Here is a 288,358-nt window from a genome sequence, read left to right as displayed (position 1 = left end):
TGGCAACATTCAAGGTCAGGTTGGATGGAGCTTTGATCAACCTGATCTAGTTGAACCTGCTCATTGCAGGGGATTTGGACTAGATGACCTTCCAACCCAAACGATTCTCTGATTCTATATTCTCATATACAGTATGAGAATACACTGTGTGGCAGCCTGTATGCAGACTAGAAACACAACTGTTCTGTTATCACTGAGTTTTAAAATCACCCTCCCTTGGGGCACATAGGTCATTACTTTGGTTTTATTTAGTGTTTTACCACTGAAGGATGGAACAGGTGTTTGACTGCTGTTGTTTGCAATGATGATGCTGCCCCTTCTGCTTTGCAAGCAGGTAAAGGTTTATTCATTGTAGACATGTTCTAGAATATCTGGAGCATCAAATTGCATACACTTATGTGCTGTATTAACATGACCTCTTCTACCTATGTTACAGCTGTTAACATACAATGGGGTTTTTGTGTTAGATACCATGCTTAGTTTGATTTCTGAAGGCAGCATTGTGAGAAAAAGCATTCATTTCCACTGGTATGACATGTATCATTGCCTATACATCTGACTGTACGGGGTGCTGCAGTTTAAACCTTTAAAATAGTACAGAAAATTTAAAACTGATTTATTTGTATTGTCCATTTTTTTTACTTTGTATATATAATTTCTGATGAGAAGAAAGTGTTTTAAAAGTCTGATGTATAAACCCAATATATTATTTTAAATTTCTTGTGATTCACATTCAGATATCCTTAATGAACCTAAGTAACGATAGCCAACTAATCTTGGCTCGTTAATTTAAAACTTATGTTAATGGCATTATTTTTATCTATATTCCTTTAAAGTTGTTCCCTGTGCTCCTGTTAAAATTCATGATCCATAAATAGATTCCTAATTCGTGCTCTGAATCATCATATAGTTTGAAATTCTGTGCTGAAATTGTAATAAAGTGAAGATTTCTAATAAACACTGGCTTTTTAAAACATCTGTCGATTCAGTCAGTTTGCACTTGAGATTCTTGCAATAAATGTAAGTGCTAAAGACAAAATACAGAGAGTTTTAAATGTCCATTCTGGTTGCTGGGCTGGACCCTGAACAGAAAACTGCTTTCCCTGTGGTGCAAACTGGCATGATTTTCAATAAACTCACTGGGAATTGTCAGTGTCCTCTTCACAACTCTGGAAATCTCATCTTACTTCAACTTCTTTACTAAATAGTATTTGAATTAAGAAAAAAATGTCCTCAATTTATGTTTAAGGTGAAAGGTTGTAATAATACGTGATTTCTCATAAGCAAATGATAAGATTATTAGTAGGATTGTTGTTAAAGTCATACTTTTCAAAGTAAGAGGAAACCGTTTAGCACACATGGTCTCAGTTCTGAGCATTCATGTGCATTTGTTTAAAAAAAAATCTCGACTGCACTGAAGTGTTTTATACTTTAAAAAAAAAAAGGATGTTTGTGTGTGTGAATTTTGGCAGAATTTAAGTCTGTACAACTGAGGTAACAAATGTAACAGCTGTAGAAATGCCGTAATGCATTAATGTGATCCAGGAATTTATCAGAATATGGTGGAAGCCAAAGTTACTGTGATTCATTTTTGTTATGTAAACTAGCATACATACATAGATTGCAAATCAGCATGCTTCAACCCTGGCTGTTTTTGATATTTGTTGTAAACATGTAAGCAATTTTTAACTGGCACTTGTTCAAAAATGCGATAGTTACTAAGAGCTTTGTAGTTGCTTTTAGAGTAAACAACTTTCCTATCACTATTCAGCCACTGATGAAGCTGAGCCGTGTGGCTGGGCTGGGGGATGGCAGGCGTGAGCAGCCGTGGTCCTGCACTCAGTCCTGACCTGGAACAATGGCAGAACCGAGACGTGAGCAGATCCCAGTTTTGTTGAAGGGCATTGCCAGTGTGCCTGGCCTTGCGGTGGGACCTGAGGGCGCCGGGCCACACCTAGGCCTAGGTCCCACCTGGACCTGCTTCCTAGCTATGGTCTTGGCTGCCACTGGTAAAGTCAAGGAAGCTTGCAGGCACTTGTCTGAAATGGAGCGCAGTACAGAGGAGCTATGCTCATGCAGTTGTGCTGATCTCAGTGGTGGGGTGGATTAGCAGTGGCAGCGTTATGAAGAGCGCTGGAGCAGAAGGTACCAGGCTCATCTGAAAGGGATGTTTTTAACTGTTGCCTCCTAGGAAGGGAGAAAACATGGTGCTTATCTCAGCTAGGATGCAGCAATTTAATGCTCAGATCCCTCTGCTTTGACTCCATCCTGTCTACCTTACAAATCAGAGCTCCCAGAATTGTGCTGTCTTGGTTTTGGCTTAGGAATATTAAATGCCTAGTCTCTGCTCAGCCCCAGGCCAAACTGTCTTCTGGACTAGCTGCGATAAGAGCTTGGAGCTGCAAAGTTGGCCTGCTGGAGGCAGGGTAGTGGGTTGGCTGCTGTGGCTGCTGATTTCCTGAGGAAATCAATAGACAAGTGGTTTAGAGTAACTACTTAATTTATTCATATTTGAACATATCTTTTTTGTAGAAGATCATAAAATTATTTTAATCACAGGCTAAATCATGGTATTATAGAATGGTTAGGGTTGGAAGGGACGTTAAAGATCATCTAGTTCAACCCCCCTGCCTTGGGCATGGACGCTTTCCACTAGACCAGGTTGCTCAAAGCCCCATCCAGCCTGGCCTTAAACACTGCCAGGGATGGGGCATCCACAACTTCTCTGGGCAACTTGTTCCAGTGTCTCACCACCCTCACAGTAAAGAATTTCTTCCTAATATCTAATCTAAATTTACTCTCTTTCAGTTTAAAACCGTTACCCCTTGTCCTATCACTCCACTCCCTGATAAATGTTACTGTGCTTTCTGATGGTGTATTGTGGGATGCAGTATATTCAGGTTTTGGGATGCAGGTTGACTGAAACCCTTTTAAATAAAATATGGAGCTACCAAAAGGGGTTCTCCCTGAAGAAATTTATGTTTATAGCAATTCATTCTTTTGATTATTTTTCAAAAACTTACCTTCCGAGCATGCTAAGAAAGCCCCAAACTCCATCTTTTAGCCAGCTGGCAAGGAACTGTAGGACTTGTGAAAGAAGAAAGGAAGCTAATATGAATTCAAGGCAGTGAGCTCTATAGAAGGTACTGAATTGATTTTGTGTTTGCAAACTTATGTGATGTTGTATGTAATCTTTGATGATCCTTTCCAGCCCATAATAACAGCTGCTAGCTTGTTTTATTAATAGGAAGTCTTAACTGCATTAGTAACGAAAATGTGTGTGATGTAATTACATGTGTAATTTTGCACTGAGGCATGAAGAAAGGAAAATATGACATAATGCATTTACTTCTGTTTGTCTTGGTGTTTACTTAGTAATAGAAGGAAATTTTTAAAAATGAGAAAGTTTTTTAGACTATTGTTGCTCTCTAGGCCTATAGTAATTTTAACTGACTGAACTCTGCCATATACCTGTCAAAAGCCTAAGGGATTTCATGATGCCGTTCAACATATTTTTTTTCCTTTAATCAGTGCCACTGTTTTTTGAGAGATTGTGCAGGCAGTTTTCAGTGCTCAGCCTAAAAATTTAAGGAAGACTGAGATAGTCAAGGCATCAGACTCTTTACACACTATACCTTTTCCTTGCCAGACTCTGCAGAGGATGACTATGATATCAGTCCTAGCAACACAGTGAGTACATTGCAAAGGGAAAATGAAAATTAACTGATAATCTGCAGTGGGGAAAAAAATGGTCTGAAAACTATTCTTAACTGTTTTTAAAAGAAAACTTAATAGCCGTCTTAATCTAGTAATGTGCTAGTTGGTCTGTCGGTTTTTTAAAAGTACAATATGAGATTTAGATCTAGAACTGTAGAGCAAAACAGTAGCATGAATCCTAACATTAGGAAGTGACGGAAGCATTTATGGTTTGTTGTATCTCTGTCAATGACAGATTTTAATCCATATGTTTATTTTGGTTGTAATTTATATATGTGCAGCTGTGTTATTACATAATTGTAATTGTCAGATTTATGAGGAAATAATAATCTCTTTGCTCTAGAAGAGGCTGTCACATCTACAGTATAAGATATTTTTCTGAAGGCAAAGTCTTGTGTTTTCTTTCCCAATGAGTGAGAAATAAAAGAACATAAAAACACAAGGCTGTGAAGGTGCTAGATTTACACTGGGATTTTACACATTCAAAACTTGTTTTTCTTCCCAGTTGTTTGTTTCGTTTTACCAGTTTATAGAAAATGAAATGAAACAGTTTATTGTTATAAAATTGTTGTATTCCTTGTCCCTAGGACTCATCACTGCTGCTTGTATTAGGTGGAGAAAGAGGTACTACATATTTGCATGGAGCTGCTCATGGAATTGTGTCAGGGACTATATCATCAGATTCACAATATGATTTCCCTTTGCTTAGGGAAGAAAAACTGAGGCCAGTCTTTTTCCTGGTTGAGTTTACTCCCCCATCTATGCTGCTTCATGTCTGCTTCCCTGGCGTATTTGGTGGGGGAAAGAAAGCACAGCCCGGTCTCACTCTGTTGCTCACCATCTGCCCTCCACACTCGCTGCCTTCTGAGTGGAAGACAAGAGTATATCTCCCATAAGTATGGGTTATAATGCAGTTTTCACTAGTTGATGGCAAAAGTTGTTCACCCACGCTTTTTATGCCCTTCTCTAATTACTGTGGAGCTAATAATCTGCTTGCATGTTCTCATGCTTGTATCAATGGGAAAGCATCCACTGACCTGAATCAAACAAGATCGAACTCATGATAGCTGTGAGTACTATTTGAATTACTGAAACAACTTTAAGAGGTGTTTAAGGTGAAGGGGATGTTTTTACATAAACATCATGCACTTATTTAAAGATTATTTTTTTTAAATACAGATAAAGGATTCCCCTTCTAAGCTTAGCTTCAGGTTTTTGAAATATCTCAATTTATTTGGATCTTGTGATAGATACATCGAAGATCAAAATTTACTGCACTGTGCTAGAATTTAATTGATCTGTACAAATACATAAATGTATGTAACTGGGAGTATGAAGTTCTTTTTCACTAGTGCTATCTCAGAGCTTTTGTTTGAAAGGGAACTACGTAGAGTGTTGGCACATGTAAATGACCTATGCAATCTTTTATAATTCAAAGTTTGTATCAGAGAAAAGACTCTAGAGGGAGCCCATCTCACAGTTTTCTGCAGTGAGAGAAATGGCTTTAGAAAGATCATAAAACTATTTCTATTAATGAGTAATTTAAAGTGAAATTTCTTTTAGCTCTGAGATTCAAAAGAAAATACCACAGAACTGTAGGACACTTAGTTGCAAATGTCTTTAGGACTTTCGTAATTCACAAAGTCAATTCTACCTTACCGTTACCTGTATTTTTTGAATACTACCGGGGGTGTATATTAGAATAATTTTCAATCTTGTGCTTACATAATAAAAGGCAATTTATGACCTTTCTCTTTTAAAGAACTCTCAAGACCCTGTGAGTGCAGTAACACAGAGGAAAGGTTTGATTACGTGCATTTTGAGGCATTCTACTTGTGCAGGCAGTGTGGAAACATGACATTTTTGAAGAGTAGGTCAAAATACAGGATTTTACATCTGTTTGTGAAAGCCTGTATATTGCATATAACTTCCTGCCACATGTCAATGGGCACATAAAATATGGGTCATGCAGTAATAACTTTTTTAGCCATGATTTCTAATTAGCTAGCTGTGTGTCAGTTGACACTGGACAATAGACCTTGCATAATGTTACAGCAATTTATGGTTCATGGCTATAGCGATTATTTAATTTTAGTCCTTAACCTGTTGGTTGCATTTTTTCTTCACTAAATGGAGAGGCTTTATAATTTAGCAAGATTTTTGCCCAAGACAGATTGTTTAAGGCTGCACCTGCACTCCATGACATCTTTTTCATCCTGTGTGACTGGGTTTCCTGCCCATGATGCTTCCAGGTGACAGTGCCCACCCAGTCTCCTCCCATCACGTGGTCAAGATGCACACTCAAATCTGAAAGATGGGAAGCATCCCCAGTTTCTGTCTGGATGTAGCTGGACTCACCCAAAGCGAGAGTGAGAGTTTGGATCAAAGTTAAAAGCAGACTTTAGTTTCAGCTGCTCAACCTTATATTCACTGTGCTGGATACCTTCATTTCAAGGAACTGGGAGATGGAATGTTTCCAAAATTTGGATTGATAGGCAATAGTGGGGAAAAAAACCCTGTTGTTTTTATAAAATGCGGTATTTGTTAATTCTGAGTGACAGCTTTCATATTTCATGTAGCAATTCACAAGGGATTTGGTACTGAAGACATTCGATAGCATAATTGCGCTTTATGTTTAGTCTCTTGGTTTATAAATGATGGAGCTAAATCCATCAAAATCTGTTTACAAAGACAGTACTCAGTATTAACTGCTTTTTACTTGCATTCAGATAACTGTCATGCTTCTAGTTAACAGCGAGCATTTTTCTTCAACACTTCACATTAGCAGAAGATTATGTAAGTGTGTACTGCAACTTAATCACAGGGTAACTTGTATCAACGTGGTATTTACAATTCAAATAGGAACAGAGATGTATGTAATTTATCAGGACACACTCTCTCCATCCATCTGTTACACTGTGCTCTTAGAATGCTCCATAAACTTAGAATATTCAGAAAGTATTAACGCAAACATCTTTCCTCAGTGTATATACCATTTGTCATCATGAACTATACTTGTGGTTTAGTCCAGATTGTTTAGTCCAGACTATTGTGGTTTAGTCAAAGGTGCCTTCAATCACAAAGAACTTGGCTGAAGTAGTTCAAATAAGCCGGATTAGTTTAAACAGTAGGAATATAGTTTTTCTGACACAACTTTTCTTTCTTACTAAAATGGGCCAGGGTATATTATCATACAAGCAAACAGGCAACAGGTTGGGAAGGCATGGCACCCTATTTCAAGTACAACAATAAGCAGCTAGAGACAGAATGAGTTATTAAATTCTTCAGCTGACACAGTGACACCAAGAAGAGAATATAGTCCCAAGGTAGTGGGTTACTTGCAGCCTAACAAACTGTCATGTTAGGAAATCTTTTGTAACTACCTACCACTTACTAGCCTTTTCCATTTACAAAATAATGTGTTAGTTTGGTCCACAAAGGCATGTGAATCCCAGTTTGTTTTTGTCAGTCAGTTCCCTGCCCAGCCTTTTCAGTCTTTGCTTACCTGTTGTCTCATGGGATTTGGCTGTAACAGGCACCTGATAGCACTGTGGAAGTAGCTCTTTCTGTTAGATGTGGAGTAGAATGAGCTCAAATGGGAGAAAGTCTCTCTCTAAAGGACTGGCTGTGGAGGCAGGTACTTGTGTTACACGGAGGAAGAAGCTTCCTGAGTTACAGTGAAGAGGCTGTAGGCTTCTAAGTGTTCTTCAGATGACAGTTGACCTGGCTGGGATCGATGTATTAAACAGTATTCAGGTGTTGGTGGAAAGCTGTACTTGGCAGATTTCAGTGTCTGAAGTTCAGTGAGTCTGGAGAAATATGCTGACCTGTGGATCTCCAAACTTTCCTAGTAGTTGGAGATAAAGATTTCTGGACATAAGTGAGAGAAAGAACCTTTAACAGAAGTAACAACTTGTAAGTAGTGAGGAACTGACTTTAAGTAGCTATGAAAATCTTCTGAAAGCATAATTTGGAGAAAAAAAGCTATTTTCTTGTTTGGGTGATTGACAGTTCCGTCACTAGCATTTTTCACAGCCTAAAAGCTCTTTCCATTAGACAAAGCAAATATAAGTATATGCTAGTCCTGCATCATACTGATGCATTTAGAAAATAATTCTAGCTTTCTGTAATTGTTTACATGAATAACAGGCTTGAAAGAAAATTACTGAAAATTAATTGGTGAATCTGCTTCCAGTCATATATGAAATTGTTTTTTAAGATAAAAATCTTGAAGTGTCCTTCAAACAAAGTTGTCTTACATTTTTATAATAAAGGTGATTGCTAACTTGCAGAAGGAAACCATACCAGAACTTTTCCGCTTCCCACAAAGGGAGGGCGGAGGGAGAAAGTCCCAAGTACCTGCCTACTTGTTCAGTGTACTTTCCAGTGTATTCTTATGTAAAGAAGAAAAATCATAAGGTGATCTTTCTTATGTATTTACGATTACTCTGAGTAATATTTTGTTTGTGTTTCTTCTCTTTTCTGTGTGAAATATGTGAAAGAGTGGAGCTGCAGCTGCAATAAGAGATGTCTTGGTAGAACCTTGTGTTATTACAATTAGTTATCTTGATCTGAATGTGTGCAAAGAGAAATAATACACTAATAGAAATCTGTATTTAAGCATAGCTACAGAAACCTGTGTTATGGAAATAGCATGTCCTGTGCCCTGTACTGCCTCTTGTGGTAACTGGAAAGCTTATGTGGGCTTGAATTTATTTGGCTGGGCTCTGATGATGGATTTTTGTTTTTTTTTTTTTTTTTTTTTACTGCTGTGAGTAAACACCAACTTCTCAGAATGGGCTCAGTTTAAAGAAGAGCAACATGCTGGCCAGCATGCATGAAATATCGGGTAAACAGATGATGAGCTTTGCTCCGGTGCCTATCTTATTCTAGCTGATTCACAAATGATATACAAAATTTGCTGAGGATTTTGTTTAATCCAAGTGATGAGGACACATGTTTCTACAATAAAATGTCCAGGACTGCATTTCAAAGGCTGTGTGAATGACATTATTTTTGTGAGACACAATTGTTATTGTTACTGATGTCAGTATAATCATGAAGATATATGACAAAGTAAATATTATACTTGATAGGCAAAGTAAATCTAAATGAAATAGGGCTCATTTGAGGATTACTTTTTGTTTTGTGAGAAAGAAGAAAGCAAATACTTGTGATTTAGATGTGAATTACACATTTTCTCCATCCTAAGGAATTTATAAGGTAATTGTACTTTCCCTTTCTCTTGAATCCTTAACCAGATGTGGGCTTCATTATCTTTAGGCAGATGCTTTTTGTAGACTGTTCTGTTTTACTGAACAGTAATTGATTTCTTACTGTATAAAGACATAACTCTATGGACTAAGCTGAATGAAAAGGAATATCATCATCAAAACTTAAGTTACCTTAAGCTAGAGGGTGTTGAATCTGTGGAAGAGAGGTATGACAAGGGAGGGATGACCATGAAGTTAGGAACTTGCAAAAGGAAGTTTTGAAGGGTGTCCTCTGTGATACTAGCAAAGTAAGAGCACATGGGGGACTGACAAGAGTCTTTTGTTAACTACTTGGTCTTGCTGGTTTGCACTGTATTATTTGATGATCCAGAGAGTTTCCTCTCTCTTCTCCCCTTTCTCCAGCCCCAATATAAGGAATTGGCTTCTATGGTTCTCCCCTTCCTCTGGAGCAATGAAGATTGAATGTGGAAGAGGGAGATGCTTTACCAGAAAATACAAAGTTGTTGTTTCTTCTTTGATATTAAATCTCTTCAGTTTCAGGGTTGGGATGACTTGCAGTATTTTGAATCCGGACAGGAATTTCTGGTGATTGATAGAGCACATTTTGATTGCTTTTGTTTGTCTAATTCTTGTAATGTGGTATGTTACCCACTTCAAAAGTCATCTGGTAGTTTTATCTTCTGAATTCCCTGCTGTTCTACCTCATATTCAACTTAGCAGTTTCTGTGACTGTCTTGAAAATCAGACTGTTTTGGTTACTTAAAATATTTCTTTCCTATTTAAGAAATAAAGGCCTAATCCTGCTAAATGGTGAACAGCTTCCGCTGTTATAATGATTTTTCATGCCTCATGTTGTGAGAAATGCTTGAGTGAACATTTTTAAAGGTAACTTTAGCTTTCTGTAAGCATGAGGCACTGCTTACTGCATAACAGTACAGGTAAGCTTAGGTAATATTATTCGCAAATAATCTGGTTCTCTGTGAAGTTCTGTATGACTAAGGGGTTCAAAGTGATTATTGTTTTTTATTCCCTCTTGGAATCTTGATTCCACTAAAGCAAGTCTCCTATTTACAGGATTTGACCAAAAACTTTCAAAATATGCTAAATCTTAACATTCTGTAATGTGTTATATTTTATATACTTCATTTTATGTCCCCAGTACTAGTGCTGACAGATAAATTCTCCATTGTCGTTTGTAGGAAATATATTATTACTTATGCAATCAAAATATATCAGATTTTTTTCCAAATCTTTGTTTGTTTTGTGCATTTTATGTAGCCATTTATTTTCTAGCACATGGGGAGCACTGCAGAAATTCTGATTGCTTATCGTATCTTCATCTTATCATATCTATCATAGTCTTCAAAAAATACATCTCTTTGCTTGATCTGAAAATTAATTATTCACTTAAGAAAAGGTCATGTTACATGTAAGTCTGATTTTAGAATTTTTTTCAGAATCTCGCATATCCAAGGATGAGTAAGAGCTATGTCTAGCATTACTTTTGAACAGATAATGACCTAGTTTCTTCTTTATATAATTGTAATTCCATAAGCTAATTAGTTATTTTTGCAAATGGAACTGGAAAGTAGTGATAAATTATATTCCAGTGCTGATTAACAGTGTGGTCTAGGGTTACTTGATTAAATACATTATGTATTTGTTTGGAAAGGACAGATAGAATATGTCACTTGCAGCACGGGTAAATTGCTATTGAGATCATTGTTCTGTTTTTCAAAAAGCAACTATTAAAGATAAAGGCTGATCTTTCAAATAGTTTTCAAGTGAGGTTAATGCACATACAGAAATGGAGAAAGTACTTTCTTTAGAGACTACAGATTGTCTAGCAAGTATAAATGAATGTGATGTACATAAGTTCAGCCTCAAACTATGGATAACTTCTGATTTCATCTCTTTGCCTTTTTTTTTGTCATTCTAAAACTGGAATTAAAAATGCTGAATGCAAGGAATCTTTATCCTTTTATTCATCTGTGTAATATGTTAGAGCATCCCAGTTGAACTGGATGTTAAAAATTGCAATATTTAGCAATATGTACATGTACATATTTGTATATATGTACATGTGTATATATTCATTTATAAGTACATGTATGATGGACAACAGAATTTTTTGTCCCCTCTGCTATTTGTGGAATCCTTGATACATTTTTCAAAGGAGGTCCTATTTCTTAACTATAGTATCACTTGTCATATAATTTTAAACAGATATTTCTTCCTAAATATTACTTGATGATAATAGGCATTGCAACACCCTTTAAAAAACTGTGACTTTATGGTGTGCAGGTTTGCTTAGCAAGAGTAACCACAGCAATGTGAGTGCATGTCTCTGTATGTACAGAAATCACATGGAAGTTAACATTAATGGAGTGATGCAGCAGAGAACAGTAGAAGAGTGCTTAAGTTAGGAGAGAGGAGTGCTACATTAGATATTTCAGCTGACAGGAATCATATCTTGGTGTTTAATTTTCTTCTTTTAGCTGTGTGCTGCAATAATAAAGCCTGCTTTATCATTTTAGAATTTTAAAAATGTATTTTAGCTGTGAAATGTAGTGATTTTTCTGGTGTGGATTTATGGACATTAAAATCTTGCCACTTCATTCTTAACAGGATAAGATCAATCTTTTTCTGCCTCATAGAAGTTCAATTTTGTATACCATACACGCTGTCGTAACTCAGAAGACAAAAAGACAATAAGTACAACAAAAAAATTCCCGTTTTGGTTAATATATAGGTTATATATAGTTTTGCAAAGTATTTTTAGGGGCCCTTTCCCCTGAGGCCTGAGTTGCATGACTATAATGTTCTATCTCATGTGTGTTGTATAGTGAGACTTCTGGAAACTTGCGTTTATTAAAACGGAAACTTCCTGTGGTTAGAAACGCCTTTGTACTGGACTGGTCTGATTAAAGTTCTGGGAGAAACCAAGGCCACTCTTGTATTAAATCTTGAATCAGAATGAGTGGGCCAAAGATGTGGAGGAAACCTATGAGTAGACTGGTGGGAGAAAGCAGAAAACCATGCCTTTTTTGCACTAAAGAATAAAAGGCCAATAGAGTTTTATAATCTGGGAAGAATATGTAGATTGGTATCATGCCTTTAGCTGCCAATTCTTTTGGACTACTGAGTCCTGGGAGGATGATGTGATGTTGGAGATGCCACTTTCTAGAGGAGAAATTTCCAGTTGCAAGTAAATGCCATTGGCAGTTAGAGAATGGGAGGAAATAGGGATATAGCTATCCAATTGTTTCAAATGCATGCATTTCCCTGAAGATGTTACCTCTCATTATACAAGTAGTGGCATTGCAGCAGCGCTGCACAAGTGAATGTTGTAGAGCTCAATAATGTCTGTGTCTTTTGCATCCTTTTCAAAGGCAGGTTGTTATATAGCCAAACACTTAAACTAGTAATTCTTCCTATTTTCTTTCATGTCTAATACTGAATATGTAACTGAGCTTCCATTCAAGACACAGAGAGCTGAAATCTAAGAAATTCTGGGATCAAAATTCAGTGTTATGAATATCTATAATGTCAAGTATTGGAAGGATGTAATTAAATCCTTATGTACAGTTGAATACCTCCTGAATTTCATTTCAGTTGCAATCAAGCATCTACAAAGCAGTTAGTGTAATCGCAGGTTTTGTGACATTTGATAGAGGATTTTTAGTAGCAATCTAAATCAGCTATGATATTTGAGAATACTTCTTCATTGTGGCTTTTTCAAGTCCAGTAGTAAAAGATGGGGTTTATTTCATAGAAAGCTGAGTTGGTAGGGTGTTTTAAGAGAGGAAGTTGTTTAAGGAGTAAAGATCCTAAAGTTGTCATTCAGCAATAATCAAAGAAAAAGTTAATATTTAATGCTTGTGGGTTTTGTGCTTTTATGCAACTGTGAGAAATCGGACTCACATTTCCCTTTCCCTGGGGAACTGTGGGCTCCAAAGTACTCGTATCTTTTAAACAAGCCACGTGTCTCCAAAAAAGGCAAAAATGTCATAGGAGTGACATTTTAAAATAAACTGTGTTTTTCTGCATTAAAGTTTCTTGTTAAAAGGCATAAGTTCCCTCACCCCCACCCTCTTACAGTAGAAATAGACACAGTTTTGCATAACCACTTCTGCATGATAAATTATCATGTTGGTCTTGAATACACATTAAAATGTGACTACAGAAGAAATAGAACTGAAGAATTCCTTTTAGATTGTGCTTTTTGGTCAATAATGAAATTGAAAAGCTTTGGTTGCAGATATATCCTATTTATGTGAAGCTAAAGCAGTTCAGATGTGGTTAGTTTCCATGAAGAACCCTAAGCAATGGTAGTGCCTCAGAGAGATACGAAAGATTGGCTGTACAATGGAAATGTATTGACAAGACAATGAAATTAACAATTCAAACTGCAGAACCTTTAGTTTCTCTACTTTATCTACTGAGGTTTTCACACTGATTAATTCACTCCCCACCTATGATTCATTCAATAGCATACCCAGCCATTGCTTTCATGTTTTGGAGCACTGACTGCAGAGCTACTATTTTGGTCTCCAAAGTAGGCTCTCGGTTTTATGAAGTGTGCACCATTTATACCAAGTTTCACCTCTAGAATGACAACAACAGCGTCACTGTTCACTTCAGTAAACTTACGTGCTCAAAGAAGATCAAAAGTACTGCTCTATAATCAGAGATGCGTTGCTGAACCAAATATCCCTGATTTTATTTACTAAGGAAATGTTGACCTTTTTTTCAGTACATCTTAATTGAAGATAGAAGATGCACAGTCCATGGCTAGAATTTCCATCCCATTGTTTAATATATACCATGTCTCTGACATCAGTGTTTTTAAGCCAGGCTTCTGTTGGAAAGAGAGATCCTGCCGTCCCTTTCATTCTCTGCCATGCATTTTGCCCTGTCCTTTGGGCTGTTGCCAACAGAGCACACAGTATGCTGGAGCAAGGAACCATGCTGATTGAAAATGAATCAGTTTTTTATGGGTTTTTTTGCTGGCTTAGTTCCAGCCAAATCCATTTTCTGATAAGCTCACCATGTGGCCGCACAAATGCTTGCACTAATAGAAGGGAAGCAGCATTAATACACTATTTAGGGGAAGGGGAAGGAGCTTGCCCCTTTAGGTAGCAGTGAGGTATTAGATCAGATTCATGTGGTCCATTGAAGCACATTCTGTGTTGTCTGGCATTGAAAAATTAAACTCAAGTGGTTGCACTCTTGTGACTGTTATTGCTTATGTCTACAGTCCTTCAAAGAGTTGGAAGCATCTCTCACCTTTTCTAGTTTCATTGCTCCACTTTCCCCATGGGGTCCATTATAACAGGACTGTAGGGTTGATGCATTGTGAAGCAGGCCAATTCAAAGCTCCTTCTTTTCCTAAAAGTAAAGGTCAGCTGTTGTTGCTGTGCAAGGGAGAATGGTCTTGTGTGCACAAGCATTTTGCCCTATGTCTGCAGCAACAGGTAGCCACTGCTGATGGAGCTTCACATGAGAGAAGGAAAGCCAGCTGGTTTCTAGGAGAGGTAAGCACGCTATTCACAATGGTAGTGTTTGTAGTGTTGTTGTAGATACTATTTTTTTTGTTTATATCAGTAGTTAAATGATTGGTTGCTGTTACCCAGACAATTTCTTGTATTAGATGTTTTTCCTGTCTGTTTAATTCTTGCTCCTTGCCATCCTCAGTAAGCTTATCTTCTAAAAGTATCCAGCTCTTAAATGAAATCATTTAATATCTGTGTTTTAAGCATGCAAATTATCTTCCATGGTCTAGGTTGCACATTTAAGTTGGGGCTCTCAGTCCATCTGCCAGTAGAGATTCTTGCTGCTGCTGCTCCTTTGTTCAAAAGCATTTTATCCCAACTTCCTGATTTTCTTAGTGGGATTTAAATTTTATGTTAACATAGCAGTAGCCTTTAGGGGTGGCAAAGGCAGATCCAAGCGAGATCTAGAGGTGGAGCCTCCTTATTTTTAAAAACAGACTTGTTCATGAGCAAGTCCCAGCCCTCAAACTGATACCCTCCAACCTCCTGAACATCTCTATATGGAGAAGTGCCACATCTAATCTGACTAATTTGTGGCTGGATGTGTGATGGAATGGAGCAGGTCTGGGAGTGAAGAACTGCTGCCTTTTGTAGCAATGAGTTATTACCATGTTCCTGCAGGTCTGTGATAGCATCTACTTGCAGATGCTTACCTGTGGCAGTTGCAATGCCAAGCAGGGTTGCTTAGTCCTTGCTTGGGCTGCTGATTTCCTTGGAGAAGCAAAACAAGCTGAAAGGTTTGGTGTTAGTCATTAAAGTCAATGGCTGTGTCTGTTTTCAGTGTATATTCAAGTAAGAAGTTGCTGAGTTAACATTGGTTTTTTACAGCTTACTTATGGTAACTGTGGTTTGTTTGTTTTTTTGTAATGTGCACAAGTTAGAATGTTTTATGGAGGTCTTCATCCCTACCTGACTGAATGTGGGGAGAACTGAATTCCAAGTAAAGAACAGGTAGAAAAGAAGCAAATCCTACAAAAAAGGAAGTATTTAATGTCTTTGTTCTTTCAAAATATGTATGTGATACAAGTATGTGACTGACTGTTTTTAACCAGGAATTTATTGGTGTTTGTAAATCCTTTAAGACTTCCTGATTCTTTGCCAAATCTATAATTTGTTTGATTTATAAATTTATTTTTATAACATGAGCTTGCTTAGGGATATAAATCATTCCTGTTTTTGAGGGTGAGAAAGACTCATGCTTATGTTCTGGTAACCTGAATAATACGGCCTCAATTTAACCATAGGTGCAATACAAAGCAGCATTAGATGTTCTTGTTTTCAGGCAGTATTTTTAATACAGTACTCCGTGTAACTTTTGATAATTCTTTCAAGTAAGAAATCCTTAATCCCATACAAGCAAAAAATTTTTTACAAACTATATAATTTATCACCGGTCTGTGTGAAATACGTTATCCATGCATACAGCTATTGCTGGGTGATGTTTCTATTATTATTATTTTTCAAACATATGAAAGGTTAGACACAATCAAATTAAAAGATGCGTGATGAAATGCAAACATTCTGAGCTTGCTTGGCAGCAAATCTTAGATTGTTTCACATCAGGATGCTTTTATCCTGTTTTTTTCCTTTATACCCTCTTCAACCTTTAGATATTATCAGCTTTTCCAGTCTTGGGATTAATGTGAGCTTTGGATGTTTTTAAGGGGATGGTGAAGGGAGAAAGACATTTTAGAAGATTAAGTTCTGAATTTTCTCATTAGAATTGCAGAATTTCTTCAATACGAACTGCAAACAATGAAATGAGAGTATAACAAAAGAGAATGTGAGTGGGCATCCTGTTGATGATTAAATCCAGGTACTTGAGAGATAGTCACTGCCAAAACTGATACAGTTTAAAGGTCTTTTATGTCTTAACTGCTTGGAAGAAAGGAGAGGTCATTTGCATGGCACGGTCTCAGACTTTACAACCCATTCTCTGAAACATGAATTTCAAAGTGCTGCTAAAAATGTATCCTTCCTGCCTGTTCATACCTTTGAAGAGAGAAACTTATGCACACTTCCAAAGAACTATTTAGTGTGGGTTTTTTTGGTTTTTTTTTAAATTTTTTATTTTACGTTTTAGAGTGTGTGTGTGATTTTATTAAAATAATAAATACAAGGAATTTTTTGATGAATGGTATTTTGAGGTCAAATGAACTGAAATGCATTCGTAGATTATTCTCCTTTCTTTGGCCATTTGTTTGATCCTTATTTTTATAATCAGTTTAATTAAAGTAGATGAAGGAACTACTAATATAGTCACATTCTTTGAGATGGCTGAGAAATGAATTCAATAGGCAGAGGATTAAAAAACCACTTAGTATAGGACATAGAGAATTTTTCACGTTGCATGGTTTCCATTGGCTGTATGCTCCAAGGAGTCAGATTTGCATTTGCACGTTTCCTTGCGAGCACATGAGCACAGACTTCTTATTAGAAATTTTGAATCGTAATACCTAAGCTACTGATAAAGGCCTCTGTGAAGTACATGGAATGAACAAGTGAAATAAATAAATAAATAGAGTTTAATCAGATTGTCCATTGCATTAGAATTTTAAGTTCTTCAGGTAAATCTAGTTACAAGAACCAGCATCTGGAAAGATTGCAGTGACCTCTGAGTGGTGTGTGTTGTGGTTTTTTTTTTGGTTTTGGAGTTTTTTTTGCTTTGTTTTGTGAGGTTTTTTTTGTTGTTGTTGTTGAAACAGTTTTGACTTTTATTTTCCTGCCTTGCCGATTTTGCAGACATTCAGATGCTACCTGATTTTTTTCATACTGGAGCTATTATAAGCTTTGAAAGTTTCTGGAGGATTTTTACTGAGTGCTTCTTGACTAGTTAGTGTTTCTGCTCACTTGATTTTTTCCAAATGTGGAACTGTTGTGATTAGTCTTCGGTAGGATATGGTGTGTGTTAGGATTCCCAGATGTTATGCAATAATTTGGTTTTACATCTCCAGAACAGTCTGGCCAAAAGCAGAAGCACTTCTGGCCCTGGGCAGAACATTTCTGTCCCGTTCCTGCTTTTTGCGTTGTGTTCCTCTTGTGATGAATGTGGTTTGGCCAAACATGATTCAGAAAAAGTTTACTTTAGTAAAGACATTATTCTGATTAATACCGGTATGGCAAAAGAGTATCAGGTTAAGAGTCCCCATGGGTCAGACTGCACATCTGTTTGGAGCAAGAAGCCTTCAAGCCTGAGCCTTAAAATCTAAGCCATATAAATTGCTTTATTGCTGCAATAAAGTTTCTTATTATGACAGAGGATGGAGTTCTCTAAAGCACAGAACTGGTATTTCAGGTATGTCCCACAGAGTCCGGTGTTGTGCACAAATTAATTGGGATTCATTGTCTCATATTTATATGCTGTAACAACCATCCAGGAATTTTCATAGTATTTCAGAAGAGCCTTGAATCCTGAGTTATCTGTTGACCTCAGTGCTGGCAGTTTCAACATATTTTTTCCAGTTCAGCAGTAGATTGTAAATCATCTATACTTCAGCAGTTTGCCAGTTTCTCTGCTGATATACATGTCCCTCAGAGGAGTCGCTTGCAAATTTAATTTTGAAAAAATTATACTAGATAAATCCCTGAGCAATCTGACCTCATAGCTGACCCTGCTTTGAGCAGGATTTGGGACTAGAGACCTCCTGAAGCTGCTTTTGACCTGAATTATTGTGATTCTAAATGAAAAGTGTATGTATCCCAACTTTTTTATTTCCCTCCCCATTTATTGTTGATCTGTTCTTCCCCAAAATAGGACTGCAGGAATTCAGATTTAGAAAATCCTTCCATTTGCAAGAATTCCACAGTAAAGAATCTTGCAGAATACCAGAAACTGGAGTGGTTGCATAGGTGGAACTGAGAACTGATTTCTAGCCCACTTGAAAACAGAAATGTGTATTGGTTCCACTGAATAGTGCAATGACCTTTTCCTTTGGTCTTTCATTGCAGCTTTTGACGTGGATAATGTTAGTGTAGAATCATGGTCAGAAAAGTGGACCCTGTGTTACTCACTGGCATTTTCTACGTTGTCCTGTCATTTGCAGTTTGAGTCTATCTTTTTAGATAAAAGCAACACATATGTTTTATGTTCATAAAGTAACCATCCCTTGAGACCCAAAACCAGGTATTGACATCTCCTGTCCTTCTTCATCCCTTCTAGGTATAAATATTTTGGTCAGAGGTTGTACATATGGATTGCGGATGCTCTCTTTATGTCTTCAAAGACCAGCATGCCAGAACTGGCCTTGACTACTTCACAATGAAAAATCAAAATTTCCCCTTTGAAGCTACATGGGAAAAGATCTGACAGTACAGGCATATATGGTTTATCTTACTTGAAAAATACCTTTGTCCTCACTTTGGCATTACTTACATGATCATTTCTCAATAGGAATAGGCAGTTTACTAAGCACCTCTGTCATGAAAGTGGTGGTCAAACACTGGCACAGGTTGCCTAGAGAGGTTACAGAGTTGTCATCCATGCAGATATTTAAATTCTGACTGGGCATGGTCTTGGGCTGCCTGCTGCAGGTGACCCTGCTTGAGCAATGGGATGGGACCAGATGATCTCAGTGGGTCCCTTCCAACCTCAACCATTCTGTGATTCTGTGAAAGGTTCCTTGCAACAGGAGAACTGCAGTTCCTGTATTGGATTGTGTTTAAACTGTCAATAATCCTTGAACGATGTCTTGAATGATCTCAACATTTTTTCACTATATACATCATCCCTAAGGCATTTAATCACAGCATAATATCCTGGTATTGATTTTCATTCAAAATTCCTGATGATTCCAGGGGGAATGATGGCAGAATATGACTCTGGAGAGATCAATCAATATTATACTCAAGTCTCCTGACACCTAATTTCTTACATGACTGAAGCTCAGCACTTGTAAAATTTACTGCCTGGTGATATTTTTAAAGGGCCATTTTGATTTTATAAACCATCCTTCAGTAATCAGGGACTACTTTGAAATGAATTGCATTGTGCAACAGGGAACTCTTGTTGTATGTTTAGTGAAATATGAACAGTATTTAGCATCTGGATACTATGAGTCAGTCAAAAATTGTAAGTGAAAAAAACAAAGCATCTATTAAAATTTATTTCACTTGCATGGGGAAAAGTCAGAACTTCTACATAGAAATGTCTTCTAATCCTTTAATAGACTTCGGAGTCGGTTCACAACTGAAATTGGACAGCAGTAACTGTGGGTTTTATTTTAAGTTCCTATGGTGTAGTAATTCTGCATTGGTTCTCGTATAAAATATTTATAGGAAATAACCAGCAGGTAGAAACACCTGGTGAAAGAACAAGGTGTAAAAGCATGCTAGAAAATGTATAAAAATAGCCCCAAGTGGTCCGTAGGGTGAGGATGAAGAAACCATCAATGTAATATTATACTCCTTGCAAAAAGGAGGACTCTCCCCTTCCTCCTCCCTTATCAACATCACCTCATCACCATCATGCTCCTCCCAGTGAAGATTTGGGATGCTGAAGTCTCACTATAAAGTTGCTGTAGGCTGAAGTGACTGACCTTAGGACCCAAAGGGCAGCAAAAGGCTGAGCGTAACACCAGAGAAATGGGTAGAAATAGTAGAAAGCTTGCGTGTATCAGTTCTGACTCAGTAGAACTTATACCATAAATGTTAGAATCACATTTTAACTGGACAAATAATTATTTGATTAGACTGTTAAGGCTTTAATTAAACTAATGTGAATTGTAGCTTTGCATTTAACTAGTGTTCCCCCTTTTGCCTGCAAGGTGTGGAGTATAACGTGAGTCAGCAGCAGGCCCACGCACAAACTCTGCTCCTTCCCCTTCCAGTTCAACAATGGTGTAGATACGTTCACATCCTGTGTTTTGGGGCACAGTGGGGGGAAGAGTTGATAAGTCTGTGAGATACACGGCATAAAAACTGAGTGGACTGAAATAATTCGTACCATATTTTTCCACGCTCCTTTTTTTCTAGGGTGATCTGGGTATGAACAAAATCTTCAGAGACAAAAGATTCTGCTTATGACTATGCATCTGCTATCTCAAAGGGCTCAAGAGGAAACATTTGGCTCTTTTGTGATTATAGTATTTTTCTCTGATAATTTCTGTAACATGCTAGCTGGCCTCCTACATCAACTCCTGAATGGCAACTGACAGCATTTTTTCTTCATGAAAAGAAATTTTTAATGGGCTGTACCATAAATAGCTGGAACTTGCTGTCTTATGTGAAAAATACAGGATATGAGTCATTATCAACAGTAGGAGACCTTAGATCCTCTGTAGCTTTACGTATCTTCTGTGGCCATATCAAGGACTGCATTTAATCTGAGCAGCACATGTTCATTCCAGATAGCTATAGGAGGCGACTTGACTCCCACTGGCTGGTTTTGTAGTACCTGTTCTCTAGTAAAACCTACTCCAGTCTTTAAAGAAACTCCAGTTCATTTTACAGTCACTCAGTTTCTGGTACCTTAAAGTAAAAGTGAGGAAAATTCAGTAATTACTGGCTTGTCTCTGGGACAAGAGAGAGGAACAGGCTAACTCAGGAAAGCCAGATGTCAGTTCTTTCAGGAGTTTCTGATGTCCCCTGTTCTGCCAGAGGAGTTACTTTTGTCATGTAAATGATGTCTTTCAATGAGTCTTTAAAGATTTTAGCTAGGTTAACATTTTTAGCAAAGAGAAATTAATTGTTATTATGAAAGTTTCTGTAAATCTCTAATTATTTATAACATTTTAAACACACAGTTCAAAAGCAATGTCATTTATTTCTCCTTGTATTCCATTCACAAGAGTTACATATGGATTTTGAAATTCTTGAATACAGTTTTGAGTGCTTTACATTTCAGTCTTTCACACATAAAGAAGCCAAAGCACAAACATTATAACTTAGCTTAATGTAGGGCTCAGTGGGAGAGACCTTCCAGATCTTTTGTTCCCTAGGACTGTATTTAATGAAACACCATACTTCTGGATAATCTAGCAGTAGTCTGCTAAGCAAACTCAAATTCAGAAAACCTTATTCCTTGAAACCAGGGCTGGAAAACCAGCTTTAATGGTTCACATAAGGCAGGTCAATTCCCAGATCTTTTAAGGGGAATGTTTTTAAATGTTTAACACATTTAACAGTGAGACAATAGTGCTGACGTGGTGGTAATGTCTGGAAAGCCACATTTCAGGTGGTCAGCAGAAACTTCCAGTGTCCTTTGAAGGCTAAGCAAAGTTTGCCTGAAATCTCTTCCACTTCTTGATATTTCAGCAGGTTGTGTTATCTTGTGTTATTACAAAACATCAGAAGCAAGTGTTGGAACACTGGTGATAATACAGGTGTCTGTCTCCTAGGAAAATAGCCAGCTACTTGGCAATAAAGTTAGGCAGTTCTTGTGTACATCCTGTTTCTCATTCTTTTACACAAAGAAAGCAACATCTTTAAAGAAAAGTACTGAAGGCTTGCGGCCACCTGTCCCTGTTAGCCTGGTGGGTAAATAAACTTCTGACAGGTGTGACCTATGAAGATCACATTTCTATGTCCCTTTGTGGGTCCAAGGCCAGAAAGATTTGGAATGAAAGACTGAAACCAACCTAATAGCTGTAAACTGAAAAATCACCTGGAATTTTCTCATCGTGGTTGCTGTGTCTTTTATCAGCAACTGCATAAGGTATTCCTGAAAATAGCTCATGAACTTTATGATACATCAGATCATATAGGAGCACCTGTTAAGCTGATTTCTGTGGCTGTGACGAGTAATAATGTGGAGATTTTGACTGTGGAATTATGAAAATCTGTATCATGCTTAGTATGGTAACTGTACCATGACTGGAAGGACATACCCATCTGTAGAGCGACCACAGTGAACTGAGGATTAAATTCTGGTCTAGAGTGGCACCTAGCAAACCCTGGTTTCCAAATATTTTTCATTCCTATAGAAGCTACATCTTCAGCTCCCAATGCAAGTATATGTCAAGTGAATATTGTTCTGCTAAAGCTGCAGAATAATGCATCTCCAGAAAGGCTGCTGCAGTCACTTGGGTGGAAATCTCAAACGTTTGGGCCGTAAAACTAAAGCCAAAACCTTACAGCTGTGTCTGACTAAACTGCTTATGACATTAGAAACTAAATAAGTAGGACAGGGCTGATAGGCCCTTGACTAACCTTGAACTGTCAGATGTCAGGCCAGAAAAAGGTTGGGTGGCTATGTGCTTTGTATTTTTAGATGTCAGCTTGAAGCTGATTTATAGTAGCTTTCCAGTCTCAGAGCAAACTGCTTAGGGCTTCGAGGACTGGATTGGATGTTACAGACTTTCCAGCATGTACACAGGCAGCTCGGAGAGGCTTTCAGCACAGAAAATGGAAAGTGAAATTAAGGGATTGATGTAAATCCACACTCTGAAGTTAGTCTTCCTGCTTTCTGAGATTTCTGATTCTAAAAGACGAAGTGCGTAATCCTGAAATTTGGCAAGTGCCACTGAAGAAAGTAGCTGTTGCCTTCTCTCTGCCTTGATTTTCCACTTTTATTGGAACAGGTATGATGTGCAAAGTTACAGTTTTCTGGCATCGCTCACCAGCCTTAAATGAGCACTTTTGCTGTGGTAGCAAAATGCCTATGTATATTTAATGGCTAAGAAGTTACCTGCAACAGAGCAGACATGACAAAATCTTTTTCATCTCCTGAATTTTTATTGACTACCTGTTAAGAGCTGTGGAAAAGTTAAGACATGAGCCTGATTTAGATAAGGCCAGTTAGGATCTGTGCTTGCTCAGTAGCTAAACAAAGATGGAAGTCATATTCTCAACACATTTCCTTTGTGACACACTTTGACAGGGGGACTGGCCAGAAGGTGAATGTGTGTATTGCTTCTGCATCCATCACTCTGTATGCTCCCTGTTTTGTGGCAGGCAGTGAAGCTGACTCACAATTCAAGCAGTAGTGGCTCATGATGTTCACCAAGTGGCAGTCCTAAATTTCATATATGCTTTTCTCCCATCTGGTAAGTGGATGAGTCATTTATGACTCAATTTTCTCTGCTCAGCTTAAGAATAGTTCCTAGTGAGTCAGACAGAATGTTTTCAGGGACTCCTGCTGTTGGAGAGCACTTCACCTCTACTACTCTCGCCTTCTCATCTGTCCCATACTGTGGGCTGCAGTCTAACTTCCAGAGCACAGTCCTTTTACCTGAAACTCAAGATTGGTGAAATTGCTGCTTTAGTGAACCATTTCTTATTTAAGTATGACTTTTAACTTTGTCTGTAGTACTGCCACTTAGTGAGGTGGAGGTCAGCATCATGATAGTAGTGATTTAGTCAGTGTATGTAAAGCCCAGGTCCCGGACCTCCTGGAGGTGCTTGTGGCACACAAAATGCTTCCACAGGGCATGCTGACACAGGGACAGGACCTGTTCTTTCTGGTGACTGTGTCCACTGATGCCAAGAGATGATCATGCTTACAGCTGTCTAATCCAGTGCCTCAGCAGCATGGGTACAGGTGTACCTTCAGCTGGAGGACATTCAGTGGGGACAATTAGGGTCACAAGTTTGTTATTCCTTTTCACAATGAATTGAGAGAGTTGGCCTGGGATTTTGTACTAGATCTATCTTAATTCTAGGCAGATCTTTGTATGTTGGCTCTGTGTTTGGAGTGCAAATTCAATATAAGTACTTGTCATGGATGACTGTACCCTAACCCAAGAGACAGTGGGAAAAGGCAGGTGCCAGGCTGCTGGCAGGCTCCTGACAATCACTGGCAGGCTGTTGTTCGTGACAGGAAAATGGTTAGGACTGCCACATTTGTAATAACAAAAATTGGGCAAACTGATCTGCTAATATGCAGCAATGGCCTGCGTTTGTGCAGAGAGCCTCAATAATATTCTTAAAGTTGCTTGTAAAGTCTATAGATGATAAAGAGGAGGTAAAGGGATGGCAGAGAACTTTTGGAGGACTTACCTTTATGTGTATATATGTGCTTTCTTAGGTCACTGCAGCTAAAAATGTATGTAAATGAACAATTCCTGTAAAGAAAAATGCAGATAGTGTATCCATGAGATGCAAGTAGCAGCTCATGTCTCTTACTGTTTTCCCAACCATATGGCCAGTCCTATAGATGTGCCCCTTATGTAAGAGAGACCCTGTTCCACACTTTACTGCTGCCTGACAGATCACTGGAAAAGAAGTTTGAGAACCACCAATTAAAAGAAATGTCAAGTTTCTTCCGTATTTGAATCTCAAAGCTTTTTAATTTCCAAATCATTCCATTAATAATCAAAGTTTGTACACTTAAAACTGAATCTTTGGACTATATCTCCTTTTACTTATCTTTCCATTTAATTAGAACTAAATAGCTGTTTCTCCTCAGCTCATTCTTTTGCCCCTAAAGCAATTTCTTATATTATGTCCTCACTAATTAATAAAATCGCTTCTAGATAGCATATGTTCCTAATGGCTCCGTGATTGTTTAAGGGTTCACGATAAGAAATAGCACTTGCTTCACAATCTATATCTGAAATTAAATGGCTCCTATTAATGTCATTTTCTGCTTGACATTATTCTCTGTTAGCAGATATTTTCTAATTGGAGATTAAAGATAATGTGGATATTGCCTCCAAACTTAAATGAATACTTTGCTTCAGTTTTAAGTAAGGTTAATAAAATAGAATGTAGAGGCAAAAAGAGGATGATTAGTAGAAATAACTGCATGAACATGAGGATTCCTACATCTGGAAGGAAGCCCAAAACATTTTAAAAATAGAAAGGGATCAAACTATTTTCTCTCCAGATATCTGAGCGCCATGGAATGTGAAAGGTCTTTTATTTAATTTAGTTGACACCAGAAGACTGAAGAATGATGCTTAAAATAACTGGATTTGAAGAAAGAGAGTGAAACAAATAAACTGAAGACCCCTTTGTTGTCAAAATAATGATAAAAAATCCTCTTAAGCATATTTTTAAGGACAGAATAATTAAACAATCACATTTGGTGACAAGCAGTTACAGAAAAGACAGAGAAAAATGAGCCAAGGCAAAAGAAAAAACAGTTAGGGTGGAGTAAGATTACTTGGTCATACTCCCAAACATCAGCCTACAGCCTGCTCTTAGACTTTGGTCTTACTAATAGCTATACCACAAAAACTAGGAATGTACTGATTTTAGGTTATTCATGCCACAAAGGAGGTACAAAATAGCAGGGGAGATCAAAAACATCACATAAAAGCAGTTGCAGGACTTTGTGAAACAAAATAACAATAACAGGAAATTTAATGACAGCAAAGGTAACGTTATGCTTCTATGAGTTAACATTTCTATTAGAAACTGGAGGCCCATCACTGGAAGTGGTGGAGAAGATAAAGACGGTTTGTTGACTGCAAGGCACAAGAAGATGCGTAACCTTGAAAAAACCAAACGTGTTCCTAGGAGCATCTTGGCTGAGGACATTCCAGCAAAGATGATTTCAGTGCTGTTGAACAAGGGGCTGTTTAATCTTTACATGCTTCACTACACTGAAGCCTTGCTTGTCAGAGCGAAAAAAAGTATGCAAACTTTAACTTTCCAATTCCACATGCTAAGCAATGTATATGGATTACATGCTTCTGCAACCGTCAGTCAATAACGTTAGTGACTGCAGAGATGGTTTTTGCATCACTGGAGAGAATGCTACTGCTTGCAGATTTTATATCTTGAGGAAGGTTCTGTTCTCTAAAATGTAGTTTTCCAACTAAGTACTTTGATTTATCAACCACTAAACAGAACTATATTTCATTACTGACTTTAATGGAATTGGGAAGGGACCCAAGAATATCCTTACTGGTGTCTAGTGTTTTGTAGATGCCTTTGGAAAATCTGGTATGCAGAACTGACCAAGAATAGCTATCTTCTTTCATGAAGTGATCTGCAAATAGAAGCAACTGAGAAAAAGATCTCTGAACTATGTCATTGCCGTTTTATTTAAATTAGAAGAAATGGTAGGAGAAAACACTTAAGTTCATCACACACACTGCATATTATTCTTTATTCATCACTTATATTTTCAATAGCACAAGCTGCCAGGTAAAAATACATATGTAAAATAAATATTTGGAAAGTGTCCAGCAACAGGCTATGCCAATGGATCCTCCTGGATTCTTTTTGAACTCTAAACAGAATGTAATAGCTGTTTAGACTCAGCGTTGGTTTAGTTTGAAAAGATTTATTACATTAATTTCTTCCATTTGTTTTGCTGTAAGAACTGATGCAATAAAGAAATGGCACCAAAACTCTCATCATATTTCCATTTCAGCAGGTTGATAACCCAATTATTTTGTCATCAGTGAAACATGCATAGATTTACATGCCTCGCATCGTAACTAGTATCACTAATGAAGTATGAACTAAAAAGCAGTTACTGAAATATTGACATCCTGGGCACCAGGGCAACCTGACATTCCCACTGGCATTAAAACCCACCCTCTCTCTCCTTTCACTGGTTTATTGGCTGTTTTACAATTCTTATGCTGACCCCTCAGCTTCTCCAGTTTATTAAGAAACTTCCCACATGGTTCCTTATGGCTTGTTGAAGTCTTACTTTAAACTCAATTGATATTCATGGTCTGGATCATTTTCCAGCTCAAATTAATTTTCTGAGACTTTTTTAAAAGTTATTTTTCTGCTTGAAGGGAAAGGTAGCTGACGTTCTTCTCCTTCCATATGTCCCCAAGCTTGTAAGTCCATGTTTTTGCTGAACCCAGCTAGGATTCTGTGAAAGAACTAATTAAATTGTCATTACTAATGACTAGGCAGGTCAGTATTTCCTAGCAAGGAGTGGAGAGATGGATATAAACTTAAATGTCAGTAGATAATTCTCCAATGGATAGTGGATGTGAAACAAAGAGGTGAGGTGGGGCTGAGCTAGAGTTCGATGAATGCTGTCCAGGATCTATAGCCTGAAATAATTTTTATCTTAGATCATACTTATTTTTGGATTCATGATTACTTTTTCCCCTAGTATGTATCCTGCTTCTGTGTTTCAGATAGTACAACAGAAAATCTTCAATAAATCGTCACTTTCTTCACAGAAATCTGGAGGTTTATCAGGTTTATCTGGAGTTTTATACTGTTGGTAGAGAGCTCCAACTGTTCAGGCAGGGACATCTGAGCTTTGCACAGATATTTTGGGTGAAGTCACACAAGTTACCACAAGTAATGTTGGAAAAATGAGTAACTAGCAGCATTGGAGAGCTGCAGTCCTCAAGGTGCTGAGGGAATAAGGCTTCTGATATACAAAAGTTACATCTAGTCTAGGAGATAATTCTTAAAACTGTTGTAACTTATCTAATTTTTACTTTGAAGATTTGAGCAGGTGCATTTGCAGTTGTCTTCACTTGGTACTTTTGTGTTTACCTTTGCAGAAGGGTAGTGCTGCGATCCCTCAGGTTATAAACCAGTCAGTATTTTTTTAGCCAAAAGAAATCCCTCCACATTTAATTGGAAGTGTCAAAACAAGTTTCTCTGTGATTCTTTGACCAGGTGTGTCTTAAAGCATTTTAAAATTTTTGCATGTCTGGAACTGTTGATTAAAAAAAACCACAACAAAACCCCAAACTCTCTTAATTCAGTTTATTTCAGTCCTTTGCACTTGCACGTTTCAAGTTATTTTTTCCAGTCATCTTTGTGACGTTAGCTGTTCTCCATTTCCTTTAACAATTAGCAATAAACTGGATGTTGTCAGTCGGGATTTGCTTTTGCATGTAGAGGAACACTTCTCCAAGGTCTTATTGCTATCTCTGTCTTCCTTCCACGCCTATAAGCATATACTAAGCTCACTATACAGAAGAGAAATGAAACAGTAACTCATTGGATAATAATTCCTAGTTCACTGATTACTCATTGCTTTAAAAGTTGTGTTTGAATTTATTGTTTTGTTGTTCCCAAAAGAAAGGATGAAGTTTGGTTTTGGTTGTTTCCCCCCCACCCCCGGCCAAGTAGCAAGCATATGGCAGGCACCAGCAGCAGCAGCATTAACTTGTCCGTGTTGCTCTGTCAGTGTACTTTGCTTCTCTGCTGGAGCCATCCCCTGGGTGAGATAAAGTGCTTATCTCTGTAACTGTCAATTCTTAGCGTTTTACGTAGCCAAAATGAAGGGCAGCTCTACTGATGATTTGCACTCCTCAAACTACATTAAGAATTTTCTTCCTCAGGAAAGCTACTAAGATTTGTTTTATATAGACCAATGCAGGCCAATTTAAAATTCTTGCAGGGGCATGAACTGAACCAGTGTTCTAAAGTGAACATAATTTTTGAAAAAAAAAAGATTTAAAAAATTCTGCAATATGATTTTACACCTAATCATATAAATTTTATTAAGAATTACATACCTGCATTTTAGAAATCTAATAAACCCATTTTCTGTTTTATGTTTAGTTTTGCAAAAGGAAAAAAAATGAGCCACCTTTCTGTTTTGTTCTTTTTTTCACTGTATATTGTCATTCGTTATTTTTTATCACAAAGACAGCTTGTTTCCACATTGCTTTCCCAATTGAGTGCTCTTTTTTGGGTGTACTTAATTAGATGACTCCAGACAGCATGAACTGCACTCAGCTAAAGCAACATCAGCAGCTGATGGCATTGTGTTGCCTAACAACTTCAGAACGGTTTCTCCAATTGTGCTGAGTTGCCATAGTAATATCTGCCCACTGGTGGTGGACTTGCTTAAGAAATTTAAATAAAAACAACTGTCAGATTAACATCACGACAGATATGTTAGCCACAGCAACATCAAGAAACTGGAAATTATTTCTGTCACAAACATAAATGAAGCTTAATTTTGCTTAGGATCATCCCTAGTTATGTCCCTAGTCTGTTTTGGGAGCTCCAACATTCAGCTGCTTTATTTGATAAATATAACGATATGAGATTGGCATAGATGAGTTCATGGAATTACTTTTTATCCATGACACCGCTGCCGCCACTTGGTTAGTGTCAACTGGATTTACACCTTAAATTTGTGCTTTATACTGTGGAATATTACAATATTGGACACTTAGCACATTACTTGTCTCTGGTAAACACTACTCAGGGAGGATCAGTTTTAATACTGTGTTTTTGCAACACACTTCCTTTTCCCTCTTGATGTGGAACTGTGATGTATTTTATTTCCTCAATTTGCTGCAAATATTCTTGAGATAATCTCATTTTCCTTTTTAAGCAGTTCAGTTATTTGGAGAAGATAAAGGAGAGCAAGAGGATGTTTGTGGATATGATTTTAAATTATCTTTTTTTATTTTAAAATACTTCTGAGTTCTAAATACTTCTGAGTCTTCCCACTTCTTTAGAGTCTTTCAGATACTTTAACATATACTCTATAGTTGTAGGGTTGAGGTTTTTCTGCCCTGGAAAGCTAAAGGAGCAACTTTAGCCCAAAAATAATTATTAGCCATCTGTTTTGCTTCACTGTCCTATTCAGACAGAGAGAAAAACCCCAAATCACTGTCTCTGCAAAAGGCACTGGAGCCTTTACTTTGGATGTGTTTCCAGAGTTGTTCCGTTTAACACCGTAGACTGAGATAACCCTTTCCCCTCTGCTATTCAGTCTGTCTGTTTAGGCTTCCTGGATTAAAATTCAATTTAGTCAAATAGTTGGATGAAATGATGCTTTAAGTTGGTGTCCCTGACAGGGATCTTTCCTCCCCTATGCAGCAACTGATTGCTCTTCTCAGTACGCTCTGCAGCCATAGTATTATGTGATAACTGACCTAGGTTTCTGACCACTATGGTGTCAAAATCTGTTTATAAAGTATCACATTGTCCCATCCCAGTCTGCCTTAACTGTCCAAAATTAAATGTGATCAGAGTGGGACCCTGTTTAAACAGACATGGCGTGGAATATTAACTGCTTGCTGATGATGTGTTTGCTTAGCAATTTGCAGGCTATCATTCTGATTAATAAAAAAAAAATCACTGTATCTATGGAAACAAAGTGTGGAAAATTGCTTTTACATCTGAGGAATGTTCAAGGAAAATGGTTAGGTGGTCTTAAAAATCATAGCAGCTGTCTTCAGAGCAAAACTCAGGACATTGCTGCTGTAAAAAGGAATGTAGCAACATACAACACATAGAACCCTAACATTTTAACTTTATTCCAATCAAAAATTGGTTTAGAAAATTATATTTATGCAAATTGTTGCATCTTTTTTTTCCCCTGATGCTTTTGTGAATTGCCATATCCTAATTAAGGAGATGTCCCAATAGAAGATTTAAATCATATGTATTATTAATGAATTGCCTCTAGATTCATTCTAAAGGAAATTAAAATTGCTACATGAGGATAATAAACAGTATTTGCACCAAATTTGCCTCTGCTTTTGCTCTCTTGAAGAGCCTCTGTATGGAATGTGTGGAACTGTGTCTTCTGCCTGGCTTCTTGCTGTAAGGAAGCATATATGTATTCTCTCTTTCTTTCCCATTTTATTTTTCTGGCTAAAAAGCGTTGGCCAACAAACAACAGTTTCAGGAAAGCTCTTGGCTTTCAAAATTCTAGCCTTTTAAAGATGTGTTTTTCCCTCAGCTTATTGACTCCTAGAGGCTATTGTTTGATTTACTCAAAGTATCTGTTGTCATGTGCCATTGTCACAGGAAATACAGGAAACTTCTGCACTCCTTTTATGATAAATAAAAGTAAGTGACTGAGTTTACTCCCCTTCTCTGATACTGTTGATGGACATGGAGGGTCATAATCTTCCTCAGTTACCATGTTTCCATTCATATTACAAATACGTCTTGGAGGACTTGAACTCGATTCCATTTGGGTGAAGGCAAATAAGATTTGCTCCAGGAACACACATAGTGCTTTCCAGCTATGAAGGGGGGTTGATCCAAGGGCCTAGATCAGAGTTTCTCTGGAGTAAATCCCCCTGACACACACGTAGAGGAGACATCATGCCCTCGGCTCTACAGATTCTTACTCTTATTGCAATCTATTATTGAGGTAATCAACTGAGCTGAGAGTAGACTGGAGTAAAACCCCAGCTCTCCCAGGAGGATAGCTCTGAATAGGGCTTTTTTCATTGGAAAAAAGAAAGGAGCTGAGGAAGCAAGTGGATTTTATATTTCACTATCTTCACTGTTTTATTAAGCCTATTCTTTAACAAGTTATTGTGAATGAAGAAAATGTCAGAAGAGAATATTCAATTTTGTTAGTAATATATTTGTATAGTGTGTTTTATAATTCAGTTCCTTTATTGTAAGCTGTTTCTAATGTAGAGTTAGGCCAAATGTCTTGCTTCTTGATTTACTTAGAGGAAAGGCTAAAATTGGAAGAATAAACAAAAGCTCATCTTGTGTATCTTACATTGCTCAGAATTAAGCAGGACACAGATCTGAAATCCTGTGTTGATAGTAATTTCCAAAGGTTTTGGGTAAAGGCAAAAGAAGGGAGCTTTACAGCATGTACACTGCGTGGCCCAGCTGTAGCTGGGTGACATGAAATACTTAGAAAGGGAAAACTTTATTGAAGCTGTGGTGGGAGGGAGCCCAAAGCACAGTGGATAATAATACTTTGTAGCAGGAGCGGAAGGGAACAGAGTTTTTTCCAAGTTTTTTTTTTTCAGTGAAATACTGTTCCTCAGGGGCCAGTAAAGGCATTTGAGTATGATGCAAGTTGAAGTGAGGTTCAAGAGCTGTGTGGCAGCAGAGCCCCCCGTGTTCCTTGTGAAACCAGCTTTGGCTGACGGCGGAGAGTGACCGCAGGAGCTCTTCTGTGACCGTGTCCCATTTAGATTGATTGGAAAGTTTGGTTTTCATTTAAAAGTCATACTTCTTGCCTGTATTCTGTGTTCTAGGGGAAAAGAAACTTCTAGAAGTAAAATACTACTGGTGAGAGTCATACTTGGGAGGTTTTACTTACTTGTAAATCTTGTAAGCGGAATCTGAATGATTATTTAGAGGTTTGGGGTCCTTAATTTGACCTGGCCTAGACCTGCTTTTAACAGCAGTGGATCAGCTAGTGGGGAACAAAAAATAGATCAAAAGAAGGAATAAAAAGAAAATGTGATGTAACACAGAAGGCTAAAATGAATGAACACGCAGACAACAATGAATATTTAAGATGCATAATATATTTAAGATATAATGCAATATAGTTGAAACATTAATTGCCAAAATATACATGCCTGAGCCTTTGAGGATTTTAATACTTTTTAAAAGCCCATGTAAGGCATAAAACTTCAGCTGTTTTAAAACTGCTATTATTGCATTGATGGACTATGAATATTTATTTGCTTGAGAAGAAAATGAGCTCAGTGAGGAATCCAAGTATATTGCAATAGTTCTAACTGAATTTACACCTTTTGACTATGTGTCAAAAGAGTTGTTTACATGGATTAAAATATTTTAGCAGTTAAGTATTAGTCTAGAATTTATGGGCAGCTGAGTTTGGAAAACATTCATGTAGAGGCAGTACAAAGTGATATAATATCATCTGCAAAAGTGTTTGTGAAGGACTACACTGTGTTTTATCTCGCCATAAGCAGCAAAGTGCTCCGTAGTGAATGGTACAGAGGAGTTTTTCTGTGAGAAAACATTTTGGTTTTTTTTTGTTTTATTTCCCTATGCTTCCAGATATGGTAAGAGTTTACAGGAGTGCTTCCAGATTATTCTTGTGAGATATACTGTGTGTGCAGTTTGGAAAGTAAAACGTCTGCAAATGTGTCTGGGTGTTCCAGACAATGTTGAATTGGTTTTGCAGTGGGATTCTCTTGGAGGGACACAGATTGAATTCCAACAAGAGAGACAGGAACTTGGAAAAACTTGAACAATCCTAACATTGAGAGTCTTTAGATTTCTAACACTGAGAATTAAAAAAAAAGGAGCCAATACAAAACCCCCCAAAAGCAACAAAGAAACCCTACCCACCAAAAAAATCTCCAACCCCCCAAAACCAGAACAGCAGCAATAAAAAAACCCAACCCACTGTAATACGTCCTGGAGAGCTGCAAAAATGCTTTTATATGTCTTTGTTTTGACATCCTAATTTCCCTTTTTCCTCTTTAAGAACATGTCAAGGAATGGATGAAAATAATAAATATTACACCAGCAAATCTATGATGGGAGGCACATGCTTCGCTTTTGCTTATGAAAGGGGAGTCTGAGGCATGGAGAGACTAAGCAAGTTAGGCAAGGTCATACAGGCCACCTGTGACAAAAATGACCCTCCCTCTCCAGATTCTCAGGCTGGTACACTTACAGCAACACTTTTTCCCAGTGTGGCCATTATTAAACCAATGTCATTGAGAAGATGGCACCGCTGATAACATGTAAAAATTAAAATGATGAAGTATTTGAGGAGACTCTTAAAAAGGTTACTGCTAAATTAATGGTGTTTGTGTAACAAAATTTGGCCAGAGACCAGAATATTGCTTACTTAGGTTCTAGGAAAAGTTTCATCCTCATTATATAAATGGAAACAACTGCAAATGAAATAGTACTTTATTTCAAATCTAGCAGATATGACCAATTTACCACAGTATAATTTGCGTAAATTGCCCTATTCCTTTCAAAAAATGAATCAGCAATTCAAAGTTTCCAGGTCAGGTCTCTGTATTAGTGAGTATAAAGGAAGTGTTATAAAAAAAAAATCAGAACATATTTTTAGGATATCACATCTATTAAACAAGTTATTTCAAAGGCTCCTCATTGTGTGTATGTCTATATATATCTATGAATTAGAAAAGTTTATAATTGTACATTTAATGTAATTCTGGTAAAAGAAACTGAATCTTCATCTGCAAAAGCTATACTTAAGAAAGGCACACTTAAAAAAAAAAGCAGTTTACTCTTGTTAGCTCTTATTCATTGTTGCTCTAGGTGGAAAGGAAATTCCTCTTCATTTGAACCTTGAACTTTTGTATTCACATAATCCAGAATAAACTATATTCTGTGATATGTTTTATTTAAATGTCATTAATAAATCTGTTAAATTAATAAATCTGAGCTGTTATTTGGAAAGGAGAACACTGCAGTTCCTTCAAAAAGCATCTTTTTATCAATGGAAGATAGATACAGGAATACAAAAATGTAAGAATAAAGAATTGTTAAAGTTGGAATTTTATTTGAATGGTTAGTGTCTCTGGAGACACAAGCAGTGCGGTTACAAAATCACAGTTTACTTACAAAATCATTTGACTTTAACATTACAAAAAGTTATTAAAAATACAGAGGAATACTTTTTCAGAATACAGAAAATATCCCATGTATTTCTTCAAAATTTTCCTCATAGGCTGAACATCCTCACAGGTATCCTCACACCCATGTTTCTGCATACCAGAATGAATTCTTTGTGAAATATAACAGTGGCTTGAATGGGTATGTGATAGAATAAACCAACTGAAATTAATAAATATTATCATTCTATAATATTCATAACAATACAAAAATGTAGTTAAAAAGAATGGACTTAAGCAGAACACAGCTTTATGTACAATATGGCAAAAACATGAAAATGAAATTTTTGCTAATTACAAGTAGGCTTTCTTGGGATGACCTGATTGAGTGCAAGCAATTTAGAATCACAAAATCAGAGTAGTTAGAGTTGGAAAGGACCCTAAAGATCATCTAGTTCTACCCCCCCTGCCAGGGGCAGGGACACCTCCACTAGACCAGGTTGCTCAAAGCCCCATCCAGCCTGGCTTTGAATGCTTCAAGGGAAGGGGCATCCACAGCTTCCCTGAGAAACCTGTTCTAGTGTTTCACCACCCTCACAGTAAAGAATTTCTTCTGAAAATCTAATCTAAATCTACCCTTTTTCAGTTTAAAACCATTATGCCTCATTGTATCGCTACACTCCCTGATAAAGAGCCCCTCCCCATCTTCCCTGTAGGCCCCCTTTAAGTACTGGAAGGCTGCTATAAGGTCTCCCTGGAGCCTTCTCCAGGCTGAACAGCCTGTTTCATAGGAGGGGTGCTCCATCCCTCTGATCATTGTTGTCGCCTTCCTCTGGACTCTCTCCAAAAGGTCCATGTCCTTATTTTTCTGGGGGCCCCAGAGCTGAATGCAGTACTCCAGGTGGGTACTCACAAGAACAGAGTAGAGGGGCAGAGTTGTTTCGTCACTTAGTAAATGCATTGGTTTGTTCACTTTTCAATTGTCAAATGTGTATTAAATTTCTATTTTTATTAAACAAGGTATTTATGTTAACTAGTCAGAATTCCATTACAACTTTAGGGTGCTCATACAGACATGTATAAATTAAGTTGCAACTGCTGCAGGATTTTGGTCTGCACATTCATTGAACTTCTATGCTGCATTTAAAGGAAAAAGAAAGGTCTTTTAGTTTCAGCCACTGGACCTTACTTCTTTTAAAAGCTACGTGTTTTAAGGCAAAATGAACAGTGCTCCAACACGTTGATTATTAAATAGTCTGCTCTGTAAGAAAGTGTGAGCAAATGTTATCTCCATCTGTGGTCTTTACTGAAGGCTAAATAAGGGAGAGCTTACATCAAAGAACATTTTGAATATGATGCATTTGCTGTTGAAAAGGCCAAGTTTATGGAACTTTTGTATTGCAATATTAGTACTTGGAAAACATGGAGACTGTATTAATTCATGTAAATGAGAGTGCATATGAGGAAGATGGAAAGACTGACAACCCTGCAGTTAAAATAAACTTGGATATGAACATCCCATTGCTATGTTAGAATGCATTTCACGTAATATCTTTAAATCCTAAAGGTCTTCTTTAGGATTAAGGTATATGGAATATGTTCCCTGCTTTACTATAGTTTAGTTTTGGGGATTCTTCTCATGTCTATGTTCCTTCCTGTTTTAAACTCTATGTGACAACAGGATGATCTATTTTTTTTTTTTTTTATATAGAAAAGCAAAAAAGCAGAAGTATAGGGCCCAATTTTAATGGTTTTGAGAAGTATAAAGCATTTTCATTGATACCTGAATTCAGTGGGATTTAATCTGTAATTCCCACAATTAAAGGTTTAGCTAAGGACCCAGATTGCTATGGCTTGAATTAACATAAAATTTTGAAATGTTTTTTAAGAAAATAGGAATTTAAAAAAGCAGGATATAGATGCTACATATTCTGTATAAGAAAAAAATAATTTTTTTTGTTCTGTACTAACTGAAAAGACTCCTAAATCAGCTTCAGGTTCACTCCCATGTACAATGTCTGTCACAGAGACCCCAGCTTCAAATGAGTGCACTATAAAATTAGGCACCCATGCTAGTATTTCTCTGAAATCCTTGCAACTGTCCTTGAGGGCTTAATGATGGAGGAAAAAGAGGTTCATAAAGTGGCACATGAAGGGGCTGACTTGTCCCTTTGAAAATATAGCTCCTTCAGATTTAAAGGACAAATCCCAAACCAAACCAGCTAACTCTGAAGAATTTCTACTTTTTAATTTTACAACATATTAATTACATGATTACTAATAATACAAGTAGTAATGTTACAATGATATTACAATGAACAATCACTAAAATGCTACTGGGATGATTAGGTTTTTTTCTTATTTCTTTTTTTTTTATTTCTGTAGAGGCTAGCAGCTGCACCCCTGACAAGTGGCTCTGATTGCATTGTAGGTTGAGGGACAGCATGAAGATACTTCATAGCTTCAGAAAAACTAGCAGAAGGCCTGCATGCCTTCAGCACGTCATGTCAGGGTGATGCGTGCAAGCCCACTTACCTGTCACTGTGCACAGTCCATGCAGTGGTAGCCAGTGATCATTGGTAGCTGCAGCAGCCTGCTCACAGCTCACTTCGGAACTGTCCTGAAACTTCCACTGTAGGCAAAACTGCCGTGCTGGATTAGCAGGTCTGCAATTCAAACTATACGCAGACACTTGTCTGCGTAAGCATCTTCAAATAGATTATTTCACATTATGCTTTGTCTTAAATACTTTGAAGTAGGACGACATTTACAGTTTTTATTATTTGCTTTTCTAAAATTCAGTGTGTAATTTATGGAAATTTCCAAGATGTTTTGTTTATCAGTTAATTAAAAATCCAAAATATTGTTTTTCAAATTTATTCTCCTGTTTACACTTTCTGTTCCCCAAATGGGATTCTTGGCTTGGGACCAAATAAATGTGTTTTCTGTATAATTAAGTCCTAAATGTACATATATGAGAAGGACAAAAATGAAAGGAATGGGAGGAGAAAATGCAAAGATTTAATTTTTTTAAAGTGGCAGTCTTGTAAGTCCATTATTATTCTTGATGCAGTTCTTGCTCTTAAGAAAATGCCAAGTCTGATTAGAAACTCTTTATTTAGAGAGCATAGATTCTTCATTGGGGAATTCTTTTCAGACTTAAACTCCATGTTATTTCTGGGATTTTGAAGACATTTATGAAGTGCCTGACAGTGAACATATTATGGGTAAAAAATTTTCTCTGTGTTAGTGTGATCGGAGTGATGAGTGTTTTGGTTTTGTCTCCTGTTGTTTGTTTTCTTTGCCATTGTTAGTTTATTTTTCCTTTGTTTCTTTTCAATTTGAGCTTTCCAGCATGTCTGTAAATATTTTGCGGCATCCTTCGGGATACCATGGGTTTACACTGATTTTGGATTATATCTATTTTTATTTACACTGGATTTGCAGCAAGAATGTTGAACATAAACCTTACAGAGTTATTTCCCTATTGTTTTTGGTGCATTACAAAAGATCTTTCTAAGCTGCTGTCTTCATCCAAATGGCTGAAACCTTGTACACAAAAGAAAACAAAGAGCTGCTTTGGAAAATATGGAGAGATTATGAGAAACTTGAGATACTGTATATTTTTAAAATTTCTAGCAAAAATATTCTGTTTAATCCACCAGACACTTGCTATTAAAACTATGTGGAGAATAGGAAGAATCAGAAATTCTGGACTACAGTGATTCCACAGGAGAAAATATTTGTTAGTTACAAAAAGCCACATTTGTTTGAAACTTGCACCAGTGCCAAGAGTAATTTTGTCTGTGCAGCCCTTGGTGCCTTGGCCTGGTATTAGTTTACTGTATAGGGCTATAGAGTGAAAGCTGGCCATCGTTTCTTCTCTTCTGTATTTGTGCCAGGGATACAGCCCTTTTATCACATGCTATGATCTCTTTCATTTGCCTGAGCTTTATGTAAACTATGGGATACCAAGTATTTCATATTCATAAAGATTCAGATTAGAATAATAAACTTTCACCTACAAGGAGTTATATGAAAAAGTGTTAGAAAAGGGTTTAAAAGGATGTACTTAAACTAACTTTGTGTCCTGAACTGTGTCTTACAGATGCACAAACAAGCAGTAAATTACAGATGGTGTGAAGTTATTCGTAATGGCCTTAGTTAACTTCTCCATTTATGGCTTACCATTGTGTCCCCTTGGCACTGCCCCTGCCTTTCCTTATATAAGAAAACGCTGCTTGGCATGCCTCCAGCTGCCAAGAAATCTCTACTTGGCAAACTTTTAAAAGGTGGGTACTATTGTCTTTTAAAATCCTTACAACTCTAAATCTGCAACTTTGAAAGGAAATCAGTTGTTTCGTGTCTGACATGATTGGGCTTTGTTGTCTGTAAAAATAACCTGGAAGAAGACTTTGTAGGGTTTATTTGCCTTCAGCACAGACTATAACCCAATTGAAATAGTTCTGACCAAGCAGATCAGGCTTGCTTTTGAAACTCAATCTCAACTGTCATCAGGAGCTTTCTAACTTCCATGATTTCCTGAGGAAATCTAAAACCATGTATGTTTTATCTTCTTTTTTTTTCTCTTCCCGCTTCTTTAAAAAACCACACCACCCTCACTCCCCCTCCCGAAAAAAACCCACAAAAAACCAAAGAGAAAACCCCACCCATATTATCACTGCTGTTGGCAGAGGTTACAGCTGAAGAAAATCTATCCCCTTTTCTTTATTAGGAAGTGACAGATGGAGACTGAAGAAAGGTAATGGGAAGTAAAAAATTGATCAAAATAGATGCTCCAGCTTGTTTAGGAAGTGGTTGCAATGTGGCAAAAATTGTTTTTATGTGCAGTAATTATGTGGAGCAGTGTTGAGAGATGACATTTATTCTATTAAAACAAGTAAGAACTGTTCTGTACTTCTCAGTACTCATTTTAACTAAGTTCAGCTTTGTTAACACGGAAGTTTTTGGGCATATTCATAGTCCACAAAAGGAATGTATCTGTTATTGTCTCTTTCAAATTTTTTCTAAAATACCTTGTAATATATAGTTGACTGTGGTATTCTTACAAACAGAAATTTAATTTTAAGATATTTATTGATTAGGAATGTAAAGCTAAGGAAATGTACATAAGTAGATTTTTTCACTGATGAGTGCTTTTTTTTTTTTCAGTGATCAGCCCGAAGGCCATGGACATATTGAATAATCTGATGTTCTGAGTGAGTTAGCAAAGCTTATTTTCACATGTTCTCTAGCCTTCTAGTCTAAGGGGTAGGAAAGCATTTTTAAAAAGGCTCCTGGGTATTGATTTTATCTTTATCTAAGTTTTACTTTGGGGTGTACTTATTTTTTTAACACTTGCTTCTATGAGGGAAGGAGTTGAGCAAATGAGAAGGGAATGGAGAAGGATTTTTTTATTGTGTATTTGGCACCTTTATGGGTTTGTTTTTAAATGCTGTAATTTAAAAAAAAAAATAAGTAGAATAGAATATGTGTATGTTTAATTGCAACTGAAAAGTATTTGCCCTCTCAGATACTTACAAATAGAAAACCTAGGAACCGTACAGATTCACACTAATGAGGATTAATGAGCTGTTATGTACGTTCGTATTTAATTGATTTGGCTAAATAGCTGTCTGTATGAACAAATGCATTTTTTTTCATGCAAGTAATGTGTTTTGCATATGCAAATATATGTGCTTGGAGCTCTTTCAGTCCCCAGCAAATTCCGATGTGGTCTTTTGTGAGATTATAGAAGGCTCTGCCAAGTGTACTTTCAGTTAATTTTTCTGAGCAAAGTTGGAATCTAAAAATTTCCCAAGAAATCTTCAACTCGTGCAATTTACTGCCAGTTTTGCAGTCAATAACAGGGATGAGCTAAACAAACTTTGATATCTACTATAAAAAATAAAGAAAATCACATTTAATCTTCCTTTTACCATTGTCACAAATCTAAAATCTTGCTAAATGTCACGGAGGTGGGCCCATGGTAGAGGTTTTCCCCAACTTGGATTTTCCTTATCTCTATTCTTTACTTTGCTCAACATGCCATACATCTGTCTTCAGTAGTAAGTACGTTGCCACCATATCAATATGTCAAAAGTCATCAAATTGTGACACAAAGCATGTGTCTATCAAAAAAAAAAAAAAACAAACCAAAAACAGAATTCAAAAGAACTCTAAAGTATGTGCTGATACTTGGAAGGGCATAAACCATCCTAACATTAAGCAAAATCCAACAGAATGTTGTCCCAAGGCAGTTTTACATATATTTCATCTATCCTTAATTTTAAGAACTGTTTATAGAACCATATTTGGTTAAGTTACTTTTTATTGTCATCAGTAGATAATGTCAGTCAGATGGATCTGAATCTGTAGAAGGCATTACTTTTACTAAAGCTTCACTGAAATTAAATTTGGAATTTGAATGGATGCCCAGGAATGATGTCAGCTATAGCAGATTAAATTTGCTAAGGTCTCTTCATTTTAAATGTGTTTTTAAAACAAAGCAGATAATTCATCCAGACTTTGGCCTTTTAATTTTTTTAGCCTTTGTTTGGGCTAAATGAACCATTATGCTTTGGGTTATTGAATATTAAATTTTAAATCTATTTGCATACAAAACCATGGATTTAATAGACACATGTTTCAACAATAATTTATAATTACTAAAAAATTAGTTATTTAACTGTCCTTTGCACACTGTCATAATTGTTTCTTTATATTTTGGAAGAATGAGTAAAGGAAAGGCAGAGAAATAATTACTGATGAGCAATATTGTCTGTTACTTACCCTCACAAATCAAATACACAAAATAGTTCTTCAAATACTTAATAGTGAAAACAGTATATACGATGTAGGAAAACAGATAAATACTTCAGAATTCTCTCTCTGATAGTATTGCGTATTAGATATACCTGGCTACAATTTTGTATTATTGTAACAGGATAATTTTGGTTTTGTTCCATCTGGTGATATGCTTATGATCTGACTAAAGCCTGAAAATTGCTAGCCTTTTTATTTGTATCCTATGTTACATTAATAGTAGTTGTCATTATTTATACTTAATCTGCTAAAAATCTTAATAACATAATTAAATCAATTGCATCCTGCAGCAATGAATTCTACAGGTAAATTATATTGTCTATATCCTGCTACTGGAGACAACGTGAAGTGTGTAGATTTCAAGAACATCTTTAAAGGAACTTTCAAGTTATTGGAAATGAGAAGTCCCAGCTTACTGCAATGCAAAGTGCAGCTTTGCTAATACATCTTTATCCATGGTGGCAGTACTTTGCCGTATGTTAGAATCATAGAGCCCCAGTTTTAGTTGGAAGGGATCTCTGGAGGTTGTGTAGGGGACTTGTCTTGCTGAGCCCGGAATACCCCCGAGGATGGCAATTCCACAGCCCCTCTGGGCAACCTCTACCAGTGCTTTCACCATATGGTGAAAATTATTTTCAAAATATTGGAATTTCTCATGGTAATTTTCTCCCCAAATACCAGAATTTCTCATATTTCTACTTGTCTGTTGCCTCTTGTCCTATAAATATGGACCTCTGAGGGGAGTCTAGCTCCATCTCTTCTGTATCCTTTGACAAGGTAGCTGTAAAGAGTAATGAGGTCTACCCTGAGCCTTCTCTTCTCTGGTCTCCCCAATTCCTTTGATCTTTTGTAGATGATGGAGAGCAGCCTCATAAAGACCTCGTCTGGATCCTTGAGCACCTTTGGATGCCTCCTGTCTGTTTTCATGGACCAGGTGTCTAAGTGATCCCTTCCCTTTCTCCCTCTACAGTGAGAGTACTGCTTCACTCCCACAGTGTCTGTGAGGAAGCTTACATACTCGGGAAGCCTCAGGACAAGCCTTTCCAGGGAAAAATAAAATACTCTTTTCTATTCCTTTTTAATGCCTTCCAAAGAAGATACTTGGCAATCTTCTTTCCCATCCCTTCTTTTCCCCTTTTCCAGATTGTATCTTCACCTGCGTGTGCACCTCTCTTTTACCAATGCTAGTAACTATCTCAGTACCATGAGACCAATCAGAGACCAATCAGAGAAGGTGGGGGGAACAGGTTTGCCATTCCTGCAGAAAAAAAGGTTGGCTAGGTTGCACCTATGTAGCTTTAGTCTCTGTTGTGCGATGTTAAAATGTGAGGATTCGCTGATGCATAATGCTGAAATAGGGAGGTACTAAGGTAACTTTTATCTTACTGTTGCATTCTTTTTCTGGACTTTGGCTTATACAAAGGTCTTTATGTATTCTGACTATAAATTTTTTAAAAAATTTAGACATAGTGTTACTTTCTGGTGCAAAAATGTCAAGCAGTGGGTTGCTAATACTAGAAAATATTTATTAGGTTGTCTAATGTCATTAATCTCTGATCTCAGAAGCGGTACATGAATACTTTTTCATTCTCTTAGAAGACCAGAAACAATGTTGGTCTGACTTCTGAAGACTAGTGTAAGATGAAATCTTTCTATCATATTCTGTTGTTATATTTGTGCTCCTACTTTTTGTCTTGTATACTCGTCATAGCACTTGGAAAAGTTATATTTCTGCTTGTTTGTCTTGTTTTCCTTCTGTTTTCCTTATAGTTTAATATAATTTCCTACACCAGCACAAGTTATTTATGAAATTCAGAAAGCCAGGTACAAAGTTCTTTTATAACTTCTAGCTGGTTTATTTTTTTTCTTCAAAATAGCTGCTTTTTTATACAAGGTGAGAATATATCTTAAAACTGTATTAGAAATTGTGTTATACACTACCCATTAATTTCTCTAGTCTTCTTTATTAAGTCTTTCAAAAGAAAGGGGAAACTATATTTTTAAAAAATGTTCATGTGATACATAAGAACTGTGTAAACCTTAGCTAATTTTAGCAACACTCTTTAACAATCAGCCTCTCTAGCCCCAAGAGCTCTTTTCTCTTCAGAACTCATTAGTCAAATAATTCAGTCAAGTTTTAAATGATTTGCAAAGATGCCATAGCATGGTTAAGTTCACGGAGAGGAAATTTTACTCTGACCATGCTGATTGCACAGCACTTGAGCAAGACTTTCGCACTGGTTAGTTACCTAAAGTGGGAATTCTCTGCTGTTGGACATCTGACCTGACGAGATGCATCAGAGTCCTGAGGGAACTGGCTGATGTTGTTTCCAAGCCACTCTCCGTGGTATTGGAAAAGTCATGGCAGTCAGGTGAAGTCTCTGGTGACAGGAAAAAGGGAAACATTGCACCCGATTTTAAGAAGGGTAGAAAGGAAGACCCTGGGAACTACTGAGCTGTCAGCCTCACCACTGTGCCTGAGAAGATCATACAACAGATCCTCCTAGAGGCTATGCTAAGGCACATGGAGGACCGGTAGGTGATTCCAGACAGCCAGCATGGCTTTAACAAGGGCAAGTCCTGCCTGACCAACCTACTGACCTTCTATGATGGAGTGACTACATCATTGGACAAGGGAAGAACTATGGGTGTTGTCTATCTGGACTTCTGTGAGGCTGTTGACACAGTCTCCCCCAACATCCTTCTCTCTAAATTGGAGAAGTACGGATTTGGTGGGTGGACTGTTCGGTGGATGAAGAATTGGTTGGATGGTAGCATCCAGAGGGTAGTGACTTATGGCTCAATGTCCAGATGGAGATTGGTGAGAAGTGATGTCCCTCAGGGGTCCGTACCGGAACCAGTACTGTTAAATATCTTTGTCAATGACATAGTGTGATAAAGTGAACCCTCAGTGCGGATGACACCAAGCTGAGTTGTGTGGTTGGCATGCCTGAGATACAGGATGCCATCCAGAGGGACCTGGACAAGCTTGAGGAGTGGGCCCATGTGAACCTTATGAGGTTCAACAAGGCCAAATGCAGGGTCCTGCGCCTGGGTCAGGGCAATCCTTGGTATCAATACAGGCTGGGGGATGAAGGGATTGAGAGCAGCCCTGCCGAGAAGGACTTGGGGGTACTGTTGGATGAAAAGCTGGGCATGAGCTGACAGTGTGCGCTTGCAGCCCAGAAGGCCAACCGTATCCTGCTCCGCATCAAAAGAAGCATGGCCATCAGGTCAAGGGAGGTGATTCTGCCCCTCTACTCTGCTCTGGTGAGACCCCACTCAGAGTATTGCATCCAGCTCTGGAGGAAAGTCATGGACCTGTTGGAGCGGGTCCAGAAGAGGAACACCTCTTTTATGAGGAAAGGCTGAGAGAGTTGGGGTTGTTCAGCCTGGTGAAGAGAAGGCTATGGGGAGACCTTGTTGTGGCCCTTCGGTGCTTAAAGGGGACCTACAGGAATGATAGGGACAAACTTTTTAGCAGGGCCTGTAGTGATATGGCAAGCTAAAAAAGGGTAGATTTAGACTGTATAGAAGGAAGAAATATTTTATGCTGAGGGTGGTGAAACACTGGCACAGGTTGCCCAGAGAGGTGGTAGATGCGCCATCCCTGGAAACATTCAAGGTCAGGTTGGACGGAGCTCTGAGCAACCTGATCTAGTTGAAGATATCCCTGCCCATTGCAGGGAGCTTGGACTAGGTGACCTTTAAAAGTCCCTTCCAATCCAAACTACTCTATGATTCTATGGTCTGCACAGGGGATGCTTCTTTCCCTGTTTTATTTCACTCTGCTGCAGCTCAAATTTTGACCACAGGAGTGGTCTGTTTTAGCTGAGAGGAGGTGGCAGTGTACGTATACCTTCTTAACTCTAACTGTAAGCTCTTCTTCTATAATAAGTGGGAAGCAGGGGTTGTGGAGAACAGCTTTTCTTGTCTGTTGAATGGGAAAAGGAATAATACTTAACCCAGCTGGGACATGCTGGACAGTATTGCTGGTTAGGTACTGTGTCACCAAACGGAGCCACCTATCTTTTGAAACGTCATGAAGTATTGAAAGCTGCTTGCTATTGTCCCAGTGACAGTCTCACTGGTGAATTGTGTAATTTTAAAATACCAATATCATTGACAGAAAAAGAAGAGTTTGTAATTTGAGAGGTTTAGGCTTCCTCCTGTAAAAATCTCCCAAGTCATCATTTTTTCATAAAACTGCATTGTTTAGCTTCAGATATATTCACTATTACGCTTTTGTTTTCAGAGAACATAATTAAAACTTTTTTCAATATATCTAGTGTTTTTACAAAGTAAATTTATTTTTCTCTATGAAGTACAGTCTTTCATTAAAAACTTAGTTGTATAACTTTAGAAAAGCATAATTTCTAAATTCTATGAATAATGCATCAATGATTCAGAGTTTAAACTCTATAACAACTGATCATAATTCAAGAATAGAGCTAAATTCTAATACTGCAATCATAAGATGATACCAGTTTGAGATAGGTTACAGGGACTGATCAAGGTTTCCTAATTCAAGGACTAGATACCGTATGTAATTCATGTTCTATGAAGGTTTGTTGACATACAAAATGAAACAAAATCCACATGATGGAATGCTGAAAAGGGTGAATTACAAGAGCATGCTAGAAGTAATTGATAGCTAAATTTCTTGCTAAAAACGAGCAAAGAAAATAATATTTTATGATTTCTGACAAATACTAGACAATTTGAATGTTAGACAATTTGTGAATAGATGAAGAATCATTAACATAGGGAATGAAAAAACCCAATTGTGAAATTTACATACACAATATTGGCCTCTGTAATATTTTTATTACTCAAGAAAGTGATTTTGATATCATTTTCATACTTACCTCAAAATGCCAGCTCAGATCTCAGCACCTATGAAAAGACACATGAAAAGTTTGTAACTCTTAGGAGGAGAACTGAGAATAAAACATGAAATATTATGCCGATCTGTAAATCCATGTCATTTACATGTGAATATTATGAATGGTGTGGAGAATGTGAATAGGAATAATTATCTAATGTTCCTCTAATGCAAGAATTTAGGGACATCATACACAATTGGCATGTGTTACACTTAAAACAAAAATGACAATATATTTTCTGTAATGGGTTATTGAAGTGTAGAACGAATTGCTCCAGGTTGTTGTGGAGAATAATGAATAAGGGATTTCAAGAAGGCTTTAGGCAAATTCATATGGAATAAATCTAGCATGGGACATGGCATCAAATGTAATCTCTGGCTCAAAAAGTCCCCAGTTTGGGAAGATGCTGGGGAAGACTCCTTTTATTCTTACCTAATTTCATATTTGATCACTAGGTATGCGATATTGGCTGGTTTTGCAGACTGGATTTGGCGTGCAGTAATCAAATTGGAGGTCTTTATAGCCCTCATATTCCAGAAACAGGGCTGTTTTAATGAACAAAAGGAAAGATATTATTCAGGCTATATCCAGCATTTTAGTGGTCTCAGTAATATTCTGGCAGGTGCTTCAGTTTAAACTTGAGCTGTGACTGTTTAGTTTAAGTGTTTGCAAGAATTTTAGAGTTACAGCTCAAATCATGCCGATATTAAAAGTTTAAGATTAATGACTGGAGCACATTATTTCTGTTTTATCTGTCAAAATTTAATACCTTTGCTGAAAAATAGGATGACAGGAGATATTTCCTGTTGTGTAAAATTCCTGCTCCATGACACAGAGGCCAGATCCTTCATAATGCAGCAGCCCTAAAGGACGTATTACCCTAAGATCCATTTGTAAAGGACCACCCGATGCAAAGGATTGTATCATCCTGTGGCCTCTTTTGCAGTTTTTGTGTCAATTGCTTTTTGTGTCAATGCTGGCATGCCCAACAGCCTCACAAAGGAAAGTTCCCTAGGCCAGGAGACCTCAGTGAGAGCTGAATCAGGCCTTATGGAAACAGTGGAACTGTCCGTGTTATATTACCACTTTCTCAAGTAAAAGAACACCTTAGTTTACAGATACATTAAAATCGGTATGGACTCACCAATGTTTTGCTCTCTATGAAAGGTAAATGAACTGCTTTTTGCATGTATAAATGCAAGCTAATGTCATTAAGTTCACTGAAATAATTTAAATGTTATAAATTACTTAGACCACTTTTAGAAGCAATCAAAGTATATTAAATTACATTTGGGTACTTTTTGGTTTTGGGTTTTTTTTTTTGGTCAAATGGTAGCTTTCATTCAAATTTTCGAGGAAGGTGTATATAGTCATGAGAAAATCCCATTAATTCTTAAATGGGCTGCATAAACTAGCTATTATATTAGAATAGAAACACTGTGCCTCTTTTTCTATTATCTATGTTGTTAATTATGTGTTTGACTTGAAATATTCCCTGAACTTAGCATTTGGGAATTTTTAGAGGATATACTGTCATTCTTTTATCAGAGGAAAAACAAAATGTCCGTTTTGAATTCCATTTCTAGCTTCTCCTTTTCTGCAATGATAGTCAGATATCTGCCCTAATGGTCATCATTTAGGCATCAAATGCTGGCCTGAAAAGCGGTTAACAGTGTAAAGATATTTAAAATAGTTCTGAACTAATAATAAATCACTCGTCCTCTGTCCTGTTTTACTGATATTTTTCTTACACGTTCACCGAGGCCATTTTGTAGCCTAAAATAAGAAAGCGCTTATTTTCTCTCTTTTGCTCATCTTTTGTTAGAAGTCATATAAATAATCTGATTGACGAACCGATCAGTGTTGGAAGCTATCAAACATATGATACTTTTGCTAAACACTAGTTATTAAAAAAAAATAAATTGCATGATCTTAATCTTTCTGATGACAAATTAAGTTACTTCACAGAAAACAGCTGTGGCAGCACAGAAAATAGAACTGTTTGAGAGGTCAGCTGGGACGTTCAGGCTGATTTCACAGTGAAGTTATTTCAACAAACACTGGAAATTTTTTTGATCTACTAAAAGAGTAACAAATGTACAAGGTTTTTTTTGAGATTTAAGAACTCTGATTTTTTTTTTTTTTTTTTTCCCCAACAAGATTATGTGGTGATTAGAATATCATCCATAGGTATGGACAAGAGGAAGCAATGTATTGCAGAGAGGGTTTATAAGGCAAGAGATGTAAATGGAAAAAGATCCTATTATTGGAAGTTAGAGCTGAAACAGTTGGAAATGAGGGACAAGTTTATTAGTAAAAAGAATAATTAAACACTGGAACAATTTAGAAATAAGTTTGATTCTTTCTTGCTATTATCTTTTGCTCTGATCTGTAAAATAAAAAAAAAAAAAGTGTTTTGTAAAGGTACACTTCAACAATACCATTGCTTTTGAAAGTGATGTGGGATTGGTCAAACTAGCATGCTAATCTGTGTCCAGCAATGCACCTGACTGGATAAAGCAACGCACTTTTTAGATCATATAGAACATGCACATATACTCATTGCTTTCCATAGATACTTTCTGGAGAGTCAGAAATATTTTCATTGTGAGTGAAGTGCGAACCACTATTTATTGCTAAAGTGCTTCTATAATGTTGTATTGATAGCATGGATATTTTTAAGAACACTTTCTTTATAAGAAAATGACTGTACTTTATTAATGGAAATGAAAAATAGATTTTACCAACCATGAGAATTCTCCTGTGAGTAGCTGTGTTCTTGTGCTTATAATGTGCTATCCCATTGCTTCTGTGTGGGACCCTCTGCTATCTTCTTTTTCATGGGATGTATTTGAATATGTCAACCCAAGCTAATTAAAACACCTATTTGCAAAATCAAGCTTAAAAGAATGGAAATAGAAAAGATGCAGGGACTGTCTGTATTTCTGATAGATTTTTGTCTGTCCTGTTCTTAAGCTTCAGTGAAAAAGATTCCATTATCACCCTGGGTATCCAGCTCTAGTGTTTAATTATTGTGATTAGAGAATGTTTCTTAATTTCTAGCCTAAACTTTGTTACAAATGAAACTGATCAGTTCTCCAGCTACCCTAACTATATATTGACAACCACTGATTTTTTTTTTTTTGGTATTGGCATCCAATATATATATTAAAAAACCCACCATATCTAACCAAACTTTTTTATTTTATAGTCTAGTAAATACAAGTATTGTATCCTGTCTTTGCTAACTTTATTATTTATTTATATTTATCTATACTCATGATATTTTTTATTGTTATTCACCTCACTCTTGTTTGAGAGTGACTCACTCTTATTTCCCCAAGCTATTAAAGCTTGGTTCCTAAAACTGGTCAGAAGAGTTCACCTGAGATGTCCTTAAAACTTCTTGTCTTTTGTGTTTACTTATTTATATTCTGAAATTTACCTTTTGTTGCAGCATGGTTACCTTGTTGACTTAATAATGAGCAGGGAGAGCCCTGATCTGATAAGGTAGCTGTGTCAGATCAAGGAGAAATTGTTCAGCTCTTTTCACTTCTGTAAGCTGATAAATCTGTGCTTGTTTTATGCTCAGTCTGTGTTCTATTTCAAGGGAAAACACCTCACTGTTTCATTAAACATTTTTAAACACAGTAGAGTGACTTCACTCTTCCATCTCCCAGAGCTTGACATAGGTTCTGTCTGAATTAATCTCCAGATTTTTTTTGCTATTGCTAGAATGTTTACAACTATTTACACATGCTAAAAATGGTCAGAAATTACATTGATGGAGATTAATACAGGAAGGAAGCATTACAATGAGAAATAGACAAACAACCAGAAGAAAAATAAGATACCCCCAAAAAAGGATTCTGATGAGCTGTGTAGAGCTTACTCTTCCTTTACACTTCTCTTCTGTAAGTCCTTATCGCTAGTGCAGCTTCACCAGCCATATCCAAGTTTAGTCCTCAGTGTTAGAACTGTACCGAGTGAATCAGATAAGAGATGGAGTAATGGTGTTTTTCAGTTCCTGCTCTACCCAGCAGTCCTACAGTGGTCCAAGAATAATGTCAGGTGAAAAAAACCCCAAAAAACCCCAAAAAAACCAAACCAACCAACCAAAAAAAAACCCATTTTAATGAAAACGTTCTGTGACAGAGGAGTTACAGCTATTCTTGTGGTAGAAAAAGCTCTTTTGGTTGTATATCTTGACAAAAGATGTAAACTTATTACTAATGTATTCCTCCATCAGTAATGCATTTGGCATTAAGAATAGTTCAGTCCTCTGGCCTCAGGTTCCAACCTGTAAATGCAAGTAGTTTTGCTGACGTCCACTAACAATCAGTCTTTAAACCTGTGCTTAATGTTAAATTGCTCAAGAGTCAATAAATGGGATGAGGTTTAACAAGGCCGAGTGCCGGGTCCTGCATTTCGGTCACAACAGCCCCAGGCAACGCTACATGCTTGGGGAAGAGTGGCTGGAAAGCTGCCCAGCAGAAAAGGACCTGGGGGTGTTGTTGGACAGCCGGCTTAATGTGAGCCAGCAGTGTGCCCAGGTGGCCAGGAATGCCAACGGCATCCTGGCCTGTATCAGGAATAGCATGGCCAGCAGGAATAGGGAAGTGATCGTGCCTCTGTACTCGGCCCTGGTGAGGCCTCACCTTGAGTGCTGTGTTCAGTTCTGGGCCCCTCACTACAGGAAGGACATTGAAGTGCTGGAGCGTGTCCAGAGGAGAGCCACCAAGCTGGTGAGGGGTCTAGAGAACAAGTCATATGAGGAGAGGCTGAGGGAACTGGGCATGTTTAGTTTGGAGAAGAGGAGGCTGAGGGGAGTCCTCATTGCCCTCTACAACTACCTGAAAGGAGGTTGTAGAGAGGCGGGTGTTGGCCTCTTCTCCCAAGTGAATAATGACAGGACCAGAGGAAATGGTCTAAAGTTGCGGCAGGGGAGGTGTAGATTAGATATTAGGAAGAATTACTTCACTGAGAGAGTGGTCAGGCACTGGAACAGCCTGCCCAGGGAGGTGGTGGAGTCGCCATCCCTGGATGTATTTAAGAAACATGTAGACATGGCACTTCAGGCCGTGTTCTAGTGCCTGAGATTTTTGGTTTGTGTCTGTGGGTGTGTGTGGTGTGTGTGTTTTTTTGGGTTTGGTTGTTTGTTTTTTTTTTTTTTGTTGGTTGGACTCGATGATCTCAAAGGTCCCTTCCAACCATGAAGATTCTGTGTAAAGTACAAATTAAAAAGGTAGATAATTAAGTCATGCATTTAGAACCTGTCATTCTAAGCAGTCTAACATTTAAGAAAAAAACAAATGTTTTATTTGAAAACTCATCATTTTAGTTGCTTTTTGACTTGAATCACATATTTCTCTCTTCTAATTTTTGTTGGGAACATGTATGCATAGACATTAATACCAAATCATGGCTTGATATGAAAAACTTGACAGAGAGATATTTTGCCCACAGATCTTTAAAACTTACCTAAACTTTACCTTTACACTTTGGTTGAACTTACATGTTCCAGTGATATTAAACACATTTAAGTGATACTAAACATCTGACTGTCAGCAGAGTTTTGCTCTTGTCGTTAATCTTTTTGCATGCTAGACTGCTGAACAAATTTTTAAATGTGCTGCCAGATTTTACCTTCAGTTTAATACTCCACTCATCTTTTAAGATGTTTAAAAGCCAAAAGCTGGAATCCATCTTGCTGGATTTAAGGTTAAAATGCAGAATATGTTAAGAAAAGGCCCTTCTGATTTCAGCTGCACTTAGATTTCAAGTTATGTAGCAATTCCCTGAAGTGTAGAGGTTCTGAATAGACTAATTCTGAATCAGATAATATTGTGCATACTCCAACACAGTCACATCATGCACTTAATAATATTCAATACAATTCTCTTCTCTTTCATACTAACTTTTGGAGAATATTAATTTTGTACAGATTGATTTTTTTTAAATTAGAAGCTGTGAAAATTAAGCTTGCATTTGCTGATTTTTCTCTTGTTCCTTTCATGTCTTCTGTAGATTTTGTGATATATAGCAAATTATCCAGGCCAGGTTGAAGGATGCATGGAACATGTTCTTGGTTCTTTGTTAGGGAATCTATATTTACTTTTCTACCATGCATATGCAGTATCAATGACTCCATCATCTTGTTTACTTAAGCAGAAGGCATTTTGCAAAAGTTTTATGGGAGACTACTGCTTTATAAATTAAGGAGGAAGACTACTGCATCTACAGATACTTGGGGTTTTTTTTCATTTTAAAATGAATCAGAAATATTTTTCTGTGTCAAGAGAAGCACTTTTATATTGAATAAATATTTCTGTCACTTAGTATTCTGTTCCCAGTGATGGACAGGAGAAAATACTTGGGAAAGGAAAATAACAAAGGAGAGGTACATAGAGTGATCCTTCTTTAATACGCTTTTTTACCTTGTAACATCCCACAGTTTGTTCACATCCTGAGCTGGAGGTTTCACAGGAACTGTTTTGTTTAACAGCCGTCGTTGCATTGTGGTTAGTATCTTATCCAGTCCTTTTGGAAATAATTTATATTTTTGGTCTTCACCATTGCTCCATGATGTCAAGTTCCACATTTAGTAGCACAATAACTGCAGAATTACGTTCCTGGAGAACTGTAGTTCTGTTCTGTTACTCATTAACACTTATATAAATTAAAGTAGTTATCAGGGATGTTGTAGTGAAAATACAAATTTTCCTGTTAACAATTTGTTTTGTTGAGTCTTATCCTCTGCTTTCCCTGGTTTTTTGCCTGCCAGTCAACCACTACTGAATGCCTTTTTTCTCGTGTTTTCTCTAAGGATGAAAGAGATTTGTTGTGGGGTTGAAGCTTTCTCCTCTCACTGGCAGGAAAGGTCCCAAGTGAAACCTGGCAACCCAGGTCAGAATGCTTTTACTTACAGATGATTGTCTTTCTGCAGAATATGTGAAGTAGGAAAGAAGGTGGTATAGTATTCAGTATTAACTGGTTATTTTTTGAGGGGAAAGCCATTTTGTGATAACCCAAACCTCAGATCCTCTAGCTACAGTTTAGATAGTCATGGTTTAGCTTTCTGTACACACCTTCTGAAGTTTTCTGATTTTTAACTTTCGATGGGACTGATACAGGCATCCAGAGTGTGAGAAGACAGGCTTGAAAAACCCCTTATCTTTGTTTGGCGCTTTCTTCTGATTGTTGGAACATGATCTATAAATTTAAACAGCAAGACAACAGTTTTGACTGTCTCCACATTCAATAAAATATAGAGAATCGATTTCTTTTACTTTCTCCCCCTCCTTAAGTAGGAGCCAAGGTGGGTCCAGGTAATATCTGCAAGAAAGTAACTGTACATTTAGGGCATTTACAAATCAAAATAATCAGGTTATGCATTTAGTTATTTTTACTGCTTTCCTCTCTTGATCAAGTGGCTATTTCATAGCTGCAATATACTGCCACTACTAAGTAGGTTTTTCCTTCAATATTTTTATAAACTGGGTTGAGGAGGTCATGACTATCTCATTTTTCTTTACAGCAAAAGCATATATGAATGAAGTGAAGACCTTGATACTTTTGAAAGCAATGTTTGATCTGTAAATCTGTAATCTGCTTTCAAGGTATCACATGCAATACCGTATATCACCCAGAACTGCATCACACTTACAGGAGATGCCTGGGTTTATGGTGCATAAGGTCTTGTGTCTCAAAGGGAGTGCCTTTGCCCTTCTATCTTGAAAGCTTGATTTGTAGTTCAGGTTTGGAAGGGACTGCTATGTGTGGTGGAAAGAATGATTCCACCTGTTTGGGGTCAACTACTAGTAGAAAACTAGTGTACAGTAAAAACAGCTATGGTAAAGGTAGATTCCCTAATTTACGTCTTTAGTTTGAGATGAAGACACATTTTTTCTCTGCTGGCATCTGTTCTGTTACAGTCTTATAAATATCAAGAAACATTTTCTTGTTGCTATGGTCTTGGTGTAAGTAATGTATAGCAAAAGGGAATGATTTTCTTGTTTTCTTGGTTGAGTAGCTCAGAATGAATGCTTGAAATAACCTCTTTTAGACAATAATTTTCTGAAACAACTTTAGTCCATGTTACCTTTGTCTACACACATATTGCCACCATGGACTAGTTATTTTCTTTACATTTGATGTAGTTCAGTGGGATAAACTGGCAAATGCTTTGCTGAATGCAGACTTCCTGATTCCTTTTGCTTTGCATTTTGTATTCTCTCGCTCTTTCCCTGGTTATACGCTCATACTAATAACTTGGCAATTACAGTTTTTCACAGCCAGACGCAGCTTTTGTGGTTCAAATGACTTTTACCTTACTGTTAAGTTCTTCTGTGCATGATTATCAAAATTATAATGGCTTCATAAAAACTCCTAAAGAGATTGAAAACATATGAAATTTGATAAAACAGGCAGTGGCCTCTGATTAAAGGAACACAACTAACCTGGAACATTTCTATTTATTCTACAACTGTTTATTCTACACTACGGGGGCAGTCTTGCCCTTTTTGACATTGAAAGATAACAGTCTCATGTTATTATGAAGTACGCTATTATCCTTGTGATCCTCTGTGGCAACTTCAATATGTCTTATTTCAACACTGCTGCCAGTTCTAGAATGCTTTCCTCTCTTTGCAAAAATCAGCATATTAGTTTTTTAACTAAACTTCTTCTTAAGGGGGTTCCTAAAAGTTAGTTTGTTTCATTAATGTTCTTCCTCAACTTCAGCCCATGCTTTTCTTTCCTGTGTATGAAACCTTTCATCTTAAATTACCAGTGAATTTCTGCTGACCAGTTTCCACATATCTGGAGAAAGATGTAGCATGCAAACTGCCAACAGAGCATCTGTCTTACAAAGCAGGTCAAGATGATCCTGTTATCACTGAACAACTCTCCTGCTTCATTTCATTCACTGACATGCAAGACACTTTCCACTGAATATTTGATTTCTTCTTGATTGACAGCTGTCTGTCTTTGTTCTCAACACTTTTCAAACTCTGCTTCCAAGGCCTCTTCCCAAGTCCAGCTGCTCAAAAAACAGTCCTCTTTTTATCTTTTTTCTGTCTTGCTACTAATGATGCAGTAGCAAGTTTTCCTCTGCAGTTCTTTCTGTTTGGGTTATCCGTAGCACACCTCTCGTGCATTCCAGATCTCTGCAATTATTCATTTTTTGCCATCTCTCCCAGAATTTTTCAGATTGTTTGGTTCACCGAAGTAAATGAATGATTCCTTAAAGTAAATTGAGTGAATGATCATATTCAAAGTAAACTTAAAAATAGATGTGCCTACCTAAGGCACCTGGCTGTCTAAATTCCATTGACTGTAGTGAGGTCCTAGACAACATTAGTGCAGATTTAAGACATCTGCTTTAATCATCCCAACTTTACTTGGCTCTGTACTGGTCTGTGAACACTCACACACAGGCATGGACAGATTTTGGAGCTGGTGACCTCTAGTGAGGGGCAGTATTGAACAATCAGATGTGACAAGATCTTAATGTCTTAAAGTAGGCTTGCGAATACATGTCTATTTGTACCCTGAGACTTATCAGCTAATTTTTTTGCAAGCTTTTATGAGTATTTGTTTTTATTTTAATTGCCTAAAAGCTTAAATGAATCTGGCTTCACATTCATTACCAGTATGATAGACCATGCACATAGCAAACAAATAGAAGATGTTTTTTTTTCTCCCTGCTGTACTTAAAGCTTGTTTCTTGCAGGACACATGAATGAATATACATACTTTAGTGGTTATATGAAGAAGCCTCAAATACAGTAAATCAGATGCAGCAGAAAATACTATAATAAAAAACCACTATAATAAAAAAACACATTAAAGGGAAATGTTCCTTGTTGGGTCTCCATATTTAGATCATTTAATCACTGTTAATACATCAATCCTAACTATTTTACCTACTTAATTGAGTTGATGCCAATGCACTGTGTAGACCATATGTGTAAATCTTTAAAGTTGCTATTCCTCAATTATGTAACTCTGCTAATTTTATTAATATATTCTATGGAGAATCTGAAAATCCAAGATTACTGTAACATCAATATTTTGCCATTGCCAGATTGCTGGAGATGTATGTATTTAAATAAAGTCCCTGAACTTTAATAAGACCAAATATTCTCTTTTCCTCTGCTGCGCTTCTTATTGATTAATAAATCACACATTTGGGCATTGCAAGCAAGCTGGAAACTCTGCTTGTGAAGGCGGCAATTGCACATCACTTCACAAATGCGAATGTAGTGGGGAGGGCAGAAGGAGAGATGGAGAACACTGTCTAGTAAACCATTCCTTTTCTGCAAGGGCAGAATTTGAGTGATGGGATCTTTGTCCTACCTTAGGTTCTGTTCACAAAGTGCCATGTAACACTGAAGTCCAGTGGCAGGCAGTTCTTCAGTGATTTAACTCCATTATTTACAAGTGTTGAACTCTGTCTTACCCAGCAAATAAATGCAATGCTTTACCTGCTTAAAATTAAATGTCTATTAGTGCTTTTTAGATCAGGGCCAAGACAGTCAGCAAACAGATCTAATACCCGCTGTCGCTACTTACAATAAATTTATCTTATCTTTTTGAGGGTTTGTTGGTTTTGTTTTGTTTTCATATGTTTTCAAATTTCCTAATTGGTTCATGGCTCTCCTGCAGTTCCACCGCAGGGAAGTTTGTGTTGTCAGGTTTGGAGGGATGAGTATTAGTCTGACAAGTCACCCTGCAGGCCTCTTGATACTTCCTTATTCTCCATTTGTCATGAGTTAGATGTTTTGAAGATAATTTCAAACAAAGCAGCATACTTAATTTCCCTTCAGGAGCAGAGGATTTATTTAAAATAAAATTTTAAATTTTATTTCCTTTTAAATTTTTATTCTTCTCATCAAAACCTGCACAATCCCTTTCCTGTTTCTATAGTTAATCTCTAACTGGTCCAGCTGCAGGACTTCCCCAATTTTAAGGTAAGTTGTTTGCATTGTAACTCTGTGATTTTGGCATAACTGTAAAGGTCTCTCAGTACTCAATACTGAAAAGCCAGCCTGATTTCTTTACTGTTGAGTGTATTTTAAAATTATTTCTTTGCATTGATATTATTGCCGAAGTGAAGGATTTTTAGATGAAAGAAAAGGAGCTTGGGATACATTATCATTGAACGTAGCTTCTTATCAGAGGATTAAGTGGCATTGGAACAGTTTTATTTTGACATAATTAAGGCTGAAAAAGTTAATTATTCCTATTTTAATATATCTCCATATTGACTAATAGAGGCTTTCCTTTAGTGTTCCCTTTACTATGGAAATTTTATGCTAAAACTTAAAAAAAAAAAAAAAAAAAAAGCTGTGGGCAAAGGGCAAAGATTATGTTTTTGTAGGATGAAGATGCACTGTAATAACAACTTGCTGGGACTGTAGCACAAACACTGGGTTAGGTGGGGCAAGAACAGAAAACCAGAACAAGAACAGGAAGTGGAAAGATAAAAATTATTTAAGATAACACCTGAAATGATAAGTTATCTCTTCAGTTGTTTTGGCTTCCTAAAGTAGCTGGTCATTGTTTAGTTCTGGATCTTCTTTAGACCAGTTTGTACTGCAGGGGCACAGATGTGTATTTCTGAGCAAGTCAGGTTGTCCCCAATCCGACTCTTGATCCTCTCATTGTTATGTACAGGCCGTAATGTATGGTTGTCCTATATTCCACCAGCACACTCCTATCCTTTCTGTCCCATGTCACCTCTTGCAGCCGGAGGGGTGTTGGCACTGCTTTGGCTCTGTCATTCTCAGCCTCCGTGCCTGCCTTCCTCTGAGCAGGAGGAAGAGTGCAGGCTTGGCTGCTTCATTCTCTGAGAGTTATTCACAGAAGCTAAAGGGAGGAAAGGTCCTTCATTTCCCCGTGTCTCCATGAGGACTTCTTTGTTCACGTTTCCAAGATAACAGCATACCGAAAAGTTTGTTTGTTTGTTTGAAATGGTTTGTCTCTCTCTCCTTAGGGACATACAGGACCCTTGCTCTGGCTACTTCCTTGACTTTTCTAATGCCTTATCTATCTGGTTTTGTCTGTTTCCTGCTGTTTCTTTCATTTTCAGAGACACAGTTTTATCCTTCAGTATGATCTCTGGTGTTTTGCTATATTGATCCTCAGGATAAGCCTTTGGGGAGGAGGCTGCTTTGTTTGTGTTTAAGGCATGCCAGGTGTGGTGTGGTCCTGCGGGTAACAAAATTTTTACAATTTTCCTTCGTGGAGTTCTGATGAAGTTATCAGGTGTATTTCCATTTGCAGTGATATTATTCGGGCAGTTTGTTCCTTCCTCCCTTCCCGAAGGATAATACCTGCTCATAATGCTTTTCTCTAGTAAATCAAAGCAATATTTTGCAAAACTACTTATTTCCTTGTGAGGGAGAAACAAAGCTTACAAACACCACTATTTTTTCATTGTAGAAATGGACAACAAGAGCCGGGAATACTTTATGAGAAAAAATAGGCCCTTAAAATTCTCTTCTGTCCCTGGAGGTTTATGTGGTTTCTATAAATAATTTCTTCGTGTTGCTTCAGATGTCTGGCAGTTAAAAGGCAGGGGAGAACCCAGATTAGTGTGGGAGGTTCTCATTAGTTATTCCATGGAAGGATATTTATACTTTTTCTTACAAACTTTAGGTGGACTCCATGCATAACAGGAATGGAAAGTTTGGAAGTTTTTAAGTGGTTCCTTAGTGAAGTTTCAAAGACGCTACTGCTCCTTTAACCAAATAAATGCTTTGTAGTTTTTGAAAAAACATCTGTTTGTATTTCTTCACTGTTGTCTTATGAAGCTGTTTGAAAATTGTAGGAGGTGTCAGTCGTCCAGTAACTGTTTTTCAGATATTGCTACTGAATTTTATGGGACTGACTCTTACATGTCTGAGTCAGAAATAATTCTTTGAAAGTCTGTGAATTAATACCAGTTTAAAATTGTGTATGTGTTAAATCCATAGAAGTAAATGAAATGTACTATTTAATTATCCACCTGAAATCAGTGCGTAAAAGATGCATCTCAAACTGGTTTATAACTCTCACAGGGTATATTTTAAATCTATAATGTGCATAAAAAGTATCCTAGAGAAAGAAAATTGATTTGGAAATTCTGAAGTGTTAAGATTATTTCAAAGCAGTGAGCCTCTCTTTTTATTTTTTTGTAAGATCCTGAGTACTTAACGATATTATCCATTTCAGCCAATTGCATCAGATGTGAACCTCTTATCCTCTTACATCTTTGTAAAATTTAACACAGCTAAAGCTATAATGAGATATGTGTCTCCTACCCTTAGGCTACTTCTAGTCAGCATCTGAGGATGCTTGTCCTCACTGTTCCATCGTGGACCCAAAGCCCCTTTTTGCAGGTGACAGTGACACTAGTAGCTGGCAAAGTTCAGATATACTCACTCCTACTTGGCACACCCCTCTTGCATGGCTTCCTGCAATAACTCTTACTCTGATTGAAAAAAACACGATCACTGCGATGTCTGTGGTATGTTTGGTTATTTGGCTGCTGCTTCAGAAATGAAACTTGTTACTGACTTACCAAACAAGGCAGGTGCTGTTTACAGAGCTGCTCTGCAAAACCAAGTCTGTGGCTGAGCAAGCAGCAAGGAAATCCTCTCCTTTGCCCTCTCCAAACCCCATCTTTGGCTGTACATCTAGGTTCTGAGGTTTGCACTTGAAAGGCAGAGCTGGCAATCTGCTGCATGACCGGCGTACCATTTAGTCCTCAACCCTTTTGCTGTTTGCGTGCACTTAATTGTATTTTGCTGGCAGACACACACAGTTTAGCATCAAATTTTGACACATGCATGCTGTCCCAAAGGATTTGCTGAGCGGGCTGTCTTGCAGCTGCTGCATTTTCCACCAGTTAAATTGACAGTTACCTACTGTGTGGAGTTGCTAGGAGAAGGTGAATAGTCATCATTACAGCATATTCCTTCAATAACAACCTGTAGAGCTCTCCGATTTCTCTTCTGCAGGGATTTATACATGTCTTCACTACCGACTGAGCGTTCGTACAGTCATATTTTTACTGAGAGGCTGGTAGATATTTATTCATTAAGAATCAATTCAGGATCAACTAAAGAGAGGAAAGCTCTGGCATTTGAACATGCATTCTTTTTGTAGGGCGATGTGGCTGATACTGGCTTCTACCATCTGCTTTCCTATTGCAGCCTGTTTCCAACCTGCAGAGCAAAAACCAGCCCTTCTCTCCTTCTGGATTGTTAAAGCCGTTCACATTTATCCTGCATGGCAATGAACTATAGTCCATTTTAAGGAATCTTTTGTGCTTCTCTGCATATTCCTACAGCAGAAAAAGTGCATGAGAAAGGAGCTTGAGCAGTCAGTAGTGTAGTGGCTGGCTCACCCGTATGGATTAGACTCGTGAGGTCAGAGGAGCTGTGTGTACTTGCTCTGTGCTTGGGGAGGGGGGGGAAGAGTGGATTTGTCTATCAAAGTGAATAGCAATTCAGGCAGGATCGTCCCTTAGCTGTTTTAATGCTAATGTGTTTTGATATGACAGCAGCTACTGTCTAACATGCGTGGATCTTCTGACATTTGTAGCGGACTAAAGAATGCTTTTACTTGCTGGTGAGCCTGACTGTAACTGTATCACTGTAGGACAATAACGATGGGGGCTCGAGCGATGGAAACAACTCGGGAACTGGAAAGCACCTCTATGAAGTATCAAATAGGAGGACATGCAGAGAAAATGTGGCAACGGCTCAAAGGAATGTGAGTAGCTTCTCTTCTTGGCTTTTGTTCTGTTCCCTGGGAAAGATAATTTTCATCTGTTTGTTAAAATAACTAATTAGCAAAGGGGAGAGTTATCTCTAAGCTGTGAATAGTATTTGCTTTCATAGTACTGTAGATCGCTCTCATATATGATGGTACTTATATTAATGTCAGACTGTGTAAGATTCAATTGCCTAATTTAAAAGATACATAACTAGTGAGAGTTATTATGCAAATTTAAATACAGGTAAGTCCTTTCAGGTTAACACTTCCAGAGCTCTGATACGATTTTGTAAATCTTCAGAACGAGCATTGCTGAAGCTGTTTCATCATTCCTCTTGGTATATATAGGTAAGTATATGATTGCAGTTCCATGGGAGGTATTGATACTTTGCCTTTTGAGAGTGCAAGTAAAGAAGTCTACATTAAAAGATGCTTAGCTATTAGGAGGATGTTAAGTTTCTAGTTTTTTGTCAATTATTTTGGTGATCAATAATGCTAAAAACTGATTGAAGGACTATTTGAAGGGGCCACTATGCACCTGCTGTGTCTAATTCACTCCTCTCAAATAAAATTTTCAGTGTAGACTTTTGGTGCAAATGATCAGTAAATACACATCTGCAACCTGTCAGAGAGAAACTCGGTCAAACCAGTGTGTTCTAAAACCTTTACTTAAACTTCAATGCCTCCTTTTAAGTATTTGTCTGGTTTTTGCTCTGAAAGCTTATGTCGGGATGTTACAAATAAATACGTTACAATTGTTGCTTTAGAAGCAAGGAAATGGCACTATTATTTTTGCTGGGAAGATTTGAAATACTGGGTTTCTAAAGGTTTTACACAGATGCTATATAGTGCCTCAGCTGTTGAAGGAAATGGGTTACTTATAGTGGTAAGAGGATTAGATGTATTTGACTATGGCACTGCCTGTTTCCCCTATGCCTTGGGTAGAGATTCAAGCTTTAGGAGTTCCCACCATCTGCTTTATTTCAAGAGAAAGTTGGTTTGCTTCATTGGAAAGTCACTTTTCAGTTGTGGCCAGACTTGTACCAGAACTTCTCTGTGATATGCTTTTGAGTATTTGCTCCGAGTCCCGTCATCACTCTGTTTAAGATTATGCACTTTGGGAACCATTTTGCCCCTAGAAACCCCAAAGCGTATGTAGTGGAGCAAATACATTGATCATTTCCTAATGCCACACATCTTGCCTCTGAGTTTCTGCTACTAGAGTCCTCCACCAGTTTGTGCAGACTTCCATTTGTGTAGGGTCTAAGCTGCTGCTTTTTTTCATTCTGTAAGTTCTCTGTTACCGCTAGGCTCTTGGGTTGAAACATTGCCTTTCAGCTGCCTCTGGAATGGTCCCATTAAACAAACAAATGTAAATAACTAAACATTAGTGACATTCAGTACAACAGCTCCAGGAAATAAGGTTCATGCTTCTTTAGGAGTACTTAAAACAATAGTTGGAGTTTGTGATGTATCAAAACCAAATGGAGCGTGTTTGACAACTGTGCATCTTGGTTGGTGCCAACGTCATGACTGTTGTGACTGCAGGACAAAGATAGTGCTAAAATACTTGTATTTAAGAGAAACAGATTATATTATTAGATATGTGCTCAGCTGACTATTTTTCAGACTTCCCAATGATTTCATTTAATTATTCAGTAGTCGATTGGAAATCACTGACTAGTCAATATTATTAATACTTTATGGGGAAATTTCAAAGAGTTGAATTTTTCAGAGCAGATCTCTGTGCTCAGTTTGTAGTATAAGCATCAGTCATTAAGGAAAAAGATTCATATTGCTGATACAAACACACTTATACTTCAATATCTGTGTATGTGATAGGGGAGAGGGACAGATAAGTGGGACTCTCACAGATAATCCGATTTGGGAAGAATCCTTTTATAAATTGTCAGTCAGGGGAATTGTTTTGTTTTAGGGGAACTGTTAATGAAACTAGTATGTGTGAAGCAAATTACTGAGGTTTTTAAAGGAGTATACAATGGTGTATTTACACTGAAGCGAAGATGTAGTGTGATGTATGAAGCTGAGTCTATTCTTGCTGGTAAGGCCTACAGAGTTTTCACTAACATATACATGTGATTTTGCCACAGTTTTACTGTATTCTGTTAGTGAAAAGTACTGATTATCTTCTTGCAAGCAGGTCATTATTTCTGAAAGAACATTGGATTTGATTTAGGTAACTATCTGGATAGTGTTTAAAAGCTACGTAATAGGTCCTTACTTAAAATGAACTTTTCTTTTCTTTTAGTATTTCAGCTTTTCATATAATAGGCATTTAAATATGAATTTGGCTGCAGAATTCCATATACATTTAACCTCGTATGTCTTGGGGTGGTTTTGTTGTTGACTGCTGTTTTTTTATTTTTGTAAATGCAGGCTGTTCTGTAAGAGTTGCATGTGCTTAGGGATAAATTAAAATCTTTATTTGAATGCCCAATGAGAAAAGCTGGGTATTGTGGAAACTTGAATGAAATGGCGTTTCTATGGGTTTTCTACTCTATAGGCTTGTGTAGACTTTCCCATTCTCATGTTCTCCTTAAGTGCTGTGATAAAAGCTTGGATGTTTTGAATAAAATGAAAACCTCGCCTGACTTTCACCAGCTCCATGTGGCTCTACAAGCTCTGTCTTCTGCACGGCAAGTCGAAATCCAACTCTACTTTCTTTACACTGTAATCACATTAATGCTGCAAAAAAGGAGATTTTCTGGCAGAGAAGAGATTAATTTGAAATTAATAACTTCATCAGCATCAGTGCTGAGTTTATTGATGTCTGAGTATATAAAACACAAGCTCACTGAAACAGGACTTGTTTGAGAAAATGTCATGTACATTTCTGTCTTGACTTGAGCTTCTGATCTTTGAATTGAGACATTTTCAGTATGCAGACTGTGAGCTTCTAATGTTTTGTACTTCAGGGAGAAAGCAAAAACAAACAGCAAGTGACAACTAAATAACACGTATAATAGTGGGGCTTTTATAATTCTTAGTTATGCAGAAGAATAAAAGCAAAAGCCATTCAAGCCACTGCTGGAATTCCAGCTGCCTGACTGAAGGGGAGTGTTGTACACCTGCTTCAGAAGGCATTTCATCACAGCCTGGCCAAGGTGCCCCTTCTCAGACCGTTCAATGCCACTGATCACACTTTTTCTCCCTTACCCTTTCGTTCTCTATCAGATGAAAGAGTCTACTCACTTTAGACAGTAACTAATTCTCCATCTTAAATGTATTCTGGTGTCAATAGGACCAGAAGATTTGCTGCCTAGGAGAGTTTCTATTCAGGTGCTGACAGGGCATGGCAGTGAGCTCTGAAAGAGAAGCAGCTTCTTTAAAAGATTTTGATTCAGAACCCAGATAACCAGATTTAAAGCAGAGCTTTGTATGCTTGGTATTCTGTTAACTTGTGCTTGGTATTCTGCTTAATCTGCAGATAGACTTGACTTAACTCCGTATTCTTCATTATTCTGTGAAATGGTGTGCTGTGTTTTTTTGGTATACATTGGCTGTCTGCCACTTCACTCAATGTCACCCGCAGAACAGTCAGACCCCCTCCACCTTATCTTGGTTTGCAAGTAGGCATCTTCTTTGTAAGTAGCTTTTCATATCCTCACCACTGTTGAATCTAGTATTAGGAGTGAGTTCCATTTCTGAGCTTTGAAGTGAGAAAACATCTTGCTTTTCATAGATACACATATTTGTTAGAATTGTCTCTAAGAGGCCAGAAAATCTCTGAATGGAAAAAGTTAAAATCCAAGATCTCAAGAGTCTGGGGGATTAGAGATAGCATGTGGTTAGAACAGGCTACTTTACATAATTGTTACTGATTTAAAAAGAGAATACGTGTTATTGCCATCACTGTCCTAGAACTAATTTGTGCTAACTTCGATGGCTAAAGGTATTTGAGGAAAAGCATAAGCTTCTTTCCTTACCTTCTTCCCTTTCTTTTCCTCCACATCCAACCTAATAGACCCCATTTTCTGCAGCCTTTCTGCAGAGAGTCTGAACTGTTTCAGAAACTAAAAGGGACTGACCCAGTTTGTTTATCCTGCAGTGCTGCAGTGACAAATGCCTATCATTGCATGTGTACACATTTTGTAGTTGCAAAAAGTGGCCATAGCCACTGATTTGAGGAAACTTGGCTTTTTGTAAAGGAAAGTAGAGAAATGGCTTCCATACCTGCTGAATTACCAGAAGAGATAATGCTTTAAAATGCACCAAATAGAATCCAGATTAGCAACCTGTTAGGTCTAAAAGGGACCAGAACGGGTAACTTCAGTTAGGGAACCTCACCCAGTCATTCCTTCACCAGATTCATGGATACTTTGGAAGAGCTATAGAACAGTTTCCAGAACTCTATATGTCAAAGAAAGCTTTCCTTTGTTTTTCTGAGTTCCTTGCTCACTTTTTTTTTATACTGTATTTGGTGTTTGTGTTTGTGTATTGTCCTTTTTTGTATGCTCAATTTGGCTAAAGTATGAAAGTTCAGAAAAGGTTAAGTGAAGAGATTATCATTATAACAACTTAACATTTTGTGGTATAAAGGTTTATAAATTTGTGAGTACAGAACAACCAAAGAGAGGAGAAGAGCTAGAATTACAGGTGGATAACTATGATAAAAAATGGCGAGACAGAAATTGTCACTGCTAACTATATTAGTAACAAATGGATATACGGTTCAAGTGGTTTTTACTTGTAATGTTGCCTATTTTTACTTTTTCCTAACTTTTCTTTAAAGGAAAATCTTAATATCTTGAAAAAATTCAAATGACAGCTATTTCTAAAGCAAATTTAAGTAAAATTAAAGCTGTTATTTGTCAAATATGATTTCAGACATGCTCTGAACAGAAATTATGTAATGATTTATCTGTTGATTGATATGTATCCCATTAGTGCTATAATTACAGTAAGAATTGTTTCATTATAAATTGGGAACAGTGTCTTTTGATTTTGAAATGAAAGTCTGTTTCTGTGTCTGAGTACTCAAGATAAACAATTTATAATAATACATATTTTTAGGTTAAAAAGTTATCTAATTAAATTTATAATATGAAAAATGCTAGAATTTTCAATAACTATAGATATTTTAGCCATACTCAGCTACTTAGCATTAGCAAATTAGAGAACGCTTTTATCCAGTCATATTAGAATAATGATATTATTTGGCTGTTAGAAAGGTATTTCCAGTATTATCATATACAGGAGGCACAGAATTAATTTTCTGGTTCATAATAATTTTTTGCTGCAATTTCTGGCACATATCAATGCTTTTGATGGATTAGAGTAAATGCTAATCCTCCAAGTTACTGTGGGTAGGTGAATTGCTGTGCTTATAGAAAGCTCTACTAGAAATGATTGCAAATTGAAGGAGTGGTGCACAAGCCATACTTTGCCTATGATATCACTAAGAACAGCAGCAGTGTGTTGTTACAGGTCTCACAGTCCCTAAATAATATAATATCGAAATCCCCCATTTCTAGACCTTTAAATGTACATGTATATGCACTCCTCACATATGCTTCCAATTAAAATTAAGTAGTTTATCTAAGAACATTGCAAAGGCAATTAAAGATAACATTTCACGAAGCTGACAGTTAAACTGCAATTAAATGAAGTCTCAAATTTCTATATTCTGTATTTTTGTTTAGCTGAGACTTCTAACTCTTCTTATGCTACATCAAACACTTCTAAGATTTCCTAAAAGATTCTTTCTGTGGCTATTTAATTTATAAATGTTCAATTCAGGTCTTTACCTAGAAAGAAACTGTATATAATCCTCTACACAAATAATTACTTTTCTTCTATTTTGAACTCCTGCCAGCTACTTGTGCAGGGGCCCTTGTTTGCCCTGCAGACCAACCAGTCATTATAAACATTTCTTTCAAAAACCTCATTCTCCAATTTAGCTTCACATTGGAGCCTGCCACAAGATGGTTAGCAGCTTCTCAGAGCCATTGGTCAAAAACTCAGACCTCATACTGCCCTTCCACATGTAACTCCCAGTTTCTGCTCCACCTCCACAACAGACTGAACTCAAAAATCTGAATAGGCAAAAAAGCGCCTTTTGTCTTGCTAATTATATAGAGTTGGAAAAATGCAAATGCCTAAATACTGAAATTACATAGTTACCAGTGGAAGTTATAATAAAAATAGACATCGACTTCATACAGCCAAAAGAGAAACATAACCTTAGGTTTATCAAAATTGTTCCTGCAGAAGTTTTCCTGTAAGATGTCAAAATAATCATTTAGGAGTGAATTAAGCATTTAGCACTGTTCCATTTTGCTTGGATTTGCCATCTGATCTGGTTTACTCCTCATATCATCTCTGGAGGAGGGCTAGAGCAAAATAGTTTGCAATTATTGCTGCTACCATTTACTGGAGTCTTTAGAAAACTAAGACTGCAAAAAAAGGTTTAAAATCTGCTGTATGGTAGCGAGTCCTCCTGTGCTACTGTATTGCCGTATTTAACGTCTTTTTGTCAAACAAAACATCCGAAGTGCCCCAAAAGGAAGTAAAATCAATCAATGAATCAACAAAATGCACTCAGGTTGACCCACAAACTGCAGAATGATAAAGTACTTCACTTGTTTTCTGGGGACAGCAGATGTTTGGGAGATTTTCTGTTTTTCCTCTAGTGCCTTGCCATACAATTTCATAAAGTACTTGAGGTCAGTAATGCAATTTATGGAACTTATAAAATAAGGCCTCATGGAGAGGAGCTATAGCAGCAGTCAGAACTTAATGTAAAGTCAATCCTTTAATTTTACTAAGGAGATAGAGAAAACCAAGCAGTTGTGACTCAAAGAAAAAAATTCTCTCTGCTGTGGTTAAGGGAAGCTGAACAGAAATTGAGTACATCAGCTACAAAATTACAGCTGACAATGAAGTGACTCAGTTCTCACAGTCCATAAAGTTTTACAATTAGGCAGTGTTGCAGACCGAACAAGCCAGCCTTCTCCCGAACTACCTTTTCTTTTAGACAACTGCTTAGACTTACTTTAAAGAGCTACTAAAGGCATTCAATATCTGTTAAAGACTGCAGCTGGCTGCAGAGTAGCCTGTGGCTCAGACCATAGACACACACATTCTCTGAATACATATATGCAAGGTCTTAGTGGAGTATGCAACTTACTCCTGAAAGTTTCGGTGATTCTCACTGTTTGGCCAGCCTGTGCAATTTTGTAAGTGTAAGTCAAATACTGTTACCATGACTTGTTGCATTTATTCTCGTAGATTCTGCTAGGAAAGTGATTTCCAACTGGTCTTCTGTGAGCTGAGGGAGTTTGTCAGCTACATGGTTCCTAAAAGATGCCTTTTTCAGCAGCCATCATGGATTAAGTTGTCTCCCATGATTCATTCTTGTCTTCTAACTCTCATTGCTGCCTCCATGCTATCTTAGCTGCTCTAGTATGACTGGTTTTGATGACATGCAGGAAATTCTTCTGTGTTAAAAATAACCTGAAATAGCTTTTTTGTCCTGCCACCATAAATTTAAACTTGAATCAGTTCCTAGGTTGGACTTCTTCTGTGTTTTCCTACCTAGTTGCATCCTTACAATGGAGGTTGTCTGAGGATGGGAATATCTGAAGTTAAAGTGAAAGGAAATGGTCCTGCTTGAGCAGCTCTCCAACAAAACATAGTCCTAAATTGCTAATGTTTAAGTCCCTGATTCTGTGATACTGTAAATCCTACTCTTGGGTACCTGGTATTAGACCAAAATGTGAAAGAAGGTGTTGATCCAATATGAACTTATCCTGAGGATTCAATTTTGTTCCAGTATTTTTGAGAGGTTAACTTGAGCTAGAAGTTTTTATGAAGATCAAGTACTGCCCACGTCACTCCAGCTTTATGATGCATCAGATAACATCTGTGCTCCTCTAGCCAACAGAAAGCTGGCCTGCAAGAAGGCCAGTATAAACATCTGTGTTGTGTACTTTGGCTGATTCAAGACAATTGTAGTCACATAGTTGCACCTCAGATGAATCAGTTAAGTACTGCTAGGTAATCTATAACTAGCAGTTACAGAACTGTAATCTAAACCCCCCTAAACCCATTGTTTGCCTTTGCCACCACTGGCAATATTTCCGGTGTCTGCAAATCAAAAAAAGGTAAAAATTGCTATATTAAAATTTTTATTCTTCTTGACCTGAATGCCCTGAAAATGAGTACTTGTTAGTTGCCATTGTGCTGTTTATGGCCTGTACAATGAAGCTGGACAGTTACAAGGTTTACTATGGGTTCTTTAGAATGAGTAAGAGAAGTAATGCTTCTCTGAGTCAGTGGCATAAAATGGTGAAAAAATAAGGCAAATATGGCAAATAAGGCAAATCTGACTTCCAGAGAAGCCAATATACCTTGAGGTATCATCTGGAGAACAGAAAAATATGAGACCTACATTAAAGATTTACTTTTTCCAGAATGAGTAGTTCTACAAATATCCCTCCAAAGTTGTGTTTTTTTTTTTTTTTTAAAAAAAGGAATGTGCTTTTTGTGAAGTCTTCCTCACTGATCTCACGGCTGCTGCATAATGGCATAACTAAATGTTTGTAATCATAGTCATTCAGCTTTTTTGCCTGGTTTTGTTGTTGTTTATTTAATGAGTTTTTCCGCTTTAGAGACTCTTGAGTTACAGGAGTGCAACCTTCCAAACATAATGCAGATATTATTTGATGCAGTGTTATTTAACAGGGAGAGATCTAAAGGAAGAAGTTTGTCTATGCAAGTGCTTATACTCCATTATCTATTGTTTGACATTGGCTGCAGTTTGTTTGACCCAACCCTTCTCCAGACTTTTGGCGCCCCCAGGAAAACAAGTAGCCTCCATAAATATTATGCAGACATTTAATTGTTGTGAATTTCTCTGATAAACAGTGTTTGGAGGCACTTATATTTGAATGCTTCACTGTGAGTGTAATTTATGCCAGAGGACACTAAGGAACAGACTACTGGGAGTATTTACTTCTTTCTTTGTTCATCTACAACACACAACTATTTTTCTGCCTGGGAAAATTGTAATGAAATACTACTGTTGGTTTTTTTTTCTGCTGTGTTGTCTGCAGAACTTATTGAAGAATCAACATCTAACATCATACTTACCTGCAGTCATATGCTTTGTATTTTTATTTAGTGTTTGTTATTAATAGTTTCTTTCTTTTTTTTTTTCCTTGTAATACCTCTGACACCACTCAGTCATATTCAGTAGCTTTCTTTTCCTTTTTTGTTAAGGGCTTGATGAAGGTTTGAAATTTTTGCTCTAAACTGAAAATTTTTATTAATATCATTGTCTTTCCTAACCCCATACACTTTCAGTTAAGATAACTGAGACACCTGTTTGGCAGAGATGCCAAACACACCAAGCTCAGCTGGAGCTGCAAATGGTTGTCCCTTTTCACAGTCCCTTTTTGTCATCAGTGTGTTATTTTCTGATGCACAGGCAACTTCACTGCAAAAAGCATTACATCATTGGCATTGATTTCCATTAGGGTGGGCTGAAGTGCAGAATTTCTGCTCTGAAGAAAATAAAATACATAAAAAAATCTTGAGAAAGGCCACCAAAATTAAATCCTCAGAAGAATGAGTATTCTGAAATGTTTTTTAAAAAATTTGAATCAGCATCTCTTCCTGACTTTTTCTACTTCCAAGACCATAAACTGAGGTTGCAGTAAACTGGTTATTTGAAAACCAGTGGTTCTAGTCTCTGTGCTGCCAAAAATGACCTGGGAGCACAGCTCTGAGCAACCCAGTGGAACAGTTACCTATAGTCAGGAAATCTCTGAGATAGATATAATTTTATGGGCAAAGTAAGCTCTGCACAAACTGTGAAATTTTCCATCGGAGGAGAAGTTCAGTTAGAGAATTACTGACCAACTCTGATTTAATCCTTTTCAACTTAACTAAAACAACCTTGGATTTTATGTGTAATTGGAAATTAGATGTTTCCCTTTTGCAGAAAACTGCTGAAGTATCACAGAGATGATACTTTATATCTCTGATCATATATTCATCTTTCAGTAATTTGGAAGATAAGTTTCAATGGCTACTAAGACACCTTCACCAGCTTGTAAGATCAGTTAAAGTATACAAACCAAGTTTGTGGGATAATACTACAACAGTGAATGGCAGTAAGGTGGAGATACAATAGCTTTTTCCCTGCCATATGCTGCTGTGACAAGGAAACCCTATTCTAGTGTCATATCTCTGTTGAATAGACACTATTGGTCTTAATTCTAAATAATTGGAACAAAAATGAGACTTCAGATTAATTTAGCTGTGACTATTTTGCATATGTACGTACTTACAGTTCTTTAAGTGTGTTTTACAGACAGATACGTCAGGTTTTGGTTTTTTGGTGGTTTTTTTTTTTTTTTTCCCCTTCTTTTTTCTGTAAAGCTTAGCTTGGTTACAAGCCCAAGTTAATAATGAGAAGAAATTTATGTCTCAGTCTCCCCATGTAGGGCATGTATTTGATGCTTTTAACAGTGGTGTATTATTATATTGCTCTGGAAAGTGTTGAGCCCTTCCTTCCTATTCCCACTATGAAGACTCCTCAAACTATGTTAACTGTTTTGATTTATTGAGTGAAATAGTACCCTTACTCTGGAAGGAAAACTGCAATCATTAGATGATTATATGTAAAAGGAGTGAAAAAAAACTTATAGTCTTCAAAATAAGTTTATTTCTACTAGGTACTTTCTGGTTTATGTAAATTTTGTCAGAAGTATTATGTTTTTAACTTAAAACGCCATAGATAAAAACTTTGGCTTATTTGGGCCTTTTGACTTCAAAGTTCCTTTCTAAGCAGATTAAATTAATATTGCTTGTTTCTCTAGAAATACTAAAAAATATTTGTCAAAGAGATATCAAAATGAAGAATGTTAATAGCATACACATGTAAATAGTTTAGTGATAACTATGAGGAAGTTTTTCCTCCAAAAGAGAAATATTTAGTTCTATTTTCAGTTGTTCTCTTGAGTAGTTTGGTTAGCCGTTGTCTACATAGCCTTGTGTTAGCTACACGTCAAAAAGGGATTCCGTCTCCACTTGATTGCTGGAACATCCCTACTGTTCCAGAAATGTTTGAATATATAAGGTGTAGAAGTAACTATGCATGAAAGTGTTAAAACATTTTGGTTCAACACCCTTCTGAACAAAAGTAATTATTTGATTTCCTGGCTTTGCAATTTAAAAAAGTATGATGCGTGTAGTAGCTTCCTGCTATTAAGGGGGTTATGTCATGTTACATGATCTATTTGGTAAGAAATGAAAGATTGGTAATATATTTCTGTCCCATGAAACAGAAAATTGAATTTCCAAGAATACCAAACAGACAGCTCATGAATGCTTATGGCTTAGGCCTTATGATTCCTAATTCTGATTTAATATATCAAAACTTTCCTCTTTCATTCACCAGTAATGTATTGTTTTATTCTTCAGTATTCCAAGAACACAAGATATACCCCTGTCCTAGATCAAATGTGGTTCATATGCTGTGTGAAACTGAACATTAGCTAAGAGAAAAATGGTTTGCGTACATAACAGATAGGGACAAAAGGGTTGAAAAGTGAATGTACAACAGCTGCAAGTCTGTTTTAGAGCTGGATATGGGGTAAACACAGGATATGAGCATCCCAGAAGATTATAACAGTTTATAGCTCAATCCAAACTTTCTGAGTTGCTCCTATCACTGTTACAGCATAAACCAAAGTTTGTGTTCTAATGCTTAGATCCTTTTAGAAGACTAAATTGTGATAGATTTAATACAACTATGACAATGCATGTCCTGATGTTTAAAATAAACACAGTATTAAAATTCTTATAGAATATCTTAGCTTTGATTTGGTTCTCTAATTGTATTACTGCTTTCTCATTAGAATATTGCGTATCTGTTAACATCACATGCTAGCTCTGCTACAGTCTAATTAAATTCAACACTAATAAACATGCCATAATATGTTAATATTATCACTTCCTGGAAGAATCAGGTGACTGAGGTGGGCATAAGCTATGGAGTCATCTCTGTCACCTGTTTCTCCCTTGACTTACACTCAGCTTTGACCAGATTCATTCTGGATAAATGAGAGAATCAACCTTGTCTTAGCATGTGGTCCTATATATCCTTCTAGTACTGTGCTGATCTTCCTTTCTTTACGACAAAGGGCTGTATCCAGAATGTCGTAGTGTGTAGTTTGAAAATATCCATGTGTTCACATACAAGATGAAAGCAAAATGTGAAGACTGGATACTAAGTTAATGAAAGGATGTAATTTCCTGCGAGTTTTACTTAAGACTTTTTAGTTTGAAAGTTCAGAACACTTTCGTCATCAATTCAGTGCTCCAATAATCTCTTTGGTTTTGGAGAGGAGGACTCAGAAGTTGCAAAGTCCTTGAATCATATTGCTATTTAGGGAAACATGGTTATTAATAGAACTTGATTTTTAAATACTTTTCAACCTTTATATGTTAAATGTAATCTCAAATGTATGCTTATTTTGAATGAACAAGGGAATAGAATCAAACTTTATTAAGACATCAGCTTCAGTAGGGGAAGATTTCAAGGGGAAGGATCTCAAGGAAAAGGTAGAATTCATAGAATTTTTAGAGATTAACTGTATTCTTTTAATTCCCAGTAATGAAAAACAGTATTGCAGCTTTACATACGGTGACTCTGCATTGAAACAGACTCAGAAAGATACTGTGTGAAGCTCTATAACGACAATGTAAAGTGACAACAGATGTGATTTCTCACACTAAAATGCATTCTTATCATTTGACAATGATTAACATTATGATGATCCTCTTGGCATGGAACTGAAATTTTTCTACATTGTACAAGCTATATTAAATCTGTCTTTAGCTGGCACCCATGCCTTACTGAAGCTGGCAGACTACCCACATGCATGGGAGCAATTCCAGCTTTATACATGGGCATAAGTGCAAAAATCTCCATATGATGCTTCACTTCTGAAAATTAGTTGATGATTTTCACAAAAGGGCTGCTGCATAATGCAACTCTGTACCTCAGCAAAAAATACTTCATGGCTCAGCTATGGGTTCTACTTTGCTCAGTCATCTGCTTTTATCCAATCCATTAGGATCTAATAATATTTAAAGGCACTCCCGTTTCTGGCTGTACTGGGACTTCATGGTTCAATCTGAAAGTTCTGAAAATCCTGTAGCTTTGTGAGACTGGAGTTCAGAGATGTAAGAAAATGTCAAGATCCAACATTCAGTTCATTCCTTCAGGGAAAACATGATGTTGGGCTACAGATTTTTCTGAAATGGACAGTGTGAAAGATGTTTGGGGTTTTTGAATGAGGGAAGAAAAGGTATGTAATTGTTTTTGTGGCATAATTAACATAATACAGTCGATATTATGCCTGTAGAGCATAGACCATAGAACTTCAGCCTGTGATTTCTCCATCAAGTCCATAATTTAATAAAGTTAGCCTGGTTCTGGTCTCACTTACACCAGTATAATTGGAGGCTATTGAATTACAACATAATAAATGAGACCTCAAAACACATTCACTTTATTGTGACAAAAGCACACAGTATTTCATGGACACAGGGGAATTGCCTAAGGTTTATTTGTCAATCCTTTTTATGAACACTGGGCTACATCAAGTATGCTATAATTTTTCAAAGTTAGTTGTTACTGAATGTGATTCTTCTTTTCTTAATTGCTAAGTGAGCAAGTCACTTGATAGGACAAGAATGAGTCCCTGAAGCTTCTTCTTTTTTTTTTTTTTTTTTTTTTTTTAATTTCTTCCCCCCGCCCCAACTTCTCCCAAGGGAAAGAAACATGTTTATTTCCCTTTGTCTATCACTTGGCTGCAGCTACAGTAGTAACACAGAAACAGATTGCAACAAATTTGCTATTTATTGCTATGATTTTGGACTTTTGCCACTCTTGCTAATGAGATATATTTTTGCAGATAGGCAAACTAAGGATGGGCTCCTCAGCTCACATGCACTCAATTGTATCCCAGTTTGTCATTAAATTTATTTTTAACAATAAAATCAGCAGATTGTAATTTGTACTATGATTGTCACGAATAGATCTCACCATGTTAATGCAACTGTGAAGCTTTGACTATGCAGATGAAGAGAATTAGAGATTGAAAGAAAAAACAGTTGCACAGCATCATCTAAAATTTTATTTTAGTGTTTTTTCTGTAGTAATTTTGGGACTAGTAAGAAGGAGGAAGGGAGAGATAGAGTTTTATCTAATGCAACCCCCACTTAAAGCAAATAATTACATTGCATTCCTTTCTAGTGCAGCGTCCAGCTACCATCATATGCACAACATTGTATGGTATTTGGTGTAATAGTAGAAGTATATACCACATAAATTGATGAAGTCTTAAATGTTGTGCTTACATTTTTATAGGTAGCTGAAGGCTTCTCACTATACACTCAGCACTACTAAGTGTATAACAAATAAAAGTTAGAAGTTTTGGTTTTTCCCTGCTGAGTTGCTTCAGAGGAAAGTGTCAGAAGCTCAAAAGCCTTTGTTGCTTCACTTCATGATTAAATCCAGCCTTCCACATTGAAAGAGCTCTTTTCTTTTGCATTATTACCTTGTTACAAAATGTCTCTTCCCATCAAAAATATTTTAGTTGCTCTATGCTTCTCTTCCTAATTAACACTGAAAGCCATTCCTAAAATTGTGAATGTAGAAGCTGCCATTCCTTCATGTGTAAAGAATTAAAGTCAGCAGTTACACATGTAAAAGAGATGTTTTACTTAGTACCATCTCTGTACCAAAAGTAGACTGCTAATGAGCAAATGTAGGCTACCGTTTTTAATTTTTAATTTAATTATCCACAAAGCACCAATGCTTACATATGTGATTGCAGCTACCCAGATTGCCTTATGTGTAAATGAATTATGAAAGTGAAAATGAACAAAGGCATTATCTGAGCAGCAATATAGTACTAATTATAGTGATGTGATTATGCAGTTATAACACTTCTATTCAGACACTTGTACTTCAATGGAGCTTGGAGCAAAGGTAGCTTTTTTTGTTCACATTAAAACTTTCCTAAAAAATTTAGTAAGCATAAAAAGGTTGCATTTATACTGTGGGAAAAATTATTAACACCAGGGGTTACCCCACTTATCTGCATCTGCTTCAACTCACAGCTTTGGATACAACGACATGTGCTTGCTTCAGTAGTCAAGCTGGTTTCTTGTCTCTTACTTCCCCGCCTTTTTTGCGGGGGGAGGAGAGTAACCTTTAATCCAGATTGTTTGTAGGAATCCATATAATTTCAAGGATCTGGCTTATTGGCACAGTTAAAGGGATAATGGATCTGTCTTGGAGCGGGAATGAACTCTCAGAGATGGGGTGTAAGTATTAATTCACTGCTGAAACTGCTGAAACTGGTGTATTGAGAAATGAAATCCCTAAATCGTATAGAAAACATTTTTTCTTCACTGAAGCTGGCAAACACAAGGAAATGTTACCCCAGTAATGTTCACAGCAATGCCAGTGCTGAAGCACTGTAACAAAACCATGAGTTTGCCTCCCTCCCTCCCTGCCCCCCACAGTGCAGTTGGAACAATAGAAAACACTGAATCAAAGATGCAGTGTTTTACATTTGCTTGGCACCATGCTAAGTCAATAAAGAATGAACTTGCTGAAGGATTTTTTCCATAGAAATAGGACAACAAGACGTTCTGGTACCACTCCCAGAGTATGACTCACAAAGAGAAAGCAGCAGAGAAAGAGAGTGGCTTTTTTTTCCTTTCACAAAACCACTCACTTCCTTTCAAGGTTATGCACTTGTTTTTATTTCTAAGTGTGTTGTTTGATTCTCTTCCTATTAATGTTTGAAAAAACTAGTCTTAAAGGTAGATGACAGCAATATTTATGGAGCAGGTTGTCATCCCCCTCCATTTTTGCTGAAAGATGCATGCTACATTCCTTCTGTGTTTAGTCACTTCAGTACAACATGAAATACTGACGTGACTGCAAGTTCTCTTGACTCCTTACTAAATGGATTTGTTCTAAGAAGATGGACCAAACAATATCAATAAATTCTCTCAACATTCATTCATTAGCTTTGAGAAGTATTGTGATGGGCAGGACTTCTCTTGATGATTAAGGTACTTCTCACTCAAACTAAACCCAAAGGCTAGCTCTTCACTTCCATGCCCCCCTCCCTGATAGTAATTTTTTATCAGTTAGCTTCTAAACAATATACTCAAATAATATGCTCAGATTGCCCTCCACTTAAAAATGATCAATATTTTTATCCTACTTGTTACAGAATGATTAGGTTGCAAAGTCCTAAACTCACATTTACTTGCAGTTACTTGGTGTAAATTGGATCATTGTTCCACATTCTCATTAATGTTGTGTTTCCATCTGCTGTAGTTCATTATGACCGTGTTGCTTATACTGTCTATATACACAATCAAACAACTTCTCAAACATTTCAGTTAGTTCTTTGAGTTCCAGTAGCACAAAAACTTTAATGTATCTGGGACTATTAAGCAAATACCTGTTGTTCTCAGAGCAAGAAAGTGAAGTAGTACCTGACCTAGAATAAAGGTTTAATTTTTAGTTTCAATTGATTCCGTTTTGGTCATGTCACTGTGTTTTGCTAGCAAAAGAGTTTAACACTTCACCTCTCAGAGAAAGAGGCTGAAGTGATATGTATGACTGGTGGTGCTGAAGGACTTCTTCAACAGTAAAATCTGGTAAGTAAACCTAACACGTTTCTGATAAACATATGTTAATCGGGCCTTGGGAAATGTGCCCATTTTGGGTGGATGGCTCATTGCTATTTCTTTGTGAGAACAAAAGTATTAAAAAGGTATTTAAAAGAAATAGTTAAGACAAATAATGGAGAAAAAGGTATATTTTGGAAATATGAAATATTTATCTTAATGGAAATTATCAGGATTTATTAATATGCCTAATATTTTCCTTTAGATAAGAAAGAAAGAAAAACAGGAAAGTGTTATACACTTCCATGTTACCACCACGAGACACATCTCTGTGACTACTGTAGATTCTGAGTGTACCTATTCATGTGTAGAAAGCTATGAGTCGGAGCTGATGTGTAGTGAGGGCTATAACTGAAGGGTATACACTCTAGATAATTCCAGTATCTGCAATGTCAGGGTTGATTTCTGTGTTGGGTTTTCATTTTAAGGGTACTTCCAGTTTTGTGTTTGGCTTTTTTTTTTTTTTTAACTTTTCATCTCAAAAGCAGCAAAACCAGCTAACCAAATCACTTGACTAGAAAGTTATATTGAATTCTCCTCACCTCTACTCCTGCTTGTCTTCTTTGTATTTTGATTATTCAGTGTTTCCCCTGATATATGCCTGCAGGAGAGTTCATTTCTCTGGACTGACTTCTGAGGCCTCTGGAATCCAGAGTCACTGGTAAAGCTGATTAAAAGCTAACATACCCATCCCATAAGAAATGTTAAAGTCTGTAGGCTTTTTACTGGATTATAAACTGTTTCATGGTTGGAAAGTTCATGCATCTTTTACTTTACATCTGATATTTTATGCAATCGGCTCATCTGGGAACTTGACGAGAGCCCCAGACAAATGTTTATTGATTTGTTCAGGTTATTTATTGTGCAAAGATGTGGGAGAGGAGTCTAGTTAAAGACAACGATACACTAGGTGAACAAGTTCTGAAACGTCTCCTTACCCTTTTACCCCTAATCTACAAACAAAAGATTCTGGACACTGGCCAGACTTGGAAAGTAGCTCTACACAGAGTTCACAAAATTGGTATTTTAGTTTGATTTATCCTGGTTTGCTAATAAAGGCAGTCTTTGCAATAGGGAGTTTTTATAGTGGATATATGTGGGTGCACCACAACCTTCCACCTTCTGCATACTCACGTAGACTTACATCTCATTACTGTCTAGCTATTAATTGTATGTGTCTGTGAACAATGATGGCTTCAAGTACTAAGCTGTCAATATGACTTCCCCAGATGAACATCTGAGTAGGCGTAAATGTCATGATAAGCATGCTGCCTTCATGTATCACAGAAAGTTATTATCTCCTTTTTGCTGATTCTTATATAACTATACTTTCGGCTGATAAAAAAAAATACTTAATTTTTTCCGTAGTCAGCTGTGTTAAACATATATACATATATATATAGGTGTGAAAATTCCCCTTACTAATAGTGATATTTTTTCCGTCAAAATACCTGTCAAATCTGACTGATACTTTTTCACGTTGTTACTTAGGTGAACTTGAATGCTTTAGAGCGCTTAGATACGGGAAGTTAAATACACCAATATCAAGTCAAGTCACCAACACCAATTGGCTCTCAGAAACTGCAGAGAAAGAAATGAGTTGGATGCTTTCTCTTACTTAACAAAATGTAAGAATAATCTTTAGAAGTTAACAGCACTACATACCATTACCAAAAGTGTATCTAAGGGGCTGGGGACAGGCAGACTCATCCACAGTTTTTGAAAGTTATAATAAATTTTAAAAGTACTATTTATATTAATTTTGGATTTTTTTCCTGTTAGTTTTCCAAATTGAAATAGTGTTAGACCCATAATAAATGCAGTAAACCACATGGGAATAATAAAAAAAAACATAGCATGAAATTGATACTTTAGCCAAAAAACAGAAACTGAAGAGGCATCAAAAGTAGGGCAATACAGTCTCCACATTTAAGATAAGAATTGTTAACACAGAATCTCACAGAAAAACATGCCCTTGCAAAAAAAAAAAAAAAAGCAAGATCATGAAGCCTTTGTGGAAGTTTTATCCTTATAAGCACTTGTTATTATTATTTACAGTACAGCAGCTAAAAAAATTTTAGAGGTTTCTGGGCATTATTCTCTGGGCTGTTTAGGTTCCAGGCTACTGGTGTTGCTGTTAGGCTGCACTGTTAGTGGTGCCTCTTGGCGGGAGTCAAAGTCTGACCAGTAAGATGAAATGCAGAATACTGCTAATCAGAAACCCCCCAGAATTTAAATGCAACAAAGGTTTGGAGCAGTTCAGATGTGAACTTATAGGCTGCCAGTACTCATTGTATTTAACATTTACTGCTACTCCAAGCAGATTTTTTTAAGAAAGATCTTTATTAATAGTTTTGTGTCTTTTTGTGTCAGGGTCAGGAGCAGATGCTTGAACTTTCTAATCTCTTCTTGTCAGATCAGCACATGGAAAAATCAAACAAAGCTGCCTGCTACTTTTAAGCCTTTCAGAGACCTTTTTCTTTTTTTTTTTTTTTCAGTGGCTGTTGGAGAACATGAGTGTGAAAATGTTCAAACCAAATGTTTGCTGGACATCTCTCAGTGTTCATGTAATCCTCAGTGCTCAGTGGCTTTGAGAAAAAGCATGGAGAGGAAAGGATTTATTTCTTATTCCTCTTTAAAAGATACTGCTGATTCTACTTGTCCATTAATGGCATAATTGAATAAAACAGAAAATGGCCATTTGCTTCAGTTTAACTATTCTAAATCAAAGTTTCTAAATATTGTTTTCTTAGTATATCTCTGTGAAGAGCATAGTTGTGTGCAGGAAACTATGCTCAGTAGTGACTGTCTTTTGTCTTAGTTTTTAATGAAATCTCAGATAAAATGGAGACATGTAAACTGGACTTTTAGAAAGTAATTAGGGTGTTTTGGTGCCCAGCCTTTAACTTTTGATGGAAACTAAGCAGAGGACTTTATGGCACTTTTGATAGTCTTGCCTCAATCTGTGATATTGATAGATTCCACCATTAAAAGATTCTGCTCAGATAATGGACGTAGCACTAATTATTTCCCTGAAGTATCAACATATCACAAGAAACAAACTCAGCTCTTCATCTTCTAAGCCATTCTTTTCTTCTTAGGTCTATTTACACGTAACTGAGTTTCTGCAGCTCTTTCATCATATCCTGTAGCTTAAAACTCCTCTTGGTTCTCATACGGCATTTCTTCTAGAGCTTTATTCCGTTTTTTCTCCCCATACCACTGTGGAAAGTTTAATATTCTGGCAGTTTAAGTAGAGCTTCAGACCACATCTCTAGAAATTCTTGGACTTTTGTTGTCATTGGCATTTCTTCCTTTCTATTTCTCTTCTTCGAGCAGTTGTATTCTTTTTACATGTTTCTGTTTGTCTGTTTTAACCCTCGGTCTAGAAAAATATGCTGCAGCTTTTTGGACATGCCACCAAAAAAAAAAAAAAGCAAAATTGCCAAGTTCTTCATTTTAAAATAAGACCAGCAAGAGATTATGAAATGATTCATCACTTCCTGGCAAGTGTAATTATCACTGCAATTGCCATTCATTATCTATTTGCACCCTTCAAAGATGTGCTAAATATTACTGTAAGTTCAGAAAGTTATCATTTCAACTGAATCAACTGAAAAAAATTAGAGCTGCACGGGTGTGTGCTTTAAACAGGAAACAATACTGATCTCCAGGACTCTCGGAGCTGTCTGCCTTGGAATGACCTGCAAGAAAGTGTGACGTCTGTGTAAAAATGGTATATGCTGAGGTTAGGATAGCAGCTATACAAAAGAAAGTATTTCAGCTGGTTTAGCTATTGTGTTTGCCATTGTTGGAAGATGACTGCTGAAATGTGAAACCAGTTCCACCTCTTAGCTGGGCGTTTATTCACTGTCTAAAGTGGGACATGGCAGATCCAGCAATTCTGTTTAGTATTCGGTTTGTGTATTTATTTATCCTGTTTTAAGCAAACCACTTGTTGCTTCACTCCTATAGGTGGTAGCTGGCCATTATCTATAAGCAAACAAGGAATCTTATTTTGAGAAGGTATACTTGTAATTTATCTGTATTTTGAACCTTACAAAAATGACTCAAAGAATAATTGATTCTGCCTATAAGTAAACTACTGTGGGATGCAGATTCATTCTCACCAGTCATTGCTGAAAGTTTCAAACAAAATTCAGACTTGGTAACGTATCAATGTACTAATTTCTTGGATAACTTATGTTGTGAGATCTTTGGGGCAGTAATCAGCTTTCTGTTCTGTTTGTATAGCAACTGTCTGTATCTACCACTGGGAATTTTGGGGACTCTCATAGCAAACATGTTTAAAATACATTGTTTAAAAATTTACAGTGCGTGAAATTTTTTCCAAGTTGTTTTGAATGACTGCTATGTTAGAGAAAAATCTATACCTAACAAGTAAATGCTATTATTTTTGCATATCACCTGAGCTCTGTTCATACCCAGGGAGGTTAGATGCAAAGAGCTGCCTTTATTTCCCTTATCTTCTGGCATTCAACTTAAGCTGAAGGTCTCTCCTATGACCTTATATTGTTGTGTGTTAGAATCAAAGCCTTCCTAAAACGTGTCACGCTGGAATACTACTAGAAATGTAGGAATCAAAGGGCGTGTAACAAAAGAAGTGTTAAGAGTGTCATGAGGGGAGGAGGGAATGACTTCAATGGAAGTAGTAAGGGAGGGACAAGACGTAAAACTCCCCAGAACTGATGTGTGTGGGAATGGCCCTAACCCACTTTATCCTCTAAATTTCTCCAGTCACCGTGCACAGCTGCTGATTAATTATGGTAGGACAAAACAGCATTTCAAAGTAGATTTCAGCTTTAGAATGAGTGAATATATTGTCTGAGAGAACTATGTCAAAATATATAGACATTTCAGTACTTTCACATCAGAAAAATAAGTAAATTGTGGTATTCGATTTAGAATCTTATATGAATTTGCCTTTTTAAATTTCATAGAGTGAAAAAGTGCTGGAGATTAAAGTAGATTTCATTTCATTCTCCGTTTGGGTAATCAGATAGCTGGGAAGGGCCCTGAACACCTCCTGTGTTTCTACATGCTTTTTAGAATCCAGAATAGTTATGTCTTTGACCTCCTCTCTAGGTAACCTGTATGAGGCTGACTTGTGGAATTTCAGTACTATTCCTACTTACTCCTACCCCAAATCAAAGGTGTTAGTGAAGTCTTTTAAGAAGCTGAAACAGGATAACCGTCCTTGGTTTTGTGTCTTCCACTGAAGGGGAGTTATTGACAGACACTGTTCTTGCATTATAACGTTGCTTTACTTGAAAGATTGCATTGTGCTGATGGGAGAGGGTAGGTAGGTTTGCTGAACTCCAGACTTGACTAAAGATATTTTTTTAGTTAAAACCAAGATTATGCAACAAATTAGATGTAACCCTGTCATTTAGTGAGTCAGCCTGGTCAAGAGTAGTGGGTGCCTTCTACAAAGTTCTTCAGTGTTTCTCACTGTGATATGAAGTTTTATTTGTATTACTGACTGAGCAAAAGTCTGATATCATAGATAGGGTTTGTCAGCAAGCTGGCAGAACATAAGTTTTCCTTTCCTGGCACAGAGCACGTTAAGAAATTTATCAGGGAATATTATGCAGACTCAAAATCTGTCAAAAATATGAATGACGGTGTGACAGAAACCACCTGCATAGCTCATGATGTTCTTGGATCAAAGTACCAGCAGGAAATTACTGCAGTATTCCAAATAGTAAGTGTGGTTTTGGAACAAAGCAGAAACCTTGAGAACAAGTTGATATTTGCCTTTTGTCACTTTAAAGCAGTTCCTTAAAGCTTATACCAAAAGACATACTGAATTTGTGGCAAGTGCTAGTAAGAAATAGTTACATAGCCATAAAGTGACAAGATCTGTATGAGACTAGGGTGCCTGATACATAAGAGGGGTGAAGAAGATACTGTTAGATATTATTGCATAGGAAAGGAGTTTCTAAAGAAACTGTTGCTACATAGTCACTGAAATGAAAATTTGCTTGATACAGGAGAAGAAACAAAGGAAGAAAGAATACCTAGTTCTTACAAAGACTGTTAGTCCATAAAAATCAAAGCACCTTTTGAAGGGAAGAAATTTCATCAGCTCCCAGTGTTGAAACTTAGGTAGTCTGAGTTGAAAGTGACCTGTCCAAGATCAGTCAATGGACTAATCAAAAGCTCAGGGCTATTAGTTCCCAGCCCAGAGTCTTATCTATCAGTCCACACTGATTACATTTGTACAAGAATGAAAAATAACCAGGTTATTTTTGCCATAAATCTGTTCTAAATGCCGCTCACTTCACTTAACAAAGGACATTCTGTGAAGCGATCAGCTTCCACCATCAATATGGCATAAGTATATGAGGCTTTTTGCAGTATTAGCAATAACAAGCTAAATCTATAAGTTACAATCGAAGTATCTCCTATGCATTCAGATGTCACTTCAACATTATAATTTTAGATTAATCTAAGAAAAACTGTGAGGCTAACATACTTGCCACTCATGATACATGTAGTTTCCAAGGTGGTTTCATACAGTTGGTGAAATTTTTTTTAATCCAATTTATATATTGCTTGTCAACCTCACAGAATATGAGGAAGGGTCATTGCTTACAGCGGTTACCAGTAGAAGGATATTTTCCTGAAAATTTTAAGGTATGCTTTTGATACTGGTTGGCTGAAATTAGAGTGTGAGTTTGATCTGTTTGCTGAGTGGTGGCTTTGCCTTTTAGACTTAGTTTTTCCTCTGCCGTTGACACTGTGAATGAATACAGTGATTTGCTTCATCACCTCTTTTGTTCTATGGTTCCTTGAGAAATATATCCATATAATTGCTTTTAGTCCTCGGAGGAACTTTCTGAGAATGGTACACTGGCTGGAAACTATATTTGGCAAAGAGTTATTAAAGGTTTGTTGTCAGAATAGAAAGGTGTATCCACTGGCTCTGAAGTGCTCTGACACAGGTACATTTTTGTTCTGTAGTTTGGAGTATTATTAACTTACAGCAAGAGCTGCAAATACAGTGAGAGCAAAATTAGAATTCAAAATTATACATTTGGTCCAAAAATACAGTGCAATTGCCAGCCTTTTGCCACATTTAGGCAACAGTTCTCAGCTGTACAAACACAGGATAGGGAATAACTAGCTACACTGCAGTGCCACAGAAAAGGATCCAGGAGATAATCACAAACTTGAACAAAAGTCAACAGTGTCCTGCTGTTACGAAACAGGTAAAATATCACACTGGGAGATACAATCTCTGCTAGCGCTTGTGAACACTGTCACAGTGATCTAACTTCTGCAGTTCATGCATCTCTTTCCAAACACTGGTCATTGTCTTGGCTCGTATTGTTACTGTTGGTTGCTGGTTATGTATCTGATTTTGAGCTCTGCATGCCCATCACAGTGTTATTCTTGAGAGGTTTTGTACTCTTTTTAATGTCAACCTGAAGTACAAAATGTTCTTTATTTGCAAATCTAGCTGTTAAAGAGCAAATGCAGTCTTTCAGTAGTATCATTCTGAGATATTTGTCCCAGATCACCACCATAAGTTGTTTGGTTTTGTTTTTGGGGATTCAGACTGCATGTTTGTGTAATGGCTGATTAGGTCTCCCACTTTTCACTCTTTTCAATGATAAGTGTTTGTAGTTTCAAAATTTTTGGTTTTAGCTGGAATGCAATTTTCTTCATTGTCTGCAATACAGTTTCATAGTTGCCTGATCTAACAGGAAAATACTGTGATGTGAAGTGCATCAGAACCAGTTCTTCTAAGAACTAAACCTACTTTCTGGTTTATTTTCTCACTGCTGGCAGCCATTGCTGGAGGAAACCAATGAAGCATTATTCAAATGTGCAATTATTCCTCGTGTTTCCAAAAAGCCTCAGTTCTCTGGGAGCTCTTAATGGCTCCCTTCTTGCAGTCATATTTCTTGCTTTGGGTACCCTGAGCCACTTGGAAGTCCAATTCATCATTATCCCCAATCATTATCCCCCATGGCTTTGTAACAAGAGCTTCTGCATAGCACAGTCACTGTTTGAACTCTCCCTGAACCCCTCCATGAAGATACAGTTCCCCAAACCAGAGCAATGTGAATCACAAAACCAGTGATTTACACAAGAATATGAGAGACATGTTTTCAGAAATAGAAAACAACTTGTTTTGATATAGACATATTCATGGCATTTCCGTGGTCTTCCCTGTGTTTCTTTTCTAAAAATAATCACGCCAAGACAGCCTTAGCAGAGTTGACCTGAGTAGCCCATAATGTTTTCCTTAGCATATATGCTTTTGTGAAATGTTTTCTTAATCGTGGTTTTTGAGCTGGTCCCTGTAGTATCACTAAAAGAATCATTTCCTAAGGATCAAAGAGTATAATGGAAGAATTCATATTACTAACCTGGATAAAGGGATATTTAAATAGCATTGCATTGATCCAAGTGAGAAAAAGTCTTAGTCGTAATTGACATTGTACTGACAGAAGTCATGTGGGCGCAGATGCTTTCTTGTATAGAGTCAGGGTGAAAGCCTGGTTCATAAATGTCTCAAACGCTCTGTAAGAAAGGCTGTTAAACGAACAATTATATTTTAGCACCTGTCATATAGTCATTAATTATAACATGCTCATTTCATTTTACATGCTATTTAAGTACTCGCCATTGTTAAATACTTTCTTGATTATATGTATCTGTAGAGTGAAGTCAGTCATTGTACCAAACCAGAATCAATCTATGTAAATGAATCGAAAGTCTTACTGTAGTGGCCTTGCAATAAATATTGTGGGTTACTTCAAATTAAACTGAAGAATAGGAGCAGCTGTCTTAACCTGAGACTTACCTGAGCAGGAGAATTTCAAGCAATGTGCCTCAAGAAACTGAACAGCAGTATGGGAGGAAAGGGTGCACGCTCAGTCTGCATCGACTGCACAGTGAGACACAGGGTCTCAGCAGGCGAGCATCAGCTACTAAAAGGTTGATTTGACCCATGCCTGGTTATCTTAGTCTAAGGCTTGGAGGACATACCATGCTAAGTGCCCTGCTCAGGGCTGAGTAGTAGTACTACAGCCTGTTCTCTTTAACATTCCTGGTTCTGAGCTATACTGGCGCTGCTAACAGACTATCTGGAGGGATGTTGAACATCTTCATGGCTCATATTTTTCTTATGTAGAAGTGTGTAATTTCTCACTTTGAAAAGTGGCAGTGAGCTTCACTAATGTTTCTGGAAGCAGGTCTGACAGGTGTTACCCAAGTTCATGGCCCTTGCAGGGGAAGAAGGTTAAAATTCAGTGGAGAGTGTATTTTCCCATAGGTTTACTTCAAGATCCTCTAAAACCTGTTTCTTTGAAGGAATATAAGTAGTTCCTTCCTAAGGCTATCTCAAATTGCATTTTTTATTTTCCACTGCAGATGTCCTGATTAGCCATCCTAACTGGATAGGTCTTTTTGTTGGGAGTGTGATTTACCACATACAGTGTATTTAACGATTATTGCTCCATCTGCTCTTTGAGGACCACACTGACGATGACTTTAATCATGCAATGAAAGCTCCTGACATCAGTGGGACTGATGTTATAACAACTCCTCTCTCATGTGAGTGAGAGGCACTATGTTTTTCAAAATGTCTAGGATGAGACTACTACAACTCATGGTGGGAAATACTGAATTAATAGAATTTTGTTTAACTGTGCGAATTAATTGTAATGAATTGGTGGTGTTAAGTGTGTTCAGCTGTGTCTCTGTTGGCTAGTTGGGACTAGTTACATGACCATGTACGTCATATTTTTATTACCTTATGGATGAATTTAGTTCTTGTACCAAGTGGTCTGGTCTGAATATTCAAAAGCATAGAGTAGTAGACAAAATAAATGTCTGATAATAGCACAGCTTGACATTCCCCATGGCACACCTACTGGGCTTCAGCAAAAACATCAGTTTGTGGTACACGTTTGTGGTGTCTGTTACGCATTGTTTGACTGGATTGGATATTGTTATCTTGGACATGTTAATTCCAGTTCTGGCTCGTCTTGTCAGGATAGTAGCAGAGTAGCATTAATGAATGTACAGATCTCCCTGCTTAATTATAAATTCTGCAACAAGATAATTAAAAATCTGCTACCTTGCTATTTATATCATTAATTTCAAATTAGTCTCATTATGCTTTACTACTTGACAATAATTTGTATAACAAAAGAGATTTACTGTGCTCATGGCAGTGGTATTTAAAAGCTGTTGACAATATGTATTTTGTATTAAAGGGAGAAATATTAAACATTAGCGGAGAGCTGATTTTGTTACTCATAAAAATGAGGTTAGAAATTAAGTTACAGTGTCAAATATTTAATAGGTAGCAAGAAAACAGATATTGGTGTGAAATATACGTGTCAAAGAAGAAATTGATGGCAAAATGTCCCCTGTATTGCACAATGCAATGGCAACATTTGCTTTTGTTATGAGAATTTGTAAAAAATAGATGATGACATTGTGCAATATTTCTGTGTGCTGACTAAGGGGAACCACGAAGCTCCTGGGACTCAACAGAAGAATCTTGTGTCTTTACGTTAATGATTCTCATCTGAATTGTGTTTCAATGGTTTAGTTCAAATTGCTGGTTCTGATTCTAGTCAGACAGTACCCACATAACATAGTCCAGAATCATAACAAATAACATAACTTCACATATTTTTTGACAGGTTCCAGAGAAAAAGGTGAGATGGAATGACTGTGAAGCAAAACTATTCGTCCTTCTATTAGAGGATGAGTGGAACTGAGTGGTTAAATTCTAATAAGAGTGACAATATCGACACCTTTTGGGAGGAGGGAAAATGCACCCTGTCTTCAGTACAAATAACATAAAATACTATACAGCAATCAATTTTAAGCGACATCTTATTAACATTATTTTTCAGCTGTTGACAAGATGTTTTTAGATACTGGAAAACCTTTTCCTTACCGAATATTGTGTTTTAATTTATCATTCAGTAGTGATTCATAAGAAGTTTCATAGTTCCATGAAAGACATCAGTACACAGATTTTATTAAAAATTCTGTTCTTTGTTGCTTTTAGTTCAATTTTGAGACTTTAGTACGAAAAATATCAACTCATTCTTAGGTTCAGATACACCTACAGACCATAGGTAAAGAATTTAACAAGGCTTTAGTGTGTGCTTTGTCTTTTTAGTGGATAAGCAGAATGGTGCATTCTCTGGGCTGGGAGCATAGCCCATTACATATATATGCTAAATTTGTATGTAAAATAGTTGCATGAGTAGTAAAGACAATTGTATTGTACCCACATTTAAACACCTCAGAGAATCTAACTAGCAGAATTAGTCTGCCTCTGCATTGAATTCAGGCAGATTATGGTATAAAATGAATGCATATTCAATTTTTTTTTTTTTTCAGCCTGTGGTTCTAGTACAGTTTTGAAATTAATTTTTCAGAAATGACATTTTAAATGTATGAATGAAGAAAGATATATTTCCATGAAGAAGAGGAAGACAAAAAAATCTAGGCAGAGACCTTGCAGGAAACCATGACTCATTCCTTGTTTATAAACTATAACATTTGGTATATTTCACATTCTCTAGTCAGGTCCTTTTTATTTGATATTGTTTATCAAGGGTCAAAAGTTTGCCAGCAGTGTAAGCACTGAACTACTTTTGATCACAGTTTTTTATTTTAAAAAATTGTTGACTAAATAAGTGATATTCTGACAAGCTCACTGTAGATCAACAGAGTGTCAAAGTTTATCCAGAGGAGTAACAGGTCTTGAACACAAACACTGTAATGAACCCTTCAGGATCATTACCAGTGGAAAAATGCTGTATTTCCCACGCTGATGTGATTGTACTCACTTTCTCTCGCAAGAGGCTGAAGGATTCTTTTTTGGTTTCACACACATACTTTCGAAATCAAATGAGCTGATGCATTTGAAATATATTTCAGATTCTCTCATATCTAGACTAGAATTAGTGGGAGAACATTGTTTTACATAGTTTAGTCATACTAAGAATTAACCTTGCAAGAGGGAGATAGAGAAATATTTGATATACAAAAAGTCTACATTTCTCCTTTGCTTGTTGTTTTTCCTCTCTGGAAAAGCTATTGTCAAAAAACGGTGAGTTTTTTTTCTGGGTCTCCTTAAAGTTTTGCTAGAAGAGATAAACTTCCCACTAGTCTTCTGTCATGAGTACACATAAACTTGGCACACTTGGAAGGGTGTCATCACAGTAAATAGAGACTTGGGAAGAAGTGTGTGTGGTGTTGGGGAGACAGTGACCTGGAACAAGGAGGAAAATAATGTAGGTAATTTTTACGTAGAATAAAAAATATAACTCTGTGCAAGTCTTCTTATCTTTGAAAACCAGTACTGTGTATTGCAAAGGCCATAATAGAAACTAGATAGAAAGAAAAACAAATTCAGATCATTACTGTATGCATTACATTTTGTGAATAACTTTGCAATAGAAAGATAAGAATGATCAAAATGTTATTGTGCCAGAATAATAGATTTATGAGTCATGCACAAGACATTTTTTTTGTCTATGACCATGTTACATATCTGAGGATAGAGCTGAACTCAGAATTTAATTTATCATTATTTGTAAGACTTTAAAATGATGAATGTCAGATTTCAAGACATCTACGGGGAAACTGTTATTTAAAGCAATTTTCGCAATCAGAAAGCAAAGCTCTGGTATTATTAGTGTTGCTATTTCAAAGAAACAGTTTTGTAAGATGATATATAATCACCTGTAGAGCTTTTGCTGTTGCATCTTCTTTTGTATCTAACCAATTCGTAATGGCAACGTGACCAAAGAACAAATAGTTGATAGAAAAGACACTGCAGCAACTCTCAGATACTGCTGTTCCCCTAGGGAAATGCATGTGTGTGTACTTCAAGATAGTTTCCATGCCTCTTAATCTGGATGCCAGAAATGTAATGATGAAAACCAGAAAATGTCAATAACTGTCCATAGACCAGAGTATTTTAACCAATGGAAATGAAGTAATTTCCAGAAAAATAAGAAATAGCTGAACTTGGAGACCATGATGAAAGGCAGTACAAAATGCTTTCAAAATCTAAAATTAAAAAAAGCTTACTGTATCTGAAGCAGAATTGCCTGGAAAAAAACCTTTAAAAAATATTTATTTTTTATATACTGTTAATTAGAACAAGCCTACAGTTCTTCCAATTGTCTTGCAATGGTTTCTGTATTATGTATGACTGATGGTTGTTTAAATTTCATTTCAAGTTCATACTCTGCCACCTACACAGAAATTTAAAACTGTTAAAAAGTAAAACTTATTTAGTGGAGAGGTAGTTACGATAAATTCTTGCCTCTTTATTCCAGTCTTTCAGATGAGAACTTCTACTATATATATAGAAAATTGATACAGGCTACCGTGTCTTTTCTGATTCTTTTTAGCTCTCTGTCCTATTAAATGTCCACATATTTTTCCATGGGGAACTGCAGTTTAGCAGAGAAATTCTTTTGGTCATGCTCTTGCTGTTGTCCAATAGCCATTCTTAGCATATGCCACAGTTACTCATGTTTTCCTTTCTGGAAACTACTTTTTGCTTTCTTTAATTATTTTACTATTTATACTGACATACATTTTAATCATTGTCTTTAAAGAGTTTTGTCACTATTTTTTGCTGGATGTTCTGTAACCCACCTGTACTAAGTCCTGGGCATTTTATTACCCTTTCCCCCCCTTAAAGTACAACACTATGCTTAGTCAGTAGTTGCTCTCTTGTCCAGTATATAGTTTCCGTTATGTGTATACATTTAGAAAACACATGGCACATCAATTACAGTGTTTTCTGATAGAGACTGAAATTCCATCCACCATGGCCAACAATAATATTGCACTGGCTCAGAACCAAAGAATGCCATGTTTTGAGTTGTGTGTTTCAGTGCTAATTTAGCATCATATATCCCAAAGGAATTTCTTTTGCCTTCTCCTTTCCCCTCCCTTACTCTCCTTCTCATCCCCATCTTCTCCTTCATTGGGGATGCAGAGTATAAAATCCTAATAATATCAAGTAGAATCAAACAAAATACAACTGTGATACTGGTCATGTTCTTCAGAAGAGTTTTATTATTCAGGAAAATGAATGTCCTCATGAGAAACTGGTATTTGTATTTTTTTGTATTTCTACTTATTTGCTTTGAAATTTCCTAGGACTCTTAAGATGCAGTAAAATATAAAAGCAAAAGTAAAGGACTGGGAAGCTTCTTAAGCCAAGTTCCTGTATTCCAGTCTGAGCAGGAAAGTCTTAGCAAGGAAATTAATCTCCTGCTTGACGGCATTGACGTAAGTCTCTGCTCAGTTTGTGTGTGCATGTAAACATGGAAAGCAAGAGAGAATAAAACAATTTTATAAATATTCTTACTTAGAAGAGGTAAAAAGGGAAGTCAGAACTTAAAGACCTGCACGACTTTGCACAGAGCTTTACCATGTACTATAATAGATCCAGTAACGTTTGCCAACATTTCTATCTGCACTCTGAATGAGTCACAATTATCTTCAGTACTGTCTAGTTTTTCAAGATTGGAGAAGTCATTAGGTTAAGTTTTAGAGTGGGTTTTGCTGATGCCAACACAAAGAAATAAATTGAGACTGTCCTACACGTTTATGTACGCAGAGTGCAGTAAGCTTAATGCAAACCTGTTAGAGCAGTTGGATGAAAAAGTGTTTGGCCTGATCCATGACAGGATGGAATATGGGTACCTGTATGGAGCATGTGGGTAACTATAATTTAGCTCTTAAACCATTACACAAACACAGTTCTAGTAAGTGGTGTTCTGTATTAAGCATGACATGTTTGTGATTTGTATGTCAGGCAATCACAGCACCTCTGGGGACAGTACAAGACATCAGACACCTGGGCAATTTTATTGGCTTGATATAGACAGATTTAGAGACCCTGCATGCAGACTGGAAACTGGTAAAAGAGGTGCTGAGAGACATATTCCTCTCATTATCATGAAAAGGCTGTGACAGATAGTCTGTCTTGTAGAGAGCCTTGGAAGACCCTCTTCCTTGCTTAAGTGACAATGATAGCATAGATGGATTTCACATCATCCCTCCATTCCCCTTCTTATGCATCGAATTTAAATGCTTAGCCTGTATGCAGCCTTTATGGGGTGGATTTAATCCACCATTCATGTAAATAGGTAAATAAGAATCTTGTTAGGAGTTGCACAAGATACAGAGGAAAGTCAGTGTAAAGATTTCCTCTTCATGCTTTAGTGATTTAATTACATTACAAATTTCCTAAACAGTGAACTGGGGCAAGGTACTGAACTGAAAAGTGAAATAGTATTCTCGTCATAAGTCCTGCTTTAGATTTTTATATTTCAAACCTGTACATTACCTGTAAGAAGAGAAGCAGGTGGAAGTATGTTGTCTTTTTTTTTATTCCTACTTCAGTTAGTCCAGAAAATAAATGGATGCATGAAACCTAGCTCTCCACTTGTTCTCTTGTTGCTCATGAACAGTAGTGAAAAGCTTCTGACCACTTGCTTTCTTATGGAAGCAGAACAGAGATTATGGCATTTAATTGATTCAAGTTTTGAGTGTCACACTCAATTGCCAAAACTAAGGACCAAAGTTCAAATTTTGGGTGAAGTGGCAAATAGATGAAACAGTTGAAAGCCCAGATGGTGCAATTGGTTGGTAAATGGTTTCATGCACAAACAAATCCCAAACTAAACAGCAGATTAATTTAGAAGCTTATACCAAAGTTGGTTACCACAGAATTTTGGAGCGATAAGGTTGAATGCTGTATTCAGAGATTATTTAATCTATTTTCCTCTCCAAGGCAAGGCTAATAATTTCCAAAACGTGCTTATATAGCCTTTTAAAAATCTGCCCTTAAAAACCTACTCATTGTGATTTCATGAACAGATTTCCTCAGCAATTAATGTGCTTATTATTTTCCATTGAAGAGTATTCTTTTCATCATTGAATGTTACCACAATGTATGGCCCTATAAGCTATTTTTCAGCCCCTTATTTTTTGACCACAAGGATAAGGAAAATAGTCTGTTTCCATAAACTTACATGGCTACACTTATAATCTGGAAGTTTTTAAATTATGTTTCACTTTTCTTTAGGCTACATTATATGTGACTTTATGCCTTTCCTCATATGAGATGTTTTCTAGATTTGAGTTTTTTCAAGGTTTATTCCAGTATGTCTCTGCTGAATCCTTTGCCCCAAAGCAAGAAATAATGCCTCAGGTGAGCTGTGGGAATAGAGAGAAAGGGAGGTTGCTCTTCTGGACAATACTCCCTTTTAAATGTCACAGGGTGATGCTAGTTTATTCATAAGACTGTAATAGTATGTTTAGTTTATGATTCACTGCTACTTCCCATGTGTTTTCTGAAGAACTGCTGCCTAACCTATGGCCCCTTGTCCACCAATTATTATTGTAATTTCTTTGCCTTCCCTTTCTGCTGGTCCTCCCACCTATCTATCTTTCTATAGGGGTAGATGAGCCCTTAAACCCTGAGGCATATCTTCATTAACCAGTAGATATTTTAGCTAGAAAGTAGAAAGAATCTGACACATACAGGCTACTGCTTCTTAAATTTACAATCTTAATTGCCCATAGCTGTGAATTTAAAGTAGGAAAAATAACTACATTTCTAGACTTCTGGCAAAGATAAGAATTATGTGGCATTAAAACAAGCAGAATAAAATATTTTGGGTTGTAGCTCACATGTAGCCTTTTGACTTGAGACATAGTACTAGGTATCAAATTACTTAACTATTGCTATAAATCTTGAGGTTAGGGAAACTCGGATTTTCTGAGTGTTAAACTATTACACGCTTTTGGTCCAAAAAGCCTGCTTTTGCATGAATATATGCGCGGGAGATGAAATAAAAATAGCTTGCATGACGTGGAAAGAGCAGTGGTCATTGGTTGCGATGGGTAAACAATAGCAATGCTAATTGGAAAATAAATTGAAAAACAAACATTTCAGGAGTTTTCTGCTTGAGTTTCATTCAGTGTTGGCAAATTAAATAAGATAACTCTAGGGCATCATTAAAATAGATTTTTACTGTTCTGATTACTGCTGAAAGGATTAGTCTGAAGTAAGAAATGTGAAAATTATCTATAGAGGACTTTTTAAAATTGCAATAATGCTTTCAAGCAAAATACTTCCTCATTCTAATAAAAATGCCCTTCTTCAGTAAATTCTGTATATGAGGTCTGGGTATATCCTACAATTTACTGATAGTACTCCAAGATGCTCTAATACTGTAATCTGCAAAAAAAGTTACATGCAGGTTGAGGGAGGTGGTTCTCCCCTTATACTCCACTATGGTGAGACCCCACCGGGAGTACTGTGTCCAGCTCTGGAGTCCCCAGCACAAGAAGAACATGGACCTATTGGAGTGTGTCCAGAGGAGGGCCACGAAGATGATCAGAGGGCTGGAGCACCTCTCCTATGAAGGCAGGCTGAGAGAGTTGGGATTGTTCAGTCTGGAGAAGAGAAGGCTCTGGGGACACCTTATAGCGGCCTTCCAGTATCTGAAGGGGGCCTACAAGAAAGTTGGAGAGGAACTTTTTACAAGGGCATGTAGTGATAGAACAATGGGTAATGGCTTCAAACTGGAAGAAGGTAGATTTTGATTAGATATCAGGAAGAAATTTTTCACTGTGAGGGTGATGAGGCAATGGAACAGGGAACAGGTTGCCCAGAGAAGTTGTTGAATCCCCTTCCCTGGAAGTGCCCAAGGCCAGGCTGGACGAGGCTTTGAGCAACCTGGTCTAGTGGGAGGTGTCCCTGCCCACATCAGGGGGGTTGGAAGTCGATGATCTTTAAGGTCCCCTTCCAACCTAAGCCATTCTATGATTGTATGGTTTTTATACACATGGTTTTTCCACTGAACAAATACAGGAAAAATCTTAGTGAGACTCAGGCTTCAGGCAGTCTAGTTGATTTGTTGTATCTTTCTGAAATGACCTTTCTTGAAGAATTTCTGTGAATACTTATTCAACATGTAGACATGATTTCTGAATACTATAAGAAAAAAGTCAGTGGGTTGTTGCCATGTTGAATGAAAAAATGGTCAAAAGGCTCTTTGGAAGATGAAAACCAACGCAATTAAAGTGAAGTTCTGTTACCATTTTATATTAATATTTTCTTTCCCTGTCTTTTTTTTCTTAACAGCTCAAAATTCCTTGTAGCCAAATAATTACACTGCAGGAATTTCAGCTCCCTCAAATAGTACTTTATACAGTGTCATGCTTGAATGGAAGTCCCATGAACAGTAATGTGCATTGGACTAGGCCCAGAAAAATTTACTTTTAAGAAGCATACTAGTTTCAGGATCAATAAAACTGTGAGATGAAAGGTTGAGGAGTTCAATGGAAAAACATATTTGGTATAGGTCTCACTGAGAGTTTGGAGATTATTTTTTTCTTTCTTTAAACTCTCAGAAGTTATTGGGATTTTTACCTTGACTACAGGTAATCTGTCTGAATAACGGAAGTGTAGCAGTCCTATGCACATAATATGAAACAGAAAGAAAAGGGAGGCTTCTTTGTGATTTTCAGCTTTCTGTATAGACAGTGAGTGAACACAAACTTCAAAAAGCAGCTAATTATTTTGAGATGCTGAAACCCAGAGCAGGAAAACTGCATGAAGAAAAATGTGAATCTTGGCAACCAAAAATAGTGAGATCATGACTACATGAAAGTCTCTAAAAACATGACAACACTCTGAAAACTGCATATTGTTGAAGAAGGATCTTGAGATCCTTCAAGATCTTGGCAAAAACTAATCTGTGATCTGATAAAGATAATTGTTTTCCTGACGAAGATGTGTTTCTCTCTACTTCTTAAAGGAGTAGAAATGAAAAGTGGAGCAAGGTGAAACTGAATTGACACAAAATAGCTGGTGAAGTTTGTCTGATAATTTTTCCTTTAGATAATTGTTCCATGGCTGTGTCAAGAAAATAGTTTTATATAGTGTGGGGATCGGTTTCTGGGTCCTTTTGGGCTAACCAAACTTGACACTGTCACTCTCTTGTAAGCCGTATACTTTAGCTCTAGAAAGAGGTTTTACCTGTTTCAGTTAAGTCCACTAAACTGTAAAATTTTCCTTTGTGGAACTACATTTTACTGGAATGTTCATTATCTCTCTGTTATATAGCATTATTTCATGGAAATTTTATGAATTTAATAATAATTTGTGCATAATGTAATATGAACTTTCTTGGGCATATACAGCTGAAGACATCTCAATGTTACTTATCGTGCCTTTTCTGTGGACTTACAGTGCCCCTCAAACTCGATTTGATAACAAGAGTATATATGCACATAACCGTGTAAATCTACCGCTCTTATGCTCTCCCTCCAACCAATAATGCAATTGAAAAGATGCCCAACCTTCCTGATCCTACTTGTGACATATGAGTAACTTCATCTAGCACATACTGAGTGCTTTTCAAGAGCTAATCCACAAGGGAGCTCCAGTGCTGGGTCAAGGGAAGGAACAACTCGGGCAGGCAGGTGCTTTGCTCCCTCAGCAGGAAGGGGGCACACGGTTCCAGAGTACAGTACAGCCAGAGTGTGCAGCTACACGAATGATGAAAGCTTGCTGCTTGTTTACGGCTTCTCTGGCCGAGTTCCATGTTTCCCGTCAAGCCCTCTGCCAGCACAGCTTTGTTATGGGCCCTTTGACGTGCCCGGGGAATGGCATCTCACCTGAACCACTCATGACTTCAGTTCACTGAGAACCACGGTCAGCCACTTCTGCTTTATAGCTTTCTTGACAGCCTGTGTTCGCTGCGGTTGAATTCTTCCTGATTTATGTCAGCGTGATGTCAGAGCAAGCTTTTCAGTTTGGAACTCTGTTGAAATCTTATCTTGCAAACAGTAACAGTTTGCTACTGTCACTATCAGAACTTGGTCATTTTTGTTTTCCTCACTCATGTAGTGTGGGTTTGTTTTATGTAGTTATGGTCCTACCAGCTGCAAACACCATATTCTGCTTTAGCCAACTCTAGGTTATTAGGTTATGAATGCTAAAAATTATGAGCAGTACTTTAATTTGCATAGTTATATCCACACATCATCCAGAGTGAATAAAAGCCAGATTGTAAAATAATTACAATCTCTTGAAGTAGAGCCAGCCTCACAGACCAGATCCATCCGTCTTCATTAATTTGTATACAGTTCTTTTACCAGAACAAACTTTCTGAAGGTACTCACATGGGAATGCTGAAACAGCTGCACAACTTTTATTTTGAAGAAAAAAAAGTTGAGCCTCGGAACAGTGTGTTTTAAAGACAGAGAGAGAGAGAGAGAGTGACTCTGCATTTAAGACTTTGACCAGCATGTGTAAGTAGTGCTCTCATGGCTGGAATAATCTAACAAATTTTTACCTGGGTAGCACTTGGCAAAGCTCCCCTTTTTTCTTGCACAGTTGAAAGGAATCCAGCACAACTCCGTGCTTCAATCAACTTGACTCCAGTTTTGCACAGCCTGCCCGGTTTGGTAGTGCACAGCCGTGCCTGGCTTATGTGGCCTCTATGGCCCTTTTCTGCTCCACTGTCAGAAAGAGGGAGGGAGGCTTCCCCCAGCACCAAAATATCATTCTCTGTGCTCTCTGCAGCACAGTAGCTAAGAACAAGTTTCCCGATTACTCCCTGGTCTTTTTGGAGCTATTTGCTGGAAGAAGTCTTTTTCCCCACTTTAAATGGATGATTGTGTTACAATCAAGAAAAAGCATCTCCAAAGACCAATCTTTAGGTAAGTGATGCTATTATTACTTTGAACTGAAAATGTTATGAACTTTACTCTCTACATCCTATTTATTAACTTAAAGTTCATATGCAAACACAAAAAATTGTTCACGAGAAAGAGTCTAATATTGCGTAGTCTAGTAACATATTAGATGATTTTGGTGCTCAGAATATATTTTTTTTCACTTGAACTGGGACTTTATAGAAGTTCTTTTTCGTCTCCTCTCTGTCTTCTGTGTTCTCTAAAGTTTTGTGTGGGATTGTCTTTATTATGAAAGAGAAACAGCGTAGCTCTTGAAAACTTTTTGTGTGTGTTTTGTTTTCTTACAGCTGTGCAGTCCCTCAGTGTATTCTGGAATTATAAAACTGTTTAAGTGTGCAACGTGGTTCTTGGTTGGTTTAGCTGATTATGTCTGGATGGCAGAATTTTAATACTTGAAATGATACACCTTTCAGAGTAAAGTAGCTTGCTTATTGGGATGTGTGTGACAAGTGCTTAAAGTATAACTAATTCGTAAGACTCTTCTGCTAGGAAAGGTTCAAGTTTAAAGAGTAGTAAGTTGGAGTTTTTGTGAGGTGGTTCTTCACTGCTTCCTACATATGTTACTTTGATTTATGACACGTCTTTATGATTTCTGATTATTTTATATTTTAAAGTCCATTATAAAATTATTTTTACAGATCAGGATTAGGTCTAGTTTATTTGTGCTTTTTACCATGGGAAGCCCCTTTCTTTCCTTTGGCCAGTCCTAGCTTCAGACCAAGTGACCTTGAGGAGGAAATAATGTTTCTCAAACTACTATGGATAAGGATGCAGTGGCTGTAAGATTAAATAAACCTGCAATAGTTCACACTTGTGTTTGTGGCTGGTGACATCTTTAACAAAACTCCAGTTCTTACTGGGTGACATGAGTAGAAAGGATATTGTAACCACAGTGTTGATATGACAAATATAAAATTAGAGGTGGTCCCAGAGCAAATACAGGGTTGTAATTTATTGGATGACCACTACTGATGTCATATATTATGGGAGTACAATAAGGGTTGGTATTGCAGCTTCAGAGTAAGTTCAGACAGGTAGTCATGACAGGATTATGTACTACTAATGTTACATGTGGAGAAATCTTTCAGTAGTTACAGTTATAGTGCAGAAGGAAAATCTGGACATTAAAAGGTTACTGCAGGAGTGAAATGACTTAACTGTTAACCTTAAATTTTAATGTCCTGTGTGGATTTGCAGTGCAATTTATATCATAAATTAAATTAAATATTTTGCACTTTGCTTTAATAAAGTGGAGTAAGAAGTTATTTCACACAAAGCTTTTGACTAATGATTAAGACACATTTGATATTTTCCTGAACCGGTATCTTTTTATTTAACCTAATAATTTATTTGAATATATTTCAGTTTAAACATCAATAGTTGTTTTTAAGGATCTACATTATTCCATATGCTGTAACTTAAAAAAAAAAAAGTAATCTTTTAAACGCACATTCTTCACAGTCTTTTGGGGCCATTAGAATTGCGGGTGAGTAAGTGCATATTTCCTGATGTGTTTAGGAATCTGCTATAGAAATCTGCTGTAGATAGTGTAGTACTGGATAGTTTGCAAGAGCTTTCTTAACGGATGTTTCCCTAAATTGGATAGTGGGAGTGAACTTAACTCAATGAAATACAAGAAGTTTCAACATTTCTGACTGAAATCCATTCCCGCAAATCAGTTCTAAATACAGAACGGCAACTAACTACTCTTGGCATGCTTAATCCAGAGCAAGAAAACCCCTAATATGGAAAGCCCCCTAAGAGTCCACGGCCCTGCAGTGACTCTTCTGGCAAAAGATCTCTGTAATACTACAGTAAACACTTAAAAAACGTTTCCAAGGTCGAGACCAGCATAATATTTTAGTCAGCTCAAACATAAAGACAATCTCTGTATGCCATAAAGATGGTATCATGTACAATAAATACAGATGCTATCAAAGTACATTAAAGACCTGTTTTTTCTAATGTGTGTTCATTTTCCTTATGACTTTGGAAAATATTTTGCCAGTGAGAAAGTGTTCTTGTACAAGAATTGTGAAGAATTAGCCTAAATCCTTTTAATCCTGTAGTTTTCTCCCCGTGTGGGTGAAATGGTTTTACTGGGCACAGACCTTACATTGAGGTAACTGAATCAGCAGCCTAGTCAATTTTTCCCTAAAAAAAAAAAAGAAAAGAGACGAAAATATCAAATTACCCAAATTTTATATATATTCATATTTACCCGTGTTTCACCTACAGCAAACACTAATTGTAGTTACTCTTAAAATTCTAGGTTTTTTTGGTAGCTATGTCAGATCTTAATAAGTACATATGAGTATTTTCCTATGTAGCAAAGTTACATTTACAGTGGATCTATACTTTTACTTGAGTTTCCCTCCCAGTAATGTGAAAAATAGGTTGAGTATCTATTCTAGATTATGCCTTCAATATCACCAAATGTCTACATGAGAATGGGATAGGTATTATGTTTCAAAATGGGAAAGAATAATAAAAAGACATTTGTGATTCATTTTCAAATTTTTTGTAAAAGTCCTGAATTTATGAAGTAAACGTTAAAATACTGGGAATGAAGTGTAACTTTTGGTATTTGCTGCACAGTAGTGCTTGGGAAAAAAAATTCATTCAGAAATATAACTGTGAAAAAGCTAAGCTTATGAATCATGTTGAACTGATTACTAAAGCACATCGATTTGGGTAAAATTTAGCAATTGCATCAGAAACTGACTGCCAAATACTTAAAGATTCCTGTGTTCCTTAATATCAAAAGAACAGTCTGCTATATGCAAAGATATATTTCAACAGAACTTGTAGCTTGGATATTCACTGGCTATTTTAATGCTAACATAAATTACTGAGGATATTCCATATTTTTATTAAGAACAGCATCTTGAGCATGTTTGCTATAACTGGAGATGGTGAAATTAATTCAAACAATAAACAAATCAGCTTTCTCAAAGAAAGCAGTGGGAGCTTCATAGCTCTGACATTTAAAATTCGACTGAATAAAGCCATATAAAATATGCTGTAGGGAACAAATCCTTCCCTGCCAACTGCATAGATTAGATGACATAATAGGTGTTTTAGTTCTCAAATTTCTATGATTTCTATTAACATAAGAATCTACACAGTCATTAGTGAAAGCTTATACTGAAGCTAACATTTTTCTGCACTCTGCTTCAGTCTTCAGGGGGGGTGGGTTGTGTGACTTTGGTCTTCCTGGTCTTGACTGTGAATGGAAGCAAAAGGATCAGAGTATCACAAGGGAAGTTTTTCTTCTGGTGTCTTTTTTCCCTTGGCAGGATCAAGAAAGCCTGGAATTATTTCAAGAAACCCATGGTCTTTTGAGATTTCCAGATCAATGGCAATTGGATAATAACAAAGAATTTGTCCTTGCTGTGTAACGTCTTTGATTTAAGGCCCTGAATGTGTTTTAAAAATACTAATGTGTTAGCTGCAAAGTACCTCTCTTTTCTGTTCTGCACATTTTCTGTGGTCTCATGCGATTTTGGATCAAGGGTTTTCCCTTAGAGCAGTAGGGACAGAAAACTAGGGCTTATGGTGCTGAAAACAAGAGAAAGAACAAGGGTGAAAAACACTTGTTTTCCAGCTCTTTGGGGGGACCCTATTATTATCTTTTCTATGGTGTATGAATATGCTCTTTCTGCATATGAGAGAAGGTCCTTGTACTGCTACAGTTGTTCCAGTATCTTTGTTCATTATATATATGAATGTTATATTAACTGCAACTAACTAGACTGGATCTCTCTGTAACTTAGAATTTTCCTTTACTGAGAAAATGACCCATTCCAGTCCTTTGGTTTCTTGCTTCTAGTCCCTTAACAAATCAGCCAAATATATATTTTATTTTATTTTATTCTGTACTAAAATCAGCTCCAAAAATTCAGTGCTGATCCTCACCATAATGCACTGGCAGAAACTATTCCAACATGATTTTCCACCACTACAGGGCACATAGTTTAATTATGTTCCGTATATACTGTACAGTATATTGTAAATGTTTACAAAGACCTGTTTTCCAGAAAATGTTTCTGCTGCTGTAATTTGTGGAATAAGAATAATCCATATCAATAACTTCTTGGGTTTTTTTACTTACATGCAGTGTATGAAATATAGAAATAGCATGTTCTGCAACTTCTAGATATTATAAGTTTTTGGCAGAGACTCTTTACCTCTAGAAAATATATACTAACAAATGTTTCTAGCAAAAAATAGCAATCACTGTAATGCCCTTACATGGCTTCTCTTTTTTCCTTTACTTTTTTTTTTTTATTTTTTTCTCTCCTGGATGCTCAAAATATTCAGGAATTCTACCAGGTACAAGCAAATACATGCTCATCTATGCTAATGCATTATTTTTTTTCCTATTTTTGAGCTCTATCTTACTCTCTTAATCCTGAGGCTTCAATATAGTATATACCAAACAGGTATATTTGTGTTTTCCATGGGTATAACTGGTATTTGCACCCTTTCAGTTAGTGTCTGTGGAAAAGGTACCAAATCAGAACAACACATGAAGAGGAAGCAACTTACTCAGTAAACAAGCAAAAATTTGTGTAACTATGAAGCCTAGAAAGTAGTAGATTTTAACTGCTTAGAAGCTCATAAAAAAAAAAAAAAAAAGAAAAAAAGAAGGGTTTTTCTCCCTTTATTTGCAGTGGCCTTGAAATGGGTCCAGATTATTATTATCTTTATACTGTGTGTAGGGAATAAGCAGATGTATGGGAAACTTTGCCAGGTTTACATTGAATTGTGCACTGCAATTATGATGAATGTACATTATATGTCATTATTGCTAGTGATAGCTTAATTGTAAATTAATGTAGCATATTAATTTAATGAGTGACAATTTATTCCTGTGATGTAGGAGGAAGGTGGGCAGAGAAGAGAAGATGCAGTCATCCTTTGTTTTCTGCTCTAAGGAAAGGCTGGAATGTGAAAACACAGCTCCATAGGAAGACCCTGAAATCACAGTCTGTTTCTTGGTTGCCCTTTGCCCTAATGGCAAAGTTTTCTGCAAATTCTGCAAAGCTACATATGGTTGATAGCCATGGCCATCCTGTTGGTGAGGTTGCTAAAGGTATTTTCTGCCTACCTGCTTATTTCTACCTCTTCCTGTGTGGCTTTAATGGCTACACTGAAAATGGCCAAAGATATTTATGCAGTTGTTTGTTGGTTTAAACTACCAATAGTTTTTAAAAATACCTTAGAAGAGCTAACTTACACATTGGAATTAGAAAGAGGTTGGTGTAAAAAAGTAATAATAAAAGAATTGGGTTTTAGGAGGAGGACTGAGAGGACAGCAGTGTCTGCTCCTAGCATGATAAGAAGCTATGAAATAACAATTTGATTGAAGCAATAAGTGAAGACATTTTTGAGGAGTATCCAGATCATTAGGAAGGGTGTAAAAGGTTCTTAGAAAGTCAGACTAATAAATTACACTGTTTTTGAGAACCGTGACACTTCCAGAAGGTGGTGGAAAGGAAAATAAAACGTGAAGCAGTGCATCAAAAAATTTGTCAGTAGGTGGCATTTTGTAAATTAAGAAAGCAGCAGAGACAGAGCAGTAGATTAAGTAGGGGGAAAGCATGGAGAATCCAATCTTCAGACAGATGATACACATTTATTCAATAAGTAGATTGAAAGGAGGCAGAACCAAGTGCGTTATAAATGCAAAAGAAAAGGAGCAAATGTCTTACATTTGCTTTTGTAGCTTAAAGCTGTTCAGATACATTTGAACAGCTGTCCAAATGTTAGTATTCAACCCCTTAATCATACTAGAAAAAGGTGAATAAATGCATTTTAGAAAATTCAGCAAGAAAAAAGCCTGTTTGAAATTAAATCAAATGCTCTATAATATAGGTAGCTTGGCCATAATTAGTTTGAGATAGGAAGTTAGAAGAGTGTTTATAGCCATCCCAGTAATAGTAGTCTAGATTGCTGTTGAAGTGATGAGGGGAATCCTGACTGGTTTTAAGAACGGACTTAAGGACCATTGTTCTGGTACTTTCAACAGCTGAAAACAAAAGCTTCTGATGGATAAGAACTATCACATTTTTTTATATTTTAGTCTACTGAAATTCCTAACATAAGATAGTTCATTAATGAGGGCGCACTAATTTATTTAAGTGAAAAGCATTTTGTTTTATATTGTTGTATATCCAGTTTTGTTCTGCCCTGGGTTGCATTCTCTAGGGAGCATACCATATGAAAACCAATATTGCGTATGTGTCTCAAGCTTTTTCTTACAACTTTACTTTGTTCCTACTTAATCAAGACCTGGTTTAACACTAACGTTGACTGTAGACTTCTGAAGAGGAAATGTTAAGTGAGAATTGATGTGCATTCAGTGATTAACATTTTCATCTCTAAGGATTACTTTTAATTGGAATTAAAGTGTCATTTGCATGGTTTGGAAGGACATTCTCAGGAAAGTCAGGTTATGCCTCAACCAGGATCAAAAGGAGGCAATTTTCTGGCTCACAGCAGCAGATCAGGCATAGTTAGTTGCTTTTCAGAGGAGTTAAGAAGGGAGGAGTAGAATTTCTCCTATTATCTCTGAAGAAATAGGAGTGATGAAGTGAGTGAAGTGAGTGAAGAAATAGCTCTGACTGTACAGCTGTCACCTGGCTTTGTGGCAGTGCTCCTTCAAGAGGAGAAAGCAATGAAGAAGGTACAAGAGAATGTTCAAAAGCAGACAGTGAATTTTTTGCACAGCCTAGAAAATAGAGAGGACATTAGGCAACAAAGAAATGGAATTCTGTTGAGAGCTGAGGCTGAATTAATTTTTTCCCTGGTCGGGAGATTTTTTTTCTCCAATTTTTCTCTGAAAAATCAGGAATGAAAATAAAATTCTTTCTGGAGTGGAATTAACTTATTCTGGAGGCAGATTGAAGAAATAAATTATATATGCTCCAAGTATTTAGGGTCCTGGCATTGTGAAACGTTGTATTGGAAATATGTTTTGTCAGACCTAATAGCCATAAACTAAACCCTGTTATGCTGTGTTCTTCAGTTTTCTGAGACAAAACCTAGGAGTGAAGAAGAAACACTGTAAATGGATATGGTGAAAAGAAAAACACTGGGCCACTGCGCAGATTAGCACTGATTTATATTTTCAAACTGGTAGGAAAAGGAGCTGTAGCAAAAGGTAAGAGTCGCTCTTATTTCACAGACCTTGCAGCCTTCGGTCTGGTGGGAGAGATTTATTTTTGCTCCTCCTGTGCATTATCCTTTTCTAGAGAGTTGTATGTTGTAATCACCTAGTAAGAATACTCATTTCTCCTCTCCTGAAGCATTACTACCTTCAGTAGCCACAGAGTACATGGCACCTGTCTTGTCTCAGGTTAGCATGCTTCGTATCCATGTAAAAAACTCCATGATGAAAACTGTAACTTGTCCATTGCAGCGGCTCCCTCAAGAAAGTTTAAGGAATTAGCAAAGGAAATATGCCCCATCTTGCATGTTTAAGTAATAGGCAGGGTTTACCTGTAAATGCAGATTTTTTGTTTACCTCTCTGGTGGTGAGAAGAATGCATTGGAACATGGCCTAGCATCTGGCTGGGGTGAGGGACTGCGCTGAAGGTAGATCTCTTGCCTGTGCATCTGGGAGTGGAAATTAGTAGAGGAGGGAGGGGAGGCTGACTCCCACTAGAAGCAGCAGCAAAGAGGGGAAGTGAAGTTCCTTTATACAGTTTGTAAACGGCTGTTTCTATCAAACCAGGCTCAATATCTTCCAGCATAATCTTGGCTAGATCATAGGGGTCTCACGACCATTGGTTTAAAAGACAGGCTAGTATGACTTTCTGGGTTTCTAATTTGCCTGCGTGCACATAAATAGACTTGAAGCAAAAGAAATTCACTCATGTAGTGGATCTGTGTGTGTTGGGATTGGTCACAGTGTCGAGATGCTCATTAGTATTAATGTGTAATGTATAATTAGTATTAATCTGCTTGGAAATTGTCTTCCCTAAACAGAAGAATGCGAATGGGTATCTCAGGAAGACATGACATTTAAAGTATTTTTCTTTTTTTTCCCTGTCATAGGCTTAATATTTCAATGTATTCTGTGTTTGTAATATTTTGGCTTGCCCTAAGGACCTATTGGATAATGTCATGAAAAATTGATTTCCAAACCAGGAAAGAACAGTAAAGAACAATCCAAGCCAATACTCTGTTTATTACTGGATGTTACAGGAATCTTGACTTCTGAAATGATTATTTTTCCATTAAACAAGTGTACACTTGCAAGCATTCATTTTAATTCTTCAAAATTTCTCCTTTTGTGTACATAAAATAATAGAGAATAGAAAAAAAAATAGACAGAAACTGTCTACCAACCTAAGAATGATAACTATATTGATTTACTTTTTAAATTAATCTGAAGGTGAAACCAGGATTTTGTAAGGCATTGAAAAGAGTTTATCTTTTAAATATTTCTAACTTTTTGTCATGACTGTGATGCCTATGAGGCAATAATGACAAAGTCATGAAGAAAATTAGCAAAGCCAAAAGAAGGACTGGGGAACAGTTTACATAAAGCTTTGGAACTGCTATCCCAAAGAATTTTCTGAATTCTGCTCTCAATAATGATTTCAAATTTCTTTTAAAAATGTGAATTTTGTTGACCTTCATAGACGGCTGCATAGACTGCATTGGCATAAACCTGTGCTTTTCTGAGCTCAGCTGCTAGTGTGCAAAATTGGACTTATCGGTATGTTCTTTGATAAGAACTTAGTTGGCCATTGCAGCACTACATCTAAAATTATACCACTTGCTTTAATGTTCTTTTCTGGCAATCTGGTTTATTCAGAGTTTGGAAACTTGAAATTCAGCAGGAAAGAGGACAAAGTATGAAGGACTTGAAAGCTTAATGCATAATACAGGTTCATCTAGAAATACTAACAACTAATATAAGCAGTTCAGTTATGTTAGCTTTAATTAATATCTTAACTCATATACATAAACTTGTACATAGCCTTAAATAAAACCCTGTGTCTTCATTTATATATTGTGATCTCAGTGCAAAATTAGCCTGCCCAATGTAAAACTAACCAGAAAAATGTAGATTTTCTTCTGGTATCAAGTATAACTCATTTTCAGCTCTGCTATGTGTCTCTGCAAGGCGTTATGTTGTGTTTTGGAGTTATAACAACATTATTATTTTTAACAAGAAGTGTGCATGGAAATGTAGAAAAAGAAATATTTTCCATTACTTCATCTTTAAGTTTTGAAATTATTACTATAATACTAGGAGTTGTGAGCCAGGAACGTTGGATGATTACAAAAAGAGCAAGCAAAGAAATTGCAAATCATGGAAATATGATTTATTGATCAAATATTTGTAAAAATTATATCGATCATGAACTACTATAATAGGTGCTTTCTAAGCATGGATATTTATAGATCATTGTACTCTTATGAAAAAGCCTGTCCTCAATTTATTAATCTTGAAGATTATGCTTTACCATAATAAGAATAAATTCAGCATTGTCTGTTGTATTATGTTACCATTTAGTAGGCTCTGTCCCAATAGAGAGCCTTTTATGCTAAGTGGTGTACTAATAGAGACTCTGAGTGCATTTTGATGATAGATTCACAAAAAGTTAAAAATACTAGAAATCTCATCAAAAGGAGAGGATAACTCATGGGGATGGCTGTGGATGATGTTCAGTGAGTTAAGGAGGGGGAAAGCCAGGCATGTCGTTGGTGCTGGAGGTGGAGATCAGTTCATAGCGAGAGTGGAGGAGGAGTCAAGCCCGGCTGTTCTTAAATGGAGGAGATCGCTGCATATTGGTAGTGGGAGGGGAAGAGACCTGGGTTTTGGGAAAGGTTGAAGAAAGAGCTGGTGATTGTGAGTGGGAAAGGACATAGGAAAGGAGACAAGTGGGAGGATAGGGCATGGTGTAAGCGAGTTGTAATTTTTACATCGTAAATTAAGTCTGAAAAATCTCTTCTCTTACCTCCACTTACCTTGCAATGGAGATGTGGTTTCTCCAGCACTGTGTGTGCCCACTGCTGCTCTGGGAGCTGCTGAGGCGCCCCACAAGCTTGTGCCAACACAGGACTTGCGATGACTGCACGGTGACGTCTGGCAGTGTCAGACCAGGTTTTGAATGTTGCTGTTTCTACTCCAGGGTCTCTCCCTGCTGCTCCAAATTTCTGTGCTTCCTCTCAACTTTCTTTCAAGCCAACTCCTTTGCTTCAGAAATTTCTTCATAATTCCCTGGTTAATGTTTAATGTGGCTGATGGTCATCTTCCTCTTTAACATAAACAGTTTTGGGAAACAACCCTATCAGAGAATTTTGTGTATCCCATCCACACACGCTATTTACACTCATGCTCCTATTTTAACAGCTGATGTTATCTGGCCCTTTTGCTGTAGATGGACCCTGCAGATGCCCCCACAGATGCAGATGAAGAGTCGGGATTTTAAATATAGGATGTCAGCATCAAAATTGAACTTGATGATGATTGGGGTGAATATGTGAATATATAAAACGATGCAAAATGTAATGGCTTTAGTGGCAGAGGAACACTTAGAAATTGGATAGGAGTTTGTGGAATTGAGAAAGGAAGGATGATGAGAAACTTTACGGAGATGATGTGAGGCAAAAAAAAAAAAAAGAGAGAAATGGATAATAAAGAAGTTAAACCAGTATTAAAAGAGGAAGAGATGAGTAACAGAATATAATGAGTAATGTGGAAATGTAAAGATAAGCACGTGGTGAGCTGACAAAGAAATAATGAGAATATGGTCATTTGCAGTTTTACATGCTTACTCATCCCTTAATACACTAAAACATAAATTTTGTTAATTATTCCATCTTATCTGTAGGTAGACCACAGATAGTGACAATGGTGAACTATATTAAATATTTAATGTTGGCCTGGTGGTCTGTTTGGGACACTGCTACTGTGCTGTTTTGTACTATTCCCAGGCAAACTTTTCCAAGGTTAATGATGAATTCAAGAGACATTACAAGATTGGTTGTTGAGTCATTTTCCAACTGGCATGAGTGAGCTTTGTAGTTTTTCATTATGAAAAATGTCTGACTCCTTAAGGTACTTTAAGGCATATGAAAAATCCACTTGGGAAGCAGATCCTGGTGGTGGTGGTTTTGGTTTTTTTTTTTTTTAGTTTGCAAAAATTAAGTAAAGCAATTTCTTGATCACCAGAAATGTTGACATACAGCTTTCCTCCAGGCCTGCGTCTAGTATTTGAAACATTGCCAGATGCAGAGAAGTTAAGTCTACTTTATTGTTCTGTACTGACATTCAGATTGTTGGAGCTCAAAGGTTTTCAGTCCATGTTCAGACTTTAAAGAGTGCTGCTTTTGCCATGTCCTGATGGTTGTTATAGATTTTATGGGTAGATGTTTGTACTTTTCAAGGAAATTAGTTTGGTCTCCTGGTGGCGATAACTGAGAAGCATTTTGTGCTGAGCTGATATTTCTTAAATTATTCATCTCCTAACTTTAGAAACCCCAGCTTTTGGCACCAGAATAACAGGTCCTGTTAACTTTTCATTTGAAAACTAATCATGTGTTTTCTTGTGGCTTTGGATAGACACGGACTGGAAATTTTGTTTTCTGTAAAACAGATAAAATGCATTGATGTAAAACTAATACATTGTAGCAACCTTCTCTGTTGATAATGGACAATTACAAAGAATTGTTTAAACATTGTTGTGAACCAAATTAATAGCTTCCTTAATGACAGAGAAAGGTTTTCAGTGTTATAACATGCTTCATAAAAATAAAAATTGAATTAATATTATACCCAAATAACTGCAATGTTTTTCCTAGATAATTAACAGTATTTTCTTTTATTTTGAACAAAAACAAATTACTGACTTCCTGTAAAAATGCATATGGATTTTAAACAATTTTCAGCAAGACTGATCTAGCCAGAATGATTGCCCCTTCAGGGCCTAAATTAAAATATACTGCTGTGTTACCAGGTCTCCCCTTTTACATTCCATCCTCTTGGAATGTAAAAAACAACTTTAATGACTCTATTACCTGATGTAAAACCTGACTACATAGAGTTTTTCTTAGGAATCCTGAATTCTATGTCTTAGACCAGGCTGAGCTCCCTTCTGCTACTGACTGTTTCCATGACCTCGTTTGGCTTCTTTGCATATCTGGGCGTATCTTCTCTCAGTATCTGGGCACTACAATGAGATATGCTGTAAAAACATGCCCAGTTTGAAAAGTTTGTTTCCTGAGTGTATGGAGGAATAGTTTGTCATCAACTTCTTAATAAGTTTTTCCATGTGTACCTCTCTGGCTTTCGGTCATATCTTTGCTTGAGAGAACTAATCCAGTTCTTCAATATTTCCCTTCAGTTGGTGTTTCCTAAAGTTCTGGCATTTATTATTGTTTTCCTTTCAGTCTGTGGTGTGTCTACAGCTTTGTTCAAACTGCAGTTCCTCCAAAATGGACAGATTATTCCAGCAACAACTTATTTAGGGTTTAGTTGATGGAAAAATGGTATGTCTTACTGTACACACAAGTTTCTCTTATATCACCTCACCAAGACTTGCTTTTTTAATGTTATCATCCATTCTTACTCATGTTATCATTCTCAATATAGTTTCCAGATTGTTTTCTGCATTGCTGCTGCCTCATAATTTGTCTCCATCTCCTTTCAATTACATTTTTCAATTGTCTATATTAAATTTTATTTTGTGTAATGAGGAGCATTTCTTGAAATGAAATATTTACCTAACCTCCTAGGTGCTTGCGACTTTACCCATTCTGTTGACTTTCACAAGCTCTTAGCACTGAGCTTTATTTCTTCATCCAAGAGAATAAGCAATAGGTCTGAGCTGGTGTCTTATGATACACAGCTTGCAATGTGGTCCTTCTTTGGCAGTGAACCACTGTTAATTATTTATTCAACCAAACATATCTTCATCTTAGGTAATTTCATCAAAGTTATATTTCCTTACTTTCTTTATGAGAATTTCCTGCTGTTCTAATGAGACAGACTTTATTAAAGTCAATATATTACATAAGCACTTCCTCCTTACACACTAGACCGGTTAGTCCAGCAGAGAAGAAAATTAAAGAGGTTTGACATGATTTCCTTTGGGAAAATTAATTTTGGCTGTATTTTCTTACTTTTTAACATGTATGCTCTTATAAATGGATTTATTAACTACAAGATTTTATTCTTTCTGTGAATCTCAGTTAAATGGATGTATATATTTCCCAGATTCTTCTTTACCTCCCCAAAGATAAATACTTTGTGCCTTTCCTTAGACCTCTAATATCCTCTGTTATCCCCTCTCTATTAGTTTATGACACTATAACTAATGACTGAGAGAAAGTTTCAGGTAGTTCCTTAAGTATGTAACAACGAATTTCATCAGGCTTTACCTATGTGAATCTGTGTTAGTTTAATTTATTTTATGCCTCAGCTTTTCTGATTTCGATCCTTTTTCCTTCCTTTTTCTATAACTGTGACATACAAAGATTTCATCATTTTAAGAGAAATCTGTTTGCACTTTCCTGTCATAGCATATTTCTACTAGTGTGCATAAAACTGAAATAATAGCCCATCATCCCTCTCCTTCTGTAAATATCTCTGCTTCTTGAAACAATTAGGTGCCCACAACTCGTTTCTGTATACTTTGTACTCTCTGACATATTATTTTACGAAAAAAAAACCTCAGAGTTCTTGCCTCATTATCTTTATGTACTTTTGGCAGTTTCTGTTCTTCCTTATCTTGGTAATTTTCTGTAAATTTGCTTCATTATTTGATCCCTGAAGTACTCATTTAATAAAGCTACTTTACAAAGGCCCTATATCTTTCTGGTCTTTTTACTTGACACCATTTGTCTACATATTTATTCCTGATATTTATTTATCTCTTTTGGGTCTTTAGTTTCAGCTAGAAGTAAGAGTTAGGACACTTGCTTGTGCTGCTGGTTGCTGTACTGCCCTGAGGATTGTGTCTGGCAGTGCCATCAGTGACCATGGATGAGCAGCAGCAAGCAGAGAACTGAACACATGCCTCAAGCAGAAGAAGGTTTTTTGACCACTGTCTTGCACTGGCTCCTTCTAGCAGAACTGGGGTGTGAATTCTCTCACCAGCAGGAATCACTTCTCTTAATAGGAGATCTGGTATCTTGGTGGACAGAGAATGCGCACTGAAGGTAGAACGCTGTCTGGCATGTGAGTAGACAGTCTTATGGTCTTATGGTCTTATGCAGCTGCTGATGTAACTGCAGCCTTCACTAGTTAGCTAATTCCCTCAATCCTGCACGTCTGGGTTCATTTTGTTGATTAAGTCCTTTGTTCCAGGAAGTTTCACACTCAAACCGTGGCCTCCTGCTGCTCTCCTGAACTATAGAGGGACTTTTTACAAGGGCATGGAGTGATAGGACAAGGGCTAATGGCTTTAAACTGAAAGAGAGTAAATTTAGATTAGATATTAGGAAGAAATTCTTTACTCTGAGGGTGGTGAGGCACTGGAACAGGTTGCCCAGAGAAGTTGTGGGTACCCTATCCCTGGAGGTGTTCAAGGCCAAGCTGGATGGGACTTTGAGCTATCTGGTGTTGTGGAAGGTGTCCCTGCCCGTGGCAGGGGGGTTAGAACTAGATGATCTTTAAGGTCCCTTCCAACCAAAACCATGCTATGATTCTATTCCTTCCTTGGCAAAGATCTCCCAGACTGCATGGTGATTCTGCCTGGCTTTCTTTGGCAGGAATACAGAGTCTGGTTATTAGGACCAGGGTGGATGTTTCCAGTGTCAAGATCATTTTGTGGGCCGAGACTTAGAGATGCAGACTGGTGTTGACATAATTTTGCTTTCCACCCACTCTGGTGGGTGGAAAATATTCTCCTCTGTAGCATCTGAAATAGCAATGAAAATACCTGCCTCTGTGGCTATTATCAATAGGTGAATTTAGCAGACAAATTCAGTTTGTCTCCCAGCTTTATTAGATTACTTCTATACAGCCAAATTAGTACGACATCAAGACCATAGTAATGCCTTACCGTACCTTATAACACGTTACAAACTAGTATGGGTTAAAGCTTCCCTATCAGGTGGAGAAATGCGATCAGGGCTGCAGGACTGAGTATAAGCAAAATGGGAGAACCAGGGTTCTAGTCAAAAGACTGGGAAGACTACGTGGTCGTTACTGTGTCCTAGCTGTTAGGAATCAGGTCCCAAAAGAAGCCTGGCAGCAGCATCTTCTCCTTTGTTCTACTGCAGTCAAAGAAATTAGTTTAAATAATTGCCAAAGGAGACTGAAATTAATCTATTTGGCTTGGCACTGAAAGAACTGCTCACATGGGCAACAGAGCCATGAGTTACCACCTCTCATTTAAACATGAAATGTGACTCCAACTTAGCTTAGCATGGGCTAACACACCAAACGCAAACTTATATCTGTTTTGTTGGTAACTAAAGATGTGAACAAATTCGGGGATGAATGCAAAATGAATTAACCATGCTCTCTCTAGAGAAGTGTCCAGTTTAGTTTCTCATATGAAATTAAGTGAAATCCAAAACAGTAAACAAGCAGCGTGGATTACATACATTACAAATTCTTCGTGATTAAAAGCACTTCTGCTGCTCTACAAGTGATCATTTAAAATAAGAGGTGGGTTGTTGTTTTGTTTTTTGTTTTTTGTTTGTTTTTTTTTTTTTTTCATACAATAAACTCACCTTATTTTGTATAGTGAGTATTCAGGGAATAAAGAGTGACTGGATGAATTGGATTGCTATCATCACTGTCCCAAGATCTTGTATAGATCCTGAATAGATCCATTAATGTGGTATTTTTTAGGCTGCAGCACAAGTATTTGAAACTTCCATGTAAAGCACTCTTCTGAGATTGCAAAGTATGCGATTCCAGAGACTTGCAAACTGGTTTGGTAAAAGGGATTGATTTCATTATATCCATATTTTTTCCTGATTATGCTTTGTTGGTGTTTCTTTACTAAGTAACGATGTGATCCTGCAAATAATTGTGCCCATGGGTAGTCATTATAATGAAATCAGTGAAACTACACATAAGAAAACACTGTTCTTGACAGAGTTTCACAGTGTCAGTCTGTAGAAGGTAAACAATCTATCCAACACTGATTTGGATTAAACACATTTTTAATTAAATTCTTCTACAAATTAAAAGTAAAGCATTAAGACTCCTGCAGTATGTGGAGTGATGATCAAATTACGTTTGCATAAAAAGGATCATATTTGTAAGAATTTAGAATGTAAAGCAACCTGGACATAACCGTATATTTTTCTCTTTATGGGAATGTAGTCAAAAGTTTGAGTAAGTGTGGTATAAAAAACTGTTATTGATTCAATTCTCAAGATAATATTTCTTTAATGCTAATATTATAATTTTAAAGCTCTATCATGTAACTTTACGAAGCTTTAGTCCAACTGCTGAGACAGATGCTACATATCTCTCAAGACTGATGCTGTTCAGTGTGAAGATGAATTGAGAAATAGTCTTTACATTGTTAAAGTTATCTTTATTATTTACATGGTGCAGATATACAATATCAGATGATATATTGCCGAATGAAACTGAATATTGCAATTTCAAAGTGTGCAGGAAATTTTAAAACTGAAAAATGGCTTTAGAGATTGTTCACTGCTCCGTGAACAAGAATCAATTATTTCAGATCCTCTTTTATATAAAAGTCTGCAACTGAACAAAGCAGGAAAATTACAATTAGGAATGGTTTAATGATCATATATTAATTTGTTTATTATTTCTAAATCAATACTGGTTTGTTTTAATTTATTCATTAATGGGCTTTACAAACAAGTGGGATTACTGTATTTACCTGTGTTGACTTCGTGCTTAATAGAGTACATACAGTTGCTCAGAATAGATCTCTGCTTCAAATGCAGGAACATTTATTAGATAAATCATATCATTTAGGAAAAAAAATGGTTAAATGATCAGTGATGGAGATTCTAACGTACTTTTTGTAAGTTATTTTAATGCTTAATTACTTTCATTGTTAAGACAACTCTAGTGTTATTTTCTCTAATTTAAACTTAATTTAATCCACTTTTATAATCTTGCTAAGTTGAAATACTTCTCTTTTTAAGTTTTTGTCCCTTACTTAGACATTGTAGACTGTGTACTAGGAACTTGTAGAACTGGCTCTATTTCTATATAGATTGAACACCAGAAATTTTACTGTAAGGCATTCATTCCCGTATATTCATGGATTTTCTCTCCAGTTTTATAGCCAATTTTCAAAATCTTCCTTGAATTATGAACACCTCATTGAACTGCAGTGTTCCAATGCTGATCTCACCAGTGCCAAATACAGAGGTATATCACTTCTACATCTACTTAAGATTCGTTATATGTCCAAAACTGTAATTTACTCCTTTTAGTTACAATATTCAGATAACTTATGTTTGGCTGATTATCCTTCATGATACCTATGCAAGGCTACATGTGCATATGTACCTTTATCTATTTAAGAGCTCAACAAAAAAAGTTAGATTTATGACATTTATTCACTCAGACAAAATGAAACAAATGTGACTTAGTTTATCTGACCTGATATAAAAATACCTACTCACTGGATCAGAAGGTATTGAAGCTTGGCCCCATATGTCTTCTTTTTATATTTTACCACTTAAATTAAGTCTCTACTAGGATACAAACCAATTTCAGTTTATGGCTCCCATGCTGATGTCTCAATCACTCAATTAAATAACTATTTTCATACTTAGGTCAATGATTATTTCAGTACTTGGCAAAGGAGTGACTAAAGATCAACTTTGTGATTGTCATATGGCATGACAATTAGGACACTTCCTTAAGGTATCGGAGACCCCTTCCATAAATCAGAGGGCAGATTTGAACAACTGCAAACAGTAATGATCAGGTGTGGATTAAGCTGCATTGATTGTTCTTAGTACTTTATGAAATCTTCTGTCATATCAATTATGTGAATCTTTTAATCAGATTTTAGTAATTACAATCACAATTAATTTATTAATTAAAAGAAAATACATGGTTATCAATGAATTATTCCAATTCAACTTATTATCCAGCTTTTTAACACTAGATAACAGTTAGTAGAGGATTGTTACACACAGTGTTATTGGACTCCCTTATGTATTTTCGTGGTGTCCACCTTGGTACCCTCCAAAGGATCTAGGTTTTGTTGCAATAGTAACATGCTTAAAAGAAGTATTCATCTTCAGATCCTCATCAGATTTGCAAAGCAAAGGAGAGACTTTCCACTCCAAACCACATGGATCCTGTCTCTGTAGTTCCCTGCACCAGACATTCTTAATTTCCTGCTTACAGGGATCCTTCTGTCTGGGCCTCAGCTCTTCAAATGTTACCTCTTTTTGGTCACCACGGGGTATCTCAAGACTCCATAAAGTTTCACCACAAAGACCATGAAAGATATATTTATTCCTCCCATTGCTCAGTCTGTTACTGATCTGGTTCCCTTGGAAAAGAATTTTCAGGAGGAGGAATAGCAGATGCCAGTATATTTGTCAGCACCAGCTGAGCCAGCCATCCTTTAATCATACTCTTTTATCCCAGATGATTACAAATCCTTCCAAAATCTTATGAGAAAAGTTGCTTGACATCTATGTGGAAGCAGTCCAGGAAAATCCTTACAGTGTTGGATGTATTGCACACAGCTGTGCCTAGATGGATAGCTTTACTCATGAGTGAAAAACTGTTGGACATGGCAAAATTCCTTTGGCAAGCAACAGATTCTTTACCACCAATCTCCAAGAGACCAGATTGTCATTAGTGTCGGCCTTCATGTGAGCAGTTCTTTACTTGTCCTATGCTGGACTTTCTGGTGGCAGAAGCAGTGAGCAAAAAGTCTGAACAGCAGTAGTTTTAATCTTTTCCATATGTAAAAATCCAACTGTAATTGTTCTATAAACTTCAACACAAGATTCCCAGACCCCCTTTACAAACTAATTTAATTAGGGCCTGAGGGAGTCCTTTATTAATGACACTCAGCTTGTAAACAGAACATCACTGAAGGCCCTTTGTGCTGATTCTTATATCCATTGCAACAAGTGTCAGGTTTTATTCGGCATTTGAGACAGTTCTTCAGGGATTGCAGTTTTTTCTGAAAAAAATTGTGAAGCTTTACAATTTACCTTAAAGATTCCAGTGTCATGGTAAGGATATCAGTAGTCAGACCTCCATCATCAAAAGGCAATTAGGAACATGATGTCAGAAATATCTTAGGTGGGCTCTGCATCTGTCCTTGTGTGAGAGATGCTTCAGTCCTTTAATCATCTTTGTGGTGCTTGGACTCATGGAGCGGACTCATGGAGCAGACTCATGGACTAATTCCATTGCTGTGAAAGTATCAAGCGCCTACTCAGCTTAGAAACCTAAGTACCAGTTCCTGTGGACTATATTCCATTATGTCAGTTATCAGATATTAACTATATGACTGATACAGTTTGATATGAAATACTTCTGGCAAAAGTGATAAATAGCTCTTACAAGGACTATTAATTAATTGATGATTTTATGAAAATGCAGAATGTTATGGTGTTACCAAACCTGGACTTTGACCAGACAGATCCAAATTGCATCAAGAAATACCATTTGTGCAACATTAGATCCAAACAGGGACATATTTTGTTTGACATACTTTCTTGCAAATATGCAAACAATGTTTTGTGGTAAGCAAAATTCTCTTTGATCCCAAACCTCTGTCTCACAGCATGAAACAGGTTGTTACAGCTTCACAAATCTAGATTTAATTTTTTGTAGCTCTTGCTAGGTAAAGGAGTCCTTCCACATGCTGTCAAATGTAGAAAGAGTGATTTGTGGGTTTTTTTGTTTGTTTGTTTTTGATTTGTTCAATGTTCAGGATGTAAATTAAAGCTAGGCAAAATTGTGGTGGTCTCTCTTTAATCTGAAATGATCATTAAACATGGCTACTGGCTAGCAGTTTCAGCAACAAGAACTTTGCCTGCTTAAAATCTTGTAAGAGAGAGGTCCATTTTATGCAATTTAAAATTTGTCAATGAAGTTTTCATATTTAAGGCTTCCAGTTAAAAGTGTCCTAATTTGAGCAGAAACCAACAAAATTACAGATGTAGAAATATAAAGTTGCCTTTTAGGTTAAAAAAGGTATAAATCTGCAAGGCTGAAAGTTAATAGCTATTGTTAGAAATCGATAAATCAGGCTTAGAAATGTGTACTTCCTTTTGCGTAAAATGCACTTACTAGCTTTTAGCAGTTCTTTCCATTTTCTGCTTTGAGAATGTTTGCCTTATTTTAGACATTTGGTCCCAATGTTTCTACTGAGCTGTGAGGAGGATTAGTATAGGATTTTCAAAGGTACAAAGGAAAAATGTTCCTTATGAATCTTTGAAAATGTTTCCTTAAAGTTGTTTGTAGAACAATTCAAGATGCTGAAAAATGGTTCAGGATCTAATGCTGGCATCAGATACAAGGTACAAGATGTGAGGAATCAGACACAAGACAGCCAACAGGCTTTTGGAATGAAAACCTGGGAGGCATAGAACTTAGAGGTTTTAAAATTTCGAGTAAACTTGACAGATCTCCTGGAGGCAATTGAAGAAATGTTCAAAGGCATAACATTATTTGTGGATATTTGATTATAAGCATGTGGATAACCATATGGTAGAACGTGAACAAGGTATGGGAGTGATGCCCTGCTGACCATGAGAGAAGAGAATGAATCTACAGAAAATTAAACGTGAAGCAGTAAATATGCTCGTATAAATTAGTTACTTGCTCAGCTCTCATTTAATCTCTGAGACCTCTAGGATGACCTCAGTTAGAGTCATAGTCTTAGAATAGGAGAGGAAGCTGAGAGGAGATTTCTTTGAGGACCTTCTGACTATAGAGTTTATTTCATATTTTCTTCCAAAATAAGCCTCTACTGACTGCCTCTCAACAACTCCTACAAAACTTTGTGTCCCTGACAGTAAGTAATGGTGGTAAAGCAGCTTTACTAAGAAACTGTAGGGACCTTTAGAACATCTTCAAAAGTTGAACTTTATGTACATATATGTATTACTGAGAATAATAGGTTATTTGTATTACTGTATTTTAATTTAAAACCTGTCAGGTCATACTTAAAATAAGTAATCTCACTCTGGAGTTACATATAGAGTTGGTGAGGAGCATAGGTAGTTTTTGTTTTCAGAGATGTTTTTTCTTTTTAATGCCTCTAAACACAAGGAAGTACCCTCCCTTTTTATTGCCCTTCTTGGGAAAGGGCATCTCAAAACATTTTTTTATTTAATCTGGAGTCACAATATGGAAATCTTTGACAGTATCTGACCTCGGGCAAAGTGTTTCTTGATGGGGTAAGAAAATAAGTAATGTATAAAAAATAGTTTCTTATATTTAAAGTATTATCTGTTTATCTTTTCCTTGATGGTTTCTTATCCATGAGTTTTAAGTACTCTGTAGGTAGCGCTAAGTTCCTTTTCTTTTCACTATTCATGGAACGTTATGCAAAATACGATGATTTCTGGCTGTAATAAACTGTGATTGAAGTGGGCAGGAAAACCTTGGGAAAACCTAGTCTCATTTAAGGAGTATACAGGCTGCTGTCTCTGTTCTGCTTTAGAGATGAGTGCTCTGTCTCCTAGTCAAAATATTTCACAATAAAAATTTTCCAGGCTGAAGAGCATTTCCAGAAACAAACTGCTAATGTGAATATGAGCTGGAATAGCACAGGAAAACAAGGTGTAAGGAAATTATGTTTAAAGGAAAATGAAAAATATCTTAACTGTAAACAAATTTATATCCTCTGAATGCCATTTCTTGAATGGGAAGTCATAGTACACTAACACAATGATCTGCAGCCCTAGTAGGAGCCAAATACTGTGGCTGTGCTCTGTTCAGTGTTAATGCAGTACTTTTAGCATGTGCTGTAGCAGGTAGCTGGAGGAGGAGATGGGGGAAGAGTGAGCATTTCAGAGGAGAATAAACTTTTACATGAGGAGAGGCCTCCAGGCTGTAATACAATTGGAGTGGGAAATAAGGACAAAAAGGATACAAATGTAGGAGGAGTAATGGAAATAGAAAAATGCAGTTGGGATAAAGTTGCCCAACACTTTGACTATAAAGACCTGTTTCCTTCATTTATAACCTTGTCAAACCTACACTGAAGTTTTCCATGCTAGGTGTCTTTCCCAGGGTGGGGGTTTTTTGTTGTTGGTGTTGGTTTTTTTACTCATTTGAAGGTTTTAACCAAAACAGTACAGCCATTTCTGAAGCTAGACAAATAATGTTGTTTTCCACTTGCACAAACTCCTACTTCAGAGTGATTCTTGTGTTCCCTGGCACTTGAAATGTGGCAGAGAGGTCATTTTGTCATCTACATTGTACCTTTTACTGACTTAATGAAGTCTTATCTCAAACTGATAGTTATAACCTTCTACTAAAGTTGAGTTTTAATATACTGGGTTTTAGCTTGCTAGGCTTGTTAAGCACAGTCCCCAGGGGATTCTGTCCAGCTCAGAGAGTGACTGTCTCCACAACTGCTCTGTGCGAGTGAATTGGGTTTGAAATTACAAAGCAGTTATGCTAGGGGACTTTCCAAGACAGTCACATTGTTCTCCAGAGTGCTTTTGTTAGCAATTTTACTATGAGGTTCCTGGTTCCTGCAAGCCTGAAGCTCAGGGAAAAAACTCAAGGTTGTCAAAATGATTAAAGCTACAACTGCTACATAGAGTTGAGTAAGAATCTGCTCATTAAAGCAAATCAAAAGCCCGCACACTTCCTGGGTTTTATTTACATTCATGTGAAAAAAAAAATAAAGGGAAAAACATCTTTGTTTTGATGGCAGTACAATTTCAGCGTGTATTCAGGTTGTTTTCTTCCTGATCGCTCCATGTACAATATAGTGGAGTTAATCCAGAAAGCAGAAAGTTGAAATGCTGGCACGTTTTTGGGGCCAGATTTTTCTTTTTTGATACCCTACAACTGAAGTCCTACCGTGCACGGCTTTCACAAAACAGTAGTTACCTAGTTACTTTTGCTGCAGAAGTAAACTTCTCTGCTTTTTAAAATCTTCTTTTTTAAAACCTTTATAGAAATAGAACAAAGTGAAACCTAAACCAGTTCTATTAAATATTTCCACAATCTGTTCTGGTCACGCCAAAAAGGCTATTACAAAATTTGTTCTTAAAGAGAAGCAAAATAAGAGCATTAAATTTATCTAGGCCTTCTACTAAACAATGAAAATATGCATTCTCAGGGAGTATATGAATCGGAAAAATACAGGAAATACTTGATTCTGCTTTTAATATTTGCTTTAGTTATGTGTCTTTTTGCACTAGTTCATAAAGCTCTTTCTTTTCTCTTTTGGTAGTCACTGCAAACAAAACTTCTAAAATCTGTTTTACTGTGAGAACGCAGTACCATCATCAAGGGAACGAGAGTGCATAAACAGTGTCATTGCTTGGCAAAGTTGCTTACTATCCTACCCCCGCTTCACTTGGTAATTTTTGGTTATGATGTGACCATCTGAGTTTTCTCAGATGAGAAGGTTTATAGCATGTAGAGAGCAAAAAGCTCATGGGAAAATTCCTTTTGTAACCTTTTCTCTGTTATTTTTCTTGACTGTTAGTTCTCTATTCTCATCTGTGTAAAATGTGTCTGCCATAGTACAACTGTTAATTACTTATTTGCTGTCTTGTTGTGAAAGTAGAGTAGAATTGTTAATAAAATTACTTCAGTAGAGTTTCTAACTGATGAAAAAAAGGAACTTGGATTTCTTTTAAAAAAATCTAATAACAGAGAAGGGATGTGAACTTAAGACATTTTAGCCCTGGAATCTGGGAATTCATTTCTGTCTGACACGGAACTAGTGATCAGTCTACAGTTTGTTTAGATCGTGTTACTTTTTTTTTTTTTTTAAAAAGATTTAATTTTCCTTCCTCCCAATAAAGTAATCTTAAGCCACATTCCATAAAAAAGATTTGATAGGCTGTTGTATATCATTCTGTGAAACTGGGTGTTTTAAAGAGGAATCACAAAGCTTTCGAAGCCTGGGCTGTTCCTCACCATCTTTGTATTATGTTTATTATTCAGATGTGAGTGTGCCCAGGGTATTTTAGGGTTCTGATATATTCTGAGAAAGGAGGGCAAAACATTCGTTTTGTGGATTCAAAATAGTACTTTGGTAGAATAACAATTTCATTTAAAGCTGTTTGCTCAGGAACCCTTCAAGGAATACTGGAAGAATAGTGAATGAACAGCTTACTGTGGAGCGTGAGCTGTCCACTATCTCTAAGTCATGTCTGTCCGGGTAAAGGCTGTGACCTAAAAACTGAATATCCTGAAAAAGTGCTTGAAAATCTGGTCTTTTCTTCTTAAGCTTTGTTAAACATGGATGTTCATGTTCAGTGGTCAGTTTGTTATTGCATTATTCCCTGCAAGCATTGGTCGTGTCCCCAGACATGCTTTTAGAAATAATATAGGGGCTATCATTCAATACTTTATGAGCAAAATTATAATGCACAATGTAAAAAGTAGATATTTTGTGACCAATTATTTTCTGAAGAGTGGCATTCTTCTACCTTTGTTGTTTTTCAAACTAATATTTGCTCACGGAAGGGTGAAAGATTGCAAATAGTTATATAACATTACCAAGTTGCTTGTAGTGCTATGCAGCCCTCTTCAAAGAAGTGTGGGCAAGAACTCTGTTTGATCATTAGTGCATGCACAGGTAAGAAAATAGTTGCATGGGTAACTGTACTAAGTAATGATTTTCCATGCTGGGCCTGTCAGCAGTTTTGAAATTTTCCCAGGATAGAGGAGAAAGGTACAAAATGGATTAAAAAGCAGATTTACTTGTAGATTTACTATCACTTGAAAACAACTCGATTTGGATACTGCATATACTAAAATAGACTTCTTATGGGAAAATCAGCACTACAAGCTGCTTCTGCTCTTTCTTCTATAATTCATATTAAGTGCTTTGCTGAAAGTGTCCCTTTGATCTCATTGATTGTAATCAGCTTTCTGTTTGTCTTTTAATTCCTTGTTGCTCCGCTTAATTGAAGCTTTGTACATTCTGTTAATATTGAGTTTCTTCCTTATAGTTTAGGTATTTACCAGCTTCTTTTTTGCCACAACTTTGTCTCTATCTACTGTATTTCTCAGTGTTACCTTTTTTTTTTCCAGACAGAAGTGGCTTAATAGCTAATCTAAGCTACAGCATACACGGAGATTGTCTTGCATGTGAGCACATCTCAAGGCTCTAATGTTTAGTTAAACAATCTTTCTGCAAATATAGGTGCGGAAAAGAAATATGTCAAAACTGGCATTGAAAACATTCACTGGCAAGGTTTTCCTCTACTGAGATCACAAGGATTACTCAGCTAATGCAGTTGTTTTCTTATTCTCACATTAGGTATGACCTTGTGCAATAGGCCTTTTCAAAGAGTGTATTTCCTTTCAAGATACAGTTTCTGACAGCATCTAAACTTGTTGGCATCTTCACTCTGAGTCTGTGTGTAAGGAGGAACTAAACGAAAAAACACAGTAGTTTGAACCTGTTGCTGGAAGTAAACAGACATATGAGGGTATATACAAGGCTTCTGTGATGGAGAAAGGTGAAGATAATTAGGTATCAAACTGGGTGGCCCATAAGCCAGAAACACCCACCAGCCTCTCAGTGTGTCAGTTTGTACTGTCATATGAATTAAAAAGGAACGTAATTCCCCAAAAGAAAACAATTCTTTATTGCACACATGCGCAATAACTCCTAGGATGCCAAGTGAGCACTGTAACTGCCATGTAACTGGAGGTCACGCTGTTCTCAGGAAAACATAGCCTATCTGTATGTTATTATAGGGATAGCTTTGGTAAGAAACAGCCTATTTTATGTTCCACTGAGGTTGGAATAACTCCCTGCAGTGTTATTAAGTGTTTCACAGTACACCTGCACTACACTGACGTCCTCTTGGCTGTGTGTTTCCCTCCCCTCCCTGTCACAGCAGAATGCAGCTGTAGCCAAGAGGTGAGTCAGTTTAGGCAGATGAGCTGGGGGAAGCCCCATGCCCTTTATTGTTTACCTGTGTTGCAGAAAGTGCTTTCATTTTCTTCAGCTCAGATTGCTGAGCTGACTCACCTTGTGACCACCCTACCAGGACCCATCTGGAGAAACTGGAAGGGGCATGTGAGTGACAGGGGAGAATAGAGTACGATCACAGCACTAGATATTGATCACTGATACCCCCATTTGGTGCCATATGAAGTTAGGTCTGACAGAATGGATAGAGTACTGTTCTATGTAAAATACTGGTGCAAAGTAAGGCCTTGATATACCACATTCACCATTATAGTCAATAATTCACATAGATACACAGTATTTATAATAGTAAAAGCTATGAAGAAATTTGAAGAATTTTTTTACAATGAGGGTGGTGAAACACTGGAACAGGCTGCCCAGAGCGGTGGTAGATACTCCACCTCTGGAAACATTCAAGGTCAGGTTGAATGGGGCTCTGAGTAACCTGGTGTAGTTAAAGATGTCCCTACTCATTGCAGGGGGATTGGAATAGAAGACCTTTGAAGGTCCCTTCCAACCCAAACTATTCTATGATTCTATAAAATCTTGATCTCGAGGATGGTTCCCTGTAGATATGCTTTATCGCTTTTGCATCAATAATTTAATTCCCCTTGTGTATTTAATTATGCTGACATCCCTGAATGTAATGCCAATTTGTAGCGAAATTAGGGCAAATAATGTCCTGAGTAATGTGCTATAGGAAATCCTGCTTTAGCAGGGGAGTTGGACTAGATGATCTCTAGAGGTCCCTTCCAACTCTGAGAATTCCGTGATTCCGTGAATAGACCTATTACTATTTAAATTCTACTTTCAGGCCTAAAGGACAGTCTAAGTTTGTCTTGCCTTCTGCAGGGATGTGCAAGTCCCTTGTACAGCAAAAGAAATCCAGAAGATGGACTACACATTTCATAGCCATTCAGGGGACACGACCCTGTAATGGCAGTATCACAGAATAGTTGTTCACAGTATAGCCTATTCCCCCCTGGTTCCATTACTGCATGTTTTTTTAGCTGAAGAAAGTTTGCATAGTGTATTGGAAATATAAACAGAGCTCTAAAAGCCACAAGGCGTCCTTAACTACAGTGCCATCAAACCTTCTGTTTCACAAATAAGTATCATGTTTTCCTTGGATTTATTAGCACTTTCTCACTGTTACTTTTTCCATCAGTAATACTATCTTAGTATGTAAGAATTCATTGCAACAGGTTTAAAAGGTACAAAATTACTGTATTGCAACAACACTGCCTTCTAATTTTCATCAGAATGAAAAGCTCTTTCTTCTTAAATGTCTTTTTTTTCTTCATTTAAGGAATAAATATTCCTGTTATGTGATTTGTTTTCTCTGTAATCCTGTTTCATGATAGTTACTGAACAGTGCTTCAAATATTTTGCCAGTTCAGTTTTGTTTCTCGAACAAACAGGAGGTTTTTATAACTAACCCTGAATCAACCACCTAATTTTGGAAAGCAAAATGTTTCCACATTACAAAGATTAGCCAGTAAATGAATATTAACTTTCGTTTCTTTGTGACATAAATAACAGGCAGAACAACTTTGCTCCGGGCAATTTTATTAATATTTTTTCCTTCATTTAGGACACACAAGGTAACTTTGTTTCTTAGCAGTTAACTCAAAGACATAAAACAGGTACGTAAGTATATGCAAAGGTACATCAATAAACTGTGCAACTTGTTAAAACATTCTGAATTGGGGTAATCATGATGTTTAATGGCATATTAGTACATAGTGTACTGCTTAATTCACTACAGCTAACTTCGAGTTGCTGCTCTGTTGACAGTTACACCTGTGCATTCTTGCTGACGTCAGTTTGGTTTATATGGAAGTTAAGCAAGAGCAGTAATTGGCACTAAACATAAAATGTTCTGTTTGTAAAGAAAACAATGTGTGCTGAAAGGAATGAGTATCACGAGGGTTTAGAAAGCTTTGGCATATTATTAAGAGGAAATATTTAACAGGATGTTTAAACTTTAAACTAAAAATATTTTCCCATTGACTTTATTAAAAATATATCTTTAGATTTTAAATGAGAAAAAGACACCTATAGACCAACTGTAGTCACCATGACAACAATGCACAAAAAACATAACAGTTTTACTTGGCAGCATAGTTAACTTTCAAGCTAGTAGATCAAACCAGCAGATCATAGGCTAACCTTCACCTAAAGTTATATATTTTTATTCTATCTCAATACATGAGCAAACCATGGTACAAAACAAACGCAAACTCATGGTCTGCCCTATGAATTTAATAACTTTTGTGAATTTCATTTGAATAACTAAAACCTTTTCTTATAAAGACCTGTCTTTTCGGGGGGAACTGTGACTGCAATTTATGCTAATATTAGTGAAAATAGAGACAGATAACTTTCTTGACTGTGTAGCTGGCAGGGGGTGGTTGGTGGTGGTATGTATTTGTTCAAAGAATTATGGAAAGCAGAGATGGCAATGACCTACCAGTATAAAGTCATGCAGCTATATCTTTTGCCAATGCAAAAATATTCCCCAAACTACACTGAATGTTATTGTCTAGTCTAGTTTTCAAAGTTTAAAGCGATGTAGATTCCATTGTTTCCCTTGGGAGCCCAGTTTGTTTCACTGCCAGGAAGCCTTCCTGATATTCAGTCTCAATTTTTCCATGTTTAATTTCAGGCTATTAATGTGAAAGTCTCATACTGAATAACTATTCTACTTTTTTGTTTATGATCTCAAAATATTTGTAGATGCTGTCAGTCTAGTCAAATGTGAACCAATCTATACTTAATTATTTTTAACTTTCCTCTTTCATTGAGCCTTTTAAACTTCCAGTTAATGCCCTCTTTGAGCAATTTTTACTTTCCATGGATATGATTGGTTACCGAAAAACTTAATTCCGTTTTTCCTTATACCAAAGTCATATGAGAAGTAATGCTCTCTTTCTTTTCCAAGATGTAGTTAAACATCTCCAAATTACAGGAGTCTTTTTAGTGACGTGCTGGCATGAATATTTGTTCCCCTGAAGTTTATCTCAGTAGTGCTCATTTTCAGCTCTCTCTCCCCTTGAAATGCATATTGAAAAATGTTCTCATTTAGTCTCCAAGCATGTGAGATTATTTTCATAATGTTGTTTTCTGTGCATTTGCAATGCCTTTTAAATCCTCTTTGTTCTCACCTGGCTTGAAATCTGAAAATTTCATTGATGTTTTTCCATTATTAAATAATAAGTAAAAAAAAAGTTTTTGTCCTAGATATTAGCAATCTCATTGCTAATGAGATATATCATCTCATCCTGATGCTGCTCCGTTTATGATTTTCATGTCAATTTTCAGTTGTCAAAACTACCTTCCTTTGTGAGCCAATTTGAATTACATTTCCAGGTATTCCAGTGTCCAAATCTTTCTGGAAATCTGGTGATGTAGTTTCTACTGTACCTGATTCATCTACTTGTTTTACTGCTCCGTCAAGAAGGCGCTTGAGATTACTTGGTTCAGTCCTTACAAAACCCAAAAAGCTAAAGTGCTCACGATTCCATAGTTCCTCAGCTAAACATGCTGTTCTCTTAATGTATGTTCTGAATTACTAGGAGCTACAAATTCAAATGACTTCTTGATAGCTGCCAGCATCACAATTTACTTCCTTCAGTTCTAACATTTACTTTTCATTGGTCTCCAGTTTTAGATATGTATATTGTCAGCATACTGGCAAGCTTTTGGGGGTTTTGGGTTTTTTTGCTAATTCCTTCTAGATACGCAGTTTTGGAGCACTTGTTGATTCATATGAAATTCTTTCCTATATAAATCTTTTCATGATGATTATTGTGTCTAACAAGAAAGAAAATCTGAAGACCTTGCTTACAGGAAGAGCCACACAAACCCATTTGTTGATGGTGGATACTACGGTTAGGGCTAGAGGGGCTCTGCCTCCAGCCAGGTCGAGGAAAGGGACAACACTGGACTGCGTGGATTCGATGGGCTTGCACATCAGACTCGCAGGAATAAACGGTTCTGGTGGACACCAGTGCACAGTGTACCCTAATGCCATCAAGCTATAAAGGGGCAGAACCCATATCTATTTCTGGAGCAACAGGAGTGTCCCAACAGTTGACTATATTGGAAGCTGAAGTAAGCCTAACTGGGCATGAGTGACAAAAGCACCCCATTATGACTGGCCCAGAGGCTCCATGCATTCTTGGCATAGATTACCTCAGGAGAGAGTATTTCAAGGACCCAAAAGGGTACCAGTGGGCTTTTGGTATAGCCGCTGTAGAGATGGAGGAAATTAAACAGTTAACTGTCTACCTTGCCTGGTCTCTTAGAGGACCCTTCTATTGTGGGGTTCCTGAGGGTCGAAGAACAACAGGTGCCGATTGCTACCACAGCGGCGTGCTGGCAGCAATATTGCACCAACCAAGACTCCTTGATTCCCATCCATAAGCTGATTCGTCAACTAGAGAGCCAAGGAGTGATCAGCAAGACTCACTCCCCTTTTAACAGTCCCCTATGGCTGGTGTGAAAATCTCATGTACAGTGGAGACTAATGGTAGACTGTTGTGGCCTGAATGAAGTTACGCTGCCACTGAGTGCTGTTGTGCCAGACACACTAGAACTTCAGTATGAACTAGAGTCCAAGGCAAATAAGTGGTATGGATTAGATGATATCACCAATGCATTCTTCTCAGTCACTTTGGCAGCAGATTGCAGGCCACAGCTTGCTTTCACTTGGAAGGGCATCCAGTTCACTTGGGGTCAACGGCCCCAGGGGTGGAAGCACAGCCCTGCTGTTTGCCATGGATTGATCCAGACTGCACTGGAAGAGGATGAAGCTCCAGAACACCTGCAATACTTTGATGACATCATTGTGTGGGACAATACAGCAGAAGAATTTTTTGAGAAAGGGAAGAAAGTAATCCAAATCCAAATCCTTCTGAGAGCTGGTTTTGCCATAAAACAAAGTAAGGTCAAGGGACCTGCACAGAGATGCAGTTTTTAGGGATGACAAGATGGCAATTGAGCTCATCCTGCCCAATCAGAACTTTATCCCATTCCTATGTACTGTGAAAGGGGAGAAAGTCCCTATAGTGCACTTGAAAAATATGTTAGGGAAAACAGTTTGGGCTATTCCTGTCACGGGCAAAGGCCGTGGGATAGCTTTTGCTCAAGGATCTGGGTGTACTTGTTGGGTGATGCAAGAGGATGGGGAAGTCTGATGTGTACCTCAAGGGGATTTGATTTTGGGTGAGAACGGCCAATGAATTAAACTGTGTGATGTTCATTGCTAATTTACTACTCTATGTCATCACTACCATGGTTGCTATGTGCTATATCAATAGTATTACAGTAAGAATCGCCCAAATTAATGAAGAATGAATTTTGATGAAACTGAGCAAAGTGCAACAGTGATGGAACGAGAATTGACTTCAGCAACTGGTGCCCGGCAACTTTCTTGAGATAGACATCTTCAGCTCACAGACCATGGGCACAGACCATGTCAGATACAGCAGCTGTGAGCTCCAGATGCATCATGCCACAATTCAACACCACACACACCATCTCTCTTACCCCGAAAAACTGTTATGACAGATGGAGCCCAAAGTTATGAACCCAATGGACATTTTACAGGGATGGCCGATAGACTTAGGGAATGATATCTGTCTGTGTGTCTATCTATCTATATCTATAACTACATATATCTCAAAGATGGGAAAAGTGATGGTGACTTAATGAAAAGTCTAAGTCCTGGGCATGACTTAAATGGTATGGAATAAGGGGTCGATACTGTCCTGGTTTCAGCTGGGAGTTATTTTTCTTTCTAGAGGTTGCTGTGAAAGGAATGTCAATAATGCATGCTGTTTTAGTTGTTGCTAGGTGATGTTTATACTTTTCAAGGAATCTTTTCAGCTTCTCATAGATGCTGAGAAGGAGCACAGAGAACAATGGAATGGCCAATGGTATATTAAGTTCCAAAGATGTCATGCTTAGTATATAAATGGGGGTTGGCCATGAGGGGTGAATCTGCAGTCACTGTTCAGGAAGGTACCAATTCACCAGGTGGTGAGAGTGACTTGTCATTATTTTTTAATTTTTATTTTTATTTTACTTGTCTGTTATTGTTCTATTAAACTCTCTTTATCTCAACCCATGAGATTCTTTCCCTTTCCCTCTCCCTTTACCCTCCTTTCCTTCCTCTTCTCCCTGCCCTTCTCGGGGAGAACTGCATGAGCAGCTGTGTGGTCCTAGCTGCTCGCTGAGGTTAAATCACAACAAGTTCATAAAGCATCATAAGATTTCACTAGAAAGGCTGAAGAAAAGAAAAAAGAAAGGGAAGAGACCAGTGTTGCTTGAGTTAGGAAGATACATTTGATTTAACATCTAGAACTAATAAAGACCCAGGGCATTTAACCAGCAGCATAATCAGATTGGCAAAATCCATTCCTCTTTGTTTGTCTGCAGAAGCCAGTAAGAACCACAGGGTCATTAAAGGAAGTCCACTGTGTTTAACACTTATTAAACTCTTATTTATCAGCAGCAAAGACTACTTTAACTTCATTCAATTGAGTAGATAAGCAGTTGTTTCATATCTTCTTTTTCAAGATCCCAAGCTTGTTCTAGTTATTATAGCTTATTGTAATGATATTCCCTCAGTAAAGGTAACTCTACAGTGTAAGAAAGGAAAATTTAGCAACTATCTAATAGTCATGACAGAAGAGTTTTTTAGTGGCCTTTACTGGGTTACAGATTATAGAATTGTAGAATAATTCATGTTGCAAGGGACCTCTGGAGGTCTTATCTACCTCCATCCCCAAAGCAGGGCCCAATTTGATCAGATTTTTGAAGGCTATTGTTCAGCTGAGTTTGAAAGAAGAGTGTATATCCTTGGAGTCTAAGGGTGGAGATAATAAGGTAATTTAGTGTCGTTCTTTTTAAAAAAATCTATCATTAGCTAAAGAACTCTGACTTTGTCGCCTGTATCTTGATGAATAATAACACATTCTTTAGCTGATATGTTGCCATGAAACATGCTTATCAAAGAGAATACATCATGCTTGCTGAGTTCTAGGGCATGAACATCAGGGGAAGTACAGTAGTTCTCTTTCTGGAAAATAATGTAACATGGTGTTGAGAAAGCTTGGCCATTTCTTGTGTAGTACTGAGAAAGCACAATTAGGCAAATGCCATTACATCATAAAGCATAAATCAATGAAGTTTAAACTCCACAGTATTGAAGTTTTTGAAATAAATCCTCCAGAATCTTAGATTGTTTTTCTATAAAGATCTCCTGACATGCCACTGGGTACGTCTGTGTACCAGCACTTGCATTGCAGCCTGTGGTCCATATCTGGCGAGGTTCTATGCTCTGCCTCCCAGGGGTCTGCAGAAAGTAACCAAGAAAATCCATGTGATATCTCTGCTTGAAAAATGTTGTTGGAGGAGGAAGCAGACCAGAAAGAGTTGGTGATCATTGTTCAGCTTGCCCAAGAGCAGCTGCAAAAGTTTATGCAAGTCATCAGAACAGGTAAGGTCATCTATCTGTTCTGACACTCAAATCTATGAAGTTTAAACATTGAAGTAGGCTGTTGTCTTAAATGGGCTGGTCATGATCATAGAGTTACACACGTGCTTAAATAGCCTGCTGATGGAAGGACTAATTCTGTCTTTTGTTTGCTGACTGATCTGATTTACACATCAGAAAAAACAGTTATGAATTTAAGTTATACATTTGGTAATCAAACATTTGAACTCCTCTGTCAAACAATATGCACCTCTGACATAGCAGAAAAAAATGTGTTTAGCATCTGGGCAGACTGAATTAGATAAAATAAGGCAAGAGGCATCTGCTTGTAAGTACTTCATCTGTTCCTCCTTAGGCATGTGGGGGACTTCTGATAGTTTCGGGAAACTTCTTCCACTAGTGGCTACATATGCCTTTACCGTTGCTTGTGGGTGGAGTTTCCCCCATCTGCATGGCAGATGAAGATTTTGGACAAGCAGTCATCACAGGAGTTGAAAAATATCATATTTTAGGTACAAAAACTTTTGAAGATCATAGTGAAATAAGATACCTATTTTGTTTTGGTTCTGTGGAGTTTATTTATAGGTGGAGACAAGATTTCAGAGCAATAAATTGTGGAGACTTTTCCAAAGAAAAAGGTGGCTAAATAATCAGAGTTTCTTCATCAGTACCTTTCAGTGGGGTGTTCCTATCATTGGCACATAAATACTAAAAGAAAAGTAAACGTTCTTAGAAGTGTGTCTTGAGAATGCTCCTGAGGTCGGTAGTATATAGTTGTAAATACTGGAAATATTGCACGTGGGGAATGTCATGCATTCATTCTCAGCTGTAGAGCTGTTTGTCCTGTTTGACAGTAACAGGCTCGCTCTTTCTCAGAAGTTTTGTAATATTACATGTGGCCTCTCCCAGCGGCTTTCAAAGCAATTTTATTTCTGCATAATAAAATTTGTTTTTATGTTATGAAAGCAGATTTTGGCATCAATATATCTCTGAACATCTAACCTAAAATATGGCAACCTGTTTAAGTACTTAATAAATAAAAGACAGTAACTGTGGGCTAGTGTTGCTGTTTGCTAAGAAGCAGTAGAACTGGTGATGGAAATTCAATCGTTGTGTAACAGAGCCAAATTTAGAAAGGGAGATTTAACAAAATTAGGATATGTGTCACTTAATGATCCTGAAGTATTTATCTCATCCTGTGCAAGAACTTTGAAAATATCAGACAATTATTCTCATGTGCTTTGAGAAAAAATGAAACATTAAGCATTGTGTTTTTGAGCATAGCATGTATAAAATGATTTGTAGATGAAAAAAAAAAATCCTGTTATGCTTGCTTATTTTACTGGCAAAAGAAGTCACTTTGGTAACAAATAGCAGCACTGAGCTGCTAACGTCACTTGGAAACAAGGATGTTCTCCAGTTACTAGATCTGTATGTGCACATATATTCAAATGACCCCAGTTTTTAAGAATATAATTTGCAATTTACAATATTGGAGTTATCATTAGTTCCATGAATTTGTTGAAAACTGAAGTACCACATCATGATACTTTTGAACATGATGCAGCTGAAAATCAATACTTTTTTGTCAGACTGATTATGGTTCTGGCACTCTAGAATAATCTGTCTTCAATTTAAAAATTAGGAAAGATAATAAGGGTAATTTTCTTATAGTGAAAAGATTGACTTCACAGACTTATGACAGATCAATGGTTATATGTGGCTTACCTATACTGTAGTTTCCAGTAGGGTTATTGCTATGTACATTTGATATCCTTCAAATTCCTTTGCATTGAATAACAAATTTGTCTTTCTTGGACTAGTTGAGCTACTGAATTTTAAAGAAAAGGAATGAAAAAAGTCAAAGAAAAAATGACAATTTTTTTTTTTATGCGAGTTGATACACTATCTATGTTCATTGATCCCTGATTTAATTAGAAGAAGTCTGCAGTACATAACTCCCTTTGGAGTGAAATGATTATTATAATCAAGTACCTTACTCAAAATGTCAACCTTTTTTTTCCTCTATTTTTCATAATTAATATTAGTATTGTAGTTTCTTCAATATGTAAGTTACCTGCAAATATTATGGATCTACTGTATTGTAGGAATTACAATATAATCTGTTTTTTGTCACTTGCCTCTGCTATTCATTAAGAAAAGAAAATATGTAAATTATGTAACTGATTTTTGTTTGAATTTTGCAATGAAATGTGGCATTTTAAGTTAGCTCTTCATTCATATTAGGTTTGGCACAATAAACTCCTCTGAAATGATTATTTTATTATTTTTTTTTTAAGCTAGAGAGTAGTATGACCATGTTAAGCAAAATAGAGATAACTTAGCAGAGAGTATGGCAGAAAGGTGATTTATGGAGTGGACCGGAGCTTATAGGAAACATTTTGAACTTCATTCAAAAGTTAGGTTTCACCAGGCAGGTAGTTTTCAGTAGTCAGTCACTGTGGTGTCATGAGACTGTAGTTTTGGGCAATGCAGCTGACTCCCTGTTGGTTTTTCAGCATATGGGAGAAACACAAGGCATAGAGTGGGAAGAATAAGCCTGTGAGCCAAGAGAGTTGTGTCCTATTTCCCATGACCCCTGGCACCTATCTTCTCATGTTCCTCAGTATCCCTATTTGTAGAACAAAGATAAAATTTGGTGTGTAAGTCTCAACTTGTTTATAAAATGTCACAATATCCTTGGATAGAAAGTGGTATGAAAATATAATCTAATCTACCAAAAACAACACCATATGACCAATCTCTTCTACTCTGTATCTTAATATTTTAGCACAGCTAAATTCTATGAAAATAAACCGTCTTAACAAAAATGAAGAAGTTAACTCCCAAGAAATAAATTTAGTACCTTGTCGCAATGACAGAAATTCATACAGCTCTTTGGCAAACAAGTTTATACATAATTTACTCCTAGGTTAGTTTTCAAACAAGATTTAAACTTTTAATATTTTATTTTATTTTAAATTTCTGACAATTAAAAGGAAAATAAATTAGGAAATTTAGATAACCTACAGCATAGAAACTCTTAATCATGTATTAATTTTAAAGTGTGAAGAACCACTCATTACTACATTTATATGAATTGCTGCTTTTTGCTCAAGACTGAATGTAGAAGCCAAATCAATATGCAACATTTAAATTTTGAGAAGTTAACAAAGGCTCTGTCTTTAACTAGGAATAAGAAATTGGTAGGATTCTGTAGAATTTTTAGTAGACTTTTAATTGAGATGTTACTAACTTGAAACAGCTGTTTAGATTTTGTTGACAATAGAGCAACACTTTCCAAGGTGGCATAGTTAGGGTGATGGCAGAGCAGAATACGCAGGTTGCAAAAGGAGATCAAATAGTTCGTTGCTGATTCTGTAGGGCCTTTTACTTGTAATTCTAAATGATTAAATGTGACAGATTGACTGCAGATTTCTTCTGAAAGTATTTCTTTCAAGCCATTTAATGATTGCTAGATTTCTATTTTTATGAAGGATTTCCACAAAATGGTTAGTTTCACATAACATATGTTTTCTATGTGAGCATGTGCTTTTTTTTTTTCCTTTTTTTTTTTTTTTTGAAAACCATCTTTGAAGTCAGAACTTATTTTTGATTTTGGAAAATTCAAAAATCAGACTTGACATTCTGCATAAAATTCTAGACTATTTCTAAAAATCACTATATTTTTATTTAAAAAAATGGTTTTGTTTATTATGTTTTTCGTTCACATGAATACTTTCTAAAGTTAATACCAAGCACAAAACAGGTTTATATCTTTTTATTTGAAAATCACTAGGTCAGATTCATAGTTTGAATGGCATGACCTGTCGTTGTTGAAAAGGATAAAAATTACAGGATGAGGTTTTATTTTATATTTTAAAGTTCAGATTAAGACATAATTTAAACTATTGGCATCTGGACATAGTGTATCTCCCAGCATAAAAGAAGAGTAAGCGAGTTATGTAAATATTACATAATGTGAAGATGAGAAGGAAAAAAATTTCCCTTGCATTGAATGCCTTTGCTTAGTTACTGCAAGATATGAACAGTATTTTTTTTTCTCTTGTTCCCAACATTTGTTTTTTGTATTTTACCTTCCTGTGAAGAAATTCTTCTGGCTGGGAAATGTGCAGGGCATAAGTGTCCCTGACCTTGAAGGGAATTCCTCTGTCAGGACTCATGAGACTTGAGCACTTTCAAGCCTTTGCAGCTGCCCTGTCCCAGCGTGCTCTGAATTCTAGGTACAAATTCAGCATACTCTGTTTTCTTGGCAATCCAGCAGACTCAAACACAGTATATGAATAAGTGCATCTCTCAGCAGAAAGTATGTAAAAAGTGGCAGGGCAATTAACTATTAGTTAAACAGCGGCGGTTACTCCTGTCTTGGGAAACAGCAGGACGAGACTGTGATCTTTTCAGGTTTTCCATTGAAAATAGTCAGGAAAGTTCAGGGAGTGGGGAACTTTCATACAGTTTTGCTGCTATTATACTCTTCTGCTGATTTACCGTTCTTTCCGTTCTTTTTCTGTCTTTTGCTTCTATTTTCTTTTGGTACCTGTTATTACAACAAAATTTCAGTAATGCCTGTAGCATCAAATGCGTAAGCAAAACTTAAAATGAATATGCCAGAATGATGGATGGGCCCTGACATAAAAAGAGTGGGACCGTTTGATCTTTTTTGGGGCTTTTTGACCAAAGAGAACTCTGAAGTATTTTGTACAACTGAAGGTATGGTCTTATAACTCTCAAATTACTTTCTAACCTCTAGAAACATATTCAGAGACATATTGCTATGGAGAATCTTCTTCAGATGTCACGGAGTGGCTAAGAAGCTGTTGTATAATTATTGGGAGTTTGGTGCCAAGGCAGAATCACAAATGAAGAAAAGAGTATCTCCTTACACTCAGTGAGATACAGCTCATGTGGTACACAGGGAAAACATATTGTTCCATGTCGTTTCTTATGTTTACTCCAAACATACAGTCTTTTTCAAAATCAGTTTGACTATAGGAATTAATAGCCAAATTTAGATAAAATGATTTGCTTGGAATAACTGCAGAACTTCTTAAAATTAGTATTATAGGGCACTTGGGTTTCTGGGAAGGTTTTATTTTAGTCTCCAGTGACGTGACATGGTATGCTGTGCAATTCTGCAGCTAAATAGCTGGCACTATTTGAAAAGTACAGTTTAGTAGTATTTTCCATTGTTCACAAATGAGGCTTTCTGATTTAACAAATAGTACTTCTTTCCTTTGGAAAACTGTAAATATTACAATTATAGATTTGCAGCAGAGCCAATTCAAGTATTCTCAGAAATACAGGCTAAACTTGATTTTGCCTCAGTGTTGGGACAGCCGTGTTCAGGTCTCCACTATACAGCTACGCCAGACTCCGTGCTGTCTGGGGTTGGTGACATTTCTGACATCTTTAAGAGGGACAGAAGTATGAGAGGATCAGTGGGATTTTAAACGAGCTGAAACAAGTGTCTGAATTATTGCCAGATCAATACTTTGCTGTCTTACAGATGCTTTGTATGTTTTGAACATTTCCTAAAATATAAAACAAACAGTCCGATTTAAGTGGAATAGATTGTGTGTAAAGGTAGAAGGACGTGTTTATTTATATTACTTGTATAACAACTTTTTAGGAGAAAACTTCTATATAGCAATGGTAGTGCCATAAGCTGGAAACAAAGTTAAATAACTTCTAGTAGCTGGAAGCTCTCTACAGCAGCATAAGATGGTTTCCTCTCACTTTTTAGTGTTGAGTGAATAGTGGTAAGAGAACAGAACTGCTGTCTTCTTCAATGAGAATCTCAAAACCAGAATAATTTCTCAATTTGAACATGTAAGACAAATATATTAACTACTTGCATGCATACCACAGATGTTTTCTACCATCTGAACATATTAATTTTCTAGTTTGTCATAGATAAAATGGCATTGTATTAACAAATGTTGTTTTCTTAAAAAAAAAAAAGTTACTAGAAGTTTATATATGAGGATATTGTGTACAGTGACCATCAATCCACTCATACCTTCATGATTGTATCATGTTTCGAATGATTTTCAGAACCTCATGAAATGGAAATGTCATAAGTATTATTGATCATCCCTTTAAGGATGTTCGTACCATGATCACTGCAAATATGTGATAAGCTGTTGAGATGTCTGTAAATTCTACAGACAAAAACTGCCTGAAAAAGTTACTTTGGTTGGTTTTATAAAGTCTTCTAATTGGCCTGTGGTATAAAGTATTGTGCATAAATTATAGTCTATAATTTTGTACAAATGAAACTGTGCAGCAAAGGGGAGCTAAGGCATGTACCTCCTGTCAGGTAAACTTTTTGAACTCCCTGTAGTCCAGGTTAGAGTGGGGATGCATAAGATACAGATTCAATAAATCCAGCCAGGACATTCTGGTAATTATCCATTTAGACAATCATTCAGTTGCTTCTTCTCAGCTACTGATTCCTTTTATCCAGCTATAAGTCTTAGCTTAATATCCATCTTTCTCATATAATTTGAATTCTCTAAAAATATTCTTGTTTTGTAAATTAAGTAAGAGTTTTGGACCTCACATACAATCATAGAGCCTAAAAATGTGATTGAACTTGATAAATGGAATTTTTAAATTATTGTGTTTTTTAAAAAAACAGGGTAAAGTGATAAGCTATTTTTAAAGATACTATCATTTTATGTAGCCTTTTATTAATAGCTAATTTCTGAAAATCGTCTTTAAGATAATCATAATTTTTAAACAAGTTTGTCCTTTAGTTCCTTTCCTGTCCTCACATAAAAATATCTGGATGTGATTTGGAGGGAATTTAAGGTCAAATAAGCACGTGCCATGAGAAGGACAGGTGACAGTCTAGATTCTGGGTTGTGATGAGCAGTGATGTCAGTCCAGTTCCTCAGGGACAGGTACCGTCTCACATACATGACAGAAAAAAAATTCTCAGCCTGTCTCTCCCCTGGGAACCACAGCCTGTGTCCTCAGTTCAGAGGGGCAAGGGGAGTGACTGGGAGGATTTAGTTCTGGGATACAAGAAAGGGGAGGAGGGAGATCCTTACACTGGACCACTCGCATGTTCCCCAGGGTAGCTGGGTAGTCAGACCTGGTGACTAATGAATTAGATTAGGAGTATTGAGTCCAAGCAAGGACTGCAGAATTGATCTCAAAAGAGAACAATAAAAAAAAAATCAGCATATATTTTATCTGATGGGTTTGGTTCCCATTTATGTTACGGCCAGTGCATTATTTGCCCAGCAATGGAGGTGGATTTAATCTGTGCTCCCTTAATACCATGCTGGTGATGTAAAAAGATTATGGTGTATGTTGCTTTCCTATGCATGTTAATCAGGCATCATGCTTGACTGAGAAGCAAGGTAAAACCTGGGCACAGTAGTAAATGACAAGGCCTCCTTTGTTAAACCAGGTTATAACCAGTTGCAAAAGGTGAAAAATCATGCAGAACAAGGAATAATTGTGCTCCTGACACCTCAGAAGACTGCAGTATATATGCGCTTTCTCTGTCTCCGTCTCTCTGGCTTTCTCTCTCTTTTTTCTGTTCTCCTCACAACACATGTACGAGACCAGGCTTTTTATGTCATACTGCAGCAGTAGCACCATCCCACACACTCTCTGTCTCTGAAGAAATGTAACCCTTCTCCCGTTTATCTTCAAGTAGATTTCAGTGATTTCTGAACTGAGTATCTTCTGTCTGAAGGAGCGTATGTCTGCTTAACCTGTAAAGAAATGACAGCCTAGGTTTGAGTCAGTAGCTCAAATACAGGCTTCTAGTGACATTTGAGACACCTAAGGGTGCCCGAGACATCCACCCAGGGCTCGCAGATATGACACAGGACCTGCAGGACACCTGCGCTCTTCTGGAGCAGCAGCTGGGGACCAGGTGAGATACTCCAGGGCATCTCCAATGGTGCAAGATGCCTCTATTAGATAACTGATTTGAGCCTCCTGTTTCTGGGCATAATGTATATTTAATGTATAAGATGACTGATCAGAAATTGAATTCCTGGTTTTGCGTTTGTTTTGTTCTGAGGCCAAGTTGTACAAATCTGTAATTACATCGTCTCCCTCTTGATGCTAATGGAACTGCTTATACACGTAATTGCTACTGTTGTGGGTAAAATGTACATGACTGAGCTCTCCCATCTCCAGTTCTGGCTATGCAGCAGCTGTTCTTGACGGGAACTTTGATAAATGACAGACCATTCAAAATTTGTCTTGTTCACAATATTAAAGGAGCAAAGCCACACAAATTTTAGAGCTAATAACTAAAAGTGAACATGTATATTTACACAGGAGGCTTTGCACTTTAGGGCTTGTAAAATCTTCTGTCAATTCTGGCAGTGTACAATTTGTAAAAGAAGCAAAAGACTTGATTATATAGCATCTCTCTCTGAGACCAGATTTATGTTTTGTGTGCCAGAGCAACATTAAGCAAATCCTCTTCTTCCTGCTGAAGAAGCTAGCCGGTTTGTAGCTCTCAAGAATTTTCTTTTTTTAGTGATAAACATTACTTTGAAAACTTTTCCGTGCACCTGGGTACTGACCAAAGACAACAAGTAACGGAACAGGAAACCATAATTCAATTCTTACTATATAGAAAGCTTTGCAGATGACCTAAGCAGCTACGTTATTTGTATGCACTGTCTTTTTAAAGAGGTTGATATGTTTTTTTGGCTGATGGAAATGGAAAATCTGTCTCTTTTGGTGTATTCTGTGTGCATTTAATTGGCTTTTAATCTTCTCCATAGTTACGTGCCTATACTGCTTTTCCTTCTATTTCAGAGAAAAAGGCAGAAAAACAGGCATAAAGCATTCCCAGCTACATGCCTTTCAAACATGCAAATGCTGCAGACTGAACTGGCTGCACGGCTTTAAATGCTGAGGATTTACAGCAAAATCAGTATAAGAGGGACCTTTCTGTTATTACTTAAACATTTCCTTGCTTGAGATGGGTATTCGTATATATATACGTTGTGGTATACTGTAGTTTTATTATGAATGTTGCTTGGTTTTTTTCCTTTTCCATATCTAAGGTTGATTACCCATTTAGTTAATACTTTTTCAAGTCTGATTTAAGGTTTTCTTAATAATTGAAATTTTAACATGATATCAGAGCTGAAACTTATGCCAAACCTCACACCTGAAGACAGACTGGATTGCTCTGTAGGTTGGCTCCTTTCCTTTGACCTAGCTTGAGAAAGCATGCAAACAGCAAAGTGACTTCTGGCACTGTTAGTTGGGCCATGGGAGGAAGCCAATTCCTCCAGTACATCAGGTATATGCAATTCCTTGGAAATGCTTTCTTTGCAGTGATAGGTAGAAAAACATCTCAGAGAAAAGAGATGGAAAGAAAATTATTCATTTACTGTGGCAGTAGTTTTCCTTCTTTTTTTTTTTTTTTTTTTTTTTTTCCTTGGACAGGTCCCAGACATTTTCAGCTACATGAGCTCTACAGCTGATACTGATGGCCAGCTCTCTGTATTGATAGGCAGGTTAAAGTTGAAGAGATCTTTTGGCGTTATGCCAGTTACGATTCTTCAAGCATTCTTCAATCTGACATTTGTAGATATTTTCAGTTGAAGTGTGTCTCTCTAGAGACAAAGAACTCAAGCTGAAATTTTCTATCATTCTGTCAAAAATGATTGAACAAAACAGGAACAAAAATCTACATTCTGCCTTCAGGAATTTTTGAAGTTTCTGTGTAGTAGATATAATATGCTGCAGTTCTCCAGAATATTTGAATATTTATCTTTTTTAATGCATCCAATAATCTGATGTAGAAAATTTGTATTCTAAACATACATTGGTAGTATGGGATCAAAACCTGCTAAGTATCATACTTAATATTTATTGCAGTTCCTCACAAAAGATATAGAATGCAGAAATCCAAATCTGTTGGGCTGAGCAGATCTTTAGATCGGGTACTTTTGCACAAGACAAAAGTCTCCTGCACAAGACAAGATACCTCTCCTGTTCTAGAGAGATGACAATTACGTGTCCAGTCTAGCTGGCTCCATAGAGTTGATTGTATCACTAGATGAAATTTTGAATCTATTGATATAAGTGGATAATTATTCTTGCTCTGTTGGAAGTGGAGCTAGCTTAGGTATTATAACATGTATATTTATGTGCAAATAACTCTTACTACGTGGTCTGAGCTTAAAATTTCGTTATGAATTTTTACATACATGATTTTTGTTCCTCCTTCTTGGTTGATGCTTTACTACCTGATCCTCTCTGAAAAGATGAGTCAATTGCCTTAAGTATGCACACGAAGAAACTACAGAATCATGAGTTAATATGCTTATTTTCATAGCTGGACATCCTGGTACTTATTCCATCCTGGTGTCCTAGTCTGAGTGGCCATGAGTGAACTGGATTATAAAATCATTGAGACTAGGAACTAGGACCAGACTGTTGCTTGTTGTTGGGCTGCTGAGAGTTCCCCTGATAAAACAGACATTCGGGAATTGGCTGATATATACTTACGTCAGCTAAGCAGAGGTCTAATGTACTTACTGATTTAGAGGAGCAGAACAATCCTTATCAGATGGCCCAGAGGCTGATGCATGTGAGAATCAACTGCCGAAGACATAAAGCTTTCTGTCATGTACCACTGCAAACATTCAGAAAAAAGCAAAGTGACTGCAAAATGCTTCCACTGTTCTGTGCTGTATCGATAAGAGGTTTTTGACAACATGCAGGCTGCTTTTCATAAGAAAATGCTAACTGTTCAAACCCAAAAGCTTTTCTGATGCTGTGTAATTTTCAGTGAAATTTTGGTAGAGAAAAAGATCCATGCTCAAAGCCTACTTGATAAATTCCACATTGTTCAGAAATAGCTTTTTTGTTTCCTTTCTGAAATATATTGAAAGGTCTGAGGAAGTTCTTGTGCTTTTGTTTACTGTGTTAAGTTATATGAATGCCCATAGCATTAAATGTAAACATAAATCTCAAATATTGAGATTATGTCAAATCTGAATGTGGAATAGAACATGTGACTTTAGGAGAACCACTGTAACATAGTCGTTTACTTTGATTACTACAAAATTAGACATTCTCATTTACAATTTCAGAATGATAGCTAAATCTAGCAGCTAAATAAAACCAGTCCTGTTCTATAGGAAGATGCTGGTAAATGATCTAGTAGATCGCATAATTATACCATCTAATCCAAGAGAGGACTTGCAGGGACATTTTTCTATTAATAGAGAAAGCGGACTACCATGAATCCATCTTACAACCATGTTTATCTTTTTAATAATTATGAGTACCTAGTTAAATGCAATGACAGGTCTAATAAACAGAGATTCTATAGGCGTTTGTGAATAGGATTATCATGATACATTTATCTTCGTTTCTTTTTAAAACTCAAAATCTCTAAAAGGTCTGAAAAACCTCTTAACTGACTTTTATGGGGTTCCTGTAATCCTATTTATAAAAGAAAAGTTTCCATGTTCATTCACTGATGTAGGTCCACAAAATACTGTTTAAAGATTTTTCTGTTTATATAAGATTTATGAGACAATATGTTTTGGAAAAGTGCCACAGTTTTACAAACGTGGGATTGGGAAGCACTGACAAGATTCAAAAAGGCAACTCAAAAACTGCTTTATTCATCCCAAGTAAACATTAGAGCAAATCTGAAGAAAAAGTAATTTCCAAACCAGACACCTAGGCCTTACATATATTAAATTTACAGTGTTATAAAGGATGCTACTGAAAAACACAATGATGCTTAAGGTAGCATTTATCCCTCCACCATCAAAGAAAGGAAAATTCTGATTGCTTTATAAGACACCTGAAACTGGTAGTTTGAGACATAATTTTTTAGCCTTCTGCTAGTAGAAATCTGGTAGAGTTAAATGTAGTGTGCATAAAAGGGCTGCAAAATCAAGTAATTGTTTTGTTAAAGATGATGTGTCTCCCTCTTAGAATACTTCATGCCATTTCAAAATTATTCTGCCATGTACACAATTTATAATTTGAAGCTTGGAAGAGGCTACATTGCTGAAAAAAAACCCCCAGCATTGCAACAGAAACCAGCCATTCTGATCAAGTCGATTCTTTGTATGTAACAAGAATAACAGTGAGGAAAGGAAAGGTTGTTCTCAGTGAAGTTTAGTGCTAAATCACAATTTCCAATATGTAGATATGGTTATAGTAAAAGGCAGCATGGTACTTGTGTTGTTTGAGAAATACTTACATAATGAATCCTTCTGCTGTGCGTGGGAGAGCTGTTCTGTCTCACGAGTCCCAGAGTCCCACCATACTGACACCAGTCTCTTGGCTCAGCTGCCTGCTTCTTTGGCTCTTTGGGACACTAACTCTGCTCCCGCTGGGCACTTTCAATGGAGTCCATCTTGAATTCTTTGTCAGTTAGGCCATTAGTGAAAAGAAGGTGCACTTATATATTTTATGGTTTTATGTATTTTCAGGACTGAAACATTGGTTGAAAGCAATGAATTAAGTCCTTTTAAAGCACAAATTGTGCTTCATTGGTGACAGCAGTAAAATAGCTTTCATGAACTGTTAATCTGTATATCTTTATTATAGGCATGAGCTATTCATGTATTTCTAAGCAACTCTTCTTATCTGTCTTCATAATTAAGTTGCTCAATGGCTTTGTAATGAAACTTTGAATATGCACTAAACTGATGTAGCTCCTCTGTGTTCTGTGAGATTCATGCCAACTAAAATTCTGACCTGTGACGACTAACACTATTGTTGACATCAGCATTATATTGCAGAGTGATAAAGATCTAGGAAACAGTTGCCTTCAGTTTTAGAGAACATAAAATGTTTCGTATTTACTTACTTTTCATCAGTTAAATATTGAAAATAAATACCTGTATTGTCATTAGAGCAGGACTCAACAAGAATAGTCTATAGGAAGCTGCCTTGCCTAGTGACTCGACTGTTGTATACTTACAAGTGTGTTACTTTCAAATAATTGTAGATAAACTTTTGAAAAAAATTGCTCAAATCGTCCATCTAAAGTGTAGCTGCGTATTAATAAAATTCCTCAGTATGTGAGCTATACAGTTATGTGTAGTGTATTTTGTAGATGAAATGTAAGGTGAGGGAAAATGTCCTCTTAATGCCAGTACTCCTCAGTTCACCTCTTTGGTATGTCTGTTAGAGTGCAGGGAGTTGAATGGCAGGAAAAAACCACCAAAACCCAAGAAACAAAACTGTAAAGGTCCGGGCTCAGTTTAGAGAAAAGGTGTTGAGGGACCTAAGTGAAGGAAGGTTCATGGGGCAAACTTTGTCTTTTATATGCCTGGCCCCAAGATTAGAGGAAATGCTAAAGAGATTAAGCGTCATGACTGGAACATGGACGTGGAGAGCGGGCATCCATGAGCCCTGGCAGGAACACATGGAGAGAGCAGGGAAATGCCTGTGTTTGGTAGAAGGTGGAGGCAGCCTGGAATTAATGGAAAGATGAATGGCAAAGCAGAGGAAAAGATTCAGGTCTTATTGCTGTAATCCTTGCGCTTCTGTTTATGTATCTTTGGGCTAAATTGAACAACGAGTACTGGTGTTTAAAAAAATCTGAATCACTTTTCTCCGCAGCTTTCATAGGCTTCTGAATGAAAAGGGTCTGTAGGTGCACAATGCAGTTAGACTTGTGAGGTTAATGTGATTAATGAAAAAGAATGGCAGGCTGGATTTTTAGCCTTAAAAATGTTAGGACAGTCTGGTTGTAACCACAGGTGATTAGCCACAGAGGTAAAACTCAGAAATCTGCCTCACAAAGGAATTATTCCCATGATTAAATTATTTGTTGTCAGATTTGGGGGCTCACATCAATCTATGATCAAATACGTATCTGCGTGTCAAGTTATTCTGCCTCTGAGCGGGATTAATTAATTCCTCCTACTGCAAAAATAATTGAAATCCATGTCAGACTAGATAGTATAAATGAAGTCATGGAAGTTTAGTAAATTTTTATGTCATTTCTGTATTCGTGTTTGTGGTTGAGGTGTCAAGACCTCTTTTTTCAACATATCAGAATCTAGCAGAATAGCTGTGTTTGAGTAAGTGCCTCCAACTCTATTAGCACAAAATGATTAGATCTTCTTTTGATTAATCCTCTTCGAGGGTTATTATTGTCATTTTGTGAGGTCAATTTTGAAAAGGTTTATTTCTTTGTACTGTAAGAATATCTTAGTCTGCTATTTTGTGTTTGTTCATTTGATGGTGCTCCTGTTTGAACTTTAGTAAGAGTATTCCAGAAAAGACTCCAAGATTAACTATTCTGGATTAAAATTTAAACTAAATGCAGCTGGCATGACCTCAAAATAATAATCATAGTGAATGAAAAGCTTAAACAAGTATTTATGTACTAGTACATTTTGAAAACAAGAGTAGAAAACAGTTATTTTGTGGCAAAGCATACTTTAAATTACTCCCTGGATTAACTTCACAATAAATCCGATTCACTGTAATACAAATGCCTTTCTTTAATACCTGATCTAGGATCTACAGGAGGAAAATTACTGCATTGATTTTACTTAAATTTCTTCTTCATGTAAATTACTTTAGCATGAATCCAAAAGTAGAATATTAGAAGTAGTTTAAAATATATTTTGGTCTATGCAAAGTTAGAATCACATTTGTCAGACAGCAAATTTCAAAGATAATAAAACCTGACGACGAATAGAAAAATGATACAAAATACTTATAGTCCTTTATTCTCCAAACACTTATGCCATGGATCATATCTCTTTTTTCTGGGTGCACATATACCTGCTTTTTCGTAACCATTAACTGTTCCCACATATCATACTTCAACTTCATGTTATTGAGCCTTGAGCAAGTTTCTTCATAAAAATACATAAACATTTTTGGTAGTTTAGTTACTGTATTAAATGTCAGTGTCTTTACTTGGACTTGTTCACGTTTCATTTATATTCTTTGGCTGACTATGGTAGAGGAGGGCTTTAACCTGACTTTCTTGCATACTCTCAGTTAATCAATCAGGCATTTCAACACAGGTTTCCTAAAAAGGAAACAAATCCATCTTTTAACAACTGTTGCATTTGCCTTAAATGTTAAAAATGTTAAAAAGATTTAGATCTCTTCATTGGTTGATTTGATCCCCTAGCTTCATGGTGAGTGCACCTTTTCTACTTCAGTGTGTATTTGATTTTTATATATGGGAATACCTCTAACAACTTTGGCACTACAAATTTTTTAATAAGCTGGAGAAAAGTTTCCAGTAATATATATACCTTCCACTTGAGTGTTTTGCAATCCTTTTGCTTTTCCATAATTTTTTTTGACGTGTATCCTCACTGTGGTAAGAAATGTAGTTTGTTTTAAGTCTTTCTTTCTTTGTGTGTGTATCACTGCACAAAACGGAAATCTCTGGCCAATGTTAACAGTGGAATTTCTCACACATCTTTCAGAATTACATACAGTGAATTGAATCAACTTAAGAATTGCTTCGAGTCCACGAGTGCCTTTCATGTTCCTTACAATTGAATTTCTAGTCATCGATAATAATAAAATATGGCATTAAGAAAACACAAAAACCCACAGAAATAATGAGCTGAGATAGATATAAAATAGCTTAGAAGACTCACTTCCTAATATGGGCAAATATAGTGTTATTGAACATTGCATAGCAGATAGCCAGCCAGGGTCCTGACCCTGGTATTAAAGCCATATAAGCACATAGATAGTCTTTAGCAGTTACTGTAATTTGCTGACCTAGGAAAGGGTGGTGGTCTCCCAAAAAGGTGATATCCATCTGATTCACTGTCATTTTCACATTATCTTTTCAGGATGAAATTGCACTCTAACGTGACTATTCTCAATCTGTAATGGCAATAAAATCTTAGAGGCTTTTCATACCAACACTCACAATCAAACAGGCTGTAAACACTCTCAATTAAGCCTGAACTCTTATTTTTGTGATTTGCTTGGTCAAGATACACATGCAAAACCACATTCATCAGAACTGAACCGGTATTAAGCATTGCACTTACTTTTCCTTTCACCAATATCCATTCAAGAATGTCCTGCATTGCTGAATTACACATGAAATTATGTAGATATCTGCAGGTGAAAGCAATATATTGATAGGAGACTACTGGACAAGGCACTTGCACATTTGCTTTAATTAATACTCCTGTGTACTTTGGTCTAGTATTTCTCTACGGTCTTTATTCAGGTAAGGACTCCCTCGTGATCAATGCCTGGATTGATCACTGCTGTATTAAAGCTGGCTTGATTTTCTTGGGCAGACTACTGGCTTACTTCTCTGAGTAATGCTATGTTAGATTAAAATGAATAAGTTGATTTCAAAACTGAGGATTCCAATAAAAAATATGTTACAATAGGAGAATCTGAAAAGTAGAGGAAAACAAAACAATGTATTATTTGAGAATGACAGTCAAATCACGGTATGTAGTTACACTTTCTAATAAACTGTTTTACTGCCTATTTTGATTTTTTATACACACAAGCTTTTCCTAAATCCTTAGTAAGTGTGTAAACAAATGTTATCTTATATCATTGAATCAAGAACTAGTTTTCTATTTTGAAATCAAAATATAGCCAGGTTCTTACTTGAAAGGAATGTCAAGGCTTTGCAGAGAGACTGAAGGATAGTGATTCATTCAGTTGAGCTATGAAAGATGAAGCACAATTTAGCAATTATATTAGTCATGACCATAAGTGAGTTGAACTTTTCAGGTTAGATTTCATGTCCCTAGAGGAGTACATTTAGGGATGTTACACTGTCACCCCCTTGAAGAATTCAGATTTTAATTTCTGAGTCCTAGAAAGGCACAGATGTTAAGAACAGAATTTTATGTTATTAAAAGCTGATTTTGAAAATTTCTTAAAAAACCACTTGCCTGGAAGCCCAATAATTTTCCAGCTGAAAGCTCTTTCTGGAATAGTATTTGTGTAGGTAAAAACCAGGGCGTTTCTAAACAACTTCATAAGTAATTAAATGTAGCTGGATTAATATAGTTATATGGTTCATTTTGAAATCGGTGTAGGACTTTTTTAAGAAATAATGGAGCAGTGCAACATTTAACAATTATTTTTAGTGGTTTTTTACTATAAGAGCACAAGAGGTGCTTTATGATGCACAGCCCATGTACGTTGCCTTAGGAAAGGATGCTGGATCTGATGCTCTAGTTAGCAGGGTCAGTAATACAATGGTGTAGCTCCTTAGAGCAGAGTGATAATTAATTAAAGAACGTTCTTTCTAAAATAAAGAAGCAAACACGTCTCTTCTGTAGGAAACATGACATATTCTGAAAAATTCTGCTGTAATCCATTCAGGCTGAGAGATATCTTTTGTGTTATGTTTCTTTCACCTGGAAAAACAGAGATTATTAAGTCAAATGTTATCTGCTGTCAAATTCTTGATGAATGAGTGTAATCTCCATGTTATTCTGATCATGAATATTCTCTGAATATTGTTCATGATCGGTTTGAGCAGTAGGTTCTGAATTTTCAATCCAGTCCGCTTATAATATGTGTAAAGTGTATATAAACAGGCAAATTAAAGTCAGCTACATAAATGATGAGGAACAAAAGATTAAAATAATATCTTGGAGGTAAATTACAGTCTATGTTTGCTAAATTTTCTCAGCTTAAACAAAACAAGACAAAAGTAACCCTTTTGATGATAGATTCTGGACTATACCTTCTGAGGGATGCTCCACTTCAAACCTGGAACATCAACAAATGGGAAGGTATTTTAGTGAATAATTAGGCTGATAATTAGGTTGGTTTAATAGCATGTTTTCAAATCAGGCAAGACAATGTGAAGAGCGGTTGGGGTTAGTATATCTTATTGGGACAGATGAGTTAAAGCACTTTGTGGGATGTGTAAGAGAAAAGACCCAAACTGACTGAAGTCCTGAGTGCAGTAGAGAAAAACCTAGGCAAGTCAGTGGTAAGGACAGTGGCCTGTTCCGTCATGTTGTCCTCTAGATTAGAGGAAGGCTGCAGTTTACTACTTTCTGCATAATACTTTCAGAGTCTATTAGTCTGTTCTTATTAAATGTGGAAGGAATAGGGGAAACTCTTATGGGTAGCATGAATTAAGGCAAAGGAAACACCAGCAACTAAGGAGTGGCCTCTAATCCAGTTTGCCTTTCCAGACCTGCAAAGCCTGAACCCTGTATATTGAGGTGCTAGGCACTTCGCAGGCTGAGGAAACTGGCAGCTGTATACCAGGCATTGACTACAAATGATTTTTTATTTGTTTTGCTACAATTGCTGTCACAACTGTTTCCAGAACAAAAACTAATATGCATATATCACATATATATTATATGCTAGATAATGGGTTTAACATGATATTGTTCAAGAATAACTTTTTTTGAGATAGTCTTCCTGATTTGCTTGAGAGACTTGTTTTTGTTTAGTTCTGCTCATCCTGAAGTATTCAAAGATGGAGCTGTTCAAGGACAGATACTGAATTTCAGCTTCTTACCTGACCCTAATTCAAATTTAGTTTCTCATGTAGACAAATCCTAAATCAAGCTCACATGTGTAAATAAGAACGGTCATGTTACATTTCATCTATTTATGATCATTCTTAAAGAATATAGGGGAAAAGTTCACCCTCTTGAATCTGTCCTCTTTTAAACATTTATACAGCTCTCAAGTGTGTTTAAGCTTTTCTAATGTTCTACTTTTCATTACCAAACCTACTTTGAAGTATTTTGATTTGGCAATTCTTCAGCAGAACAGTTATTTTTAACAATTCCAAATGCCAGAAGTTAGTTTCATACATAACATAGAGTGCTGGATTCTAGCATCTCCTGATTTTTTTTTTCTTCATTTTAATTGCACTATTGCAATTTTAAATAAAAGCCCTATTCATATTTTTTTACATTGTCATATACATTACATGTACTATATCCTTTCTTCAGAACCACTGAGGTGGTAATGATTTTGCAGCAAAATTGTACTGTAATTACTACAGCTGTTGTACTAAAGCATTTATGTCTTGCTCTGTCTTTTGAATGAAAAATTCTTTTAGAGAAAATAGATTTGTTGGAGCCGTTAATTATTCAATAAAAAAGACATCTGAATTAAGATGGTGGTATTTTTTCTACAACATTTTAGGCAGACTAAGGTAAGTCTTAAATGATTTTAGTATTTTATTCAATAGTCTGTAATCGTTCATAATACAAATATTTGTATTTTTTACATTTCACAATTTTATCCCCATAAATAGAGATCTGTAATTTGTTCCTAAGTACCCATGATACACTTTAAAAACAGAATTCAAGATAAATTGGCTCTGTCATCCCATCTGGAAGGTGTGATTATATATTAAAAGTATAACTTTTATCTTCTGGTACTTCAAATGTTTAATTATAAGTAGGAAAGTAGGACTTCTAAACCAAATGACAAGTTAGAGCTTGGATTGAAGTAGGATTATGTTGGTTATGTTGGTTGTTATGTTGACCAGCTGAACCAACTACCTTGATTCATCTGATAGCATAACTGCACATACGCATGACCCCTAAACTTGTTCTGTGAAAAGTTCAGTAGAAATCCCTGTACTGTAAAATATCTTGAGGGTGAATCAGATTATTTTGGCAGTATCAGGTTGAACATGTATTTTTACACATGCACTTGTGCTGTCAAATGGGGGAAGGCAATAATTTCTAGAAAAAAAGGGAATGGAGTGGGGCACAGAGAGATAACTGGTGCACCATGTCTGACTGTGTTCTTAGGCTGAATACAAGGGACTGCCATTTAAAAAAAAATGTTCTTCTGTGATACATATTTTATATATGTCCTTATGTAACCTCTGTTGACTTAATGTAACATCAGTGATAAATTGTATGTATGTTGAGAGAAATGGAATATGTCACACTAAGCAACCAAACGGTACTATATTTTATGTTCTGCCTATGGAAGTCAACAGATGGGAAGTAAATATAAATCATTTGTAAATAAGCACAGAGGACCCAGATTACTTACCAGGACCCAGATTCTACAGCTTGATGTCTCAAAAAATCTGTAACTATTAATGAAACAAATTTAAAAGTTGCCAGAAGTGTTAGCTGTAAAGGTTTGGCCACGTTTCTGTATGTAGACCTGTGGTATTCAGAAAGAAAATTCTGTCCTGTAATTTCTATCTTGGGGAAATAAAAATGTTAATTACATACAGAATGTGTAGTATTTAATGTATTTTGATTCGACAGAGAACTCACAGAACAAAATGTTATTTTAACGTTAATGAAAGACATTTCCTGGGTTGTTTGCTCATATATGACTTTATCAAGCAGAGAAAAGGATATTCATGGCAAGTGTCATAGATGAAGATTCATTGATCATTGGGCAATGACTTTATTTTTAGTGCCTAAATTTACCAGTCTTCTGTCCTTAACAATTGCAGAAATTGCACCAAAAAGGCTTTCAAAAGCCTTTACAATGACAACAGCATATTTTTTCAGTCGTAGTCTAGAAAATATTTTCAGTACAAAGTTACCAGTTCTGGTTAATGCAGTCTGCAGTGAAAGAACATCAGTTGACTTTTTGTATGATAGCTTGTTCTTAATGTTTCTAGAAGGACTTTCTACCTCTTTGCATCCTGTTTTCAAAGGATGAGTACCAACACTCATCAACCCAGATTTTCTGGTCCCAAGGAATAAGGGAGATATTCAGCATATTGATTCTGTATGGGTACACCAGTGACTTCAGGGTGAATGACAGGAGAGAGAGAATAAAAGAAAGAGTACTGAGAGATCCATTTCCAAACCCTTATCATTCTGTGATAATTAATAAGTTGGCAAGATACTATCTCACCTATGAGTTTCAAGAGTAACTAAAGCAAAATGTAGTTTCTAGCTGTCCTAGGCAGCAGAGGGAACACAAGAGGGAGAAGACAAACATATTCAGACCATTAAATTTATCAAGTTGCTGACAAGAGAGACTCCACAGCTGGGTTGTATGTTGATATCAAATATTTAGTGCATCATATTAAAACAGTCTGTATCATGTGACCATGATTATTGTGGCACAATACTATCGCCTGGAGAAATGCCTTCTGGCAGGAACTCTTTTAGAACAGCAAACATGTCCCATGACTCTGGTACAATCCCTGGGGCAGAATTAGGTCGTGATCTTTCTTACAAGTATGAGAGATGTAGTCGTGATGACTGGGAGCTGTGAGGTTGGGCTAAGAGAGCTCCACCGAAGCACACAGTGTGAGCTGCGGTAGGCCTGCACTCCTTTGATAATTTCTAGTGGTACAGAGGTTTGGATACAAGTTTTTTACTGGAATGTAGAGCCAACATTCAAATGTGAGCATGAGGTGATCTGTTTAGAAATATCCTTCTTCTGCCATGGAATATTTTGTTAGAAATAATGGAGGGGACTGCTTTGGAAGATTTAGAGGCTTAATTTCTGCCTTTTAGCAGCTTCTTCAATCACTGTGCTCAAAGCTGCTCTCTGCAGGAAAAATAAAGCTTTTTAAACAGCTGTGGGGAATAAGGGTTATGTGTGTTTTGTTTGTTTTTATCATATTAGCTCCAGCAAGTAAGATGTGCTGAAAGTCTTCTATCATCTTCAAGCATGGTTTTTGGCAGGTGACAAGTTTACATTTGATTTCACAGCTTGTTGTTGATAGTGAATTTAGCCAGATTATGATGAAGACTTTGAGACATACAGACTGTTCAAGTATTTGGCAATACTTCAAGATAGAATACAATTTGGCAACTTCAAGATGAAGCCTAGCAGTCTATATACTGTGTATACAATTCAGGGAACCTTGTAGGTCAAATGTCAATCTTCAGACAAAAAATAAATATTCAGCAAAAGCGATCAGAAGGATAATTTGCAATTTACAAATCAATCCTATAAATTGTACATTATTTACCTTTGATTTCATGGTTTGATTGTTAAGTGGGAATATCAGATAATGGAAATGGACATTGAGGTAATAGAAACAGTCATAGAGTTTAGGGGAAGGAAAGACTAGTTGGTTGGATCTAATAAAAGACAGATAAAACACCTGAATGTATGTGCTTAGTAAGAAATTCAAAGTTTGAGGATTTTTTAATTTATTATTCATCTTGCATAAACACGGTCAATATTTAAACAGCCACGGCAATTCTATCACTATGAAAAGGCAGTTTTATCATTAAGAAAGCGTAGATTTCAATGTGTGTTATATTGCTGGAGAACTTCTATTTTAATTCTTCAATATGGGATTGAAGTTTTGGTATATCAAAATGTTGGCTGAATTACCAGCATATTCAATATTTGTTTTCTAATGACTGAATCATAATTACAGATCAGTGTGTACCACTCATAGCACTTAAAATAATCATGAATTGAGTGTGATTCGTGAAACCCTTAGCAACCACAAGGCTTCCTGTGCATATGCTCAGACACAGTGGTGACTGAGAAGTAATTTCATAAAACACATTTGCAGCACTGAAAATGTGATATATCTTTCTTGCATTTCTCAGTATCACAATTTATTGAGGGACAGTGCTTCTAATTAGAAGAAATATTAGATAACTGCATTTAAAACTGCGTTTTACATGATTTCAAGGAAGTGAAACGTGCATCAAGGTCTGAGTCAAGAGCTGTCGGTTCTAATCCTTGCTCTCCATTGATATGCTGGCCTTGCCTTGACTGGCAAAATGGCCCTCTATCAGCGTGTTTTTCCCTACCATGATGTAAAAAACCTTGAAGTAAAGGTTAGCCTTATTGAAGCCCTGTGAGCTGGCTACATTGTAACCGCAGCTAGGAGCGGGGAACAGGAGCGGCTACCCAAAGGGGTCGCTGCTGAATATGTATTACCATACTCTCAGTATTTCTCCAGTATCTCTCACCCATTTGTATGATCAGGTATAGGCTTTTATAGCCATGTGTTACAAATATTACAACTGTAGCTGGGATTTTCCTTTTTCATAGTCAGTAATTATCTTCCATCTTGCAGAAAACACAAAAAAAGGAATTACATCCTTTATCATAATAAAATATTTCTAGTAATCCATATATTATAGTTTTTTTTGCTTGAGAAAGTGAGAGAATGGACTTTATACATGGTTGATTGTTATTATTATAATTTGTTTTTTATTTCTGATCTACATTATTTTAAAGTATTCATTGGAGGTACCAGTGTATATAGAACGTGTTCTTAATAGAAAAGTATAAAATTAAAATGATACCAATTCACATCAAAAATAATTGGAATTTGGGCAATTTATACAGGGAGTTCTATAATTCAAGTGAAATAGTGATATGTTGCATTTGTTGTGACTTTTCCAAGATGAAGCTTTGCTATTCCCATTTTGGATTTATCCTAATTCAGATATTTTCCTGAATCTCAAATGTGTAGGTATGTAAAACAGCTTGGATTCTGGAACTGGGCTGTTTTAAATAGATGAGCTGAGCTTCCCATGCTTAATGATTTGGAATTGCTGGATATTGGCCCTTTTTCAGGGTGTTCATGTTTGACTTCTGCCTTTGAAAGCGGAGGAACTACTGGGTGAGCAATGCTTTCTAAAGGTTGTGAGAATTATTTAGCTGATTATTACAAGAATCACTACAGGTAGCAGAACTGGTTTCCAGTTTTAATTCTAAATAGTTTTAGAGAAAAATTTCCCACTTCCCCAAAGTTCTCAAAACCTAGTGGTATTTAAACAGTAACTAACAATATTATCAGAAAATAGTTACTCTCCTCTTTACTTTTAATTACACGTTACATATCAGCCCATTTTTAGTTCGTAATGTTCATGTAGAGGGTCAAACCACTTGTATAATAAAGATTACAATTATTCACTTATTTTTCTTATTCAATATTAAATAGTCCAAACAAAACACGAAGCAATTGTTTACAGAAAATAATCTTTTGTACTATCCTTAAACTTTTTAACACATTGTCAGTATTTTCTCATAATCTTTTCAAGGAATTAATGCATTTGGCACACAGCTAGGTTTTTCTCAACTAGTTCATGGGAACATAATGATTTACAACTTGTAATTGGAGTTGACTTAACCAACACAGATAATTTTTAAACTGACGTTGTGATTATTGAATATTAATATGAATAAATTTTCATCTGTAATTAGAATTAGCATGTGTTTATTATTTTCAAAGAATTACTCGTGTTCATTGCCCCTTTTCAACAGTGACTTCCATTAATTTAAAAATAAAATAAGCAGGGTTAGTTTACAGTTTACTTCTTACAGTTTATTTCACTTCCCCTTTAATAGAATCTGTGGCAAAAGCCAGCTTTTTTTGTACAAAGTTTCCAAAACAGTTTTAAGTGAAGTCCAGATGTGTAAGTGAGAAAACTGTTTCTTTGCAGTACTTGATGGTGGGGAGACTGAGATGGCAGATAAAGGCAGTCTTTGGGAAAGCAGACATGGGGTCTTTTTCTCAGGTTCAGAAGTTAACTTCAGGCTGAATTTTCCTCTTCTGGATCTTGAAGACTATTAAGCTGAACCTTTAGCTCTCATTTATTCTCAGCAATCACTGGTAATTTATTTTCCCTTGGAAAAGGAAGAGGCAGTCTTTAAAATCTGAAATTTAAATCCTCCAACTCATCTGCCTCTCTATTTTTCAATCTCGCTTCTTAAGTAATCCCAGCCCTGGCACCTTTCTTTGTTATCTTTTTAATCTGTGTTTAGGAAAATTATTCAGTATTTCCAAACATATTTGTCTTGTTGAAGTTTGCTCAATTCCATAAAAGAAAATATTTTCTCTTGACGATATTGCAAAAAGTCTCTTTTTAGTCACTGATTCCTTATCTTCCTTTTTTTCTGTAGTTACTGAAACCATCATAGGAAGCCTTTCTCAATCAACCTAAAATCTGTCCTCTGTTAATTTGGTACAACCCCTGAAAGTTACAATAGATTTATCAAAACTTCAATTCAAACATGGGAGAATTTTAATGAGTAAGGAGGGAACAATTGAGTCGTGAATTTGATTTGTTAATCAAGAACATGCTACTTTAGCTCCTAGTAAAATTCCTGGTTTGCCTGTGTTGCTGAGTGGGCCTCAGAGTTTGTTGCCCACAGTTGGACATAGGCATCAGCTGCATGGGGAGGTGAGGGAAACACTGGTCCTGATAACCTCACAGATGGCGCTGTTAAAGATAGGTAGGAGCAGAACGCATTTGGATTGTCTGTAAAAGCATTTAATATCACAGCACTGTTAATGGTGTTTACCCAATGTGACAGAAGATGGTTCTCCACCCACTCCCTTTATTAATTGCAGATGTCTCTTTCTCCTTTACAAACTAGGGCTGCTAGTTTTAAAATGCAATTTTCAGTTGTCCTGAGAGAAATAACGTGTTTCGTTTTCTCGATAAATCTCTTTCTTTCATGTTGTGTCATATTAACCCTGCATGCAGTTTTCTTTGCATCTCAAAACAGTTCAAACATTTCCTTTTTCTATTTCATGAGGTAGCTCTTCTGTTTTTTTTCTTGTTGCTGTCTATTATTTCTTAGTAGCCCAGTTCACAGTTCACAGTAGCACAGAGTACTATAATTATCTCCAATTTTAAGTAGCATTTCAGGTTTTCTAATGGCATTTCTCATGTTTGTTTTCAATTTATCACACTTAATTACATGAAAACAAACAAATAAATAAAAATCCTGCCCAATACATCTGGAGTAATAATTCTTTTTTGTTACTTTTCCTTGTCCTTTTTACTATTTTCTTTGTCTTGCAGAATGATGGGCTATGAGTATTTTAAAATTTGTTGGTTTGTCTTATAAATTAATATATTTATTCTTTACTAAAATGTTAGCTTTGTTACTGAAATGCCAGCTCTTAAACTCTGTGGCTATTTTGCTTTAATGTGTAATATGTATTCATATACTGTTATAACCTGTTTAATTTTGCTTCATTGGAAGTTCATTTTTCTAACTTTTGGGGGAGACCTCATGATTATCACCTGACCAGTGTCTGATCAGCAACATATGGAGGGATTTTATTGCTTGTCCAGCTTCCTAGTGGAAAGTTGTACTGTAGATAGAGCCAGATTTTTCTTGGAATTGCAGAGCAAAGGTTGGGGGCCACTGGGCACAAGTTGCTGCAAAGGACATTCCAGTTAGATATTAGGAAAAAACAATCCACCATGAGGCAGGTTAAACATTGAAACCGTTTGCCCAGAGAGTTTGTGAGATCTTCATGCATTCAAAACTTGAGTGGAAATGCCTCTGAGAAATTTGAACTGACTTTGAGGTTGGCCCTGCTTTGAGTAAGAGCTTGGACCAGGTGAAGGTCACTTACAACCAAAATTATTCTGTCATTCTAAGATAGATCTGCACTGGGTCAGCTACAGACACTCTTGAGGACATCTCCACAATGCGTGGATGCATGAGATAACAAGGTCACTGGTCATCATTGAATTATAAGTATTTTGTCCTTTTGTGATTCTGTAACCTATTCCAAATCACTTTAACTTTGCCTGAGCAGCTTTTTCAAATTACCTGGTCTGATACTGTGTCCTGCATTCCTCCTAGAATATGAACTATAACTACAGAGCAAGTTACATCAGTTTGGCTGCCACCTACGCAGTGAGATATTGCAAGGTCATTGTGGCTTAAAAGCTCCCCCAGGGACTCCTTTCTTCCTGCAAATGTAAAAATGATTCCAGATATCCAGATAGTCATCTGGTCTATGCCCTGAGAAAATGTAGAACTACTGGAAATTATAGGATTTTAATCCATTTTGAGCTAATATTGTTCTACCATAGCCTGCCCTCCTGTCTCACCTCCCCCCTGAAGAGTTGTATTTTTAAATCGATTTATGCTTCCACCTTGGAAAGTGTGACTCGGAGACATGCTCAGTCAAACATGGAGGGAACAGTGCAAGTGACAGAAACACCTTATGGCTATTGGTGTAATTGGATTAAGTAGTGGCCATGGTGCTGCCAGTCTCAGCTGGGCATTTTAACTTTGGTGCTCAGGAGGGGTTGTATGTGTGTTTGTGTGCATTACTGAGGAGTAGACATCCCAGGAGAGGTACAGTGCATGTGTTGGGTACTGCAAGGTGAGTATCTATTTATGAATTAGCTTCTTCAGTGTATAGGTACCTCTGAAGTGGAAGGAGCTATGGGCTGGAACTGCCTCCCCATACATAAGGTTATTTCTGTGTAGGAGATGCACTCCCACCGTATTTCATCCACCCACTTCACTTCTCTGAGAAAATGTTTTGACACTAACTTTGTCATTCCATTGATATGCAATGCACTGTGTAATATACCAAGTAAATATGGTTGCTAAGAGCCTTGTTTGTGAATTTTCTATGCTAATTTGAATTGAATTAAGACTTTGGAGAACTGAGGAGGCTGGGCTTAAAACTCTGTTTGCTAAAATTATCCTTGCAGGTTTGGACATAATTATACTTAGGTCCTACTTATGTCCAAATAAATATAAAGACAAAACACAGAAATGGTTTTACAACAGAACAGTACTTTCCAATTTCATGAGGGATTTGTTTTTAATATCACAGCATTTTTAAGAAAATTATGCATTTTAATTAAGTCAAATCAAATGTTGTATATGCCCAATAAAAATAGTATATCAAATATTATTATGTAACATATTATATATATTTTATATATGCTCTTTCATGTCATAACCATGATTTTTTTCTGAAAGTAGTCAGCTTTGTGCTGACTCAAGTTCAATCCACTTTTTAACTAAATGCTTGTTTCACACAATTTTTTTCACATTTCATACGCATAAAAAAGATCACGTCATGAAAGTTATGTTAAAATAATGATGTGTCTTTAATTACAGAAATCTTTATCTTATATGATACAAAACTGTAGATTATTTCAACTCAGAGGTACAGCACAGAAGGAAGGAAAATACCCATACTTCTTTAAGCATCCGTTTAGTCACAGCTCTACACAGTTACTGATAAGGTTTTCATTTCACTCCAGTGCTGTGACTACTCTGTATAGTTAAGTTAAGCAGTGTCAGAAGTGCTCTTCTGACCAGAGAGTTTAGGAAAAATTCGGTATTCAAGGAGTTTATCTGTATAAGTGTATTGCTACAGAGGCATGAGTTGATGCATTACAAAATCCCCTTTGGGCGTATCCGTGTTTGTAATATAAAAGAATGTTCTCAAAACTAAAAGTAAAAGCACAATTGGGAAAATATTTGGATTTTTCTAATGCCATAGGCACCACCTTTCATCTGATATAATGATGAATTTTCTGTAAACACAAAAACAATGGAGCTCCACATTAGCTCATGCTAATAAGAAATACAAATTCTGCAACAAAAACATACTGGAGGCCTAAATAAAAATTAAAGACCTTTAATTGACACAAATTCAGTATATAGTGGATATTAAATAATTATAATCAACCTTCTAAGCACAGACAAAGTTTTATTTATTATTTAAATGCATAATAACAATGTCACAAGTTAATATGATATCCCTCTGATAGTAGTTACTGAGTCCTCTCTGACTTACTGGAATGTATATGTCTTTTCTTAATAGATCTTACACAGTTAGCAAGCTGTAAAAACATACAACTGGTCGTTGTTATGCGCGTTCTATACCCAGGTTTTTTTAAAACAAGACAAGCGATGTGGTGACAGCCTCTTAACTCTACATTGGCTATTGTGTTGATTCCATTATTTTGAATAGAAAATCCAGTCACTAAAATTTTATATAAGCAATGCACTGATATTTTTATTTTCTTTTTCACAGATTAAGATGCTTAGTAAAGCAGCTGGAGAAGGGTGACATTAATGTAGTGGATTTAAAAAAGAACATTGAATATGCAGCATCTGTGCTGGAGGCAGTTTATATTGATGAAACCAGGTAAGTCTGAGGGGGATTAAAAAAAAAAAAAAAAAGAAGGAAAGAATGTTGGGAATCACATTTTATAAATTTGGTCTTTGCGTGCAATTGTAACTGACATGAGATGAAGGTCTCTGCACATCAAAAGATTCGTATGTGGCTTTTAGGTCTTTTAGCAACAAGGTTAAAGCTAGTAAGATTCCAAAGGTCAGATGTAACGATCATCTGGAGAGTTTGCCTAGTGCTCGTCTCTCTCGCTTGTCAAATGTCCACAGTATAGAGTCATAAGAATTTTCTGAAGGATGGATTGTCTTTCCCCCACAGGCCACATACCAATTATCATGCTGAGGACTGTATTACTGAAAAAAATGGGCTGTTTTGGAATGAAATACTCACGGAGATGAGTCAGAATATTGTAATCTGGCCTGTAAATACATAAATTCATGAAAAGCTGTGATTTATTTTACAATGTTTGATGCTTTGTTTATGATTATTGTTACTGGCAATATTACTGGCAATCATTTTTAATGTGGGTAGACTCCAATTAAATTAGAAGTTCTAAGTATTTGGCTTCTTGAAAGAATTTTAAGATATGTACTATGTTGAAGCTAATTAGCTAACTTACAGTTTTTATTTCAGTGTTCCGGCCTCTTAAATTTTTTTCTAAGCAGAATGGTCTTGTAAAGATGTCTGCCAAAACTTCTTTGATACTTCTGGCGCATACGGTTATGTCTTGGTTCCCTGCTACATTTAAGTCTGCCATTGTACTGATTATTTCATGGACCCAACTCTCTCTCTTTCCCTGTCTTCCCCTCCCCTTTCCACCTCCACATCCCCACCCCCAACCCCCCTTACAAATCTGCATTTCTGATAAGGTGCTTGAAGTACTGCTCTAACTTTTTCCTGTTTCTTTTCCTTTGATGTGTGTGATTCACACAGCAAACCTTGCCAGTCAGGAATTTGGAGCATCTCCTACTGGGCATTAAAAAGCCTACCCATTTGAAAACAGAAGAATGAAAACAATAGCAAATGAAGCTGATACAAATGGTCCATTTTTCAGAGATTATGCTACAGACTAGGTTGGCAGGATCACTTATACTGATGTCCCTCTCTTCGAGTACACACATGTCCAATTCTGTAAAATCTGACAAAACTGTTGTAACAGGGAAGGCTTTACTGAGCACCGTCCCAGCTGGAATACAGTTCTTAGGGACACTTTCAAAAGTGTTGCTAGCCAATCCCAAATTAAATACACAACTTGAAAAGCATTAGGGATTTCAGTGACTTCAGAAGGGCTCACCTGTTATGAAGATGTTTACAGATTCAGTTAAATTAAGCTTTACTGAACATACTTGGGCAAACCATCTTCTGTGACTTCCAGGGGACCTGGACTTTTTAAAAAACTGAATGAATTTAAATATTTTAAAATATTGGTAGTTAATATGCCACTGTATATATATCTATGTGAGTTTTGCTGGCTGACAAGTTAATCAAGCTTCTTTTACATTGAATCTAGGGTTGATTTGTGGATTTACATTAGTTTATAGATGTATTTGTAGTTAAATTGATGCAGGTCCTTAGGGAGACATACGAGAAATGATCAAACTTCTCTTTGGGCTCATGTTTCCACAATAGAGGCCATAAAATGTCATTTTTCACTAGCTATTCTAAATGTAAATCTTGTTGGCACATCTCATGTGCTCAGCAACTTTGCAAGATCACAGTCCTGTCTTCCCTGTATTACAGAATACCACATCACCACCAGTAGACAGAGCGTAAGCATGTATTTTGCATTAATAACCATGGCGGCTGTGTCAAAGCTGCGTAGGGGACAAGAACACAAACCACTGTTTATTCCTTCCATACACCTCCCAAACACTGTGGTTAAATAAGCATTCATAGCTCTTTCTGAGTAGTAGCACCAGGACAATGAAAATAACATGAGATTTACTTATTTTCTAAACTGAGATGGCCTCTGTGGAAATGAATAGGATCGTTACAATGAAGAATCCCATCTTTCTGGCACTGTGTGGGAGCATCAAGACAAGTATCAGACATTTCATATACTGAGAAAACTAGTACCCCTGAAAATACATAGGCTTTGGCAGCAATGGGTGCATTATTTTTGCTGTACGCAAATCTTTAAATAAGCTAATTGCTGTCATAGGACTTCACAGCAGGATTATTACACTGACCAAATGAAGATAAATATATATAACTTTATAGTAGTTTGGAACATTTTCATAGTCCTCAGGCTATTCTTTTGATCCGGGGGGCATTATAACCTCATAATGTTGACTACTTATTTTCAAAAATTCTACTTCAGTATATGGATAACACTTTTGTTCTTCCATAGCTCAATGCACAACAATGTTTAATCTTATTTATTTATTGCATCCAGTATTTTGCAGAATAGTCTGATTTTTCACTGTACTAAGTCAGAAAGGAAATACCTGAGGTATAACAAGGTATCTTGTTTTGCTCTGATTTATTGTATACTTCTGTTCTCCAATGCTACCTCAGAGTTTGTAATCCTACCAAATTTTGGTAGCATTCCTTATATAAATATGCATTAAGCTTATGGTATATCTTAATAATATACTTCATAATGTATAACTGTCCATACCTATATTCTGTATTTCTGAAATATGTAGGCATATAAACCAAATTTTCTTGCCCATATTACTTGTGCTATAAGTAATAGTTAAAAGTGAAATTACTTTAATGAAACCTACTTTTCAACTTTTATTCTCTTATTTTTAGTGTTTTGCATTTTATACCCTATATTTTTCACTTTGCTTTATAGTGTTTGATTTTGTTTTTAATTTCTCTTCCTTGGACTAATGCAGTCTCCATGAAATTCAGACTCTGGTGGTCGTTGTGTTAAATTTATGCTAAAAATACAGACTGAACCTCCGCTTCTTAGTTGGAAAATATTATGTACAGCACTGTTTTAAATTTTGACACTTCCCCATTAAAAACAATTTGTAAATTAAGATATTTATTGTGTAGCAGAGAGAGACTATAGTTGCCACCTGTACTTTTATAGTAAACTCTTTTGCATGGCAAACTGCAAAGATGATCACATTTTAAATAGCATGACCTCTATGCTGTAGTATAAATCTGCACTAAAACATTTAAAGATAAACACACAAAGAAGATTTCTCCAGCTCCTGGGAAGCTAATCCTTAAGGAACAAAAGCACTGTATCATTGAGTCAAATGGCAATGGAGGCTGGAATTAGCTTGTGTGGTTACATTTGTCCTCATTCCCACCAAAGAATATAGGTTCTTTGTCCTGCACAGAGCTACTGCTGTCGGGAGTCTGGAACTGAGTTAACTGAACTCATTAGTAGATTAGAAATAATAGTTTAGATCATAAGCAGAATGGCCTATTCCTGCTGAGCCTGAACATGCACTTCTATACATCGCAAAATTCAAATGATTTCATTGTTTCTTACATATGAATTGCTATATGGATAAAAGTAATTGCTGTAGTATAGAGCCAAGTAAAGTACTCTCACTGAGTAAAGCAGTGAGAAAACCATCTGAGTACAGATTACTTCCATTAACTAAGTCCCAGAAGGAAGTTGCATGCTTTACAGGATATAATAGTTCCTGAGATTTGGCTTATAAGATAGAAAATTGAATGATGCCTGGTTCTACGGGGTACAAAGTATTGCAGGCTTAGGACCATAGGTTCAATGCAGGGTTTCTGCAAGGCACATGAAAATATCCATGCTTTCTATTTTAAACCCATGCTTGATTCCTGGATTTTGTCCTGATGAATTTACTGACCCATTGCTTACGTATCCAAGCAGAGGAAGACCTCAGCTTCAACCAACCACCTAAAACAGAATCCTGTCTTTAGTGTTCTCTTCTTCCCCACCTTTCTGCGAGACAGATATCCATATCATCTGAGAGAAAGCCTCTTAAATATCTTTACAGCCAGATAAGGAATAGCAACTAACAGAGAGTTGGTTAGGAGCATCCTTCTAATTCATCTTCCATTATGACATATCCTATTAAACAGCATAATAAAATGGTCCCTGCCAATGATCCCTGTTGCACCTATTGCAGACGGACCTTCTGCAATTCTTTAGAGGCAAAGAGATGAAAAAAGCAAAAAGAAAAATCAAAACTAAGGTCAACAAGGTATCTCACAGAGCATGCTCAATAATGCAGCCAAGGATCAAGGAAGAGCGTTCAAGGCCAGGCTGGATGGGGCTTTAAGCAACCTGCTCTAGTGAGAGGTGTCCCTGCCCATGGCAGGGGGGTTGGAACTAGATGATCTTTAAGGTCCTTTCCAACTCTAGCCATTCTATGATATGATTCTATTCTATGATAAGAGCCTGGCCTGTTCCAGAGCTTTGGGGAACCCTTTGTGTTACTTAAAAATTAAATCTCAGGCATTAGTCTAGCAAAACCGCTTTTCTCTTTGTAAGCCTGAGCTTTTTTCAGTAATCAGTTCCAGTTTCTTACAGTAAGAGACACCCATTTTTTTTCCTGTTATTGTTACTTCATTTCAGTTGAATGGGAAGCCTGTATCATTCTATAGTGTTGTGTGTGCACATAGAAATACATGCAAATGTGTAAGCTAACAGCACCTTAAATTTTTATTTATAGTGCAACAATCAACTGGAAATGGGCTGCAGAATTAGAACTTTTTAGCAGAGTATGAAGTATCTTTCTTGGGTCCTCTTACTTTCCTTTTGTCTGCTGCTCTGTTGCCCTACACTATGGCCTTTTATCTGACAATAAACTAACATTTTTTAAAACTATGTACACATACTCATTTCCATACATGCTTTTTCTAAAACTATATGCAGTTGGGTTGCTGAAAAGGCACATAAATAAAGCAACAGACTTTATTTATCTATGGAGTTCTGAGAGTAGACTTCTTAAAAACAGGGATAGGCAGTAAGGATAACCTTCCAAAATTACAAAAAATTGGTTTGGGGCAATGACTGTCAATATCCCGTATAAAAGGTTCTGAGCTGATGGAATGTTGGAAAGCACAGAGAAATCAGACATATGTAAGTGCTACTTTCCTATGAGCTTATTATCTATGGCCCATGTCAATTAATAAGCTTGTTTGACAAGTCCTTTTCAGGACTGCATCTCTCAGTGCTGAATAATTATAAGCTGCACTAAGCACTTCCTTGAAAGAAACCTAGTGCTTTGGTGGCTGAAGCGGAGAATCACTGGCAGCTGAAGAAAATCAGTGAAACTCTCACAGTTCCAGCCCTTCAGCGGATCTCCTCTGTGGAAGAAGTTCAAACTTGCTCAGTAGGTGTTATAAATAATACTGACAAATCTTGCAGAGTTTTCTCCATTAGTACCTGCCACTTGGCTCAACGTAGTGGAAGAAGGATATTTAGAGTCAAACAGGAAATAAATACAGCCTGATAATTCAGTCATGAAAGCTGTTCCATTCCTTGTAAACAAAGCTCTTTATTCATGCTAACAGAGAAGAAAATAAGTCAAATAAAATCTAGATGGAAATTACAAGATTAAAAAAAGTATTCCAAAGCCAAATGAAACAAGAAGCTTAAACTTCTTGTGGAGAACGTTTTAAAGTTGTTCTGGATAAAATAGAATATTTTATTCCAATTATGATCTTATTACATTTTTAAATGCCTTAATATTTTAGAAAATATACTCGATTTCAGGAGGATATTTATCTGTACAGTTTCAATTCTATACTTGATTTCTAGTCTGCTTGAGGCTCTATAATGCCCTTTTGGTAGGCTTTAAACTCTTGAGAACTTTTGACTTAGAAGAGACCATGTTTCAGTAATGTATGAAGTAGATCCATTGTATATAGCTGGCAATGGCTTTGAGCATCTTTAATTCAACAAGACAAAATAAATACAGGTTATTGCTAGATTCATGAGGCAAAAAGAAATCTCATTAAGTGTGAGTGGTGTTATAATGTATGTTTTTATGAGACCTCTGGAAGTAGTGAAGTTATTTCAATTATATTATTATGGTAAACAGTCATTCTTGAGAAAAAGCTCTTATTTTAAAAAAGTACACATTCTGATACGTATAATGTTGGCTAAAAAGGAGGTCATTAAACTCAAGCTTTGCAACTGCTGTTGTAACATGTCAGATCGTACTGAATTTCCAGTGCACTATTCCAGTAATGCACCAATTATTTCTGTGGTTTTTGGGCTTAGAGCAGGGCCAAACAGATCTTCAAATTGTGGGCAAAAAGAAAATAGTTTAAATTGTGATCACATCACTTGCAAGCGAAAGAGTTTTGTCATTTCAGCTCACCAAACGTTCGCGTGACCCTTAAAGTGCGCCACAAAAGTACTTGTGATAGGAACATGCATGTGTGTATCTTTGTCTCATGGAGTCTAAGGAAGAAGAAAGGAGAAAATGCTTGACTAGATGCTGGTGCTCACAGAACTCTGTGTCATGGAAGTGTGAGTGGAGCCTAGCAACATCCCAGCAACTAAATGAAATTCTCTTGTTTCCAGGACATCCTGAGGTGAGGAATGGTCAGCATATGCCTGTTCTTGGGCAGCTTTCAGTACACAGTTTTGGTTACGTTTGCAAGCTGGAGAAGGCTGTTCCCTGCTGTTTTCAAGTTTTTCAGTACTGCAGCAGAACCCTGGTCCATGACAGCTACTCCATCTTAAGCTAGTAATTAATATCTCGAAAAATAATGAGCTGGAATACTTCTTTGATACCCCTGTGCTTTCTTTCTCTCTCTTCTAGACATCAATATAGGTTTATTGCTTTCTCTGTATTTTAAATGAGAATGAAACTCAGTGAAGGCTTCATCTTTTATGTTTCTTGTATTATTTCATTTTCACAAACAGTATTTTAATATCAGTGTTGCAAGGCTCTAAGCTAGCGCTACATCAGCTGCTGCTCAGCATCTTAGAGCAGGAATCTGCTGCTTGACATTGCAGGACTATTTACATTCTGTTCCCACTCACAGCATAGTGACACAGCTGAGACCTAGCTGACTTTGTGAATCATGTAGTTTCACTGACTGTTAGGCTCTGGTTATGGAAGAAATTGTGCTAATTCAGATACTGTTATCCATTTAGGTTAACCAGCAGAGATGGTCACACCAGCAAATTTCTTTGCAGGTGCAAGAGTTGAGAAAGGTAAATTCTCTTATATCAAAGAGATATAGATATTTGTTAAAATTTTTCAAAGCATATATTCCCAATCTCTCTACTTGAAAAGGCAGATTAATTTGTGCATTTATACATGAAAGTAACTGTTTCATTCACAGAAGAGTGGGGCATTTGGTCAATGATGAAAGATCTATACAATATTTAGCCTCAGAATTATTTTTTTGTTTTGTAAAAAAAAATCTGGTAATATTAAAGAGAATAATCTGCCTAATGATACAAGAATAAAACAAGTGGAATGGGATGCCCTGTTTGGTAATTATTTGCCAGATGAAAAATATGCTCTATATGATTCCTCTCTGAGCTGACTTAGTTGAGGAGAGATTGGAAGTGACAATTATTTAGGCATGAAGTTAAATCATAATCTTGAATATTCCGTCAAGTTTACTGTAAGCATGTATTGCTTTCCTCCATAGCCAACCCATGGTTAAATGTACTTTGCCTGAAGTTTCTTTGTCAGCAACAAATGTACCATTTGAAGAAAATCATTCAGTTCATCCATTAAGGGAATCTACAAATGATGCTTCTGTAAAAGCTGCTATTGAGAAAAAGCTTATTGTGTTGAGATTAATTTAGTATATTCCACTCTTATAAAAGCTTAAAATAAGCCTTTAAAATCTTTTGTACTAAGCCAAAGGTTTTTTCTGAGGGGGAAGCTTACAACAGCATCAAAGTTACATTAAAAAAATATGCTTAAAATCACTGATAATCTGTTAAATTTTGAGTAAAACTCTTCATTTCAGTTAGGATATTTTTGCTTGCCTTTTCTGAAGTTATTGAATTTTTCTATCTCAAAGTTATTGCTGTTAATTTATTTATGAGTCATGTCCTGAGATAGTCCCTGCCCTATAGAGCTTCCAGAACAGCACATTAAAGTGAATTAAAAAAAAAAAATACATTAGCTCACAGCTGTACTCCTGAAAAATGATATTTTTTAATCATGAATATCCTGACCTGAATTTTAAGATTGTTGATGGCCTTTGGTATGTACATCTATATTTCTGAATAGGCAGTACATATCAAAAAGTGAATGCTTCCAGTAACAATAGTCCTTACTCTGTTACTTATCTGCTGTTGTAATAACTGTAGTTCATCCAGAGTCTTTGCCATTTATTGTAATTAATTAGTAGGTTTTTTATAGGACAATTCTGAGAATGTGCTAAATTTTAAGAGTACAACATGTTGGTAAATTCATCGTTTCCTTTAGAAAGACCTTTACGTACTAAAAGTACTCCTCAATCATTTTTACAGTTCTTTATCCTCAGTAGGAGTCAAGAGAATCTTTTAGTGGATGTTAGTGGAAGTCGTTGTGGACTATAGAGGATGTAAATATTGATTGAATGTGTTGATTCATGCTTGTTCAGGAAGATAGTGAGAGACTAGAACACTAATATGAATGGACTATTTGGACTATAAATTCTTTGCTTTCTGCATTCTAAACCCAGAAGAGAACATTGATCAATTTATTAAGGGGTTGATCATTAGCTTGATTAATTCCCTAAATGGTAAAGATCTAATACCTCCTTCTCAATCCCTCCTCTGGAAATCTTTCACCATCTCTGTTAGGCAGCATGACTGATCAGCACTGATGGATTTTTCTTCCCTATAGCCATTATCTAATTACTTTTTAAAAAATTTTCTTTTCTTTCTTCTTCTCCATAGTGCATCTGATATATTCCTAATGGAAAAGAGATATACTTCTGAATAGTCCATTACTTTATTTAAAATTCTGATTAAATGAAAAGAGAACTAGAAATTATCACTACTTGAATTTTGAAAAATTATTCTTGACAAAAAACACAGTACTGTGACAAGAAGATCAGGTTATTAGTTACTATGACTGCAATATTAATTGATTGCTAAGTTGAAATGCCATGGCCATATCTTACTTATTCCCACAACTGTCAATGGGAGTTCCACTCATGAAATGAATAGAATTAAATAACCCAAGCCTCCCCCTCTCCTTCCCACGCATATCTCTTCCTAGTATTGCATCTGCTTAATAGGCTGATGATATATGAGCAAAATAAGTGTATGTAATCCTGAAATTCTGACTTTGTTTTAAAAAAAATGTACTTTCTGTGGCAAATTGTGTTAGATCTTCTTCTATTTAAGAGCATTTTTAGGTGTTGCTTAGCTTTAGGGAAGAAAAAATTAGTGTGTGCCGTGGTATATTAACATTTATTTAATTCAACTAGGATATTGGAGTTCATGCCTCCCATTTGAATGGGATTGATCTCAGTAGAGTTATACTTTAAGGCTGACTTTGTGGAACAGCTATGTAGCTTTAAAATGGAAAGTAAATGCCTACCATCTTTGATCTTTGCTGTGGTTGATTTGGAGGATGGGGCAGTCACTCCACTCCAAATATTTTCCAAGCCAGAGATCCTAGTCTTGAGTTTGACAGCTATGGTGACTTGTTATTTTGCTCATTAATTTATCCAATGGCATTTTTGAACCTATGAAAAAGTTTAAATATTGCAAAATGTTGCAAAATTATATTACAATGTACAAATTACATTTTACAATTTACAATTACAAATTATACTGCAAAATCTTGCAAATATCCCTGTAATACCTGGCAGGAAGTTCAGTGGTTTTACTATGTTTGGTTTTGTATGGACCCCGTCTTCTGATAGTATTTCACCTTTCCCCTCTTTTTTTTTTTTAAAAAAAAAAATTTAAAAGCATCCTGATTAATCACCTATAATTTTAATTTACCTATTCACCTGTGATTCATAAAGTGGCAAGTTAGAGCAAGAAGTCTACATAAACAGTAGAATTATAAAATGCAGAATTTATATTTTCCACTTATCTGGGCAATAATAACTTTCATTAGGCAAAAACCAAACACCAATAACTTCCTATTGATTCACTGATTCTACTGAAGCTTTTGAAAGTTGTCAGTTCTAAGTGGATATAAATTAAGATAGTGCTAATATAAACAATCAGGAATAAAAATGTTCTGAATATATACTTTAAACTGTTATGTTTTTCCCAGTTATTATAAAAAATGTTGTGTTGTGGAATTTATTCAAAGAAATGATGATGTTATAATGCTCAGTGATTGCATCAGAGTGACATTATAATACATCTGCTCAGAGAGCCAACCTTGTGGCAGTTAAGTTCTGAGCAACAGAAGTAGTAACATCACGAGGGACAGGCATGTAGGGGCTCTGAGGTTTACTTGATGTATTCACTGCAGGGATGTAGAGTGATAGACGAGAGGCCAACAAACAAGCTGCAAAATGGTTCAACAAAAAAAGATAAAGATCCATGTAAAAAAATATAGTGGTGGCCAATCAAAACCTGGTTCTCATTGTATGAAAAAGAAAATTGCCATTATTCTAGTGTAAGTGCTGAAGTACTGTTTAAACTTCTGGTTAATGTGTACAAGTTCTGATACTTCTGCTGAATGTTCTTTTTGTTACATTTAGTAAATTTATATATATATATGTGCATTTAATAGTAAGTAAAATTACTGATAAAAATATTTGATGTTCTTATGTCTTAACATATAAATTTGCTTTATTTCGGTTATTTTAAAATGTGTTCACAATCAGCAAGTAAAAGATTAATGATTAGATGTATTTCGCAGAATCCACAATATTATCTATGTATACCTATATATGCAAACCCATGGAAATAGAATGGAAATACTATATTTTATAATCAAAGCATAACTAGTTGAATAGAAGTTGACAAAAGTTACAGGCTAGGAAATGAGTGGAATATTGCATTCTAAGAATTTCTGATACTTAAGCATAGTTTGTATGGTGCAAGATATAGCCTAATTTATTTCCCTTCCTAAATAAAATTACCATCAAATTATCCATCTAACCATCCATTTATTCAGATGTGTAGACCCATATATGAGCCCTTTCCCTGTAATTACAGAAGAATGGCAGTCATTAGCAAATTTATTCAAAGGCCATTTCTAGCAATCCATATGTCATGAGTAATTTTCCCCAATATGACTCTTATTCTTCAAAAGGTTGGGAAAATGCAGAAAATAGAGTTACAAGATGAACAACTAGCTCTTGTTTCCTCTCCTTAAATATTTCAGTTAGGTTTCCAAAAGAAACTAGTGCTTTTTGAGCAGTTACTACGGTTATGTGTTGAGGGATCTGTAAGAGCTTGTACTTGCAAAGGATTGTGCTTATGACATATTTCGATGTTGCAGTTGCTTTCGCAGTTGTTTAAGTAAGAACCGGAGACACTGAAAATCTTTCTCTCCCATAGCACATTGTTCAGTCACTGCTCATCAGAGAGCAGTGGTTTCATGAAAATTACTAGTTAAATACTTTTTTCAAATTCTGTTTTCTCTGTTCTGTCTTCATAAAGTAACTCCTATTTATATCATTTACAGGCTTAATAGTGCTCCCTTTGTACAACTGAATGGTTAAAAAGATTAGAGAAACAGCAGTGTGTCTTGCTAGCCTTAATTTGTATTGCAGCAGCTCATAGCTGCAGAGCTCAGCACTTGGTCCCTAATTCAGATCTGTGTCAGACTATAGCAAACTGATGTAGAGCTCTGCTTCGTGCTGCACAGGTGATATGGAATATCCCTGCTGAGTGCTCTGAGGCAGCCTAATGCTCGTGGTCCTTTTATCGCTGGAATAATTTCATCTCATTTGAATAACAGTTTGAGTAGTTATAAAAATATGTTTTAGGGATTATAAGGTTTATTCCTGATAATACTACAAATACATCAAATGTCAAACATTCCTCAGAAATATAAATGTCTTGATGTCACCAGGGATATTTAATAAGAGTGTTAGACCAGTAGGGAATTAAGTGGACTATAACATAGTTTTTAATTTAGGGAACAAAATCAATTTATCACCTTTGACCTGTGGCCAGTCTCAGCCATGGTTCTGTTTTGCAAGATAATTTGCCCAAGTCCTTTCCTCTACACAAGTCCTGCTCCTCCAAAATAAATTACTGGCTTTTGGCCTGTGTCCCACTGTCAGAAAAATCTCATAATTCTTTTCCATTCTGCTCTGCTTGCACTCTGTGTTAAAAAACCTTCCTAGTTTGATAACGTCCCTAAAAAATATGAAGGTTTCTGCTCTTCTTTCAGTAAACAGTGGTGGTGTTGGGGGCATTTTATGGATTTTTTTTTTTTAAAGCCCAGTTGAAAAGTCTCACAAAATATGCTGCCACCCAGGTGAACTGCTGAAACTGAGAACAGGGCAGATGAGCACAAATATACTATGCTCACTCTTCACCAATAATTTATATGACTCTTCTGGCATCATGCTTCCTACTAGGCATCTTCCTATAATCCCTCTTATAGTATTAGATTTACATGGGGATTCCTTTGAACTATACTGTATTCAGGCTTTTCTTCATCATCCACGTTGCTGCTCAATTCCTCTATATGCTAGGGAAGACCTGGATTAGGCAATGTTTTGAAAATGTTGAAGAGAAAAAGAGAAAGTGAAAGGTGTAAAAGACTCGCTGAATAAATGAGGAGAGAGTGCACTAATACGGGGAAAAGTCAACAGTTATGCTAAGAGTAGGAAGAAAAGACAGCAGCAGAGGTGACAACATGAAAATGGAAAAGGAAGGGATAATTTTCGTCTCACAAATACCCGTGTGCAAATCCTGTTAGCGGAATTCTCACTGAATAGATTTCCCAGGAATCCTGTTCACTCAGAAGAGACCCAAGTTTTAACTTGACAAGTGGATTGCCTGATGAAAAAATCACGCTCCAAGATACTTTGTCCATCATTACTTTGTGTCCGATTCATGCAAACTTGAGCAGTTTCAGAAAGACAGATCAAATAATCAACTAATGCTTGCAATTCAGTTGGTGCCACTTTTAATAAAATATTTTAAAAGGGTGGCATGCTTTACATATGTTCGAGTCATCCTAGCTTGTTCTTGCATAATTGCATGAAGGAAAACTTGTTATCTGACTATGTAAGGGATTTGTTTCTTGGAAAACCTCACAAGACTCAGTGATATGGGCAAATAACAGCAAGGACAAGGTTGTGTTCCTTCATCTGGTAGGTTTATAGAAATGTAGAATTGAAGTGCTGAGTCTGTTTTAAGAGAATATTTAGTTACATGTTTATTCTAAATAAACTGATGTCCTCCAATTCAGTTTTGTTGAAGTTTCATTTTAATACTTTTTCTATTTCGCGGGAGGTATACATGACTTTTCTAACTTTTTGAACAACTAAGAACTGTGAAAGCTGACTTGCAATCCAGTGTTGTGTAATATCTTTACTGCTATGATTCTGTTACCCTGGCTTTAACAGGAATACACTTTAACAGGAATACACATCTGCACACAGAAGGAATTAATTCTCTTTAATTTGCATTTTTATTGCACTGGAATAACATGATGAGCATCTATACAGGGTGTTCATTGAAATGCATTCACCATAGCATTGCTGTTTGATATCATTTACTTTGCATATAAGTATCAACACATTTTTGGTACCATTTTGGAGGACATATCAGATGGACCACTGGTGTTCTCATTTATAGCAGCAACCCCTCTATAGACATTCTTGTCAGCCACTGTTCAAGACGTGTCCTCAGGATTTTATAAAGCATTGATTACACTCCAATCCACCAAAGCTGTGATATCTTTGTAGAAAAATCTTCTCTTGCCATTACTGGAACTTCTTGCATTTGAGTGACTTTTAACTTCTGGAATGTGGGCAGCAGGAGACAGAGAAGATATCTGCTGTGCCCAGCTTCCTGGTGGCCTCAGTATGTCTAGCAGAGAAGACATTTAGTGATGTGCTGAGTTGGTTCTACAGATGACCTCTGCTCTTGTTAAATTTTGTTAGCTGTTCACCTGCCCATACTCCTTTTGCTTCAGTCTGCCATCTTCTTGGTTACATTCTATTATTTTTTTTGTAGGAAGCTTTTGGACACTGAGGATGAGCTCTCTGACATCCAGTCAGATTCGGTCCCGCTGGAAGTGCGGGACTGGTTAGCTTCTACATTCACAAGGGAAATGGGAATAGTGAAGAGGAGACCTGAAGAAAAGCCCAAATTCCGAAGCATTGTGCATGCTGTACAGGCTGGGATTTTTGTAGAAAGGTGAGAGCTTTGTTTTCTTATTACAGCAAGTACTGCATTTAACCACAGTGTCTGTCGTTGAAGATTCCTTAAGTGGTGGGATGAATGTGAAGCAAGTCTTCGAGCCAGAATTTAGGTTTCTGCAGTTGTTCTGTTTTTCTATACAGAAATCCTGATGAAACCTCTAAATTTGTAATGAAATCTCCTGAACTTTGGAAAACTCTGGGAATGAGCTTTATGGCTTTGAAACTTCTACACTAAAATGTACCAAAGACTGTACTAACATAAAAGAGTAAAATACCAACAGGGGGGCTTTTCTCATAAGTTCATAAAAAGACTTGTCGTCTTTGAGATCAGACCCTTAAACAGCTTAGTGTTAATTCACAAACTGTGAAAGACAAATTGCAAAAAGAAAAATTGTTCCCGTACTTTTTAAAGGAGTATTATTCCTTAATACTTTATTTGTTCTTTTAGGATGTACCGAAGAACTTCTAGCATGGTTGGTTTGGCTTACCCAGCAGAAGTGATAGTAACATTTAAGGTAAAATAAGTTTAATCATTGGGGAAATTGAATGTAGATGTTTAGTGACTTTTAGGGTCACTAAATTCTACTGAATGTATTTTTCTACTGAACCTACCCTAGCCATAGTTAGCACTACAGAACTGAGCCACAGAGCAGAGAAATTAATAGTTAAAAATTAACAAATAGAATATGATTCTGTTTATTGTTTCACTGATTAGTTGTGATTTCATTTCATTCTTAGAGCAATAGGATGAAATTTGTATAACAATTTTTATAGAAATGTGAGACATGGTTTTATCAGCTCCCAGTGGTATGGTAATCAGTGTCTCAGACAGAAGCATTTGTTTCCTTTTTAGGAAAGAAAAAGGAGAAGTGGTATTGGGATAAAGCTAACAAAAGAAGCTGCAGCTTATGGAACAATTACAGTATTTGCTGTGAATTTAAGGCATTACTGTAGGCTACCTTTTATAGTAGTATTGTTTCTATGGCTATGTATGCAATTAAAAATGGTATTTCTTGAGAATGTAGTACCTCACCTTTTCCCCTGAAAGTTAAACACTGTTTTATTATTCTCAAATTGCCATATGGTGATCGTGTTAATGACATTGCATAATAACCTGTTTAAAGGATGGGTATTCCCATTAGCAGAAATTTAAAAAATGAGGCCTTTGATTCAAAGCATAGAAAGTTGCATAGGTCATGTTACAAGTATTTTATTCATAACTGGCACAACTATTTTCATCATTAATATTGAAATAATCATTAAGGTATTATCTACAGTAGGCGTTTGGAAGAGTTGGACAATAAAAAACCACCAAACTCTGACCCTTCCTTCCAAAAAACCCCAAAATATATTTTCCAGTGATTAACTGGAAATCTACTTAAATGGATGGAAATGTTATGTTTTTTTTTTTCTTTTCCCCTCATCTACAGGATGTTGATAAATGGTCTTTTGATGTATTTGCCCTAAATGAAGCAAGTGGAGAGCACAGTCTGAAATTTATGATGTATGAGCTGTTTACCCGATATGACCTCTTGAGCCGTTTCAAGGTCAGAAACTAGCCACAGATAAAAATATGTATCTGAAAATAAGTACGTCAAATTTAAAATACAAGAAACCCAGGATATGTTTGATATAGTATTTTATTGTACAGTGCAGTGCAGAATTTCAAAGTATATGGCAAATCGAACATTGTAATATGCCCGTAGTTCTACCAAATGGAACTTTACTCAGAGCATGCAAACTTTTCTGCAGCCCAAAAAATGGAAAGCTATGTAGAGGTGTTTCAAGTCAGTTTGGGATGGGATGTTGCTAGCGAGCAGCTAAATGCTGTAAGCATTAAATAAACAGATTATGTATACAGCCTATTTACTCAGCAGTACTGAGTCAGTGTCCCAGCTTCATGGAACAAAGATTCCTAATAAGGCAGAAAACTGTAGCGATTCCTAAGTATTTTTTTTCATGTTCTAGGTTGCAGTATGTTGCCCACCACTGTGCAGGGGTTTCAGCTGAACCTTCCTCTCCTAACCAACTTGGGGTATATATAAAGAGAAAGCTGGTTTTCCATGGTGTTTGCAGGGTGTTGCAGTACAATATGGAGTACTTATAACCAGCTTTGAAAGGCTGAGATAAAAAATGGATCAAAATGCCAAATTTATCATTATGATAGTTCTCAATGAAGGTTTCATTTTAATGTCAAAATCTCTCCACTACAAAACTCCATTCTCCTTTCAAAGAGCCTGCCTCACCCTGAAATGTTTAAATATTTTAATTTTAACCGATAACCCAGACTCAGCTTTTCCCATTGAGCTTTTCCCTTCAAGCTCTGGATGCTTGAAGTCAGAACTACACCAGGCCTACCATTGACAACACAATCAGAAAGTACACAATGTTACTGGTTCAGTGGGCTTGAGCCCATTCTCAGTCCCCCTGTTTACCTATCAAGGCTTTTAAATAAAGGAAAAAATCTTAAGAAAAATGTAATTTCATTATACGGGAAAATAAATGTGACTAAATAGTGCCTGTACTTCATACATTGCCTGGAAGAAGAGAAGGAAGTGAAGTCATACTAACAGATTCAATGAGATCTTGTTTCAGGCGAGGTAAAACTGGTGAAGAAAAGGAGATAATCCATTAGACTAATCAGACTCTTATCTGTCATGCCTTTATTATATGCGCAATATATGTGTTCCTGGTACAGACGGACAGATGTGTCTTGAAAACTATTTGATTGATCGCTCTGCAGTCTCTTGTACACTAACCATATGCTGTGCATGGTGTATGTAGAGGGATAAAACATCTAGAAGTATTGGGTGAAGACTACCTGATGCATGTAAGATATTAGATCTTTACATTTTAAATTTTTCTTTTGTTATTTTGGTATGTTTATTTGTAGTTTTTTTAGTGCATGATTATCTTTGCAGCTGTTACAGGCAAAAAAAAATCATTTTAATTTTTGCTTCTCCCCAGATCCCTGTTCCCAATCTTATTTCATTTGCTGAAGCTCTTGAAGTTGGTTACAGCAAATACAAAAATCCGTATCACAATTTGATCCATGCAGCTGATGTTACTCAAACTGTGCATTACATAATGATTCACACTGGTATCATGGTAAGAAATACCGCAAAGTTCAATTTACTTCTTTTCTTTGCTGTTTGACTCTGCTGTTTTGGATAAATGTGTAAATGTGTCTTTTCCTAAGGAAAAAGCTCCCTTGAAAATTGTGCAGAGGTAGATCCCAAACTACCATTCAGGCTGTGAACTTTATGTCCTTTTAACAGTTCTTCCAGGCTGGAACTCTCCTGATGCAGAGGAAAAAAGGAGAAAAAAATTCCTTCTTAAATTCTTTTTGCTTTTCATTGCCTGGGCTTGGGTATTACATATCATACTAAAAGAGATACATTTGCAGGAGTGGGCAGGTGAGAATTTTTCACTTCCACATCAGAGCCTGGGAAGTGTGATCAGGCAAGGAAGCTTCAGTGTCTGCTGAGGTCCTGGCCATTGAAAGATATACTGAATCAGCGCAGGAGTACTCAAATACTCTGCAGCTGCTTTTTCTTTTAGTTTATAACCTTATTTAGGACTGCTCTTGCATACTGTATGTACCTATAGTATGCAGGAGATTGCATTTGTCTTGCACTATTACAATATCACAATATTTTTTAGTATTTGCATTGGAACAGAAGTGAGTCTGCAAGCATTTTGACTCTAAACACTTAGATTTAATACCAGCAGTGGGAGTGACTGTTAGCTTGCTAGACAAAAGTAAATACTGACTGAAAGAAAATGGACATCTCTGTCAATGGCTGTTTGATGATTTGTCTTCACTAAAAATGCACTTGTTTAAAATATGAATACATAAAAAGATGGGAAGTGATAGTGTGTGCTTTCTGTTTGTAGAGCCATGAAACAATTCTGTAAGACTTTTGGAAAATAAAATTTTAGGGCTGACTCTAGGTGTTTGTGCTCCAGTATATACACAATAAGTGGCAGTCATTCACTTACGTTAAGCCTTTTCTCACTGAAAGCTTTGCCTTTGACTTCAGTGGAGGGAAGAACAAATCCCTAAGCGTGGCAGCATTTGATTCTACTGTTTGAAGGAAGTGTTTTGCTTCTAAGTATCAAGTTTTTAAACCTACATTTTAACACAAGTACTACTTGCAGAGTGAAGCCTGGAGTCTTCACCAGCCAAGATTCCTTTTCACATTGAGATGTTTTCTTGAGAAAGAACTTCCATATTAGACAGAATCATAGGCTAGACAGCTCTTGCCAAGATGACTCCAAACCAAAGTTGTTGTGTACGGTCTTCACCTGTCAAAATAGTATTTTAGTAAAAGAAAAAGCTTGAAGAGATTACATCAGGATTCCTATCCTACCCTCGTCTTTTACTGTAAGACCAACTGCAAGCGTTAAGTGGTGTGAAACATGTCTTTGTTGCAGGTATACACCTGGCTCATCAGCTTAACAGGGAAGAAAATCTTTTTGTTGTATTATACATTATAGACATCCCTTTGGTCTGCTGTAACTGTGCCCCTCCGCTCTTCAAAAAAGACAATAGCATCCAGATTTTCTTTGTGATGGCAGGACAAGATTCAAACTTCCAGAGCTATTCTAGTCAATTTGGATTGCTTAGCCATTGATTAAACAACTTTGCAACACACTTTGTATCTCTTGGAATGAAGGAACCTGTTTCACATTTGAGTATCTGCTATTCCAGTGGGTGCACATGAGAATGAGAAAGGCCTCTCCAACTCAGGTTTTAAAATATTAGCATGTTAATCTTGCAACTGCACTTTGATGTGATTTGAACAACTATTTTCAGAAAAGCTTAGACTTTATTGCTGTTACTTTGCTGTAAAATCTCATTAATGTTGCAACGTCGCTACAAAATATTCCTATAAAAATATGCCATGTTTTAAATATTCACATTTGAATTGCTGAATTATGATATTGGAACGTTCTTGAAAATATATCTAACTAGGACAACACTTAGTCCAGAGTGCCTTCAAACAGATGTAGCTTGCCAGAAAGAAGGAACGTTTATAGAAGCCAGTGTTTGAAAGAAGGCCTAGTGATTCTGCAGCTTGCAAAGTATTTCTGTCCCAAATGTCATTTGCAGTTTGAGAACGCATCAGTATCATGTAAATGTTCTATTTAACTTGTTGGTTTTTTTTCCTGTTGCCTGGTTAACTCTACAGAATCATACTTATTAACAATTTGAAGTTTGCTTCTCAAGCTGATAGTTTCCAGAATACGTCCATTGTAATGCCTCTTTTAACTCTTCTGTATCTTCTAAAAAATACCTGGATTGGAGTCAATTTGATGCAATTCTATGTTAAATTCCTGTGTGGTTTTTGCAGATTGGTATGTGATTTAAAGTTCTTGTGCTTTTGTTTTATCTTAAGGAACTGATACTGACTCCCAGATCTTGCAAAGAATTGCTGTCTTCCTTCTTCACTTCTGAAAGACATACTGAAGCTGGGTTTTAGAAAATCCTTTTCATGATTCCTGTTGTTGAGGTCATACATTTTGTATCTTTTATAGGCATCTGGAAAACAGCCATATTTCAGCATTTGCCAAAGAATCTGGCTGGTCAGAGTTTATGCTTGTCCATAAGCCTTTGGAGAGATCCCAGTGAAGAATAACATATTTGGAGTTATAGAATCATAGAATGGTTTGGGTTGGAAGGGACATTGAAGATCACCTTGTTCCAGCACCCCTGCCGTGGGCAGGGACACCTTCTACTAGACCAGGTTGCTCAAAGACTCATCCAACCTGGCCTTGAACACTTCCAGGGATGGACCATCTACAGCTTCTCTGGGCAACCTGTTCCAGTGTCTCACCACCCTTAAGAGTAAAGAATTTCTTCCGGATATCTAATCTAAATCTCCCCTCTTTCAGTTTAAAACCATTTCCCTTCGTCTTATCATTCCACTCCTGATAAAAGAGTCCCTCCCCATCTTTCTCGTAGGTCCACTTTAAATACTGGAAGGCTGCTATAAGGTCTCCCTGGAGCCTTCTCTTCTTCAGGCTGAACAACCCCAACTCTCTCAGCCTGTCTTCATAGGAGAGGTGTTCCATCCCTCTGATCATCTTCGTGGCCCTCCTCTAGACACACTCCAACAGGTCCGTGTCCTTCTTCTGTTGGGGGCCCCAGAGCTGGACGCAGTACTCCATGTGGCATCTCATGAGAATGGAGTAGAGGGGCAGAATTACCTCCCTTGACCTGCTGGCCACGCTTCTTCTAATGCAGCCCAGTATACAGTTGGCTTTCTGGGCTTCAAGCATACATGGCTGGGTCACATTGAGCTTCTCATCAACCAACAACCCCAAGTCCTTCTCCTTAGGGCTGTTCTAAATTTATTCTCCACCCAGCCTCTATTTGTGCTTGGGGTTGCGCCAACCCACATGTAGGACCTTGCACTTTACCTTGCACAGGCCCAGCGCTCAAGCCTGTCCAAGTCCCTCTGGATGGCATCCCTTCCCTCCAACATGTTGACTGCACCACACATCTTGGTGTTGTCAGCAAACTTGCTGAGGATGCATTCAATCCCACTGTCCATGTCACTGACAAAGATGTTAAACAGCACCGGCCCCAGTACTGACCCCTGAGGAACACCAATCATCAATGGTCTTCATATGGACATCAAGCCATTGACCACGACTTTTTGAGTGTGGCTATCCAGCCAGTTCCTTATACATCAAATCCACGTCTCTCCCATTTAGAGACAAGGATGTTGTGCAGGACAGTGTCAAATGCTTTGCACAAGTCCAGGTAGATGATGTCAGTTGCTCTTCCCTTATCCACCAATGCTGTAATGCCATTGTAGAAGGCAACCAAATTTGTCAGGCATGATTTACTCTTTTACTCTGAAGCCATAATGGCAGTCACCGATCACCCCCTTATCTTCCATGTGCCTTAGCATAGTTTCCAGGAGGATCTGCTCCATGATCTTGCTGGGCACAGAGGTGAGACTGACCAGCCTGTAGTTCTCCAATTCTTCTTTTTCTCCATTTTTATAAATGAGGTTCATGTTTCGCCTTTCCTAGTCAGCAGGAACTTAACCGGAGTGTCACAACCTCTCAAATATGATTGATAGTGATTTAGCAATTTCATCAGCCAGTTCCCTCAGGAGCCACGGATGAATCTCATCAGGTCCATTGACTTGTGCACCTTCAGGTTCCTTAGATGATCTCGAGCCTGGTCTTCTCCTACAGTCACATTTAAAGAAATAAAATTATCATTGCATTTTCCAAAAGTTACTGTCTATCTTAGGAAACAAGATCCAGCCACCTCAGATCAATGTGTTAGAAAGTTAGGTGTCACAGATGGCACACAATCTATTAACCTTCCCAAGAGATTAAATCCCAGATGATACGACTGAAATATATAACTCAAGCTTGCATTTATGAAGTCTTAATCTTTATAAAGATTTAAGAATCCAAGTCCCAGGGAATACATCTTGTAAAGAACTTTTGAGTCATCTATCATCTTCCCACCATCCCTTTTCTCCTCCCACGTACCTGCATTGCTCAAACTAAAGGAAAAGATGTTTTTACTGTCAATAAGTGCATTGTGAGACTCCTTTTCTTACTCATTTTTTAATCCATCATTGTTTAAAAAAGTAGTTTGAACCAGAGCTCATGAAAAGTTGAAATGCATCTATTTATTTATAAGCAATTTATAATACTGGAAAACATCTCTCAATAATAGAGATCTTTTCCAATAGGTGTTACACCTGCATGGCATGGTACCTTCCAGGAGGGAAGCAGATTCTAGCTCCTTGCTGTCTTGCAGACCTCCGGACACCTGCTTTTTCCCCTCCCTTTGAGAAAACCACCCCTTAACTGTCTCTCTAAGAGCTTTCTTCTGCTTCCTTAGAAATCCTTTAGCTAAAGTACTTCTCTGATTCTCTGATTTGAATACTGATCAGAATTTTGACTGTGCAGCTACAGTCTCTAGAATATTTGCTCTCATATCGTACTGTATGAAGTTTCTGTGTAGCCCATAGGTATTGTCTGTAAGGAATGCTCTTCTGCTTATAAATGCATTGTCCAGCAACTATTTTCATTACTAAAAAAGCTGTTCTTAGAAAAGGCGTCTTAAAGAAAAAGTTTATGTTTATCTTTAGTTATTAATAATTTTGGGTTTCTGTTCTATTTGGTATGTTGAAAACATTGTGAAATCCAGGACTGGTCATGGCCTGGTTTCTTGTGACACACAATACGATTGAAGGTCATAGTTTCCATTTTTAGAACTGCTTACAGTACACGCTCATTCCTCTGTTGTGACCTTTTTTAATATATACTGCTTCACCAACAACCAGTACTTGTTGTTCCTCAGCAGTCTTATTTTGTCGCTGAATGACCCATTTCATTATTTTCACATTACTTACGAATCTTGACTGTTTCCTTTCCTCTTCTTTGAAAGAAGTATTACTATTGGCAGCTTATACTACTTCTGGCAGTTTATACATCTTATATCCATTCATACACATGTGTGTGCATATATGGGTGCATAAGGATGAGATCATTCTTCGAACCTTTAGTACAGAAACTTACTTCTACACTAAAAAAGTCTTAAATATGTGTGGAAATGCTTGACTAGCATTTGACTTAATCAGTCCTATGACTGCGGGGGTTAATTATCGTATGATTTTTCTGCCCCCATTTTTAGATGGAGTAAATTTTCTCCTCAAGGATGATTTATCATTCAAGGAATAGAACTTGAACCATAAAATAACAGAGTTTGTTTTACAAACCGAGTGTTACAGAACAGCCACAGTTGTTAACTGTATAAAGAGGTATAAAGATGCACAAAATTCTAGGGTCTGCATGATTTTGTATACATGACCTGTATTACCTTTTGTTCTGTAACTGTATAATAGCCTATGCACCCTTTTTTTGCATTAGTACAATGTGTGATAAAATTTAGAACCGAAAAATCTCCCATGGGCATAATTTTAGTGCTATGTACCTTGGTAAAGTTAATGCTGATGTTGTACCTAGAATTTATTATGAACTGTATGTATTCTCACTAAAAGACAAGTTATAGCCTTAACCTCATATCAAGATTTTAGCTGAATGTACCATATTTTGGCAAGTGCCATGTATGGACTAGCAGATTAGATACTTCCTACTCAAAACAGCTACACAGTATACCATGTAATTATCTGAACTTCTTACATTTTCGGCCGCCAATATTTACTTTGCTAGTGACCATAAGGAGATTAACTTAGTCTTAGAGAAATCATAAAAAGTGCAAGGAGTCCTTTTACTGTATAATACTGAAGTGATGTGGACATATATATTTACCTGGAATAAGACAAGAATAAAGTTTTCTTAAGTTGAAAGTAATGCAAAACATTTCCAGTACTGTAATGTTTAATCTGAATTTGGCTATTATAGAAAATATGACTAAGATTTGTTTTTTGCTTACCAGCACTGGCTCACAGAACTGGAAATTTTAGCAATGATCTTTGCAGCTGCCGTCCATGATTATGAACATACTGGGACCACGAACAACTTTCATATTCAGACAAGGTAAACAAAGTGGTCTTTTAAGTGTCATATCTGGAGTTTGCTGTTCATTGGTCTGAACTGTTTCATACCTTTTACTGGTTTTGCCAGGAAGCAGCCAGGTCATTCCTGATTTTACAAATTGCTTTCTTGACCTCTGCACAGTTAATGGGATGGCTCACATGAACAAAGACAATGTGGAAAAGTAAGGAGTTAGCTCCATAGTGCTTTAAATCACTATATTTTGGAGCTGACACATCAAGAGAGGTTTCAAAAAGATTCAGAATGCAGACTTGAAAACCCTTCACCCCTCTTTTTGCTTGCTTAAATCCAGATACTTTTGACTCAAAATTTTATTTATTCCACAGTGTCCCCAGAAAAATACCACTTCACTTTCAGCAATGTGTCTGCACTTACTTCAGGTGTTATATTTTGTTTCAGGCTGTATATTAAACTTACAGGGTCCTAGTACAAAGGGAGAAACCTTCAAGTACATCTTTAGAAATCCTTACCAAGAGTCCTCTCTTAGCATGTTCTGGCAGCATCTGCAGTAGTTACAAAAAATAAATGTAGAAGGAAATCCAGTTTGAAAATCAGGCTAACTGTATTCCCATGCAGGCACAGCATGTCATCATAGCCTCTGGTCCAGAACAAAAGCATATACCTCTCTCCCTTAAAATATTTTCAGCATATCAAAGGAAAACACTGAACAATCCATTTCTGGGTGATAAATGTTACACCTGATACTTAGCCTAGGACAAAACATCTTTTTGTTCTCTCACACTAGACTAAACTTTTAGTATCCTCAGTTCAGGAATCCACTTTACCTGCTCTTGAAAAAATAATTCAGCAGAGCACTGGCATATTCTAACACAACAGCTCTGTGCCAGAAATACTACTACTTTGAACAGAAGCATCCTCACACTCACCTATAGAGATAAAGTGCCCAATGGTTCCATTTAAATTAAATCCATAACATACTTCTGCCCTGATATGTGCCCTTCAATAATGAACAAATTCTAGATCTGCAGTTGCAATAAAAACATAATTCTTTTTTCCTCAGCACAATCTGGCTAAAAATAAACTTCAGTTTGTTGTTCCACATTTATATGACTTTTCTATTTTTGTCCTTAATATTTTGCTCTGAAGTATTGCAAAAGTGGAAAATTAATTAAGCTGTTAACCTTTGAATTTTACTTGGACATACTTGCAAACAGGTATTTGTTTTGTAATGGAGCTCATTCTTCCCTCCTAGTGGAACTTGGCCCTGATGTGGCATCCCAGGGCCGTGATTCCAGGCTTCTTTTGCCTGAGAAAACTTGATGAAATGGCTGTCATAGAGAAAATCAGCACTGTTTAGAACTAGCCATAAGCAGTTATGTGGGTCAAGGTGGGCTTTATAAACATATGTGATTGGCAAATCACAGATTTTCTCATTATTTTAGTAGATTTATGGATGTAAACATATTCATTATTTAGGTAGTTTATTGTTTATTCCCTCTAAATAAAGTTTCCAATCATATTTTAATTTTTTAGATTAGGACTTGGTGTCCTAACATACATGTGGGTGGCTGCACTGAATATATACTATTGCTCAACAGAACAAGGGGTTGAATTTAGCTTATTAATTTCATAGTAAGACGCGCTGCTAAATCATCAAACCTTCTAGTACAGACTTTCCAGTTGACCAAATTTAAATATTCAGGAGTAGTTTTATAAGAACAGAAGTGTAGAAGAGAAGGGAGAGTCAAAGTAGCTTAACAAGTCAAATCACGTCTTGGGCAAGCAAGTTCCCCAAGAATTAATGAAGTTTGAAGCTAAGTATGATGAATCCATACTGCATCAAAATTTGTGAAAATCTACATGTAATTTTGGTGTTGTAGATTAGTCTTTAATTTAGAGGGGAAAGATACTGTCAAAGGTGCTAACGTTAGCAGACTCTGGCTTTAGGAAGCACTTGAATGCAATCAGGTTTCAGCTTAGCATGCCTTCCATTCCTTTGTTATGAAGCTCAAGGTTTGGCTGTTTTTATGACAAAAGATGTCATTTATTTAAAAACATGAAATTGAAGTTTTTAAATTATTTATTATTTGCAGCTCCTTCTGATTATGAGTGACATGGACAAAAGCACATCTCTCAGAACAAATTAATAAACTAATTAAGAACTTCTTAATACCCATGCTATGTGTGGAGTCCCCTCTGTTGGTGAATGCATTGCATTTTAAATGGTTGTATCGTCAAAGAGTACTCGAGTAGCCTAATTAGAGCATTTCTGTTGCTCTCTGATCCTATCTACAATCAAGAAATTTAAAAATCTCACAATTTTTTGTCACGGTTATATCATATAAATAAAACATTACAATTTTTAAAATATGACTTTCCCACAAACAGTATATACAATGGTATAATGATAATATTTTATGCATTTGGGATGGAAACTTTGTCAGTGTTTGATACAATAAGAACAAATAAACATAGTTTGATATATATAGTCAATAGTTCTCATAGAGAATACACAGTCCTACCCCCCCCTAGTGCCATCATCAGGATGCTATTGCAAATTCTGCCTTTTTTTTTTTTTTTAACACTAGGTCAGATGTTGCAATATTGTATAATGATCGTTCTGTTCTTGAAAATCATCATGTAAGTGCTGCTTATAGACTCATGCAAGAAGAAGAGATGAACATCCTGGCAAACTTAACCAAAGATGACTGGAGGTAAGACTTACTGTGACATTCATACTTAATTCCAGTATTTAAAAATAATAAAAAACACCAGGCCTTCCATGTGGAGTCTATTTTAAGATGTCAAATTACAGGAAGAAGCCTTAGCACTGGAAGGAGTAATGGATATTGAGAGCTTAGGGCAGGCTGCTGTGATGTAAAGAAGTACTGTTTGGGAGACTCCATATATTTTTCCAAGTGAGGTCGTGCATTTATGAGGCATAGCGTTGGAATGTATGGACAATGTCTCAGGTGAGATAGCTGTTCAGGAAAACTACAGTGCTGCCCCTCTTGAGCTAGGTTACCTTTCTCTAACTGGGTTAAAATCTCCGTGCAGCATCACACTCTGGTGCCATCTTGAGCTGTACTACCTCTGGGATGTCTGCTGTATAACATAGCACAGCGTAGTCATGTGTTGGTTAAGCATTAAAAAATGAATTATCTAGAGAGTCCAAAAATTATTTAAGTCCCAGAAGCACTACGGAAAACTCTTTTTTCTTCTTCTTCTTAATTTAGTGTGATTCCTGAAGAAAATTTGACCAGCTGAAAGAATCAGGATCATAATTGATATGTCACTAAGACCTGCAAAACCAAAATGATCAAGTGTTAGAGATAAGACTTTCTCCATTATTAGAAAGGACATGTTATCTTTGTATATAGGACTTAAAATATGAGTCTTCTGTGTGTTTCTGTAAACATAGCTATTATTCAGAGATCCTAAAAATAACTTAAATAGGTGGACTGTGAAGTCAGAAAGACGTATTCTGCTTCCAGGGAAGTCTCTCACTGTGAATGATGCCACCATGAGTAACAAAGCTATACTCTGCTTTATTTATATTTTCACAAAACTATACATTTATGAAGGAATATGTGAATGTCAGATCAAATTTTGGTGTGGTGTGTATTTACAGATGAAGGACTGTTTTATATGCTAGATTTACATGATTTTACTTATCTACATGATTAGAACATGCCTAAATAAAGCATTTATTGAATGTAAGTTTGCTGACCCTTTTGGTTTTCAGTTAATTATTTTGCTGTAGCTACTCCAAAACGCTTAATATTAAAATATTTTTAATTTTTTATTTAATACAAAGTAAGAGAGGAAGCATGTACTTTTTCATTCTTGTAAAAGATTTCTTCTCAGAGGATACTCATTTGGATTTATTTATCACAAAGACTGTGTTGTAAATTTAGTTCTGGCGAAAGATCTCTGGAAGTAAACTGTAAACTTCACATACACCTAGATTTTCATTGCCAACATGAGTCAGCCTTGCTCTGCATGGAACTATTTTGGGCCTGATCGGTCTCTCTGATCCTATTTTTGCTTGTCCTAGCCGCTGAGTATGGAGAAAGTGATTGTGCCAGTAGACAGCCATCAGAGGCTGGTATTCTGTCTTTTAAAACCATTGTTGTAGAGAGGTAATGATTTTCAAATCTTCAGAGTTGTTGCCTCGAGTATTTTTTTTTGAAGTGGTGTTGTTTCATATTGTGTCCTACCAGAGAATGATTCCAGGTAGAAAGGGGCAGATCTTCTTCAGCTGAATTTCAGTTCAGGACTGGATCAAGGGTGGCTTGAAGACACTTAAGTACTTCCTCAGTCCTAGCTCATCACTGAAGACAACCATATATTTGGTGTTGCTCCAGCTGACAGAAATCTGGCTGCTAGCTAGTAAAGTACATCCCAGTTGTTCCCTTTTGTTATGTCACTGGGGAAAAGAGTGATAGGATGAAAGAAAGATCCTGTGAAAGAAAATATTCCCCAGTGGAAAGAGAAGCCTATGGTTTCCAGGTGTGCGCTGTTTATACATATTGCTTTGGTGAACTGCAACAAAATAAAGGGAAGAATGTGATAGATTGTTGCCACATTTCTGAAGCGCACCCTTCTCTGCATAGGTTGCTTGGTCAAGTCTTACCACAGTTCTTTTTCTTTATATTATGGACCCTTTGCTATAACTTCTGTTATATTTCATTTCTCCTTGGTTTTTGAACCTGTGATAAACTACCATGTTCCTTCAAAAGTTGCTCAATCACAGACAAGGTGTGTTTGCACTTGCTTTTCAATCTCCTTCCACTGTAACCCAATTTGGATTTCCTGGGGGATTTTGAGTTTTGAAAATTTTGTTTGTGCAGTGGCTATGCAGATCCAGGCCACTATTATATGCAGCCAGTTTGAAGCTGGTGGGATCTGGCAACCAGAGAAAGTAGAATTTATGGTCTCTTGTTGGGGCTATTCAGTACAACTTAGAAGACATGTATGAACTGACGAATAAGCTCAAGCAACTAAATGAGGACACTCAGTTCCATGTTTTGTCATTTAGCGTGGCAATTACAGTCTGTACTTTCAAACAAACTGGTAACTTCCAAAGTGCCAGTCTGAGAACCTACACAACCTGTTAAAGTCTGATACTTAATTTAGAGGGCAAGTCGTGAAAATGATGGTTTCCTGGTATTTCACGGAATCACGGAATTGTCAGAGTTGGAAGGGACCTCTAGAGATCATCTAGTCCAACTCCCCTGCTAAAGCAGGATTTCCTATTTGTTTCTAATATCCAAAAATGCCTGTCACCCTGTCATCAGATACAGTTATTCAGTGATGCAATGACAGGTCTGTTAGCCACTTAAAAGAGACTATTCAATTTTCTAATTATTACTAGAGTGAACTTCTTGGATCTATACTGAAATTCATGCTGTTAGACTAACAGTTTTGAAGTTTGCACTGAATCTAATTGGCAGTAAATTGAAATGATAATTTGTTCAACTTTTTAATGTACTTCTTGGCACTGATTAATTTCTTGACTACTGTCAGATCTGTTTTCTTGAGTTGCAGCAGTTTCATTTTTTTAAAGTTTAGTACCCCTGCCTATTTAAGCTGTAGTTCTGCTAATTATTTCAGCAAGATGAAGCAAAATGACTGAGAATGACTTTATAGTATTACATTTTCTTTTCTACATGTTAACGTTAGGAAGATAAATGCACTAATAAACTGTCAGCCTCAATTAAGTTTAAAACATAGGGTTTGGGTCTGAGCAGGGAAACTGCCAGCATTCTGATGAGGATGTCCTTTGTGGATAACGTATATGACATTCATAGTAATTTCTCACTATTTTCTCAACTCTGGAAATATATTCCAGTCTTTCATATTGTCTTGTTTCTCTCACTTAGCGCCCCTAAATATCTAAAGGGGATCTCTTTTTGTCCTCCTTTCTCCTTTGATTACCAGGCTTCTGGTGTTCTAGCGCCCCATGTGTTATGTCAACAGTTATAGGCAGTCAGGCAGTATTAGTGTCTCAAAGCATTCCAGTCACAAGGTGTACAATGCTATACTGCCTGCTTATTTAAAAAAGACTAACAAAACAATATACATTATATACAATGCATAAGGAACAGGTTTTCTTTCACAAATTCCTTTGGGAGTCTTCTGTCTGAGGAAAGCAGGATTGCTGTAACTTGCCAGATGAACCTTAAATATTCAGTTCCCAACTTGTTTGTGCTCATCTTAGCCTGTTCCTGCATTTTTTCATTAGTTTCCAGCTGACTATATATCTTTGTTATGGACAAATCCAGGTAAAGCTGTTTTCTCCTTATTGGTTAAGTACTTTTCCAAGAAATTCATGCGTCACTCCTTGTCCTTTGTTTATTACAGCATTATTCATGTCATTTTTTCACATCATCTTACATCTTTTTTTTTTAGAGTATCCTATCCATAGGACATATGCATAGAGGAGGGTTAAGAAAGGATTAAAGCATAGGACATGATAGTTTACTTTAGAAAAATGGAGATTGTATACTCAAAAACAGTAATCTTCCAATTGTGGGTCCCAAAAAACCGCTATGCACTGTACGTGAATACTGTTGCCACTTCCCATCATAGAACTGAAGACAACACCTATGTATATTTTTGCCACAGAAACATGAGCAATACTAACTGTATTAGCCCAATGCCTGTAGCTGTGGAGTGCTTAATGAAGTGGGCAGAGGTTTCTGTCCAAGAGTTACCTACGAGACTGGCTGAGGTGTCCTTCAGTATGGAAGCTGAGATGGTCTTTTTTCCCTGTAAAACAGTTTGGGAATGGTTTATAAGTCCCAGAGTAAGCTTCTGTGCGATGGTACTAGAATGGGAATTTGTAGCTCCAGTAGAGCTTTATTTAATGTTTTTCCATCATTTCTTAATTTTCCATCCCTCTATTGATGATGGATGAGGGCATAGGCAGGAAACAACTGCAGACTGTAGGTAGAAAGCCTTTCCTTTGCTGTAAAACAGCTTTTTAGTGGCCTGAATCTTCAGAAGTGTGAGGACAGTGCTACATTGTTTGATCCTTATTCAGGTGACAGAGGTAGGAATTAGGGTCTGTCTACTGCCATGACAGTGTGAGTAAACTGGAAGCAGCGCTTTGCTTTTCTGTGTGTCTTGTGTAGTAGGTGTGAGCTTATTTCTGATTACTCCTGAAAGTTCAGACATGGAAAGTTCCTTGGAAAATCTCCCATATAAAGGGAAAGTGATATTTATTTCAGTCTTACAAACAACAGGATTTAACAATACAGAGCCCTCGGTTTTCATGCATTTAGCTGTTTGGGTGGGGTTGTTTTCCCCAATGGGTTTGAAGGGTACAGTTTCAAAGCAATGTGGAGGAGGAACATTTGGGATGCAAATTAATTAGTATCATCTTATGAGGTCAGATAAGGTAAGGCATTTTCTAAACACAAGTTGCTATGGCTGCATATTATTGAGTAAAAGCGAGAGGATTGAGTCTTTATCCAGTTACATCAAAGCAGATCAGGAATAAATACACAATAATCAATGAGGAGTATCAGCTTAAATATGCAATTAATTTGGCTCAAAAGCAGTCTTGATAGTTTTTATAACAAGCTATTCTAACAGTCCTAAAGAAACTGCAATTTACCTCTTTAAAATGTAGTCATTTGAAAAAACTGCATTGTTAAGTAAATCAACGGTATTAATACAACATGAAAGGTCAGTGAGAATAACTAAAGTAGGATTCTACTGCTGTAATTGATACTTGGACATCCTTAAAATTGCAGATGCGCTCGTGAAGAAATATGATACATAATTGAAGATTTCATGTGGTGAATTGTCCCTGATATATGTATAAACAACACTTGCACATAAATCCTCCTAAACCATTTAAAAAGCATGTAAATAAAGACCCAGCAGACTCCTACATGGTATATATACAATCCTTCTACATCAAGGAAACAGAATTTTGCAAATCAGTAATTATAGTTGACAAAATAATGTACTTTCATATACAATGAGAATTAATACACTTTCTTTACATGATTCATGTTTTACTATTTTCATATTCATTTAATAGAAAGCTGAAGGACAAGCCAACATCTCTGACCATAATACCAAGATATAGATAAATTATAAATTGCAAACTTGTTCTGACTCATGAAAAGGGCATTAAGGTTTTTTTGAGATGAAGGGTAGTTTGTAATAATGTTCATGTATTGTTGTAATGCTGATAGTGTTTCATATGTAATATCTCTTGCTCTTCCGAGTGTTTCCACAGCCTTCTTCCTAGGTATAGTGTTATGCCTGCTCTGCACTAATATGAGGGTGGTAATAAGAGACAAATATATCCTCTTATGAGGTGGTAAGCCCAGAGACCAACTGCTTTTTTTGAATACTCTACTGCTGGGAAAATAAGGAAAGACTTATTAGGGGTGATAGAACTGTATGTATTTTTAGTTTATACACTAGAAAAGAGGAATTACAAAACAGTGTGACTCTGAAATAATGATTACAGAGTGCATTTTCTGAAGTACATTGGTTTCACAGAATCACTTTAGGATACAACGTTCCAGTTGTTAATAATTTATTTAAGTGCTTTTAAAACCATAATAAAACTCATGATGTTGTTTAGAAAGTTATAAATTAACAAGTACTGCTTAAACAAATGTACCGTACATAGAATAAATGAATTGTAATCAGTCATTTTGCTTTTAATTATTCTTAGGGAGTTGCGTAGCTTGGTCATTGAGATGGTCTTGTCTACAGATATGTCGGGTCATTTTCAACAAATTAAAACCATGCGACATATTCTACAGCAGGCAGAGGGGTAGGTTATTTTCCATTCTGTTCATTATCTACAGTATTTCAATGAGCTCATGTACAAGAAAAGAATTTAAATAGTTGCTTTTGTTTTGAGATAATTGGAGCATGTCCTTGAATTGACAGGGTAGACAAAGCCAAAGCCATGTCTTTGATTCTACATGCAGCAGACATAAGCCATCCAGCAAAATCCTGGGAACTGCACTACCGGTGGACCATGGCCCTGATGGAGGAATTTTTTCGACAGGTGCCATTTTAAAGTCTTTTAATAAATCTAGTTCAAGAAGCAATGATTACACAATTAGATCTTTTCATAAGTCTACCAGCAAGGATGCTGTTGGTTGTGATTGACAAGCATAGTCAGTAGTATATATTCCCTACTCTTCACACATACCACTGACATTAATTCAACTTTTATATGCATGAATAAGATGAAATTTTATAGCTCTATATCTATTTCAGCTGATATCAGGATTCTGAGTGTTGTAGCGTTTTTTTTTCTTTCAATAATAATATAACTTGACAAGCTGTTTTCATTCTGTAGACAGAGATTTATATATGCTTTGAGTTAAAAAGAAGTACCAGCAGGGTAGGATGAGGGACTTGAAAACAGGGAGAATTCATGTTCAGCAAAGAAGGCAAAAAGTTGTCTCCATTTCACAGTTCAGAAAGCTCTCCTATTTCTTTTCCTTGCCAGTGCTTGTCATGCATATGCCACATAAATCCGAAGGTCTTGCTTGCACGATCCAAAGCCAGAGGTTAGACAGTATCATCCTGTTAATGCTGTGGCCATATATCCTAGAACAAAAATGGAGACACACCTTTGTGAAAGTCTTTTAATTTCTGTGAGATACTGAATTCAAAGAGAAGCCCAGCAGGTGTTGATGCCACTGCTGCCATTTTTTTACTCCAAAGGGGGAATACTCTCCCTTAATGAATATTTGTGACCATGTACATTTTTAACATAACAGTTACTGAAGTACAATTGATAACCAAAATCCAGTTTAAGTATTACACAGCTTCTTCAGTTACACACAGGTTTTAAAAATGGTTAATACAGATAATGGAATGGTGTACGTTTTGCTCATATTGATTGTCATTATTTTGCTATATGCTGACATTTTCAAATTAGTTAGGTCACACTGGAAGAGGGGGTCAGAGAATAAAAAGTCAGTATGTTAAACCATGAGGTTGTTAGTCCCATCTGCCCTAGAAGGTTCTTGCTTGGTTCCTAGAGGTTCTTTGTACAAATTCACAGCAGAGAGCATCAGGACATCCTTGACTCTGAGCTTTGCACTGGGGAGACAGATTGGAGAGCTGGTGCCTTAATCTAAATAATGAACGAACTAAGTTTTGTGGAAATACTGAGTAGAGTCATGAGTTTGTGTCTGCTTCTGTAAATGGAAATAATGAGGATTTTGAACTTGAGAGGAAAAAGGAGGAAAAGATTGCCCCAGATATACATTACTTGCAAAGGTCAGAAATGACCAACTGTAAAAACATTTTAGACACAGAGAGACAGACTAGACAGAGCCCATGGGACAGTGAGGCAATGTGTCCAGTCAAGTGGATGTAGCTTTAGCCATAAACAGTACCACACTGGTCACTGAGTGCATAGGATCAGCTAATGTTTCAGTTATTCCTTTATACTTTCATTAGAAGAAGTAACTGGATCCCAAATAAGCCGCTCAAAGACTTGAGAAGGTATTTAACAATGGAATCAAATCACCAAATATATATTTCTGCAACTCAGCAATATAAACTGTGGAACTCTTTCAGGCTGTAGAGGAGTGTGCAAGGAACTGAACCCCTCTTTATATGTACTACTAAGAACAGTGTATGTGGAGTTGTTCCAACACATTTAACGTGTGATGTATATATATAAATGCACTGGGCAGGGCAGACACAGTAGGTGTCCTGCTTCTTAGATGCACTGGTTTGGTTGTGCATCCTCTGGTCTGTTGATCTGAGCATGTGTGGTGGAAATCTCTGGGATTTCCAGATCTATGTCAGCCAAGATGAAGTAGTACAAAGGTATACAAACCCCACTAATTCCTCCTCTTCTTTTCTTCAAAAGTAGTAATTCAAATACTTCTACTGCCTTAAAGAAAACAGCAGCAGAGCCTGAAAGTTTTGATGCAAAACCAATGCTTTAACAGGCAGCTTTCAAAGTAGTGAGCTCTAGCAAAAAATGAACATTCACCTAGACAAAAAACTAGCAGCTAACAGTTAAAATATGTGCCAATGTTAACTTCAGGGGAAAAGCCAAACAACGCTTTAAGTTTAAAAGCAACAACTGCAGAAAGTGTGTTATAATGCCAAGGAAGATCTGAGCTACTTGTTTAAAATAGAAATACACCCACCCATCTCAAAACCTTAAAAATAAAGAAATACATAGGTCAAGTCACTCAGTTCCCAGTTCCTATATCATTCTGCTCTCAGTCTGAATAGATCCAAAAGCACAAAAAGAGAATTTGTCCAGTGAGTTTTTTGATTTTTTTTAATTTTAAATCTCATTAAATTCTAAAGATCAATTTAAATATCAATGCTGTGTTCATTATTACAATTTACAATAGACATATGAAATTTAAGTATTAATTATGTATTATATTAATTACAAATTAATTCATAATTAGGGTAAAGACCTACCTGAAAACATAAAAAGATTCAAACTGATTCTTTGCTAGTGTGGAATTTTCTCTTTTTTCATATCTAGTTAAGGGAAGATTACAAATTTAATATTGCTTTAGAAATCCTGTATTCAACAGTGACTGAAATTGTTGGGACTACCCCAGTTTATATTATATCACCATACAGCTCCTGCATTTACCTAGAGATACCACTAGCGCTGCTCCTACTAGTAAGTGTTCATGTTTTCTTCTACACTCTGAAGTCAAATTATGAACACTTGGGTGTAAAATTTAAAGGCCATAGTGATAAAACTCTCCACTTCCACATGAAACACAAGCTGTGAGCTACATCTGTTCCTGTGGCTGAAGTGGTTTTATTGGTATTATAGTTCTAAACTTTTCCCAAATCTAGTTCAATGATATATGATAAAAAGGCTAAGGAAGGTTAATACTGCCCCCTTCATCCATCAGCTTCTGATGAGATTTTGGGGGAAATGGTATGTTCATGTACTGCTCCCCTCTGAATGATCACGAAACAGCACTCCCCATGAATAATGTAGTATGTAGAGCCATTGTACTTGAAAGACTAAGTTTTCCTCTATCTATAAAATCAGTGCTTCTGGGGGCCAAGTTTGTCCAGCAACACGAATTATAGCCTCCTTTGAAAGATGTCTCTTCAGGAATTTTTTACACCATTAGACTTTTTTTTGAGCTTTTGCAAGTCAGTCGGTATACCATGTTGAAAACGGAGATAATAACCCCCTGTCTGTTAAGACTGTTATGACAAAAAAACTTTTAATGTGTTAGGTGTTGAAATATTGTCAGAATTAGGTTTGTACATATCATCTGAATAGTTAACTTGAGCTTGTGCTTTTTTGTGAAATGCCTGCTAGTGAGAGTGAGTTCAATTCAGATCATGCCTTTGATCTACGTAAATCCACTGAAGAAATTTTACATGTTGGATAAACCAATGTAATAGAAGGAAACACTTAGCATTTGGCATACTGTCACAAACATGTCTAAATATCTCCCATCACATTTCATCTGGGATCAGCAGGACTAAACTGTGAATATTGAAGGTCTTCATATATGTTACATCTCATTGGCAGATGCCTTGCTCTTGAGGAGAACTTGCTTGCAATAAGTTTCTTTATATAAAAATTGTCAAATGTAAGTTAGAATTTTGATTTCTACTTTTCCTGAAAATTTAAAGATAAATAATGAGAGGTTTTTTGCCTGTGGCTTGTTTTTATTTAAGAGTAAAAGTAAACAAAGTAATCTGTGGAACAAAGACAAAAAATGTTCACATTCCTTTGTCTCTCTGTCCCTCTATCAAATATGGGCTTATAATATGAAACCTTGTTGTTTGCAGGGAGACAAGGAGGCTGCTTTAGGTCTTCAGTTTTCCCCACTCTGTGACCGCAAGTCTACTTTGGTAGCTCAGTCCCAAATAGGTAATGACAAGTTCTGTTTTTTCTTATATGTGTAGGAGCATGTATAATCATGTGGACATTTCTTATACTCATTTTGAATTGTAAATGTTCCAAACGCGATCATATAGAAGGTATTTCTTTGCACCTATCCATTCACCAAACTCATATGCTCTTACAGCAGAAATGCGCTGGTCTCAGAAGAACATTAAGTTATTTCAGCATGTGTGATGCAAAGGAGGGTTAGGAGAGGGATTAACCAAAGTACTGGACATGAGCCCAACTTTTACTGTATACACTTTAGAGTTTGGTAGACCATGTCCTCAGACATGATTGACTGTCCTCAATCTGTCCTCAGGCAGATTGACTCTTGCACAAACCCTCACAGATCTGTATCTACTACAATCTGAAAGCCTGGTACTGTTCTGTAGATGCATCTCAACTTAAAGCTATTTCATACATCAAATCTCTGGACTGCAGTTAAGACTATCAGTGTGGAAGGGTCAGAATCCACAGGGTTGACCAGGACCACTGCATTCTGTTCCTGTTGATCCTAACTGCATTTTGGTCAACAGTGGCCAAACTTCAGAACAGTGGTCATTTTCAGAAATGCAGGTCTCAGCTCTGTCCCTTTTTCCATGAGCAATAATAAGGAAATAAAAATTGGTAAAGATCACTGGGATAAGTTACAAGGAGGTACCCTAGAAGCATACTGAGTAAAGCGGTATGTCCTACAAACAGCTGTACCTTTTCTGTGTACTCGGGGAGAGATTCTATAGGTGATAGTGTCTTACCCTTGAACTGAAGCATGTCATCCAATCTGATCTTGTCACTTAAAATGTCCGTTATTCCATTTCACTGGGTCTTGAAAGGCAGTGTGCTTGAGCATCGTACCAACTGCAGGAGGGAAGCTGGATTCTAGCCTAAAGCACCATTGCTCACCTTTGTGCTGTGTTGCGTGGTTAGAGTATGAAGACATCTGGAAATCCATTGCTAGCTCATGTTATAGCATTCTTTTTTTTTTTCTGTTAAGTGCTCAGAAGAGAATAATGCTTCATTCTCTCACTGTGTCATTCCATACCTTGATGAGCACTTTAAAATGTAAAAGACATTGTTCAGAGCTGACACATCAGAACTGTGGGATGAATGCTGTCTCCTAAGGATATTACTTGTTCTCTTCACTGATTTGACAGAACACTCCTACACACTGTGAAATAACACTTTAACTCCACAGAATAATAAACAGCAGTTTGAAATATTAACTCCTTGGCAAGAAGATCTGAATGGTAAAAGAGAAAGTATGACTTCTAGCCCCTTGGCTCAGCTGTAGCTTCCTTTCTATTCAATAATTAATATTCATTTCAAATGGTAGGTGTGTTCTGAAGTTTGTAAAATTTACAAGGAAAAGGAATGAAAAGGTATAATTATTAATATCTAGTTATATCTGTACAGCTTCAGGTGATTTTGGTTTCAGTTGTGCTCTTTTCCTCAAGATTAAACTACTGGTATCTAGTATATTGAATCAGGAGTACAGTCAGAAAATCAGCCTGATATCAAGTATTTATTCCTAGATTTGAGAGCTGTGGAAATGTAAAATCTGAATTTCTCTCTTTTTCTTCTTTAGGTTTCATTGATTTCATAGTAGAACCAACATTTTCTCTTCTTACGGACTCAATGGAGAAAATTGTTATGCCTCTTATAGAGGAAGCGTCAAAATCTGAAAGTCCTGCATTTGGGACACACAGGTATTAATACACTGCTTAGTTATTGAACTAACATAATAATGTCATTCTCGGAATTATCACAATTATTTTAAGTTTGGAAAGTGACATAACTAGCTATACAGTATTGCCATCATGTGGTGCTATGTTGTATTTGCAATATGCTATTACTCCATTGACTGTGGACAATCATGCATGTAAAAAGGCAAAACCACAATAACGAGCACAATACACATGTATAAAATATAAAGTCAATTTTCTACAGCATATCTAATAACAATACTTTGACTATAATCTTTGCAATAGATTATTGAAGTTCCTAGTTCCCTTATCTTAAGCCACTTTCAATATAATTTTAATTGACAGTACCAAAAGTCATTCTTTGCTTTCTGAGAGACAATTGGAAGTGGAGGTGGTGAAGGTATTTCAGGTTTTTTTCTGTTTTTTTTTTTTTTTTTGTTATGCACTATGTCACTTTCCTTCTTCCCCTTTCCATTTTAGTATTATTTGTTATATACACTTGAGATGAAATTGATTCGACTTATATTCCAGTTGAGAGATCTAAAGATAGTATAAGTGAGATGCAGGGGGGGTTGCCCATCAAGCTCTTGATTTTTGCACCATGATAGAACTTGTCTATAAAACAAACTAGCTATGATAAACAATGTTGTCTGAGTGACTCCACGCTGAAAGCATTGCTCAATAATCATCTGATGCTTTTACAAATATTGCCTCTGTTACCATGTTTTTTTCGTTTTAAAACTGCAATTTGAGCTTTCACTGAGGCTACTAATATGACAATTCTGCAGGGCAATTTTTCATTTGCTGTACATTAGTTAGTTTTTAATAGCAAAATGATGAACACAGGTCTTTTCTGGTCATGAATTTATATGTATTTCAGTTACTAGAGGTAAGTAAAAGTTACTAGAAGTAGGTATTTATGAGTGTGCTCTTAGTGTTTTGGGGGACAGTGCTAAACAAACAAACTTGTTTATCTACTCACTTTTTAACAAATGGAAGATTAACAGCTGCAAATGATTAGTAGCTCCAGGCTTCATTTTCGGTTGATGTTCATGAGTGAGTGGTAGATGAACAAAGGCTTATGATCCAGCAAAGCTTCCTCATGTGAGGTGGAGGATAAAGGGATTTTTTTCTTAGTATGGAATCAAGAACTACACTTACAAAGAGAGTGGAGACCCTGTAGCATGATACAGAAATGTCTGAGCCAGCAGAACTGCTCAAACACTACTGTGTGGTTGCCATGAGTATATGCTGTGAAATTCACTGTGGTACTTGGGAAACATTAGAATTACAGCCTATTCTTTCCACTCTGTCCCATTCAACGTCTCTGAAGCATACAGAAATTACAGTTAACTCTTCTTGTGCAGTTCTCGCTGATGCTCACTGTGACTATATTTTCTGTTTAATGGAAATCCATTTGTATGCATATTAGCAGCTGGTTTTGGTACCAGTGAGATAAACTATAGAGCATAATTGAGTAAACGAAACCTAGTATGACATGAGTAGCTGTACAAGGCCAGAAATAGATCTCTTTTTTTAATCCTAAGAAAAAGAGTTCATTCTTTTTTTCCCATTTTTACACGTACCTGCATATTCACATACGAATCATCAATTTGACTTCTACCTTATCTTATGTGTAAGGTAGCTTCAGTAGCTCTTGTGTGGATTTTAAAGCCACTGTAGTAAATCCTGCTTTGACTGCAGTTGAAGGCATGTGCCTTGAAGAGAATTTTCAGCTGAAGTTAAACTTACTTACCTGTCATATACTTTTGTGTCTTGCTTTTTTAAAATGGGTCAACAAATAACAATCAGATGTCTTTCCCGTGGGCCTGAAAGATACCAATCACTGTTCAAAAACACAGCTAAGAAGCTGCTCCAAAATGGCTACATAAACATTCTTCCAAGAACCAACTTAGAAGTAATGTATTTTCAGCTGTCACAATTTTTAAAGAATTCCCTGGAAAAAGGTCAGTAAGAATCCGTCCCAGGTTACAGCTTCATGAGTTGAAGAAATACCTTGTATCTTGGGCACTCTTTAGTGAAAATTTTTGAGTTAGTGATTGCATGTAAGTCCTAAGGAATGTGATTCAAATTAACTGTATGTATTATTAAAATTGCCTGACTGTGTTAACAATTTAGAGGTTTTTTCCTTCTGCAGCCAAAGTAGTTTGGGAGCAGTAAGCAATGCTGAAGCACAAAGACGACCCAATTTTAAAAGTACAAGTGATGGAGGGACTCACACAGAAAATTCTCTAGCAACTGTAGACCTAGTGAGCTTTAAGGACAACTTGATGAAGATCATTCAAGCAAACAAAGAAAGATGGAAAGAACTAGCAGTAGAAGGTATGATGTATTAAGGTGGAATGTTTTCATAGGTTACTCCCTAAGATCTCCCCTACTTTCATTGTTTAATTTCTTTGAGTCTATAAAAATACGTAGTTGTCTTGTATTCATATATTTTATGTTTTAATGTTTGTTTAGATCATCCTGTTTTGCTCTCCCAGGAAGGTATAAAGAGATGTAGATGGTCAGGAGATGAGAGGAAATCTTACAGCCTGTACCGTAAGGCTCTGTGCTGTTCAGCTTTAGAGGTCTGATTTAGAAATGTGCATTCTTGCACATTTAATCATAACTAATACTGATATCTGCTTTAAATGCCAAAATCAACATTTCAAAGTAGTATGGGCTGCCACATTTCTTAAGAAATGTAAAAGTTGTTCTTTGCTAATAGAAATGCTATTTGTTCCCCACTGTATGAAACAAAACTCAGTATTGCAGGCTTCTTGGGACTATGCTGTAGGCAATTATTTAAATGACTCAGTGAATCTAAAGATCTGGACAATCCAGTATGTATTAGACCCAAATAAGGCAAAAAGTGACTCTTAATTTGCCAGTTAATAGTTAATAAGGCCAAACCTGTGGCAAGCATTTTAGTTCATAAGCCATACCTGAAAATTGTTTGGGGCTACAGTTATCTGACTGAAATGATTTGTGATAAATGTCAAACACAATTTATAACCTTGATCCAGGTTAAGTGGATGGCATTTGGGAATATTTTGTCCACAGTCTGTGTTGTTTCTGAGTAAGCACCTGGCATATTTGAGTATAGTGTTTCACTGCTGGGGCTGGTCTCGCCATACATGGCCTGATACTGACTGCAGGGAATGGTATCCTGGAACCCAGTGCCAGCTTTGTCTTTCATCCCATCATCCAATGCAGCATCTTTTTTCTCAAAGAGGTGCCAGACAAGACAGAAAAACACTGCTGAGCAGTAATAAAATCTCATTTAGTGCAACATTGTGAATGAGTATTTTTTTTAGGATAATACTAAATTAGAACAAGCTTCCATAATCTATTGTGACAATGACTTCAGAATTAGGTGGAAGGGGCAACCGAGGAGGAGATTTAACTAATACCGTCTCTTCTTCATGAGCAGCTTCATATGATCAGTTACCTCTTTTAGTATTCTCCAACTAATACTGACTGGTCAAAAGGACAAAGCTGCTGATTTGCAATGATCAGTAGTAATAGCAGACCGTCAGGGTGCCCAAGACCACTTAGCTATAGCCTGCAGAAATCAAGCAGCCCTACACGCGAGGTCCTTCAGTATGGAAGAATGGAGACCTTGCTATCTGGAAGTCTGCCATTTCCAGTTACATCTAACTACCCAGTTTGATTTTAGTACATCAGCTTTTTGGTGTATTTTTTTTGAGGTGCACAGTGCTATCAAAAAGATAATTTCACCTTCATTTCCAGTGCTTTGTAGTGCTCTATAAATTACTAATAGATTTAGCCCAGTTTTACTAGGCTGTTGATAGCCATTGAAAACACAAAGCTTCTTAAGGCAAGAGATTTAAGAGTTGTTTCTCTATACAGTCAATATTAATGTTGGGCCCTGCAAGATCCAGGAAACTCTGGGCATGCTTTCTACTGTGAAAAACAGAACTGCTAATGTTCAAGACTCCATGGACTTTGTTGAGATTGCAGTTGTCCATATTCTAGGTTGCCCTTCTTTGTTCCATCAGCTTAACTAATGAAATAGGTCTAAGTATTTCCTGAACAGAGTTATGGAATTACGGTAGAAAGTACATTAGGAAAACTGATGGGTAGGTGGAAATAGCTGGTGTTGAGACCAGAGCTTGATGAACAATAGCTTCTCTGTGTGATTGTGGCTGAATCTGTTTTGCAAAACCTCTGAGAGCAAGGAATTGATTTATAGAAAACTGCACCCATAAAAAGACTACTTGCAACATCTGCAGTTAACTGGAATGTGGCCTGGAGACCTTCAGTGTGCCTGGTGAGAATGTAGAGGAACTTTGTGAATAGTGCAAATACTTTTGAGTACAGATTTATATTTTGTTAGTACACAGACAGTAAGTTTTTTAATAAAAGCTGTGGAGGATTATATAGGTTTTGTGAAAGTGAAGATATTTTCCATTTTTTGCAAGTAATGTGTGGGCACTTACTCCATATATGGGCACTAAGGGCTGCTGGAAAAGAGGTTTTCACTAAGTGAGCATAGCCCTCTATAGAGCACTGTCTGAGGTAGCACATAAGTTCCTTGTGACATAATGGGAGAAGGAATCTTCCCCAACTGGTCCAGATCAGCAGTATATCTGCTCTGAAGCTGCACCCTGCAAAGGCTGAAAATCCTTAGCCAGACTGTGCAAAATTAACATCTAGTAAAGAATGAAAAATATTGAAATACATCCCCTTTCCACTTGAAATTCCTTTCAGATTGCACTCAAATTTGACTAAGCTTGTAAATGCATAACCTGAGAACTTGAAACTCAGACAATTTGTTTCATCTTGTCTGGATCTCATGTTACCTTCTCTGACCCTATTGCTTGATGGAAAGTCTTTAGGTTGCTCTGAGCGTATGTATGAAGTTGTGTTGTATTCATATGGGAAGAAATACCAGGGGTAAATCACTGCCAGGTGAAAGGAGTTTTGTTATTGCTGTCGTTATTCCTAGCTAGATAATTGATGACAAACCGCAAAGAGCTGAGTGCACTGAGAAGGTGACATGTATGAGGGCAGCGTGCCATGGTAGTAAGCAGGCTGGCTGTTAGCGTAGATCTCCAAACACACTTCCTGAGCTGGCTATGACAAACAGTACTTCTGCTGTTAAAAGAACCATCTGTATTCTTGTCAGTGCGCTCAGCGAACACTAGACATTGTTCCCGGATTACTTCACAGGCTTAGGAGAAGTTGTCTCTACAAAATATAGTGATATAGATACAGTTTCTCACCTTTTCAGGATAAGGCGACACAGGTAGCACTGGCTGGGAGGCAGCTAGGGCTGAGGAAGATGGTCTGACTCCTATGTCTAGAAAGGCCAGAGCTGAAGACCAAGACACTGACAGTGCTGTTGATGGAGCAGCTTTTCTGGAGACGTAGTAGGCCCAGCTGTTGGTGCTACCCCTCCCTGAAAAGGCAGTTGCTGCTGAGACTTGATTCAGAGCAAGCAGCTTGTGCAAGGAACAGTGTGCTTTGTTTTGGAGAGGCCTGTGATGGTAGGGAAAGCGTTTATCTACCTAGGCAGCTGTTTGAGAGCTTCCTTAACAGAAGGCTCACTAAGTAAGATGGCTCCATTTTGCTAAAAAGGCCGTGTCTTGTATAATTGATGCAGAGGAGCTCAGTACTCGATAGCCTAAGGGTCCTCAACCTTTTACCACAGGAGAATTAGAGGAATGTTTCTCAGGCCTTTCAGGGAATGCTGTTAACAGGGAATTACCATAATGATCAAACATCTGGGATTCTAATTTGAAAGCCTTGATGTTTAATTAATATTCCAAACCCCTAATCACCAGATAATCTGTCTTTGTTTGACTCAACACAGTGATAAAGAGACCATTCCATCCTGTGCTTTTTTCAACACATAGTGGTGATGACTGCTGCTATTTGCAATTGTGGTAGTTGTAGCAAATAGACAGTAAAGATGCTTAGATGAGTCTGAGAGGTTGTTTCATTAGACAAAATGTTTGCTAAATGGATTTTAAGATCTGGAAGTTATTGACCTACTGAGAAAGCTGTAAGAAACACACAACTTGTTGGAAAAGATTTAAATATGATGCAAGATACTCCCTGATGCAATTCTTCTTAGAACATAGAGAAATTGTAACAGAATGATTTAATATTTTTAAAATGCAATGTTTATTCCTTATGCCTACAACGTTTATTCCTTCATGCTTATTTTGTTCTATAAAAATGTTCTGAAGATTTACTAATCAAGTTGGTCAGTGGGTGGCAAACTCGGGTACTCTTAAAAGAGTAGAAGAGTATGCACTAGTAATCATACTTACCATCTCTTCAGTAAACATCATTATAAATAAAGTTACAGGGATAAATAAGTATCATTATCTTCACAATTGAGCAAAAAGAGGCACAGACATCTTAGGACACTCACCTCAGGCTGTATAATAAGATGAGGGAATGCAGCATAGAGGCCAAAGGTCCCACTGCCAGTCCAATGGGCCCATCAGGGAAGCATGCTAAGGTTGTTCATCTCCAGGATAATACGATAGCAGTTTTATTTGTTGTTCCCATTTTATGCTTGTGTAACTCTTCTGAAGAATTAACTGTTACAGGGCCTGACCATAGGTTGTATTATTTGTATGGAAAGTGATCAGTGACAAACCTTGTCCTCAACACCTTTTGGCAGTGCACTGTGCTGCACGACTCCAAGTCGTATGTCTGGGATCACTGACCACATTGGGGCGAGGTGAAAAATATATGAGGCTGAACGAGGCTCTTGCACTGTCCTGTGCTTAATTTTAATTGTAAAAATAAGGAAAAATGAGAACTATTGCGTCTTTGGAGTAGAGACCAGATTTTTTTTTTAATTTTTTTTTTTTTTCCATGGGCAGCAACATTGAATAACAAATATCTCTTCTGAAATACCTCTGCATCCTACCTGCAGGCCCCCCTCAGGCACTTTCAGTCCTGCATACTTCCAGTCACAATAACCACAGGGTTCGGTTCCATTTTGTCTGAAAGATTTTCTCTGCAGACTCACTAATAAGGAGAGAGTACCAGCTGCTGGAATGCGAAAATCTGAGAGTGATGATCTGATAGCATGTTAATGTGATTTAGCAGCCGCTAGGAAGGGCGGGCAGTGGGAGGATGTGTGTGACAGTCACAGAAACCGACTGACAGTTTGGCACATGAAATCTACCCTAATGGACTGTTTTAATCTGTTGGAGAAAAATAAATTCAGGGGGCTAAAGGACTCCCATCTAGGACCAGTAACAGTGATTTTAATTGCAAGTGCTAAACGTTTAGGTCATAAGCAGTTTTGGAGCTAATCCAAAAAAGTGTTAAGAACAGTGGGAAAAGGAGAATTTTTCACCATGGTCTGAGGAAGTACAATGAATGAGTTGAGCTAAGTGTAGCAAGAAATGTTTTATATCAGCAGTACCTGGTAAATCACAGACTAAGGAATGATAACTGAAGCTGGTAATGGAAAGTGTTATATGCCCTCTTGGAGTATACACCAGAGAGCTGGCCCGCCTCTGCATGTGACAAATGACATGATGTAAAACACCTTTTCCCTCTAGTAGGCTCAGAGCAGCATGTCCCTCCCTTCCCCTGTCCCAAAAGTCCCAGCTTACAGGTAATCAGCAAAAGAGAAGTAAAAGGAGGAGATAGCTACCCTAGGAAACCATAAACTCACAAATTATTTTTAACCAAATCTTTCAGTAAAAAATTTTGGTAGCTAATTAAGCTTTTGCTACTTTTTCTGTATGACATAATGCTGTGACATCAAGTGCTACTGGATTACGTGATTTGCAGTGGTTTTATATACTCCTATATCTGTGGTGAAATTTGTGTGAGGAGTTGAAAGTGGAAGGAGCCAGTGTCTGAGTAACTCTGTGGGTTACTGCAATGTATTCTTGGGTTTGAAAATGACCAGTTGTTTGGGAGCTCCTGACATGTCTTTAAATGTACTTAGGAGTCCTAGGGGCACCAGGATCAGTCCTCTCCCTTGCTGCAAAGTTTTAATGCTTATTGCTCTTCTCTTCCTCTTCTCTTTAAAATGGCTGATGTGAGAACATGTCTTTTAGGCAGATGCAGTTCCTTCCCATGCTGTCCTGGTTTTGGTCTTTTGTCTGCTTTGTGAAATTTTATTTTCCAGTAAAAAAGAAGGCATACAAGCCTAGAAATCAAAGTTTGTGGTAATATACACAAAGAGACCATAACATCCAGCAGCATTCTTCGTTACAGATTCCTCAAATAACATAATTCTTAGCAAAGATGAACAGCTTTCCTCTCTAATTCAGTAGCTTGGTAATTCTTAATACTTCATTGTCGTTATGCCTTTCTGTAAGTTATTGTAGCTTGTTTTCAACATAGCCAATGAAAATAGCAATGTCATTCAGCAGATATTTGCTTTACTGGGGTTTAGCACTGTGGCAGTTGCTGCCATTAGCTGATTCAAGATGTTCAGCTTACACATGGCTTTTGTGTTTTTTCCTCTTCACACTTGTTAAGTCAGCACATGCTCAAGTGGTGCAATTGCTGGAGACAGAAAGGTATTTTATTAAGCTCTGCACTGTGCAAATAATAGTAGTCAAATGTTCTGTTTCTTATTACAGAAAGGCCAGGAGAAGAAAGACGATGGACATACACAGAAGAGAAAATACCAAAATATAGAAAAGCTTCCTCACCACTTAGTAGACCATATCCTGAAAGTGCTGCTGCACACACAGGCAGTAATGTAGCTGAGCTGGTGGAAATCAGTGTTGTAGTTAATACTGCAGACTCACCAGAGCTTCTGCGGCAGCAGAGCAGCATGGAGACCATAGAGTCCTATGGTATGGTGTCATGTGATAGTTTTAGCATTTCAGGGACAGTTTGTTCTTTCATTGGGCTGACAGGAATTCAGTGCTCCCATTTATTCCAGGAAATGATAATAATAGTAGTAATAATAATAATAATAATAATAATAATAATAACCTAAAGAACTTGCTTCAATTTTCAGAGACTTAATGAAAGAGGTCACTTAATGAAAGAGTAGTATCTAGTGAAAGGGAGAGAGAAGTCACCTTCACTAGTTAACACATTTTCTGTAGATCCAACATTACTAAGTGCCAGAATTTTTCAACTATTCTGAAATTTGGCTGTTGCCTTAGGACTCCTGCCAGTTTTCCAAACCAAACAATGTAGTACAATTATTTTGCCAACAGCCCAGTCTAAACACAAGAGAAGAAAGACACACCACTTCTGTCATGTTTACATATCAAATGCCATTGTTGCTTCTCATGAAGGACAGTGATTTAAGGCAGGAGTTCAGAAACAGCACTGAAGTACAGAAGAGGGGGATAAGATTGAGTCACCCCTAACAAACAAGCTGGGAGAAGTAATTTGTTTTACAGATGAAGTCACACAAATTTTGCTGAATAACACTTGGGTTCTTGTAAAGAAAAGAATACCAAATAGTTGAAAATATGTAAACAGGCCTGGCTCCAGGCACTTTTACGAAGTTCAAACAGAGAGAGCAAAACCAGTAGCAACAATAACACATACCCTGAGTTAACTGCACAACACACTTCTGTCTGCCTGTAACTGAATGGGTATGGTAATCCTTAAGCTGTTCAGTGCCTCACTGACTTCCCCTCAAAAAAAGAAGGGAGTTTTCTAAAGGGCGGAGAAGGTTGTTTAACCCTATTAATCTTATTCATCTATTTACTCTTATTAAATATTGTCAGTGTTGCAAATGCCAAGTTACATTGTTCATTTGTTCAATGTGTGCCCGTAAGAGAGGAGGGAGGAGGGAGGAAGCAGCAGCCCAGTGCAGGGTGACAGGCAGCAGCCTTGTCTGCTGCTCTCAGAGGGTCCTGGCATTTCATAGCTGGATGGAAGCAAAGGTTCTGGTGTAGTATTTATTACAATTCTTATTGTCCAGCACTGGGGATCAAACATCATGCTGGCTTTGCTTCTCTTATACTAGTGGTATTAACTTAGCAGTTGCTTGAATCTAAGTTATTCGGTCACTGTCCCAATCTCAGCCTTTTCTAAAGACCGCTAAATATTTGTGTTTCATCAGAGTGATAGGACAGCAGAAATGACAGAAAATGCCAGTTATGATATACAATATAAAAGTCCTATATAATATAGAATACAGTTATGAGCTGTTATGGAAAGCAGAAATCTATTTTTCCAGCACGTATTGCATATTTCACGAGTGCCTGACACACCTTAAGAATCCAGTATTTTTCCTCTTTTTGGCAATGGATTTCATAGGGATTGAAACTGAGTGGAACAAAGCAAGTCAGAACATAGACTCAGGTGTCCAGCGGATGAGAGACTTAATACTAAGAAAAAGGATTGGGCGTCTTTATGAAAATTATGATATCATCATAGAGGATTTTTTATTTGAGGCTTCTCTGTCTCAGGCACAACTACCAGCTTCTCCTCCTGGTTGTCCTGAGCAAAATACTCCCAAGTGGACAAGTTACATTTCTTCAAGTTTATTTAACTGAGGCTGACTTTGAAATTTTGTCACTATGGAAGGGTAATTACAGATATGATTATGGGCATAAAAAGACTAATGTTTAGCAATAGTTTTATCTCCACAGATTTTAAAATTCCGCAGTATTTTTCATACTTAGAGAGGATCATATTTTTCTCACATATTCTTTTCAACTGACTTCTGAAATAAATAGTATCACACTAGTTTAAATGTAATAGGTATGACATTTAACTAGTATGTTATCAGGTGTAACTTGGTGCAGAGATACTCCGTTTCAAAGCTATATCCATCAGATGTGCATAGACCTGAGTTAGAGTTTGGCTGTGTTTTAGATATCCTTAAACAGACACACTTGAGATGATCTGAAGGGCAGAAATAAGAGAGGAGCGTAACAGAAGTTAAGAACAGGCCATCAGCATTGTTCTGATTAAGCTATTAATGTTCATTTGCCAGTTTAAGTTTGATAGGAAGTGAAGGAAAGCAATTTTAAATTTAGATATTCATCTTTACAAACTAAAAAATAATAGTGGGTTTTGCCTATATGAATATTCTGAGACTTCTAATATAAGAATAAAGTGGTCATTCACCTAGTTACACCAAGAAAAATCTGAATTTTCATTAGCGTTGTCCTAAAACACCATTCTGAAAAAAAAAATCCTGTCTGCTCTTACCAGCTTTCAGGTTAAAAATCCACCATTTGTGGTGTGATCTAAGTTGATATTACAGTTTTATGTGCGATTATAGTTCAGCTTTGCTTTCCTCAATTTACAGATATATTTGAACAGTACCTGAAATATTTTATCCTGGAATTTCCTTGGCTTTTTTATAAAGTTAAGGAAAAGTGCATGTAGCTCTGCCATATGGAGGCAAATATTGCACATAAATCAGTTTCTTGGGACAAAAGCCTTAGGTAGGTAGATTATACTGTGAGTGACATATACTTTATTTAACATATGTATCTGGATTGAACATCAGATTTGCTTCAAGTTGCATGTATATATTTCTTAATGTCTTTAGCCCAACCACTTCTTTGTAAGAGCTGCATTGAGGTCTGTAGAAAAAGAGTACCTGTCCATATTTCAGAAGATTTGGAGTCCAAACCAAGCAGGTCTCTAAAGTTTGTAAAAAAAATGGCTTAACAATTTAGAAATTGCTCAAATTTGGAAGTTCTTGTTGTTTTAAAAAAGTATGACAGGAAGTATAAAAACTGACAAAAGAAGGAAACTATTGGACTATTCCATACTTCAGCATATCAGTTCAGGTTCCGAGGTGTTCCTTTCCTTTTCCATTTCACAGGCCAAATTCTCCTTCACGGGGAACTTCCTCTGGATTCAGAAAAGTGAGGTGACAAAGATCCCGAATGCTGACTGTGGCAGAAATGTGATTACAGACTGGGCTATCTTTCAGTTGTCACATGCAATCACTTTTGGCCTAGATTTGGACTGATCAGTCACAACCACAGTTTCTGGGAGCTGTCAGTTGAACTCAATAAATATCTCAGGGCTTGGTTTCCTTCCTTAATACAGTGTGCACAGCCAAGTTAGAAATTTTGTGCAATATCACACAGCTATTTTGTGGAGGTGCTGTTCAAACTGCAATGCTTTCACTTTTTAAATTTATAGTGTTTTGTATCTTCTATAGTAGTATACAGATTCTAAAATCTAATTTACGAAACAGAGATTCTAATAGCAAGAGAAATAGGCCCTTCATGAAGATGATACAGTTATTTTTTGTCAGACTTTTCACCCTCCATCACAAGTTTTCCATTCCCTGTTTTCTTCATCTTCTGTCTGTTCTGTCTCCTTTTACTCTGGGCCATTTCATTTGTACTGTTATCCAAGTCTCTGCAATAGAGCAAGGAACTGAGCATTCCACAAACATTATTTTCTCCTGTAGCTGCTGTCCCCTGAAGCTCAATTTCCCCTGTATTTCTTCCTTCTCATCCTGTACGTGCCAGTAGCCATAATGGCAGCAGTACTGGATTGCATGCACGTAACCCTCTATAACTTGTTCAAGCTGAAGCTCTGTATTAGCTGACATTTTGAACTTTTCCAGGCTGATAGGCCAACTTCCTTCAGGGCTTCCCTTCAGTTCTGATGCCTCCTCCATCCCCAGTAAAATACTCCCCTCCATGCCGTTTCTCTGTTGCAGAACTGATGAGCTCCTCCTAGTCCTGTGGTGGTAAACACCACTGCTGGGGAACGTGCCTGCTCACAGTGTGTCTGATGATGCTCCTTGCTCTGTATGATGGCAAAAAAAAAAAAAAAAAAAAAAAAAAAAAAAGAGGTACAAATTAGAGATCAAACCAGAAAGTGGGCCACAATGGTTCAGTTGCAATAGTGTAATCAGGAGCAGAATCTAACCCATGTTAAACACACATGCACATGTCCTCATGCAGAAAGTTGATGTTCATAATGTTCCCATGTGCAGCTCTATCAGTCACTACTCTGAAATCAAACAATTGTGACATATCCTTCTTATCTAATTCACATATTTTGTTCCCTCTTTGTAGAAGAACTTGTGAAAAATGTTGGTGAACAGGAAAAAGACCAAAGCAGAAATTCCACAGATGCACAGTTGCAGGAAGAGACAACAAGGATACAAAATGAGAGTAGTCAGGGAAGCGATGGTACAACCTGTCCTCCCAGATCCATCGTCCTACAAGTAGTCTCTTTCGACACTCCTCTGAGTGATGAATCCAACTCAGAAAAATGCACTAACTCTGATCCGAACCAGAAAGATCTCACCGATGCCCAGCAAGAAACACAGAATACAGACCCACTGAATGGTAATGCTTCATCACAGAGCACCAGTCAATCTAATGAAGCTGTCCAGGGTGAAGCTGCAGCAGTGTTTGGTATCTTCCTGTCAAACATCAACAGTAATGAAAAATATCAAAATAAGGTGTTGTACAAACCATCAGCATAAGACAGTTTCTTCAGGCATGCGTAGAAACAGTAGTGTCCTAAAACCATCAAATAAAAGCTGTTTGATGTAAAAAAATGTAATCTTCTTGATATCAGCTATTTGGTACCTAGTAGAAATTTTTTTACATAAAATATTGAGTCCTTTAGTCGAACAGGGAGAAAAATTTTGAAGTAATTTAACGATGCATGTTTGCAATTAAATAGCAATTTGTTATTGGAGAATAAGGTAACCTTTCAAAACAGAACTATCTAACATTTTCTCTTTGAATAGTTAATTATTCTTATGCTATTAAAATGCACCCCCCTTAGTTCAGGCACCTAATATGGTTATTATTTTGTAAACCACATCCTTTTTACTAAATGTTACGTGAATTTTAGAATTCACTTTAAATAGATGGAATTTGCTAACTGTAGTAGGCATGGGACTGTGTCATTCTCTTAATCAGAAATATCAGTCTCCTGACTGTAGTTTGCAGGACAAGCGGAACAGACAGAAAATCCCTATAATTTGAGAATATTTTTTTAGAATGTATTTTATCACAAGCTGACTATGATTTAATATCCAGTGATTGTAAGACAGTTTCAAGGGCAAGATGCCCAAGCAAGAGGAATAGATGTTGTCAAAGACACTGTGTGTTTACATTTTATTTTCTGAATTTGCTTATTGTTAGAATAAGCTTTGAGTTATAAGGGTACTAAGAATAATATTTTCCTCATTTCTAATTAAAATGCTAAACTCATTAATACTTTTATGACACTGAGCCTTGCAATATTGTACCAGAAGTATGGCATTGTTTGAGCAGCAACATCGAAGTGCTTATAAGACTTATACATAAGTATATGAGTTGACATATTTCTCGAAAATGCTTTTTATGGAGAACTCCCACTTATTCTAGAGTTCCGCTTTCCAGTGCTCCATGCTTTTATTGTTGACAGGTTTTTTCCATCAGAAATAACAGATGGCTAATTTAGGGTCCTAAATCAAAATATTTATACTAAAATTCATTTCACAGCGTTTTAAGTTGTCTATTAATTGACATTTTTGTCTTTTGACATGTATTTTTTACACCAATTTTTGTATTAAAGCCCAACTTGAAATTTAAATGCCTTAGAGATGTTTCCCATCTCCTGGATGAGAAACACAGTGGGAAAAGCTGCGTCTTTTATCTTTCAAACAATGCAGAAGGCAGATATGGTGTAACTGTCCTTGGGGGTCTTTAGAATGCTGACCAACAAAAATACCATTTGAGAGGTCAGAAACAACTCAGCATGCAGTTAGTGCACTCTGTTGCCTTGTCAATCTTTACATTCCACCTTTCCTATGAGAATAGAGATTTCTTATCTTAGAAAAGAAGCTAATCCCATTAATGTTCTAAAGCAGGGAATTTTCTACAGAGCGCCTTGTATTTTAAAACTTCAAACTGCAAAATGTATGAAAAGGGTAAGAAGAGGTTGAGTTTGTAGTAGTGTGTTTCCAAAGGCAAACATGATCTGGAGGCTATTTTTTTTTTTTAAAGATGGCAAAAAAGATTTAATAACATGAATTCCACTAATCCGAGGATGTTCCTTCACTAGAGATGGTGATATTCAAAATGACTGCAGGAAATAATGAAATAGAAATAAGAGGTTGATTTAATTATTTTGTGGAAATAAAAGGTATTGGTAAGGTCCTGAACTAAAAGCCAGAGCTCATATGAGGGCATTGCTCAGCTCTTGCACCACTAAAGAGGCAGTAGTACTTAAACCACAGAGTAATAATGGATCATCGAAAACGGGAGATATACCAGGAGACATAACCACGTCAAGTGATTAATCACACAGTAAGAGAGGAAGCAAATTATTTTTAAGGCAGCTCCAGAGGCTGAGTGATGCACCAGTACTTCTTTACTGGGATTCCCCAATTTTCATCTGAGCCATTGTAGGCTTTGTAGCATACATCTCAGTTGCTGCCGATTGCCATGGAAGGCTTCGGTATACAAGTGTAGGTTTCGCTACGGAAACTAAGAATCTGTGCCTGAAAATCTTAAACTGCTCTCTAAGGATCTTTGGAAATGAAATGGAACTGAAAGGATTTTTTTCCAAACCCTTTTTTACTACAAGCTGTGCCTTTTCCTGCTGGCAAGAGTGTGTAAAAAGTAGAGGCTACTGCTCATGCCATTGATCATTGAACACATGCTCAGCCATTGTAAAATTCTGTTCTGAACAGGTCTTCAAATTAATTTGAAAACTGTTCATCTGATACAGTTTGTGAACAAAGGTAGTCATGAGTTCTTGGTGTTGTCATGGGAAATTGTATTGTCACAGGAAATGATAATGTCGAAATGCTGTTGTCATGGGAAATTCAGAGAATTTATGCATTCCCAATTCTTTGTATCTTGCATTCTAGAATAGTGACTTTTCACCTATTTAGACCTGTGAATCCTTACATTTTTTCCAGTGGAAAGGTGCATCCCTGGTCAGCCAACTTAAGCCTACAGAAAGTAACTTTGCATTTCTTTTAGTCTCATGAACCTTTCATGGATCCTCTCACAAGTAATTCATAGTCCCTCAAGTCAGAAAAACACAAGATGAAGATGGATTTCTGATGACAAATCTATGACAAATTTTAGTGGAGTGCTAGTATGCATGGAATAAGGATATTGGATACGTGTTATTTTTAAAGGCATCTGATATTTCAAGACATTTTTAGTTGTCATAAGGTATGGGCAGTTGTCACAAGGTAAGGTAATACCGAGGTAAATGGAAAGCTTGATGAATGATTTGCCTGGTTTCTGTAGCATATTAATGTCAGAGTCCAATACTCTCTGACCATGTTCTTTTAGATATTCTACGTGTGAAGGATGTAATGTTTAATATCAAATTTACCTATTTGAAGACAGTTGACGTTACACGGAATTTCTGATTTAAAAGACTGATACAAAATACACTGAAAAAACACTACAAATGTAAATTACACTTAGCAAAATAGAGCAATTGCAATACACAGCTCAATGACAATGCCGATGTGAGTCCCATTACCAGTGTTTAGAATGTGCTCACTGTCATGACACTGGGTGTCCCCAGTCACCCATAAGATATACATGGGTTAAAGCCAGCGCAAGCTCATTGCTGTCTTCTAAATTATTTTGCTAGTTGTTTAGTCTTTATACTTTGTATTGGGCTGAGCCGTGTATTCACTCCCTCCATGCTGGCCCGGCTAACTCAGGGGGACAGTCCCACTCTTCTAATGAACTCAGGGAGAAACATCTACACAACTGGTTGATCCCCTCAGCTGTGATACATCCAGTGGATCTGTTCACCTGACACAAGTGCTTATCTAAACCAAAGGCCGCCCTTTGCTTCCCTTTGGGTTGAGGTTGTCAGCTTGCTTTGCAACAACTCTGGTCAATCACCCCTTGCATTATCTCCTGAGCTTGATGGGCGCTCCCCCTTGCCGATCTCCGTTGAGCCCTCTTCCATTGTAGAGGTTTATTGGTCTCTCATGATATTATTTACATTCTGATTTTATGTCATTAGTTTGATTTAGAATTTAAATTTAATAGCATTTCAATCTTGCATTTTCCCTATTTTCCTAATATTTAAATGTCATAGAAAAATGTTTTGAATACTTTATGGTCTTTTGAAATGATTTTCAGAGAGACTGTGTCATCGTATTCTTAAAACTTTCTTTCCTAAGGACAAAACAGCCATGTTACTATGTAGTGAGAAATCTATCTATGTATTATTTGCATACTATAATCTTTTAAGTCAGCGCTGACCCTTTCACAGAATTTTATGCTTCTAGTAAACTGCAGAGAAGACCTAATATTAATTTCTCAACTATGTCATAGATGATATAAATCAATGACATATATGGTAGGTTTTTTCTGTGCCTGCCAATTAAAAAAGTATACTGCAGGTATCTACATCACTGTAATGCACAGGGGCCAGGGCAGCAGACTTTCTGCAAACACATGGTGAAACTCAGGTCCTGGCTCTTTGAGGCAAAATTAATTAATACTGGGTTTCAGCAGCAGCTTTAAGTACCTCTGCAGAGATTGTGCCACCATGGTAAAGATAACCGAAAAGAAAAGCAGTGCAGGCATTTAGTATTGGAATAGACTGCAATATTCAGTACCAAAGGGAAAACTCAGGCTGAAGTGTTTCGTGTTTCTCTTTCACAGTGGTGAAATGATTTAATATTCTAAATGGAGGGAATCCATTAAACCGTCATTGTTGTTGTCTAAATGTGGATACTTAATATGAGTCATTTTGCAAGAGTTTTCATTGCTGCTGCGTGTGTAGAAGCCTCATAACTACAAATAGCACAGCAGTCTGTTTTCTCACTCCCCCTCCTTTTTTCTTTGTATAAGTGATGTTTGAGATGGTCAAGAGTGAGTGTGATGTGTACGATGCGGTAGCACTTGGCACAGAAGGGAGATATAGCATGGGTAGAATCCCCACTTTTCACTTTTGCACCTCTGTTGGTGGCCAGCGGATCCAGACAGGACTCTTTTAAACAAGGTCAGATATTTAAAATGTAATGTCACTTCAAGCAAGCAGAAGGTAGCATGCACATGACCTTACATTTTTTCCTGCTTCCCAAATCAGAGTTGAGTACTATAAGAAGCACTATACCTCTATCAGGACATTATTATCACTCCTCATGCTAGATTTTTCCGCCTCTGTATTTTCTGTACTGAGGATGGGGGGTAGGAGGCTAAAGTGATGTCCAGAGCGCTTCCTGAATCCTGGGGCGGAGAAATGAGCACCTGCGAGTGCTGGGGCTGAGAGAATGAGACAGTAAAAGAAAAGCAACATAATTGTTCAGATTTACATTTCGTGTGTTAGCTGTCATTGTTCTGTCCTTCATAAAAACCAGAAAACTCAGTTCAGTTTTCTGTGAGTAAGTGATTGAATTATAACAGAGATGTGGAACACAGGAAGATGATCTATTTGCATTCTTGGGAACTGTCGCTGAATGTTTGGATGTACTATGGTGAGGGGGTTCCCCATTAAAAAAAAAAAAAAAAAAAAAAACAAACCAAACCCACCACCACCACCACCCCCCCTGCCAAAACCAAGAAAGGACTGTTTTTCTCTCCTTGTATCACATCTCTTTCTAGGTGTAGTTCTTGTAGACTATTGCATTTTATTAACAGGACTAGCTCTGCCCTGGGTCCTGGTCAGTGCGAAGGGCCAACCTGAGGGTCGCTATTACAAGAACTCATGTTGTGACTGAATGTCGTTTTTCTCCACAATACCTTTGTCCTTTCCATCATCTCACTTTCATTTAATTGCATGTTACAAGATTAAGTGGAACTATTATAAGGTGATTTTTTTAAGTGGTGATTTTCCTTCTCTCCTGAGTGATTTATTAATTAGAACATTAATTTTAAAAACTGCTTATGTTTAATTAAACAACTCCATGTTTCAATGATTTATAAACGTTAATTGGCACACTCTTAACTTTTCACTCATGATGATCGCAACATTAATCCTTAATATCAAAATGTAAAAGAGATAATAAATCTGTGATAAAACAGATTATCAGTAACTTCACTCTATATGACAGTAGAGAACTACCCAGTCACGTCGAGTTATACAAAGCAGTCAACGTCATCAGCAGTCAGTGACTAAAAGCCTCTGGAGGATAACCAGGTTAAATAGCAGTGGACAGAGCCACGTCAACAACATGTCAGTTTGATTTATGGTAATGCAAGTGGCATCAAGGAATCATCTGTGCCGTGCAAATGCTAGTGACCGTTCGGTGCCGCGGTGGCCCTGTGGTGCTCAGCCGAGTGCAGAACGCTTTGCATCCATGGAAAGCGGGCACAGATCGCTGTGGTGCCTGGTTTGTTAGCGTTCCTTGTACACACTCTGTGTGGCTCAACAGCAACAGTAAATCAGGATCCTGGTATTTAGAGAAGGCATCTGTGTTCCTGCTTGGGATGAGGATGGAGGGAAGGTCATGTTAAAAGAACAAATGATGTGTTTCTAAAATGATAGTGATTAGAAGATAACAGCCGTCAGCAACCATTCAGGGGGCAGAGTTTACCATGTATGAAAACTGATGCATTGACAGGAAGAAAGTTATGTATGGTTTAGAAGTCAATGTTTAAATTTTATGAAAATTAAGCATACAAAGTTTTTGTTTTAGAAGGCCTTCACAAACTACTCCTATCCTACTCCTAAAACCCTGCTAGCCACACTAAGTCAAGTATAAAATTTAAATATTTAGATCAATAGATTTTACTTTCATACTGCTCCCCATCCCCTTTTTTGTTTTTATGGATAGTAATAAAAGTTTTGCTAAATCCCTCCATAAACAACTGCAGGCTGAAAGAGTTGGAGAAATTATTGTTTTAATTACTGTTAGTCCAATTTTGAGACTTTAAAAACCTTTGGAGAACTAGTTGTCTATATTCCACCCACACTAAATTTATATAAAATAAGGGGGATGGGAATGAGTGCTGCTTGGGTGAATATGGCCCATCTGCTGGTGGCGACATTACAGTGTGGGCAGCACCCACTCTGCCACCGTGCAAGGCAATGAAACAAGGGTAAAATCAGTAGCAATTCTCACTTGTTTACAGTAATGCCATGGTGAATTCATAGCTATTCATTTTCTTCTTTCCTCGTTCTTATGAGTTCCCTCTCCTTTTTCTCTTTTCTAGACCGTGAGCCTCTTCCTCAACTTCAACTTGCCATCTTTCAATTTTCCTTTCAGATCACACATCATCTGTGTGCTTTTACCTTTGTTTTCTGTGTTTCAAAAATCTTCCCTTGACTGTATTTTTATTTTATAACTTTTATGCTTCACCCAGCCCACTTTCTCTCCTTTTGAGACTTCTGTGCTTTTCCTTTTTCACGTTTTCAGTTCGGTATTATTAATCACTGGTGGGATCATTCAATCAACTGGTTAAAACTGAGAAGTTACTGTATAGATAGTAAATAGCACTGTAAGTTGGCTACATTCTCCCCTATCTCAGTTCATAATTTCCTCAGCTGTACTCATTCAAAATTACTGAAGGGTTTAAGCAACAGCTTAATATTATGATTGTTGGCTTGGAATTCATGTTGTATCACTTCTTAGTTGGAAATCTGCTTGTGTCACTCGGTGTCATTTCTCCGATCTGATTGAATTAATTGAATTCTTAGAACTTGACACTGGTGTCTTTCATTATCTGAGAGAAACTTACTCCCAATTTGAGAGCCTACATTAAAGAGGATTTAAACAGCGGTTCTCTGTAGAGGGGGAATTTTGACTTTCAGTAAGTTGGAAGATAAAATAAACCAAAACCAACCCCACTTGATGAACACTTACTCATGTAATTGTCTTAATATTTTTTTTTCACGCTGTGATCTATTGCTTTCATTCTATCTTTTTGCCTCTTGGATAAACCGTAGTGATTATTTAATTCAATCCTATGCTTACTCTGATGAGAATGCAATTAAAGAAAGCAGTGACTGAAATCTCATTTTAACCATAAAAAAGTCAGAGGAAAGAAGTTCCTGTCTGTCTAGGGCTGCTCTTAACTTGGGTAACTTCCTCATTCAGGTTCCCAATAACATTTGTCTGTCTTTCAGGTGAGCCTAAACTCTGCAAGAAGTCAGAAGATATAGTAAAAGCCACGGAGCAGAAAGAAGCACTCATACAGAACTAGATTTGCTATTTCTTAAAAGCTTCTGACGTTTCAGGCAGGACAGGTAATATTGTCATTTCTTTCTTATAATGGAGAGAATTTTATACCATAAAACTTGCTTATGGCTATTATTATCCGCTTTGTTCTACTCCAGTTGTGGTTTTATTGCTAAATTTTGAAATGGGGATTCAGCCCACTTCCTATGTCCTCTTAAAACCCATTCAATATAAAGAAGGGAAAAATGATACTTTTACATCTCTGAATCCTTCATGTCAGACTAAATGGTCATGCAAGAAAACATCCTCAATTCAAGTATATTAAACACTGGAAGTAATAGTATTAAAAATCTATTGCTATGAATTTTCATTTGACCTCTGTTGCAGGAGAAAAGAACTCTAGCTGTTCCTAACCCATGCTGTCAGAGGCTGATATCTGTCAACTTGTTCTTGGATCATCCTGTTTCTGTGGAGAGTGATTGGACAAAATGATCAAAAGTGTAAAACCCTGAGCTGGTAACTCAAGACACTTAACAGCTCGCAAGATTTCAGTTGTTTGTTGTTGCTATTTCCTCTTCTATTCTGCTTTCTTAAACTAGCCAAAATACTTTTTTCAGCCAAAGTTGGACCTTGCTTTATTGCATCACTGACACCAGACATCTCCAGTTAACCATGAGACCTGTGAAAACACGACATTTATCATCTGCCAGGGATTGCTGTTACGTGTCACTGCTACTGGCATCCAATGGAAACGGAAAGTCAAAATGAAACGTTGTTGTAGATACTTGTTCATTCAACCATGCTGCATGCAACATTAGAGTCCTACTTGTTAGCTTCCTTAAAATATCTGAAAATAAAAATATATAGACTGTACAGGAAATTTGTAGAGTTACACTGACCAACCTGCATGGATGATGATTCTTCCCCACTGTGGTGGCTGCCGTATGGAGGGAACTGGTGTTTAACAAATCAGTATTCCAAATACTCTTAAAATTAATTAAATAGCATCCAGTATTAAAGGTGAAAACATTCTCAGCCCTATAGTATTTTGGAAGACATCAGCAATGGTGTCAGCCCTACCATGAAGCTGGTGCTTAATGTTTTGTAGGGCCAAAGAGACAGCTGCAGGAATACGTGAAAATTGCTTCACTTCTGCAAAATAGTGTGTTGCCTCTCAGACAGAACTGGAAGGTGACACTGAGGCCTTATATCATGTTTTTTCTCAAATGCAAAGCTGACAACATGAATCCAGCAAATCTTTGCTAGTGTATGTTTCATTAAAAGGAAACACCAGACCATCTTTCTCTGAGAGGCAGTGAAAACGGAGCATGCAGGCAGTTACCTCTGCAAGAAGCCTCAGAATGAGCCCTCCAGCCCAAACTGTGCCGTGAAGGAGACTCCATTTTCATCTCTGCTTCCCTTGAGCTGCATGTGACCCCTCCTGGCTTGCCCAGGTGTCGGTCCCATGCAGCTGCAGCCAACCTCATTTCCCTCTGCTGGAACCTGCCAGGAAAATTCCACCCTCCCCTTCGCGTTGTAGGCACTCGGGTGGCTTGGGTCATTGCACTCCCAGTTCTCCTTTTTGGACCCTGTGGTTATTACCTCACTGACCAAAAAGTCTTTACAGTCAGCCATGGTCTGCTCTGAAGAGGACTCGTGGGTCTGGTGGCACGCCCCTCTATGCAGAGGCCAATGGACAATTGAGACCTATGTTCTATTCATCTGCTGCTTCAGGGATCTAACCGGAGCTCAACAGGCATCAGGCTCAGCCTCAACAAGGGCACACTTTGTCCCGATTGAAGAAGGAATCGTAAACCAGTCACCCTAGACTGAGGGATCCTTACATGTCCGTATCTATTCACTGTCTCTTTTCTGACAGCGGAGCAATCGAAATTGAGCTGGGAACAGTGTGAGCTCCGAGCCCCGAGATAAGGGCATGCCAAAAGGTGGAATTCCTCTCATTGAATATGTAAGCCATATACACACTATGCATAAGTAGTATGCATAGTTTTAACTTAAGAAATGTTTGTGCATATAGGATGTAAAAAGTGCATTTAAATTGTTTTGTGTGTCTGGTCCAGGGCTTGTATTTAGCATGGACAAATTTCTGTACAGTGCAGTTAACGAATGAAATGTTAACGAATGAAATTGTATCATATATGTTATAACGCAATCAATATTTTTTGCTAAGAGTTAAGAATTTATATATTCTCTGCTAGTGTTTGAGCAAATCATTAGTAGCCTGGACCACTCCGTGCACCTTTGCATCTTTTTTGGGAATGTTGGGCTCTTTTTTTTTCCTTGATAATAAAATGTAAACTATCTTATGGGTTCTTATTGTCATTAAGACAAGAGAAGAAACCTAATGGTCACATCAGACTTGTTTTTAATTGTAAATTGCCATATGCTGTGGCAGTGGATAATCTTCTTGTTGTAAGATCTGAGAACTTGGGACCTTATTTCAGAGATGTTGAGCATCCACAGTTCCCACCAAATTTGAAAAGAACAAAAGATGACTGATACCTTTAACAACTAGGCCAGTTAGATATCTGTTTGTTACAGAGTGTTCTTCAACATTGTAATTTATGATTCACTGAGACTGAATGTCTGGAGCAATTAGAATTTAATGTTTTTATTGTATTTTCAATTTCAGACTTTTACCATAGTTGAACCTGACTTTTTTTCTGTGTCTCTAGCCCGTTGTGATTTTAAATACTCTGCAAGAATTTTCTCCTGGAAATACAAGCAGAAATTATGACAGATTCTGCAGAGTACTCGGAGCATCCTGTTGGGCTCTCATTGTGCTGTTATTATAGCAGGCATCAGGATGTCCCATTGCTGAAACTAGAAAGAGCTCCTGATCTTCCAGGAGTCACTCATTGCCTGCAGAACTCATTCATTAATATAGAAATGTGATTTATGTACAAAAAATCCTATTTGCTCATTTGTATTCAGTTTTAATCACTGTGGTAGATGTTACTGAAATACAAGAAGAAGATTCCTTAGTTTTTCTTTAATGCCAGCTGATTCTCTTTCTTTCTTTCCTTCTTTCATTTCTTTCTTTCTGTCTTTCTTTCTTTCCCTCTTTCTGTCTTTCTTTCTTTCTCTCTTTCTTTCTTTCTGTCTTTATTCTTAGCAAGATTTTACCTGGACATGACCCAGAGCTTAGTGTGTTGTTTGGATGAGGAGAAATTTTCTTTGGTGGAGAAGACGGATATAGCCAACGCATGTTAGTTAAGGCTTTGACCTTGGGTGAAATTCGTGTTCGGATGGCAGAAGGGGCTTCTTGAGAGGGCCTATCCCTGAACAGCAGTTTATCTCTGAAACCTGTAAGGCTGCGCTGCCAAAACACTGCATGGGGCCATAAGAAATGGTGTTTGTATATGCATCTCTCCCACAGCATTATGGGCATGTACCCCTGCATTGAGCACACTGAGGAGCTGTAGCTATAGATTAGCCCTCAAGAGTTTTATTTTGAATTTTTATCTTGAGATATCTGACAGATATATTATGTAATATTGTTATGGGTTATGATCTAGCCAGTATTTTTTTATTTAATTTTCAATAAGGCAATCTACAACTGTGTGTTTTTATTCTGCTGTATTTGTCCGTATTTCATATGATGATATTCCCAAATAAATTTGATTTGAGGGCAAGGATCGTGAAGCTCCTGAGTGTTAGCTACAAATTTGCTTTCCTGAAGCAAGTTTGATCATTTGCGTATGGTTGTCTTTGAAACGTGATGGAGCATAAATGTTTTTTTCCAACCTATCACCTGCTTGTGACTCCACATTTTTCCATACCTGTGCCAGTTTGCCATACAAACTCACTTGCATCCACACAGCAGTTTTGAAAAAAACTTTTGAGACTTGCCTTCTTAGCCTTTACTGCTAAAGTACCCCTGATATGAAGAAAAACATAACCAATAGAACGTTTTTTTACTGCCAAAAATTCTTACTGTGGTTTGGTATTGGTGGACTCACTGGGACTGTTCATGTTAGCAGCAATTCTTCAGGAAGGGTACAACTTTCCAAGGCACCTCCATGGCATGCTGTAAACTTAATCATCCAAGTTCAGTGGAGCAGGGAGTAAACAGGACCCTTCCTACTCAGATTGGACATGAATGGAAAGAATCCCATTGACCTAGACAGGTATCAGATCTTAACAAGGTACATGATGGAAATAAATCAAAACAACTACTTTATATTACATTCTTTGCAGTTCCTTTTTCCCAGATGCTATTCCAGCTTCATGCGCAAAGGACCTGCTTCTGTGGATAGATGCCCAAACTCAAGCAAGCCACTACTCTGACCAAAATAACTTCAGATTAACACATAAATCAACATCACCAGTGGTAAGTGTCTAAAATGTATATTTGTAACAGACTATACAGTTACTACATTTTACTCTATTACAAAGAAAAAATGTGAATATGACTAACATTCCTCAATAGCAACTTAAAGAGATTTAAATTTACAGCAGTTTAGCAGACAAAGGTTTTGCTGAGAAGGGAGTGCATCCACTTTAAATCATTCTTTGAAAAATCACATCCCTGAAAACTGGTATGGAAAAATGAGTGGAAATGGCATTTAATACTATGAGGAAAAGAGTGTCCTCTGTCAAACGTACTACACAAGCATTTAGGCCACTTCCCTGGGATGATTTTACTTTCCTGGTCATTTAAATTGTTTAATGAGTCTCCAGAGACCCTTTTCTATGTCCCAGGGCAAACATTCAGAAGTTTTATCAAACTGTGAATGTCTAAGTAGTCCCCTGGGAACAAAGCAGCAAGTCATAACCACAAAGTTACAAATGTGAAAAATCTCTTTTAAAAACTGGGATTTTAACTGCTTTGGTCTGAACTTTGCTGCAAAATACGTCTCTTGTGCTTAGGCAAATCCTTTGCTTATAGCCCTTTTATAGAGAACTGTTGGAGAGCTTTCCATTAGTAGACCTTAAATGGATATCTTAACCAAAAATGCTTTTCTGACAAATTACTTAGTACATGAACTTTAAAGCTGATGAGTTTTTGTAACATCCTGTATAGGTCATTATTGCAAACTTGAAGTGATATAAAATTACACAAAAATAAGGTGGTCAAAATTAAAATGGTGGGTAAAATCTGGGCCTTGAACTGGAACATGGTTAAGCAGAATAGATTTTTTTTTCACTTTTGTTTGGACTGTACTTAAAAGCTACCTTGTCGTCGCACAGGGCCTAATGCTGATGCACTTACAAGCAACACTCCTGAACCTGCAAGAAGGACTTTCATTAGAGTAAGACTTTGGGACTTGTATCATAATACTGTGAACACACATCAAATAACATGAAAGTGTTTGTTATTTATTTGTATAAAGCCTGATATGATTATCTTCATCCAAATTCAATGAGCCAAAGGGTCAAATTCACCTATGACACAATTGCTTGAAAGCCAAGAGAGCTGGTATCATTATACCAGGAATTAATTTGATAATTGGATAGTAATTGGTTGTCTCTTGCTTTCTCTGTATTCAGCTGGTTTATTGATTGTTTTCTGCAGTGGAGGGTACTCTGAGGGTCTAATGACCCTGTAAAACCACTACTCAAATTTAAGCCACCTTAAATTCTTTTATAAAAAATTCACTTCTTTTTCATTGAGATCTTTCTCCTATGAGAGAGAACCATTTTTTTCCAGTCAGAAATGAACATTTGCCTTTATTGTTTGGGGTGTTCCAGTAGATTCACAGAACCACAGAGTCATGGAATAGTTTCAGTTGGAAGGGACCTGTAAAGGTCATCTAGTCTAACCTCCCTGCAATGAGCAGGGACATCTGCAACTAGATCGGGTTGCTCACGGCCCCATCCAACCTGACCTTGAATGTTTCCAGGGATTGGACATCTATCACCTCTCTGGGCAATGTCTGCCAGTGTTTCACCACCCTCATTGTGAAATACTTCTTCCTTATATCTAGTCTAAATCTACCCTCTTTTAGCTTAAAACCATTACCTTGTCCTATTACAACAGGGCCTGCTAAAATTTTGTCCCCATCTTGCTTATAAGCCCCCTTTAAGTACTGAAAGGCCACTGTAAGGTCTCCCTGGAGCCTTTTCTTCTCCAGGCTGAATAACCCCAAGTCTCTCAGCCTCTCCTACTAGGAGAAGTGTTCCTCTGATCATTTTTGTGTCCCTCCTCAAAACTTGCTCCAACAGGTCTGTGTCTTGCCTGTGCTGAGGGCTCCAGAGCTAGATGCAGTACTTCAGGTGGGGTCTCACCAGAGCAGAGCAGAGGAGTAGAGTCACCTCCCTCGACCTCCTGGTCACTCTTCTTTTGATGCAGCCCAGGATATGGTTGGCTTTATGGGCTGTGAGCGCACATTGTCGGTTCATGTCCAGCTTTTCACCCCCCAGTACTCCCTAAGTCCTTCTCAGCAGGGTTGCTCTCCATCCCGACATCCCCCAGCCTGTATTGATACTGGGGGTTGCTCTGACCCAGGTGCAGGACCCTGAAGTTGGCCTGGTTGAACCTCAGGATGTTCACGTGGGCCCACTTCTCAAGCTTGTCCAGGTCCCTCTGTCCTGGGGCATCCTGTCCCTCAGGTGTGTCAACCGCACCACTCAGCTCGGTGTCATCTGCAAACTTGCTGAGGGTGCACTCGATCCTACTGGCTGTGTCACTGATGAAGATACTAAACAGTACCGGTCCCAATACGGACCCCTGAGGGACACCACTTGTCATCAGTCTTCATTTGGACATTGAGCTGTTGACCACTACCCTCTGGATGCGACCATCCAACCGATTCCTCATCCTGTACAGTCCAGCCATCAAATTCATATCTCTCTAATTTAGAGAGAAGGATGTTGTGGGGGACCATGTCAAGGGCCTTACAGGACTCCAGATAGGTGACATCCGTAGCTCTTCCCTTGTCCACTGATGTAATCACTTCATCATAGAAGGCAACTTCTGTGTCAGGCAGGACTTGCCCTTAGCGAAGTAGTTCACAACTGGAATGAATGGCAGCGTATTTGTGTCAAGCATTGTAATATGATGCGTGATGCATCTTTATTTTAGCATTCCCGTCAGAGAAAGACCCCTGTTCTGTTAGTCACAAGCTGGTTTGTGGTATGGCAGAACTATGACTGCACCCAGAGTAGTTCTGGGGGATATATTTGTATTCTCAAGTAAATAGTAGGTACAGGAGCAGGGCTACAGAGTTGATATTTCCAGTAAATTAGAGAATAAAAATGGCATGAGCAATTTAAATATTATTTATAATTGACCTTCATGTCTGTTTTTAATATTCAATCTGCTGAGTGTTTAAAAAAGCAATTAAAAGTTCCATATAATGTTAAAACCCTTGATAAATGTAATAAACAAATGACATATTCAAAAGAGAGAATCTATGTCCCATTAGGAGAGAAAAAGAAAGATGAGAGCAACATATGGCAGTATAATTAGCATGATTAGGGAAGCACATCAACAGAATTTATGCTGCAGGGAAAATGTAATAAGAAACCAACACACTTTCCTCACTGCCTTGAAAACTGCAAATATCGCTCTCTGAAAAGGAGAAGATGCAGAAAGGGTCTCTGGCATTTAAAGCTGTAACTTGTGTTCTTCTGTCATTATTAAAGATGCACACAGCCATCTGCAAACCATTTATTTTTTGCAGAGTTCACATTGTCCCATTGCTTTGATTAATAAGGAGCAATATTACACCTCAGCTGCTTTTCAGAAAGATGCTATTTTGGAAACCTAATTAATACTCATTCCACAGTTAGCTTGAGGTGTTCGTTAGTGCCAGATACTGAGTTCTTATTTGTTTCTCATTATGTGGAGAGTATTGCTTCTCAATGCCAACGTTTTTGTTTTGCATTTTGGAATAACCTTTTGACACCCCCGCTTCCCACAGCCCTCCCTTCAGAAGAGCTAATAACACCTGTCATCATTATTTTAACATGCCTATTATGTCTGTTGAAGACAATGTGGGCTATTTACATAGATAGACTGTCCTGATGTGCAGCAAATATTCCTGCCATTTTCTGAACAGTTGGGCCAAAGAGAAAAGCAAAATTCAGAAACTTGGCAATGCAATTCGAATCTCAGCTTACCACTAAGGGTCAGTATATACTAAGCAAATGAATCATTACAAAATTGGAAACAGAGTCTGTTTGGCCTAGCAGTAGTGCAAAATATTCTTTCTGCCCTAGAAAGCCCAGATTATTTAATAAGCAAAACAAAATAATCAAAATCCCCTATAGCAGAAATACCCCTTCTATAGGCATTGGACTTGTATAAACTCCATCAGCCAACTTTGCTGTAACTGGAGACTAGTAGTGTGTTACCAAATGGCTTGAGGTTTAGTAGAAAGTGCACAAATATCTTGCTTAAGGTTTACCCAAAGTGCTGCTCTTCTCACTGGAGGGTAAAGGAGAGAATACAGCAAAGCATTGGAGACATTTAGCATCCACTTTGTTGCCAAGTATAACGCTTTGCGTGAAAAGGTCAAATGTAATTGCCCATGTCAGGAAACAACAGAACAGCTGCAATTCTTACTGCAACTCACCATTGCATTAAGCTGCTAAAGAAAAAAAAAAAGAAGAAAAAAGAGAACAGCTGTGGGCCTGAGCACCAATGTGGATGCCACAGGAGCAGAAGAAAGGGGAGCTTTAGGGACAGCATGTTTTATATATGCCCTTACATTGTACCCCCAGGGCTAGGGGAGAGATGACACCTGATGTACTGCAGGAATAAGGTCCCTCATAAAAACCCTGCGTCTCAGCCTGTAAGAGAAAGAAAATGAGAGGGGCACCCTGCACTGATCACCAACTTCTCATTGTACATTGCAGACTGCTAGGCTCAAACAAAAGCAGATTCGCAGCCTGCAGGAGCCCTCCTTATCCCTCCATAGCCACCGGCAGCACTGCAGCCTACCCTGACCAGCTCTGGAGAGAGCTTGGACAGAGAACAACCCAACAGTTTGCCTCATGGAACACAATAAATACATTTTTTAAAGAGAAAAAGCTGCCATTGACCTGGCCCTCAGTATTGTAGTCTGTTAGAGGAAGTGCAGGCAGATTGGAAGTCCCTTCCTTGCTGACTAGCCTGGGCCTTGGACACCGCTGGAGTCCCTGGCCCAAGCATAGGCAGCAGAAGCTGTGCCTGCAGCCTTACCTCAGAGTCAACACAGTGATGCTGGATGTGATAGTTTTGGTTCAATGACACCACCAGTGCAAGAACTAATGGTGATTTTTCAGTTTACATTACTGGGGACAAATAATGACATTACGAAAAAACAGTGGGATAGTCTTCGAAGACTTCAACAACATTTATGGCAATATGAAAAAAATGCAAGAAATTCAGTAATTAAATTGATAGCAGAATAAGAGAATCTTTCCTGTACACTACACATCATATTTCCCCAAAAGAAAGTATGTTGTTGGCCAAAACCTGTGGCCATTCTCAAGTGAAAAATCCTCTGACTTCAGTGGAAATGATGCATTAGTAAGGACTTTTAAATCTTGGCTCTTACTTTGTATCTATTTAAATATTATCTGGTTTTGCACCTGCAGAATAAACAACATATACCATCCTGTAAGTCAGGACGTGGAATTTTTCCAAATAACTTATTAGCACAATGTCTCAATAAATCTCTCTGAAGGGAAGAACCTGTCATGAAATAACAAGTATAGCGTAAGAAAAAGAAACAAGGCTGAAAAATGCAATAACAAAACGCCTTTAAACTACTGTACTTTAATGACTTAAGGGATACTGGGAAAAGACTGAGATCAGTCCGAGGAGACAGCTTCCTTTCAATTCTGCAAATAACATTTCCTGCAATACCTTGAAAGCAAGAACAAGAGCAACCATACCACAGCATGGAAAGGTGGTAGATTGAAAAACATGGAGGAGGAGAGGGGAAAAAGACACAAATCAGAGTTGCTCATTAGGAAAGAACAATGTTCATTGTTTGCCTGGGTGGGTTTTCTCTGCTTTCTTTTTCCATCAGCCTGTTTGTGGAAAATGAACTAATACAATCCATCTCTAAAAATCCCGCTCCCACCAAACCTGTAAGACTTCCCAGCAGGAGCAGGTATTGTGAGAGGAGACAGCTCAAACAGGGAACGTCATCACAATTTTCCTTTAAGGTGTTTTCATATTGGCGTTTTCTTTGAGATACTTGGTGTTCATTAACTTTTTATCTACTTTCTCAATCCCCTATTGATTCATTTACACTAAAACAAAAGACAAAATTAATGGATTTTTTTTTTTGTTTTAATCCATGCTTTGGTGACATACACACCTCGGGCAACAATGATTGACCACTGACTCCCACAAAGAGATCTACAGCCTTCGAGTGTACCTATATGGGGCTCACCATGCTGTGAGACAACCAGAGCTTTCAATTACACACCAAAGCATATGAGAGGCTCTCTGTTTAGGGCAGCTCTTTTCAAATGTCAGAGGCTGCATCAAAACCTGGAAAAGACCTAGTTTAGTAAGCAGACAGCTTTTTCTGACCTTCCTTTCTGATTTCCCCACACTGAGATATTTCTATCATGCGGTTTGCTGACAATTCACTGCAGTGTTTCAGCTCTGCTTCATGACAAGCACTTTTTTAGTGGGCTCTGTTATTATACTGATTCTTTATAGCTCCACTTGCTGTATGCTCACAAGTGGAAGATCAGACAAACAGGGTTTGCTTAACTTTTTAAGCTAAAAATGTCTGATGTATTAAAAAATGTGCACCCTGACCATGTCTTTCAGATGAGGTCCCACCAGCAAATGATGTCAGGATGGATCTATAGTAAAATCTCTGCAACAAGTCCTGCCCCTTTGCTAGAAAGGAGTGGTCTATTCCTGTACTCAGACATGCTGCTTGCATAACCTTGGGTCAAGAAAGAGAGAAAGAAGCAGGTTTTTAAAATTACAGGACGCAGCTGGCACATTTAGAGATGGGGAGGTGATAAGACCTGGATTTAGAGATGCATCTAAATACTGGCGTGGCTATCTAAGGCTCTTATCGGACCTTGATATTTCATCCAGATCACGACTGTAAAATGGAATTGTTGTCCTCTTGTTGCTGCAGTAACAATCCTGGAAACGCTCAGATGCAGTTCAAACTAAATCCACCTTTTATTTTTTCCTATTATTTATAAGGTGTAATCATCTTCAAGTCCAACAGTCATCCTGAAACTGGGTTTTGCTGAATGATGAATTCTCCAAGCTCTTATCAAGTGTTTTGTGTTACCTTTGAAATGTTGAGATTCTAAAGTGTTTGATACCATGTTTTGGTATCATCAAGTATTATAATTCACGCACATTTTTTCATTTGCCCATAAGTCCTAGACAGTCCTCATCTGGTCTATGGGTACTAATAACCAGCAAAAAGCCATTAATATCAAAAGCTCTTTATTAACTAGCTCTTTATTAACAACACAGATAGATGGTGTGAGGTTAAACTCCAATGACTGTTTTACAACTGGGAGTGCTGTGGCAATGAGTGACTACATGGAGAGTCTGGTGCTGTGCAAAAGCAAAGCTGTGGCAAAGCTGGGACCAGAGCCCAGCTCTTCTTACTGCCATTCCAGTCTTAAATTTGGTCCATTCAAATGTTTTCTGAAGGGTCACTTCCTTCGCTTTGTTGTTTGTTGCATAAAAAGCCCTCAGTCCCCTAAGTTTCGTAGCTGCTGCTGTACAACTGAAGAGGCCTTCTTTTAGTCTGTCTTGCACACCCATACTGAGCTGGAGTCACAGATCCTGTTTGCAGGGTTTCTACAGAAAACAACAACAAAGAGGACATATACAGACATACAGATGAAGGGCAAAAAGATGGCTCCCAAATATAAAGAAACACTTGTTGACAGATCCTGTTCTCAGCAGGTCTTCGTGGAAGAGCTCAGATCGAGACTGAAACCACCACACAAGGCATAGACAAAAGGCTCTGTGTTTTGATACACTTCCTCTCCTTTTTTTTTTTTTTTTTTTTTTTTTTGCTAGCTCAGCCCTTTAAAAGAGACTTAAAGCAGTGGAAGCTAAATGGAGGGTAAAACTTTGTATCAAAGGCAAACAGTTAATACAAAATTACAATGAACTGGTTTAAAAAGTGTCCATTGATAAAAAAAGAAACGATCTGTCAAGTGTGACTTTGAAGAATGTGATTTTCCTTCTCCACTTTATTTCATTTTATGCCACAGAGTTTGTGTGGTCTAACAAATGAAAATGTTGGTATGAACCACACTGAACTTGAATCAAAAACCCTAGGGCTCAGACAGAAGATAAATCACCGCAGCTTGATGTACTGGCATTTGCTGGCTGAAGCTGTGACAAATGCAGAGTAGTCTGTCCCGCTTTCTCAGAGAAGGCCATACCCTGGACTTGCTGCGACAAAGGTGAATATCGGCATTTTCCACAGCTCAGCTGGCGCATGGGACCCTGCTCATGGGTCTCGCACACCCCTGTGTTTCCTTTGATTCCCAAAACAAAACTTTCTAATGCCTCCAGACAGCAATGATCTTGCATAAAGAGAAATTGTTTTGGTTGATATGACTAGGCAGCCTCAGACCAAAAGCAAAAGTACTTTAAGCATTGCATATCCAGGGAACACAGGGAAGAATGTCTTTGTACCCTTCTTCACTAGACCGAGACATCTCTGCTTACTTTGTTTCTATCTACACTAATGTAAGTAACTCTAACAATACTGGTAAAAGGTGCCCTTAACTAAAAGGATTATTTCATATGAACATTTCTCTGCACGCTAGACAAACCCATTGTACAACACACAGTCTTGTCTAAATGAACATATTTATTTTGTAGCTTTTAAATCAGTTTTATTTACAACAGGTCTTAGAGTACAGCTCACGCAGTAGTTAAGCTCTGGCAGTACTGATGTCAGGTCGCTAACACGTTTGCAAATTACATTTCTAAGTCATAGAAAATGAAAGAAAAAAGAATTTAAAATAACTGGTTTATCTTTGGGTATAAGGATCACGAAACACATTTGCAGGCGGCTGTAGAACCCAGCTGAGGGTGCTCCCCAGGGAGCCCCGGCGCCGCCGGCACGCCGAGCGCTGTGGTGTGGGGACACAAGCAGTGGCGAATGGTCGGACGCACACGTGGCTGCGTGGCTCAGTTACTCCCCGTGACGGGGCCCGAGGCAGTGCCGCGCTCTTTAATGGCCCCACTCCTCTTCCCTTTCACTAACTCCCTCTTCTTCCTCTGGAAACGCTGAATCACTCTGACTCTTCAGATGCTTAATCCCTGAAAATACAGAAGTCGTGGTTAAAGCTGTGTTAGCTTGTGTTGGACATTTCTTTGCTGAAGGAAGAAAGAACCAAAAAAAAATGAACTAATGGCAAGTTTTTAAATGCCCATACTGACTGCCTTTTTCACAAGCCTCTTAGTTCAAACAATACTATGGTGAATTTCCAAGACAAATATTCTCTTCCTTGAATATAGAATTTTAGGAAACTTACCATGTTTTATTGAAAAAACTACTGAAAGATGCCCAGTAGAACAGAATAGTATTTCCTTCTCTTTTTCCCTTGGTAATCCTTGATCAGATCAGTATTGCCCATCTCAAGCAAGTTAAAAATTTTCAAGGCTCAGACAGTAGACGTGGGAATTATTCTACCAGAATTTTAACCTGACCCTCTTTCTGAGACTGATCATCTGAAGGTCATCACTCACATGGACCCAGTGTCTCATGATGACAGCTTCCCACCTGCACCAGAGGTCTCCTCCAGTGTGCGTCGTGCAGAGCTGTCCTGATGCAAGGAGAGCATCACACCTAACAGAGAGGAGACTGCTGGTGCCAAAGCCATGACAAGATTGCATCATTTCTCACATGGAGAATGTATTCTGTTGACCTCCAAATACCACATGGAGCTGGATGAAAAGGGTAAGTATCTACTACAGGATATCTGAAAGTTTAGTTTTGAGGACAGTTATGAAGTCCCTGCTGCTGGCTGGTTTCGGCCAGCAAGTCATGTAAGGTCTATGAAAATTAATCAAATTGCAGTTACTTTCCCTGTCCCATGTTCAGGACAAGCAAGCAGGTCTCAATGAATGGGCCTAATCCCATCTCCTCAGCTCTGGTGTGGTGTGATGGAAGAATTCAAGCTAAAATAGGAGGGAAAATCAAGGTAAAAAGATGACGGAGAAGAGAGACCAGAGATGATGGGTTATTATTTTCAAAAAAACCTAAACAGTAAATGAAGAAGATTAGTTTCTGGGTCCCCTAGTTTTTGACACAGTTCTAGTAGGAACCTAGCTGTTAGTCAAAAATATATGATTTCAACAAAACCTAAGACTGAATTAGGTTTTCTGGTGTCATTACTGCTGTAAGAGTTTTGGTTTAATTACAGATCATACATAGTTCTACTTACCATTTCTAATTGTCAGAAGGAAAAAGTTTCCCTTGTGCATCAGTTCCTCTGCTTGTTGAGGAGAAATTGTACCCCAGCTGCTTTAGATAACCACAGCTGGATAATCAAACACCCCACTGTCATAGCACTTCTAGAGGCACAATTTTCAAAAAGCAGTGCACACTTAAGGCATATGGGGCAAGATCCAGATTACCTCAAACTGTGAGTAAGAGGAATTGATGGTGTATATCCAAAAGTCATGGCCCCAGTGTCACTTAACCTGGAGGTTCTTATGCTTCACTGTTTATGTCCACGCCACTCCAAAATATGGGATAGTTTTTTCCAAATACATCACTTGAAAAAAATTTCGACATAAGTTATTCCAGTCCAACAGAGTTACAAAGAGCTGAAAACAGGATCTTACAATGGGTCATACAACAGGAGTGCAGCCAGCTCCACTTCCAACAGGAGCCCATCACTGCTCTGTGATGGGCTCTGGGCTCCTCTCTTTTTTTTCTACACAAAAGACAGTACTTCGTTCCCTGGGAAACTGTTGTTCAGACGTAAAACAAGCAAATAAATTCATGCTTCCAAGCCACAGTACTTGTAACCGTGCCCTGCAATAATCAAACCATTTCCAATTAACTAACTGTGATACAGGAAGAAACACTTAGGGTGCTTGGCTACCACAAAGCTGGCTTCTTTAGCATCATCGTTTAGTAAGACAAACACTTTTAATATGATTTCACCTAACTATAGGCTAATGGATATTATTTCAAAATTATACTGGTTTTGTTGGGCAAATTTGTCTCTCAGTTGTTTACCTCTGGACTTACAGGGACATTTCTTGCACATTCACAGTACCTGTCTAAGAGCTACTATTCCGTACTTCAAACAGGATTTGCTAGGAGCCAGAATGCATTGTTTTTTAGGGATTTTATCAAAGATGAAAAAGGCAAACTTATGGAGAGAAAGGAAGGCACGTGATATACAGTTAGTATGATGAGGCTTCATGAAATGGTATTTTTGGTAGAGCAAGGCTTTTGGCTATGTAGTTTAATTGCAATATTCAATGTGAAAATTGCAGGAGATTGAGAGAAATTACATCAATGAGTGTTTTCATGTAGAGGCATCTCTCAGTCTTATTTAATGGTTTTTCATAACCTCTGTTGTACAGCCTACCTTCACCTCTGCCAGTCATTTAATACCACAGTGTCATTTGGAAGTAAAGACTCACAGGGTTTCCTGCACTGAGCAGTAAGTGCACAAGTCTCAATGTCATTATTCATAAGCCTCAAGATGTTCTGACAGCATCAGCTTGTCAGAGTTAACTGACCCTATGTGTGTATTATGAAATAAGATGCTCAGCTACACAAAGAAATAGGTTAGTGTGACTCCTGGGCTGCATCAGAAGTGTGGCCAGCAGGTCAAGGGAGGTGGTTCTGCCCTCTACTCCATTCTCATGAGACGTGACCTGGAATACTGCGTCCAGCTCTGGGGCCGCTGACGTAAGAAGGACATGGACCTGTTGGAGCGAGTCCAGAAAAGAGCCACAAATATGATCAGAGGGATGGGTCCTCTCCTATGAGGACAGGCTGAGAGAGTTGGGGTTGTTCAGCCTGAAGAAGAGAAGGCTCCGGGGAGACCTTGTAGTGGCCTTCCAGTACTTAAAGGGGACCTATGTGAAAGATGGGGAGGGACTCTTTATCAGGGATTATAGCTATAGGATGAGGAGTAATGGATTTAAACTGAAAGAGGGGAGATTTAGATTAGATATCATGAATCTAAATGTCTTCAAGGCCAGGCTGGATGGGGCTTTGAGCAACCCGATCTAGTTGAAGGTGTCCCTGCCCATGTCAGGGGGTTGGAACTAGATGATCTTTAAAGTCCCTTCCAACCCAAACCATTCTACGATTCTGTGATTCTGTGACTCAATGTGCAGGTAACGTAATTCCTGTCAGTAACATAGGCACATGTGTGAGAGAAAAGGCTGGTGGCTTTCCTGAAAAGATACATTTCATGCATAAAGTGTCAGACTTTCACAGTGCAAAAAAAGTCTGGCGAAATAAAATATTTAGTTACATGATAGCAGTTATACTCCTAGATTAAAAGTGTAGTTAGCCAGCCACATAGCATTGGAGTAACCCACAGTGACTGCCAAGGGTGGTCAGAAGCACTGGAGCTGGGCATGCCCAGGAGCACACTGGCACATTCATCCACAGCTCCTGCTTGGCTAAAACAATTCAAGAGAAGAGGCCATTACCAGGGCTCTTGAGTGTCACTCCAGCAGGGTTATTCAAGCTGTGTGTCCTGCCCTTTGTCAATATGAAGCGAATGATAAGCAGGTAGCGAGGTGGAGCTCTATCCACAGAGATACCCTTTTCTAAGCAAGTTGGATCTATTCATACCCGGAGTCTTTGTTTAGCAATAACTAAATTGTTTGCTGAAAGGTTACATTCTGGCTAGAGACAGAGTGAAACCTTATTACTCAGGTCACCCCAACTGTTTTTACAGCTGCTACTATGATAACATTAATTTATTAGAAAGGATATTTCCTTCTCATCTTTTCAATCTTCATACACTGGTAACACAGTTCGTGCCCTCAGCCTTCTCAAAGAGTAATCAAGAGACACCAGAACGCTGTTGCTTGGGGTTTGTTTCTATTCATTGGTGAAGCATGGTAGTAAAGATGAGCAACAAATATAAACTCTAAGATTTTACTCATAGAAAAAAAAAAAAAAGCCAAGATATTCCCAAAGGGGAATATATTGGGGGTATTTTAGAAGATCTTGCTTGTACATACAGCAGATCCAAATTAGAAACATTAAGTTATTGGTTCCACATAAACTACACAAGCTTCCTAATTTAACTTTCAAATATGGAGGACCGCAAATGCTCATCCAGAGAGCCACCCTGTCTCTTCAATGTCCCTTATTCCAGGCAGTAACACCCTCACCCTCCTGAAGCACCATCCTGATGCTGTTTCATTCCTCTCCCTGCTCTGCCCCCAGCCCGGGTTGCCCTGCCCTGCTGTCACCTTGCGTGCAGAGGTGGTTCACGGGGTCAAAGTTGTCCCACTGACACTGCTGGTCTCCGGTCCCCTCTGTGCCTGACCCAACTGCTGTGCCACAACCTCACACTCTGCCTGGGCCTTGCTCTTCACCCAGGAGGGCTGACAGCAAAACCCCCCTTCCAGCCCGAAGGCTGCCCGTTCTCATCACTCCCTGACAAGATCTCATACCCACAACATGTTCAAACTCACTCTTATTCTGCTTTAAACTATCTGAACACCGCCTCTTGTTGCCTTTTTCCTTCCCTCCTCTCCCCTCCCCCTCACCCCCTTTTATGCTTCTAAAGCCATCAGGACAAGAATTGGTTTTCCTCAAAGGACTCATATTTCACTGCAGGTAATTCAATCCAATTAATGCTGATGAAGAAACCCTTAATGCCAAGCCATATTCAGCAGCAGTACACTAATACACTTTGAACTAGTAATTCTTTTTAGATTAAGTCACTGCCTCAAAGCATATTTCTAGATTACTTATAAATTATGAGTGCAAATGGGACAACTTTCTGGCATTTTTGCAGTCACGTAATAACATCTATGCTGTTTAATCAACATCCGTCTTTTTGCTTCTCTCCATCTGACCAAAGCGCTAGATTAGAAGGCTAAGCAGTGTCACAAGATATGAAATAACCAAGTGTTCCTGAATTAAATATCTCCTGGAAAAAAACACAAATTGATTCGAGTAATTAAGGCAGCTCCCCATCTCAAGTAATTAAGGCAGCTCCCCATCCTATTTAACACTTCTTCCTTCACCCCGCTTCACTGCCCAAGGAACGGTGTTGACATTTACCAAACTCAGGATTGAAGTCTGGTTGGCAATTTGAATTCCCTAAAGTTTGAAGGGTTATTTAGTTTTATGATTTGGAGCTGATCCTCTCTCTATCAAAAACACATTTCCAGACTTTCAGAAAGCAGTGAAAGGCAAAGCTTACCCACAGAAAGCAGCCTGATTTTCAGCGTTTCAGAACTCAAACCACTTTGAAATTATCAAGCAAACAAACCTGGCCAAAGAGGATAATGACCAAATAAAAATGTCTACTTTATGCCAATCCTAAAAGAAATATGTTCTGGTTCCCTCAGCAAAAGTGAGAATATCAAACAAAAATCATGTATTCAGACCACTAAACAGGAAAAAGAAATTTGAAATTTTCTTTTTTATGGAACACTTTGTTTTGAATTTAACAGTCAAATATGTTTTGACTTCTCTGAAACTGCTTTCTCATATTTTTTTTTCCCAACTGAAATGGATTTTTGAATTAAAAAAAAAAAAACAACAGAGAGAAAACCAAAACTAATGTCATGAAAAACAGCACCCACCACAGGTCTTTGGCTAAGTTGGAAGCAGTGAGTGGTGGTTCTGAAGGCAATGGAGCCCAGAAGACCTGGCAGGTCTTCAAGGGCAGCGTCCTCCAAGCACAGGAGTGGCCCATACTGATACAGGACAACTAGTAGCTGTATCAGACCATCTTGGCTAAGAAGGGACCCCATGACTGAACTCCAATGCCAAAAAGATGATGTGTACAATAGATGAAAGTCAAGGCAAGGTAAAAATAAGGAATATAGAAAAAATACAGACCCGCAATACAGGAATGGTGTTAGGAAAGCTCAAGCTCAGCTTGAGTTAAACCCAACAAAGGGTGTCAGGGGCTACAGGAAGAGTTTCTCCTCCTACCTTCACAGTAAAAGAAAAACAAGGAAAATATAGGCCTGTAGCTGAGTGAGGTGAGTGATCTGGACACAGACAAGATTGAGGAGCTCAATACATTTTTGCCTTGGTCTGGACTGAGAAGATCTACCAGGCCTTTGCGCCCACAGACAAAGTCCAAGGAGGAGAGAAAAGGTTGAGTCAGTGATTTTTTGAGAAATCTTGACCCACAGAAGTCCATAGGGCTGGGCTGCATGTGAGTGCACAGAGGGACCAGCTGGTGTCAGTGTGAGGCTATTTTCCTTCATCTTTGAAGGAGAGGTCCTCATTTGGCCACCATGCCTTAGGCTGTGCCTGTAATATTATACTTGTCCCCTCTGTACAAGAAGATTTTAATAGACTTGTCCAAATCCAGTAGAGATCACCAAGGTGATCAGGGGACTGAAGCTCATCACCTGTGAGGAAAGGCTGAGGGGCCTGGGCTTGCTCAGCCAGGAGAAGGGGCAACTTTGGGGCACTAGAGGCCTGCCTGGACTTATGGGGAGCTTACCCAGAAGATGGAGATGTCTGGTCATGATTTAGAAGAGAGCATATTCTGACTGGATATAAGGAAGAAATTATTTCACTGAGCATATTTAATCACCGGTGTGGTTTCCCAGAGATTCTGTGAAGTTTCTCTCCTAGGAGGTTTTCAGTACTAGACTAGACAAAGCCTTGAGCAATCTGGTTAAATTCAGTGTTGATTCTGCTTTGTACATCAGGTTGGACCGTGTGCTTTCCCAAGGTTCCTTGCAACCTAAGTGACTATATGACTTTATGAAATCAAAACTCAGTACATCCATCTTACAGTTTATGAAAGTATGTTAACATTAACTGTGTGACTGAAGGCTACATTTTGACCCAGGTGGGAGCTTCACGTGCCTCCTTTCCCTGGAACAGAGATGAAGCTTCTAATTGCACCAGACTGATCTCGGGAACAAGGTTTCTTTTCACTCCTTAAAAGCATGGAGCCAGACAAAAATCAGCATTTCTGTACTGTTTTTGTGAAACACACAAACTCATAACTAGGTTTTGTGGCCCATTGTGTCTATATACACATATATGTGACCTATATATATATGTGAGCTATATATGTTTGCATTTGTTCCCAAATACAAGGGATGAAAACTATGGGATTAAGGGACCAAGTGCTACTGTATTTGCAAAAACAAGGAACGTGGGATATCTCTTGCATGTGACAGCTATACCTACAGACAAAATCTCACTTAGAAATCATATCCCAGCTCTGGCCCAGTGCATGGAAATATCAAAGAAAAGAATTTCATTTCCTGAGAGGGAGGCATAGGAGCCTGCTGTCCTGCAGAGTGAGTCCTAGTGCACCTTGTGCCTACTGCTGAAATGGTGCATCGTTCCACCGGGGTTTCAGGGGTGGATCATTTGTCTGGGTCACTCTCTACTGGTGCATGGTGCCTGAGGACTGCTGACTGTCGTAGTTAAAAGAGTATCCTGGCTGCCTGCAGATGTAACAGATTTTAAAGCTATATACTGTGGTAATAAAAGCAAAGCCTACACACTATATATATGTTACATAAGAGTACATAATGTTACAAAAGACATTGCTCTCTCGCTCAGCTAGGCATCCGCACAATGGAAGAAACACAGGCTCTCAACGCTTCACAAGATGTTTTGCCAGATATTTCCAGAAGCATCGGGTGCTCCATGTAAGGAACCATGCTCTCTTCTGCCGGTCCATGCCAGGGGGAGAGCAGTGAGGCTCTCCTGGTGACGGGCACGGCGGTACAGCTCACCCGGGCACCCTGCCCAGCCCAGGGCACGCTTCCCTGATCCAGGGAGGTCCCTGCTGCGAAACACAAGAAAGGTTTCCTGCTCCTACCACCTCCAGCAGAAGCTGAGGACTGTCAGAGCCCACAGGAGCAGCTGCCTGGCAGAAAACCTCCTTCCACAGAAGCGGAGCAATTATTAAACACTTTTCCTCTCTGTGACTTTCATCAGTTCAACAGAATAACAGCTTAACCAGCCTCCGTTCTCAGCATTTCCTGCTTCATAACAGTTTAGCAAAAGCAGATTTAGTCATCTTCAAACGTTCATTGTCAGGCGCCCAGCTATACTGCCAAATTTATTTAGAAGCAAGAAATAGATGTCTTCTCTTCCCTTTGTCCCATTTGATGACAGTATCAGAAACAGCTGTCACTACTGATCATGGAAAAACTCAAAGCTTACCCCCCCTGCACTGGTACTAGACACACATCTTAGGTACTTTGACCTTCTTGATCAAAAATTCAGTTGTTTGGCCAGAACAAGAAATTAGTTTCTACTATTTTTTTTTTATTTGTTTTAAATAGCTGAAATACAGAAGGGTACACACTCCATGCAAAGGAAGGCCAGTAAGGAAAATTCTGTAGTTTCCCAAATGCCTATTTTGAGCTTTCTCTTGTTTCCTTTTTGTGTAAATGACCTGCTATCTACCTCCCTCATCTGTACAATCAGTTCCTGAAACCTTTAATCCATTTTTACTTAATTGGTTGGTTTAGATAAGCTCTCCTTGCATACAATTTAGAGTTCAGTGCATAAGCTTTTGTTAGCAACCCCTTAAAAAACATTAACCCCCTTTTTACCCCTACTTGCCTCCTCAGCTGCTGCCCAATGCTTCCTTCTACCAGCCAGCTTGCCAAAATTGACAGTCACTGTCTACACCTTACCGTTTTTGTTTTCTTTTTTTCCCCCTCTCACTACATCCTCCACTTCCTTTGATCAAGTTGCCCTTGGACTCACCTTGAAAGTTTTCTGGCAAAAGTCCTTGTGATCTCTGTCTTCATCTTTTCCACCTTGTTGATATCTTTGCCTCTGATACTTTTTGTCCCAGTTCTTCTCTGACTGTTTGTAACACTTTTTCCGTTGCCAAGCTCTGCAGGTTCTTTTCTCCTTGCTCCAGCCTCTGAGGATGGGTGGCAGAGGCTGCAAGTTTTCTTTGACTCTTACTATATTCCCCACCTTTGACAGCTTACTTCTCAAATACAGAACTAATAAGCATCTTTATAAAGGCTCTAATGGAGAGAGTTTGTTCCTTCTGGCCAAATTAAAATTATAGAGTGCACCTTTGGCAGAAGCTTGCAGAAGTCTAAGACATTATCTCAAAGTGGTCAAAATCAAGCTCTTGATCTGCAGTCCTTTCCAAAATTATTTGTTCATTTACTATGGACAACACCACCAGTTTTTTCCTGACATTCAGGCTCACACATTTCTGATCTCCACTCTTCTCTACATCACCATATCCAATTTTCATCTAAGTCTTGCAAGTCTTTCTTGCTTAATGTGTCCAATATGGCATGCACCATTTATCCAGTGAAAACAGTTGTGGAAACTCTCCTTATCCTGGGGTCTTCATTACTACCACTTCGCCTTCTCTAGGCTTTATAAATGTACCTGTACTTCTGCGTTCCATGTTCTACAATTACAACCACCTGAATCTTTTCCCTGATTACTACCTATGCCACCACTGAGCAACTCGCTTTCCCTCTTGAGTGCCTTCCACTGATTCCCTCCAAGAGTTTTCAGACTAATGGTGGCTATTTATGCTTTCAAGGAAAATTAAGTTTCTTTACATATTACAAGCACCACCTGCTCTCATCTCAAATCAGGAACTGACACAGTTCCATTTGCTAGGCTTTTCAATGTGCATTTTCATCCTTTCTCCCACATTGTGCTGAATGATGGATAGATACAACTATCAGACTCTATGGCCACTTCCAAACCCTCCACAAAACTCTCTGTTATGGATTATGGAATCTGAGAACATTTTGGTTGTGAGCATGCTGAGACAAAGAACATTGCATTCCTCCCTAACACTCTGTAGCCATTCCTAGGTTTGATTGCTAGGATTTCCCCAGTTGGGAGTTCCCTGGTGCAACAACCGACTTCTGTTAGATGTTTGAACAAGATTTAATGCAGCGTAGTCCTAATCCCTGGTGTGGGTTCCTGGGTGCTATATTAATTTGACAAGAACGGTGGCATACAGTCATCAGTGGGGGATTACTGAGTATGAACCAAGAGCTAGACCATGACTGGTATTTGTATGCAAACAGAATGTGCTTTACATACCTTGCCTTGTGTTTCTTCATTCCCACCTACAGGAACGGCTTCAGCCTGCCAACCTGGCAGCAATTATTTAATCTGCTGATGGTCATGTTCATAAATCACGTCAGATCACATGTGGCAGGAGGTTAGCTCGACTTCCAGGCAGACCCAGCACAAGACCAGCAGCCCAGCCTTGCTGAGGGTGGCAGCCCTGGCATCCTTGCCCCTTTCGGTGTCCCAAGGCAGCCACTTTCTTGGGTGGTCCCTGAGCCACGAGTGGTCCACAGAACATAAAAAAGTAATCTGTGAAGTGACAGCAATAAAACATGTGGACCCTGACCTTGACAATTCACGTGTGTGAGTGAGCGAACAGAAAAAAAAGAGAGAAGACAAACCAAAAGTAAATGGACATGGAAAATTCTGCTTTATAGAAATGGGCAACCGCAAACAAGTCTGCTTGATGCAGTATTTGGAAGCTTCCTAAAAGTTAGATTGTTCTTTGTTGAGAAAGACTGTAAAATGCTTTTCTGTGGAACTATCTTAAAGAACTTTGAACAATACTCATGCCATAAATTTTTGTTAACCAAGGTTTCACAGAGAAGTAAAACTAATCACTTGAAGCTTGGTAACCAACAAGCTAAGGTCTGCCCTTACTCCTGTGGTCAATGAGTTTGAACACAACCAGGACATTCATTATTAAACAGATATTGGTTCCACTCCTCCAGAAGTTAATGAGGCATTCCCTTACTGTTTTCAAAGAAAGAAGGGTCATATTTTGTAATTGATCTTAATGCCCAGTTATAAAGAATAAATAACTTCAAACAGCTACTGTTTATTTACAGTGAATGTATGTAAAATACTATAAATTAATGTTGTATGTGGCTTTAAAGTTTGAGGTATGAGATAAACAAAGCGACACATAAAATTGGCAGACTAGGTTTCCTCAAGCTCCTGTTTAGATTATCCAAGGAGAAGCAAAGTCAGGGTATCATTCTGTCTTTTACAGCTGATGGAGTCTTCAAAGGCCAGCACCCATGGTGGGCCTTCAATATTTAGAATAAGAAGATTTTGAACCACTGGTGTGGCAGCTTAAACTATGTTGACATTTTAGCAAGCTATAAATCACCAACAAAACTTGTGTGCTACATTATTTTATACCTAACAGCAGACTGAGGAGAAGAAAAAAATTCTCACGTCTGTTATGATTATGAGGCCAAGATATTATTCAGTCATGCAATTTCATCTACTTTTTTTTTTTTTTTTCCCTCTAATGTGTATGTCTTTCAAAAGGCTGATGACTAAATCAAAACAAATGATCTGAAGCACTGGCAAATATGACGAGTATATGAAGGTCACATATCTGATCTGGAGGAGATCAGATCGTCAGCATAACTGGCAGGTCACCATGGCCTCATAAATGTTTGTGAATGATCATTCAGATACTAAGCAACAAGGATTGACGAATTTTCTCAATATCTGAAGGTTGTTACTAAGTCTTCTCTTGGCTCCAGGCATACAATACTCAGCCTCATGGTGAACCTTTTAAATGACAAATTTTTGGGCTTGTGCTACTTTCTCCACAATCAAAAGACTCGGTATTAAACTATGACAATGAAGACTGTATGAGAGCAAAAAAATTCGTGTTGCAAATGTCTGGCTGCTTTCCATTTTGCTCTCTCACAGAGCACTTTTCAGTCCATTTTTCCCTCTCAGAAGTCACTTGAAGCAGCACTAGCTCCATAAGACTAGTGTGAAGGAACTGCTTCAGCACAGAAAGGCTTTTGTTGGTCCTCCACAAGCTGGCCAGAACATGCACCGGAGACAGAGGTCAGCTTCGCTGTGGCTGAAGGGACTGCATCTCCCACTTACAGTAGCCAAAAGAGTAAACAGAGAGGCTTTTGTCACCCCAGGCAACTTCTGCTAGTATGTAAACATCTCATTTTGCTGGTTCCTTCCTTCCCTTGCTAGCTCTCAGACTGCAGAAGTCAGCCAGTCTTCAGAGTTCAAATGAACAGCAGAAGCCCCTGCAGTCAGCTAAGTGGATATTTCAGCCTGTAACAATGTCAGCCCAATGCTAATTACCCTTCGGAAAGCCAGAAAACATTTCTTAGCTGATTCTGTGGAGGATGGCTCTTGGTCAAATACCTCAACAATAACTTGAGCAGAAAAACATGCAGAGATGACTTCCATATTGGTAATGAAGCCAGACAGTACTGCAAGGCTCTCCTCCTGCACGGCTCCATGTGCTGGTCTGGCTGGGCAGCTGAAGGCTGCAACCAGGAGAGGATTAAAGTTTTCCAGCTGACGTTTTTCATCCCAACTTTTCATAGTTCAGACATAGGCTTAGAGCTGTTGATAAATGTGCTTGAATTTAACCAACGCAGGCAGATCTTCAAAGGTGCTGTGCTCTGACGGGTCTTGGGAAGCTTGTGAGAAGGTCAGAATCACCCACAGAAAGCAGCTGTCTGGATGCCAAATTTTACTGGGCAATGTGTTTACTTACTGGAATTGCTAAACCCTCACTTTTAACACCAGTACCCCTTGCAGCCAGGTGGCTGTCTGTCTAAGAGTACATCAAAATCACAGGACTGGCAGAATTATTCCCTTATGTCAAAGGATTACAGTAATTCCATCAAATAAAGGGCCACATTTTCAAACCTGAATCAGGTGCTCCACAATAACAGAAGCCAATAGCTCTGCTACTGTCACAAAATATGTATTAGAACTCACTGGCCTTAAAAGTTTACCAGTAGCCTTTTCTAAGTGTGGCTTCTTTAAAGTAAAACATTTTACATTTTCCCAGGCAACTCCTGTCTTTCTTATAATGCACCACGTGCTGCTCCAGGATAGTTTATATTTCCAGTTTGAGACACTCAGAAGGCCAACTACCTTAAAATAAGCCATGAGGGAAAAAGCAGGAAATAGGTTTTACAACTAGAAAATCACAGCAGTTGAGACTTGGGAAAGCTGATGCTCAAGACAATATGACACTATGCTCAATATATCGACTGCAGCATGTAAGTCTGTTTGGAGGTAGGGGCAAGACAAGTATGAGTTTTATAGTCTGCTATGTACAAAATAAAACAAAGTTATTGTCCTACCTGCCGTAAGTAAAGGGAGGGAACGATTAAGGACAATTTGATAAATCTTAATTTTCATAAGAAGTCTTAACTTCTATATTCTAAAATATATGCGATCATTCAACATACATTATAGATGAAGTGTAGAATTAAGTTGAAGGGCGAGCTTTATGCCAGAGATACAATTATATGAAAATAACGGTCCTTTCTTAGTCTTACAATCAATGAACGTTTACAAAGGTGATCCTCTTCTTGTGTCTAGGAACAAATGCTTTGTTCACAGGTACTATTCTTTTTGCTGAGGATGAAAAAAAAAAAGCAGCTCTGTTCCCAATATGTTAATATAATAAATGGTGATTTATATATGAGAAAGCAAATTGAGTCTCATACTAATTTAATTTTGCTGATCTGTGCTTGCCAATAGTGGCAACCAAGAACATTTTCTCTTTTTAATTTTTTCTTTCACGGGGGAAATCTCTGACCTGCTCTCCTGGTCACTTCTCTTACTACAGCACAGTTATTCAAGCTGTTATCTGCTCTAATGAAAACTGGAAATGCATTCTTGTCCAAAATTGCTGCTGAGGATGCACAAACCAGTCTTCAGAACAAATGCAGGGGAATGTCTAAGGGATTTTAGTTCAGCAATTAATTCTCGAGGAAAATGCTGTATTAAAAAAACCTGAACTGAAGGAGTCTGAGCTGTTTGGATGTTAGGCAGGCTGAGACTTGCACCCAGTTGGGATGTGAGGCCATTATGGTTGCCATGGTATGGAAAAGTACACTGTGACAGAATAGTAGTATGGCTTTTTGCTTTTCATACCATGTACTTTAAATTAAATTGCTTCCATTTGAATGGCAATTTCCATTAGGATTAAAAAAAAAAAAAAAAAAATTGTTGTCTGGCAGAGATCTATTTATGGTGGGGACAAATGAAGCAGTATACCTCTGCTGAAAAATCTGCAACGAAGATAGCCTGTGGCGCTGGCCGTGCCTCAGACACTGGGGAGGGCTGCGACAGCCGGCCCAGAGCAGGGCAAAACCACAGCACACTGTTCTGGCAGCACATGAGATAGAAGCAAAGCAAAAAAGGAAACTTCTGCTTAACTACAGACTTCTGAGCAATGAGAATAAAGTGCAGCATTTTAACCTATCCTTTGCTTATAGTAGTTTTCTCCCAAATAAAAAGAAATATGTGATATAAGCTTCAATTAGTAAAGCAGAGGAATGTGAGCTTATGCAGTAAAATAACATTTCAATGTGTGGCAGAACCACTGATAACAATGACAACCACCTTTTCACTCCCCAGCTCAATCCTTTCTGGGAAGATGATTTTGTAGATTTCCTTTAAAAAAAAAAAAATAAAAGAGCCTAAATCCATTTCCCTTGTGAAAACAAATATATGTATCACCATATGTTTGTGTTTGGTTGGGTCTCTGGATGGCAAGGAAGGATTTTTTTAATCCCAGGGCCATTTATAGATGTAAACTTTAATCACGTGAATAGGATTCTCATCCTGACCAGCTCTGTTTGTACTGCTCAGACAAGCCTTTGCACTGCAATGCAGCCACAGTTCACACTCATTCACACAGTTCACACCTTCCGGCAGGTAAGGTTTACTCAGAAAGTTTCTCTGCAAAACCTAACTAATCTGTGTAGGAAGAAATACTTTTATGTATAGAATTCTGTTAATGATAAAAGGCAAACTTAAAAAAGTAGTGTATAAAGAATAAGGGAACATAGGTACTTCTGCAGTATTGAACACCATGGCAGACAAGGAGATAAGAGACATATAAGACCACATCCAGATTCAATGCTCCAGATACCTGTAACTGGGTTATTATACAAGGACCAGCAGTTAAATTTAGGCCCTGTCACAGATTAGATGTAGACAGAATCTGGGGTCAGATTTCACCAAGATTTTAAATATGGCCCCTTTCGCTAGAGTTGGAAATGCTCATCCTTAGTTACACGGGGCCAGTGCCACCACAGTCTCACTAGTTTTGGCCATGCTGCGTGGCAAATGTTTTTGCCTGATGCAGAATCCTTTGCTAAACAGTGAGGAGGTTTTGTTTTGGTTTTAAGTGCAAAAAATAGGGGATTCTCCTCCTTGTTGTAATAATGATAAATTTTGTAAAAACATAACATGGTAAAATCCTTGCTTTGCCTCTGCTTCCTAGGGCTTTATTTCCCTTGTTTCCTGCTCACTGCTGTGGCTACATAAAAATTGTCCCTGTGGGATGGCCAAGGTCAGCCTGGGTTTGTAGCTAAGCACAGATGCCCACCAACCTGTAGGTACCAAAATAATGAAGGCAATTACCTGTGATTCCTTATAGAGTCAGGAGAGAGAGAGAGAGACTTCCGGGACTTGGTTCTTCACTTGGCAGCCTATAACAAGCCCAGGATAACTCCATGCCTGACTTGGTTTAAGCAGGACGGATTCAGGCCAGAGCATTTATAAAAATGGCAGTAGCAGACTTCAACAGTCTTCTTCAACAGCACTTGCTTGGAGCCTTACAATTTTTTTTGCTTGTGATTAGAAAAACCGTGAAATTTCACAATTTCCTTTTGAGGAAAAAAAATGAAAAAACATTTCACCAGAACATTTAGTATTAGCAGTACCAAAACATTGACTTTTGCCTAGTTTGTTAAACAAAAAAAATCTAGACATGCCATAGGAAAATTAATTTGTTCAAAACACAAAGGAAATTAAATTTTTACATTCGAAACCTTACTGAAAATGCTTTATGAACCCTTTTCATCTCTACAACTTCATGAGCCATTTCCGAGCAGCTGTGTTTTAGTTTTCTTTAGGCATTCTTATTTGACTTCAACATTAATGGATGGCATTATCCAGCTGCTCCCTTTTTCCTGGACAACTGCACTGTGGCTCTACTTTTTTGTATTTTGGCCGACATTTTCTGTTGTGAAACCTAAATAGATGACGAAAAACTTACTGTCTCATCCCGAGGGAAGAGAATCCTTCACAGAGGAGGGGAGGCTGTAATACTCAGAGGCAGAAGCCTAAGTACGTGATGGGGTGAATGAATTTTGCATGTAACGCCCGAGCAGCTTTGCTGTTTCACAGTGTCTTCTGTTTCACCTCAAGGTTTGGCATGGTACCCTAAGCATCCTCTTCAGTTTATATTCTGGATCCATATTTTTTACTTTTGTTATTCTTTTTGTGGATATTATTTCTTTCTGTGGTCTGGGGCAAATACAGGACAAGATTTGTTAGCGGCAGATTTAAGTCTCTTGCTGAATACTCTGTGCAGCTTGAGATTTTTAGGGTATGGATAAAAAGCTCTCCAGTGAGTTATAGTTATTAAAATGAAGACAGGAGCAAAATCTTTGCTGGTCAGTCAAAAATTCAAGGTGGTGTTTCTCTGTCACACTTCCATGTGCTGTGCCTCTTTGACTTTTAATTAATCCAGTCTGTTTGCTTTCTGTCAGAAGTCTATAAGCTTCTCTGTTAATTTGCTGATGAATCCCCTACTGAGTTATAATTATAATCTTCATTGTGATCCTTCTTATGATGACAAAGAAGATAGGATTCTGGCATCAGCATAACCTGACATCGGTGATAATGTAAACATTGGAATGAGCTCTTCTTTTAACTATTTTATAAACACCTTCAAAATTACAAAAACATTGTGATGATTAAACAAGTGATTGATAGGTCAGTGTTTACATTAAATTACTCCAATCACAGTCACTTCATGGGTGGCATATGAATAGCAGACAACTACCTTTTTTTTTTTTATATTACAGGTACTGTAGCTGCAGTCCTTACATCCAAGCAGGAATCTGTCAGGAAGAATGAGCCTCTTCAGTTTTCACCACCTCAGTGCCTGTGAGCTGCTGAGGTCATCTCAAGCAGCTGGGATTCATTGCAGAAGAATAAAGCTGAAGATGGCTTGAATCCTTCCCCTCTCTCTCTGCAGCAGGCATTTCACGCTAACCAAAGCAAAGCCTATGATACCAGTTATGAGTTAAGTCAGCTTAATAGGAGCACCAGAGTATTTCTGGAAGATCAGAGCCAGCCTCTCTTCTTCTTTCATTAATACCCCCTGGTGCTGGAGAGGTTTTTCTCCTGTTAAGAGCTAGCTTATTTGGGGCTTACAGCCTGCCTTAGTGCTGATCTTTGATTCTGAAACATTTTCCTAGGACACAGACAAACTGACATTTAGAGAGTGCTCTTACAGGAGTAGGGAAGGTACTGCCTCAAAATAAGATGTCATCCATCAGACTGAAACATGAAATTCTGGTATGGGCAGCCACAGGTTGACGCTTTTACTGTGCTTATCACTACCATGTTATGATTACTTACATTATATGTATGTAAAGCAGCTATTGAATCACAGAATTGCTGAGGCTGGAAGGTACCTCCATGGGTTGTCTAGTACAAACCGCTGCTCAATGCAGGGTCAACTGGAGCAGGTTGACCAGTACTTTTTTCAGAATATCTCCAAGGATGGAGACTCCACAAGCTCTCTAGGCAACTTGTTCCGCTGTTTGACCACTCTCAAAGTAAAAAACCAAAGTTTTTTCTTATATTTAACTTGAATTTCCTGTATTTCAATTTATGTCCATTTACTCTTGTCCTCTCTTTACATCCAGGCTCCTTATTTTCTAGCACAGAGAAGTGTAGCCAAGTGAACTGTGCCTATCACTACTGTTTCATAAGACATAACTGTATTTAAACATAAAAGTGCATCTGTAGTCTGGAAAGTAACTGTGTAGAAGAGGCAGTGTGGATGGCAGATAGATTTCCCTAATTTTCAATACCATTCACAGTGTTCAACATAGGCTTTTCCAAAGAATCCATGCTTTCTAACTCCTAAATGCCTGCTGGCCCCTGAAAACCCAAGGCTTGTAAACTGCAGCTAAAAAAATGCACTAAAGAGAGCCAGGAGGCAGCTCTGGGCACTGACCTACTCTGGCTGCACTGACTGATCATTTGCCAGGTCCCCAGTTTGGTGTGTGCCAACTAGCTCTTGCCCAGAAAATTCCCAGCCTGGTTTAGGGAGTGGCATAGGCCATAGATTGTTTCCACTGGGTATTTTGAATGATCCCCATGGTTTGGGAGCATAAAAGGATCTGCAGCATGGATGTGAGCTGTGTGGAGCCAGCTGGCCTCAGGAGAGAAACAAGCCCTTGTGCAGGTGTAGCTGTAGGACCTTACACAGCTGAGCATTTTGCAACTTGACTGTCTACCTTGTTCTCCTACCAAATACCAACCATGCTTAGGAAAAGAGAAGCCTAGTTCCTTCTTCTCATGTAATAGGTTTTTAGGTTTTAAATGTGCTCAGAAGTGTTGGTGTTGACCTTGTGCCTAGCTAAGGCTCTTCAAAATCAACCAGTACACCCTGCATTATCTCTCATCATTTCTACCCACTTAACTTCACCATCAAGTCTGAGACTGCAAATATTTTTTGTGCTGAAACCTTCTCAGGCACACCAGGCTGCTCTGAAGGAGCAGGGACAGCACAGCTCCCTGTAGGACAGCAGGGACAGCACTGCTCCCTGTTGGTGCAGCTGCTTGTGGGGGCTGAGATTTGATATCAAAGCTGGAGAATAAACGCCATGATGTCCTGCAGCACAGAGCAACCTCCAAGCAGAGACCCCAAGCTCACTTGTGGTCCTAACCAACTTGAAATTGAGGTGGGAGACCAGCCTGGGCAACAAGGTGGCCTTGTCCACTGGCCAGGCAGGCAGTCTGGCAGAGTGCTGGGAGCATGGGGGTCATGTGGAGCTTGGCCCCATGGAGCTGGGCTGCCTCAGCAGCAAACCAGCAATGAACCAGCAGCAAATCAGCAGGTGCTGGAATGCCCACTAGCTGGGACTCCTGCTGGAAATTCCACCCAGATGCAGGCTGATGCCTTTACCCCTTAAACTGGCAACTTGTTAAGTTCCACTGCTGCAGCCAGCAGGAAGAGGACAAAGCAGGTACCTCTGTTAGTCCTAACCCAGGGCTGAACTGTGCTCACTCATACATGCTGGTCAGCTGGCAAGTGGGAAAGGGGACATCTGGCCCCGCATCTGGGAAAAAAAACGACCCTTTCCATCACAACACCAAACCAGAAACATCTGGTGGAAAACGGTTCTCCAAAACTGCCCAACCACAGTGACTACAACAAGCAATAGAAAACAGCATTACTCTCCTGCAAGCGACAATTTGTAAGGGTATAAATCCCTTGAATCAAGAGAGACGAAGCAAAACATGGTGATTTATGGTTTTTTGCACAATAATATATGTGGGTTTTCCCATCTCTAAAAGAAATGCAAAACAATTTAGTACTTTAGTACTGACTGCAAAACAATTTTAGTACAATCATGCTTATGCACAAGTAGGGTGCTTCTCTGTCTGGAAATAGGCAAATGCAGCAAACCCGAAGTCCTAGCTTAGGTATCAGCAGGGGTCTGGGACAGTGCCCCTGCACTGATCGTTTGGGAGAGGAGAAAAGACAAGATGAAGACAGTAAAAGGTTTACTGTGACATCTTCAGTAATATTTTAAATTTTAAATATTTTCATTTTAACTCATTAAGCATACTCACAACTGAAACCCCACAAAATTCTTATATTTAAGCTTTTTGGGTTGCTAGCAAATTAAAAACTGATATTAAGAAATCAGTTATTCAACATAAAGTGCAGTCACCGCAAACTATTTGCATTACAGTAGATAGAACCACGCTTGCTTTGCAGTTGCCATGGGCAGCAAAACATCAGGGGCAGAATCTTTAGTGGCTCTTTTTTGTGTGAGTGACTTAAGCTTGTGAGAAACCGACCTCTTCTGGTTTGCCTGAGGCATCAAAATACCCCAGAGCCAGCATCCAGTACAACCAGAATGTAATTACACCATGGAAGCACACTATCTGGCACTCACATTAACAGTCAGAGCCTGAAAAAAAGTATTGCTCTCAATTTTCCTGGAAAGCACAAGCAAGAATATTAGTATACTCAATTTCATTGTGGAAAATACAGACAAAGTAAAGAAAAGGTAGACACTGCTCTAAAGGCTTAGACTTATTCATATCAGAGTCATAGATTCTGTAAAAATGAATTTTAACACTATTCTTGCTTTCGATTTTGCTAAGAGTGTGAAGAAAAGTCAGGCTCTAACCACTCCAGGGATTTGGGTAAAACTGGTGGCACGCAGGTGAAATGTAGTAATAACCTAACAGATTTTAGTTGGAAATGATAAATTGCAGTCAGAATTTAATATAATTGCACTCCTTCTCTTATAACCTTTCTTTCCTATTTCAGAAAATTTTCAACGTGCTTCTTTAGATAGCATTTAGTAATTCACCAGAGCTAGTGGCAAGGAGCTGCACCTACGTGTCACCAGGGGGAGCTTGCATGCTAGAAATCCTGTTGACTTTTTAAAATAACTCTGCTATCTTGGGCGTTGCAAGGAGATTGAGAGCTGAATTTATATAATTTCTCCTCATTCCTGAAAGAAAAGAAAAAGGCCTGCTACCTTCCTTTGCCTTTGGGGGGGACAGCTAGCCTGTGGGTACTCTGTTACTGCGGGATACAGGCAGCTGCTTGCTCTGCCGCCCGAGCCATTCAGCCCCACTCTCCAGCGGTGTTCTCACTGCCCCCAGCTCCTCTCCATTCAACTGGCCTCATCTTCCTTGAGTGTAATGTCTCAAACTAGACATAGTCCTAGCTACGCATGGGTTTCCTATGCCTTACTAGCTGCTCACTGTATACAGGTGTAACCCTGGTGTGTCCTGTGTCCCTGTCACCTGGAAAGATGCTGTTGCACAGAGCAGCCCACAAACCTTCACTGTTTCCAGGGTTTACCAGACAAATGTTTACATGTACTTCTTGATGGGTGCACAACGTACTCAGTAAAGGTGCACCTTGAGCTGTGAGAATCACAGCAAACATTTTAGGTTTCTTTTTCTGCTTGTAAGTGTTCGTTAGATCACTCAATTCTTTTCAATGTATTCTTAAAATCAGTTATTCTGTAGATTGCTCAGAGCCTGCTGATAATCTCCTCTGGCTATAAAAGACCCACAGAATAACATTGGTTCACAGGTTGGGTGAGCATTGAAAAACCTGAAAAATCCTCCCACTGTTTCCAGAAAAATTAGCAGCTATACCTGAAGAGAACTTTTTAAACAACATCCTTCTGGCCTGTGCAGCTCACAGGAAAATGAATCCCTTTTCAGATCCATATGCTTGCTGCAGTATTTCCTGTGTTTTTCTGGTCACATTCACACACATAATTCATGTGAGTGTTCAGTCCTAGCTGTGGGCCTGAAAGGATGTGGTTGAAATCTTCAGGCTGCTCATGTTCTTGTCTCTATGCCAAAGCTTTGGTGGATGGTTTTGGGAACTCTGTGTTCCTGCTAAACTGGGCAATGTCGCATCCCAAGGGGTGAGGGAAGGGAGAAATTATGGAGGGGAGGAGAACCACATGGCCTTCTTTAGACAATTTTTGCTTTTCAATAAATTCAGACTAATAGGCCTCCACTTCAAAAGAAAAAAAAATAAAATCATAAAAAAACCAAACAGCATCCCCACTACAAGAAACCCAACACAGATGGTCCCTGAGAATCAGAAGCAAGGTTTCTCTTAGCCTAACCACATAAATAAGGACCACATTGTTCAGAGACAGATATCACAAAGCTAACATACTCCTTGGACATTTACTTGGGTAGGAATGAAACCTGATGGTAGGAAGTAAAATAACTAATGGTAAGTTACTGCCCCTGAGAGCAGCTTGTGGGAGCTGCACTCGAGGAAATCGTTGCATTTTTCAAATGTCCCAGCCCTGATCCCAGGAGAAGTGGGTGTGGGTGGTGGGAGCTCTGCTGATGGACTGCGAGCCTGCGCCAACGCGCACGTGCTCATAAGGAAGAGCACGGCTGATGGAGTCTCAGCTGGAAGGTCGCGGGATGATTTTGCCGTACCAGTCACTGCTCAATGCATGGTGGTGCCATTCATGCTATACAAATTCACTATGAACCTTGGGCTTGCCTGTAGCTTGTCACGCTGTATTTTGACAGCTCTGCCTTTTGGAGGTGGAGATTTTTATAAATTGAATCTGACTTTGTGGAGAGGAGACATTAATAGACATAGAGGAACTGTAGAAATATGCAGTTAGATTCAAATGCAGGGAGTGTTTTTATTTTAAGTGTAAATTAAATGAGACATGAGCCTGCACAGTATGGAGGCTTTTAAGAAAAATACTACTTAGAGAGGTACCTCTGTATTTATACCCTGTACCTAACTCTATCTCCAGATGACCCCAACATAAACTAAGCGAGCTCTCCCGCTGTCACACTGGCGGGGCTGTAGGAGAACTATGCTCTCCCCAGTGGAGTTGATTCACGGCAGGAGGGGTGAGGACCTGACAAATACACTTGCCCCTACTGTACCCACAATCCTGCAGCTCCTGTCCAGGAGCCCAGGAGATGTCAAATACTGAACAGGAGCAGCATGTAATCTAGGTCTTCATTCGGTCATCTTCCTTGGGATCATATTCAGGATTTTAAATGCTTGAGATGAAACAAAGAGGTAATTATTATTTATTACAATAGGGCTCGCTGGAGTCAGTGTCTGCCATGTGGTTTGGTTGTTAACCTCCAGCATAGAACATGCAGTTAAAGCCAGGCAATAAAATTTAATGCCCTGTCAAATGATTGGCTTCATAAGAACCTTACATCTTCTCCTACAAAAATATTATCTTTTCTTCAAAAGCTGCTTCAATTCAGAGCAAAATGCTGCCAAAATCTTTGGAATTTCACTATAAATATGTCTTACAATACAAAGTAACCAGAACAACACATTACCCTTCCTGAGCTTTCTACTTTATATTTTAAAATAGGTACTAAGTCTCCCACATTCTCTTTCTATAATATTTTATGGTGTTATCTCTTAAAAGGTTGACTTTTTAATGTTGTTTATTACTGCCTAGAAGCAATTAATAATACTATGATGTTTGCAGTGCTCTATATTTAGTAGAACAATGCTTAATAACATCATTTTCAAGTCATAAATGCTCTTTCACGGACATTTGTAAGACTACCCTTCTGTCATAAAAATAGTCATACCCTTAAAATGAGGCCAGTTTAGTATTCTTTGCATGAAGATTAGAAAGAGCCATCAGATATGTGGCCTTCACGCTGAACCGAATGAAGTCAGTGGAAATACTCCCCCAGACTTCAGTCTGTGTTGGGTCAGGCCCTTAAACCACACGTGGTAATTTAGCGACCCATACTAGCGCTCGGCTCAGTCTTTTTCACATGCCAGGTAATAGCGGCAGATGACAAGTTATAACACAAACATCCCTGGTTTGCTGTAGAGCAGATGTCAAGCTTAATCTCCACTGAACACCTCGGTCTCTCTAAAGGTACTGTGGTATTTATTGCAGCCAAGGCCAGAGCCATTTTGAAGCAGAAGCCGCCAGCTGTGTGAAATGAAACGTATTCAAAGCTGCCAACAGTAAGAAATTAAATACAGACTATGGTGTTGTCTGCCAACTTTTTGGGCAGTAGCAGAATGGTGGCAGCCAACTGAACTTGGGATGGCAGCATTCTAATATATCCCATTCACCAACTCAGAGATTCACTAATTAATTTAGCCCAAAATTGTATCTACTGTCATATTACTGTACAAGGGTGACAAAGGAGAGAGGAGGGTAGAGAGAGTGAGAAAAAGAGACCAAGCACTGGAAGGCAGCATAGCCAGGAAATTTGTTCAAGGCCATACTACATTTAAGTGGTGTGTTGCATTGAGGTCCAGCCTGACTAAGACGTGGGACAGAAAGGTATATAAATGAAGCGAAGAACTAGTTTTGAAACCAAAGCTGAACCTTTCTTTAGTGACCTGGTTAGGCAAAAGTTAAAAAAACAAACATAATGATACAAGATTGCAGCATGAATTTTCTTATTCCAGTGCTTCAGGAGGTACGGGCAGTTGTGGGGACTTCCACCCATGAAACTAAATGCTTCCACCCATGAAAGTAAATGATGGAGCTTTGTCATGTCACAACACATGAATAAACAAGAACAGCACACACAAATATTGAGGCAGAGTACCTAAAGAGTACCTTGTACCTAGAGAAGGGATTGAAGAATGGGTGTCACCAGGGTAAAGAAAAGGTGCTACTCCAGGAACACTGCAGCTCTACTCAGGGATTAGAGGAGGAGTCAGCCCTGACCTCGAGGATTGCTGTGGTACTGGATGGAGCCTGCGTTAATGGAGCAGTCCTAGCCATCCACCCAGTGTTTATCACAGCCCTTTAGCCCACTGGAAAAGCAAGGAGGTCTGAAATACACATTCAGGACTGGGAGGATAGTTCAAAACCATCTTATTCTCTTGTTCTGGCCTTTTGGTTAATGTGCAGCACAATCACATTCTAGAAAAAAGATCATCATTGGAGAGATTGGGAAAATGTAATACCCTGAGCCAAAGTGACTTACCTACATGAGAAAAGTCTGAGTACCAGCTCAGTCTGTGAATTTTCACAAACCTGGTCTTGATGTTCAGAAAACTGCATAAGATGTGTTATATTGTGGCTAATATCAATTTCCTAAAAATTTAAGCCAGTGTATGAAACAAAAATCACACAAAACCACAGTTTTTTTCTTTGTAATATAATATGATGCTTCTTGTTCTACACATCATCGCTCTGATGTGTTTAGTTAGCATTAGAGCTCTTCACAGAGTTTGCCATATAAGAGGACAGCCAGTAAAATTATACGTTTCTGTAGTCACTGCTTAAGACTTACAAACTTCATACTTCTGCCACTTGAAATAAATTTACCTTGAGATTTTTGTTCCACAATGATTCTCGTGGGCTCCGAACTCAGTGCTTACCACACTAACAATAATCCTTTATGTCTCCAGACTCTATCTGTGTTCCTTGTTAACCTTCAGTCACAAAGTAATGAGATGCATCAGACATCATCAAGCTGGCCTAAGGGGTTACAAATTTGGATGAGGGCCACATACTGTACTAATTGCTTCTAATAAATTACATATTTCAGGAGGGACATCATGATTTTAATCATTTATTCTGCATGTTGTTTCCTTTGGAGAGAAGAACAAGCAGGCGCTAAGCAAGCTGAGCATCTGAAATTCATGGCAGAAACTAGAAAGAGCTCATTTAATATCAACCATCATTGTAAATACTAGAATTATGCATGTATCAAATCCCTAGGTCTGAACACTTTGGGAACAGCCAGTGAGTCCTGGTTGTTTTAATGAGTCAAACCAAAATGATGTCTTTGAATGTTGCTTAGATTTATAACAACTCAGATTAAACCCATTTCAAATGTTGTAGCTGGGGCCTAGCTCAAGAAAAAAAGTCTTTGTTTCTATGCAAAGAAAAATACATTAAGAGGGGAATTTAAAGGATGTATTTCCCAAAAGGCTGAGAGGGAAAACAGTCAAATGTACCTTTCACCTCTGTGGGGAAAGACTTTAATTATGATTTGATGACAGCTAATTGCAAAGGTGGTCCAGTGAACACAGAAAGCTGCAAGAACTTTCTTTAAAGCCGAAATTGGTAGGATGTTGATGCTGATCTAAATATCCTCCTGCAGGGTGAACTAGGATGAGTGAAGGTTTCCTATTTCCCTGACCTCTAGCACACCCACAGCAGTAGACTCACTGTTAATGAAATCCTCAAACCACTCGGGAATGTGCACTTCCTTCACGGGGGAGACCTTGATGGTATTTAAATAGCTGGTAGTATTAATAGCAATAGCTGGTAGATAATGTGGAGACTTGGGAGCTCTAGGGAGCAACGCAGGTTTGGGAACAGCTCAGGCTGTCTTCTGTTTGTCTTTGTAAACCTTGCTTCCTGTCTCTTCGGTCTGTGTTTCCTTTCAAGGATGAGCTGAGACACCAAACAAATCATGACTATGTAGGTAGATAAGAGGAAACCTGCCTGGGTACAAAGTATGCCTTGGGATGGAAAGTTGCAATTGTAGCTGAGACTCAAATGTGCTCTTTTGATTTTCAAGTGGTAATGAGACACCAAGGAAGCACCATTACCAGGGATAAGTGCAATCTGCTTCTTTCTTGGCAGTCTAAACTGCCTTCCAGAGGTCCCTCTCCAGCTGGGAGGGTTATCGTCCCCTTTTAGACTTCTTTGGTGAGTGTGAGGGGAAAAGGGTGAGAATCCAGTAAGACTTCCAGTAGCTCCTCTAACCCAGCAACCAGAATAATGAAGATATCTCTAAAGATGCTATCTGTGAATGGATGGATGGATGGATGGACGGACGGACAGATGGGTATTTGTGCTAAAACAGTTGGGTGTCTAACTTTGATACAGAGAAAAAGGACCAAAGGATTCTTCTTGGTTTTGTCATACAGAACAAGAAGCAGATTAATAAACAGGAGAAACAGACCTTATGCAATGATAATTGACTGGAAAAGATTTTGCTAGGTTAAACTGGTGACTCTTCAAATCAAGAAACCTTCCTCTGGTTGTTTTTATGGTGTTTTTCATAGGAAGATTCAAGCCAACCTCTGCACATGAAGATGAAGAGTTTAAAATAAAGACAGTGATGGAATTCAAGGTTAGTGTATTAGAGCATTGGAAGTTGTAGAAGTACAAGAGAATTTGAAGTTCAGATATAAAGACCCAAGAGTAACATAAGAAAAAAGTGACACAAATAGGGGCAATAGAGATGAAGAATGCTCAGTTAAGACTGTGGGTATACATAGAAAAAATGTGAATAGAGGTAAATCACAACGTACTGAAAATATGATGGATTAATTTGGTGCAATCCTTGGATACTGACTTTTGCCAGTATTGCATGCTACATAAAAGCATGGAATTAACAAACACCAGTGTAGCAGGGTTAGAAAAAGAAATATTTTTGAAAGCAAAATGGAAAACCTCTTTGACATCCATTAGATTAGTAACATAACACTAACAAGAACACTGCACTGAGCTGTTATCTGGTTTGGTGTCTGATTTGCTCTCCAGATTACCACTTAAATCAATAGCCCTCACATTGATTTTTCCAGCACACTGTATTCCAGTAAAAAGAACAATGCTGAGATGAGTCAGCTATTTGGTCTGTCTTTGGGGACTCTGGTGCATTTTCGTTTAGGAAAATAAAAGCAGGAGCCAAAGTACACACAAGTATATAGTAATAAGAATCTGCCTGTTGCACCATAACATGACACCAGCTCTGCAGACACAGGGGTTTGCTACAGCTTGCTGAAGCAGCTACAGACCTGCCTCGAGCTAGAGCAAGCCTCTGTAAGGATGGAACCAAAATATTTGGGGACAGTCTTAAATAATTACATTGTCTTTCAGTTTAGGTGATGGCCATGGCAGAGGGGAAAAATATGCCCACATTTAACTATGAAGGTGATCTCCACATATTTGCCATGACATGGTAGAACCTCGGCAGTATTGCATTTTCATTTATTTAGTGCATTTTCCTGTATTTGCATATTCCATGTAACATGTTCTGTAGTCCTTGTACTGTAACTAGTCATCACTATTGTCTGATGTTGCTTCTTCTCCTTTTAACCATGTTAACAATTTCCTATTTTGTTTGTAATCACAACATGCAGGTTCATTTACTCTTGCTTTCTCTCTCTTGCTTAGCTGTGAATTCATGAAACCAACAACCTATCTCTCTCTCACACAGTTTTGTAATTATTTCCAGGTACTTGCAAGAAGTGCAGCAAGAATGTTTTCAGTTCAAAGAAGAAATAATAATCTCAAGAGCTGAAGCCTGACTCTCCCCACGGATTCTCTGGACCACCTCTATGCTGCAGGCATAGGGCAAAGCTGGTGCCCGTCGTCTCTCCCACAGCTCCACACACACGGCAGCTGTCTCTGCTTCCAGGATCCGCACAAGCTTGGCTTATTTCTGGGAAATTTGAATTAACAGCAGCTAAAACCTACCAAAATGCCAGAGAAATGTAACAAATGGAAATGTTTGTCACTCTTTTGCACTACAAATTCTGTTTTATGGAGATTTATTATCTCCATCTTTGAATGTAAGGTACTGGATTACAGTCTATCCCACCTTCCATTAATAACAGTGCTGAAAGATATGGGGTTGGCAAAGAGGGTGTAAAGGAGAGAGGCACAGCATCCAGAACCTTTACTATGTAGTGAAGACCATATTGTGAATATTCTGAAGGAGAAACAGCCCACAGGAAATAAATATATGCAGAGCTGTGGGAATAGTCTGTAATTATAAAGCCTATTATTCTGAAAATACTGCTGAATATTGCTATCTTCAACTGCTGTAAAACTAAAATCATTACAAAAACTCTGTACTTTTAAGTAATGCTCAGTAACGTGTATTTCACATTGCTACGTTTGCCTCCTAATCTCTTAGTCTAAACAAAATAACAGTAACGTTTTCATAACAATGAAGTGGAGGGAATAATGAATTTTCTACTTCAAGTCATTTTTAAACAAAAAGGACAGTATTTATGGCAGTTACAGTATGGTAAATCTGGAGTAATCCAGCCTGTTTACAGGAAGGATTATCAACTTCCAGGTGTCCATCTGTGTATCTGGGAATCCTGTGTAGTTTGGGGCATTAAGGTACTGAGGAGAGGCATTTTCTGCTTTGTTTTGTTCTGTTTACAACATATTTCAGCTTAATTGTGAGCTACGTTGTATCACATACTTTCCCACTTTCCAGCTGTTCCCAGGGAATAGGTTGACGTAGAGGTAAACTATGCCAGATACTTCCCCAGGTCTCAGCAGGGTATTAGAGGTAACCCTGAGCAGGCTGCAGTCCTCGAGAGGAGATATACGGACCTGTTTCACAGAGTACTTCCTCTGCCTAGCATTTAGTTTAGGCTTGTACAGCAAAATAATACAGCAGTGAGATCAATAGGTGTTATTGCTACTCATGCAAAGATTCTTCCTTACACAAATTATTATAATTGAGTATAATAAGATTATCTCTAATATCCAGTACACAAACTTTAGCCCATTTTGACAAACAGATAGCAAGTCTCATATGGCACCTGAGTGGTGCTTTAACGGTTGCTAAGGCGAGTGCTAGAGAAGTGAAGCTACAGAATGAGATACATAGAACTGGCTGATATGGTAAATTGCCTAACGATAACGGCTGCGAATCACACAACAAATCAGATATCTTACCTTTTTTGCCAGGTAATAAATTGTGTTACAGAGAAGGAATGGAAATTGAGGATATTCATTGCCTACCAAGAGACACCTGGCAGAACAGCTTTTGGTCTGCAGTCTGAAAATAATCCTGTTCTGACAAGTGTCAGTCTGAGGTGCTGGTGAATCACTATAGATCTTGCTTCGCTGAAAGCACCATCCAGCCAAACTCTGTTCAGAATAATTTGAGAAACAAGGCCTAGTTGCAGTGCTGAGGGACATGATTTAGTGGTGTCTTGGCAGTGTTAGGTTAATGGTTGGATTTGATAATCTTAAAGGTCTTTTCCAACCAAAATGATCCCAGCTAATCATAGAATCATAGAATGGGCCGGGCCGGAAGGGACCTCCAAAGGTCAATATATTCCTGCTGCGTCTACGTTCATTTCTGAAAAACATCTAAGCCCTTTAAACATTTAGCAAGATGTCTCATTTTCCCTTGTCTTCACAAGGAAGGCTTCACACTTGCTATGATCAGACACTCAGCCCACAATTTTGGCTATTCTCCTTTTCGCAGCTGCCTGAAACGGGAGGCAGTATGTACAAGAACAATTTAAATAAGAAACAGAGAGATGTATGGGGCCAGTATTTCTAAAATGTATATTCAAGGAGTTCTCTTCAATGTTTGGGATGGAATTATTTGTTATCTCAAACTCATAAAAGTAGAGAGACTTTGCAAAAAAAAAAAAGCTTTTTTTAAAAATAAATTTGCTTCTGCTGCAAGATTCTGTGATGAGGATAAATAGATGGTTAGTATCAGGCAGGTAGTCACTTCAAAGTGTGAAAACAGTGATGGCTGAGCATGAACCTGTCAGGGCTGTGATGCTCATGGGCAGAGAGCCATCGCTCACACCCTGGTGAATCCTCTGTGAGAGAAGACCCAAGGCGATGGCGCGAGGGACGCGTGCCCTGCCAGGGCAGAGACAGTACCTGCACAGTACCTTTGAGGGCAGGTGGGGTGAAGACGCTCTGCTTCCTCTGCTTGGGCGAGGCGCTCTGGGACTGGGGAGGGACAAAACACAAAGAGAGGAGGTAAGAGACAGGCATGGAGAGAGGTTTCTGGTCATGGCAGCTCTGGGTCTTGCTCCACAGCTGCTTTCAGAGGGTGCACACCCCACCCTAAGAAGTTTCTAAGAAAATTATGTTGTATAAATCTGATGCCAGCTCCCGAGCTTTTGTGAATACAGGGAAAAGCAAAATTAGATATACAAAATATGTGCTTAATGGACGACCTTTATGGCTCCCAGGCAAAACAGACCCAATACTACTGAAAATTACACTTTGCTCTAAAAAATATTGTTAAGCATAAAATTAAGACAGCCTGTGCTTTTAACGGTCAATCTAATTGATTCTCATAGGCAAATAAACACTTACATATATTAAAATTGTTTCAAGATTTACATTAATCAATATTCCAATTAAATACAGTGTAATGAATGATTATACGTATAGGTAAGGTAGTACTGAAATTATTCATAAGTAAATTTTAAAATAAATAAATGGAAGATCCCTCCCCCAGCCTTTTTTCAATGTGGTCTATTAATCCTAAAATAATATTTTCAGCAACCAAACACTCAACCTTTAACTGGGCTTGATTTAAGTGATATATTTAAACACAGTTAAACGTTTTATGGCCCAAAAATCACATCTATGCACAGGAGAGAAATTATTCCAAATAAATGGTAGTAAAATTACACATAGAGTGACAGTATTATAATTATACCAATGTATAGTTAGCAAAATCTAACTGGAATACATTCCAGTGCTAAAGCAGAGCAACATTTGCAAAATGAAAGCAGTTCATCAGTATGAGCATCAATATGGTGTCCATATTATACCAACATAAAATATGTCCATATACAAAGGATAATGAAACTACATAAGGTCACACACATAGCTAGCTTTTGAAGACATAAGCACCATATCACATTCCTAGGAAAAAGGTTAAAAAAAAGCTGTGTGTAGGCAAGCTTTATTTTTTTCTCATCTAATCAATTTCTAGTTGTATTTGGGCATAGCAATGTTGCCTTTTCCCAAATATTTGCTAAACTGCCTTTTTCCCTTAGTACTTTGACTGGTATATAGTATGTGAATTTTAATCAGATCTATTTCTTCAAGAAATATTTGAGACAGCTCTTAAGAAAACCACTTTCACACAAGTATGGCCAATCCTATTACCTTACCTTATCACAATGGATGGAATGATAACATTTATAAATAAAATATTGTTTTCTTTTGAAAGAGAAAGCTATTTATAAACACTGTGGGATAGGTTGTTGATCCTCCCCCCAGTAAATCTTTATAAGTCTGTATTTGAGTCCAAATTTGAACCAATCAATACCTCCTACTGCTATTTAAAGCACTGCCTGCTTCTCTGAGCAATGGGTGAAGGAGAAAGAGATCAGGGAATTGCAGGATCTATGCAAGGGGAGGATAGAAAACAAGATCAGAGGAGCTGACTTTTAACTCTTCTGCAAACAACATCAATGTGCTGCCTGCTGTGGGCTTGGCAAGTGATGGGAAGAGGAGAAAGGAGTTTGCAATGTTTTTGTAGACCAGCAGTGATCTACAGACCCAAAACAATGCTGGATAAGGTGACCTGGCAGGGTCACCGTGGCCCAGGTTTGCTATGATTTGAGAGGGCACGGCAGCAAGGCAGAGGGGAAACTTGCCTTTCCCAGTTACTTGCTCCAGGAATAAGGGAGAGCTGGCAGAGCTGAAGTGCAACACAGCTTTACACATCCCTGGTTTGAAAGTGATGGCCCTTAAAAGGCTGTGTTGCTGAATATGGTGTGACAATGTAAATAAAACATTAACTAGGATGAATCAGTGAGTTTCAAAGGGGTTTTAACAATAAGTCTATTTTAACAATAAATATATTTAAAAAAAATATTTAACTTACCTCTGCCTGTGAGATGTTTGTTCTCTTCTCATCTTTTTCTGGTGGAGGAAAAGATACAGAAAGAGAAAAGTTAGTACAAAAGCTTTTCTCAGTGCTAACTCTTGTGGCTCTGCCCTGAACCCTACAACACTATTGTAAATAAGAAATTACTCTTCTGATTTACAGCTTTTCTTTCTCTTTTGTGCACCTCAGAAAACTGGAGGCCCTGATTAGCATTTAGACATAAGCACTGCATCTAAAGCTCTTCACTCCCATTTTTTGTCTGTGAATGAACAGCAAGCAATGGAGCGCCTTTAGCAGCAGGTCCTTTGGCCAGTCTCGCAGCAGGGCTCTGTGCTCACCAGTGGGCATCAGGAAATGTGGCTGCTCTGCCCAGGGATGAGACTGTTTTGTACGTTCAGAAAAGGCTTTTTTGCCAAATGGTACACAGCAAACTCACAAATGGCTCTTCTGGACTCAAAAAATAATCAATAAGAACCTTACCTCAGTTAAGTTACTAATATACCAACACTGGTACTGAAAAGCACCTAGCAGTAACGTGAAAAATTAGCAAACCAAAGCTTAACAAAATCTAATCTTTCATCTTAGAAGTTTCAGGACATTACTGATGTAGTTTCAGGGTGAAATATTTCCTGGTACTGCTTGGTTTTGTTGCCTTAATTTGCTTTGGGCTATATGCATGGCAGAAATGGTCAATACTGGAGATTTCTAATGAAAATAAGCATCTGAAAATCTTTCTGAACAACTAAGTAAAATTGTATGAAGCAGAGAAGGGTCAAGGATCCTCCTAATCATTGCCCTTAACCAGTTTGTGCATGAAATTAAATTATTTTTCTACTGCTGTCTTGATGCGGTTAATGGTCAGAAAGTGGTTGTCTTCTGGTGATGCTTTCCCAAATATTTGAGAAGATCACATAGGACCTTTGATGCACAGTAGTTTAGAGCTCTAAAATAAAATGATATTAAGAACAGAGACATCAATCTCTCACTGTACCAGCGCCCCTTCTAAAATTTTCCACTTGCAGATATCACTGCAATTTCCACTGAGGTGTGGCAGATCTGTAAATGTAGGTCTGAGGGAAGAATTAGGTCTATGTAATATCACTTCATCTAATTTATTCTCTAGATATTGGCTGCTTGTGGTGTGCTGTGTGTGAGGGGAAGAGCCAGTTCAGGCAGACCGATTGCATTTTCTGTTGTGTTCTTTACCATTGTATCTGTGCATCTTACAAAGATTAATTGACTTACTGGATTTTTCAATGTGTGTATTTTCCATTATCTTTGTATGAAAGACATTCAAATGATTTATACTCAAGGTTAAAAAATGTGGTTGAAAACTGTGCCGATTACTGAAGCATGGTCCCACAGACACAGAATTAGACAGAGCAATCAGGAGGCCAGTTCCTGCCATTGACATTTGTATGAACTTTGGTAAGGTGACTAATCTCTTCCTTGACTTCCCTACCTGTAAATAACTATAGCCGTATCTATTTAAATATATCTATTTTGTAAAGCACTTTGGGGTATGAAGTTAGGCTGGCTAAATGGGTGATTATTTATGTGTTTGTGACTTTTCTTATTAGTTGTATACCAAACAGACACAGACTTCGATGATCCAACACTGAATTATTTTTTTAGCTCGGGATCCTGGATTTAGTTTGGAGGCTGAAATTCGAATAAATCAGAAACTTTCAATAGAGAACAATGAAAAGTAAGTTATGTCCCATTCCTCCCTGAAGCTCTAAACTTTCCCAGATTAAAAACGTGTTGTAAATCCAATCTGATATGATGAGGCTTGCATAAGGAACAAAACCTGCAATCAGCAGCTTTGTTGGATTTCAGGTCTTGTTCCTAAGGATGTGCACAACTCTAAGCCTTTGGGCTTGCATTTTTAATGTTCTTAGTGGGGTGACATTAAACCTACCAGAACTGGAAAGTTTCCAGCCTTTCCTTTCACCCAGCAGCTTTTATATGACAGGCAACTTTGGGAACAAGAACTGGTCCTGTATGGAGTTAGAGAAATTATTCATATTCACAGGGCAAATAGTGCCAATGAGTAGTAGCAGACAACATGGAAATTTAAGAATGACTTACAAAATCCCACAAACAAACAGATTTTCAAATCTATTAAACAGAGATCAGAAATGAACCTAAAGGAGCAAAAGAGACAAACTTGAGGAAATGAAGCGTTTCAAGTGAATTGTGAGACAAAGGGAAAGGAAGAGCTGGTTGGAGATGAAGTTTGGTCAATGGTACATTTTGGCAACACATTTTTGAGGACAGAAAGACCATTGCATGTTTATCTTTGACAGGAATTTTGATAGAAAAGACTCAATGGACAGTATAGATTTTTAAGGAAACGTGACAAGGAATGGGAACAAGGGAAGCTGAGATTACTGAGTGCCATAGACTGAGGCAGAGAGCAGAAAATAAACAAAAATTATTTCTTAGAGGACAAGGAAAAGATGAAAGGCAAGAGATACATGGAAGGAAGACAGAAGTGCCTGTGTGTAGCTGAGGTAGTAATGAGAGACAGGGACAGTGAGGTTATAGCAGAAGTAAAAGGGGAAATTTAGTGATGACAGAGAGCAGAGCTGCAGTGAAGTGTGGGCTGGAGCTCAGTCAAGAGCTCTTTGCCTGTGGAAACACTTAGAGTCATATTGGTCTAAGTCAAGGATTACATTAATAATTGTGTGAACAGTCTTCCTTGGACAAATACTGTTTTAACAGTGTAACTTACAATGCTTTGAAAGCAGTCTAAATAAATTTATGAAAGCATGTTGTTGTAACAGTCTTAATAAGAAAGTGTCTTTGAGAGAGTCAATGTGTGTAGGAATCGATGTTCTCACTACAACAGGTCATTTCTGGCATCAAGAGATTTCACGTAGAAAATCTCTGAGACAACAAAATTTATGATGAGAATGGAAGGTACAAGGTATGAAAGAACATCATCAGTTAGCTACTGCAAATCAGACATATTCACCTACAGAAGTCAAACAAGACACACATCTCCCACTCTCAAGCCATAGACAATTAGAAGCTAAATTTCTTTACTGAACTCTTTGAGCATAAATTCCTCTTCAGAAGAGTTAGGACATATTAGAAACTAAATCACAAATATCAGATTGTGATATCACTTGATTCACAGGAGAAAATGAAATCCTGTTTCTCAACATCCTTTAGTTCCCATTGACTACTGTGCAGTCAGGATTCTGCTCACAAAACATCGTAGCTATATAGAATAAGAAATTTCCTTATCACATTTATAACTAGGCAATTATATCACTGAGAATGTGAATTCAAGTGATCAACTATTTCTCTTTTACATGAGACAAAACCCAAGCTTTCAGTAGATAACTTCTCCCTACAGATTTACTCTCTTTTTGGGGCCGGGAGGGAAGGACACTTTAATGATGCTCCATTTTTGTCCCTCACAGACCATAACATTTCTCACAGAACACAATACAGCTGTATTATATTCCAAATTTGAACATATGGCATTTTTCCAGTTTAACTTATTTTTGGCTGCTCTAATTAGCTAACAGGAATCTAATTACTCATGTCATTTCTTGACAGTTTTTGTGTTTTTGTTTTAAAGTGGTATAATAGAAATCACATGAAGAGCTGAGAACAGATTTGTATATGCACAAGTCACTGGAAAGCTGACGTACATAAAAATAAGACCGGAGCTTTTTTTAGAGGTTTTTTACACCTGTGTTGAGGAAGAAGTTGTTGAGGACTTTCCTCTGCGCTGGGTAAATAATGTCTGAGGCTAGTGTGACCCTTACCTCATGTAGGCTGAAGTAGGACCTGATTTCCATCAGTGCAGTTATGTATACAGCCTTTATGAAATGAAACCTTATTTCTTTAAGGAGAGACACCTCTGAAAGTCCATTTACCTGGACAGAGACCATTTCAGTATTACAGCTCTAATCTTTAGTCTTTACTCAGGGCAAAACCTCACCCAACCGCAGGGAAACCTGCAAGATTCACCCCCGCTATATATTGCTGAAATATGGAGGAAGTAACACCAATGGATTTGTCTTCCCAATGCTCTTGTTAGCAGAACTCCTTTGAATGTTTATTAGCACATCCAACCAGCCAAGCTGACATAATAAGCTGAGCTACCCCAAAGGTGTCATTATATGAGGTCAGAAACAAACCGAGCAGAAGGATGCTGGTTATAGCCAGGATGACAACCACTCGATATTGCTGATCACCTTTCCCGTGAGTCTCTACTGCTGGGCAAACGGCACGACCATGCTGGGGGAAGCCTTATGACTGTTTTAGAGGAAGATCAAAATTCATCTGCCTCTCTTCTCCCACTGGATAATGTTAATGCACTTGGAGCAGCTATGCAGGGCAGGAGGTGACGTATTTTAAAAGACTTGGCCTCTGATATCACCCATGGGCTCTGCAGCGGAGTCATCTGGCAAAGCCTTATCTCATCCAGCTAAGTACCCGGCTTCCTTCCCCCTTGGCAAGAGCAAATAAAAGCTTTTTCTGCAGGGTTTCAGCCAGGCACTGGACGAACAGAACAGGTCAGAGAGGCCGGCTTTTGCACAAAAGAAACTCAGTAAGAGACTGGTATAATTGTTGGAGAAAGCTTCATGTAGAGAGTTTGGAATTTTCCTTGGGAAAACAAAGCTGAGAAGTTTCAGATAAAAATCACAAGGGGCTGATAGAGCTTTGGATTTGGTTAGTTTTTGTCATAGTTTTAAAATTTTCCTTTAAAAATAATAAACACAATACTTTTTAATTGCTCAGATGGTGGAAATAGTCCATGAATTGCATGGCTATAACAGGACTTAGTTAAAGACTGATTTAAACAAGAACAGTTTGAATCTGAAAGAAATGAGCCTGAAGAGAGACGTTCAATGTCACTGTCAGTCTGGAGCCTTCTTATAATCCTTTCCCCACCCATCTATAAACAGTGCCGCCGGAGAGAGCAAAGCAGGTGAACAGAAGCATGGATCCAGCCTTTCACATGCAGTACAGGACACCCCAAGCTAGAGACAAATCAGATGATGCTACTGCTATGAAATAGTTCATCCAGTTTAATTTCATTTCATTTGTTCTGATGAAACGTCTCAATGGCCAAACAATACCATGTCCATGAGCAGTGTTCTCTCTCAAAAAGTGTGAAAGAAATGAACTGATACCTGACTTCTGATCAATATGCTTGATGATGACATACAGTTAGAAAAGGAAAGTAACTTTCCTGGCTCTGGCTCCACTTAGCTATCTCCTCTGATGAAGAGGAGGGTGGCTCTATGCTCCTGCTGCAGGGCTGGGGGATGCTTGTGTGCTTGGGCAGTGGGCAGCAGAGCTCTGCTCCCTGCCTTGTTGTGTGCTAATTGTGCAACAAGGCAGACCACCTGTTTCCAAAACGTACATTTAAATAGCACAGACCCCCCCAATTTTAGGAACTAAGAAAAGAAACAGATAATTTTCCAAATAATTATTCATTCTCCTGCCACTTGAAAATTTGGTTTCAGTCATTTCACATTTTGATTTCTTCATCAGTACAATAAAGGAATTTAAATCTATCAGCTTGCCTCACTGGTGTTTGACTACCACCCTTTTTGTTTGCCATTGGTATTTGTAAAACAAGTTCATTGAAATCTGATGCAGAAATTGACTGTCATAATTTTATTTTCTTGTTTTCTGCTATCAAAACTACTTTTCCTTTCCTCCAAAAGACAAAGTAAGATAAAAAAATATTTCATGCTCTGCTTCTCCCAGAGTTCTAACTACATATTGGCAGGTCATCTAGCATCTCATCACTTTTTACTAAACCACTGAGGTAAGAAAAGGAAAAAATTCCAAAAAGGGAAACATAAAAAAATGTGTATGTAGTTAATTGTTTGACTTTTGCTTGCTGGTTTTTATTTGCCTGTATCTATCAATGAAAACTTGACTACGGCATAAATGAAATTACGTTTAATTACAAAAAAGTATCCTGGTAAGCCCTCCTGGCGTGAGTATGTGTTTCTGAAAATCTTCACATTGCAAAAGCACCTCATTAAACTCCAGTATCCCAGCTGTGGCGGTAAATGTAGCTGGAGGGTCTGCTCTCCTCCTCAGTCAAGTGCTGACAAGAGAGTGCGTACATTGCAGTTCTGCTGCATCTCGCACACTAGTCAGCATCCAAATTAATGCCTGGCCCTTTAGGGAATATTAGTAATAAGATTTGTATAGGAAATGTTAATAAAAACATAGGGGAGAGAGGAATTTGCTATATACACAAGCATTTGCATGCTTATTCAATCAGGCGTTTGCAGTTAAGGTATGTAGCATGGGCCTGCAATGATTGTAGAGTAGCTTTTCCTAACTAGTTCCTGACTGTATCGAGCCCTTTGTAGCTTACTAAAATGCCACAGGCCAGATGAATCAGCTGTTTGGACATTTAAAATTTTCTTTCCAGGTAAATTGGCCTGTTTACATTTACATAGCTCTATATTTCCCACCTTCGATATTCAAGTAGCCATTACCAGTACTGAAAGTAGGGGCAACAATCTCCTGTTAGACCAAACCCTTCCTAATGGTGCTCAAAGTCAACCTCTAACTGATCTAACTTATCATCCTTTTCCTCCCAACACACACAACAGCATCTGATCCAAATAGCGTCTATATTTCTCAACATCATACAGACAGTATCCAAGGACCCACTTTCAATGGCACAGACATAAGAATATGAAATAAAACCACCTCTCATAAATTAAACAGATCAAAATTTCTTTAAAACATACATTCTGAGACCATAATCTGGTTTGGAAGAAACTGGAGACAATACAAACCTCAAATGTGAATCTAAATGCATTTGTTTACACCACATGAATGTCAAAAGGGAATTATAGTGCCTGATTCACCACCTTGTTATTCCAGTTTTCATGCCAGACTCATGGAAATCAGTCTAGTTTCACTGGCATCAAACTAGAATATAATGGTGATGAATCAGGTCTGCAGCCTTACCACAGAGCAGTCATGAATTATCACAACTAGCACAAAAAAATCATCCCTCTCTGAAGTATTTTGTTTTCAACTTTTCATTATCCCTCCCTATGAAAACTGTTAAATATAAATATAAACCAAATTCTAAATAAGTCACATAAATCAAATATAGCTTCTCAAAACACAAGTTGGAAGAGAATTCAAATTTAATTCTTTATTTTCTCCCTTCTTATTAACAAGAACTGATTTGTTCTGTCTGCCGCCTTGGAGTTACACTTCTGCCTGTCTCTGTGGCCTTCCAGCTGCTGCCAGCTCTGTAAGGCTCTTTCTGATGCGGTCCTGGCTTTGAATGACAGAACACAGAACAGTCTTTGTGGAAAAACCTGTCATGGAAAAATCCTTCCATGCAGAAGTTTCTTTTCCTCATAGCACAAGAAGCCGTGTTCACCTACTCCGTGAGAGGGTCAGGTGAGCAAGGAGCATGGAGTAGACCTTCCTGACATGAAGTCCCTCATCCATCATATGTGGACAATTCCAGTCTTGGCAGGTTTTCCCAGAGAAAGTAATCAACACAGGGAGACATACCCTTGAAACAAACATTCTGTTTCAATAACTAATGTAAAGATTGACTTTAATTCACAATATAAACAATGCTAGGCTTGGAGTTGCTTTCTTCCATTTGTGTTCTAAACAGCACAAACTCCTCTTTGCTGAAGGAAACGGAGGTGGCTTTCAAAGAACAACAGACTTTCAAAGAACAACTCTTATTTAAAGAGGAACCACGAGGAGGTAAGTAAAAGTCTTTTTTCTGTTGATTTCTCAGCTGAGACATTCTCTGGACCCAATATAAATCTCTTACTAGATTACCAGGAATGACTCTGAGATAAATTTTTCAGATAATTTGCAGCTGACCCATGTGGACTCATGGCATCAGAGGTGGGAGGAACCTCCAGCAAGACCGCAGGGTGTCACTGTGCGCAGAAGCTTCAGGTTAGGGTTTGCCTCTATGTTTCTTCAGAGCTCCCTTAAATTAACTCACTCCAAAAGAATACCACTTAGTTAACAGCAAAGTACTACTTTCCAATTCCAGCACAACAAAGTTAATCACAAATCTGCGCTGTTACCCTTCAACCCTCCACAAAGAGGAGTTCCGTCAGTGCCTGGCTCGGCGTTGCTCCAGGCAAAATGAGTCCAGCACAGGAGTTCAATACATGCGGAGGGCTGCTCAGTGCAAATACTGTGGTAAATAATCTATGGTCTGGATCAGCAAAACAAACCAGGCAAAACAGAATTTTTGAGGGAAGTGAGAGACAGAAAATTATCTTACTGATGACTTTATTAGGCCATAAGCAACAGGCAGTTTTGCCACTGACTTAAAAGTCAAGATTTTATCTAGATATATAGAATGAGGTAAAAAAAAAAAAAAAAGAAAAAAAAAGAGATAAAAGGCAAACTATTTTCTCATTTAATGAACTAATTCTAGAGTTAGTGCAACTGAGGAAGAACTTCAGCAATATGTAAACTGGCTTTTTAGTCAGAACTACTGATTATCTACTCATGTTAAGTAATGACAGTCACATTAATATTCGCTGCATCTTTGAAAATCCAAGTTAATTCATTCAACTAAGTAAAAGTAAGTGAGAAAAACTGAAGCAAACTGCTGTAATTGGTGATGTGAAATTTAAATTCCTTGGCCTATTGGAAAGGTTGATGGTAAAGTCAAGTCTCAAAATATGCAAAGACTTAAAAGATACATAGTAATATTACTCTCTTTTATGCACTTCTATTTAGGATGATTCAAACCTCTCTTTTAGATTGAAATATATGAAAGAAAAATTCCCTTATTCTTGAAGCAAATAAATGTAAACCAGGATGACACTGATTTTTGGGCATGAGCCAGAAGGGGAACCTGACAGCCAGCATTTCTGGGTGCTCCAGGCAATGCTAGAGGGCCAAACTGAACTGCAAGACAACCTTGGAAAAGTAGACATTCACAGAGATACGGAACAAGACAAAGGACAAGAACTGCAAAATAGACCTAAAGCACACTGTGGTGTCGCAAAGTTTGTCCAGCTGTGCAAAAGGAGAACTCACCTCATTGTAAGGTTACATTGGCCCAGGATCTATTCTGACACAAAAGCAGACGTCAATAAAGATTACATCTTTGCTGCATGAAGTAAGGGCAGTTTCCACACTCACAGCATAACCTCACCTGGCCTGAAACCTGGCAGTGAAAGAAAAGATTCACATGAAGGAAATAGGAGGGCAGTGGAGATAAAGACAACTTTGGAGAGGTTAGAGAGCCAGAGCTGTTGAGTGACTGCCAGCAAACACTTAGAGAAACAGGTTCGAGGAGCAGAAATGTCCCTCTGAAATGAATGTGCCCAAGCAAAACATACTGTCAGACTATGCAGTATTTTTAAATAATAGCTACTGGTTTACCAAATGTTACCAAAGCACTTACACAAAAACTTCCCAAATAGCTTACAATTACTTTGTCCATTGACTGTATAATAACAATGTGTTAGTTTGTGAAAACACTTAACATGTTCGTTAAGTAGTTTCTAATACAGAAGGAAGCTAAGTACCTTGAGAAGACAGTTACCCAGAGTTGTGAATTCATCAGTAATACTGAGTAGTATTAGTAATGTGCTATTTTCCAGCTGCTTGCTTGCTTTATGTTCAGTCTGTGTTCAAATGACATATTGAAGAGGTCGAAGATCTAAAGAAAACTAAGGCAAAGATCACGAAGAAAAATCCACGGTTACCAGAAACATAATACTAGCTGATCCCCTGATATACATTCAAACCATTTCCTAGTAGCTATATATGCAGGAATCAATTGTGATGGATAATGGCTCAGAATCGACTGAGCGATTGCAATCTTTGTATCTGAGTTACAGCTGCAATAGCTATCACTCTGAGCAGTTCCTTTCTCAGTTGCGAGTTGTAGGAGCATTCTAAGCTCTAAAATAAAAGCCAGCAGCAGCAGCCAAAACTAAAAAAGTCAAACACTTCTTAGCATGCTATAGCTCATAAAGCCATTAAAAAAAATATCGTAGCTGAACAGTTGTGTATTGTACTTTCTGGAAAGTGACATTTGCCAGGGGAGAAGAAAACAAATACAAAACAATAAAACTCTTCCTTAGCCAGTGATTATTATTGCTGCCTTTGCAGTTTCCTTCCTTTTGGAATAATACCTCAAGGATTTCAGTAAGAATGTGTTGTAAAGCTAGTCCTGGCCAACTGCTCGCAGCTTGCTTGTGGTTAGAATGCACATGCATAAAGCTCCTCACATACATGTATCATCCTACGCGTGAATCAAGTGAGCTACTAATAATAGCTCTTCTTGGGGTTTGTGATTCCTTTTACAAAAAGAAGAATGCAAGTACCAGTTTTTTAAATTCATCGTTTGGTTTTCTAAGCTTTCAAAGAATCAGCAAAATGAGGTTCTATAATCTCATTCTCACCACCAGCACAACTAGGTAGGGTGGAAAAGATGGGGCAATCATTGTTACCTCAGACTAAGTTAGCTTTCCAAAGGCATTTTTCAGAATTTCTAGTAACCTCACTACATATCAGAGACAGAGGTGACCCTGTGTTTTGTTTTATATGTCTCCATCTGTACTGTCACAATCAGAAACACATCACTGTGATTCCCATGGAATGAGCTGTTCCACACCCTCCTGTGGGATATGCTGTACACATTAAGGCCTAAATCACACACTAGCATCAGCATTTTAGGGTGCTTGAAAGCACATTTCTAAGCAATTACAATTGCTGTCTACTTACTGTATTTCAGAAAGAGCCAGTAAAAGCCTAAAAGCCTAATGTTGATCTGGATCAAAAAAATCTTCTGGATCACAATTCTTTAAAGGGAAAATTATTTTTTCTCCCCTACCACTACCCCTACCCCCAAAAATTGCTTTTTAGTTCATCGGTACAATTCCACTTCAAAGAGAAAAGGTTGTAAAATTGCATGTAGTAATATAAACATGTTGCATTCAGACCAGCTGGGCTTGTAAGTTAAATTGCTCCCTGATTCTGTAGCTGTCCTGCAGATCCTAATGTAACAGGGAGGAGGGGGAGCAAGTGCTGCAGCTACTCAGTGGCTGATCCCAGAGGTATTACTGTTTGGTGGTGGTCAAAGAAAGAGTAGGAAAGGTTCATCCAGATCTTCACTTTCTGCCACTGTCTGAAAGCATCTATGACAGGGAACTTCAGAAAGACTTGAAGGGAGTACTATTACCACAAGCCTTTCTCTTTTCTCAGGGGTGGAGGCTTAGTGCTGAAACGTTCAGGCTATGGGATGTCTGGGTACCAGGATACGTGGTACTGTAGGATGCAATAGAACTCGCTGCTTTATTGAACTTTCCATCTGCATCGCTCAAGCTCATGTTCAGCCCTGTGTGACTCTTCTCTGCTTGTCTCATCAGAATGAAGGACATGGCCTCAGGTGAAAAACATAACCTTTAAAATGCAGATTTGTCTGCTTAGCACTGCTGACTCTGTAAGGGCTTTTTGGTTCTTTTTGGTTGAATAATCCCAAGAAATTAATTCTTTGTGGTAATTCTGCATCCCAAGGAGGAATATAGCGTGAGCACGTAACTGTGCTTCATTCTGCTACTATGATACTATATTGGTCCTGAGTAAAGCCATTTGAGAAAAATATTAGAAACCATGATTTTAAATACAGACACATGAATAGGGTTTTAGGGGGAGAAGGGGAACACAGAGCTCCTTTCAACAGACATATAGTTTAATTCTACCCTAGAACTGCTCTCATTACTGTAAAAAGAGACATGGCTTCTCCAGTTGATCTCATTTTCACCAGCTGGTGACACAGACAGGTCAGACTCAGAGGAAAGCAAAGCTAAGCTCCACTCCTCCCTGCACTCTCTCTCAGTTTCTGCAGTTCAGCCTTGTGTAGTTGGCAACTGATAGTTTCATTTTGTTTAGGGTCTCTGCTAACTTTTGGTCCAGATTCATTAAATTTCCACTTTTGGTGTATTTTGAAGTGAAGATCTAACTTCAGTTACTCCCTATAAAGAGTTAAATTTTATCTCTGAAAGCTCAATAAATGGGGCTATCTTGATTGATGCTTTAAGTGCAACTCCTCCCCAATATTCTGAACATAATGAGGTTAGTGCTAAAAGCTGGATTCTCTCTCATCTGTCTGCATTATCTATTTATTCTGCACATGTCACCATGGTAAATGAGTGCTGCATTAAGTACTAAATAGTAGAGGTCAGATAAACCCTGTGTTGGTTTTTTTTTCCCCTCAGCAAGGCTAAAACATTTATTAATGGATTTTAGCTTATTACCTGATGTAAAAAAAAATAAATAAAAAAAAATCAGTATTATTAATTTATTGAAGTATAATTTGAACATAACCTCAAAAAAACCTCATTTGATATTCCTATTCAAAACATTTTTTCTTACGATGTTTAAATGGACTTAAATGGACTATTTCAAATAGTATCTAAAATTTTATACCATTCTAAAAAAACACTTAAAATACAAACCGAATGTTTGCTCCAAACTAAACTGGACCGATTTTGATTCTAACCTTTTTTTTTAATGTCACTATCCTCCCAAATTGTATAATCATGTAGCTATATTACTTATAGCTTAAGTACTTTGACTGTAGGAAGTAGTTAATTACACCTAGGCATTTTTTAAATAGAAAAAATCAGTGTCATTCTCACCAAAACAAACTGTATGAGGTGTATAAGTATTTTGCACAGTGCAAATCTGTTAGAGTTCCTCTAGCAAATATTAAGCCTTATGAATGCAGTAAAGTAGGAGCTTTCCAATGAACTTCCCCACCAGGTTATGTAGTGGTGCACACTGCTATTCTCTACCCAAGGCACACCTCTCTGTCAATTTAATACGCACGAAGGTGATAACAGAGGTAAACAGTCTGAAAGCTTATCAGTCCTGACGCTGAATAATCAAGCAGCTGGAGATCTGTAACATGAAGCTATATATATTAAAAATGATTTGCAAATAATCTCCTGGGGTGGAAGAAGGCTGTTTCTATGGCGCTTCTGTATAAGGAACAAGGAAAACAGGTGAAGAGTACAAGGTTCAACTCTAAAAATACCTCCTTCACTTTCAGATAGTTTCACGGACGTTGACCCTTCCAACACAAAACCAACAGGAGGCCAGGAGCAGGAGGAACAAGTAACGTCATGGTACACATTAGGAGCTTAGCTGCACTGATAAATAAAAAAGTACGTCAATTCACGTGCGCAGATTTAAAGCTGGAATGAGAGAAATGGGTAAATGCAATTCCACCCAAATTGGGTGAAAGTAACCCAGGGTTTTTTTTGTTTATGTCCTCTCAGCTGCACCACTTCTCTCATCTAGGTCAGAAATCTGAGTCCTGGTCATGATTATCCAACCTCTATTTCCAGTGTGCTGGGCTGGACCAGGCCTTTCCACAGACCAGAGATTTCTCAGGAGCTCAGGAGGAGTTTGCATCCCACACTCCCCCTTCTCAGAAAGGGAAGGCAGGCTTCAGTGAATGAGAAGGACTCATTCTTGTTTTGACTAAACATACTCACTTTAGTCAACTAGACTGTAGTCAGTAGAAGCAATCAAGCTCATACAGGCTGTGTCATGTAAAATGTACCTATGCAATTGTCATTAAACACTGAAAATCAAGCAGCATGAATAAAAATAAACATGAAAATGAGGTAAAATAAGTGAATTTTGGTCAGAACATGCACAGCATCTATTTGTTTTGACTTTGGGTAGTTTTCAGACCCTTCTCGTTAAAGAATTACTTACTGACTAAAGAGAGACTCTGCTTGGGCACTATATGAATTAGTATGTTTTTCCTACTGTTTCACACTATATGTTTTACACAATGACTAAAACATTCCCAGGCAATTTTTTATGTTAGTGAACTAATATGTTCATGCCCTCAAAGGATAGTGAAAATGCATCTGGCTGCTTTGGTGATCACTTTGGTTTAGGCACAGCAGTGCCCGGTGCAGCCCAATCAACTCAAGCCTGGTCCTATGACTTGCTGTCTCCACAGTATTGCAGGGAGTATGACAGCTCTTTTGGCAGGTGATGACTATGACACATAAAATCCTTACCCTCTCATGGAGGGTTTTCATGAAAGATGCTAAGGAAAGCGTTTTCCTTTTTTAATTCATTGCTTCTGTTTGGACCCTGTGAGCTGTTAATTAAAACGGCTCAAGCACAGTTTCCTTTCTTCTTTCTTTCTTACCTTTTTTTTTTTCTTTTTTTAAGTCCCTGAACTTTTCTTTTTATTTTCATGGATCAGCTCATGAAGTCTTTACTCACACTGTGTATGTGTGAGGAACTTAAGCTGTGGCTTGTCCTGGGGACTTCTGTGAGCCTGAACTGCAGAGTAAATTCAAAGTAACCCAAATGAAAGAACATCCAAATATATTGTACATAGATAAGTAAAAGAGATGCAGTTTGCCACTGAACACTTGCAGCCACACATCAGCCTGCTAACAGCAGGATATTTTCAAGCACAGACACTTTCTGTTCTGGAATCCCTGTCCCCTCTCAGGTCTCATGTAATGTTTATTTCATGTATTTCATTGTTTCATTTTGTCAGATAGTCCTTTCCAGGACAGGCGTAAAGAACTTGAAGGCCCTCACTGCCCTGACCAACAGTGCCTGATCTCTGAGCATCTTGGTGCCTTTGGATGTAAAGGTCCTATGGTCGGAGGGGACACAAATCCTTTTCATTGCTTATTGCCATACCTCATGAACTCCTCGACTGAAATAAAAAAAAGACAGCCCACTTAAATGGTATCCACATTTAGCATATAGAAAGGCCAACTAGTTTCACCAAAACAAAAATACAGTTAGTCACAGTTTTTATTAATGTACTTCTTTTCTGAATGCTTTATTACCACATTAGAAGCCTAACTTTGCAATTGAGAACAGCTGCTCTTTGGGTTACTCACTTTCCTTTTCCTGAACCAAAGTATGCAGTACTACCAGAATCTCAAGCTTTTGAAAAATATATCAGTTTTCATGAACTGTGAGACCAAGAGTTCTCCACTGAGTCAAGTTTCAGTGAGACTTTTGCCTGAAAAGTGTAGCAGGACTGCTTTACAATCCCAGAAACAGCTGCCTCCTACCCAGTAGGTCTTTTTTGATCCCAGTTTATTTTGTCTTGGGAGAAAAAAAAAAAAAAGTGGCTATTAGATAAAAACCAAACACGTTCATTCACCTGGAAGCATAATCTAACAAATACTAGTCACAAACATTAATGCTGGGTAGAGCACATCACATTTATCCCCTCAAAGGTGTGGTGCTGGTATAGTTTGCATTATCAGAAAAATACATCTATACATGGTAATAAGATTTATTGTATGGGGAAAGTCTGGGAGTGTCTAGAATCAATCTAGCATGAAAAGCCTAATTTACTTTGGGTTCATGTAGGATTGCCACAGGTGTAAGAACAGGTTTTCCTCCCACCACCCATCTGGCTGCGGTGTTTGTTACCGCACTAAATATTGAGACCTCTGGGGAACTGGCAGTGAGCTGCAAGGTGTGAATCTGGACAATGGAAATTCATCTGGGAGCAAGACATAAAAACTGATAATCTTCAAGTTATGATTTTCAGCCTTCCGAAAACTCAGATGTACTGTTTAACATTGCTTTTGCAGTGATAATATACCCTTTCTGCCTTGAAATGAGATTTGCACAACACAAAAAGGCAGCTCTGGAGAAGAGTTATCAAAACACATTGCTACGTTTTTCTTATTTCCAAACACCGAGTAACATTTACATTACAAGCAAGGAAGCCAAAACATGCAACTGAGTAGGAAGGAGAGTCGGAAACAGCAAATACATAGAAAGTTCAGAAATGCAGAAGTTTACCTGGATGTTTGCCCATATTCTAATGCTTCAAGAAGACCAAACACTTTGACACAAGTGGAACAGACTGCTTGATGTTGCATTGGCTCTGTGACAAGGCCAGGCCGTACAGGAACGCTGGCATTGTTTTCTGATCACAGCAAGACCTAAACCCGAGTTGTGGTCTGACATGCCTTCCTCCCTCAATCAGCACTTCTCTACATTCCCACCAGCTGCATCTTGAGCCATTGCAGTATGATATCCTGCTAGTTTACAGCACAGGTAGACTTTTATTTCACCTAACAAGACTGATTCTCATATATATTCTGCTGTGCTTGGTAAGGAGGCAGGAGGTTGTGAGTATAGTATGGCACTGCAGAAAAGGTTCCTTTCAGGGTATGGTGACTTTCAGTTTCTGGTGGCCCCAAGTATATTGCAAGAGGAGGAGGAAGCTGGAGAGCTTTTGCAATTTTTGGATTAAGCTCTTGTGCGGCTTAATAGTTAAATGTATCTTTAAAATTAAGCATATGCTTATGGTCCTTTTTTCAAGTACAGACAGAGCAACTGTGGCTAGAGCAGGATGTGAGTGGGTTATCCCAGTAACCCGTACAGGCATCCTGCACAAGATGAGATGATGCACATTTTTGTAGTTCTGTCCACTAATATTTGGGTTTGCTTTCACAGATAGTAAAAGGGTCTTATAATTTGAAGTAAAACTGATGAGATATCATGAAATCAAACATCAGATGCTCACAAGATATTACCTTTGATGGTAGCTGATGCACGATAGAGTTAGGTAACTTCATAACTCGAGTCTCAACTTTCTAGTGCTAGGTTCTCTGCTCAGATGTGACATGACCTATCATAGACCACTTTAAAGAGCACTTACAGAAAGAGTTAAGGTTTTATTCATTGCTACATTTCTTCACAAGCCCTGATTGTCCACTGCAATCATTGATGCTGCTGCAATTCAAATTTCTCTTCTGTTGACTTTGATTGCAACTATATATGATGCCAACCAGAGTGAACAGGAGAAAATGCACTAGTCAGTGATACTAAAGGTTGGATATTAGCTCCTGCAGTCACATCCACCACCTGTCTTTAAATCATTTACTGTGGTCTAGCCCTTACTGTTTCCTTGGAAGCAAGGAAGCCAAGCAGACTCTTCTTATAGCTTTTGAGTAGCTGTCATTGGTATAAAAAGACATAGCCTTAGTAGATATTCCATCTTCACTTTATAGCACAACGGACTTAACCTAAATCAGCGAAGACAGATTCCTCTCAGAGCTATACTAGACATCAGGGATGGATGAGAAGACTTAGAAGAAAACAGCTATTTTAGATCTTTGTATGGCACAACTCAAACTGAATTTATTATAAAGTTCTGAAATGTCCAAACACATTTTACTGCCTTCTGGTTTCCAGATGGGTCTGCATCCAGAATACCAGAATACCACAAAAATGCTGTTTTTTTTCTCGCTGCAGTCAGAAGCAGCTGCAACAGAAGGCTATAGAAAAGTCTGATTCTTAGAAAATGCCTGTCTCTGTTTTTCAAAATAAAAGTCGTTTAGATAATTTGAGTAAACTTTGCAGGGGCATCCAAACATTTAGAATTGCACTAGGACACACATTTCAAACCCTTGGAAGCATATACTTCACTAGTTGTTTGCTCCTAATGAGGGAACTGGAGTACTCCAGTGGGTAAAATTCAAGAGACGGGATTCTGGTCTAGCCCAGCTCTAATTTAATAGGTGGCTTTGATGGTATCACTTAAACTCTCTGCTGTTCTGTTTCCCTGTTGACCTCGGGAATCATGCTTCTAAATCAATTTGCTGGAGTTTCAAGTTTGCATACTAACTCTTATTATTTTATTCACTGTAAACATGTACAGTGGTGAATTTAACATTTTTGGAGACAGATAATTATTCAGCATCACACTGAATTCTATTAAAAATCCAATAAGAGACCTGTATTTGGAGTTTAATCAGCAAGCTGTCAAGAGCCCCTAGGACTAGCTGACTCCTCTGAAAGTTGGTACACAATAATTTCAGAAACTACACAGCACCTTGCAACAACAAGCCTGTCAGGATTTTTTTTACTATTTATACTTCAATTGTAAAGCTATTGTCTGCCTTCCCAATTTGGCTTTGCAGTCCTTGCACTCAGTGGGTTTACACAGCTACATGTGCACACCCCATTCAAAACACTTGCCCATATCAAGCATACTGTATGGAAATATGCACACGCATGCTCATGCATAAACCACAGGGTGAGGTGCAGGAAAATGAAGGTGCTTTTAAAGTTTTTATTTTTAATCTGACTTTATGAAAAATTAAAAAACAATACAAGATTGTAATTTAACCAAGAATACCTTCATTGATATTAGTTTCCAGTATCTAGCAAGACAGGATAATATCTAAATGAATAAATGTAAATAAGTGAAGAGTTGAATATACAAGCCCTTGGGTTTATATAGAAGTTGCCTGATACATGCAGCAATTCTGACTCATAATAAAAATGATTTATTTAAAGATTTATTATGAACATTGCAGGAAAGGAGATAACAGACATGCACCACTTTGTTTACAGTCAAATTTCCTGTAAATTAAAAAGAGTTCTAATTCTCTGTTTGGTTTTGATTTGGTACTGTACGAAGTATCTGTTTATAAAAGGAAATATGACAGTACAAAGTGTACTAAATGAATTGCAAAAGACATTAACGGTCGAGGTGAATTTGCTTTAAATTAAGACCTAGCAACACAGCCACTGTAGACCCTATTAAGGGAAGGAAAGTCAGTCTAAGGCAGGTCTTTCATGCACCAGTTCTGAGGAACTTCAGCTACTGGTGATGTTAATCAGAAGTGGAGACCTTCAGCACAGTGCAGTAAGTGGAGATCCTAATAGAGCTAAGGGTGTTTTTGTTTTACTGAGGTGCCAGTGCATACAGTAATGACCTGAGAGACACATCAGTGAGAAAAAGACTAAACTGCTTTTAAAAAAAATTTCAGGTGATGAAGAGATAAGGCAGGAAAAAAGTGTTGCAGAGCACTATATAAAAGAAAAGTTTGATATAAAGTAGGTAGTATGTTTCAAAGTGACTGTCTTGAGGACTTTTTCCTGCAATCTGTTTTTGCTGAGCTTTTTCGCTTACAGTACTCCCTAAACAGCTTACTAAAGAGTATTTCTGAAGTCACATTTATGTGACAGAGCATGTTGCAACCTCAAATCATCCCATCCCACAGAGAATCTTCTGGGAGGAGTCTTCGATGAAGATAATGTATCCACAGTCAAAAAGGAATAATGAAAACAATCATCACGTTTCATCAGAAAACTAGAAAACAACCTGTTTTGCAGAAGCAATTCACTTTGTTGAATTAGCCCTGGAGACATCCTGGTATCTCTAGAAATCAGAAAACAAAGACTAGGACTTCATGGATCTCCAAAATATCCACTCAGGGAAAGAAAAGGTTTATGGATGGAAGTGCTGGATCAGGGGCGTATTCTCCTTGTACATACAACAAAGGATTTACATGGAAGATAAAAACCTGAAATTATTGATGTTATCTGGAGGCCAAGAGTTACACGTATTCATGGGGTTTACTCCAAATTGTTCTAAGAGCCATTATTTGATATGTAGTGCTATGAAATTAATGCCAGATTTTAAAACCATGTAGTTAATAAAACCAATTGGCAGACAATCCTCTGTACACAAGTTCAGTGGTTTAGAAGGTATGTTGGCACTTACCTGGGGGCACATGTTCATTCATGATGACGAGAGATGCTGGTGTAGGCCTTCTTTTCCTGATCTGTAACATGCATAAACCAAGGAGAGTCATTAGGGCCCACCAACTGCCCCGCACCCAAAACAAAGAAAAAAAAAAAAAAAAAAAAAAAAATCTATCTGATGCACTTCCAACTATAGACCAGCCAAACTTAAAAATGAAAATATTTAAAGAGCAGCAGATCACTGTCTTACTGACTGCTTGTCTGGTCTGACAGTGATCAGGGTCATGCTGCTGCTCACACATGGAAAGCAAAGGCATGGAGGGGAGCTTTCCAAAATCCCTTTAGGATTTGCAATCATCTTGAATAATTTTTTTGGACAAGTATTGCTGACATGTACCAGTCATATCTTAAAATACTGACATTTAGCTTTGCTTCAGGAAAATGATTACAGCAGTTTGTGAGCTTACGTGTACAAATATTTAGTACTGTCACAGCTCTCACAAGTAATCATTAATATTTTGTAAGTGTTATTGAGAGTTGATATTGCATGTACGTCTTCCACTGCATTGATGATATTTCTAAACTGTGGCCAGAGGTGTTACTACTGTTCTTTAACTAAAGAAAAACAACACTTAAGAACTCCAAAAGGTTTTAAAGAACACTATACAACAGATCTTTACATATCAATATATAATCCTGAATTGTATACAGTTCTTATTCAGAATTTATTCAGTTAAGTACTTTTGTTCCATTAACACTAGTTGAACTACATGATATTGGACTACCCTCCTATAATGCACACGTTTGCATTGAAAGCTTTGTGTTGCTTCACTAAAGCTTCCAGGCTACTGATATTCTACTGAATTCAAGAGAGGAACCAAGAGTATTTTAGCTAGAAACCATCCTGACAGAAAACCTCAATGTCAGTGCGTTTGTTCTTTTTTACTTGCTGAGCCAACATCTGTATTTAGCTGGGTTCAAATTTTGCTTTCAGAGGTGTAAATGGAAAATTACATCATCAGGGCTAATGGGCTTATTCCAGATGAGCGTAACTGTAGCTGAAAGCAGAATTTACTACTTTAATTTCATCACACACCCACAGTGAAACTGTATAGCACTTGGAATTAAACTCACAACATAAAAAAAGGACTGCCCATGAATATTGGGCAGAATTTGGGCCACAGCATTTCAAAAGCCATGGGAATTCCAGGAAATCCTAATCCTATGGTTCTCACAGATTTCAGAAAAATATCAGAACACAATCTTCTTTAATTCATTGCAGGACTGTTCCATAAGGTATAGACCATCTTGCAGCTCAGAAGTACCCATGGACAAAATGAGAACACCCAGCAATTCTCCCCTGCACCCTTCTAGTATTTCTTCATTCAGTGGTCACTCACAGCTCATCATTTTCTGGCAAAGGCCGTTGCCTTTTAAGACACACAACATCAGAATATTCAGGAAACCAAATACCTGTCCTAAAGATGCAAATAATTTCATAGCTAATGGTACGGAACTGTCAAGGTTATAATATTCCCCTGGTATCATCTAAAACTAGACTTACCAAAATAGAAGCAAATGTCAAGAAGGACTTGCACTGAGAAAAATGTACTGGGTCACCTAATTACAATTTATCCAGCTTTTCTCATAAGATTCCCTGTGTCCTTCTTTATGTGTATCTATGCATATCTGTACACAATAATAGATATCTTTTCCTCCTTAGACGTCAGTATTGCTATATATGTTATATGTATGTGTATGTTTTGGGAGTGAGTCAAAACCTAAAATAGCACACACGTAATTCCAATGCAGACATAAGTCAGGCATATTTCTACATGTATATATTTTTCAAATATATAAAACATTGTAACAATGACATAAAGAAGACTGTATAAAAATACAGGAGGTAACTGAAGTGGTAACTATTGTGCAAAACAGAACTCGTATTTTCTATGTTAAAAACAATGGTAAGTAAGCTGTCTTCTGTGCAATATTTCCATTAGGTACCTATTTTCAGCTTCATGTTTTGCTTTATGCACAAATAATATACTTTAGTTGATTTGTTGAGAGCGTGTATTCATGTGAAGTGTATGTATTAGGGTACAAGTCCAGTTATAGAAAAGGCACAACAAATATATACTGAATAAATTAACCCAAGGTAAAGAAGCCTTATTCTGGCTAGAGGACTTATCCGCCTCCCTCTTTGGGTGTATCCAGACATGGCTATAGCTCCAAAGCATTTAATCTATAGTCACATTACTATAAGTTAGAAAAGCCTTTAGGCCACAAGTATTACCCGTTCTCACCCCACATCTTGTCCCCATTCCTACCCCATTCCCTCAAAACACTAAAAGAAACTCATCTTCCTTACCTGCTCAGCTGCCTCAGGATCTATTTGACTCTGAAACAGTGGCACAGCAAACTGTATTTTTTTAGGGCTGTTGGGCTCCATCGTGATGCTGAGGTGAGTCAGATGAGAGAAGAGCCTGGAGCTTGAGACTCAGTCTGCGCCTCTCCCCGGGCGCCCTCCCCACAGCCAGGCTGGGTGCTCCTCAGTAACAGCTGTAACTCCTGACTTAGCACAGGAATCTGCGTGAGCCGAGCAACTCCCTTATTCCACATCCACGGAGATGCCGCCGACTTGGCTATTTTCTTTTTTTTCCCCCCTCTCCCCTCTCTTCTGCAGTCCTTCAGATCCTCTCAGCACAAAGCTGAAAGGAACAATAAGCTAATTGTGTACCAGTTCACTTCTACATACGCCAAGCATTCACTCAGAAGCTAATTGAAAATGCAATACTAGCATTGCATGGCCTGGAGCCCTGGGATTTGAAAAAGAGGATCTCTCCACCGTACATTACTAACTGGCTGCTCAGAAGTGCAATGCAAGCTCCCTCTGAGTATTGCTGATGGGCTCTTAATTATTGATGAACACAAATCAGGAAGTTTTCAGATTTTGGGGGTGGAGGTAGCAGGGGGAGTGGATGCAATAATTCCATCTCTGTTACAGTCTGCCAGAACCGCTCTCCTCTTCTCATGTATCAAACAATTGCCTTTGTGCTTTCAAATCCTTTTCTAAACCTCTTCCAGGAAGGTGTTTGATGGCGATGCTACACAGATGCCTACA

At 37.7% G+C, this 288,358-nt stretch overlaps 2 protein-coding genes across 2 annotated transcripts; one reads left to right on the top strand and one right to left on the bottom strand.

Annotated features, from left to right (window-relative positions):
* The first annotated feature begins 60,990 nt into the window (after nucleotides 1–60,990).
* PDE1A (phosphodiesterase 1A) lies at nucleotides 60,991–224,090 on the top strand. The gene is made up of 16 exons (XM_074145953.1): nucleotides 60,991–61,094; nucleotides 160,972–161,085; nucleotides 175,103–175,285; nucleotides 175,739–175,805; nucleotides 176,721–176,837; nucleotides 178,258–178,398; nucleotides 184,730–184,830; nucleotides 187,398–187,523; nucleotides 193,514–193,615; nucleotides 193,735–193,855; nucleotides 197,611–197,692; nucleotides 199,293–199,413; nucleotides 201,569–201,753; nucleotides 212,397–212,672; nucleotides 220,381–220,500; nucleotides 220,820–224,090. The coding sequence occupies exons 1-15, from the start codon at nucleotides 60,991–60,993 to the stop codon at nucleotides 220,455–220,457; spliced, it is 1,917 nt and encodes a 638-aa protein (XP_074002054.1). The 3' UTR covers nucleotides 220,458–220,500; nucleotides 220,820–224,090.
* Nucleotides 224,091–233,580: 9,490 nt separating this feature from the next.
* On the bottom strand, nucleotides 233,581–287,856 carry PPP1R1C (protein phosphatase 1 regulatory inhibitor subunit 1C). The gene is given in 6 exon segments (XM_074145637.1): nucleotides 233,581–233,669; nucleotides 263,738–263,798; nucleotides 265,699–265,736; nucleotides 285,254–285,314; nucleotides 287,606–287,730; nucleotides 287,733–287,856. Coding segments are annotated over 6 exon segments (498 nt in total).
* Nucleotides 287,857–288,358: the final 502 nt, after the last annotated feature.

The sequence above is a fragment of the Numenius arquata genome, chromosome 3 (assembly GCF_964106895.1).
Source record: "Numenius arquata chromosome 3, bNumArq3.hap1.1, whole genome shotgun sequence".
In the NCBI taxonomy this organism is placed as follows: Eukaryota; Metazoa; Chordata; class Aves; order Charadriiformes; family Scolopacidae; genus Numenius; species Numenius arquata.
This window is presented reverse-complemented; position numbering and strand designations above follow the sequence as displayed.

Coding starts and splice junctions, on each gene's coding strand:
- PDE1A (XM_074145953.1), top strand. CDS start 60,991: ATGGGGGCTCGAGCGATGGAAACAACTCGGGAACTGGAAAGCACCTCT. Junction 61,095..160,971: donor TGGCAACGGCTCAAAGGAAT/GTGAGTAGCTTC, acceptor TCTTTTTCACAG/ATTAAGATGCTTAGTAAAGC. Junction 193,616..193,734: donor ATTCTACAGCAGGCAGAGGG/GTAGGTTATTTT, acceptor TTGAATTGACAG/GGTAGACAAAGCCAAAGCCA.